The sequence below is a fragment of the Copadichromis virginalis genome, linkage group LG19 (assembly GCF_057382275.1).
Source record: "Copadichromis virginalis isolate Kocher_CV1m ecotype Utaka linkage group LG19, C_Virginalis_male_GT1.1, whole genome shotgun sequence".
Taxonomy (NCBI): Eukaryota; Metazoa; Chordata; class Actinopteri; order Cichliformes; family Cichlidae; genus Copadichromis; species Copadichromis virginalis.
This window is the reverse complement of record NC_140636.1, coordinates 9,242,344-9,459,182: the sequence shown is the minus strand read 5'-3', so window position 1 is coordinate 9,459,182 and position 216,839 is coordinate 9,242,344. Positions and strand designations below refer to the sequence as shown.

Here is a 216,839-nt window from a genome sequence, read left to right as displayed (position 1 = left end):
TTGGAATCAGGAAACTGATTTGTGCTTTGATACTGAAGCGTCCATTCAAAGAGCCATTTCAGCTAACATACATAGTATTGGAAGACTCCTTTAAATCTTTGAATTCAGGTGTTTTTATCACTGTCACAGGTGTCAACAAGAAGCACTCTGAGGGTGCAAACCTCCGCAGTTCGCTCTCCTGGCAGTGTTGTATTTTCTATATACTCATGTAGTTTTCCTTGTACTCTTTAAACTTACGTTAAAAACAAGTCTAAGTGCAGGCTTTTGTTATTTGCCCTATTGAAACCCATTTTAAAATACGTGATGTAATTTTGACTAGAGCTATTTTTTATTTATTTATGTGGGTATAGTACATGTGTAGCATTTGTTTCATTGTTTAGTAAAAGTCCTTTGAATGTAATAAATATCAAGGGAAAAAACATTTTTGATCAAAACTTTATTTTGTTTGTCCCCCCCCAAAAAAAACGTATTCAGGAACATTGTACATGTATCCACGGTGGTTAGGGCACCTGACAAGTATGCGAGGTGTTCCGGGCATGTCTCACCGGGAAGAGGTGGGACAGACCCAGCGTTGTGTACACGTTCTGACCTCATTCCTTTCCACTCCAGCGTCACTAAAAACAGCTCCATCATCACCCCATGTTGACCCACCTGCCTGGCTCTGCCCCTTGAGCTCATTGCACCAACCCTTCCCTGCAGCTGAGCCAGGGACCACACCATCGCCACAGATATGGAAATGAAAGTTACAGGAACTCAGACCTCGGAAACTTACGTAAAGTGGGTGTAGTGCATACACGCCTCAGTACAGTATGTGTACAGCAGGTGGCCCAGAACCTTTATCCACAAAGTGTATTTTAATCATTCCTTTTCTCATGCCACCCCTCTCTGCCTAATTTCATGAAATCTGTCTGAGTCTTGCTAAGGTAGTGGGGAAGTGGCTTTGACTTTAACATGGGTAAAAAGACATTCAAACAGTTTTAGGAAAACAATTAATCTTTTTTATGCTTTTAGCCACCACAGCTCAATAAGGTTCTTTGAACTCCTTTTAGGTGTCAAAAAGCAAAAGATAATTGATTCATTAATGCTTGTTTTGGAAGATGAGTGCAAAGGAAGCTCTCACTGAAAACAGAGAACCAGACAGGAAGCCCAGCGAGAGTATCCCAGACGGATGTTTATTATTCTGACACTACAGTTTAGGTGTGCAACTGCAAAACAATACATGAGTCAGTGTGGGAATCCAGTGCTGTGTCATACCACTGCTTCAACAATACAGTAGAAATTGAAAACATTCCAGCAGAAAAAAAATAGAAAAGCTTTTCTAGTGGGCCCCATTTATTAAAAGGATCCAAAGTTTGAGCTAAAGGTGAGATTGATGAAAAATTAATTCAGGTGAAAAAAGTCTGAAGGTTGTGTAGATAAGTGAAAAGATAAAAAACAATTCTATCACTCTCCGAGAAATGACTTCCATTTCTTTTTGAGTCATCTCGGACGCACTATGCAGAATCAAATACAAACCAAAGGATAATTTTAATAAATGAGGCCCCTCTGTCCTGCCCACCCATCCCAAGATTGGCGCGTTTGTGGTTTTTCAGTCAGATGGCACGACAAAGAAGACGGTGCTTCATCAACATGCTTATGGGAGCAGTTGCAGTTATGTGAGTGGGGATCATTGAGAAGGGAGAGAGAATGGAGGATCAGAAGGGTGAAGGTGGAGGAGACCCAAAATGACAAAACATAAATAAATAAATAATAAAACGAAAAAACCAAGGTGCTCATAGGAAAAGGAAGTGAGACAGAGCAGGACTTCTTACCAGGTTCAAGGCAAAAGATACAGCAAAGGGACGCTTCCAAAAAGTAGAGAAAAGCAAAATATTTTTTTCAGAAATAAAAAGAAAAGAAGAGAGAAGGGAAGAACTTCCATCCCTACTCCAGAAGAAATTCTCAGAGCACAGAGAAGGGACAGTATTTGGAGTGGGGGTGGGGTTGGAGGGGGGTTTGTACATTCAAGCGGCAAAGCCGAAAAATCCTGTGCTGAAAGGTGTGTGTGTAGGTGTGTGTGTCTGTGTGTATATAGGCCTCAGATCACAGAGTTGCCCTTCACTCGCTTGTCAAATTAATAAGGACGAGGACGCTGCTGTTTCTCCTCAGACAAGCCGTAAAGTTTCAGGTAAATTCGCTGACAGGAAAGCTCTCAAACTCGATCCAGTGCTGCAAGTTCTCCTGTGAGCCCCCTGTCCTGCACCTCATCATGTACTGCAACTACTCAGGGGATGATTTTTATGTCTGAGGACAGAATAGCAGTATTGCTAATGCAAAATTTAGGGTTACTTCTTCAAACTTATCTTACTTAGCACTTCCAAGGTGCTCACAGTCTTGTCTTAAGACTTGCTGCTGCGTGAAAAACAGACAACCAATTGGAAACCAATATTTTGAAGTTTGCATCCAGGCCAAGACTTCCTGTTCCGTCTGCTGATCATTGTTTGCATTGTTTACAAAATGCAAGTAAGTTTTTAAGAACTTGCAAAAAGCAAAACCATCATTAAATGGCAGCTGATGGTTTCTAAACTGCATTTAAGGTGCATTTAAGATGCAGCTCATCTTATGCTGTTGACTCCATGTTTACCTGCATAAAACCAGACTGTGCTCAGACCCTCAGTAGGTCTGTAGTACCTGGACTATAAGGAGACTATAAAAAGTCAATATGTGTCTGTTTATAGAGAACACATCGACCAATACATGATTTTTAATGAAAAATTACAAAAAGAAACCTTCATGGTGGATTGATCTGATTAGCACTTTTGCAGCGGTTTGGGTTGACACTCTGACCACTATGAATCACACATTCTCTTCCTGGTAAAGTTAAATTTTAATGACACTGTTTATTTTAATTTGAACTCCATTTGGAACGAGTACAAACATGACTGTGGAGGCCGTTTGAGTACAATGAACTCACTGTTGCGTTCACCAGAGCAGTTTGAGATCATCTTCCATTTTTTTTAGCTTTGTGACATAGCCTGTTATCCTTCAGCCGTCAGGAGATGGCTACACTGATCATAAAGGGATGGACACAGTCAGCAACAACACAGGTAGGGTGTTGACATTAACATGATGCTATATTCATACTAAAGGGCCCAAAATGTGCAAAGAAAATACCCCCTACACCCTTCCACCACCACTATTAGCCTGAAATATTCATACAAGGTAGGATGAATCCATGCTTACACCTACTCCAAGGTTCAATGTGTTGTCCATTCAGAGATGTTTATCAGCATACCTGGGTTGTAACAAGTGATTATTACTGTTGCCTTTCTATCAGCTCGATATAGCTTGGCCATTTTTCTCTCATCAGCAAACCCTAGTAATGGCTATGTGGGAAACTTTCAGTAGATCAGCAGTTTCTGAAAGCCTCAGACCTGCGCGTCTAGCACCAACAAACTCGTCACTATCAAACTCACTTAAAGTCAAGTCAAGTATTTATTTATTGTCATTGTCAAAGAACAATGAAATTGCGTTTGGGGCTTCCGTACAACCCGTAAATAAAAATAAAATAAAATAATTTTAAAAAAAAACAAAACACCTTTCTTTCTTATTCTGATGCTCACTTTGAGCTTCAGATGGTCGCCTTGACCATCCCTATGTGCCCACATGCATTGAGGATCCGCCATGTGTTTGGCTGATTAGATATTTTGTTAATAAGCAGTTGAACAAGTGTATCTAAAAAAGTGGCATTTAAGTGTTTATAAAATACATTCTTTAACCCCTCGCATTGAAAAGCAATGCTACTTAGTGACAGCAAGAGATCCTGAACAAGTCAGTTATAAATGAAACCAAGCTGTTTATTTGGGGTATGAATAATGTGTTTTTTTTTTAATAAAAATACACATTTTAGTTCCATATTTGATACATTGTACTCTTTGCTTAATGGATATTTATTCTAACACATATTTTATTGCACTGAATAATTTTAAGAAGACATTTTTGAATCAATTATAGGTGATGTTCTGGGTGAAAAGTTGACCCTAACGTGATACTTTTAGGTTAAGGAAGTACTCTAATTCTTTTTTTTTTTAGCACGTGCTGTATTTGTCTGTGAGGAAAATCTTTCCGTCAGGTAGAGAAAAACAGCATATGATATACTCCAAACACGAGTATCTGACATTGATCTCATGTCTTTTTGTGAAAACATATTAGACTCCTCCATAGCCACAAATGTAAAGAAATGATCCCTTTAATGTCTTAAAATGTTTCTAAGGAGTTTGTCTTGTATTGTGGCTTTATTTTTGTTATAAATTCTAATATGATAACATCTGACAAAACACGTCATTCAAATTCTCCCTAGACTTAAAGAAGAGAAAAAGTCTGGGATGTTTGGTACTTTCTGAGAGCTATTAAGTAATTAATTTTACTGCTGCACTCACTCCTCCTCCTGCTGTGTCAGTAAGTGATTTCCTAGTTTCCCAAAAAGCTTTTAACATTTCCATAGAAGAGTCTTTGTTGGTAGCTGAGCGTATGGTGGGGGTAAAGCCACAGTGAGTCATGCCCAGTTGGTCAAACTACAAAACCCTTTCACACACTACCATCTGCAGATCCACAAACATTAATGACCGCTGTGTATTTTTGTCTTGTACTATGTTACTGTGGCTAAATAAGCTTGTTTGGTAGGTCTCACCGTGCACAATGCAAAGTGTGAACAAAACCAGATCTTAAACTGAATTTCACAGCTTCAGTTGGAGAACTTTGAATATACGCAAGCCAATATGTGGAATGTAGCATTTAACTTGAGAGTTTTGATGTTTTCAAGATCTCTTGTCCAAAGCTGAAGCAAGAGATCAATGTGAAACCCCCCTGATGGATATACTTTGATTAATTACTATAATATCTCGCTTTGTGTGATATTGACTCCAACTGTTAAGTGACGTGAAGCACACTGGCATGTTTTGCACTACACACATACATTGGTAGCCATCATTGAAGATGATTTCTACAACAATCACTGGAGCCAAGTTGACTGAAAATGCTGCTGCGTTTCCCCTGAGCAAGGCACTTGCTGCTGATTCCAGCAGGGGATCTGCTTAGCAGCCTGAAGCACAGAGTATATGGCCCGCCGTGGCAAGTGACCAAGTGTGAGTGTAAAAAAAGATGTTGGTAGAGGGAATGGGCCTGTGCTGACAGGATGAATTTCCAATTTAAATTAAATGTTGTCATTTGCATAACTGCAGCCATTAAAACTGTATTCTTTCCAAATTGAACAACCTGATTAGCATGTCGTGACAGAAATCTAATGTCTAACTCGGACTACTGTGATTTTATGCCAATTAGCATCATAAAGTTATAATTTCTCATTATTTTTCTGCCTGTAGAGAACAGAGAGAAATGAATCTGAATGAGCCTTCACACCTATAATCACAAGAAATGGCAGGAACATTCAGAATAAATGCTTCGTTTTTGCTGCACCAAAAATGACAATTGTTTTGGTGAAGTTTCTCCAGAATAAAAATCAAGAGTTGTAACTGGGCTCATTAAAATTATAGCAAAACATCCCTTAATTTGTTATTTTTCAAGCATGGGTGTCAGTCAAGATCAGACAGCACAATATATGTCTTTTGAAATGGTCACTATATCAGTTTGTGCAGTCATGATGGTTTAAATTTCTGCTGTGAATCCTAACGGCACGCAAAGGGGGCAGAGATGAGGTGTGAGAACAGAAAGAAGACATGGTGCCAATAGCACCACTGAAAGGCATCTAGGTTCTGATTTGTTAGAATTCTATTGGTCACTTCACTTTACAAATCAAGCAGTGTACATTCATCCATAGAGTAACAATTGATTACATTTCATCACTTTCTAGACTACATGTTTTATGTCGACAATGGAGGGCGATCGCTTTGGAACTTGCATGTATCTCCTTGGTGTTGCCTAAGCTACTAATTTGTCTTGTCTGTAGATTTCCTGGATCAGCAGTGTGACATTCTGACAGCCAATCAAGTTCAATATGATGCATTAGTCTGGTTAATGTGAATCCAAAGAGGTAAGACTTGTTCCTAACAGCCTCCTGGAAGACATCTTTAGGGTTTGTACTCCTATTTGTTCACATGGGAGATGATAGAGATTATCTATGCTTATCAGAAGCTCAGCAAAGATGTAAAGCGAGGCTAAATATTGAGAGGATTGATTTTAATATGATATAGAAATAATTGTATGCAGGTTCCCTCTAAGGACTGATTTAGCCTTCAGCAGCAGGAAATCTACAAGAGAACTTGTATGACATAACCATAAATCCCTTTTAACCCTATTTCTAAGCTTGGGTCAACAAAGCCTGGATTGACTGAATGGCTTGGAAGGTTATGGCATAGGGTTAAAAAGTGTTTCTTTTTATGTCATTAGATTTCTTGCAGAAGCAGTTTCCACACCCATCCACTCTTTTGACAAAAACCTATAATGGAGTATCTCTTTTTTTTGTCCTGTCGCCCTCCCTTCACTCCCAACTGGTCCCAGCAGATGGCTGTCGCTCCCTGGGCAGAGGAAGCAACATCCAGAGGTTTCTTCCTGCTAAAAGGGAGTTTTTCCTTCCTACTGTCGCCAAGTGCTTGTTAGAAGATACTTTGCAGCAGCATCAAAACAGGTTCTTGTGTTTAAACCAAACCATTCACTGTGCAGAGGACAAACTGCAAAATCCTCAGTTTTGAATCTAATTCTTTACTTTTTGGCATATTTACTACTGTTAACTATTTAACTTACTATTCATTCAGCTATTCATTTGATATAACCACCAGAAAATAATTAAATGTTTATAAAACGTTCATGATGGCTACTGTACATTTGTGTTCTTATCATTGTCTTATTAAATATGATTCTGAGAGTGTGTGTGTGTTTTTTCAGGGAATGAGCGCTGGTAGGAGGAGGGACATTGTCCAATTCACAGAGGACCTGAAAAGACTGTGACTTCTGACAAACCAACTGATCTGCCTTGTGTGAAGAAAAGGTCTTTGCGAGCCTTCAGGGTTCACACCACGAGACGCCTTCACACTGCATGTGTATGCATGAAGCAAATGTGTCACTTCTCACACGTGTATTTGTAAGCACTGCGGAGCATAAAACTGCTCCTTCACATGCAGATTTTTTACAAAAAATTATATCATAGAAAGTACACTATTCCATTTTTATGACTTGCTAGCTTTGAGGCAAAGCTGTTGCTGCTTAGTTAATGGAATTCAGAGCAGGCTTCAGAGAGACGCTAGCTGGTTAAGACTGCCGTGTGTGTTGCTGGGGCCATGGGATTACATGTCACTGTGCTGAGTGGACTTTTGCGTGAACTGTGTTATTTCCCCAAAGCCTTCTTGTCACCCCAACTTTACCCAAAAGTGCATTCTGCCATCCCTGATTCATGCAGAGGAATGGAACAAAAACCCCCAAAGAAAACTAAACAAAAAACATTATTCATCAACGAGATTACAAAGGTACAATATTCTGGCAGCGTACCCGAGTGATGCATAGACACAAGGAGGGCTCAAACAAAACAAGCATTTTTCAGGGTTTACATATCAAACTGAGGCCAAGGGCATTTCTGTAATCAAAAATAGAAATCAATGATCATTATTATTATTATTATTATTATTATATATATATTAGAAAAACATATCAGAAATTTCCCTCCCTGTTTTAACAGATGCTGATCCTCACATCCGAGCATCTCTGTGGCGAGAGAACAGAATCACACATCTGCTTCATCTGACAGGCAAAAGAAATGAAACAAAACCTCTGTCCCCTTATAACTTCTCTATGTATAAATAATCCATGCACAATCCATCTGCCTGTAAACCCTTTGAGATATTCAATGTTTATAGTGCTACTAGTATGCAAACCCTGAATGTCCACATAGTAAATTCATCAATGAAAAATATTTATATGTACAGTGTAGCTCAATAAAATGTCTCTTTGAATCTTATTTGCATGCAGTCAACTGCATAATATACAGGCAATAAGTACGTTTAGTAGTTGTTTCTTTGGCAGGCCAGAATCCAGCTGGACATGCATAGAGAGGTATGTACAATCAAAAAGAAACCAGAGTCCGGGTGACTGGAGAGTAAAGACTCTCACATCACCTGGAGACAAAAAAAATCAGTGTGCAAACAAGAAGCCAGTTTTTTTTTTTTCAATTTGGAATTGAGACCAGCGGTGTACGAGAGTCCAAGAGGATGCCCAAAAATGAGAGTAACCTTGAATTGATAGAGCTAATGTTAATATAATCTCTGTTAGTCCAGTGCGCACTCTGCACCGCTGGTTCAGCTCTCTTCAGAGCCCGTCGTCTTTCTCTGAGTCTGGAGAAACGGGCCTGGAGACGGTGAAAATGTCTTGCCGTTGTATTTTGGTTTTGGGCATGGCAGAGGCAGGTGGCGCCCCCGTGGACGGCTGTCTCTTATCCGACAGCAGTTTGATAATTTCAGCTACCTGACTCTCCAGGGCGCCCAGACGGCCTCCCAGAGTCTGGATGTCCCCCCGGAGCTCCATCCGGGTCTCGTGCAATGCAGCCTGCAGGGCCTGTTCCGGTATGGGGCAGAAAGAGTGAGGGGACCCCACTCCTCCGGGAAGAGGGCTGTGGAGAAGTGGGGTAACTGCCGCTGGGGTCCGCGGCTCCCCTGCCCGGTCGATGCGCAGCTCGCTCTTAGTGATTCCACTGTCACAGGAGTCCGTCTTGCGAAGTGGGTTGTTGCTGGAGACCCCACCTTCCTCTCCATCCCTGCTCCCCCCTGTTTCCCGACCTTTACCGTCCTGAGAGAGCATCTCCACGGAAACAGCTTTGACATTGTTGTTAAGACCCTCCTTCCTCGTCTCCGCCGGAGCCATGTTGTTTTTGAGGCGCATCCAGCCACTCGCCTTGGCGGCTGGCTTTCCAAGCGCAGGGCTGGTGCTAACTTTGAGCCTGACAGTTTGCTCGCTGCCCCCTCCAGCAGAACTGGGCTGCAGCTCCATGATGTCACAGTTGTTCTGCTTTGCAGGTGCCTCGCTGGGATGGCCGTAAGCCAGAGAGCTCTGCATGGGTGTGACCTGAGACACAGTCAGAACGCTGCTGCTGGGTGGAGCCCCGTTCTGCATGGAGGTGAGGGGCCGCTGCAGGGTGAGCGGCAGGGAGTGCTGCAGACTGGAGTGGCCGAGCTGCAGGGTGTGAGGATGCAGGTGCTGGTGGTGCTCCACCTGCAGCTGGTTCTTCTCCAGGTCTAGTTGCGAGGCAGCTGCGGCTCCTTGGTTGCGGAGCTCCTTCTGCTGCTTGAACTTCTGGAAAAGCTTCCGGACAGGATGGTCCTGTGGGATGGTGAGCTGTACCTCGTTCTTCGCTCGCTGTCTCTCCTCCTCCTCCTTCTTCACCTCACTGATCTTGCGGAAAATTATCTGCGGGGGAGGAGGGATACACATAAATAAGCAAAATGCAGCTTATCAGCAAACATCATTTCATATGAATGCTATGAACAGTAATTCTGTCTCCGGTGCGCCCCGATGAGCATTGCACATAATTCATCAGAGATAAAAGCATTTTTCTACAACAAGAAGTAAACAAAGATTTATTATTATTATGGAAATCTGACGGTCTGTTTTAACATTTTTCACTTTAGAACACATGACACATTCTTTCTGCAGTGCACTCAGGTACTGCAAAATGTAGCTGACTTCTGGACAGTCATGTTAAATTATCCATCAGTGCTCCTACACCTCGCCTGTATTATTCAGCCTGGCGCCAGGCTCTCTTCTGGCTCCTCTTACACCCTAATTACATTGGAAATGACAGAAATCCCTGCCAGGCAGTCAGCCAGCCATCCAACTGGTAATTTAAGTGTTATTTTTGGTTAAAATAACGGTGCCCAATGGATGGGGAGCCGAGTCGATGTTTGACTTAAAGATGGAAGCGAGGGGAAATCGCTTACTTCGCTGCCCAGCCATAATCGACCCAACTGACCACATCTAGCACATCTCCTAAACTCCTTCCATTCATCCACCCATACTTCCTGCTCGTCCAACCTGCTGCCGAGAGCTGCTGAGCCAACCCAAGCTAGAAGCTGCTCTGAGCTAGAAGAGAATCTGTGGTGGGAGTGGGGAATGCCTTACGTGTCACTTCATATCTCCATGTCTACCTGGAGGCATAAGCTGAAAGATTAGCACTTTTAATTAAATGAATTTTTGGCAAGAAGAGTACGATTTGATAAAAAGTAAATGAGAAGCTATCACTGGTGGGCTTTGTTCTCTTACTCATTACCTTCTGACAAAAACAATGAGTCCACTGTTGCTGAATACAAATCAGGAGAATCTCTGTCACAGCTGAGCTGATGATACATGATGTGATCGGATCAAACATGATGAACCGTCATTGCTTCATATCAACTAAAGCAGTAAATGTTCCTTCCTATTATCATGATATGCATTGCAGATGTTATACAAAGTGCATCTAAACAGTGTGATTAAAGTGCTTCATCTGGTAAAGTGAAAGGGATACTGAGTGTCAGCTGAAATTAGATTAAATGTCAGCAGAAGTGAAAGTGCTGAAAGGAATTAGTGTCAGATAACTGTCAAGTAAAACAGAGGTTTCTTTCATCACAGTCCAAACTAACTCCCCCAGAAGAAATATCTGGAACAAATTAGAGCTGGGCGATAGAACGATAACGATATGTATCGCGATATAACTTTTACTCGATAGAGAAATTAAACTATCGCGATAGACTTCGCCGCTCTTGTCCTCTTAAAAAAAAAAAAAAAAACAGGTCAGCCAATCCAAATTAAGTAGCGCAGAGCCGAACCAATCACAGCCGCAGCGTCACGTCGCGTGACTTATTACGTACAGCACAAGTGCCAAGCCGCACGTGTGTTTGTTTGGGAAGCAGCCAGCGCATAATGGAGGAAATGAGTGTGCCGACTAGAAGAATCAACCGAGCGTGACCAAAGAGAAAACAGATGATGGTTCCAATGCCGGAGAGATTGTCGAACGGAAGAGCCATAGAAGTTCCGTAGTGTGAAGGTATTTCGGCTATTTCAAGTCTGACAAAAAACAGAGTAGCGTGCACTGTAAATTGTGCCGAAAGCAAGTCTGGAAATACAATAAACTGGTGCATGCGTCACACTGCGCCACGTTATTGTTTCGGTGAAATGAATTTCTACAATACTGTTAATTCTACTCTCTGCAGTGTTTAAATGCTTACATATACACACAGTTACTGTCCCTCCACACATACGACTCGGTTCTGCTTCTATGCCGCAGCTTTGTTTACTTTTTCCCACCGAGGCTTCTAGACTTCTGATTGGCCAACATTTCGGCACGGTTAGGAATCTAGCGCCACCTGCTGCTTTGGCATGTTCATAGTAGCGTTTTCCTTCATTTCTGCCTTTATGTGTGGACGGGATTATTTTTTAAAACGAAAACGGAAAATCTCCATTTTCAAAAATACCCGTGTACGTGTGGACGTAGCCTCAGTCTCTGACTGGAAGCGCTAATTCGTCATTCGGCTTTTGTCAGACTAAAGTAACTGTTAAAACTGTTTGAAAAGCTAAGCTATACAACAAGGAGAGATTGAGAATTTCCTTTTAGTTCTCAGTTTATTTGATATTGACAAAAGTTAGTCAATTTTGTCTGTTCTTCTGTAAAACAAACTAAGATTTATTTTTAGAATTAATATTTTGTTTCTAAGTGGAATTGACAATTTAGTCTGTTTCGTTTGTTCTATTTTGAAACTTAAACGCTTTAGCGGCTGCCTTTTGTGTAGTTTGCAATATTTGCCTTTATTTATCTGAAAAAGTCTCATGTTCCTTAAGTACATCTACCCTGTTGAACTTATTATGGGAAATAAATATTTAAATAAAAACAAGCTGCTGATTATTTCACATTTTACTTGTGAGCAACGGCACATTTAAATCTTACAAATATAGTTATTTGGCTTATATCGTGATAGATATCGTTATCGCCTGAAATGAAAAAAACATATCGTGATATGAAAAAATCTCATATCGCCCAGCTCTAGAACAAATATATTTTTGCCTTTTGTTTGTGTAGATGAAATGTTTCACTGACGCTTCTGCCTGTTCAGTCAATTTACCGATTGAAAATGCTGGCCACAGGGACAATCTCAGCCAATCCTCTTAGAAAACTTCACATAGAGCTTAGTATTTGAGTTGCTTTAGTGCACCCACAGTGGCTACTACCTGCAAGCCCCTTTACAACCCATCTTGGCCCCAACTCCTCCTTTTAATGAAGTTTTTAACTAAAGCAGTGTCTTGCTGCTGGTCCTAGAAGAATGCCACCAAATTAAAACGAATTAAATGAATGATAAATAGACTGGCTCTTATTATGCTTTTCAACTCGAGCAAGTCATGGTTTAATCTTGCCCAAGGACACTTTGGTATGTAGACTGAAGCAGCCAGGAAACAAACCACCAACCCTCCAATTAGTAAATGACCCACTCCACCCTTAGTGGTTATTTACAAGCTTAAATAACCACTGACTGCTGATTGCTCACTGATTGTCCTGACTGAAATCACATTTTTGATTGGTTAACTGTTAAATTACAGTCTTCTGGTTTAGAAGCTTTTTTTTTTTTGCGCATCCAAATAAGCTGTCAGTGCCCAGCATTAAGCTAAATCTGATTAGGTCTAGAGCAGTTTTTAAATTTTTTTAAATGCCATTTTACTGGTAATAGGGGCTGAAACTGGTAAGTGATTCAACAGGAAAATCCCTAACACCGCAGGTTATTTAAGCTGCAATCCAACGCCTTGTTAATCGTGTCTGCTCTGTTCAGTGTTGGGGTTTTGCTGCTGCTCTGGGTGGGGAAGTCACATAACAGACAGTGGTGATGAAAATAACAATCCTTTTGACTGCAGTGGCCCAAGCTGAACCACAGCTTCTTTAGTTACAACGACAGCATCTGTTCCATTATGTCAGGGACTTTTTCACAATAATAATAATCTTATAGTGTTTTTTTTCCCCTTCAAGTTCTCTGTGTTTCTGTTTCTGTTTCATTTGGGCATTAATATTTAATCTTTGCACACTCTTGTTGCTGACTATCGACCCTGAGGCAGGGATGCTCACTTCACCAAGAATTTCCTGTCTAATTATACAAGTCGTTCCTAAACTCACGGCGTCTTTTCAACCAATCAATCAGCCAACTCTTGATTTGAACTATATCGTTGTAGGGTCTTTACCTTACAATGTAAAACGCCTTGAGGCAGTTGTTGTGGATTTCTGCTTGACTAGTTATACCCGAGACTCAAAACTGACTCAAACTTATCAGCTGGTTATTGCCAACATATGGCTCACACAAACTAACTCTGCTGTCACTTTAGGGATGAACTACTGAACTTTGAGTACTGACAGGACTCAACATTACTGGTTTCTTGGAAGAAGACATGACAAAGATAATATTGATAATAGTTTGTGGTTAAATACAAAGTGTCGGGTAACCAGTGTTGGGTGTAACGCATTACATGTAATGCATTACTTTAATTGCATTACATTTTTCAGTAACAGTGAAGTAACGGATTACTATTAAATTCAGTCATTTAAATCTTCTTTTATTCATTTTTAATTATGTTGTTACTTGTGTTACAAAGGTTATCCAGTTATCTGGCCGAGGAATAAAAAATAAAAACAAAACATCAAACAAACAGCCTTTTCCCCCTGCGTAAATGGGCTACAGTCATTTGATTTCAGTTTGTGTGCAGGGCTACAGCTTTTGAGTAGAGATATGCACATTACTTGTATTTTTATAGCACAGAAGGACAAGAGCTTAATAGTAAAGTGGAAACTGCATCCAAGACAGAAACAAATGGATTTTACTGATAACAGAACATTTGCACAGACAGCATGCTAACGCAAAGCTAGCCAAGAACACAGAGGGATTTTAAAGCTAAGTGTATGCCGACCCCCAACCCAGCAGGCAGAATCCGAACTTAAAACAGGTATCAAAAGTAGTGATGAGTCATTTGTGTTTCTAGAGTATGAAACAGTGTGACGATCCTATCTCTTTGGGCTGATTTTCAACTGATTTTCAACTTTGCTTTAACTAAACTAAAACAAAGACTAGTTATGTTCTCATTAGAATTGGGATTCAGATTACAGTCCCACAGACTAACACAAGGTTTGCATTGTTAACTGATAATTACGAAACGGTGTGTTTCAGCTCATTTTAAGGACTAATGAGAAAGTAATATAATGAGTAGTGTAACAAATTACTTTCTCCAGTGAGTAGTTACGTAACATACTGCATTACGCTTAAGAAAAGTAATGATACATTGATTTTCTGGAGTAAAAATCCCAACACTGGTTTTAACATGTAGAAACATTAGATCCAAGTTCTTGTCTCTCCTTTTTGCATCTCACTTTTTTTTTTAAATCAGGAGGATTTAAATTTTTGTGTGAAGAGTTGGTTTTTAAATACCACATAAATGTCAAATACATTTTTTATATGGCTCAGAAGTAGAGACAAATCCTCTTACGGTAAACATGTTTCAACTAAATGAAAAAAATGAGATCTATTGTGAAACCGCCAGATTATCTATAACAACTGAACCTGAACCTCATGAGTACTATTATCTGTGTAGACTTTAGTTTTCAGATGTAAAACGCAGTTGTATTGCCAGATAAGAATACACAATGGAGAACAATGGGCTTTGTTTAGTGCCAACATTATTTTTGCAGTGAGTATGTTTAAACAATAGGTGCAATAACTAAGGCGTTGGCTAGCAGCCATGCTGCTACTTTTCTCAAATGAAAATAAAGTTGAAGATGCTAAACACATACCGTAATTTATGACGGTGTTACAGACCTGGTGTGAACTGTGGTTTTGCTTGTGGGGGTGTTTTGCTCACTATCCTGCTTTATGCTTAATTTATGGTACTGCAATTGTGCCAGTTTGCATATGCACTGGCCTACAGAGAGCCAGTGGAAAGAGGTTTTCAATCAATGCAAACATGTGTAGTATGCTGAATGCTGATGACCTTCAGCTCTTTGTATGTTCTAACTTTGCTCTTCATCACAGCACAAGCAAGCGTACCCCACAGACATATTGTATTGCATATTTTTGACACTGCCCCCATCTGACAGCAGACGCGCTCTGCAGACAGACAAGCAGTCTGCAGCTGCCCACGCTGCCAATGCTCGACCACTTCTGAAGCCCTGTAGGTACTAGAGATGGCACGATACCACTTTTTTATGTCCGATACCGATACCGATATCATAAATTTGGATATCTGCCGATACCGATATGAATCCGATATAGTGTTTTTTAATCAACAAAACTGTTTTTAAAATATCTTGCTGCATTTTGTATAAGTTCATACTCAAGTTTAAAACAACAACTACACTAAAGCTATTCTGTTATACCTGTATGCAAAAAAAAAAAATTTCATAGTTCAGCAATACTGATCAATCTAATAAACTTAGACCTACACCATCCTCCCTATTCTGGTATTTTAAAGAGTACTTAGCATAAATATTAAGCAACCTAACTAATAGGGTTCCAACTCCCAGCAACAACAAAAATAAATAAATAAAAAATAGGGAACCACCCCTCACGCTCCACCTCATGATGCTTAATCGACGTAATCAACCTTAATTTGATGCAGTGTGAAAAAAAATGCACAGAAATCAATTATTTTTCAAGAAATATTAAATAGATTCAACATCTTTCTTCAACAAAATTGCAGACTGCACAGATGGTACCTTCCCAAAGGAAAAAGTACTATAGCTTACTAGGGTATATATATTAGACTTAATAGTTACTATATACAGTAATTGACTTCTATTCATTTTACATCAAATTAAAACTTTGGGTGTCAGATAATTATTTATTAAAAGCTAGACATTTTAAATGAGAATAAGAAAGAAAAGTATGTCTTTGTGCCCCCTTTTCCCTGTTAACGCCCTATCGGCCCCCCTGGCTAAACTTTGCTAGATCCGCCCCTGCACAGTTACCAGCATCATCTACGTAGAAAAAGATCCTGGTGTAGAAAGTAATATTAAATACATTCTAACAACAGCTGATCAAGCTTAAACGTGCTGCTGTTGTTCAGCTGCTGGTTTCCTCTTTCTGGTGCAAAGTGGACCAAAAACAAACCAGAGAGACGGACTCGCGACAGAAAAGCCGATCAGCTGATCGTTAAGCAGTTTCATGATTGAAGTAGCAGCAGGAGAGGCAGTCGCTCCATATATCGTTTGTTAAGCTTAACGCAGGAATGCTTTACAAACATTCAGAGATGGACTTACACACTTTCTTTACTTCTCTCGGGGATAACTTTGTCGGAGATGAAATGCCGGGTTGCTAGCGAAGCTCCACATGCTATCCAGACCACCGACAGGTCCCGCATGCCACAGCCGCTCTATCACGTGATGCATACTGCTCCGACGTGCTAACGTTCTGAGGTGAGTTACGGCGTGTTGCAAGTTTTGTGAGGTGCTTTCGTGATATTTAATGGATCGGATTACATTTTTTATTTTTCTCCGATATCCGATCCAGTAATTTAGGTCAGTATCGGACCGATACCGATAGTAATATCTCTAGTAGGTACCGCCCTGAGATTTCACTCGGTGATTAGGAAAGTGAGTGACATTTTCTTGGCAGAGTTTGAGCTGTGTGTTTGTGGCATGGAGTAGGTGGAATGTGTTTTTGCTAACTTCTTGACTGATTTGTGTTTTGACCAATGTTCTTTTCCTAAAGTAATGATAACAGCTAGTCTGTCTCTTTTATTTTAAGTATTAATAACAAAAAGAAAAACCTGTTGAAAATGTCTGAGTTGAAAAAGAAACATTGGTATTTCCACAGTCACGGCAGAAGGTTTTCATCACAGCATAAAGATGTTTGCCAGTATCATGGATGCAGTCGATGACCTGATTACGTCTACTTTGAAAATCGGTCCAACATGAAAGAACTTGTAGTTTTGGCCATTAATCCATTTCAGAGTCTGTTGCATCTCCTCACTAACAATGTCTGTTAAATTCTCCGTGTTCTGGTGGTGTCTGTGAGGTTGATCTGACCTCTTTAAAGTGAAACTTTGTGATCCCTGGAAAAAAACAAAAAATGTATTCCATGTTTTGCTTTCCCAGAAATTTTAAACGTGAACCTGAGGGTTTTTCTTAAAAATGTATGACTCCATAACCTTAACAGATATTCAAGGTTTCAAGGTTTTTGTAGACTATTACCCCCACCCCAACATCTTTTCTGACCTAGAACAGCCCTAAAAATCCCTCTCAGTAATTTTTATTCAGATCCATCAGTATAAACACTTTGCCTGCTGGATTTTTAAAAGAAACAAAACTGGTTGGGTTTACACAGTTGTTGGGTGGCTCAGTGGACCTCAGGATGATCGCTCTGACTGCATACACTAGAGGGACCTGACTCATTTCTCACCTTTGACCCAAAGCTGACCCAATTATTCAGGCCTTCTGCCTGCTTGACAGCCAGCACTCACATACGAAGCCTCATTTGGAGTCTGAAGTGGCTGTCCTCCACGACTCATGTACAGAATATAACTAGGAGTTATGAGGAATGCTGCTGAACGGCTCCCTCTCAGCATCATTCCGAAGTAAGAAGTCATAAGGAAAGGGAAGACAGATAAATGGGTTTCTTGTGAACCACTGGGCTGAACAGCTGTCAAATTAATGCAGGGATTACTGTGAACCTGACGTTCCAGTATGATTACTACAAAGAATACAAAAAAGTGGAGTGTGAGCTCTGCTGTGCAGCACCACAAAATCTTGGCAGATTGGTTTTGGCTTTGGATTTACTGCATGAAAAGTTTGAGATGACATTAAGGCTAAAATGATGAATCCTATTATATCATTTATATGTAAGACCTTTGATTACATAAAACCTTTCAGCTCAGTGTTTGAATAGATTCTGAAATTAGTGCTTGTGTACTTCATTTGAATCAAAATGTTTGTTCATGTCTAGGAGTGAAAGGAATTGGATTTGATTTCCTCCCTTTGGCGAGTAGCGTTTTCACAAGCTTTTTAAAAGCTTTCCAAATTCACCAGCAGCGTATTTCAATTAATGATTCTTTCCTACTGGCTCTTCTTTTTTCATCTTTTCAATCTCTCGACCTGATGTGTCTCTTAGAGCTTCTCCTTTGTGCTTCATTTGTAAATATAAAATAAATGGGACACGTACTACGCGCAGCACTTGTGTTTGTTTAAAAACAAAAAAACAAAAAAATTATCTGGATATGGTCAAACAAAAAGCCAAAGTAGACAGTTTTTAAGCTGATAATCAGGCCGAGATGCCTTTTCCTTCTTCATAAAGACAAAAGTTGTGAAACTTTGAGTTGTTATTACCTTCATCACAAATCCTCCCTGCTATGGGAGGCTGCTAACAAAGCTTTGTTATGGCTAGTATAGTAATCTGTCATTAACCCATAAGTTGACTTTTTAGCAACCTGCACACAAGCTTCAAAACGCTGATTAATAATTTAATACACAACAACTCTGGTGCACCAGATTTATTTTATTCCTGATTTTCTCCTGTTTTGTTAGAACCTCGGCCAGGCTCTGCCTTCTGCAATGTATTTTTCAACAGATAATGCAATGAAGCTGCACAAAGCACAGACTTTGCAGGAACAAGGATTTGTATTTTGCATGACAATTTTTAATTCTTAATTTCTCCTGGATTTCAACATCTAATATTTGTGCAAGTAGTTAGGTACAGACACAGTGCAGCTGTAGGTGAACGGTAGAACGGCTGCTTCCTGTCTCTTTCATTCTCTGCTTTTGCTGAGAAACTATTGTGCTACTTTAAAAAGGTGTTTGTCCCAAAAACGTATTAGTGTGTGTGTCTGCGTGTGTGTTCACCTGATTGTCACAGAAGGTCACAAGTATGAGCTCTGCAAACATACTCTCAAGTCCATTTTCTCCTTATTGACTAATTGACTGATCAGCTAATGTTTCAGCACCAGTCAAAAGGTCAGTAGGACCTGAAATTGCACATTGAAATAGTCTGATGTTACCACCTTTCCACAGGATAATCACTTTGGCGGCAATTATCTGAGAGCTGATGTCCATTAAGTCCGTACGGTCCTTTCATAGTCCGCCCACAGTACACTGGAAGCACTGCTGGGTTCCCCTGAGAGCTTCATATGCAAATTTGAGGATTCATAGAATGAAAACATAGAAGGGCACTGAGACAGTCTGGCTGCTTCTCTGGCTCGCTGCCTTAAGTTGTTGCTGCTCATGTTTGTTATGAATCTGATTTCTTAAAGGCCGACTTCCCTCAGTTTGGCGTTCCTGTCTTTTTTCTCTTTGCTCATTTACTGATCTATTCATCTGAGATTGAAGGTAACCATCTAGTTATTGTCGCTTACTGTCAGGTAGTGGAAGTGGCTGCTTCCATAATTACATTGTGCCATTTCAGAAAGGCTAAAAAACTGTAAGACATATAGACACGTAGAAATATCACCCCAGTGATATATGAATGTTAAATGAACTTGTACAAAGTGCAGAGGCGAGGGGACCGTGACTGACTATTATGGCACAGGTCCAGTGTGTCCCTCTCTTTACATAGGAGCCAAATCAACACAATAACTCTGGTGAAACGTTTCTAGAGAGGTGGAAGCGACCTGCTTTTGGCTCATACTAATGGCTCATTAGTAAAGAAGTTCCTCTGCTCTTCTGCTTGTTTTGTGACTCCCATTAACACAGCCCTGGTCAACAAATAAATACAAAAATGGGCAAAAACGTAAAAAATAGAAATGCTTCAAAATGCATGTTTAGTTTAGAGGATGAAAGCATCATGAGTAGAACCAGATTTGCATTAATGGAAAAACTTAAAGGCCAACTTGGAGTCATCTCTTTTGTGGCTACATGGTTGGGTTTAGTGGTCTGCTCCACCATCGCAATACATGTACAGCCAAATATAAATACCAGCCTTCCCAGTTGAACAAATAATTCAGTTATGGGGGACAAATATGGGGAATAATAATGGGTGGAAAATAAATATATTAAACTGGATTACCTGTTGAACAACATGAACCAGTCATTAAGCTTCATTACCTCCAGTCTTTTTCAAATATTTTATATTAATCATCCATGAAATATAACCATGCTTATTGTTTTAACAGTGACACTCAAGGTCATTTTAATTGTTTTGAATCAAACAACTGATGTCAGGTAGCCGGCTTATTAATTGCTGGCTAGTTCAACATCTGCACAAAGCAAATGTTAGCATTCATCTCAATGCACAATTTTCTACTCAGTAGCAGCATTATCATTACCTTGGTTAAAACTAGTCCAACATTTAAAAATAAAAAATATTAAAAAATGGTCCCTCAGCAAACTGCACAACATCAGGGTGAAAGAAAGCTGCATTTTTGCATAGTTTAGGTACAATGAAGAGAGAGTGTTAGAAAGCAACATGGAATTTAGATGGTGAACAAGCTCGTGTATTAAAGTTTTCTTCCTCCATTTTATGCTAGCTATAGGGCAGAGTGAGGTTTCAATTCTGTATTGAACTACAGTAGAATTGTTGAAGAGCTGGACTTGAAGTTTGTGTTGGATCATACTGTCATAACGTCTGTGTGACAGGCAGGATTTGGACTCAGTTGCAGAACACGGCAGAAAGAATGTCAAAAACAGCTTTAACATTACACTCAAGCAAAATACAAAACAAAGGAATCCAAAAATTAGAGAAACACAGAGCAGGAACATAAACCCAACCAGGAGGGAGGACGCAACAATGAACAAAAACAAACTGACAGGAGACATCTGGGAGGACAGCTGAACCTAACTGAGAAAACGAGACAAGGGATGCAAAACTAATTAAAAAGCACAAGAGACCAGTGACTAACAAAATAAAACAGGAAGTGACTGAACACAGGAACAGAAATGCAGACTTGACACAGAACAGAGGAGGGCAGGAAAAACAAACTCTGAGGATAATAAAAGATTAAAAAAGGAGACTGAACCAAGACTAAAAGTAAAATGAAATAAGAATACAAATAAATACTCAAACTGGCAGAAGTATAAATAAATAAATAAGCAGAAAGATACAAACTGCACATTTATCAATAACTGAACTTGAAATGATCCATGATACAAACAAAAAGAAGCTGGTTGCCATCACTACTTTCCAAACCAACCAAACCATTAAAGGCAGTGAATTCTCCCCAAAATAACCATGAATGAAGACACAAAATACTGTACATATATTATAATATTAACACACACACAGCAGCCCTGCAGTAGTGTTGCTGCAGGATTACTGTACATGGACTGAGAGTGACCGAAGCTTTTGTTTCATGAATTTTGTCCATGTGGCTGAAAACAATGAGCAGACCACTTTTTGGTGGCAAATCTCTCACAGAGCACAGTTTAGTTTCCCCAAAGTTGATGAGCATCTGCATGCCATTCTGTACCCCACCTCCACCCCCAGCTCCTCCTTCCATGCTGCATCTGACTTAATCAAAGTCAACTCTGCTGTTGACGCTGGCACTCTTCTATGTCCAGCTCTCGCTGCTACTCTCCATGCCTCTACCTTTCCACACGTGCCCAATGCAGGGCAGAGAGCTCCGAGGAAAAAGCCATTTTCTTTTGACTGTCTGGCTCCTGAAACTCATGTATTTTATGTCTCTTTATCAGTTACATCAAAACTCTTCCTTCTACCTCATGCATCCAAAAAGATTTCAGTTTAAACCTCTAACCAGCTGTAAACTCTGTTAACCCACAGGGCTGAATGGAGAGAGTTTTATGATGCAGTTTAAATTAGGACAGAATGAGCAGTGTCATTTTAACAAGTCGTGTGCGGCGATCTGCTTGATAATGAGAAATGCATCCTCAGACAAGTGACTGAATCCAGTTAGCTAAAACAGAAATGGATAATCACATTTGAAACATGCGTATGCCTGTGTTCTCTGCAGAGGTGCTCGAAGCATCTTGGCACTAAAGATCTATTTGGGAATTCAAAGTTTTAAAAACAGTTTAAATAGAAAGTGTATTTCATGACTATTTCGAAAGAGAGCACAGAGCTGGAGCGGGACTCACAACAAATGTGACATTGTGTTTGCGAGCTGTCCAAATGTACGTCAGGCTTGTTTAAATATTCAAGAGCAGAGCTGAGCAGAAGGAGAGTGTCAGGGTTTATTTAGGGGTTCGCACAGAGATGCTGGTTGGGCTGAGTAATGTCTTCATTTTACTCAGGTCATGATATTCTGACTGGAGGGGAGGAACGAAACAAACACTGCACACTGAGGAGGAAATGTGAAGAGGACAGATTACATAATATTAAATGCAGTAAGTGTCTGATGTGTATAATATTTAATGCTGTATGTATGAACAGAATAAAGTGCTATGATCTTATGCTCATTTCTTTTTTGTCTTTTATAAGACCCTGGCCACACAATACAGCAGTGCTAAATATGAAAGGATAACAAGAGGAAAATGTGGACAGGACAAAAGAGACATGACAAAACAAAAAGACAGAGAAGACAAGAGAAAGAAAATAGTAGAGTGGAAAATGGAGAGAATGGGATCAAAGAATAAAGTAGTGAGGGCAGATAAATTAAAGCTGAGCAGCAACAGGAAACAACATACGTCATTAAGAAGATGGACCCAAAGAAAGCGAGGACCTGAAATACTAACAGAGCAACATGACACAACAAGAAAAACTGATGATCCAGAAAGAAAGGAAATAGATGGGCCAGAGAGTGAAAAATAACACTGTACAGTTAATTACGCTGAGAAAGGTTAGACAAAGCGGGAGGAAAAGAGCACACCACTTGCAAAAAAACAAAAACGTCATTACAGGAAGAATCTGTAATTGCACACATAATATGGCATACATAGAGTATATGAGAGCCTTCACTGCAGTGTGATTAAGCTTAGAGAAAGGTCATGTTTACTGCTAAATATATGATACATATGTTTATTGTCTTTAGAGGTAGGTGAAAAGATTAATGTCAGGCTTTTTAATACAAAGCTACAGCTTGCATAAAGACTAGTGATGGCAAAGGAAATGCTGACTAATGCTGTTGTACTTACAATAAGGATGAAACAAAAAGCTTTTATGCATCATTTTTAAAGGCAGTTATTGTACAGCTGATGTTTGGAAGACCCCCTAACACCTAGTGTGTCATATTTGATGCATAACTTTGTGACTTTGTGACACGGGGAATTTCAATGAAGAGGTCATTAGAAACATAATTGATATACGCCACATTGCGCATCATGTGTTAGAACATCCTTGTACTTGTATATAATAACAGAAATGTCAGTAAAAGCTTTTAGCAATTGCTTTAAGATCATTTTCTGCAGTAACCTGTTTGGAAAAAGGTTTGACAAAGTCTTCGTGACTTTCAATTAGAGATAACCAAATGGGCTATGGATGTTAATATGAGGTACTTTGCAACATGTTTCTCCTGAAAATGCTCACATTTTGGAAATATATACTATATAAAGTAAAGATTAGCCTAAAGAAAGAAACAATGAAAAAAAAAAAAACACGAGTAAATGAGGCGTGAGAGTGAAAGAGAAAATGACCAGGAGGAATAACAGACATTTCTGCCTCCTTATCTACCAAACTCAATATCAACTGTGGCCCGTAAAGAATTTGCTGCAAAGCATTGTGGGTCATGATTACCTCCATGAACTGATGTCACTCCTTTATCATTTTCACTTCACTCCTAAAGAAGAAATCTCTTTTTCTTTTTTTATCTAGTGATGGTTTCTCGTTTATGCAGAGCTGCCTACAGTCATGCGGCGCTCTCACTCACTCATTCGTCACTGTAATTGTTCAACGGGAAGCAGCTACGTGTGAACGAGGTGAGAGGATGTTGTGGCAGAAATGACAGAGGAGGTCATTAGAGAGCGTGACTTGTTTATGTAACGGGTCAGACACATATACAGTACTGTGCAAAAGTCTTAAGTAGTCCCTCATTTCTGTATTTTTTCTAAATAGATAAAACAATTTACTGAGCCTAAACTCTCTTAAGCAAACTTTCTTTAAATCGTGTTCAGAAAAAGCTAATAGGCTTTTTTGAAAGGCAAGCCAAAGCTCTCCTTAGGATGTCGTCTGAATTTTGTTTGTTCTGTCAGGATGAGCCCACACTGCTTCAGTAATGCCGCAGCCTGGTCAGATCATCTTCCGATTTGCTTTTACTGTATTCCATCAGTTTTGACAGGATCTCCAACATCAATAGCTGAAAAACAGCTCTAAAACATAACTCATTTGGACTCATCATTCCACTGATTCTAATTGCTGGTCTTGAGTAATTTGGCATATCTCAGCCTTTCTCCATATTTCCTTTCCTTAAGAAAAGCTTCAGTCTGCTTACATTTTGAGAACAACGTTTCTCTTTAATAAACCCAAGATTTCAAGCACACATGTTTCTTTTTAAGTTCTTAAAGGACAAACATTTGTTTTCCATGGCAGATGGCAGCCCAGCCTGAGTCCAATTATTTTGGACTCAGCCTTTGTAGAACCTGTTCCCTCCTCTGCCACTTAAGAACTAATTAAACAAAAAGATGGTCGCTCCTTCTACAGGACAAAAAAGGTTTCTTGGTTTTCCAATTACAATGTGTCAACTTTAATAAGCGGATAAAAACAAGCAAATTGAAAGTTTAATGATATGATCAGTGAAAAAATTGCACTACTTTGTTTTTCTTGAGGATGATCTCAACTGTGGAGATGTACTGCGCAGTATATCGCTATAGATATAGATATATCCACCCAATTTATCTGCCACCTCTTTCAGTTACAAGTTATTACACGCTTCTAAGCAGAATGTCAATAAGTCAGAAAGTTATATTCAGTTTATTTCTCTCTTCAGTTCCCAGAGTATCAAATGAAAAGTCGTTATTTTGTCCTCTCCAAGAACAATCCAATTTGCCATGCTTTGGGTGTTATGAACATGCTATCTTAAGAAATAAAGATGATAGTATTGTTTAATCATCACTTTTGCAACACTCTTTAATGAAACGTTTCAAACAGTACCCCAGCCTCTTTTGAACAACAACACCAAAAAATAAGAAGATAATTGAAGGTCAGCACTTCAGTAAAAAGTTTCGTTTTTTTTATTAAAAATGGTAGACGACAGCATTAGAGCAAGTCTGCTGCCCTGTCTAAAGCAGAAGGCATTTATGTTTGATTTTATTATTTAAATGTATCATACTTAAGATTTACACAAAACCATACCTGTTTCTGTCACTATAGTAGTCACCACAGTTTGCTGTGAGGATTATACCGACGGAAAAATGATCCAACATAATGAATGATAGGTTTGTAGCTTGAACCCATCCGCTGGAACGTTGAAGACAATATAATTACACTGCTAAGCAAGACACAAATAGGCAAAGTTCTTCATGGTACTCGTGCACGGGAGAGAACCAGACAAACGCCGTTCCTTCGCTTGACCCCAGTAGCTCTCGTCCGTTCTCCCGTATCACTGTCCTTTTATTGAGGTTACATGAATATGCATAAGTTCATTAACATATGACGTCTACATACACAAAGAGTACCTTGCCTGTGTATGTGTGTGTGTGTGTGTGTGTGTGTGTGTGTGTGTGTGTGTGTGTGTGTGTGGACTGCTGATCAAAGGGTCAAACATCCTTGGTCAGGAAGAGGGTAGCCTCCCCCTCACCCTAGATGGTTCATCCTAGATAACACGGTGAGGAAGTCCTGCAGTTCATCTAAACAAAGAGCACTTAGACTAGAACAGACGCAACTACGTTAATCCTACCATAAAACAATAAGACACGGTATGACCTCTCATGCTCCCAAAGTGCTGTCTAATACACACAAAGTTTGCAGACTATCAAGGATCAAAACCTCTACCAATCTACAACTAATTACAAAACTCTAAGCATATATAAGTAAATATTTCTAAGCATAAATGACAATCAACAATACAAATCTAACAATGAAGCTTTATTTTTAATACTGGATTTGTCACTAATCCCTACTAGAAATACTACAAATGTTCTAGTGTTGGACAGTAGCGAACCAAGAGTAATGTGAACCAGTCAGCTTTTATAGAATCAGAATTTGTTACTGAGATCTGGGAGGTGTGCACTTTAGGGATGTGATATTCCACTGTCATATTAATGATATAGTGACACCATGCCTTTACGTTCCCTAGTGCGCACAACAATGAGACGAGACCAGACACGTCTGACTGCGAGAGAAAGCGTGTCACCTTCCGATGATGATTTAGCAAAAAGGGAGCTACTTCAACAACCTCCAGCAACGCACAATGCTTTGCAAAAAGAGCAAGAAAAGTTTTCCTGCTAAAGGAAATTTGTTTCATCACTTGAGGCAAAACTACAGTATCGAGCACAGCTAGGCTGTGAGGGCACGTGAGTAGGAGACAGTAGCAGCTGATGATGTGTGGGCCAAAACTAAACAATAAAAAGACTCCACCAGGCATCACCGGAGCACATGCTGGTGCACTCCATATGATAGGAAGAGCGAATAGTGGATGAAAATTACTAAACCAGTTAAACAGTGGTAAAGGCGGATGCACTGGAAACATGTTACAACATTCCAGGTGAAAAATAATTTTCAGTTTCAGTTTTATTATGTGACAATATTGTAAATTACGTTACTTTAATTTGAGATGTAATTACAATATATCGATAAGACGATACATGTGAATGCATCTAGGATACATCTAGGCCAACCCCTAGTCACCATCAGCTCTGTACAGTTTTGCAAACACATTGACATGTCTTGAAAGAAACAGAAATTCTTCACTGAACATCTGATTAACACTGTGGAGCATTTGAAGCATCCATCCATCCATCCATTCACTTCCGCTTATCCTTTTCAGGGTCGCGGGGGGCGCTGGAGCCTATCCCAGCTGTCATAGGGCGAGGGGCGGGGTACACCCTGGACAGGTCGCCAGTCTGTCGCAAGGCTAACACACAGGGACAAACAACCGTTCGCACTCACATTCATTTGCACATTCACACCTAGTGACAATTTGGGTTATCCAATTAACCTATCCCCACAAGCTGCATGTCTTTGGATGGTGGGAGGAAGCCGGAGTACCCGGAGAGAACCCACGCAAACATGGGGAGAACATGCAAACTCCACACAGAAAGACCCCGGCCTGATGGTGGAACTGAACTCAGGACCTTCTTGCTGTGCGGCAACAGTGCTAACCACCATGCCACCGTGCTGCCCTTTGAAGCAAAGATGATAATATATATGGACATTTTTACCATCATAACTTGGTTGTACTAATAAGTGCTAATTTTGACATGAAATTTTAGGCATCTAAATTATTTTAGTTTGTTTTTACCAGGGGAAGATCAAACGTTTGTTCTCACCATACTGCACAATGAGATAACTTCTAATTGGATCCCTTCCAAACGTGTCCCATCTTTCTACACAACTGAATACGTTTGATTGGCTCTCGTCTTTCCGATATATTTTCATCTTGTCTTTATTCGTTGACAAAACTGTCAAAACATTTGATCATGTTTTGTCCTTGTGCATTCGTTTTTATTAATTATCTTGTTTTTGTCAGGGAAAAAAAGGTTGTTGATGTAAACAATGACAAAATTCACAGGTCAATAAAATTAGCACTGGATGGATGAATGGATAGAAGTTGGTAAAGACCAAAAACAAGGGAGTCCGATGGCTTTGCACGTAAATAATTGCTTATAGTGGATGGAGGTTTAAGTAATAACTGTTCACAAACATACTCACAATATTATCTTAAGATTTGATGCTGTTAACCCTCAATGTTGTGTGTTTTTGCTGCCTGAATTGATATCTGACCAAAGAAGCTGTCACTGGAGGTTACAAACTTACAGCATACATGCTCTCTGTCAGCTAACCTCATCATTTACTTGCAATAAATTAGACTCATTGAAATGATGATGACAATTAAAAGTATTTCTTTTTTTTTTTTCTTTTTTTTTTAAATGACATCAGAAACAGCAGTATGCGACATTACGTGATGGCAGAGCTTCAGTTCATCCTTTGTCATTTTTTTTTTTTTTTTTTTTTTTAAATAAATAGGACAGGGGGAATGAATGAGAGAAAGAGGGGGAGAGAAAGAAAGAAAACCAAAGGGGAGAAGAGACGGTGAGAAGGGGGGGGAAGAGAGAGAGAAAAAAAAAAAAAGAACTCCTGGGTCACCTGTATGGAGAAAAAAAAAAAAACAAACAAAAAAAACAAACAGAGGAGACAGCAAACAACAAAGAGCAACATAATAATAGAGAAAACAAAGCACCATCACAATAAACTAGCTAGTCATAGATATCAATATTTACTAAATAATAAACGATATTGTGCAGCACGCAAGATAGACAGCGCACAGTGTGCTTTGAGCGCATGCATGTCTTAAAGCCAAGAAAGCTTTAGTCCGCGTCTGTGAATACCCATGTGTGCATACCTGTGTGGATCAGCATGCTTGCATTCCAAAGGTTTCTCCATGTAATGATCTGCTAGGGAGTGTGGGGGGGCCACAGCCCCGTCCTCCAGGGTGTGAAGCGGGTATGGAGGAGATCAAAACTCCAGACATCCAGAGGCCCCCAGAACACAAGAGACCATGGAAGACCAACAGAGGGGCAGCCGCGCCACTGTTCCAGTAAGAGCTGAGGAGAGTCCCAGATGAGGGCTCGCCCAGCAGCCGCGGAGCAGAAGTCAGGGGGAGTTGCAGTGACGCGCCCGTGAGCTCCGCCGGCCCCCAGCTGTGCCTGAGTGACCGAGCCCCAGGCCGAGAGGCCGGGGGCACCCCACCTCCAAAGGGGCCCGAGCGAGCCCCAGGCCCCAGGCCCCGACAAGCGGCCGCCAAGGAGTGAGCCGGTGTGTACCCGGACGCCCACCCCCAGACACAAAGAACCACCAACACACCGACACCTGAGGGAGTCCGCCACCGGCAGGGGAAGTGGTGGTGGGTGGAGATAGGCCTCCAAACCTTGGAGGGCCTGAGGTGTCCCCAGAGAGGTGGCGTCTGATACCCAACCTGACATATAGACACAGACATACAGGCACACACAGACACAAACATCCATTCCCACCCTCATGCTCTCATATGCACTTACTCCACACTCAACCAACGTGGAGACAGACATAAAGAGACGCTGTACACACAATCACACTCCCCAAGCGTACTCTACAAACCGGGTCTAGGTACCCTTGCCCCTGGAGGGGGGAATTGCACCCAGACCCAGGTGGTGTTACCCTTTTCCCTGCGGTGGGGAGAGGCAGACCACCCCGACTCCGCAGCAGCAGGGAGGCCCCACACCCCAGACCGCAGTCGGACGGCCAACTCCTCCTACTAGCCCTCCCGCTCCAGCAGGCCGCAGAGAATGGGGGTGGGAGAAGACTCCATTAAAAGTATTTCTAAATTACCTTACTCTGCACTCTCATATAAAAACAATTTATGTAATTACCAGCAGGATATATATACATAAAGCCAAAGCCAGCTCAGCAAACTGAAACACATCCAAACCCTCCCATTACCATTGCCAGCTAGAAATCTGTCAGAGTCAATTATGCAAAGTAATAGAGCAATAAAACCTAGTTTAATTGCAATCGAGGCGTTTTTGCTTTCATCTCACATTAGCTGTATCTATACAATAATAACATTTATTAAAAAAAAGGTTTGAAGCAGCAGAAAGTGGCAGTTTAACAGCTCCTATAGCAGGCAACTGGAACCAGGATCCAAATGCAGATACAGTTGGTTAAGTAACAGGCAGTTTATGTAATTCAGGAATCAATACACAGGCTTATAGTTGGCAGGGTGTCAGGAACATAGAAGAGGCAGAGGCAGGTAAAGGGCACATTTGATCTTCAGAAAAATTCCACCTCTGGGTGTCCAGTATCGACACTTTATCACCTTTCTGCCCATGAGTGCCAAACCTGCTTCCCTAGATGGTAACAATAGGCTTGTTTTGCCTTTCATAGGTGAAACAATGCTCATCTGTGTAAAATGTGTTATTTCTGCATGTACTATATTGAATTGGAACCTGAGAGGGTTGCAGGTAAAACCACCTGAGCCTGGAACTGGCATGTGACTGAAGCATGTGATTTCTAAATGAAGACGATGGACAGTATGCCCCCCTTTTTAATCATCATCATCATTAGTAGTACTTGCAAGGGTAGTTGCAACCCTTTTACACACTGCAGTTTCAGTGCCACGGTGTAAACAACACAGTCACATAGAGTCAGCAGACTTATTTAGAATTCCCAGGTTAGCGCTGCAAGTTGAAGCAAAGCATACAAATTCTGCAGAAGTGATACTGATTAAAATGCCACTTTTTTACCATCTGTTAGTCAGTCAGTTCCATAACGATGCAAAAAACACATATTACAGCTGAATATTTTGTACTCTCAATTGAAATATGAATAGTGATTTTCAGTGTAAGGTTTTGTGGTGGAAGTTGAAGAAGGAAGGATAAAGTTTTGGAAGCTGAATAGTGAAGAAAGTTTTCTGGGTGGTAGGAAAGAGTCACCAGATGACTGGAAAAGTGAGGAAAAAGTAGACAGCAGAGAGAAGTGGAAAGTGGAAGGTCTGTTGGTCCAGACAACCAACTTGTCTTAAATAAACCATACCATAAAGTTAGGGGAAAGCTTTTGAAGCTAGGTTAAGATGAAAGGTGATCAGCGAGCAGAGAAAGTGCACGATACAGCAGGTGAAATAAGTATTGGACATGTCACCAATTTTCCAAGTAGATATATTTCTAAAGGTGCTGTTGACTTGACGTTTTCACCAGATGTTGGTAACCCATCCAATCCACACATGCAAAGAAATCAAAGCATAGAGGTCCATAAATTAGGATATGCGTAATAATGAGGAACACAGAGGGAAAAAGTATTTAAAAATGCTTATTGGAATGTGTTTAATGCTTTGTCCAAAAGCCTTTTGAAACTATTCACATGCATTGCTCAGGTGTGATTTCGACCAATTCTGCCACAATCTTGAGGTTTCTTGAGCCCCTCTATAAACTCTGAGCTTTAATTCTTTCCACAGATATTCAGTTGGATTCAGGTCAGGTGATTGGCTGGGCCATTCTAGCAGCTTTATTTTCTTTCTTTGAAATCATTTGAATTTCCTTGGCTGTGTGTTTAAGATCATATTCTTGCTGAAACATCCCCCTTCACTTTAACTTCATCATCCTGGAAATGGCAGCAAATTTTTATAAAGAATGTCTTGAAAGAATTTTTCCATTCATCCTTCTTTCCATTACATAAAGCATTCCAGTGTCATTTGCTGAAAAACAGCCATAATGTTCCCACCTCCACACTTTACTGCTCGTATGGTGTTTTTGAGGTGAAATACAGTGCCTTTGTTTTGGTCTCATCTTGCAAGACTATCCGATTGTTCAGTCTGACGTCACTAGCCGTGTCTGGACCTAAACTCCGCTGCAGGTCCATATATCAAACGATCACTATGGCATTACTGAGAGTTGAAAAACTGTCTAAAGTCTTTCATCTTTAATAAAATGATCAGCGTTCTGCTCTACCAGGTGTAACAATTGAGTTTAACATCCAGGCATCCATGAAAACGGAATTTATGACATTTAACGGAGTTAGAAGTTAGCAGGAAGTTAGCTCGCTAGCTTCCATCTAAATACAATATAGCATGTCCTGACTGCGGGGTTTTGGAAACAAATTAAAACGTACAGCTCTGCTATCACTTCCAACATAAATGAAGACAGAAAACTAAACAGCAGTGACGTTTGTAGGGTTACTGAAGTTTGGCTAGCTGGTATATAATGATGTGCTACGTGACCGCTAGCGACACAGCTATGTTAGCATAATATAAACAAGCAAATTTTTTTTTCCACTCGATAAAGGTTAATGTGAGTGTTCTCGGTGGTCAGGAACAAATGTAATCGCATGGCAGGATGCTGTAAAAGGACCAAACTTCAGCCAGGAGAACAACTGAGATAATCCATCCACAATACGAGGTTAGTCATTCATATACACTGCTGCATGGGATGGGCTGTAGCTACATCCTAAGGTTTTAAAAACTGAGCTTAAATAAATGATTAGCGGTAATAAAAGCCGAGGGAGGTCAACAGTGATCACTGACTGTTTTAGGAGCTTTTTGAGATCAAATAGAAGAAAATACATAACATTAAACATGTTAACAACACAAAAGCCATATTAAACGCAGACTACTTTAGGCCCGGAAGTAGGATTCGTCGCGTCATCACTGAACAACCGGATATGCTCCCAGTATCTCACAGACTTATTATTTTGTACCTGTTGTGGCCAGTTTATGGTGAAATTATGTTCTTACTACTTCCACATTATGGCCCCAACAGTGCTCAATAGAACCTTCAGTAGTTTAGAAATTCTTTTGTAACCAGTGCCATCAGTGTGTGTTGCACCAGTCTTAACAGAGCTCACTGGGTTTTGCCCATCATGAGAGGTTTCTTGTGTGACACCTTGGTAATGAAACAGCTTTTTATAGGCCATCAATTTGGTCTGAACAGCTGATAGTAATTTGCATGGGTTGTTATAGACATCTGTAGACAACGTATGTCAAAAGCACCTTTAAAATATTCTTACTCAGAAAACTGGTGACGGGTTTAATACTTTTTTACCTGTTGAAGATGCAGTTTGTTTTCAGAGTGCTGGCGGGCAAGAATAAAGTAAGTCAGAAGGTATCGCCACGTCTCTTTGTGGATTTAGAGAAAGTATGCGATAGGGTGCCAAGAGAAGAACTGTGCTACTGCACGAGGAAATCAGGAGTGGGAGAAAAGGGTGGTACGGGACATCCAACAGCGAGACAGTGGCGAGTTGTGCAGTAGGAGTGTGGTGGGAGTGACAGATGGGTTCAAGCAGTAGAAGCAACAGAGTGTGAATGAGAGTGAAACAGGTGTAACAGTGAAGCTGCAAGGTGTAGAAGTAGTGAAGGCAGACAAGTTTAAATAGCTGCAATCAACCATGCAAACCAACACACTGTGCACAAGAGAGGTGAAGACGAGAGCACAGGCAGGGTGGTGCAGGTGGAGCTGAGTTTTCAGAGGTGATTTGTGACAGAAGGATAGCAGCAAGAGCGAAAGACCTGCTGTGATGGATGGTTTGACAGAGTTAAAGATGTGAAGAGAATGGAGAGGATTAGAAATGAGTACATCAGGGAGACAGCTCAGGTTACGGAGTTAAGAGACAAAGTTTGAAAGGCTGAGATGGTTTGGAGAGTGACAGAGGAGGGACAGTGGATATACTGGACAAAGGATGCTGAATATGAAGCTAGCAGGTAGGAGGAAAAGAGGAAAACTACAAATAGGATTCATGGATGTGTGGATGTGTGACAGAACAGAATGCTAAGGATACGGTGAGATGGAGACAGATGATTCACTGTGGTGAACCCCAAAGTGAGTAGCTGAGAGAAAAAGCAGAAGAAGTCAAGTAACCCATTCATGACTCATTTTAGCTACACTCTAAGTGACCTAAAAAAAGATGTCTTTCACAAAGATCGAGGTGGCTGTGGCTCAGGAACTGGAGCAGGTCATCCACTAACTGGAAGGTTGGTGCTATAATCCCTGGCTGATCCAGTCAGCATCCCTAAGCATCCTTAGTCAAGCTACTGGTGACTCATTCTCTGATGGACACTCTCTGATGCATTCATCAAAGTGTGAATGTTAGATAGAAAGCACTTAGGCATAGAAGAAAAGTCCTTGTATGAATGCGTGTGAAGGATTTTGTTCAATGCACTTTGAGTGATCAAGTACAGTAAAAAAGCAATATAAAAACGAATCCATTTATCAAAGACGTACCTCTGGTATCAGCTCTGACAGACATAAAGTTGTGTTTACTTCTCATGTCATGATCTTAGGAATATTCTTTTCAGGTGAGAGACACTTTGGACACATATAAACTTGGCAATAATAGTTTTTTAGCAGAAGATAATCACAAGATATTTTCTTCTGGCACTAATTCTGTAGTCAGTGTGAGCCTCTCTGGTACCTGGTTTGAAGGTAACTCTACCATCTGTGCTAACATTAAGAAACGCATCAGAAGCATAACAGCTGTGCTGCTCTGTGCTTCTGTTATCATTACTCTTAAGAATCAGCATGTATTTACTAGGTGGTGCATTTTCCCAGTGTTATCGTAGCGAATCAAAAAACATACACAGGTCTTCACAACAACACTGCCGCCTCAGCTTGAGACCTCTTCTTGCCTTGAGGGTTGGCACAGTGTGGTTGTTTTAGATTGTTTGTTTCTCAGATGTTTTGGGGTTTTTTTTTCCTTTTTTCTTCTCTAAGGCTTTAGCATGCATGTCAGGGTCTTGTTTGTCGCGGATGTTGTCATGCACATAAATCACGATTTGTCTATGTATTGCACCATGATTCATCTTTGATGACCATTAATGGAAAGGGCACACAAATTCATAATAATTTGTGTGCCAAGGCTCAAGTTTTAACAGAAAGTAGTTTTGCGTTTCACGTTACAAAGGGCCATGATGGGGGCGGTGAATCTTGTACAGACTTTGTGCAAGGAATTTATTGCTAACTGGAAGTAGGATTAATTATTTTAGTCATCAAGTTAATTAATGTTTACTAACCTGGGTATAGCTTTAGTTTACTTAAGCCGCAAAGTCAAGTCCAGCAGATGATACAGGTAGATCATCTAATTTAAGCACCTTTAAAACATATTGCAATTTGAAACTGCTGCTGCAGTTTGATCCACCCAATTTCCTCCTTTTCATGCAGTGTCTGACTTAATCAGTGTTGTATCTATTAGTACAAATGCCTACTCTCTTCCTAAATAGGGGTCTTCCTGCTCCCCCCACGTTTTTCCATGGGGACAGGGGCGGCTCTAGAAGGGTCGCATGGGGTGGCAAGTGACACCCTAAAATAATCTCTTAACACTTTGAGCATAGTTACAGTTAGCAGTGAATACAAATTCTAAAACTGAAAATATTGCATAGTGTTACCCCACTCCAGCATTAAAAAATGGTTCAGTCCATAGCGCAGACCGGCTTTTTTCTTGTTTTCAGTAGCAACCGATGCCTAGAATTGTGCCAGAGCACATTTTGAACAACACCATGGGAATTTAGGTTTCACGTAGGTGGTTGGTTGTTACACTCTGGAAATAGAATGAAGGGGAGGGTTATTAACCCTCTGGGGTCCACAGACACGCTGCACCTCCAAATCACATGACTGATTTAAGCTGACATAGCAACAATCTGCAGCCACGCTGAGTCTTTTAGCCCGTGTTGAAAGTCCGGACTTCAACGTATACACCGGTTTTTAAATTTTAATTACAGGCCAGTAAATCCAGAGTTCTGATAAAATATATATTGTCACATTTTGTTTTGTTTTTTTTTAAAAAGCATTTTCTAAGGACAGCGCAAAAACAGTAAAGAAAGAAAAAAGCCATGTATAGTTACATGTATAGTTAGTCTGTTGTGTAGTCGTTGTTTTGTTTTGTGTGTCAGTGAGGGAACTAATGAATGTCACAAAAGCACATTGCAGTGTAAACACTGCCACCAAGTAGAAAACCAGCGGAGTGATACACCTCCTGTTGTCAGGCCTGCAGGTTTATCCCTGTGCTGTTCTCCTCTGTCTTGTGGTGGAAAAAAATTTTCTTTTACTGGCACAAATAATTTGTGGGGCATCCTTTTGCGACAGCTGATTGTTCTCTCATTTTAGTTATAGTAATATTTTTAAAGGGTTGTACAAAATTTAAAAAAATGGCAGGTGTATCGGCTGCACTTTTAGATAACTATACTATACTATAAGTTTTCAAAATGTACAATTTATATTTGCATTTCAAGTTATAAAAATAATTTACTCAACATGTCTGTGTTTTTTTACGGTGAAAAAAAAATACTACTAGGATTTTTATGTTCTTGGCGCGATTTCAGATCAGTTGTGTTAATACAGTATGTCAGTGAAAAAACAACTACATTCAGACACGTGAGGTTGAGCTGAAAAGGATGATACCAAGCCAAGGAAATAAAATAAAATGAAACAATTTGAAGGTGAAATACAAATTTAAATGAGGAAATTCGTGGATTTCACCTATCGGGGGTTATTTTTGGAACCTAACTCCCGCGATAAACGAGGGACCACTGTATATAGACAAAACTTTTTATAGTTACCATAAACTATCCATCCATCCTCATCTTTCAAACCATTCAGGGGTTTTGGAGTCAACACCACGAACTAATCTCGTATAAATTAAAATCTTTGTAGTCCCAGATTGACTTTGACTTTACAGCATTATCACATTAATAGACAACTGAGGCGTCTGCTTCCTTTCCACACCTTGCCCTGCCATTTCAAAGAGGCCCCTGGAGACCAAGCACCAGGAGCCACCATGACAGGTGGAAGTCGAGTAATAACTCAGAGATCAGGCTGGTGTGGGAAGTTTAATCGAGAGCGCTGAAGTAAAAGTTAGGTGTGTGTGTTTGTGTGTGAGAGAGAATGCCTCAGCGTGTGTGTGTGTGTGTGTGTGTGTGTGTGTGTGTGTGTGTGTGTGTGTGTGTGTGTGTGTGTGGATGCACTTGATTAAATTCTTTCTGTTGAGTTGTGTTTTTTTTGTTACACACACAAAATCAAACCAGCAGCAGTCACCATGATGGATAGATGCTCAATTGGCTCATACAACAATAGGCGGAGTGAATAAAGGAATCCAAACCGGACCGCACGTCTGCCTGGGCTGGATCCGACCGCGATCCCACGTCAATGGGAAAATGAAATAACAATAAGAGCAACCGACAGGAAGCGGCAGTGAGGGAGGGACATTACAGCTCTGTTCTGGCAGGCATCGAAGGAGCTCATATCATGAAGCCTCTAAAAATAGCAGCAGCGAGATCGAGAGACTGCTGGGCAGAAACAAGAACGTGAGGAGGTAGAATTTACTGACTTAAGGGACGAAAAGAAGCTCATCTCTTTTTTTCAAGCAAATGTAGTCTCTTAAATAGCAGGGAAACATCTACACACACTGTAAACATTAAATTAAAATCTCATGAAAGATTACCGCATGTATACATAACCTTAAATACAAAACATACAAACAAGAAAAAACAAAGAATCTCTTGCCAACCAAACATTTTTTTCATATCCAAAATATCTGTTACCACTGATGTGAGCATTGCCTTTAGCTGGGAGTTGAATTAGCCTTGTTAAAAGGTTCAGGAAAATTACATAATAGTTCGCATATACTTGTTCATAATGATAACCTGGTTAACTTCATCAACACAAAGCAAGCTGTAAATCATATTACATACAAGAGAGACCCTTATTAATAATGAATTAATAATTGTGTTTGTGAATGTGAGAGAGACTGAATCTCAGCCAATGCATATCCCTTACATAGGGGCTGACGGAGATGGTCAGACAGGCAGAGATTTAAAAGAGACATATTTATGTGACATACAAAGTCTGTTGAACATTTGATCATATGCCAAATTTCTACAGACAGAAAGTAAGTTGCATAACTTTAGAATTATGCATGTGGATATATGCGAGTGGCACTGTGTGGCAGTGAAGCATTCTAGTACTTAATCCACTACAACCGTGATCAGGCTAACAGAAAATAAACTATATTTCAGCTTCTCAACCATCCATGACTTTCATTAAGAAGTCTTTAACTGGAGATATGTCAAGAATCAATTTGATAATCCTAGGTGGCTTTCTTCTTGAATTATCAGATTCCCAGGATTTTCAGAAAACTTGACCTTGAGGTCGAGGTCACTGAAATTCTGGCTTGTTCAAGATTTTAAACAGATGCACTTATGGTATAAAATTGACATACTAGGTCATGTCTTTCTTGAGTTATTGTGTTCACAAAGCTGGGTGTCCACACCGTGTCATGGTCCCCGTGTCTGCCCGGCTGACTCAGGTTGGCTACATATGTTTCTTGTTTACATCTACCTCTCTCACGCTTGCCGTGTCTCGCCGGGGCGGAGCTCATTGCGGGCTCCCGCCCCTGGCCCTCGCACCTGGAGTTAATCACACACCTGTGGTTCATCGCCTAAACTCATCCACTACTTAAGGCAGTGGCTGGAAACATCTTGTCGCTGGACTAATGAGTAACCTCGGTAGTAAGCTCCGGAGTACTAGTCTCTTGTTGCCTTTTCGTATCGCTGACCCTTTGGATTAATTACTTGTTGTCTGTAAACAGGAATTCCGTTTCCCTGGAACCCTTGGTGTGTGGGCTGCTGGTGTGCTGTGTTTTTTGTGAAGTCCCTCGTGTGTGAAGAGCTCCTTTCCCGGATTTCCCTGTGCCCTGGATTCCCCCCGCCCTCTCACTTGTATATATTTGCACCTGGTGTTGTATAGTAATAAACGGAACTGTATTCTAGCTGCCTTGTCTGCGCTTGAGTCCATCCCACTTCGTGACACACCGCCTGTCCACACCGCCTGGGGTGACGACAATATGCCATCAGCCTTTTATCCTGAGGGGTAAAACTCCAGCAATCAATCTATGTAAATATTTCTCTGTATCCTGTACAATTGTGTCAGATGTATCATTTCGTATGTGTTATCAATTCTTATACCAGCACACTGTACAACACAATAAATGTAATCAGGAGGTGCCAGCATCACTACAAAAGGATACTGCTGAACCTGCCCAAACACAAATAGTGTTTGGGCAAGTGTATATAGTATCACATGTACAGTATTTACAGTACTATGGCCTTTATTTACTGTTCTATTTATAGCTTGTTTGTATGGCTCTCTGTCTCTCAGCCACATTCCAAACAGCCCTGAGGGACTGAGAGGAGAAGAAATCCTAATTGTGGCCGTCATCTCCCTGCCACGCAGCCACCACGGGGGAACCAACACAGAAACTACATCCAAACATGCACACAGGGACTCCAGAAAAACACAGTCACATGTTACCAGCTGCCTAGTGATGTGTTTACTTTATGTGAGGTGGTTCATGAGACACAGCAGGTTTTGCCTCACGTGGGATTGTTTGCTCTGCAACACTCCCACAATTAATTCTAAAGAAACACCAAAGCACACCTCGCCATCACCGATCTCCACAAGAGGAATTGAACGAGACAATACAGACTACCAGGAAAGATCACTGCCCCCATGAGGATTATTTAAACTCCAATAAAGCAAATATTACCCTTTTAGATGCCTAGATTAAGGACATGGAGCTGGCATTGAGCAGAATATCTTCCTTTTGGACTTTGAATGTCCTCTAACTTGAACCATGTTGAGCAACAGAGTGCTGGCACATGCTGCAACAGGTAGTTGTTTATTTTCAGCTGTTTCTTTTAACATTTTCCTCTGTGGCATATTCTTTCCACAGGTGGACTTCACCAAAAGTCAGAGGGTAGCGATCAAGACCAACACTTATACTCTAGTACATGTCCAATGATGACACTGATTAATCGACAATTTTTATAGAGGAGATTTAAAAGAAGAAAAACCCCAAAACAAAACAAAGTGATGAACAGAAACAAAATGAAATACATTTCAAAGTTATAAAACAGACACATGTCAAATTCTACTTGCTGTAACTACTGGACCTATCACTCTAATAATTGTTCATCTAATAACTGTTTTAGCAGTTACAAGAAACTACTCAAAGGGTAATAACAGCACACACACGCACACACACAGACACACACACACATATTGGCTTTTATTGCTACTGTATTAGAAAAAAAAATACTTTAAAGAACACCTATTACTAACTCTTCTGCTTTTAAAAGCATGTTAGTTTTTCTCATTTCTAGCAGCTAGACCGCAGAGAAAATCCTCCCTCGTCTTTCATTAATGTAGCTCTTACTTCTCTGGAGACAGACACACAGGAGAGGAAAAAATGGGCTTCTTTTTCCTCTTAAGTTGAACAATTCATTATTTACCAGACAGGGAAGAAGAAAGAAAATGAGACTGTGTGCATGGATGACTTGCTCTACTCTCCGCTGCACCTCGTCCCTAATGCTCCTGCAGACTTTCTGCCCATCGAACCTTAGACAATCACAAACACACACTAAACTAATGCACTGTGCTGTGCTACAATGAGCGCTCAGGCACACAATTGCACAAAGGGGCTCTCCTGTACAGCAATCAGGAGACATAACAGGAAAAAAAAGTCGCTATGACTTCTACTAACAATATGCACGCGTTTGAATACAGGACGTGTACATTTTCATATTTTAAACACCAAAGGAAGAATAAACTATATGTTCAATCAGTTGTGAACATCTCTGCTCTGCTTATAGCCATGATATGTGCCTACATTATTTACCATGAGAATTATCCTCCACCATCGGGGCAAAATGAAGGTATAATTATGGGAAATGCTGAACAAAATGAAATTTTCTATTTATTCACATTAGGAAGATGGACTAGCTTGTCCAAAAATACTCTTGCTAAAGCTGGGCAATAGAATTAAACTGTTTGAAACTCTACTGGTGAGTGTCTCTACCAATTTTAATGACGCAACTACTAAAAACCAACTGGAAATCCATAAAAACAAGCAAGAGCTGAGGTTGACCACAGTTAGGTGATGCTTTACATTCTATTCTGAATGGACCACAGGACGGGGGAGTGAAAAGTTGGCCGTCATACAATAGATCGTTTCTCCAAAAATATTCTCAGCTATCCCCAAAGTGCAATAAAGGGTTGGAAATCGGATTAAATGACATTTACATGTGATCATTTTCACCCCTGCATGACTGGTCAATCATAGCATGATGTAGATATAGTATACCTAAAGAACATTGGAGGACGGTAATTAAAATTTACTTAATGTGTTCTGTTCATTTTGGCAAGAGGCATCCAAGAACAGAGCTTGAAACTCTCTCACTTCCACTGGTAATGGTGGACAAATTGCTCTGAGCAGCACAAGCGACAATGGATCTGTTTCCAGAGGACGTCAAAAATTGATGAGCCATGCTGGACTTAAGATATTCACAGATTTCTGGGATCAATAACCTGGAAGCGAAAGGAATCCAAAGAGCAACAACCTAATTTTCCTTAAACTAAATTGTCCTGTGAGACTCAAAAATCAATCACTAGCTTCACTGTTGCACAGCCACCAAACTCCCTTTACACCTCAATGGTCTTCTGTTGGCTATCCTCCAATACTTGTTTTGGAAAATGCACTTCCTTTTAGTGTCTTAATGGCAGGATAAAGAGACATCTTTATAACATATCTGCACTTACACCCTTCTTTACCCACAACCTTACCCCTCATCTTTCAAAGACACACACAGCGATTCGTCTCATTCTGACAGTCCTGTCCACAAACATTTAAATTCCATTAAAAAGCCAGCCTCTTTAGGAGCACTTGAATTAAAAACAGTGCTGGCCTAAAGAAAGTAGAGACCATGACTTTACACAGTCACATTCAGTGAAACATTCAGTATCATACATATTTAAAAAAAAAAAAAAAAAAAAAAAAAAAAAATATATATATATATATATATATATATATATATATATATATATATATGTGTGTATGTACTAAGGGTGCAACGATACTCGTATCGATATTGAACCGTTCGATACACTGCTTACGGTTTGGTACGCATATGTAGTGAAACATTCAGTGAAATATATATATATATATATATATATATATATATATATATATATATATATATATATATATATATATATATATGTGTGTGTATATGTGTGTATATATATATATACGGATCTTGGAGAATGATAGCATACTAACTGACTTTGGAAACAGAGATCGTGTGAGAAATGAGTAATTGTTCTCAAAGCCTGAAGATATCCTGTCCTGGAAACTGAGATTTGGCCTGCAGCTTCTTTCCCTCTCACAATATGCCAGTTAGCCCATAGTTACATTCTACATTGCTATTTTTAGCTGTGAAAAATTGGAACCAACTATAGTACCAAACAAGGCTTTAGCCTAGTTTAGATTGTAACACTGTGAGGTGATAGTCAGGGTTAGACTAATATAAGATGTCCCAGAATACCATTAACCCAGGGGGAATTGTCTATAGAAACATTTGACTATATAATGAAAAAATGTAAGTTTTTAAAAACAAATGCTTTTGTATAACTGAAAAGGCTTAACAACAGATCATCTCTGTGCATCTGTTTATGGGATGTCATAAGATATATTTTGCAAAATGTGCAGTGAACACAAACAGCCGGGGTATTTTCTGGTGTGTTTTCTCAAGAGCACACATGTGCAGCAGGGATGACCTAAAGACCTGAGCTTCTCTTAGTTATTTTGATCTCAGATGTCTCTCACTCTCCCTGTTTTGTTCCATACAGCAGAATGCTTTGTCAACAGAAACAGCATAGCTTTCTCCCTGCTGTTGGCTGTGTATAATTACTGGCTTTCCAAAACATTATGAAAATGTTCAAATATTAATATGAAATATTAAAATTCTTCATCTTAAAAATGAAAGGTCTGACATTTCTAATGCACTGAAAAAAGTCAAGATATTAACAGAGGTGTACATATCAATTAAATTACATTATTAAAGCCAAATTTTTACATAACAATTCCCTTACAGCAGACAAGTCAGGCAGATTATAATCTGTACCTAACATAAACTGCCTGGAGTTTCAGGGAAGAGCTTTCAGATGAGCAGTGAGAGTAGAAATAAACCCCTCTTCATGATCAGTTTGTTATCATGTTAACTTGAAGAGATGGCTGCCAGGGAAACGGGAGTGCTGCCTGCAAAAGTTGCAGAAGAAGAAACGTGAGCCGAAGTGCTGGATCTCAGCCAAATAACGAGAACTGTGGCTTTCCTGCAACTTTTGACCAATCACCTTAGTATCCTGTTCATCACACATAATAAAAAGCATTTACTGTCTGGGTGTGGGGCTCTTTGTTCATTTGGGTCTCCAGTGCGAGCAGAGAGAGACACAGCAGCCTTTTGTCTCTGAGCCAGAGAGAGGAGGCACCATGGCACCTTGTAAAACTAATTTGAAATTCTAAACGTTTTGATAATAAATTGTGGAGCACATTTGTCTTGTCTCACATAAAAAAACAGTTCATAAGTAATATTTTAGGTTCTGAACCAAACCATTTTTTCTTTACCAGTAACTCCTGTTTTGTAAGTCACATATCCAGCTTTGGCATGAACAAAGCTAAGCTGAGTGTGTAAGCTGAATATGTTAAAGAACACCATCAATGACATCATCAGAAGCTTCTCCATAGATATCAATCTAATTTGCATAGTTGTGGTTGTTGCTCTCTCAGGTTTGACCAAGCTGCAAGGTGCTGACATGGAATAAAAGATAAATATAAGCAGGAGACTGATTTAAAATCTGAGTGGCTTGTTTAAAGTCAAAACAGAAAGAGATCCGAGTCACTTCAGGAGAAAAAAATACAGTAAAATAAAATACAAATTCATCATGTAATGCAATCACAGTTATATATATTTTTAGTGTGGTTAGTTTTAGTTTAGTTAAAGTTACTGCGATGAATTAATGAACCAATATGACACTGATGGGAATTGTTTCCATCGTGTAGTTTGATTCTAAAATATCAGTAAAATATCAAAATTTTGTATCTATTGTGGGTTTTTTGTACCTTACAATATAAAGCATCTTGAAGCAACTGTTGTTGTGATTTGGCACTATTTGAAGTTAAAAAAACTGAAATCAAAGTAAAGAAGTGGAAACATGAGGCTTAACACTGCACTGATAAATGCACTGGATCACAGCACTTGATTCATGTTTATTGTAATTGTTTGTGTGTGCACAGTCAGTGATGTTTTTTTGGTCTTGGAAAAAATCCCCTCAGCAGTTCCTTTATTCGCTAAGGTTAGACAAGTGTCGGTGACATGCACACATGCTGCTGCACAGTCAAACTGCTTCCTCACACAAAAGGAAGTGCAGGCACACACAGGCAGGCACACACTAACTCAACATGCAGGCCCATCCGCTTTTTATTCTCGGTCACATAAATAATCCAATTGAAGGCTGGTAAAAGCCTCCCAGTCTGCAGGCTTCAGCCCTTAAGTCTGTCCCTCCCAGCATACAAGCTGTCCCGAAAAACCCAGCACAGCATGCTAAGCCTCCCAGCAGACGCCTTTAACAGCCCCACTTCGCCAAAAAAACACACTTACGAGCCCTGTTTATTTGTTTATTTATGTTCCCAAAATTCTGCAGAACAAGGATGAATACCTCAAAGAAGATACACACCAAGTCAGCTGCAGCCAGCTCCTTCTGCTGTGTAATCAGATCTGTTTGTGTGCACTTACTTTGTGAAATCAAATCATTTAGCATGTACACAAGCATTTTTTTATGGTTTTTACAATTAAAGTCAAGCTAGCAATATATGTTTTTTTTATTAACCAGAATAAAAACCTTTCTCAAGACTATTAAAAGGTGGTTTTAATAAATGTGAAGGGGTTTATTATAAAAAATTGTATCTAAATATATTCTGATAAATTGCAGGAAGTACCAAAAACACACATAAGCATCAGCTTATTTGGTGTGTGCCTTAAGGTGGATCTTCCTTTGGTTTAGCCTCGTCTTTACATTTTACTCAAATCTTTCATTATTTATCATTTAATTTGGGTCGTATAAACATGATTAGCAACAAATCCGAGACCAGGTGGGGCACAAAGAAGTATCTTTAAAGCTTTAAACTTAATGGCACAGCCAGTCCAACGCTGGTATTTAGAGTGTTTGATGTTTCTGGTGTTAGAGGCTGAGCAGGCAGTGCACAGTAGGTTCTGCTGCTAAAAATAGCCAACAACTAAAAGAAGTCATGCTGGTAAATGTGCTGGCATTAAACCATACAGATCATCACAGGAACTGCACGTCCCATAAGAAACAACTCGGTGCTGCTATTAAAAAGTTAAAACGTCAAAAGACATCAAAACAGGCAGAAATATGTTCAGCCTTTTGTAACTGTTTTCTTTAAAGTTTGTGATCGCAACACTAAAATCACACACTGTACCATTAAGGTGCTTCTGACTGTGATGAGGAGTCATTAGCATTTCCCCAGTTAACAAAAAACAGAGGAATTTTCTGATGAAGACAAAGCTGCAAAGTTGGGATTTGAAATAATAAACCCCGCTGATGCCCTGAGAACAGCAACTGAGAAACAGCAAATTTGCACTTTTCTAAGGGTAATAAATCCTTTTTAGACTGGTGAAGAGGCGTAGTAGCCTAGGGAAGTAGTAAAAAGAAGAGCCTCACTTACAAAGTAGTTACGTAATAAGAGCTCTGGTGACTTGAGGTTTGGCATGCTATGACTCTGAAGCCCCATTTGCGCTGCATCCCTCTCTGGCTCACATTGTGCTGTTGCATCACTTCATTCTCTCTATTTACCTCAGTGTCTAATCTGCTCTGAAGGTAAGGACCTAGTGTCTATTCTCTGCTAAAGGCCCTGTGAAAAAGAGTTTTGAGTCTTTTCTGCTGACTTACAGATAGCAGGGCTTGAACAAATAAAATAACTCAATAAAATGATGAATACTGATGCTGGCACTTCTGTTTGCTCCATGTTAATGTGAGGAAGATGAGTTTTCTTTCTTCATTACTCCACACAGACACATTTATTCACTTGTTTCCTTTCATTGAACAGTTACATTCTCTGTTATCAGTACACACACTTTTCTGTCTCAGCCCTGTTTTCTGATGTATGATTTTTCCATGCAGTCTTTATACTTAATTTCAAAACACACAGAAAAACATGAGTGGATTTTAAAAAACAACTCAAGAACTGCACTATGATAACGCAGGATCCTAATTCATTTCAGTCTCGGTTGTAGGTTACATGGCAAAAACAATTGCCACAGAATAGCAAAGTGCAGCTGGGGAACAATTCAGAAATATCTACTACATTTACTGTATGTTCACATCACACACAGAAGACCCTACGTGTCTTGTCTAAGATAAAGGTTAAGTGTATGTTCCACAAAGTTTTATTCAATTCAATTCAGTTTTATTTATACAGCGCCAAATCACAACAACAGTCGCCTCAAAGTGCTTTATATTGTACAGTAGATATTACAATAATAGATACAGAGAAAACCCCAACAATCATATGACCCCCTATGAGCAAGCACTTTGGCGACAGTGGGAAGGAAAAACTCCCCTTTAACAGGAAGAAACCTGCAGCAGAACCAGGCTCAGGGAGGGGCGGCCATCTGCTGCGACTGGTTGGTCTACGCTCATGAAGACACAATTGCTCCGGAAGTTTTGTGCCGCTTTGCAAACCTGCACTGTGCTGCCTTGTTGTTTATTAGAGAGAAGAGGCTACAACAAGCCATATTGTTCCGTCTTTTCTCTTTGACCGTCATGAATACGCTGGGACATCCTCTCCTTGTGGCACTGTGCTACACACAAGTGAACTGCTAAAACTTCTGCTTTTATAGACATACAATCACACTTGATGACTGCAATTGCTTAAAGAGCATATGTTCCACTTTGACATCGGGGTACAAAACTTGTAATTTTTAAGATTCATCACACAAAATTAGATGTGTTTTTGTTTAGTTTTTTTTTAAATCCAAGAATCTATTCTTTGTAATTTAAACTATTGAGATCTGTTGGATCTGCCTATAATGGTTTTGATGTCATTTACAGTAGTCTTAACCCAATACTAGGCAAAGAAAAAACTATTTATATTATAATTTATTTTTTGATTCTAACCAGTCTGTGGAGCAAATGTAAAAAGCCCAACAAGATAACAACAATCACAATTTTTGGTTTGTGAATCATCAGGTCCAAGATATACAATATAATATAAATCCATCTATATAATATTAGTATTGCTTTAGTGTATCTTGTGTCGATGGTCTGCTCTATGAACATGCATTTATAGTCATGTCACATTACTGGGATGTCTTCAGTGTTGAAACATGACTGGTTCATAGCCTCTTGCGGCCACCAAAGGTCCAATATCTTGCATCAATCTATTAGAGCTCTAATCATTTGTCTATATTAGTTTATACCTAAAACGACCTAATTACTGTCAAATTGCAAAGGAACAGACATACTGTACACTTTAACACTTGGTTTATGGTGCTTTTCAAATATCTGGACAGCAGAGCCTTTTATCAAAAACTACAACTGTGCAAAAAAAAAGAGTCAAGCACCTAAAAATACCACCAAATATTTATTATCAGCAGAAAGAAACCCCCTCTCTGAATTTGCATCCCAGCAAGTTTTGCATCTTAATGAGAATGAAACTGCAGACTTAGCTGTAAATTACTCAGCAGTATTGAGCTGCTGGCTTAACGTGTAGACGTGACCAGTGTGACCGAAAATCCTTTCTCCCCGACACACTTCTCAATTACATCCACAAAATATCGAAGGAAAAATGCAGAGAGAAATACAGCTGTGTGTTCTGCAACTGCAGCATCAGCAATGAATTTGCCATTTGTGATGTTGCTATTAGAGGATGACCTGAAGTCACTGCAGAAACCGAGACACATTAGAACAGATGATGGTTTTCCATTCTGTGATTGTCCAATTTTGGTGAACCTGCAAGAGTTGTAGCCTCAGTTTCCAATTCTTAGCTGACAGCATTCTGCAGCTGCAGACCATCTGCCTTGAGGTTCAGCATGATGATGTGTTTCTTCATACCTTGGCTGTAACAAGTGGGCTCCCTATCAACTCAAAGCACTCTGGCCATTCACATTTGACCCCTGGGATCAACAAGGCAGAGAACTGCTGCTCACTGAAGATTTTTTAGGGGGGACCTTTCTTTTTGTGTGGAATAATGCAGGTAGATTATCAGTTTCAGAAATACTCTGGTGAGCCAGTCTGGCACCAACAATCTTCCCCCTTTCAGGGTCACTTAAACTGCCTTTCTAATTGTTAATATATCATTTTTAAGTTCAAAAGTTCAAAAACATCTAGATAAAAAAGACAATTTAAACCTCTCTTTAATGACTTGGAGGAAATGGACCCAAATTCAAGACACACAGCGAGTAAAAGTTCAAAAGCCAAATCTTAAGTCAAAGCAGACAAGTCATCTACAGAAGAGGCAGCAGCAGGTTGATCAACTAGGTGATCCACATTTGATGTCATGGGCTGGGTCTGTGACCCAGTGTTTGAGTTCTTATATATATTTTGGTATTCATTTGTGCCCTAGTTTAGTTCATCTAGTTAATTTCGAGGTTGCTGTTTAGTCCTTTGTTTCTTAGTTGTTTATGTCATCTCCTCCTGTAGTCAGTCTCCCTGGTCCGTGCGTCTACCTGTCATGTCTGTGTGGTTATGTTCAGTTCAGGTCACGTCTAATCCCCATGTTTCCTGTTTCACTTTGAAAGTCTGTGTCTAATGTCAGTGTATGTAGTTTCACTTTCCCTGTCCTGTCATTAGGTTCATGTGTATCAGCTGTTCCCCCTCATGTGTTTCCACTTCCCTTGATCATCCCTTATGTGTATTTAGTCTCTGTGTTTCATTCAGTCTGTGTCTGTGTTCCCACCCTCCGTGTTTCCATGCCCAGTCTTTTGTATCCCCAGCCATAGCAGTTTAGGTTTCTGTTTAGTTACTGCTCTTGTGCTGCCCTCATTCTTGTTTGTTTCTTTCATGATCATCAGCCACAATAAAAGGCTCGCTTTTGTTTAAGTTCACTCCCGTATCCTCACTTGTGTTCGCACCTGGGTCCACCACACACATCTCCGCACGGTCTGTCTCCACAAACCGTGACATTTGATGAGTGATGGTGATGAATTGACAGAATACAAGACATAATTGTGGAACACAACACCAATGAAACTAATCAGACTGGGCCAAGCAAGGATGGAAATTTACTAAATACTGACAGTAATACACAAGAGCCAATGATTACAATTTTTTTTAAAAAAACTTCATCAAAACACAACAATTGAAAAAAAGCATGACACTGATGGCTTTAGTCAAAGGTGCAGTGTTTTAAAAAGTACTACGACCAGTGGTTAATCAAGTGGATGGCAAATATTGGAGAAACTGATTTTTCCATTTCTTTTTGGATCACAAAGGAGGCCAAGGTGTCATCTAAATAATGGAAATCGATTATAACTGTTTGGAAATCCACAAAGCCTGTAATGGCAAACTGTCTATCCTCAACATGACCCACCAACTCACACATAGGTGGACTGGCCATCAGCCCACTGGCCATCATAAGAAAGAAAAATACTTTTCTTTCTTATTCTCATTTAAAATGTCTCGCTTTTAAATAATTATCTGAATCTTACAACCAAAGTGATCATCTGATGTAAAATGTATAGAAATTCATTATTGTATATAGTAAACATTAAGTCTAATATACCCTAGTAAGCTATAGTACTTTTTCCTTTGGGAAGGCACCATGTGTGCAGTCTGCACTTCTGTTGAAGAAAGATGTTGAATCTATTTAATTACTGTAGAAAAATAATGGTTTCTGTGCATTTGTTTTACCCTGGCAAAAAATGAAAGTTGATTACGTCAAATAAGCATCATGAGGCAGAGGGTGGGGGGTGGTTCCCTATTTTTTTGCTGGGAGTTGGCAACACTGCTAGTTGGGTATATGTAATTATTGATTAGGTTGTTTGATATTTCCGGTAAGTGCTGTTTAAAATACCAGAATAGGGAGGATCGTTTAAGGTTTTAGGTTTAAGTTATACCAACAAGATAGTGTACATCACTGTCACAACAGCATTTGTTTTCATAGGCTTTATGGTTTTCCCTATAATACCTGGTGGGCTGGTCTCTAGTCAAAATGCCCGGGCTGATTTTTTGTCCCAGTCCAGTCCTGAACTCACATAATGCAGAGTCTCAGCCATAGCAAAGCTAATCAAATGCTCTTTTTGGCTGCAAGGTAATCTAAAGTACTAAAAGTCTAGTGTTTTACTATCAGTTTTTAATTCCAATGTTTGATAGCAAATATTTCAACAACAGTAAGATCCACAGTCTTGACATGCTGCACAGCTAATAGGACTAACCTTATCATTAACTTTGAATTTAAGTGTCATCCAAAATCAAAAACAACCAAAGCAAGAAAAAAACTTTGTTTATATTCCTATGTTTTCAGGCCCCTTGTCTTGCTATAGTGCAACCTCATCTCATCTGAATGTTTTTGCTAGAATTCCTTGACTGTACAGCATCTAAATCAAAATCAAATGGTTACCAAATGAGTTATTTTAGAAATGGTAGTGCCAATTGTGTCATGTCATGAGTTCTACAGCAGTTTGTTCAAACATACACAGTTGAAGTCAACTTTGGTGGGGTATGTGTGGCAGGGGTACAACTAGATATGAAAATTTAAAAAAATATTTGGGGGACGTGAGACTTTGTGTCGTGTCTTTGTAGTTAAATGGATTATCCCACATTTGGAAGGTAAATGCCAAAATGGAAGGCATTTTAAAAAGAAATTAGCTCATGTTCAAACTGCGTAGGTGAGGTGTTAGATGAACCAATCCATTAAGAAATACACATCTATGTATAAAAGCCAAACGAGGTACTTGAGCCCTCCAGCAGGGTCGTAAATAAAAACGTTTGGCACTCTACTGAGTATTGTCTAACACAGAGTTCAAAAATTTAGCTTTTAGCATTCAAGTTTCAAAAACAAACAATATTGTACTGGAGAACAAGAAAAATGAGGAGTCAACAAAATGAGGAAATATAATTCAAGTCAAAGCATGACAGCGAAAAAGAGAGAATGATAAAGAGAAAGGGCTGAAGGGAGAAGGTAAAGTGCTTACAGGCGTAGATTGGTAGCCAGCCACGAGTGACAGAACGAGTTAGAGCTGACACATATTCTGGTCTCCTCACAGTCCCAGAAGCCCAGTCTTAGCTCCCTCCAGAAGTTGTTTGTCTTCATCATTGCGGCAATGTAGCAGCTGCCAACCATCCTGGGAACTAACGAGCTACAGCAGAGAGGAGAAAGCTCTGGCCGCAAAGCTTTCTCTATGTTTACATGAAGGTACCGCTGGGTGAAATTCCTACAGGGCACTGCGAATAAGTGTCCATCTTTACAATTACCTCAGTTTAGAAAAAGAGCCGTCCAAAGACAAGGGATTGCTTCCCACTTCTTCCCAGTGCAGCTAAGCTCTGCTAAGCTTTTGTTTTGGTCTTTTTTACTTTTTAAAGCTTCACTTAGCAATTTGTTAGTGCACTGCTGCTGCATAATCAGCCTAAATCACACACTGGGGATGCAATGAAAATGAGCATCATGTCCTTTTCTAACTGACATGCACTCATTACTAAAATAACAACTGAAACTGAGTTGTTCTCAGTTCATAAGGACCAGACAGGACAAGTATACATGGAAAAGTAGAAAAATTACGCTCCAGCCTCCATCAGAAAACCAGAAATGTATTTTTTTCCTCTCTTTTCACTTCTTAAAGTAATATTTTGCCCAGAGACTTAATAGTATTTGGTAGAAACAGATTATTAAACAAAATTAATATAATTAAAATGTAATTATAAGGAAGACATAGGAAATTCAATTGACCCTTGGTATGCGCATGAATTATTAAAACATGATGAGCCACGATGAATACTGGTGAGCTTTACACACAACATTAATCCCATTATTGTCACGTGATTGTAGGTTTCAAATGTATGGAGTAGTTCTTTTTCATTACTCTGATATTTCAGAATTTTAATTAGAGAAATTGGAAAGTTTATATGCAATGACTATGTCTCATTCATATTTTGACAAGTTAATGTCAAGTGATAAACTAAATTTAGTCAAAGGTCATAGATGGACTGCCAAATCATTAACTAATTAATTTCTTAAATTACAGTATTTTAAGACATGTAGATGGCTGGTGTGACAGAAGTGGATGCTAGGTATAGGATGATGGAGCAGCTAGATGAAGAGGATTAAAGCCTCTGATAGACCTTTAGCTTACAGGTCTTTTTGCATTTTGGAATTTTATATTTTCAGTAAGTATTTGGGTGGAGTTTCTGTTTAGAGGGGTGCAATGGTGAAAGGTTGACATCAAGACAGTCCTGAGTTTAAATCTGCCAACCTGCTGGGGCCTCTCTGCTTGGAGTTTGTACGCTGGCCATCAGTGTTACTGTGGGAGTGAATTGTTGTCAGTCTCTATGTCCTGCAATAGACTGACAATAATGGTTTGTTTAGTTTTTTACTGTTTCCTAAAGAGTTGTGTTTGTATACTTCACCCTCCAAACTTATCTTCAATAAGAAATGATTATTTTACAAGAAACATAACAATTTTGTTGCTATTATTTTCAGCATTATTTTCAATAATAACAATTATTGCTTAAAAGCAATTTGCATGTACATAAATTACAGGTAAAGAAAAAGAATTGAACAAATAAAAGAAGTAAAAGGCACATATGATAGGTTTACATTCCAACATAATTTGAAATTCAGAATAAATATAGCATCAGTCAAAGGAGCTTGCAAAGAAAAGCGTCTGGACTGAAGAAGCTTCTTGGATGAGAGGTGAAACGTCTTCAAGCAACTTAATGATATCTTGAATTTGGATGTAAACATGTTCACCCACATGTTTACATCATCTCTAAAATTAGAAGTATCCTGTCTCAAAGTGACCCTGAAAAACTAGTTAATGCATTTATTACTTCTAGGCTGGACTACTGAAATTCATTATTATCAGGATGTCTTAAAAACTCCCTGAAAATCCTTCAGTTAATCCAAAATGGGTCCCTGTTAAATCCAGAATTGAATTCAAAATCCTGCTGTTAAGGACTTAAATAATCAGGCCTCATCCTATCTTAACGACCTTGTAGTACCATATCACCCTATTAGAGCACTTTGCTCTCGCACTGCAGGCCTACTTGTTGTTCCTAGAGTATTTAAAAGTAGAATGGGAGGCAGAGCTTCCAGTTTGGATTCAGGAGACGGACACTATCTCTACTTTTAAGATTAGGCCAAAAACTTTCCTTTTTGCTAAAGCATATATTTAGGGCTGGACCAGGTGACCCTGAATCCTCCCTTAGATATGTTGCAATAGGTGTAGGCTGCTGGGGGACTCCCATGATGCATTGAGTATTTCTTCTTCAGTCACCTTTCTCACTCACTATGTGTTAATAAACCTCTGCATTGAATCATACTTGTTATTAATCTCTGTCTCTCTTCCACAGCATGTCTTTTATCCTGTCTTCCTTCTCTCACCCCAACCGGTCGCAGCAGATGGCCCCGCCCCTCCCTGAGCCTGGTTCTGCTGGAGGTTTCTTCCTGTTAAAAGGGAGTTTTTCCTTACTGCTGTCGCCAAAGTGCTTGCTCACAGGGGGTCATATGAATGTTGGGTTTTTTTCTCTGTATGTATGGCTCAGCTAGGGCCATACAATATAAAGCGCATTGAGGTGACTGTTGTTGTGATTTGGCGCATATAAATAAAATTGAATTGCATACATACATACATATTTAAACAACAACTGACAGTGTACTATGTATTATAGATTATTATGGTGGGAAGATGCCAAAAATACAAAGGTTAAAAGGTAAACATATTATCCAAAATACAAAATGTCTTGTGTTATTAGTTACAATATACATCAACATGTTCATGTACTCTAGATGCAGGTTTAAGGGACAAAATAAAAGGTGTTCATGTGGCCATCAATAAACGGTAAACTACATACTCAAAGACATGAATACAAACAAACTGCAGCGAAACCTGCTTCAGAGAAAGACAAGATTTCCTGTTTGAATGTCAGTAAAAATGGGCAAAAGGGTGCAGGACACAATGAGGCTATCTGTATTGTATGTATAATTTATCACATTTAAGCCACACTTAAATGGAAAAAAACCCTACTGAGCTGAGGGACTATGAAATATGAAACACGACAAGTAAACAACAACAACAGACTTGTTATGAAAGAAAATCAGACAATATGATGTGTGTGAAGAAAAAATAGAAAATGCGCCAGAATGGCAGAGAATAGTGTTTGATTAGGACTTGTGTTCGCAAGCCCGTACTTTCAAATTTCTCTCAAAAAAGAGAGAGAGAGCACAGAAATCCCTAAAAACCTAAACAACAAGCCTCATGTGTGGCTGTGAAACTTCTGCTTGAAGCTTCACAGTTTTACAAAAGATGAGCAATGGTATCAGAAATTATCATGCTTCTCTGGTAAAAAGGCAAAAAACACATGTCTGTGGCCATAAAACCACTGAGGCTACAAGTCTGCTCACACTGCACTAGAAAACTTATAAGATATTTAGCAAGTCAAATTTGCTCAACTGTATCGATCTGTTTTTAATGAATTCAGCCCCAGCTGAGCCATACTTTTCTCTTATTTGGAACGTCAAAACTTTCCAAATTTCCAAATAATATCCCACTTTTCCAGAGAAAATAGAGCTTTGGCTCAAATGTGTTCTAGATTTAGAGTTGATTGCATGAAATTGACAAGTAAAGCATGGCATCAGAAATTAAAATACTTGCTGTTGAACATTCACACTGCTTAGTCACTATTACAGTGAGTAAAAAAGCTTAGAAAGCTAACCAGCCTAAAGATTCATTCTCACTATCACCAGCATCCAACAAGCCATCAAACTCAACTTAAAGGCTTGATCACTATATTACCATAATAAAATACAAAATAACCATCTGTTCTCCTGGGAGAAAGTATAATTTAATCAAACCGTGCAATTTACTGGCCCTGTGTGCATAAATGGTATCTTTGTTGTGTTGTGTTTTTGATTGTATATACCTTGTATTCTAATATTTTTATTTGTCACCCTCAGATTTGACTGTCCTGAAGCAACATGTGGAAGAGCCCTCCTCTCCAAGTCTAACAGATACATTGTCTGTCTCAACCACCAGCAGTCAGAGCAGTGACACAAGTGATGCCGGACTTCAAATGGTTCAGCCTCTATTGGACAGCATACATGAAAGAAATGTAGATACAGTACTTAATTGACTTATACTTGACTCTTTAGTTGCCATTACTTGAAAAAGCTTAAACACGAAGATAAAACAGATTAGAGAAAAATAATTTAATATAGTATTTCATGTAGTTTGCTCTGCAACTGTAGTGTGTAATAAGACTTGCTCTCTCTCTCTCGCTCTCTCTCTCTGTTTTTGTTATGCATGTTAACCATGAAACGTGTTTCCATGATCAGTGTCCTGCTTTTCAGGTAAATGAAACCATTTTTAAGAAGATACTGGTCCTAGAAAGGGAGAAAGTAAGACATTTCAAATGTTTTGATGCCCAAATGTCATATGGGTGTGATTCACAATTTTATGTTCTGTGAGAGAGTTGCATTACTTAATTTGTTGGCTTGATGGAGACTTTACAGAGTCTTCCTCACGTTAACACTGCATTACAAGAAGTGCTTATTCTGTAGTCATTTTTTTCCTTTAATTCTGTTTTTTTTTTTCTTTTTGCCCAATGTTAGGCCTTTCTGACCTCAACTGTTTAGCTGCCAATAATGGTGGATATTATGCTATTACAGTACTGTTACACAGAATGTATGTTAATCCATGCAGCATTCATATTTGAATATGTTATTTTTGATAAATAAAATCCATACATTCATAATAATCACTATTGTGTTTTTGTAGTAATTTGCACCAAAAACCTAAAACTTTTTTCAATTGATGAGTAACACTACAAAAGAGTTAATATCAAACTTAACTCTAGTTATGAGTTAAATTTTACTCTATATGGTAGTAGAAATTTCACTCCGTGAGAGTTTAGTTTTAACTCCTATAAAGAGTTGAAAAATCAACTCCCGGAAAAGAGTTACTCTAACTCTGCACTAGAGTTCATTCGATGGTCACGCATGTACACTCAAATGTAGTTAATCTGAACTCCCTGAGAGTTTATTCCAAAGACCAGAATTTGCTGTGTAGAAAGTAGTGTATATGACACCTGAACTTGAATGTTTTATCGTTTTTCCAGTTGCAATGTTTTTGATATTTCAAAAGCAAGAAATCTCACGCAGACTTGTCACATAAAAACAAGATTTACCAGAACCTTCAAATGGGGACTCGTGACTACTAATGTCAAACTTTGTGTTTTGATATATTTGTCACTAGAGCATGGCTGTGCCAGCAAAGGAAGTTGTACTGAAGATATATCATGTTAGTCAAAGTGTATCAAAGCTGTAATATTTTAAAAAAAACCTTACTGTAAAAAGGTGAGCTGTTGTTTTGCAACAACACAGAATGCCCCCTGTAGTACATAAGCAGTGCTGTGTGCTTCTCTTTACTTGACTGTTTTAAAAATTCAGTGTCACCGTGACATGTTTGTGTTGGTATCTAGCATCAGCAGACACTGCTACAGCACAGACGTAATTCAACAACCAACCTGCATGATAATCTGATCTTGCTCTCTAATCTACATCATCTTGGCTTTCTGCAGGGAGTGGAAGTCCAGTCATTGCTTGATGCTATTGGCCAGAGGAGCAGACAGCTTGGGTTGGTAGACTAAATACGAAATTTAGGTGCCACTACTACTGACCCTGTCAACAGCAGCGAAGCCTGAAAAACTATGAGTCAATTGTGTTGTTGCACTGATGAGTACGGTTGTTGTCACAACAGCGTCAGTGCATCAACAATACTGTCTACTTATTAATGAAGTAAAGATGTAGATGTGTTACTTTGCTTAAATTTACAAAATCCCCAAACTTTTTATGTGTTTTTTATTTGTTTTATTTGATGGGTCTATGCACAGTTGTGGTCATGTACTCATGGTGATTTCGGGCTATTAATGATCTCTTAAACTGATCTTTTTACAGGGTGAAAGGATTTACAGCATACAACTTAATCCAAATCCAAAATAAACTCTACAAGTTTGAGTTTATTTTTGGATTTTCCCTAATCCACACACACAGGGTCAAATACATACATACATACACCCTTGGACATTTAACCTTTGGTTATCTGTTAGAAAGCTGCACCTCAACAAGATATTTTTGGTAGCCATCAACAGCTTTTGCATAATTCTGGCTGAATGTTTGACCATTCTTCTCTTCTTGGCAGAACTGGAGGAGTTTAGTATCTAGGCTCATTTTTACCTGTTTCCTTTTAACTATCTGAAAACCTAAAAAAATCATTCTAAAGTTGGCTTTAGAGAATAGGTTTTTTCTAAAACCAACTGTGAAGTCAAATAAAGAACAATCTGACTGTCAGTGATGTGAGAAGAAGTCATAAATACATCCACCTACACAGAAAGCAGCAAGAAAGGTTTGTCAGACTGCAAAGTGGAGTGATGTCTGTTATTATTACTATTTATGTACCATGTACAAAGAGCTGAATGCCTTACCCGCTTGCGCAAGTTACAGGTGAGGATGAGGTTGCGGGAGAAAGAGTTGGCGAAGGAACTGTAAAACTCCAAAACTTTGAGCAAAGCTTCCCTCTTGATGACGTGGAGGTCACAGTAGGTAAGCGCTCTAACATTTGCACACGCATGTGCAAGAGTCGTTTCTTTCCAAAAGACATCTCCGAACACGTCACCTTTTCCTGAGGACACAGTAAACAGGAAGAGCATTTTATTCATCAGTGACAACTATCGCAACATCAATTGTTTACAAAGATGACAGCTGAGGTAAAGCACAGAACAAGCCCTGCATGCCCCACACATTCAGTAAATTAATACTGTGAAGTTACACAAGTTATTCAGATTCCTGCTGCTGTGGCACAGCACAGCCTAATGTTGGAAATGCTTACCAACAATGAGTTACAAGCACGAACACACTAAGAAGAAGTGGGGGAAAAAAAAAAGAAATCCTGTCCTGTTATCTATGAAACTGGAAAATCATGTAAGATTTGTTTTGTTATATAAATCTGTTGTGTCTGCTTTTGTTTGGTAAAGAAAAATAAATCTATGTATGTATACAGCGGCTCTTTTTATTTTGCAATTTGCAAGTTGGGAAAAGGTCCAAGTTTAATAATTTATTTTATTATACAAACACAAATTTGCATTTAAGAAAACCTGACTTTTCTTTGTATAGGCTGTCAGTTATTGGACATACAAAGAAAATCATAATTGGCAAAATACAGTATCCGCAGGTCACACTTACAAAAAATGGTAAATGACAATCGGCCGATAAAACTGCAATTTGTGCATCTCTAGTTTAATTGAAAAAATATAGAAGCCTTTAAAAAGTATCTCATAGAAAGCAAGAAAAAAGTGTAGACCACAGTCATATAGGACTGGGGAGCTGTCTGCGATCTTCTGGCAACTATGACTCACTACACCTGTCACTAGGCCTGAATGAATGAGGCTGAATATACTATAAGAGCTGCTTGTAATGTATAACTTGAGATGTAGTGATTTACTAGCAATTTCTGAGTATGTCTACAAACAACCCTGTCGATGTCTGATATGGAGCCACATATACCATTGCTGCATATTTCTGTGTTTTACCACCACCCACCAAAGTGTGAGTTTACATGAGTTAAATGGTCACACAGCATGGAAATGTCATTTAAGAAATACATTAATATTTAATGAGAATGACATTAAATCTCTGTGTGAACCACACTCTTCTTCTTCTATCAGTCTACGCTTTGTTCCTTAGCAACAGTTTTACCTGGCCAAGTCCATAGCAAATAGACCTGCTGATTTAACCATTTTCATCATTAAAAGTTGATGGCAGCTGGCATGTAGTGGGTATGGATACTGTTATGTTGCCAGGTAGATAACTAATAAACCATAGAAGAAACCAGAAAAAATATTTTTTGAAACATTGACTATAGAGTTCTGCTTCACCCTTGGGTGTTGATCAATGTGTCTGAAGTATAGCAAATTTCTTTGAAGCACTTAGTCTTTGGAAATAGAAAGTTCACCATCCATGACGTGTATGCTCAGTAGATGGTTCTTATATAGCCCTATTCTACTCCACTTGAGCATTCCAAGTGCTTTATAAGCATGTTGGCACTGTTGGTAAACCTGGGTGAGCTACAGACAGCCCATCTAGCTGCCTCTATTGCCAGATGGAGCAAGTGTACAAATCATGTGGTGCAACTGCTCTGTAGGCTACTCCTGCTTGTGCAGTGGTTGGTCTGCCAACCAGTCGCAGAGAAGAGCAAACGTGTCTACTGTAGCCACTACCTGTGTTTTTTGTACTTTTTAAAAAACTATTAAATACCTACACACACAGAAAACAACTGCAGTAGCATGACAGAGTATGCACGAGGCTGCTACATAACCTTTGTTTTTTTTTCTAGGAGATTCATAAAGTCTTTAAAATCTTTTTAAAAAATACAGTAGGAACATATCTGAAGAACAGCAGAATTTAAAAAATATCTTAAAAAAGTTATGACCTAGTGAATAAACAAAAATTCAGCTAAAACCTTCTGGATGATGAAGCAGATGACATATAGCAGACGTATATATGTATAGCAGATGAATGAATATTTACACTTGTGAGCACCTCCTGAGCAGTGCCATGCTTGTTGTCATAATAACAACACAGGAAGAGAACAACAATTATAGGAACGAACGAATACATCATGTCATCAAAAAATATTTGTGATTGATGAATTCAATGGGTGCCTGATAGTCAAAAAATTAATGTGTATCAATTGACTCCAAAAAGGCTCCAACCCCACTGTGTTTCCTGATATGAAAAGAAATGAAGTTATAAAACACAAAAATAGTTTAAAAATGACCCATTATGAAATCAAGATATCTTAAATAGGCAGCATACAGAATATAATGGTGCTTCTGCATGACTTTTCCCAGAAGACATCTGTGCACTCTGAGCTCAAGAAAGTGAAGACGAGACTCAAATCTGTGTCAAACTTGCCACAACTATCGTCTCAGCATTTTTCTGACAGCTGACCTGGATAAGATGTGACAAAAAGCAGTCCACGCTGTCCACAAGCTGTCACAACACGCTGAGTAATACGCGTATACTGCTTCCAACATACAGTCGCAAAACGAAGCATGTATGCCACTGTGGGTGTGTGAGTGAGTGAATCTCATCTTGACAATCCCTCCCTCCATTTCCTTCTGAACATCCAACAGAGGCTCAGGCAGCAGGACTCATCTGGAATGAGCTCCCTGGAGACCCACAGTTCCTTGCCAATTAGGAGTCTGGATGTGGATGTGGTCACGCGGACCAGGGGGTGCTGAAGATGGTGGCAATGTGTGCACTGAATCTAACGCGTACAATGAGATTATAGATGGATGAAGATGGATACATTGGGGCCATAACCCCCATTTCCAGGCTCTGCAATACTCCTGATCACTCAAACACATCTAAAGCCTTCATATTATTCTGCCTGTCTGCAAGAAGGAAAGTGGTGTACAGTGTTAGACTATAGATAAGAAGCAAAAAAGAAATAATCAACTCTCATATGCAGTCTTAAAGCCTAAATGTTATCTTTTTGACTGCAGCCAAAGGTTATAATTTTTGGACTAACAGTGTAAGTCTTAAGTTATCAGCAAACACTGATAAGCTTTGTTAGAAAGTTGCATTCATACCTGCTAATAAGTAGCAAGTAACAGACTAATAAAGTACTAAAATTTTACTCACCAAAACTGAAGCATAAACTTTGTTGCAGAGTCTATGTCATAGCTCGGCATATATTTTAATCTGGGGCAGAAAATGTGTGCCCACAGTAGCCTGCAACGGGCTATTTTGGGTCGCTATATAGGTTTTCTATGGGCAAGACTATTATGGGTTGCCCACAGAAAACTGTAATGGGGGACCTTCAGGGTAAAACTACTATGGGGCCTGTATGGGCTAACCCACAAAGCAGCCACAGAGGGTTTTCTCTGAGCAAGCCCACCGTCGGGTACCCAGAGAATTTCCTCTTGGGGATCCAAAAGGGCAAAATTGCTACAGGCCCCACATTGGCTACCTTTGCCCATAGAAAACTCATGTGTTCTGCAGCTCTAATTAGAAAACTGTCTCAAGCCCCTTGTGTCTGCAACCTGTTAATTAATGAAACCACACCCTTAATCTTAAGAATTAGTGTCACTAGTGGTGACAGCAAAAGTTGCAGGCCTTGAAACAAATAGCTGATGGGTAGTAGCAGCCACCACATTAGAGGCTAAAAATCATGAACCACCCTAAAATGGCAATTAACAGTTAGCATTCTCTAAACAGATAGATTGCAAATTGCATTTTTCTTGCCCTCATCAATCATATGCTGGTCTGCCAGTCTGGCATCAAAAATCTGAGATGATGCAAAGGAAATCAGCTGACTACCATGTTCTAATATTTGTTCATGTTGTTTGGACAGGTTTTCTCTACTATAGAGAATCTTCAACAACAGTTCAGGATTTTCTGTTTTCTGCAATCCAGATGTTGATATTATTTAACCATCTATGACTAACAAAACCCTCACAAGAACAGCTCATTCAGATGGCTGGTAGTGAAAATGTTACAGCATGGCCTGGTAAACAAAGCCCACATTTTACTCCACCTTTGCTTTTGTGATCAACTTTTTGGCTTCTCAGGCCAGACCACAAATTGTACGACCATAGCACTGGGATGTTGCACTCCTTCCTCTTGTAGAATCTTTAATTTGACTGTTTTATATGCTGTGAAGGAGTGCTACCTTTTCCTGATTGGGGCATGCACTTGTTCCTCATCCTGCCTTCCTCCCCTTTCTGCTTCTTCTCCATTCTGGCTTCTGTCACCAACTGATTGGATCAGTGCCATAGTTCTATGCTGCACCCTCAGAATATATATATTTCTGTTTTTTTAAAGGGCTGCCAACTTGCCATTCAAGGCAGCTGTGATTTAGTATGAACACCTAAACAATCTCTGCTCTTTGTGAGTAACTATATGTGAGACAAACAGAGTTCAGGGTAGGGTTAGAATTCTTTTGCATTGTTTTTTATAGTTCTTTATCCTCTTGCTATTCCCTGGAGAATGAGCCAAGAGTTAGATCTTTCTCTCTGTTGACTTAGATGGGGTCAGGGGCCTCACTTCCATTTTATTATTTTTAAATAGAATAATTAGGTAGGTTGGGATATTTCTGCATGAATTAAACTTTTTGTTTGTTGATTAATTAGCACCCATTTGCCCTGGTTGAGCTGTGCTTGATTTGTATTTCCACTGTATAAACTTTACTCAATCAGAGTGTGTCCAAACTTTGCTTGGACCTCTGAACATTACTTTCCTGTTCCCTTTCCTGTTCCCTAGGAAGCTGCGGTTCTATTCTATTATTATTTCTTTCTTTATTTCAACATGAAAACTAAAATCATTGAAAACGCTGAAGAAAAGAGACAAATCAATCACAGGTCAGTAAATTAAATGAATGTGAAGCGCATTTCAGCATGACCTGATCTTAGAATGCCAATAAACAAGCTACCCTCTAACTCATATTAACCTAGTTTACTTGTTCAATCACATCTCATCCCGAATCTGTGTCAGTATAGTCTGAGTGCTTTAAATGTTCAATTTGGGGAAAACAGTCTTGTTTTTTTCTGATCTTTCACTAAGGAACCCCATGCTGAAACAGCCTTGGCAGAGAAAACAACAGATGTTAATTCCTCCCTGCTGAATTTACTTCCAAGGTTTGTTTCCCCCATATTATCCCGACCCTCTGTGACACACTGTACAATAATACATCTTTGATCCCACTGGAATCCAACAGGACTTGCTGGGTGCCAAATCTTAGCCAACATAAACAACCCAGAAAAAAAAAGAATCAAAACAGATCACAGCTTTTCTTAGGCATCAGTGTCACTGAGACAAATGCGGTGTTATCCGGTGTTATCCGGTGGTATTTATGCAGATGAATGCATTTGCTCTAAATGAATTACACTGGAGAATTTCTTCTCTTTACAAACACCAACTCACAGTTAACGTTCTGACATATGTGTATCCCCCATCAGCAGAAAAAGAAATTACCTGTGGGTGGATGTGCCCTTCTATTGCTTTATCTAGCAGTGCTGCTCAACCTGATGGCAGTCCAATAAGATACATGTCAAGGTGGTACTTAGAACCGGTGTGCTGATGCTGCTGTAACCACTGTCAGCCCATTATCCTGAACCGAGTAGGTGGAGATAGTTATACAGCTGCAGTGACACTGATATCCTCCAACAGCAGCATTAGTGGTCCTTACTGTATTAGAAGCCCCACTATTACCATTTGAAGCCCATGCTGGCCTTGCCGCAGATAAACTGTCCACTTGTAGAAATGCTGTAGATATGAATGATTAATAATTTCTAGTGAAGATATAATTAAGTTCATTCTATTCTCAACAACAGGAACTTGAACTGCCTCAAAGTCCCAACATGACCAACAAGGTATTAATCAGCACTACTTACTCTAATAAGATGATTAATTAAAATAATTAGCTAATTAAATAGAGAATGTTGCTGCATCTGGTTACAGCAATATGTCCACAGCACAAGCTTTATGAAGTGTAACCAAGGTGACCTGAAGGTCTGAGAGGGTTTAAGCACCTGGGAAGGGATCTCAAGACTGCATTGTAGGCGGTTGACAGGTGGTGTCGTTCTCTGTTTAATGATGGTTGTTTACAGTAGATACAGAAGGCTTCCTTTACTCGTCTCTCAAACCATCTGTCTTAATGGTCAGAAATGTGAATGTTCTTCTTCGGGTACAGATATACAGCTGAGTCTTGACTTGTTGAGGTAGCTGTTGAGGTGTTGTGCCATGCATCTGTAGAGTGGCTGTTTGGTTTGTACCATGTGGATGTCTCAGCACTCTTCACTACACTGCACAGCATAGACTATGTTGTGTAGCTTGTGTTTAGGAGTTTTGTCCTTGGGGCAAACCAGATTTTGTCTGACGGTGTTGCTGGATATCATACTTAGAATTAAATTGTCCCAAGTTTCTCAGACAAACCTGCTACATAAAGGATGAAACAGAATGCTGTTCTGTTTGCAGTGTTGGGGAGTGATGGAATACACGTACCGGCGTTACGTATTTAAAATACAAAACATGAGTGAATGTATTTGGTTACAGTTACCGTTTAAATGGGTGATAATCAGAATATATTTACTTTGTTGAAATAAATAGAATACATGGCAGTCATTTCTGGTTTCATATGTTTGGCTATCCCCTTTCTATGCCTTCTCCAATTTCTGTTATAAAATGCAGTCGGGTGTAGGTTTAGCTCAGTTGGATGAGCATGGTTAGAGCAGCCGGCGCAGGTTTGAGAACAACTCACGGCTCTTGTTTTAATTTTTTTTTTTTTTACTCAATTTCCATCTGGGATTAATACAGTACAAAACACGCAAAAAAAGGCTCTAATGTAAGCGTCCCGTTAACGCTGGTGACGTCAGTTACACAACGGACCCAGAGCCAGCATCCACGGGCAGGATCTCTTATTTGGAAATTCCGACACCACTTCATAATAAGAATAGGATGTGTGAATCTTCAGTATCTTCAATGTACTATTGCTATTTGATTTTTATTTATATTTATTTATTAATGAACTCATCACTGAGCTAACATTGTTAGCTGCCGTTAGCTGACTGAAGACTGTTAGGCCGTTTCTAAATACTCATGTACGCAGGTCTGTACTTGCGTTTTCGCTAGTCTGGACTTCCTAAATTCACACACGAGTCCAGACTTCCCGAGAACGCAGCGCGATTGTTCTACAATTGGAATGGCAGTGTACTTGATGACATCACAGCTGTCATTTTTACTGCCATCCCCTCTTAATGTAACTGTGATTAATATTTGCAATGGAAATTACACATGACATAAAAACATTATACATGATATACATGTTTAAAAAAAAGATAATTTGAACTGATTTTAACTAATCTGAATTGAATAAATATTTAAAATATAATCTGATTTTAGACTTGATGGATAGCATTAACAACCTGCTAGCTGCACGTAGTCATGTGCAGTTCCACATGATTATAAACAGACAAAAAGAAAACATATGACTGATACAGAAAAAGTTTTCTCCACCAGATCACTGCAAAAAGTGCAGCCTTGCCTAATGTCCACCCTATTGTTACTCATTTTATATTAAGATTTGAAAATCTAGTTGGTACTAGAAAAATTTGCATTTCCTGTGAAAATGCTGTGTGGATGCTTTAAAGCTGAAGCTGTCTGCAAAAACTAGCTGAAAAAGCTGAAAAGTTGCAGAAATTGTAAAAACTTTGCAGAAGCAAAGGAACTTTGCTAAAATGGAATAACTTAGCAGAACTGCAATATCTTAGAGGAAACATAATACTTGGCAGAAATACAATAGTATAGCAGAACTTTGTTGTAACTTACCAGAAACATGATAACCTCTCAAAAATACAAGAATTTAGGAGAAATAGTATAAGATAACAGAAAGAATATATTCAGCCAAAAATACTTAAGCATTACAGAAACACAATGATTTAGAAAAATAGTACAACACAGCAGAAATATTGTGATTTACCAGAGACACTGTGATGAACTATGAATATTGTAATTTTAAATCAATACTATGTTTTAGCACAAATACTATAATTTGACAGAAATACTATCATGTGGCAGAAATACTATGTTTCAGCACAAATACTCTGGTTTAGCACAAATATTATAACATAGCAGAAATACAATTATATAGCAGAAATGCTGTATTTAGAAAGAAAATATAATATAGTAGAAATAGTATGATTTAGCAGAAATACTACAATATAGCATAATAACAATGATTTAGAACAAATACTATGATTGAGCAGAATAGTAATAACTTAAGTGAAAATACTAGAAAAGTAAGATGACAAGCTGAAAAAAAAAAATGGAACATGGTTAAGTTCCCTCAAAACTAATTATTTTTCACCAGTGATAAAAAAATAAAGAAATAAAAATAAATGTAAAAAACAAGAAGGAACAGCCAACAGATACACACAAAATCAAATATGTATATACAAATGCACAGAGAGAGACACACACGGAGGGTCTATGCCAGTCAACCAGTCTGAATATAGCCTATTATATGTTTTTCTAACAATGAGATACTGCCCTAAAGAGGGTCTCTCTCTCTCTCTCTCTCTCTCTCTCTCTCTCTCATGCACACACACACACACACACACACACACACACACACACACACAGGGAGAGAGAAGTAAGCTGCTGAATTTGAATCCACCAATCAGAGAGGCTGTGTACTTTTTCCCGCCAAAACAGGTGCACGCAGCACAGAGAGACAGGATTTTTGCAGTCTATTTCTCATAATGACGACTCCCCTCAAACAAATGACCATAATTTCCTAACCGTAGGTGCTAGAACGGTCATTCTTACACCGTTTTGTTCAGAAGAGATGGGGGAATCTTAAAGTGTTGACAATTTATCATTAAAATATGAATTATTAAAGATATTTGACTTCTAATGCACCATAACTGAGTAGAGCAAAGCAAAAACTGTCTTGACTTGCACTCAAACAACGCTTTCTAACTCTAAATCTATTTGGAGTATTAATATCATTCTTTCACCGTAAGAGACAGCAGGCTTTGGTGAACAATCATGGAAATTTTCAGGTCTCTGTGGAAATCCATTAAAAAGATATGACGAGAGAAAAAAGTGGTTCATTTCCAGAGTTTGAAATCTGAAGAAATCTGAGCGAAGGACGAATTTCCTACCCTCAAACAAGTCCAACTCATTTCAGAACGGTAATAGGTGAGAAAGAAATTCTTGAATTGTGAGCGCCAGGAGTGTCTGAAGATATACTGGGACAAGCCTCATGTCTTAACTTTGCTACGTTAAGGAGATATGACAATTCGAAAATGCCTCTCATTACAGAAATCAGGCGGTGATTTTGAACAAACTCTCCATTGACTTTCTATGGAGAGTTTTCCGACTTTCTGTTGGTCTGAGGAGATTTGCCAAAATTCTATAAATTCCACAACAATGATAGTGACATTTTCAGAAAGCCAGCAAAAATACCTACGTTTTGATGTATAATATGTGGAAGTTGAGTGAAATTTGAGCAAGTAGCAAGAAGTTGTTCGGACATGAAGAGAAGACTGCGAAACCTTCAGTGGCACACTGGAAGCCAAGTGCATAGCAACCATAACAACGCATGGTTGTTCTACGTGAAAATATGAGGAAGTGGTTAAGTTTCAAAAACAAGCAAATTTTAGCAGAATTGCAGAAGTTTCCCATTCATTTCAAATTAAAGGAAAAAAGCTTAATATTTTAAAAAGTATAATAGTGAAAATACCAAAAGACATAGCCGTCATTAGCAGAAATAGCAGAATAGTTTAAAATTTGAACGGTGAAAATCGGCTGAAAATTGTGGAAGTAGATCCACAGCGAAAAGTGTACGGAAACACCAAGAAGGAACTCAATAGTGTGGATGCTTAAAGCATCCACACAAATAGTGTGGATGCTTAAAGCATCCACACAATTAGTATGGCGAGTAACTTTCAGTAATAGTAATAAATCACACAGCAATAGAACATTCATGTAGTTGTAAACAGCATGACAATATATCCAGTAATCCAAAGTATTCAGAATACGTTACTCTCAATGAGTAACTTAACGGAATACATTACAAAACACATCTGGAGCATGTATTATTTAATCTGTAGTGGAATAGATGTTAAAAGTAACCTTCCCAACACTTTCTGTTTGTCATTCTGATTCTTCCTAGTTGGTGTCTGGCCTTCTTTCCCATATATCTTCCCTGAGTTGGTGGAGACCCAGTTGGTCTTCATCAGGCTTTAAGAGGTCAGTGTATTTATTTATTTATCTATTTTTACGTTTCTGTTCCATTTCTTTTGTTGTGCCTTACAGGGAATGTTTTTTTGTTGAGAATTGTAGGGTCCTGATTACTACAGGGAGTGCAGAATTATTAGGCAAATGAGTATTTTGTCCACATCATCCTCTTCATGCATGTTGTCTTACTCCAAGCTGTATAGGCTCGAAAGCCTACTACCAATTAAGCATATTAGGTGATGTGCATCTCTTATTTATTTATTTATTTTTTGCCTGTCCCGTTTGGCTCTTTTGCCATCGGAATTGTTGTCTAAAGGTAAAGAAAGATGCCCAACGGATTTACTTTACCAAATTGACCATCCCAGCCTTGCCGTAATGGTCCATTTGATTCACCTTTTATTGTTTATTTTATTTTCACTTACTGAATACGGGACAGACTTGACTGGGGGAAAGAAGGGGAGAAAGAAAGAGGGAAAGAGAAACAGTTGAGAAGAGGGACGGGGGAGAAGGGCAAAAGACAAAAACCAACAGAACAGGCAGAAAAAAAAAAAGAAAAAAAATGCATATATCAATCACCTGGATCACCTGCTGAGAAAGAAAAAAGAAAACAAGCAGAAGAGAACAAGAGTAATAGAATAAACAACATCACAATGATATATGGGAATATGACAGTAAATACTAAATATTAAACATTATTGTGCAGCACATAAGATCAACAGAACACAGTGTGCTTTGAGGTAGGAGCCAAAAAGGGTGTAGTTTGTGGGTGTGATCACCCGTGTGTACACCTGTGAGCATGGACGCGCTTGTTTTTTTTTTTAAAGGTTCCTTCATGTAATGATCTGCTAGAGGGTGTGGGGGGGCCACAGCCCCGTCCTCTAGGGCATGAAGCAGGTATGGAGGAGATCAAAACTCCAGACATCCAGAGGCCCCCAGAACACAAGAGACCAAGGAAGACCAACAGAGGGGCAGCCGCGCCACTGTCCCGGAAAGAGCTGAGGAGAGTCCCAGATGAGGGCTCACTCAGCAGCCGCGGAGCAGAAGCCAGGGGGAGTTGCAGTGACACGCCCGTGAGCTCCGCCGGCAGCCAGCCGTGCCTGAGTGACCGAGCCCTAGGCCGAGAGGCCGGGGGCACCCCACCTCCGAAGTGGCCCGAGCGAGCCCCAGGCTCCAGGCCCCGATAAGCGGCCGCCAAGGAGTGAGCCGGTGTGTACCTGGACGCCCATCCCCGGACACAAAGAACCACCAACGCACCGATGTCTGAGGGAGTCCGCCACTGGCAGGGGAAGTGGTGGTAGGGGGAGATAGGCCTCCAAACCTTGGAGGGCCTGAGATGTCCCCAGAGAGGTGGCGTCTGACACCCAACCTGACATATAGACACAGAAATACAGGCATACACATATACAAACATCCATTCCCACCCTCATGCTCTCATATGCACTTACTCCACACTCAACCAACGTGGAGACAGACATAAAGAGACGCTGTACACACGATCACACTCCCCAAGCGTACTCTACGAACCGGGTCTAGGTACCCTTGCCCCTGGAGGGGGGAACTGCACCCAGACCCAGGTGGTGTTACCCTTTTCCCTGCGGTGGGGGGAGGCAGACCGCCCCGACTCCGCAGCAGCAGGGAGGCCCCACACTCCAGACCGCAGTCGGACGGCCAACTCCTCCTCCTAGCCCCCCCGCTCCAGCAGGTCGCAGAGAATGGGGGTGAGAGAAGACTCCAAACCTCCCTCCACCCGCTCATTGTAGTGTTGATGCATGTGTGTTCTAAGGTGCATTTAAAACCCAGGAGGGCATGGAGCTACCTGCCAGAGAGCAGCAGGTAAGTGCATGGTCCCTCCTGCTAGCCCTCAATGTCTACGTGTATTTAAAATTGAGAGGTGGGCAACGACGCCAGGGGTGAGGTGTACACCCTGATGGTAATTTGGACTCCGTGTATCGTGCCCACCCCCAAGATCCTATATGTATGTGTAATGAGAGTGTGAGTAATGTGAATGTCTAAGTTGTGGGATAAAATTGAGGCAGAGGCAGGCAGAAGGGGACGGGGGGGGGGGTAGCCTCCTCTGCACCCTGGTGACATACCTCTACTCCAAGGTCCTGCATGTGTGGGTGGTTGTGGTGGAGCGGGAAGGGGGAGGCAGCTGGAGATGGGGAGGGAAGGAAGGGAGGGGCAAGTGACCCCTCCCTGGGGCCAGCTCCCCCGCTGACCCCAGTAGGCACCCCCATACTCCGCGACCCGCCAGGGAAAGGGGGCCTAGGCCCATCCAGACCGGGGCCCAGTGATGTGCATCTCTGCAATGGAAGGGGTGTGGTCTAATGACATCAACACCCTATATCAGGTGTGCATAATTATTAGGCAACGTCCTTTCCTTTGGCAAAATGGGTCAAAAGAAGGACTTGACAGGCTCAGAAAAGTCAAAAATAGTGAGATATCTTGCAGAGGGATGCAGCAGTCTCAAAATTGCAAAGCTTCTGAAGCGTGATCATCGAACAATCAAGCGTTTCATTCAAAATAGTCAACAGGGTCGCAAGAAGCGTGTGGAAAAACCAAGGCGCAAAATAACTGCCCATGAACTGAGAAAAGTCAAGCGTGCAGCTGCCAAGATGCCACTTGCCACCAGTTTGGCCATATTTCAGAGCTGCAACATCACTGGAGTGCCCAAACGCACAAGGTGTGCAATACTCAGAGACATGGCCAAGGTAAGAAAGGCTAAAAGACGACCACCACTGAACAAGACACACAAGCTGAAACGTCAAGACTGGGCCAAGAAATATCTCAAGACTGATTTTTCTAAGGTTTTATGGACTGATGAAATGAGAGCGAGTCTTGATGGGCCAGATGGATGGGCCCGTGGCTGGATTGGTAAAGGGCAGAGAGCTCCAGTCCGACTCAGACACCAGCAAGGTGGAGGTGGAGTACTGGTTTGGGCTGGTATCATCAAAGATGAGCTTGTGGGGCCTTTTCGGGTTGAGGATGGAGTCAAGCTCAACTCCCAGTCCTACTGCCAGTTTCTGGAAGACACCTTCTTCAAGCAGTGGTACAGGAAGAAGTCTGCATCCTTCAAGAAAAACATGATTTTCATGCAGGATAATGCTCCATCACACGCGTCCAAGTACTCCACAGCGTGGCTGGCAAGAAAGGGTATAAAAGAAGAAAAACTAATGACATGGCCTCCTTGTTCACCTGATCTGGACCCCATTGAGAACCTGTGGTCCATCATCAAATGTGAGATTTACAAGGAGGAAAAACAGTACACCTCTCTGAACAGTGTCTGGGAGGCTGTGGTTGCTGCTGCACGCAATGTTGATGGTGAACAGATCAAAACACTGACAGAAGCCATGGATGGCAGGCTTTTGAGTGTCCTTGCAAAGAAAGGTGGCTATATTGGTCGCTGATTTGTTTTTGTTTTGTTTTTGAATGTCAGAAATGTATATTTGTGAATGTGGAGATGTTATATTGGTTTCACTGGTAAAAATAAATAATTGAAATGGGTATATATTTGTTTTTTGTTAAGTTGCCTAATAATTATGCACAGTAATAGTCACCTGCACACACAGATATCCCCCTAAAATAGCTAAAACTAAAAACAAACTAAAAACTACTTCCAAAAACATTCAGCTTTGATATTGAGTTTTTTGGGTTCATTGAGAACATGGTTGTTGTTCAATAATAAAATTATTCCTCAAAAATACAACTTGCCTAATAATTCAGCACTCCCTGTAATGAGCTGTCATGGTCACGTAGCTTTCCGTTGCCCTGGAGGTCTGCCCATTTGTAGTAGTTGGGCAACAGAAGATGCCTGGGACAGTTCAGCCATAACTGGTCTTTGTATTTGAGTTTCTGGTAAACCTTAGTGTTGAAGCTACATTTTGCATAAGATCCAGTCTTAGCTATTGTAGTGATCAGAGCAAGGTTGAGTGAATTCTAATACACACTTATACACACTTAGACATGCCATGATATCGGGTTATATAAGCATGTTAAAAGTCTGGTGTCTAAAGCAGATTTCCATTTCAGTAAAACTATATTAATTATTATTAAGTGTGTGGCCACTTTGACAGATTCAGCTGTAGCTGGTAGCAGTCTGCATACAGAAGAACTCATAACAACAGTCACTTAGATGTAGATGAATATACTAATATTAATACTGATAATAAGAAAAAAAATACTGGCACTGTGGGTGAATTGTTAAGCATCACTACTCTGACTCAGATGTTATCTCACTGCACTCTTGAGATAGTCATTCAAAGCAGCACTGCCTTAAAAAAGATATTACCCTCTCTGTGGAAGGTTCCCTTTTATCATTGTCTCTTTAACCTCTGCTTCTAATATATTCCTCTTTTAATGTATTACACATCAAAAAAGCTACATGATCATTCTTAGTACCATATTTTGTAATGCAGCCAGTGCACACTTGTATGTGATTAGAGGCTCATCTCCTGCTGCTCACTGTTTCTCACTGGGCCAGAACATATTGCTATATGAATAGAATGAATAGAATGGATCTGTAGAGAGTTCTTGGTGTAAGGGGACACACTCATCACCAGACATATGTTGGTTTTGGTTGAATTCATTGACAACCAAGCAAAGATAAATGCAGTGGAAAAACTCTTTCTCAGCATCACGCAAAAGCACTTCTGTTTTTTTTCTCCAAGGTGCCTTGCGGGGCTCCATAAAAGGCTGGTAATTGTTTTCCTAACATATTTAATAATGGAGTTAACACTACATGTAGTGTGTTGACTTTAGGTGTGTTAATTTGTATGTCTCTGTTCTCCACACTTCCACATTTCCACACAGATACTTTATTGTCTCTCAAGAGAAAATCTGTTTCCACAGCCTGTGTATGGAGACATTAAAGAGCCATTTTAAAAACACACACTGGCATTACCACAAGTATCTTTGTTGTTCCAGAATATGTGTGCGCATACTTGTGTGTCACCTGATGCCACTGTACACTAATGAGAGCAAAGTGTGTTACATGCTCAAGGAGCATCCTCACCACTCAGCCTGGGGGAAAATCACTGCTTCTGAAACCACATCCAGCACAGAGCAGCTTCATCCTCCTTTTCTTGTTCCTCCCTCTTTCTGCTTCACCTTAATTTCCATTTATTTCACTTCTGTCTTTAAGTTGTATGATCATACTTATTTTCTCCTTCCCTCGTTTTACCATCAATCCTTCCGTCTCCTTTTTATTATTTTATTTGTATGAGTCGACTGTGTTTTTCTCCCCGTTCCTTTGTTCCTTCATCCTTTCCTCATCTTCTTTCTATCCTGCAGTCTACCCTCTCTTCCTCTCACCACCAAGGATCATTGCATTCTGCTTTTTTTTATTCCTCTATTTTGAAATCACTTTCTTTAGAAGGCTTCACTTCTTTAGTAGGCTATGATCAGACAGCTACCTCTTCTTTTCCCTTCCACCACTCCTTTCTTCAATTCTGCTGCTGTCCCTTTACATCCTGCAGTGCATTCTGCTTATGTTATTATATCCAATCATTGCTCTTTCCTCCCCTTGTTTTTGTTTCTTTTTCACTAAAAGAAAAAAATACAAAGAATGGGACAGAAGTATGAAGAGGAAAACTTTGCAGAAGAAGGCAATTATTAAAGTGAAGCCTTCTTTTCATGCCAGGAACATACAGAAAATACTCTTATCTTGCTTCCTTTAACCTCTACTATTTATTGCAATTCTTCTCAACCTTTCCAAGATCTTGCCGTTCCCCTTACACCTACACTGGCCTCACTCCATCCTCCTCTCAGTGCGCAGGCTATGATCAGACAGCTACCTTGTTCTCCAGCACAAAAGACGTGTTGCAGCCCTAAGCACCGCTACTGAGGAGACGTTTACTTGGTTGCTATGCAACACAAACTTTAACAACAACTTGCAGGCAATCCAGTTAGGATCAGATGGGCTTGTTGCTACCCACAGTGAATTCTGTGGAGAGATTTTCAAATTCAATAAACAGTACTTAATTATTTCTTTCAGCACATGTGGAAAGGATATTCAAAGATCATTGAGTTTCAAGGTGTGCTATACACTATGTTACTTTATACATGCAGTCTGTTTATCTAGTTTTATAAAACACATAAATACATTTAAAAAAACTATGTTTTGTGCTATCATACATACACATATTACATAAATGAAAATATGTGTATTTGTGTGGTTTTTCTGATTGCAAGAGTCTATAACGAGTCTATAGTTATGATCACAACAGTAATGAAACTGTTTTAATGATTATAAAGGCTATTATAATAATTGGTTGAGCAGTGTGAGCAAAGTGCTTTCAAAATGTCAGCGCCACAGTTTAAAGATATAATGATAAGTGTAAAACAAACACAACCATGTTAAAAATATATTTCAGTGCAATCTTGATCCTGTCTGTCTCCACAGTATCAGCAGCAGCAGACGACTAGCTGACAATTTACTGATTAATGACCCCAGTTAGATGAAGCAATTTATCAAACATTTAATATGCTCTTTATGAACCTCAGGCTGCTTCCTCGCCTGCTGCAGTCTCCTAATGATGTCAAGGAAGCAAAGAGGCAACACAAACGGAGACTCTGCAGAGACCAGATAAGACAACAAGGCCCACTCTGACGTATTCTTGCCCATAACAGTCATCTGCAACTGATTTGGTGATCTACGTGAGACCCATAGCTGCATAATAGCAGTTAACAATATTAGATGCCAGAAACAACAAGGGATTACGGTATTCCCTAACATTTGAACGTCAAGCGTCAAGAGCACACGCCATCTTGGAGATGTCCGCTGATCACACTGCATTCCTTCACACATAACTGTTGTGATCTAGTCCCATTTCAGAAGGTGGCATCCTGTTCGAGATCATTTTCCAATAATGTAATTTGATTGTCTCAGCTCACAAAGCTACAGAAAAATTCACTGGTCACCTATAGAAAACGTGTCCTCCAGCTTCTGGAAACATGAGACTGCAGAGCCCATAGAAGCAGTAACAAAACGGCATCAAAAATGAGTCTAAGTTGGACGTTGAAAAGACGTCCACAGCCAGGGCTGGACTGGGACAAAAAATCAGCCCGGGCATTTTGACTAGTGACCGGCCCACCATGGTATTATAGGAAAAGCCATAAAGCCTTAATAAACTTAAACCTACACCATCCTCCCTATTCTGGTATTCTAAACAGTACTTAGCAAAAATATAAAACAACCTAATTTATAATTACATATAGCTAACTAATAAGGTTGCCAACTCCCAGCAAAAAAAGAAAAAAAAATAGGGAACCACTCCCCCACCCTCTACCTCAAGATGCTTAATTGGCTAAATTGATTTTACTTTAATGCACGTATAAAACAAATGCACAGAAATCTATTATTTTTCTCCAGTAATTAAATAGATTCAACATCTTTCTTCAACAGAATTGCAGACTGCACAGATGGTACCTTCCCAAAGGAAAGAATACTATAACTTATAGGGTATATACTAGACTTAATATTTACTGAATACAATAATGGATTTCTATACATTTTACATCAGATGAAAACTTTGGTTGTAAAATTCAGATAATTATTTAGTAAAAGCTAGACATTTTAAATAAGAATAAGAAAGAAAAGTATTCCTTTGTGCCCCCTTTCCCTGTTAATGCCCTACCTGGCCCCCCTGGTAAAACTTTGCTAGATCCGCCCCTGCACACGTAGCTGTCAGCTACTTAGAAAAGGATTCCTGGTGTTATTTGTCTCTCAGAAACAGTTCATAACTTCCCTTCAACTCATTCATGTCACCTAAAAGGTAAACCTGTTTCTCCATCACCTGTTCAGCTCTGATGATTCAGTAAGGACGTCTCCTGGTTTCATCTTCATGTTTCCCTCTCACCACATGTACAAACCGATATCATGACCAGCAGCTTTTACAGCTGTGGCTCCAGCAAACATCAGCTGATACTAGAAAGTAATATTAAATAAATTCTAACAACATCTGATCAAACTTAAACGTGCTGCTGTTGTTTAGAGTGACCTCCGGTGGTTTCCTCTTTCTGCCACAGAGAGAAAAGCCAATCAGCTGATCATGGATCAGTTTCATGATTGAATTAGCAACTTTCTATCTGAAGTAGTATAGGACAAATTGTCTAAGGAGCTTGCAAAGAAAAGTGTCTGGACTTGTTTAAGTTGCTTGAAGACGTTTCACTTCTCATCCGAGAAGCTTCTTCAGTTCTAAGGTCAAATGGTGGAGAGTCCCAGATTTAAACCTAGTGGGAGTATCCCCCAAAGAGGGACAAAGGACCCCCTGATGATCCAGCCGAGGTGTGAAAATGGGTGTAGGTCACAATCAGCCAGGGTTTCGGGTGAGCTCATTGTGAAACCTGGCCCCACCCTATCATGTGATTTCCTGAGGTCAGATGACCCAGGATGTGGGCCACCATTTGACCCTTAGAACTGAAGAAGCTTCTCGGATGAGAGGTGAAACATCTTCAAGCAACTTAAACAAGTCCAGACGCTTTTCTTTCCAAGCTCCTTAGACTACGATGACCTGGATGACTGAGAACCTTCACAGACATATAGGACAAATCGCGTTCCTTTTCACCTCAACTTTAAAGTTCGACCTCTTCGGCTGTAATTGGTCCAGCCCAGAGTCGATCATGACCAACTGGCCAATCCACCACCATTCATTTATACCGTTAAAAAAGAAAAGAAATAAAACCCCATGAGCCCATAAGGGCCAGTCCAGCTCTGTCCACAGCGACCACATCAGGACTATAAATAACTCGTACACGGGGGTCAATGGTCAATGGTGGTCAATGGTAACTTTATTGTCCCTAACGGGAAATTGATTTGCAGTATGTCCGTACAAACAAACAAACAAACAAACAGATAACCAACACATCACATACAATCACCAAAATAATATAAGCCTGATAAAACAACCTAGATTTTTCATCAAAAAAGTGCAATGTGCAATGGCAACAACACTTATGGTTTAGTGTTATTAACTATGATAATAGCACTAGGTACAAAAGACAATCTATGTCTCTTTGTCTTCACTGCAGGCACTTTATAATGACGACCTGATGGAAGCAGTTGAAAATCATTAAAGAGAGGCTGATCTGAACACAACAGGACAGAGGTTGCCTTCCTCAGCACCTGCCTGTTATAAAAGTCCACAAGCTGGACCTGAGACCTCCCTGAAATCTTGCCCGCCACTTTAACCAGGTTGTTAAGTCTGGTCTTATTATTCAGGGACATATTACCGTACCAAGCAATGATACAGAAAGTTAAAACAGATTCAATCAAACTTTTATAAAAAAGAGTCATCATTTCAGATGAAACATTAAAACCTCTCAACCTCCTTAAAAAGTACAGTCTTTGTTGAACCTTTTTCACTGTAGCAGCAAGATGTGACTCAAAGGACAGAGTCTTATCAAGAACAACCCCCAAATACTTATAACTGTCCACCAGTTCAATGGCTGCACCATTTACCACTGTAAACGCAGGATGAGGGGATGACTTCCTGAAGTCAATAACCATGTCCTTGGTTTTCAAGGTGTTAATCATTAAGAAGGACTGATCACACCATGAAACAAACTCATCCACAACAGGCCCATGGGAATCCTCTTCACCATGAAGGAGGCTTACAATGACTGTGTCATCTGCGTATTTAATGAAATGCCTGTTGGCCAGTCATTAGTGTACAAAATATACAGTAGAGGAGAGAGACAACAACCTTGTGGTGAGCCAGTAGAAGAGTTCAGCTGTTTGGAAAAACAACCGTTTACTCTCACACACTGAGATCTGTCAGTTAAAAAGTCTAAAATCCAACCAACGAGATTAAAATCAAGTTTAAACTGGTTAAGAAGGTTATCAACTAAAAGATGTGGCTGGATAGTATTAAAAGCTGAAGAAAAATCAATAAATAAGAGCCGAGCATGAGCTTTGGCGCCATCAAGATGGCGATAAAGGAAGTGATAAAGGGTGGATGTCAACATTAGAGCATCAGTAGACATAAAAAAAGAGGTCACTGATTTGGAGACAGAAAATTTTTAGATTTAAAAAAGATCACTGCAGTCTGAATTTTGGGAATGGTGTGTAGCTTTGCAGACAGACAGACAGACAGACAGACAGACAGACAGACAGACAGACCGATAGATCTATCTATCTAAAAACACCCATAAGTGAAATCATAACAACTATTTCTGCATGCGCCTGCCTCTATAACCACAATATGTAGTGTCATAGAGGCAGGCACATGCAGAAATACTTAATGGCTGGAGGGTGATGAAGATTATGATCTTCATTTCAAAGGTGAGAAAAGGAAGGTGAAGACGAGAACAGAAGACTAGAAGTGTGTAGAGAGAAGGAGGTGAGGTTGAAAGATGAAAGTGGTGGGGTGATGGAGGAAAGGTTAAGAGAACTACTTGTTTAAAGGAGAGAGAAGTGGAGAGAGGAGGAAAGAATAGAAAATTATGGCTCAGCCTGAGCTGAACCTTCATCTCCTCCACCTTTGTGTTGCTGGGAGATTTTTTTGCCTTTGGAAGCAGCTCCAGATGCAGCTCTAGTTCGAGGCTTTCTTCTCCTGCTCTTTCACCTTCTTCAACTCTTTTACTTTCCTTTGTAATGTTTCCTTTGCTTCTTTTTCCTGTCTTTTCAGCCATTTGAGGGCTGTAATGAACCGCTGATCTGTACCATAAGTCATCCTTGCGGGGGTTGTCGGAACTGTATGCGCAGTCGCACTAAGGACAGATGTGATCAGAGGCATGCCCCGTAACGCGTATAGAGCAGTCTGTCGCGGCAGGAATAAGTTGTACAAAGTCCATGTAAGTTACGATAATACTTTGATAAGTATGATAAGTGTGTTTCTAATGTAAGGTATGTTGCTGCGTTTGTATTGTGAGCTATCTGAAAACCCTTTTATTCTTTATTTACGTTACTTACATCCATGTGCTATTTTTTAGCTAGACATGTGTGTCATGCAAGCTAGCAGCACCCCATGAGAAACGGGCCGAAGTGTTTAAGTGTTTACCGGAGTTTTGCACCCTTGGCAAGCGGACTGAGTTTTCACGGTGCTCAACGTCCAGAGAATGAGCCGTGTGTGGTGAGGAAATAAATGGCTGCACCCGTTAGAGACTCTTCTGTCGTTCTTGATGCCAAGGGCTGCTACAGTGAAAACTCATCGCTGCCTTGCAGCCATCTACACTCATCTTATTCTTTCGTCGAACTGTGAGTAAAGGAGTGTATCGCATCATCTAGAGACTACTGGATCAGTAAAGGACTCAAAATAAGGACATTATAAATACAATGTCATGCACACCTTCATCATCACTAAGTGCTTAGAGCGACTGGTCCTAGCACACTTCAAATCCTGTCTCCCCCCCACCCTGGACCCCCACCAATTCGCATACCGCCGGAACAGGAGCACAGAGGATGCAGTCTCCATCGCAATGCACTCTGTCCTCTCACACCTGGACAACAACAACACCTACGCCAGAATGCTGTTTATAGACTTCAGTTCAGCATTCAATACAATCCACCCCTCACAACTCATCAGGAAACTGACAGACCTGGGTATCAGTTCCCTCATCTGCAAATGGTTACTGGACTTCCTGACCAACCGCCCCCAACATGTCCGGCTGGATAACCGCTGCTCATCTACCATCACAATGAACACCGGTGTACCACAAGGCTGTGTGATGAGCCCTTTCCTCTACTCCCTCTTCACCCACGACTGCAGACCTGCTGATGCTTCCAACACCATCATTAAGTTTGCAGATGACACCACGGTGATTGGCCTCATCAGTGACAACGATGAGGCCGCCTACAGGGAGGAGGTGGATCGTCTGGCTGAGTGGTGCGACAGAAACAACCTGCTGCTTAACACCGAGAAGACCAAGGAGCTCATCGTGGACTACAGGAGGAATGCTGACCCACATCCACCCATCCACATTAAGGGGACGGCTGTGGAGCGTGTGAGCAGCTTCAAGTTCCTGGGAGTCCACATCTCCGAGGATCTCACCTGGACGACCAACTGCTCCAAGCTGGTCAAGAAGGCTCACCAGCGCCTCTTCTTCTTGAGGACTCTGAGGAAGAACCACCTGTCCTCAGACATCCTGGTGAACTTCTATTGCTGCACCATCGAGAGCATCCTGACCAACTGTATAACAGTCTGGTACGGGAACTGCTCTGCCTCGGACCGGAAGGCGTTGCAGAGGGTCGTGAAAACTGCCCAGCGCATCGCCGGAGCACCACTTCCTGCCATAAAAGACATCTACAGGAAGCGGTGTCTGAAAAGGGCTGGGAAAATCATCAAAGACCCCAGTCACCCATCACATGGACTCTTCACCCTCCTGCCCTCTGGGAGGCGCCACAGGAGCCTCCGGACTAAGACCACCAGGTACCGGAACAGCTTCTTCCCCACAGCTGTCAGACTCCTGAACTCTGCCTCCTGACATCTGACCCACGTTAAACTCATGGACTGAACATACACACACCCACAATGGACAACTGTACCCTCAAACACAATAATAACATGGACTGAACCACCACTCACAACTACTAGCACTTTATATAGCCTCTGTAGAAACTATCTACACCCTCACTTATCTTAACTGCACTAATGTATAGCTCTGTGTAAATAATCATTCTGTACATTCGATAATCTTTAATCCTACAACTGTTTACAACTTGCATAGTTCCCATTTCTGTATAGCTGTATATCCCAGATTCTGTAAAGTTATTTATTTCATATTCTGTATAGTTTTTCATATTTATATCCTGTTCATATCCTGTACATAGCTTGTACTCACTACAGCCTGTACATACTTATAGTTATAGAATATTCACAACATACTTCATACCGTGTACATTATAACATACCATAATAGATCCATTTCTGTAATATACTCACATATCTATATTATTACTAATATATATTGTAATATATCTATATCACTAAAGCACTTCTGGATGGATGCAAACTGCATTTCGTTGCCCTGTACCTGTGCATGTGCAATGACAATAAAGTTGAATTCTATTCTATTCTATTCTATTCTATTCTATCTTGTAAGCTGTGTGAGCAAATGATCTTCAACATGGCAGTCTAAAGTAATGCAAGAAAGAAAGACCTCTTCTGTATTTAACACAGTAGCATGTAAAGTTGTGATGCTGAATATCCCACATTTCTTGCATCAGAATGTCTAAGACTGAATCTGGGCTTTATGCTATCAGTTGTACTTCTGTAAAAACTTAAGTGGCAAATTGTCTGATTTGAGGGCATCATCAGTATTATTTTGGTTTTGTTGCCAGTCTGTGAGGTTAAAGGTGTAAATATCTAAGTTGAGTGTTAATAAGTTTGAAACCACCACTCAACCCATTTGAGTTAAGATATATACACTTAAAAGGGCAGGTGCAACAAGCCAAAAATAAAATTAATAATAATGTTGTCCCCTGTTGAAGAAATAGACAAATCTACAGAGGCACAAGAGGCCAGGTCCAGCTCCAGAGAGCGAAGACTAACAGAAAAGGGGCAGGAGATGCATGAACAGGAGGCCAAGAAAAATGAAAGGTCATTTAGCAAGGCATATGAGTCCTGGAAGGAGTTAGCAAGAGGAGTTAGAACAAGGCTGAAAGGTTTCTGCTCAAACGAAGACCTTGTTAGAACACAAACGGACATTAAGGCTAAAGAAGCATTAATGCATGAACTGTATGAGCCTATCCGACGTAATCATACTTCTACTCCAGATGTTGTCAAGAAAATGGATGCGTGTGTTGCCCTAACAACAGAAATTTGTGATCTCATTAGTAAACGACTAGAAGATATAGATAAGACTTTTAATGACAGGCTCGAGAAGGAGCGTGTAAGGATGATATTAAGTAAGGAGGAGTATGGATCTGTTTTTGGGAAAACTGAAACAGAAACAGTTATTTCAGAGCATTCAAAGGGCTCAGATTCATACTCTGGAGCCACATCTACGACTTCTAGCAAACGTGTGGATGCCGAAGCTGACCTTGCAGCTAAACTAGAACAGGCGAAGGCAATGCAACGAATACATGAACAGCAAGCCAAGTTGAGTAGCTTAGAGCATGAGTGGAAAATCAAGGAAGCACAAATGATTGCAGAAATGACAGCAAAGCTAGAGGAAGAGAGAACTAAACTGCAACAGCTACAGGCAGAAAATGAGGTAAAAGTAGCAGCAGCCAGAGTGAGAGCTTACAACAACTACGATGGATTGGAAAGCCTTAAGTATGAAGCAGATGACAAATCACAACTTGATAGCCAAATCATTGAATCTCAGAATCCATTGAATCCACAGGCTGAATCATTTCGACCTCAGTGTGCACCACCTGAGATTTTGCAAAGGCAACAGGAGGTCAGCTTAACACAGGAGCTTGCAAGCTTGTTCGTCTCCAACCGTCTGCCTGCACCTGAACCCACAGTGTTCACTGGTAACCCTTTAAAGTTTATAGACTGGAAGATATCCTTTATGGCATTGATTGGCCACAAACCCCTCCCCGCAGGCGAAAAAATGTTGTACTTGAAAAGTTATCTTGCTGGTGAGGCACGGAAGGCGGTCGAAGGATTCTTCTATCGAAACTCAGAAGATGCATATCAGGGTGCCTGGGAGATTCTTCAGGAGAGGTATGGAAGTTCATTTGTCGTCCAAAAGGCTTTCAGGGATAAACTGATGAAATGGCCAAAAATAGCTCCCAATGACCCAGTAGCCCTCAGAGAGTTTTCAGATTTCCTTCAAAGTTGTGCCGAGGCCATCCCTCATGTTAAAGGGCTGGCAATTCTAAATGATTGTGAAGAAAATCATAAACTTCTCAAAAAACTGCCCGAATGGCTGGTACGCAGATGGGGTCGCGTTGTTGTGGATGAACTAGACAGATGTCAAGAGTATCCACCATTTGCTCATTTCACCAGATTTCTACAAAGGGAAGCTAGAATAGCCTGCAACCCCATTGCTTCTCCCTTCTTATTAACCACTAAAGTTACAGATGAAAGGCTTCCTAAGAGAACCAAGGCACTCAGCACCAATGCTCAAGCTAAGCACTCTGCAGGTAAACCAGGGACCTTAATTTCAAAGCCAAGACCACCATGCTTCGTCTGCAACGATGAAACACACGGTGTCGCCAAGTGCCCAACCTTTGCCACAAGGCTTCCTGATGAAAAGAGAGCTTTCATTCGTGAAAACCGTCTTTGCTTTGGCTGTTTAAGAAAGGGTCACACTAGTAAAGAATGCAAAAGAAGGCACACATGCACTATATGTGGTCGAAATCATCCAACTTGCTTGCACATAGAGAGAATTGAGGGAGCCAGTGAAATGTTAAACAGTGATTCACCATCTGCAGGAAATGAGACAAAGGAAGTCCGCAATGTCATGTCACACACATTGACAAGATACTCCTCAGCTACGTCTAGCATTGTTCCAGTTTTTGTGTCATTGGCAGAAGACCCCCACAGTGAGATTCTCACATATGCTCTGCTCGACACACAGAGCGATTCAACTTTCATCTTGGGAGATCTGGTCTCTGCACTAAATGTGAAGACTCAGCCAGTGCAATTAAGGCTCAGTACAATGACAGCAGTAGACACAGTCATAGCTAGCAAAGTGGCTTGTGGATTGCAAGTTCGTGGGCTCCATAGTGAGTCGCATGTTCAGCTACGCCAGGCATATACAAGGGATTTCATCCCAGTCGATAAGTCTCACATTCCTACAAAGGACACCGCACTTCAGTGGCCACATCTGAGGCAACTGGCAAACAAGCTGCAGCCACTTCAAGACTGTGAAGTGGGATTGCTGATTGGCTATGATTGCCCATCAGCACTGGCCCCTCTAGAAGTCATTGTAGGGTCAGAAAACCATCCATTTGCTCAAAGAACCGTGCTTGGCTGGAGCATCATAGGATCAGCAAATCCATATCTTGATAGAAAGGAACATCAAAGCTTTGTACACAGAGTGGCAGTAAAGGAAATGCCATTGCCTCCGGTCAATGATGTGTTGAAGGTCCTAGAAATGGATTTCAGCGAAAGAAACTATCAAGATAAATATTTTTCTCAAGATGATGTTCATTTTGTAAAACTCCTCAGCAGCACAATCACAAAAAGGAAGGATGGACACTATGAGATGCCACTTCCTTTCGAGGGCAGCTCTCCACCTATGCTGCCAAACAACAAGCGACTGGCTGAAGCTCGTTTGCAACACCTCAAGAGGAAGTTAAGGTCCAACAGGCAGTACCATGACCATTACACAGCATTCATGGAGGAAACCATCAGCAAAGGTGTTGCAGAACCAGCCCCCCCAGCACATGAGGGAGAGACAATTTGGTACATCCCACATCATGGGGTGTACCATCCTAGGAAACCAGATAAACTTAGGGTGGTCTTCGACTGTTCAGCCAAGTTTCTGGGCATCTCTCTGAATGACACCTTATTGACTGGCCCTGATCTGATAAACTCTCTAGTAGGAGTTCTCTGCCGCTTTAGGAGGGAAGCAGTAGCCATCACCTGCGACATTGAAAAAATGTTCCATCAGTTCTATGTTCCACCCAACATGCGGAACTACCTGAGGTTCCTATGGTGGAAGGGCAGTCAGCTGGAAACAGAACCCCAAGAGTATAGAATGGCGGTGCACCTTTTTGGTGCTGGTTCCTCTCCAGGGTGTGCCAATTTCGGCCTTAAATATCTTGCACAGCAATGCGAAGCCGATTATCCTTCGGCTGCTGCTTTCATTGAAAAGAACTTTTACGTTGATGATGGACTGACTAGCGTCCCATCAGTCACAGAAGCTACAGACCTGATTATCAATGCACAGCAGCTGTGTAAGACTGGAGGTTTACACTTGCACAAATTTAACTCGAACAAGGTGGAGGCGCTATGTGGTGTTGCGCCTTCAGAAAGGGCAGTAACCACCGGACCTCTCAACCTTAGCCTGGATTCAACAGCGGAGGGTCACGTACTTGGCATTCAGTGGTCAATAGAAAGTGACACCTTCAGCTTCAACATTGACAAAAGGGACCAACCCTCAACTCGTCGTGGTATCCTGTCCGCTGTCTCCTCCCTCTACGACCCTCTGGGTCTTGTAGCTCCCTTTATCCTGAGTGGTAAATGTATTCTCCAGGAGCTGTGTCGCATGGGCGTAGGTTGGGATGATCAGCTTCCCGATAGCCTACATGCACGGTGGGAGCAATGGAAAAGGGATCTACACAGGCTAAAGGAAATAGCGATACCCAGATGCTACCATCCTCCAGACTTTGGCAACATAGTGAGGGTGGAACTGCATCACTTTTCAGATGCCAGTAACATAGGTTATGGTGCATGTTCCTACCTCAGATACAAGAATGGAAAGGATGAAGTACACTGTAGCCTTGTGTTAGCCAAAGCAAGAGTCGCACCAACAAAGCTCATGAGCATCCCAAGGCTGGAGCTTTCGGCTGCAGTAATCTCCGCAAGGCTAAGCGTCATGTTAAAAACAGAGCTCGGCATGCAGATTGACGAGGAATTCTTTTGGACTGATTCCCAAGTTGTATTGGCCTACATCAGCAATGAGGCACGGCGATTCCATGTGTTTGTCGCAAATCGTGTTCAGCTAATCCGAGAAACCACAAACCCTGCTCAGTGGCACTATGTGGATACGGCAGAAAACCCAGCTGACCACGCTTCGAGAGGTCTATGTGCAGGGGACATTCCGTCAACGAACTGGTTATCGGGTCCTAAATTTCTATGGAAACCTGAGATACACCCAACACTACATTTTTCACCAGATTTGCTAGTCTGTGACCCTGAAGTTAAATCGGTGAAAACCTTTGCCACCCATGCCAATGAGCAAAATGACATTCTGAACCGTCTAAGCCGCTTTTCCAGCTGGACAACGCTCATCAGAGTAGTTGCAAGAATTAAGAGACTAGGCATGAAGTCAGATCGTGTCAGTAGCATTGTGACGGTAGAGGAAAGGAGAAAAGCTTGTGAACTAGTAATCAGTCTGGTTCAGCGACAAGCCTTTTTGCAAGACATAAAGACACTTCAGAAGGGCAACTCTCTTCCATGCTCTAACCCCCTAAGTTGTCTTGATCCCATCTTAGATGAAGGACTTCTTCGTGTAGGTGGAAGACTGACAAAGGCAACGCTCAGTCGAGAACTAAAACACCCGGTTATCCTTCCAAAGGAAAGTCACATTACAAGACTAATACTGTCTCATTACCATGCCACCATCTGTCATCAGGGTCGCAGTCAAACCCTAGCAGAACTCAGAGCAAATGGGTTTTGGGTGCTTGGGGGAAGCAAAGCAGTTGCCAAGTTTTTTTTTTTTTTTTTTTTTTTTGATCTTTAAGTTTATTGACTTTTATATTACAGAACAAGCAAAGAATAATAGTACAGTTAACATGAGATTTATATTAAAGAACAGTCCCCAAAATAAACAAATATAAATTAAAAGGAACAACAACAATAATAATAATAATAAAAATAAATAAATAATAAAATAAAACAAAACCGATGCACAGCATGGGTAAAACAAACAGGACGCGAACGAAAAATAAAAACAACAAAAACAAAGAAACGGTCAACAAAGAAAACAACAGCAAAAAAAAAAAAAGAAAACCACACACACACAAAGAAACCCAAAACTCAGCACCAAGTATCACCCTCTAAATTAATTCCCTTCATAATGTCTCAGAAACTCAGTTAAAGGTAACCATATTTCTTCAAAATCTGCTCCCTTTCCTCTGACAATATAAGTAAGTCGTTCTAATACAATACATGATGCCATCTCCTTCACCCACATATGACTTGAGGGTACATCCACTTTCTTCCAATACAAAGATATTAAGCGCCTAGCTTGCAGGAGGCCAAAGTCAATTAACTTTAGCTGTCTGGTGCTAAAGTCACAGTTCTTTGGATATATACCCAACACACACATTTTTGCTTCAACAGGTATATTTACTCCAACAATCTTAGATAAAGTTTGCGTGATTAATTTCCAGTACTGTTGTAATTTTGGACAGCTCCATACACAGTGGAGCAGAGTGCCCCTCTCGTCTAAACATTTACTGCAGCTATCTGGGATGACAGGCGACCAGCGATTCAGTTTGACTGGGGTTATGTAAGTCCTCATCAACCACTTATATTGGAGGAGTTTCATCCTTGTATTAATTGATTGCCTTTGGGCTTTCAAACATGCAGTTTCCCAGTCCACCTCGTGTATCTCCTCTTGGATGTCAGCCCTCCATGCGTCCAACTTGTCAGTGGCAGAATCCCCATCATGCGTTAACAGAGCTGTATAAACTGAAGAGATATGACCTCTGCCCACTGGCTTTTGAAGTATGACATTCTCCAAGTGTGATAATGGTGGCTCAGATACAATCCGTTTATATTTTGACATAATGAAATGTTTAACTTGTAGATATTTAAAAAAATGTTTTTTGGGGATGCAGTATATTCGGCATAGCTGATCAAATGTAAGAAGGTTGCCATCCTTATAAAGATCTGCCACCCTCTGTACACCTTTATCTGCCCAGATTTTGAAACCCCCATCCACTCTTCCTGCTTTAAAACATGTGTTGCCCCAAATAGGTGAAAAACGAGAGATAGAAGACTTATCTCCCATATACTGATGGGCCCTATACCAAACATCTATTGTGTTTTTTAAAAAAGGGTTATTTGTCATTTTTTTTAAATTGCTCGGGCTCGCAGAATATAAATACAGATTTAACTGAAGATTTGTTACTGATGTTTGTTCAATTTGTAACCAGGCCGGGGGTGTCTCAGCGGAAAAGTAGAACATGGCTGAGCGCAGTTGTGCAGACCAGTAATACAGTCTAAGATTAGGGAGTTGTAACCCCCCTCTTTCATATGGTAGGTACAACAAGCGAAGTCTTAGTCTAGGTTTTTTATTATTCCAAATAAATCTATTAAAGATACCGTTTAGTTTATCAAAGAATTCTTTTGGAAGAGGCAGAGGAAGTGACTGGAAGAGATATAAAAATTTGGGCAATATATTCATTTTAATCATGTTTATACGGCCAATCACTGATATGGGCATTGTCATCCATTTATTTAGAGATTCCTCCACTTCACTAATCAGAGGATCATAGTTTGTTGCTACAATGGTATCAATGTCCGGGGTGATTTTAACTCCAAGATACACAAATCCTTCTTTTGCATTAATAAATGGGGTTTGTATAATAGGATTTAGCCTTTCATCCTTGTTCAGAAATAGGATTGAGGATTTTGAGTCGTTTATGTTATAGCCAGAGAATTGTCCGAATAACTCCATTTGTTGCATTAATTTTGGTATACTAACAGACAGCCTAGTCAGAAACACTATCAGGTCATCAGCATACAGAGCCAATCTATGCTCCTGATCTCCTAACTGGACACCAAATATGTCAGTTCTCATTCTAATTGTCATTGCCAGGGGTTCTATAGCCAAGATAAATAGCATTGGAGATAATGGACACCCCTGTCGAGTGGAACGCTCCAATGTAATAGGGTTCGAAACTATGTTATTTGTTAAAACACTAGCTTTGGGGTTTGTATACAAAAGTTTAACCCATTTGAGAAAATTGTTTCCAAATCCATATCTTGGGAGAGCAGCAAATAAATATGACCACTCTATCCTGTCAAAAGCTTGACGAGCGTCAAGTGATAACAATGCTGTATCTTTAGCATCAAATTTCTCGTGAATTATATTTAGAACCGTTCTTATATTGTGAAACCCTTGACGTTTTGGCACAAAGCCATTTTGATCATTATGAACTAAATGTGATATATAGGGGTCTAATCTCCTTGCTAAAACTTTACAAAGTATTTTAGTGTCAACCCCCATCAAACTTATTGGTCTAAATGATGAACGCTCTGCAGGGGGTTTGCCAGGTTTCAGTATCAAAGTAATCATTGCCTGTCTCAGAGTGGGTGGGAGAGCTTCATTTTGATATGCTTCTTCATACATATTAAAAAGTGGAATTAATAATTTGTCTTGGAAAGTTTTATAAAATTCAATCGGAAAGCCATCTGGCCCTGGTGCTTTACCACTATTAATGCTTTTGATAGCCTGTGATATCTCTTCAGTAGTTAGACGTCTGTCTAATTCCTGCTTTGTGTTTTCTGTTAGTGTCTGAAACTGAAGTTGATCTAAGAATATGTCCTGTTCTTCTGAGGATTGAGCACATTCTGATTTATACAAATTTTCATAAAATTCTCTAAAGCTGTCATTAATTTCCAATGGATCTACTGTTACATTCCCTGAAGAGGTCTTTATACTATTAATTGCTCTATCACTCTGTATTTTCTTAATTCTCCATGCCAAAAGTCTACCTGCTTTCTCTCCTTGGTCATAATAAGAGTTCTTCAGCCACATTAGACTTTTTGCTGCAGCATCAGATGATAATTTATTATATTCAGTTCTCAGACGTAGCAACTCACTTTGTTTTGTTGAGTCGTCGCTAAAGTTTAAGTCTAATTCCAAAGATTTAATCTGTTTATCCAGGGTTTCCATTCGCTTTCTTTGCTGTTTATTCTTTGTACTCGTAAAGCTAAGAATTTCACCTCTAATATATGCTTTGAATCCTTCCCATCTCACTGAGGCACAAGTTTGATCTGTATTTAACTCAAAGTAATTTTCTATTTTCTCCTCTATAAATTTAACAAATTCAGGATTCTGCAGCCATTTTGTTTGAAACCGCCAGTGAGGGGGGTTATGGATAAACTTTCCTAGATGGATACTCAGTGAGATAGCTGCATGATCACTGATCACTATGCTATCATACTGACACTGTTTGATCCTTGATAAAAGTTCTCTTGAGACAAGAAAGTAATCTATACGTGAGCGGGATTTATGTATACTTGAATGACAGGAGAATTCTATTTTATCAGGATTTTGTTCTCTCCATACTTCTACCAAGTTGATATCTGATATAAATCGATTTATTAGTTGTCTAGTTTGTGCTTTATATGTATCTGAACCTGTTGAGCGATCCATACTCGGATTGAGAGTACAGTTAAAGTCTCCTCCAATTATATACAGTCCTTGCAAAGCAGATACAGTGAGAAACAGATCTTCAAAAAATTTGGGCTTATTTTCATTTGGGCCATAGAGACTCACCAAGTTTAAAGTAATAGAAAGGATGGTACCCTGAGTGATTACGTACCTACCAGCAGGGTCTTTTATTATTTTCGTCATTTGGAATGGTATGCTTCTATGAATCAAAATAATTACACCTCTCGCATAGTTATTGTATGATGCGTGGATCACCTGGCCAGGCCATCTGTTCCTCACAGACTTTAGTTCACAGTCTGTCAGATGTGTTTCTTGAAGAAAAACTATTTTTGATTTCAATTGCTTGATCCTGCTTATAACCTGTTTCAGTTTGAGTAGTTTCCTCAGACCCCGGACATTCCAACTAGTGACTTTTATGTCAGAGATATTGCGGGTGTTTAGTTGGTCCATACTTGGAGTTTTCATTCTGTAATATTAAGATAACAACACGTGATGCTGATGTTGAGTAAACAAAAGTGACAAGTAAACTTTGAATAAAATAAAACAGAGAAACAAATAGAGAAAAAAAACCCTGGCATTGACCCATAACACTTAAAGTCCCCCCCCCCCCCCCCCCCCCTTCCCTTACTCAGAGTAGTAAACTACGGGGCTGTGCTATTCCACTACAAAGGGGAATAGCTGGACTATAAGAACCCAGCCCAACTAAAGCAACAGTGGTGTCCGTCAACCATGCATACACCATATTCAAACATAACATAAACATAACAAACCCATATGTGTTAACATATCAGACTAGCCACTAGATTAGAATAATTCCATGGCAGTGTCCTTTTTTAACTTACAGAATCCCACTTGAAAAGGTAAAAGTTTAACCAAAGTAGGTAACATTGTTGTGTTCAAGAGGGAGAAAGAGAGAAAAAGGAAAAACAAACAAACAAAAAATTACGTTTGCAGTGGCGTTATTAAAACGTAATGGAAAAGTTTCAAGCTATAAAAAAGAAAATAAAACTTCCTGTGCCCAATAACATGGCATGTCAATGAGTAGCAAAAAGCCAAATATCATAACTGAGTGAAAATACAGATTTTTACAGCTTGTCTATTAGTTATGAGCAGCTGATTCTGCAGTTCAGGGAGTGAAACGCTCACCGCTACAGTTAGTCCTGTCCAGTGTGTCTATGGTGGAAATCCTTGGCCTCCTTTGGAGATGAAAACAGGCGCATCTTCCCATCGTGGAGGATTCTCATCTTGCATGGATTATATTGAAAACCGCGGAACACCCCTTCGTCAGCAAACACTTTTCTGATCGCGTTGAACTCTGTTCGCTGCCGGATGGTCTCAGCTGAGAAATCTTGGGAAAAAAAGAGTTTGTTTCCGTCGTGCTCGATGTTACTGTGTTTTGTGGAGCGGAAAACAAACTCCCGATCTTGGAAGTTCAGGAATCGGATAAGGACAGCTCTGTGTTGGTTTGGCTTTGGAGATGCTAGGGTGCGGTGAGCCCTCTCAATAACGAACGATCTGTCGGTCTCAAGCCAGCGCGGTAACATCTCCCTTATAAACTCCAGCATTGGCCGCTGACCCTCGGCGCCCTCTCGGAGGCCAAATAGCCGCAGGTTCTTCCTCCGGCCCCGGTTCTCCAGGTCGTCGGTTTTTGCCTCCAGGTAGGATATCCGCTTCATGGCATTGCTGAGATCGGCCACGCTCTTTCCCAGGAGCTCCTCTGCCGACATTATTCTATTTTCAGCTTCCTCCAGTCGTGTGGCATTTGCAGCAACATTTTGCTTTACCTCCATCATGTTTGTCTCCAAAGCAGCAACTGACTTCGTCATTTCGCCCATACGGTCATCTATGCTGTCCAGTTTAGTTCCGAATACACTAAACTCGGAGCGCAACGACCGAAGTTCAGCTAACACCGTGCTAAGGTCACCCATGCTACTAGCGCTAGCAGCTCCCTCGCTGTTTTCAGGCGTTGCCAAAATATCGGTTTTAACTGGTTTTTGGGAACCGCGTTTTCGGGTGAAAATATCACAGTCCTTGAGATTAGTCGTTTTTGACATTTTCCAATAGCAGTTAAGTTTCTAGTTTTGGGTTGTTCTGGGTTTTTAATGCAGGTTACACGGAGCAACCACTTTATGCTGCCATCTTGGTCCGCGGCTCCATAGCGCCCCAGCAGTTGCCAAGTTAATACATAAATGTGTGCAATGTCGAAAACTTCGGCGCCCCACCGAGGAGCAACGCATGGCAGAGCTCCCGAAAGAAAGGACTGAAGCCTCCGCTCCTTTCTTGTACTCTGGTATGGATTGCTTTGGTCCATTTTCCATCAAGCGGGGCCGTAAGGAGTACAAAAGGTATGGGCTTATCTTTACATGCCTGTCTTCACGTGCTGTTCATATCGAGATGCTAGAAGACCTATCAACAGATGCATTCATCAATGCCCTTAGATGCTTCATCAGCCTCAGAGGAGCTGTTTGCCAACTCCGCTGTGACCAAGGCACAAACTTTGTAGGAGCCAGAAATGAGTTCAGAGAGGCTCTCAAACAATGTGACATGCAGGCACTGGAGGCTTTCCTGGCAGACAAACAGTGTGAGTTTGTTTTCAATGCTCCTTCTGCAAGTCATGCTGGTGGCATCTGGGAACGCCAAATTAGGACCATTCGTAATGTGCTAAATGCCACTACTGCTCAGTGTGCAGGAAGACTAGACGATGCCTCTCTTAGAACTTTGTTTTATGAGGCCATGGCTATTTGTAAATAGCCGCCCCTTGACTGTGGGCAGTATCTGTGACCCAAAGGCACCTGAACCTCTTACTCCGAACCATCTTATACTGATGAAGTCCAAAGTTGCTCTACCACCACCTGGGAAATTTGTGAGAGAAGACTTGTATGCAGCGAAGAGGTGGCGTAGAGTACAATACTTAACTGAGCAGTTCTGGGGTAGGTGGAAAAGAGAATACCTCATGAATGTCTCCACAAGACAGAAGTGGCATAAAACCCGCCGTAATCTAAAAGTGAATGACATTGTTATCATCAAGGAAGATATGTTACCAAGGTGTCAGTGGCAACTGGGGCGTATCGTTGAAACTATCGAAGGCGATGATGGTTTAGTCCGTCGGGTCAAAGTTCAAGTAGGAGTCCAAAGTCAGACCAAGAAACAGGACCGTGCTTTCAAGCCCCCCATCATCGAGCGGCCTATTCAAAAACTGGTGGTTCTTGTTGAAAGAGAATAATAACAACCATGTTATTATCTGAGAGGAACTGACATACTGACATAAACAATGTAACAGTCCAGGTGGCACCTGCTCTATGATGTTTGTACACCTGTATATTGGTTGAAGTGGTCTCATTTTGTTGTTGTTCAAATCATGTATGATTAGCTAGTTTGTAAATCATAGCATGATTGGTGGGAGTGTAATGAACCGCTGATCTGTACCATAAGTCATCCTTGCGGGGGTTGTCGGAACTGTATGCGCAGTCGCACTAAGGACAGATGTGATCAGAGGCATGCCCCGTAACGCGTATAGAGCAGTCTGTCGCGGCAGGAATAAGTTGTACAAAGTCCATGTAAGTTACGATAATACTTTGATAAGTATGATAAGTGTGTTTCTAATGTAAGGTATGTTGCTGCGTTTGTATTGTGAGCTATCTGAAAACCCTTTTATTCTTTATTTACGTTACTTACATCCATGTGCTATTTTTTAGCTAGACATGTGTGTCATGCAAGCTAGCAGCACCCCATGAGAAACGGGCCGAAGTGTTTAAGTGTTTACCGGAGTTTTGCACCCTTGGCAAGCGGACTGAGTTTTCACGGTGCTCAACGTCCAGAGAATGAGCCGTGTGTGGTGAGGAAATAAATGGCTGCACCCGTTAGAGACTCTTCTGTCGTTCTTGATGCCAAGGGCTGCTACAAGGGCTTTTTTACACTCTCTCTGTAAGTTCAGTGTCTGCTATTTCTGTCTTAATTCCCATTACTTCCATCTTCTCCTCTACCAGTGTTGTCTGGACTTCCAACAATTCCTTCTTTCCATTTTCAGCTTTCTTCTTTGCACACAGTGTAAAGAGTTTGTCTTTGTAGAATGTTGTGAGTTTGTTTACTGAGTTTGTCTATTGTCACCTTCTTCTCCTTCAGGCTGCTTCACGTAGTTGCTCTTTCAGCTAGCAGATTTTCAATGGCCTGCATAAGTCTTTGTGAATCCTCTTTTAACTGGAAGTTCTCAGCCTGGGTTGCTTCTCAATCAATTCACAGATGATAGTTCGTGGAGCAGCGCTCACCAATCCTGTTGTTCACCTGGAAATGCAGCTACATTAGAGAAGTTCAGAGGAGTTGATGTTTTCTTCTTCTCACGTTGCCCGTTGCGGACTGTAGTTTCTATCTTGTTGCACAGCTACTTATGTAGACACACTTCTCTAGCAGTTGTAGAAGTGGTAATGTGTCTGCTTACTGACAAATCAGACAGTTAGGAGGAGCTAAAATTTTTAAATAGTGTCTCAAGTCTTTGTTTTCCTGAATGAAAATCAGTAATAAATACAGAGTCCTAAATGCAACTTTATTGCTTGATTTTTAAAACCTTGTGGCTGAAAATAAAAGTGTTGCCTCATTCATGTTGTTGCGTTAACAAAGTTGGGCGTCCTTGTATGGTGAGAGCAACACGTAAAAACGAAAACTATCTTATGGAAATTTGAAGATGAATTTAAATGTCTCCCATGTCTTAACAATAAAGCTTTTATTTTTTTAATTCACACAGTTTTCTTCCTGCCTTCAAACAGGCCACACTTTATTAATATATCAGCTCTTTTCCATTCTTACTGACCAAAACATTTACATCACTGTAAACACAAAGATACTGTACAGCGCTCTTGCACCTCTAATTTATCAGCAGAAGCCCAGTTACTTGCATTCTAATCTTATAGTTTACTCTTCCTTTGTAAAACAGCTGGGTTAACTTAGCAAGTTGATAATTAGTTGCTTGTGCCCACTTCTCCTGATCTCCTGAGTCAGGGTGTGTCAGTTCAGCTGGTAGAACGATACCCTGGGTGTGTTGAACCTGATTCATACCACAGGGCTCAGAGTTCTGCTGAACAGTCTATTTGTTCTAAAGTTTGAAACATGCTCTGCCTACACTGAACAGTACACCAAAAACATAAAAACCTCTCCTGCTGCCTAGCAAAAGCAGCTGTTAACCAATGGATGCTGTGAAAAGTTTTACTTTTTTAGGTTGTTTCAATGTTTATGAAAGAAGACATGTCCAAGTATCCCAGGCTGAGATGGAAAAGTAAAATAATGCCGGACAGTCACTGCAGGAATTAACATCAGCCATTAAATTTTCTTTAAACAGAGAAGCTGGGTCCACCTCAGGAAAGTTCAAGCAATCGGCACATTATTTCTTGCATTCTGGTGAACTTTTTCCCCAAATGTAATTTAACAGCTCAGAAGTGTTTCAGCTTATTTCTGCTCATGTTCAGAACTTTCTGTACTTTGCACACAGATCTGAGTTTTAGGACTCGCGTTCATCTAAACAAGTCTGTCTCAAAACAGGAAGCACAGAAAACATTATCCTAATAATAGGAAAATAACCATCACACCAATGTCACACTCTCGCCCTTTACATACTAGCGTCTCCATCACTGAGATCATAACAGCGATTTTTGTGGATGTGCATGTTTGTGCACGTGCTACTTCATCTAAGCCTCTGCACACGCACCAGATGATCTTTTGCTGTGCAGCTTTGCACTCATTCTTCATACTAATAATCATTTGTTCTTGTTATTCGCTGTTGGTAAACGCTCATTTGGGGCCCGCTGATGATTATGAGAAAGCGCCTTTCACTGGATGCCTTGAGCATCAGTGCTATCTGTGCACACCTCAATAAAAAGCATTTTCCCTTTCTTCTCTCTTTCTTCCCCACCTCATAAATATTATACAGTACAAGGCAGCAGAGAGCGATATGTACAGCAGCAGATAAGAGACGCACTGTTTGGGTTTAACACTTGAAAGTCCAAACTGACGTCAACTTGCTGATGTGACTGAACATATCTATTAAAGTGGCTCCTCTCTGAAGTGTGCCCACACATTCACTTTCTCTTGTTTGCAAGTTTAAAAGTCAAATATAAAAACAGCAGGTCCAATTGTTTATCTTGTGTACTTGGAAAGGTTTGCATAACCTGTTGTGTTGTGAAATCTGCTCAGATCTCAAGGGTCAAAAAGAAGAAAGAATCTTGAGATCAAACTATTTAACAAATCCACCTGTCACCTGGCTGACCTTCTCACTGGCTGCCTGAAATACACAAACTTTTACACTTAGCTAGATTAATGCGATGGTGTTGTGTTTAGTATGTTGCTTTGTTTCTTTTTTTTTTTTGTCTTTTTTTGCTTGTTTTCTATTCTTCTCTCAACAGGTGATCCAGGAGATTTTTATTTTTTTTCTCCCCCCCTTTCTCACTGTCCCTCTCCCCTTCTGTTTTTCCTTTCCTTCCTCTTTCTTTCTCCCTTTCCTATCCCTCACTCATGTCTGTCCCGTCTGTAACATCTGAAAATAAAATATAATAAATAATAAAAACAAAGATCGACCAAATGGACCAATACGGCAATGCCACGATGATCCATTTGGCAAAGTAAATCCATTGGGTATCCTTGTTGGTCTTCAGACAACAATTCTGATGGCTAAAGAACCAAATGGGACAGGCGAGAAAAAAAAAAAAAAAAGAAATACACAAAATGATGTTTTTGTATTTTCAGATGTTAAAGTAGTTTAAGTGTTTTATTAAATTTTCTTCCTGACTTCACCTGCTGGCTTCTCATGAACTCTTCTCATGAATGTGTCCCTTTTCCCAAGGCACATATTTCATGTTTGTTTTCATTTTAATAATTGCTTTATGGATAACTGACAAATTCAATATTTATTGTGCATGTGCAGCAATCTTTGAACATGCCAATCTCCTTACCTCAGTCGACATTTTGAGAAAGACTTTTTTGTTGTTGTTGCACAATGATATCTAATTTAAGAATTTCTACTTTCCAAACATGGCATTACATCCAAATGATGACTACGTGAATATGTTTGTTGCTTAAAGGTCAGAAAAGAAAAGGTGATGCTTTGCAATTGTTTTGACCAGCAGTCCAAATACTAGAGTTAAGTTCAATTTTCAAACCTGTCAGAATCAAACTAATTCAGTGATCACGTACCTAAGATGGCAATGACTTCGTCGTCCTGGATGACCTCCAGTGACCCCGACACCACGAAACAGAGGGTGTCAACGCTCTCCCCGGCGTGAAAGATCAGGTCTCCTGGAGCGCAGTGGGTGGTCTGAAACTCGACTGCCAGTGAGCGCAGGCAGCCATCACTAGCTAACCTGAATGCTGGATGTTCGTTGAACACCTGAATAAGAGAATCAGATTGAAGAGTTAGACTGGGAAAAAATGACCAGACAGGATGTGGTGCATTATACTGCTGAAAGAGGCCACAGCCATCAGGGAATAGGGTGTACATGGTCTGCAACAACGCTTAGGTAGGTGGTACGTGTCAATGTGACATCCACATGGATGGCAGGACCCAAGGTTTCCCAGTGGAACACTGCCCAAAGCATCACACTACTACTGCCGGCTTTCCTGTTTCTTTTCAGCACTGATGACAGTTTTTAGACCAAATTTTAAAGCAAGTTTTTCTTTCAACGCCTTTGGATTGCTGACGCTCGAGGAACACAGACACACTACAGCAGGCTTGGAGGGCTTTCTTTGCAAAAAAAAAAGTTCTCATCTCATAAGTGGACAAGAACACTTTAGATTTCGTTGCTTCCTCGTTTTACTATCTGCAGAAGTACACATTTTCTGATATCCTTGAGAAAATGAAACCGCTTCCACCCGGTGAGATAATCCATCAGAGTACCAGGGGAAGATTTTATTTGGTTTGTGCTGAGTGTTTTTATATCAGTGCTCCTTGTCAATCACCTGAAGCCCTCAAGCAGAAATGTAAGCCTCCATCTGAAATAATCACTCAGAAGCACATCTCTCAAACTTCAGTGTCGCGTCTTTGTGGTTTCGCTCTTGGAGTCTTGTTTTGCCAGGACAGCAGGCAGCACACCGTCAGCAAATTGCAGCATAATGTGAGTGCATGAAGTGGTTGGGGTTTAAGGGATACAACACCTGAAATGTATCTAGTGTGGCACTGTTAAAGTGTTCACATCAGCTGCTTCATATTAAAACTGAAAGGGAAGAAAAAAGGAGAGGTTCAGATTTTTCCTGTTTTCTTTTTGTTAATCCATCCGTCCATCCATCCATCTTCATCCGCTTTGTCCGGGGCCGGGTCGCGGGGGCAGCAGCCTAAGCAAAGAGGCCCAGACCTCCCTCTCCCCAGCCACCTCCTCCAGCTTATCCGGGGGAATACCAAGGCGTTCCCAGGCAAGCCGAGAGATATAATCTCTCCAGCGTGTCCTGGGTCTGCCCCGGGGCCTCCTCCCGGTGGGACATGCCTGGAACACCTCGCCCAGGGGGCATCCTTGTCAGATGCCCGAACCACCTCAGCTGGCTCCTTTCGATGTGGAGCAGCAGCTGCTCTACTCTGAGCCCCTCCCGGATGGCCGAACCTCTCACCCTATCTCTAAGGGAGAGGCCAGCCACCCTTCGGAGGAAGCTCATTTCTGCCGCTTGTATCCGCGATCTCGTTCTTTCGGTCACTACCCACAGCTCGTGGCCATAGGTGAGGGTAGGGACGTAGATCGACCGGTAAATTGAGAGCTTCGCTTTTACACTCAGCTCCCTCTTCACCACGACGAACCAGTGCAGCGTCCGCATTACTGCAGCTGCAGCCCCAATCCGTCTGTCCATCTCCGGCTCCCTTCTCCCATCACTCGCGAACAAGACCCCGAGATACTTGAACTCCTCCACTTGTGGCAGGAACTCATCCCCGACCCGGAGTGGGCACTCCACCCTTTTCCGGCTGAGAACCATGGCCTCAGATTTGGAGGTGCTGATCCTCATTCCCGCTGCTTCACACTCGGCTGCGAACCGTTCCAGTGCGAGCTGGAGGCCCTCACCCGATGAAGCCAACAGAACCACAACATCTGCAAAAATCAGAGATGAGATTCTGAGGCCACCAAAGCGAAAGCCCTCTGCCACTTGGCTGCGCCTAGAAATCCTGTCCATAAAAATTATGAACAGAACCGGAGACAAAGGGCAGCCCTGGCGAAGCCCATCACCCACCGGGAACGAGTCCGACTTATTGCCGGCAATGCGAACCAAGCTCTTGCAACGGTTGTATAGGGATCGAATGGCCCGTAGCAATGGGCCAGACACCCCATATTCCCGCAACACCTCCCACAGGACACCCCGAGGGACACGGTCGAATGCCTTCTCCAAGTCCACAAAACACATGTAGACTGGTTGGGCAAACTCCCATGCACCCTCAAGTATCCTATTTTGTTAATCACTTTGAAAAAAATGTGGGGCTTAATTAAAAATGTATTTGCATCTTAACCCAATCTTTGTGGGGGGAAAAGCAACTTAATGGACAGGACAGGACATGAAATACTGGTAAAAGTAAACAAAAATCTTGTTGTTTTTTTAAAAAAACAACTAATTCCACTTCTTTTGTGAAATAAAACCAAAGCACAATATCTTCTTCCTTTGAAACTCCTAAATGACATCCAGCTTTAATTTCCTCTTACAATTAAACAGAATGTCTTCTTGTCCTGTTTCACAATCTTTTATCATAGTCAAACATCCCTGAAAAATTAGATGTATTTGAAACGAATGTAGTGCGTGAGCTTTATTTCAGAAGAGACACTGAAAATCAGCCGCACTGCATGACAAGACTAATTTTAGTAACTTCTGACTAACTGTCATTGGAGACGGTTGTCACACAGCACAATTACCCAACTGAAGGTGTCCTCTGATCACGCCACTTTAGCATTTGACATCTCCTAGAGTTTTGAGAACAATATCATTGCATGTTAAGTGATATCTAAAAGACTCTGAGCACAATTAACCTTCACTCAGTTATAGAACAAAAGCTCCCGATGCTGATGCTGTATAGTCAAAAAAGCATAACATCTTTCGCTGCTTTGTATATGACCCACAGATATATTTGAATATACAAACCAGCAGCCATGCTTCTATTCAGGCACTAGTGAACTATCCTGGAGATATACAATGATAAGTGGAGACAAACTTTCTTTATCGGAACAAAAACAAAACAGAAATTTTATTTCTATTCCCTATGCCTTTCTCTCTTTCCTTTACCCCCAACCGGTCGAGGCAGCCAGTCATCAATTTCTCTTTTAGTACCATAGAGTCTTTACTTTATGGTACAAGGCACTTTGAGGCAAATGTTGTACTGATTTGGTGCTGTATAAATAAAACTGAATCAAAATTGAACTAAAGAACTGAAAGGTATGCCATGCTATGCCACAGAAACATCATGTCTTACTTCCCATCTGACATAAGACATGATAGTTGTCACTAGCAGCTGATTTTTCTGGAATGAGGGAAAACATTATAAGAACAAGTGTGTAATTGCTGCAGGTGTTTGACTTAAAGCTGTGCCAAAGCCTTGACTCCAAGTTTATGCTAAGCCCCAGCAAGAAAAAGACTCTGTCCTCTCTCAGCAGTGTGCACACGCCTCTCTAATCTCAACTTTGTTGCCAACCATATTGAAAGGTCTGCTAAAGTGCAGCTATTAAAGAGACTCACTCAGACACATACGGTTACATATCATAGCAGGAGCTTATTTTTCACTACCTTGAGACACACATTATCGCATCTTTCATAACTCAATTAAGCATTGTAACAGAACTGATGTATGGATATATGAAAATAACTGCATACCTTCCTGTTGAGATGGACACAGATGTCGGCCCGCATGTCCTTGGGACAGATGGATAAGACCTGTAACACAAGAAACATGAGAGGGTGACGTGGTAGTTTAGACTAACAGCACCTTCCTGTTGTCCAACGGCTTCCTTGGTGACCTTCTCTGGATGGATACCAGGCATCCAGCTAGTAGGAGAATCCCAAGTAGACCCTGAGATTATATGAACCTCATTCGACTTGGGTTCTCTGGATTTCCCAAGTCTTGAAAATGTTGTTGGGGAGATAGATTCAGGGCTACTTTGCTTTGGTTCATCTAGGCTAGGCAACAGACATTTTTAAAAAGAGGTCAGCGGTCAGGGACAGCTACACTGTAGCCGTCACCTTCCTCTGTCATACTACATCTGTCGGATTGTCAAGTAATTCAAAGTGTTAAGAAAAGAACGTTTGAAATTCAAACCTAAAGACAATAGGAAATCATTTAAGCTGCGTGATGTTTGCTTTCTGCCTTCTTATTGTTTTTGCAGTGAGACCTGTTGCATTCCTGTTTTTATTCTCAGACCACCTAACTAACTCTGCATGATTCACAATTTAAAAACACATATCTTTATTTCTGTTGTGTGTGTCTTTACTCAACCACCCCAGTTCATGTTCTGTCTTAAGCAATCTGTAATAGCTCCTGTCTTTTAAGGCCACTCTGCCCAAAAACCTACTATTTCTGTGCTTGGCCGACTTCTGTATGCCTTCTAGGGGCAGCAGCCAGTTCTTGTGAGCTGTGGGCAGTAGTGGCATCACCTGGATGTCATAGGTGTGTTGTGCCTGGAGCAGATGACCGTATCACTGAAGTATTCCCTCTGAGGTTTTGGCTCACGAAGAATACTACATTTGTTGGCCTCATTATTAGAAAGCCCATTTTATCTGATTGTTCAACAATATGAGGATATGAGAGAAGCGTAACAAGGTTCCTTTTAAAAAACTTCTCATTGATGCCATGTGGCTGAGGAAGGGATTTGGAAGATAAATATTTCAACGCTCAATGCAGTGTTTTAGATTATGACAAACATGAGGTGTCTGTGCAAGGTGAAAGAACAATATATGTGCATTGAGTTTATTGAACATTGTTGCTGCAAACAGAAGCTAAATGGTAAATGGGCTTTTTCTTATATAGAGCCTTTCTACTCAGTTTGAGCACTCAAAGCACTTTCTACTACAAGTTTCATTCACCCAATTACACACAAAATGCTTTATCTGACATTCACACAGATGCATCCTGGTTCAGTATATTGCCCAAGGATACTTGAGCACAGGGCTGTTGGTGCTAGGGATCAATCCAACAACACTCCAGTTGGCAGACACCCACTGACTACCACCTGACCCACAGCTGCTCCATCAGCCCTATCTTATTTTCATCCTGGGCAGTGTATTTGTAGTGTGATTGACTTGGGTCAGTAAGTCAGTTGCAGAAAAAGACCAGAGGCTTTCTTGCTCAAGAACACTTCAGCAGAAAGCAGATGCTGTCAGAGAAGATCAAAAACCTCAACTTCAAAGTGAAAGCTTATTTGTTTTGAAACCTGATTTTTCAGAAACTTCCCGTCTGTGTATGAGTGACAGATTTTATATTCCAGTTTGTTTAGTTGCATTCATTACCTCGCAGTGAAAACAACTGCAGCAAAGGCAGACTGTTAATGATAACCGTTTAGTGTAACTCATTACACACTTTTTAAAATCTGTCCCAATAAATGAAGTACTTAGCAAAATCAAAGAAAACAAAATATCATCCTCCATAAATGCTGCCATCTTACTTATGAACAAAATTGAGGAGGGGGGGAAACTTAAGAGAAAAAAGACATATAAAAGTCTTTTGTTTGCTCCATTTAATGTGGATCATACAGTATCAAGAAGCCTTTGGGAAACACTGGTGTTTTTGGGTGTGTACTCATATAAAGAGCTGACTATGAACCATATAACGGCTCCCAAAGTGACAAACTTATCTACTAATTGGTCTCAGCTCTGACAGTGAGGTATTTATCCAGAGAGCAGGAGCAAAACTAGCCTTATGTCTCTTCAAAAGTGTATAATTATCTGGGACTGATGAAGAAGAGGCTAAACTGAAAATAACGTTACTGGGAAAGTAAACTAAATGGGCAGAGAAAGAAGGCATGGACAAAACTTGAAAACAGGAAATAAATAATAAGAAGATTACATGAGGCTTATCTTGGATCATGAGTTTATAATGTGCCAGTCTCCAGTTCAGCCAAAAAAACAAAAAAAACAACAGGCTTTAATATTATTCCATATTTAATAAAGAACATAAAAATAAACAAAAGACAGCTAATCTGTCTAATATCCTCAAAGTTAAATCAAACTGGGGAAATTTCAAATCTCAAAGTCTCAAAAATGGAGGTTCAAACAATATTATTGCAAAATGCAATATATACATATATGTATGTATACATGTATGTATTTGGTTAATTAGCAACCAAGGCTTAATGTCTATTTGGTACAATTTTAGTACTTGGAAAAGAGAGCTTTTCATCTAGTATATATCTGGCATTTGGAACAGTTCTGTTCTAAATATTATTTATTATTTAATATGTATTTAATGGTAAATGATGTGGGGTGATTAGCTAACTCTGATATATGCACAAAGTATACAGGTATTGTGGTAGTGTGCTGAAATATCATCATGAAACATTATGCCTTTGGACCACTTTTCTATGGGTAATCGTCATAATGTGAAGATTTTATGTATGTGTGTTCCTTATTTCCTCCTAGATGAGAAGACCGATCTTGAGGAAACTTTGTATAAAGAAAATAAAATATCTAAATCACATATAAAAAATGTTTTATACAAGCTCTACAATCATATTTATACATTTGACAGGTCAGCTGAGTAGAGAATGGAATTTCAGATAAGAATCTTGTGCCATAATATAAGCATGCACATATTTGCATGTTCTCTAGCCCTGTGAAGACCATGCACTCGCTCAGGGTAGTCAACTTGATGATAATGACAGTGAGGAAGAGTGGAACCCACAGTTTTAAGGTGCAGTTAGGAGGTAATGTGTGTGGGTAAGCACCAACATCTGTATTGGTGTATGTGTGTTAGGAACATAGATAGGACTACAGAGGGGCTCATGAGGTACCAGGATTCAATGGTACTCCAAAAGTCAGAAATGTGATGTCCACCTCACATTTACAAGCAACTGCTTCCTGAAGTTCCACACATAACGGTTATTAATGCCACACACACAAACACACACAGGTGTAAAATGCAGGGTTCATACACCTTTTTCAGAGTCAAACTCAAGCATTTTTAAGCACTTTAAGGTCCATTTCAAGCTTTTCCAGCACATTACCAAAAAAAGTATGCATGTTTCACTTCACATCACCTCAGTAAGACCATGTGAAAGTTAAAACAAATCATATGAGGTTGACTGAAACACTTTTGTTCCCCTTTTGCTAAAACATAGAAAAACACACCACACAAAATACTGCAAAACAAAAAGGCTGCCTTATATGTAGATAGTGTCGAAACTCAAAACGCACATCTCACTTAAAATTTAAGACGTGTAAATGTGAACAAATCCACTTGTTAGAGATATTAATCTCCTGCTGAAAAAAAGCAACCCCACAAAACAAGACAACTGCACCAAAAACCACAAAATACTACACACCGCAGCCAAATTAATATCTCATCAGATATTGATGCTTCTTTCATATGTGACACAAAAAACAGGAGACAGATATTTGTTTGTTTTTTGTAGCTCATTCATTCAAAATTAACTGTAAGATGTTTAACTACATTGCTGCTGTGTTATTGTTGAAGTCCTAAATTATCACCTTTAAAGTGTTTGTGCTAATAACATCATGTACAGTAAGACAGGCATGGAGAACAGCACTGACTGGGAGAGGCTTTGAACAGATGACATACTCAGTTCAATTCAACATATAAGACTTTACGAATGCACAAGCATCTATCAAAAACCTATTTATTTAATCTATCATTTGTGAGGTTATTATGTACAATTATAATGTAATGTTCAGCTGCCTTAAATAAACAGGCAGCCTTAAAGTATGAAATATTCATTTGTCTACTGTCTCAGTGGCTGATAGTGCCCCACAGGCCTCAATGTGAGCTTGTAGCCATTATAATGTTGAAGTTGTTTAACGATTAACAGATTTTGAATGAAAGCAAGGGAACTTCGGTAGCACAAAAAAAGTGTCTATTCTTTGTGCACATATGGATCAGTCATATTACCATTGTTTCCCACTAAGGTGTTGCCAAAGGCACCTAGTTAATGCTTGAAAAAGCTGCAGCAATACACAAAAATATAATCAATATTCTATTTACTTGGTGACAACGCCGCTTTTAGCCTTCAATCAGAAAGCCTTAATTTGGCTAGTTAAGCATCGGGCTAAGGCTTAAAGCTTTCACTTAAGGAAAGTCACTCACATTACTGCTACTGCTACGTAATCTTAGTTAGGTTCACAGCATATTCCATAAATTACCATGCCATAACTAACTGTTATAACAGCGCTGCCATATTGCATCATACTGGGTGCATTTCAGTCATTTATACACATAGCTAGTTTCCTAGCTATGTGTAACGTACACACTCTCGAAATAAAATACACGAATAGAACTTAAATTTAATGTATATAATCTTCACCAAAGTGCAGATGTCTGAAACAAAATGAGACAATAGCCTTTAATATGTACATTCCCAAATTTCATACATTTTGGGGGGAAAAATTAAGAGTCTTTTTTTTGTTAAGTTTCCTGACACTATATGTTTGTGTAAATTAGGTTAAAACTCATTTATATTCACTTTCATTACGGCACATAATACTGAAAAGAACACTTGTGTGTATTTTAAGATGTTTTCTCTTTGCTCTGAAAAAAAAGTTATGTAGATTTTTATTTATTGATTGATTTACTTTAAGACTCTTTGAGAACACTGATACAGCAGCTAATTTTGAGACATATATGGGTAAATGCTCTTAAATGTACTGTTTTTGGATGTTATAAGCATCTATGACTATTAAATATAAAACCGTCACTCTCAAGCTTTTGCTTCCTGACACATCACTTGATACTTTGTAATCTGTATAAACGACACGGTGTCTGGCTTTTTCAATTCCAGCCCGGATGATTACTGTAGCACAAAATACCAAATCTCCATAAACAGATGGCACATCAGTAATACATTAGCTTTACCTGACATGTTGCGTCTCAGTCTCACCTTTTCCGTGTCGATGCCTTTGGTCATTGACCAGGTGGAGACGATGTAGTCCATCACCCTCTCACTTAGACCCTTGGGAACTTGGTAGAGTTTCAGGAAATCCCTGACATTGTTGAGCATCTCATGGTAGCGATTGGTGTTGGCATACATCTGCTGGAAAATCGTGGTCACATTTCCAAAGATGGTGGCATAGAGCAGAGCTAGAAAGCAAGTAGGAGAAGAAATATGAAATGTATAAAGCGCTCATTTCAAAAACATTTGATGAAAACAATTATTTTGACTTGAACTAAATATCTGCTTACTGCAACACACCGAGCCAAAAATCGAATGTTTTAAAAAGAAATGGAGCCTGCTTTGTTTTAATTTCTAACCATAAATGTACACCTTGCAAGAAGCCAATAGTGAAAAGCACTACATAAATACTAATTTGGTTTATGTGCCCAATGAGTTACACCAATCCACCACAACATTTAAAGCAACTGGTCCTTCTAGATAAAAGAGTCTTGGCAGACCTTCCAAACAAATCGTACTTGTACAGTCATGAACATTAGCACGTATTACACTAACTGAAGCATGGAGTTTGAGATGAAGATCCTGAGTCTTTTGCAATTTCTCTGAGCATGGCACAGTCTGACCTTCAGTGAATTTGCTGGAAAGATTGAGGCATTGGGTTTATACCATCCCATCCATCCATTCGCTTCCGCTTATCCTTTTCAGGGTCGCGGGGGGCGCTGGAGCCTATCCCAGCTGTCATAGGGCGAAAGGCGGGGTACAACCTGGACAGGTTGCCAGTCTGTCGCAGGGCTAACACACAGGGACAGACAACCATTCACACTCACATTCACACCTAGTGGCAATTTGGATTATCCAATTAACCTATCCCCACAAGCTGCATATCTTTGGACAGTGGGAGGAAGCCGGAGTACCCGGAGAGAACCCACGCAAACACGGGGAGAACATGCAAACTCCACACAGAAAGACCCCGGCCTGATGGTGGAATTGAACTCAGGACCTTCTTACTGTGCGGCAACAGTGCTAACCACCGTGCCACCGTGCTGCACCGTTTATACCAATACTCCTGAATACTCCAGACTAGCAAAGCACCAAATCTCTGCTTTTATAGAGGTGATCCCAATAGCTGATGATCATTTAATTGGGTGCATTTGATTAGCAGAACATGGCTTCTACTTACCCTCTGACTTTCTATGGAAGAAGAGAGGGTATATTTAGTTTGTTACACTGCATAGAGTCCCAGGAAAACTTTCTTTTTCACATGACTGTAGGTACAGCTTTTGGTAACAAGACCCTTCTGCCAAGGGTCCGATGCGATGGACAAATGGAAAAACTTCAACAGGAAAAGTCCTGTTGTCTAAGATGAAAAAGGCAAAGATGACTTAGAGTGGCTGAAAACCAAAGAGGTTTGTGTTTGGCTTTGGTTTGTGTTAGGTATTATACTGAATAACAGCTTAAGAATTTAGATGTCTAGACAGTGTTTAGTTAGAAATCGCGACAGTGTAGAAGCTTCAAGGTGAAGGGACACCAAGTCCTATGATAAGGTCGGTCATCCAGACCCTGTGAGATAAAAACAGTATCCAGTCTCAGCCAGAATTACTCTCACGGTCATTAGAAGAACAAGTTATCAGGGAAGAGATGTGAGGAAGGGGAACCTTCCGCCTTCTAGGTGCAGGTCGCCAGGGCAGAGAGACAGAGCGCTGAGAAGCTGGGACTAGCCAAAGCGCCAAAGAAGGGAGAGTTAAATTTAAACTCTAACTTCTCCCCACCTGTTTTAAGCAATCTGATACGTGCACATTTTCCATATAAAACTCTGTGTAATGCTAAGATAGGTACTCTCATGGCTGCAGTTACTGTTTAGATGAACGATGTAGATAAACGAACGCGTTCATAGTGTCAGCACGCCAAATATCTTTAGGTAAGATAATCACCCCACGCTGTTCTCTGATGCATTGATCGCAGGGTGAATGTTAGACAGAATGCACTTAAGCACAGGAAAAAGTTCTTGGGTGGGTAGATGAAAGGAGGCGTGTTGTATAAAGCACGTTGAATGCCATGGTAGAGCAGAAAACTGCTACATAAGAACCAGTCCAGTTACCAAATATCTTCAGATGAGTATACACTTGTAGGAGAGAGCTGCATGACTTGAAAGACTTCAAAAACAACATTAACTTGGCATTATTTGAAGCAGATGGGTAATCACCAAAAACTGACTTTTTATTAGCCAAATACAAACAGATGTTTGTGACAGTGGCTTAGAGGGGTGCAGGTTTGAGTAATCATCTAAAGCCACTTACAAAAGTCAGACAAACTTAGAGATCAGTGTTAGATGTATATTATATAATGTCTCCTGGTGTTCAAGAGTGTTTCTCACCTTTGAAATTTAAAGCCATCATGCGTCACTGCTCAGCCTCCTCACTATCCTGCTTGTACTTTACTGTTTCCATAGAGACCTCACTCAAAATAGTTTTTTGCCTCCTCCCAGACAATACAAGTGACAAAGGAAAGAAAAAAGAAACAATAATTTGGAAGACTTCTGAAAAATCTTGTGGTTTGCAGGAGGTGGAGGGAATCTGACGACATGATGTGTGAGAATGCAAGGCTGGGGCAGAATGAATGTACAGTACAAAGGGGTAGTTTGTAAAGAAGGATCAAAGAGGCAAATGTTGGATTTTCTTGCAGCAACTGTGCATTCAAGATAAACTCTCTATATGGATGCTGTATGAGGTAGTGTAAAAATAGTAAATTAAAAAAACAAAGAAAGTGAACCAGAAACATGACAAAAACAAAGTGTGTATGTGTGCTTTCTTTTCCTCGGACAGTTTATCTCACAGAAGCAAGTCTACAGAGACACAAAAAGAAAAGAGTGTGTCTGAAAGAGAGACAAAACAAAGAATAAAAGCAGGACATTCACACACATAAAGGTGTTGCATGTCAGTGGTGAGATAAGTCCTTCAAAGTCTGCTGCCTCCCAGCCTACAAAACCTTTCCAGGACCCCGTCAGCAATTCAGGAAGAATTCCAACAGCACATCTGGCCTGGAACTTAAGGTTCAGACTCACAGCTCTCTGCCCCCCAAACCCAAGATTTCTAATTGGCTGACTTGATAGCCCATAGGGAGGTAAGTGTCACCTCAGAACACAGAAAGGCAATGGTTTGAAGGTTAATTCAACCTTGGGATATCAATTTCTAGCCAATTTTATTTTATCTAAAGTAGTGACATGTGGATGTGTGGATGGGTATGAAGAGAAGCTGCAGAAGAAATCTGTGTCACCACAGTAAGTAACCACAGTACAAAAACTATTTGGGATGAAAAGCTAATTAGTAGCATTCATCAGGTGTAAATGAGGTCTGGCTATCAGCACTTTGGAATACTGGTTGTCAAGGAAGCTCGAGACAAATAACAGGGCTCAAATTAAAACAGACTGCCAAAGAATTGAGCCTCCAAAGGTACAAAAGCAAGATATTCAGGAGTCTTTAAGATAAGCACTTGAACTTATAGTGTTAACAAAACAGTTTAAATATGTTGAGTTTACAATTTCGGTACTTTCTCCTTTGCATTTCTATAACAGTCAAAGTCTGTGTTGACTTAAGCACATTTCCATAGCTTATACAACCTGCCATGGCTTGAGTTTGGCCTGTGGAAATCAACCTTTTGAAACTCACCACAATTGAGTCAGTCAAAGAAAGTCAAGAACTGGAATCATGCTGTTAAATAATATTTGCACCATATTTATAAACTAGTGTATAAAAATCTTGACACAAAGTTTTAAGAGTTCTGTCGATGAATCATTTCCCTGAAAACTTGGCTGACTCCATCTATTTTGCCAAAATTTCCTTGCAGCAACTCAAAATAGCACTCATTAGTTTGCATACATGAGAACTCCAAATGAGATGATAAATGGTAAACTGAAGGATCTCCACCAGATCTGAACCAGAGCATCACAGAGCTCGTGGACAGTCTGAGATACAACCTGGTGACGTTGAACGGAGCAAAACATATCCCAGAGGTGTTCCAGGACAGGATGAAATCCTTGGACCCAAGGTTTCATCCATATAACTAACGGCAGTCAGGGTCCTATTGCACAGCCTGTTGAAGTCTGTGTTTCCCTCCATGGCTACGTCCCACCAGACCATCAATGACCCACCACCAAACCGCAGCATAGCATTCTCCACGGCTTCTCCAGACCATTTCCCATCTGTCACATGTGCTCAGGGTGAACGTACTCTCATCCGTGAAGAGCACAGATGGTGGACAAGGAGTGGACCTGCCATTTCTGGTATTCCACAGCAAATGCCAATCGGGCTCCACAGTGCTGGACCGTGCATGGTTCCACTAGAGGATGTCAGGCCACCCTCATGAAGTCTGTTTCAGTTGTTCTGAGACATTCCTACAGTAGCCTGCTGAAGTTCATTTTTTAGGGCAGTGGCAATGCTCATTCTGTTCCACAAAGGAGCAGGTACCATCCCTGCAGGTGAGTTAAGGGCCTCCTGCAGCAGATGGCCGCCCTGCCTGAGCCTGGTTTTGTTGAAGGTTTCTTCCTGTTAAAAGGGAGTTTTTCCTTCCCACTGTCACCATACGATTGTTGGGTTTTTGTCTGTATGTGTCATCGTAGGGTCTACCTTACAATATAAAACACCCTGAGGCAACTGTTGTTGTGATTTGGCGCTATATAAATAATTGAACTGAATTAATTCCTGGAATCTCCACACTCCACACTCTTGGAACTGTGCTGGGAGACACAACAAGCCTTTTGGAAAGGGCACGCATTGATGTGCCAACCTGGAGAATTGGAGTATCTATGCAACCATTGTAGAGTCTAGGTATCTCCTAATGCTACCAGTAGTGACAATGACCCTAGCCAAATGGAACCTAGTGAAAAACCAGGAGCGTAAAAATGTCAGTGGCCTCCACCTGTAAAACCATTCCTGTTTTAGGGTTTGTCTCATTGTTGCTCCTCTAGTGCACTTATTGTTTATTTCATTAACAGAAAGTAGCTGATACTGATTAACAACCCCTTCCTCTACTTATCTGATTAAAGTGTACCTGCAGTTTTTTTGCACAGTATATGTATTTTGGAGAAAATATATTCATACAGAAGTATCTGATCTCAGTAGGAGAGTAAATAAATAAATACAGAAGTAACCAACAAAGCCCTGGAATCACAGAAACCTGTTACTGATGGATTGCTGATCATGCATCGTTCTGTATCAGCTTCCAGAAACACTTTTCTGGTCTCACGTGAATTTAGACAGTTAATCCATGTAGTCAGGCTACGGTTGAAGCTGTCATCTCAATACTGCATTTAAAATCTGACCTGTCCCCTATGGCTCTATTTATTTAAATCTGTCTGTGTTTTCCCATCTGGTGGATACAGAAACAGGGGTGGCGAGTTTTGGGGGTGATAGAAAGTAGTAGATTTGCTAATATTTAATAAATGCCGAAGCACCCCAGGGAAGAGAAGACAAGATGCTGTCAAAAGTGAGGCTCTGATCAGCTGGTAGGAATCTTTTCAGGAAGTTTGTTTCTAAAACCACTGTGACACAAAGAAGAAAACTGGACTTAATAAACAATCCCCTGCACTGATGTCATATCAGCAGCAGTATTTTATAATAGCATACTCTGAACCCCATCAGGCAAACAGTGTGGACAGATCTGTCAGTTCAGCTTGTCTTGCTAAATTTACTCAAATAGCTTTTGCCTTTAGTAAAAGTATATTACTTCCTGTTTTGTTTTCTACTGAATAGCCTCTAATCATTACCTGTTGCTTTTGTGAAACAAAGGATATCAACATCACCTCTCACTTGATAAGATTTTTCTTAAAAAAAACTTGTCTTTTGTCATGACTTTTTTATCATTAAAGTGAATCATTCAAATGAGACAACGTTGGATATGTAGATATTTCCATATGAGTATTAAAATTACAAATGTACAAAGAAACATAAAAAGCCCCCCATTTACATTACTTTTTTCAGCAATCCAACCTCTGTGTTCATATATTTTCTATTTCTATTTTTTAAGTAATCTGCCAGAGGAGTTTAGGATGATTTGTCAGACTGAATGAGTGTGAGGGACAAAAATCTGTCAGTCTGTGTTAACGCCTACAGCCCAGACACACAGAAAAAACCCTGTGATAAGGTGGCCTGCACACAAACAGAAGTACCCACACAAATGCAAGGATATACTGTAGAAGCATAAAAGACACACACACAATCAAAGTGTATGATTATTTATAAGTTTAACTTCATAAATAAACAGTGAATTCCAAGTTAACTGTTTGAGGGTAAGATATTACTTTCTATATTAAATTACTACTACATTATTCCTGTATATTTACTTTAAAAACCAAGTCAAGCCAGAGTCAAAACCTGATGTACTCCTAGTGTCGGTTCCTGAGTGGGATAAACGGGGAAGTACAATCTGGCCAAATCAAACATATGGATCATAAAAAATGAGATTTCCGTATTGGATCTATATGGGCCCAGGTTAAAAACAGCAACCTGATGAAGTTGGCCAACAGGGTGCTGATGGAAACTGTGCTACTGTTGGTCAAAAACAATGGAAGAAGATAGGGGGAAGATATATTAGCAGGTAGTGAGAGAGAAGGAAAGACAGGAGTTTCCAGGTGAGCGTAAGGACTTGGTGATTGGAGTAAACTTTAGTGGGTTTGTAGGTTAAGGGAACAATGATGATGAGGAGTTTATGGGTAGGTATGTTGCTAAGAAAGAAATGCAGGAGGTAAGAGAGAAGTGTACACAAGTGGACTATATCTTATGCCGAAGGTGCAATCTTAAAGAAATAGGAGACTGCAAGGTGGTGCAAGCTGCAAGCTGACGGGTTGGATCATGTCAAGTATCGGGTCAATATCTGGAGTGACCAGGATGGGAAAAATTAGAAATGAGTATGAGTAGAGAGACAACTCTCACATTGAGCAATTTGGATCCAAAGTTAGAAGGTTGAGACAGTTTGGACATGTGCAGAAGAGGGATTATACATATACTGGACAAAGGATGTCGAAGATAAGCTGCCAGGAAGTAGGAAAAGAGAAAGACCACAGAGAAGATTCATGGAAGTACTGAAGGAGGACGTGCAGAGAGTTATTGTAACACAAGAATGCTAGGGATAGGGTTAGACAGAGGCAAATCATTTGATAAGGCACCCCCTAAAGGGAGCAGCCAAAATAGACAGAAGGCCTTTAGAAAAAAAGGTTCATTGTTTTTTTTAAATTAAAAAAATTAAATTCAGATTTTTATTTGTTTAAAGTGTAAATATAAATTAACAAGCACATACAACTTTCAGTCAATATAATCAAATAATTTACTGTCTCAAAAATTTTTGCTGTCTTAAAGATGAAAGATGAGAAGACTGCTGCTTCTTTTGTACGTGCATTTTCAGTTAGGATGTAGTCCATGCAATGGTAGTCAAACAGTCAAATAAATTAACATGCAATCAGTGAGAAGAGTGCTTTAATATATGAGGAATAAATATATTATAGTTATAAAAGCTTTTACAGTGAAAAGCTGATACTACCCATAAATTCCAGTATTGAAAATATTGACACACACACAGACCTGACAACCTACAGTGGAGCAAAAAAGTATTTAGTCAGCCACCGATTGTGCAAGTTCCCCCACCTAAAATGATGACAGAGGTCAGTAATTTGCACCAGAGGTACACTTCAACTGTGAGAGACAGAATGTGAAAAAAAAATCCATGAATCCACATGGTAGGATTTGTAAAGAATTTATTCGTAAATCAGGGTGGAAAATAAGTATTTGGTCAATAACAAAAATACAACTCAATACTTTGTAACATAACCTTTGTTGGCAATAACAGAGGTCCAACGTTTACTATAGGTCTTTACCAGGTTTGCACACACAGTAGCTGGTATTTTGGCCCATTCCTCCATGCAGATCTTCTCGAGAGCAGTGATGTTTTGGGGCTGTCGCCGAGCAACACGGACTTTCAACTCCCGCCACAGATTTTCTATGGGGTTGAGGTCTGGAGACTGGCTAGGCCACTCCAGGACTTTCAAATGCTTCTTACGGAGCCACTCCTTTGTTGCCCGGGCGGTGTGTTTTGGATCATTGTCATGTTGGAAGACCCAGCCTCGTTTCATCTTCAAAGTTCTCACCGATGGAAGGAGGTTTTGGCTCAAAATCTCACGATACATGGCCCCATTCATTCTGTCCTTAACACGGATCAGTCGTCCTGTCCCCTTGGCAGAAAAACAGCCCCATAGCATGATGTTTCCACCCCCATGCTTCACAGTAGGTATGGTGTTCACTGTATGTGACCCAAATAGGCAAAGTGGAAATGAGCTCCCATCTGCCAGAGTCCTTTATTTTTAAATGATTTGTGGTCATTTTCACAAAGAAAATGAGATAAATTGCCTTTTTAGTTTCAGACATATCTGTAATCAATTTTGACAATGCTGCAGCATCGCTATTGCTTCACAGACCCATGGGGGAAAATGAATAGCAAGTTTTTACTACAAGCTAACAGCTTGTTATTTCTGATTTTATTGAATCGTGAGTTAGAGTCTTTGTTGATGTCGAACAGAGCTCTCACTGGAATTAATTATGATGAGTAATATTAGACAAACCTGCAGCTGGAATTCATGTGTCAAATAAATAATTACATGATGGCAGGGGAAAAAATCTAGAAGAACGCATACTGGCTAGCTGCCATGTTTATTTAAGTAACAGCAAAAATACACAGGAAAAAGTGTTTTCGTTTACTGACTGATCACAGAAAATCTCTACATTGATGTGTGTGTGTTGTCAGATGATGGATTTAACAGAAGCTCAGCTGTTGGATTCAAGTTGCAAATACATACCGAAAGAAAATTCAGTGGGGACGATGGTTCAAGAGTAACACCACCGCATAAATGTGTTTTAACGAGCACCAACTGTGCATCTAGATCTTTCTGGGTAAGTAAAATATTCTGGCTGATTGTCTCCAAATAAATCCTGACTAGAATGTATTGTTTACTTCTCATTAGGACAACCTAATAGACTATTTACTGCTGTGCAAACATTTTAATGGGTTTTGTAGTGAGTGAGTCGGGCGGCTGGTGGGAGGGTTGATGTGTGACAAATGTCTGTCTCCACCTTAGACCTAAACCCCCAAAGTGATTACACTCGAGAAATCCAGGAGAAAAACAGAAAAACAGAAAAACATGTCCTTGTTTCAGAGAAAATCTAACCTCCTGAACATAAGGGCAAATTCAAAGAAAATGAAGACTTACATCCTGTAGAAATAACATCTTCATTAGAAATAACTTGGAATTCTTTTTTTTTAGTTATGGAGCTAAAGTAAGCAGTACTGGAGCACTTAGCTAAGTTCTACTCAGGTAAGAAAAATGACCTCCTTACAGCTCAAATTAACCTGTTCGCAGGTAGTGTCTTGCTGTTTAAGCTTATTAAGGCCCATTGTGCTTACTCTTAACTCTACATCTTTAACTGTGATCACTACTAGAGTAGCTTTCCATTACTCATCCAACTAATACTTGTTTATCTTATATAGTATTGGGTCCTGGTGCAGCACCTCTTCCTGTAATGCTACAGTCACACAGGGACAGTAGTTGGAGACAACAACACGACCAAAATTACAGTGACCATGTGTGCAATGAACTTGTAATCTTGTTGCCTTTAAATGGTTTCTTTAAAAGACCCAGACCATGACTGCAAACACTCGCACTCAGCTGCAACCTTCAAAGTAACTTCAGTGTGTGAAGATCGCAATAAGAGGGAGCAAACTGATCAGTCTATCGGTTTGAAATTAAATGTGCTCAAGGTAGCAATTACATGCAATCTGTTTGTGATAATGTCGCAGTTATGGCAGTAAAAGAAAGTAACACAGATGCTGGATAAATGTTGCTGTGTAATAAATGGTTTTGGGTTGTTTTTTTACAGAAGATCACAGTTTAAGTTTCCAGAAACTGAAATTTTAAATTACATCTCACTCTGCAAAAGATATCCTGGTGAAAACCTGATAATGACACATATGAAGCTCAGAGATGAATCACCACATTTAGTTCTTTAATCACACCCATAAATCATGATTAAATGAATAACCTGGGGTCAGCCGAATGCTCAGCAGGGTTACTTTACTGAGCGATGGTACGGTACTCGTTACATATCAAAACATACAATCACTATCAGGAAAAAAAGAAATATTATTATATTTTATATTTGTATTTCCCCAACACTTTCATTAAACCTAGCTTGTTAAAAATTCCTCTCCTGAGGGTTTAAACTAAAATGTTTCCAGTGTCTTTTTTTTCCGGATTGCTTCATAGGTTTGTGTAGTAACCTATGAAACTATAATACTAAGTGATGTATAATGTAAAACATTTTTAGGAACAGCGGCAAAAATACAATTGCGTGTACTTCCTTTAAAAGAGCAGACACCGTGGAAATCCCTCTGAACAAGAACATATTCTAAATACAAACAATGTGCATCAGTGAACTCTTGCCTTGTTTTTACTGTTACTGCGCTAATGTTTTTCATCTGGTGTTGTGAAGCTGAGAAGAGTGTTGTGGTTTCGCTAATGGGACCAAATTAAAACACAGCACAAACAAGCCAACTCTGAGGTTTCACTGCTGAAGGTAACAAGGCCATCAGGGGCTGAGCGGTGCTCCCTGTGGACCGGGGCAGGAATAATGAAGTCATGGAGGAGTGCTCACATCGAACCACAAGCGCCTGGTAAACAATGAAATGGTTTTTATCAGGAGGAACAAGTGGGGCTGTGGAGAGCTTAAAATTAAAGTCGACTGTAGGATAACGTCAGGAAAGCAATGCTGTCATATGACGCGGCAGGTCAGAATGTCATCTTCTGATATGGGCAGATGATTGTCCATGTTGTGTTTAGGTTCTGTTTGAATATGATAAGGTAGGTTGAATGTAGGACTTCAAGTAAGGACTGACTGCATTTTTTGTTTTGCAAATTATGCCTAAAGTACAGGTTTTAAAAAACAAAACAGGTATGGGGAAGAAGGTTAACAAAACCATCAGGTCACCACTCTGTCACAGGGTTTATAAATACTCTACAGCTTTGAAACTACTATTATGAATTTAGGAGAGTTTTAGAGTCTTAATTTTATATAATGTCTTACATAACATATCTGCAAAGACGTGTTTATTGATCCATTCGAATGACTTATACATGCCTACTGGTTTGATATTTGCCTTTATTATGTTGTAAAGCCTTCTTAACACCTGGATAGACCTCTGACCCCCTTATCTTTTGCACAGGTGTGATTTCCTTTTTTTTCTTTGAATTTTTGATCGTTCATTCTTTTCATTTCTATTTCTCTTAAAATTTTGAATGTACTTTCAACATGAATTTCATGTTTACGCATTACACAAGGTTCACGAGGTACTAGGTTTTGGACCAGCAGCTTTGAATTAAGAAGGCATGTCGACTGAGAGTATATGAAAAGCGAATTTGTCACGGTGTCAGTGAGAGCTTTAAGTTTTCAGTGGTGACTTCCAATCTCTCACTGTTAGGGTATGACAAGAAATCTCAAAGTTCAGTGCACCGGTCTTGTATAAACTGTTCACTACTGTCAAGACTTGATACTTTTTGATTAGTCCTTGACGGTTCATTAGGAGACCCCAGACTGGCCTCTACGGAGTGCTGGCATCAGATGACACCTCCAGCAGACATTGATTGACCTCCCAGCTCCTGGTTTCGTCTCACTTTGGCAGTCAGTTTTTGCAGCTCAGGGAGGTTCCGAGGTCACACTCACTGCAGTTAGTGGACTTTGTCAGGGGACCTCACATCTGAGGGCAATACACACAGTCTCTGTTCCACAAAGAGGTTTTTTTTAGTGCTGTGACTCGTATCAGCAGGTGAGACAAGTACAGAGCAACTGTGATAGCTCACGTGCTCTGGGACTCGTGGTAATCACAGCTTGGCCCCCGTTTTCCCCACTGTCAGCAATTATATTTGAGAAGGACTCATCTATCATGGCTGGCACCTGCTTGATTCAATTATCTCCCCACTATCCATATGACTGCAGGCTTCACACTTATGTCTCTGGCATAAATTAGAAGAGCAGAAATTAAAAAATTATAATAAAAATAGGACTGATTGCTGCCTTTAGAGGCTTTTCACTGTGGAAATGATCTAGAGATTGAGTTCTTAAACGAATGAGTGGGAAAGAGCTGTGAGGACGATTACAACTGGTGATAATTATGGAAATGGGGAGTGAATCACCACGAAACCAAACCCCTGGATGATTTGCACAGCACACATAAAGAATATGAAACCTATATTAATTATTTATGGCCAAGCTCTGGTGCCTTACTACCAAAATCCTGGAACTCGGCACACTTTCAAACCTGTGCCGATGAATGTGCTTCAATATTTAAATTTTCCCTCAGGCTACCTCTCACACATACCTCCATGTAAGGGCACTCACACAAACAAGCAGTGTCACTCATATACAGAAATCTAACAAAAGACGTCACTGGTTATTCCCATTTATCCAAACCCTGCAATGTTACTGGAGACATTGTAACAATTCTTATCTGGTGTCATGTTCTAGCACAAGTATGACTCATATTATCATCATATGCCATTGAAAGCCCTCATATTTTCCTCATATTTTCCATGAAGCCAGTGGGTTGGCTAATCACACTCTAAATCACTCAAATCCCTGAAAAGATTACCTGAAACAACATCATTTTCTGCACTGCAGTTTTGGAATTACTTGTGTGAAAATGCCTTATTGTCAGTTCTGTCTGCTAGCAAAAAACTAACAAATATCTGAAATCTGATGTGTGGGATGCATTAATAATAGGCTAAGTTTTAATGAACATCCAAACCAGAAAACTGACACTTTCAGGAGACAAATGTGGAAGAGGGAAACCACTCCATTACCTAGAAAGATGGAAATGACGGGCTCTTGTGAACTCCTAGATGTGAAGCCAGCACTGTCACTGATACACAGGCAAAGAAAACATTAAACAAAGACACAGTTTGGGGATTTTAAAACATGTAATCAACATACAACAAATGTGCAGACTTTCAGCTTTAATTTAGGGCTTTCCAAAACACTAATGATTTAGGAATTACAGCCATTTAAACAAATCCCTACATTTTCAAAAGCACAAAATTAATTGGGCAAACTAATATAATTTCAAAATGCAACCCTAGCTCAAAAAAGTTTAGACTTTGTGTATAAAATGTAAATAAAAATACAATGTCATGGTTTGCTAATCTCATTAAGTCAATGTATTCACAATATAACGTTAAAACAAACATGTCTAAAATGTCAAAATGTATTTTAGGGTCATTTGAATTTGATGGCAGCAACACGTCTATAAAGACAAGGCTGCCACCAGTGTTCACTAATGTGTAGCATTCCACTTGTTTTCACCGCAGTCCGTAAACATCTGGGAACGGAGGTTCTCCTACCAGCTGTGGAGTTTTAGGAGAAGAATGTTGTCCTGTTCTTGTCTCATATAAATGTCATGGTCCTGTTCCAGTTTTTGAAGTTTGTTTTAGACTTATCTTATTTATCTTGTATCTCATTGTACATCTGTATAGTGACAATAAAGGCATTCTATTCTATTCACGTCTCTCTCTGTTCTTTGTTATGTTTTCTCTCATGGTGTGTGAGCTTCTGTCAGTATGTTTACGCCATCTTTTTGTCAGCTAATAAAGCTGTGATTTTTTTTTACCTCTGCCTGCCAAGTCCTGAGTACTGGGTCCACCCTCTGACTGCTGACTGTATTGCATTGTATGTTTGGTTGCATGACGCAAAAATTTGTTTCAATTGGTGGATTGGATTGCAGGGAGACCATTTCGGTACTCAGACTGATTTCTTATACAGGTAGAGTTAACACAGTTGTAGCTATTAATATTAGAAAGTTGTTACATCTTTAAGTTACTGCAACCTGCACAACTATATTGGCGTCATCAACTCATGTTACCATTTTTCCAGCTCCAGCAAAAGAAGATGACCTTACAGATTTTTCCCACCTACAAAGATCTGACTGGCTTGGCCTTTCAAACTGCAATAAAAGTTGACAATGTGGGCAGTGATTCAGAAAGCTGGAACCAAGCTAATTTAATCCACCCTGCTCTGGTGTTATTTTTTTCTTTACATATGATACTAATTTAAAAGAACCACAGACATTATACACACAGCATTCACAAGATTATCCACGTATTGTCACTTAAGTAAAGAGATGTGGTTACTGACACAATGGCCAGTGTTGGAGACTAAGACTAGGAGTTGCAGTATACCCTAACAGCATATGCTCTCTTTTCTCAGGTTGGTAAGCAAAGCAAGGCAGGTCAGGGTGGATCAGGAATGGGTTTGCCCTTCTGTCTACTGCTGAATTTCTAAATAACAAACTTTCCTGACAGTCGGTCTGAGGAGGCTGATCAGCCGTCTATCTTGTACATCCATCCACCCGATAGCTGATATATTTTATCTCATCTGACAGTAACAGCATTTGAAAGGTGAAAGAGTAACAGCAGCATGTAATCTGTGAGCACCAGGTGTAAGTTAATTTCCTGTCGTGGTCCGATCAGCATGTCAGGGCCTGAGAGAGTAGCTGGCTGGGATCATTAAGAGCCGTGTCAGTCAATCCTTGCAGGAAATTGGTTTTTGGGGAAACAAAGGAAGCTCACATGTTATGTCAAGCTAGCAGTAGGAAGACTTGCATAAACATAAGGTTTTAGCAAAGGATCTTCTTCAGGTGGAAGGCTCAATGTATTTAAGGAAGGCTTAACTTCACTGGTTTAAATTCATCTTTGATGAAACTGAGATCTACCATGAAAACTGATGAATGTTTTCTGTGGGTAAAATGTGAAATTAAAGCAACAAAACTGAACTGATCCAAGTTCTTTTCAGTCACTCCAGGTTTGTCACGTTTTGCAGTCTGTGGTTGTCCAGCAATCCTCCTGTCGATAACGTAAAAAATGTACAAATTCATGCTGACATCACCCACTGGTTTCTGGACTCTACATATTGCAGGCTCAGCATCTGAGTTTTAGCCAAGGCCATGTTGCCGTTTTTGGAGCCAGACACGATCACATTTGACATCTGCTGCGTTTGAAAAGTCTTTAGGTGAGTTTTTGATTTTCTTTTTTCTTTTATTTTCCTTACACACTTGGACTCAGAAGATTTTGTCAATGTGTTTCAAGTGCCCACATGAACAGAACTAGTGTTAGTTAAGGGACTTCTAGTAATAAGTAAAAACAATAGAAGTTCTGTGTGATCGTAATCCCATGCAAACTTGTCGTGTGTAATTATTTATGAAAAAAAATTGTATTTTGGAAAACACAAAGGTCCTTTCATTATGCTGGAATATGTGAATAGGCATCTTGGAAAATTCAGTCTTTTTCTCTGTTTGCAGTTTCATGTGATCTCTATATCTTTGCCGTATCTCTTTTGGAAACATGAGTGTCACGGAGGTTACATTGACAATTATGAATAAATATTTGGACAGCACTGTCACTACATGATATGAAAACCTAGTCACAAAATGAGCAAGATGAGATAGATAAGAGGCAGAGCAGCATTTAGCATAAATGTTTTGCTGTTTTTTTCAGTAGACTTAATGGTTAGCTAGTAGCCACAGATGTGAGAAAATCTGAATAAACTTTTCCCATGCACAAGCCTCCCCCAGGAACACCAAGCTTTTGTGAGTGCGGCTTAAAATGTTGAAGGAAATTCCCCCTTTTTTTCTCAGATTATAGCTTTATCATAGCCTGTATTGTACAATATTTACTTTTTTCTGTGCCAGGTGTTACTTGTCAGCAACTATGACAAATTTTGTTTCCGAAACAATGGACTCCTTTGCATTGTTATGCTTGTAACAATTTATTACCTAGACCAAGGCTGAAAACTTTTAAATTTATGGCCCACAGATATGTGTCCTTTAGAAAACTTTAAGACGGAACAAAACCTGGCTCCCTTAGTCCCTCAGAGAGACTAAAAGTCATGTTGTCTTTAACTGCTTTTTATAAACCTGGATGTTAAAAAACTGTCCAAATTCATAGTCACACCTCTGAGGCTAAAACAACAACTAAGACGTGTCTCAGTTTCAATAGAGATGAAGGTGTAACGCTAAAACTAATCATAAACAAATAATGAGCCAACTCAATGTCACCTTAGTCCCGTCCTCTGTTACACAAACCCTCTGTGTCTCCTCCTCCTCCTTCATCTCCTTGTGGCAGCTCCATATTCAATAGTATGTCCACTGTTCCTCCTCTCCACATGTCCAAACCACCTTCACCTTGCTTTTTCCCCAAACTGCTAAACAGGAGCTGTCTCTCTGATCTATTCAATATCATTCTTCCTGGTCAACTCTACCACTTCCACCTGCACCTCCTGTCTTTTTGTTGGTGCCACCATCTCCAAACAATACATCGTAGCAGGTCTTACAACCATCTTGTAAAACTTCCCTTCCACTCATCACTTGCTGCTATCCTTCTGTCACAAATCACCCCTGACACTTGTCTCCACCCACTCCCTGCCCTCTCTCCCTTCTTCACTTCACTCGTGCACTTGTCTCTACCTTCACTTTCTCTGATCCTTGTATGTTCATCTTTCCATCTGCCTTCCTGTCATTCACACATTTATTCTCTCTTGCCTCTACTTACTTCAATTCCTCTTCTCTTCAGTGCAGACCTCCACCTCTTCAGGTTCTTTTCCACCTTCTCTTTACTCTGACTGTAAAATCACAATTTCATGTGCAAACATCATAGTCCATGGAGACTCCTGCCTGCTCATCTGTCAGCCTGCCCAGCACCACTGCAAACAGGAAGGAGTTAAGAGCAGATCCCTGTAATCCCAGCCCCATTTGAACCCCGCTGTACAACAACAACAACAAACCTTATTTATATAGCACATTTAAAAACCAGTGGTGTACCAAAGTGCTTAACATACAAGAGAGTAAGATGAAGTAACAGGGAGGATGATGGCTATGGCAAAGTACCAACATGGTAGCATGTTAAATGGCATTAAAAACACAGAAGCAAAAGAAATGCATATAAAAACATAAAAGAACAATATGTGTAAAGGATAAAACAGTCAAAAATGTTAAAAATGATTAAAAGTAGTTAAGAATAGATCGAAAATAAAAATAAGCATTAAACTAACAAACAGACAATCATTAACTGGTAGAAAAGACGAGGCTAAATAACTGGGTTTTTAACTGCGATTTGAAGGATTGAATGGAATCAAACTCGCAGATAGCGATGGGGAGGTTACTCCATAGATCGGGTGCAGCCAAGGCAAACGCTCAGTCACCTCTAGTCTTCAGCCGGGATCTTGGCTGTACCAAAAGTGACTGGGAAGATGATCTTAGTACTCTAGTGGGGGTGTATAATCTAAGTAGCTCAATGAGATAGCTTGGAGCTATATTGTGGAAGGTGAGCAGCAGGATTTATAATGTCTGGCTTTGCTAATAAGACACAATTGATAGAAGCAAGATTTGACAACAGCAGACACTTGTTTGTCGAATTTAAAGAGCTATCCAAAAACACACCCAGGCCACTAACAGTGTCGGTGAGGAAACTATCAAAGGAACCGAAGGCATCACGTAGCTGGCCGCGGGGGATACTACTGTCAAACACGATGATTTCAGTTTTCCTGTCATTTAGGATAAGAGAGTTACCTGCAAGCCAATTTCTGACCTCGCGCATGCACTCACGAAAACCGTGCAAAGACATAGCAGGATCATCAGTTAATTCGAAATAGATCTGTATGTCATCAGCATAACAATGATGTGCAATGTTGTACTTCTCAAAGATTGCGCCTAAGGGGAGCATATACAGTGAGAAGAGCAGGGTGCCAAGGACAGATCCTTGAGGCACGCTGCAGGAGACAGGTGCAGCAGAGGAGAAATACTGATCGAGAAAGACCTTTTACAAAGATATGATTTAAACTGATCTAGGGCGGCACCTCTAATGCCAACTGTATGTTCAAGCCTCGCTAATAGGATGTTATGATCTACCATATCAAAGGAAGAGGATAGATCTAGTAGGACCAGGACTGAAGAGCGTCCAGAGTCAGCAATCAGAAGGAGGTCATTGAGGACTCTGAGCAAGGCCGTTTCAGTACTATAACAGGGTTTGTAAGCGGACTGAAATTTATCATTAACGGCATTCGCATCCAAATACGGCTGGAGTTGTGAAAGAACGATCCTCTCCAGTATTTTGGACAGGAATGGAAGCTTAGAAATCCGCCTATAGTTCACGAGATCGTTATGATCTGTAACTCGCCTCTGTCAGTGCGCCCCAGTGTGGCTGTGGCTACAATGTAGCTTGCCATCACCAGTGTGTGAATGTGTGTGTGAATGGGTGGATGACTGAATGTGTAAAGCGCTTTGGGGTCCTTAGGGACTAGTAAAGCGCTATACAAATACAGGCCATTTACAGGCCATTTAACTCCTACGACACCCCTCACCCCTGTCTCGGTGTCCTCATACATGTCCTGCACCACTTCTTCTCCACCTTTCTGCCAGTCCTACTTCTTCTTTCCTTCTGACCTCCTCTATACTTCTCTATTAGCACTCTCAAAGCAAAGATCGCATCTGTAGTGCTCTGGAGATGAAGCCATAATGCTGCTAGCACTAGCTCTCCTTTGTTTCCCTAAAAACAGAATGAACAATGGCCTCCTGCATTCACCATGATTACGACCTTTTAACATTTTTTTTTTTGTCTGGATAATATCGTGATGTTATATGCCATTATTTTTCCACAGTTGCATCAGAAGATATCTAAACAGATCTCTAGATGGAATATAGGAGTTTGTGTCTTTGGTTTGCTTGCAGCATCTCAGTGACAAGATCGCTGTTTTGGAGAGCCACTTCCCTCAAAGACCTTGGGGTGAAAACATTGCAAGGAAAGCAAGAAAATTATACTCTCACGGCCCATTTATTATTCAGTGTGCCAGGGTGCCCAGTGTTCTCCCTCTGCCATGTTTAGCATTCTGTTACGGGTAGTACCATGACTTTCCTAAGATGCTGAGGAGAGGATGCCATTGTGATGAAAGAGAATAAGACTACAAGTGTATGAGCAGTAATGCAACCTCCAGAAGGCAGAGAAAAGGATGCAGGAGAGCTGCAACCAATCACAGATGTACAGCATTGAGACAGAGAATACAATTTAAGTTAGAATGGTAACACAAAGGTACCACAACTAATGTTTGGAGCAGCTATGATATAACTCCCTCCTCACTCGCCAGGACTAACACTGACTTTTAGGCAATACAGCAGGCGCCTGTATTTGAACCCAGGAGAGCTGCTGAGTGTCCAACAACAGGAGACTGTAGGTTTAGTGGGCAGCTCCCAGGAGTAAATGTGAGGAAGTGTATGAATGTAAAGCAGCAAACTGCTGAGAACAGCAGATGAGAAAACGTGTTCTGAAAAGTTTCAGGTTTTAAAGGGAAGTTTGGTTTTACAAAGGGGGAGAAACTTAAACTTGACTCAAAGTGTCTGGCATTCCAAAACAAAACTCTGAGCTGTGAATACCAAACTTCTACAGGCAACACTTACTTGACATTAATCAATCCGCAACTAGACCCAATTCTGATAATGTGTTGTACACGACTGCTGTTCTTTAGGGGGGAAAGTACAGGGGTGTGTGAGAAACCAAGTAGTAACTAACTGCTGTCAGTGTCTGATGAAGGCAGTTATACTGGTAGTGGTATACTGGTAGTGGTATACTGGTAGTTAGAACAAGTAAAACCCTGTTGAAGTTGAAGACTGTGGTCGTGAGTTCTCAGAATCGCCTCTTTGAGCACAAGAATGACAACATCACAGAGTGCTTGATAACATCATGGAGAAGCTCACGGCTCTCCAACGGGAGATTGAGAGACCAGTGTTGGACTGTTAGAACAGCTTTGAAATTCATATGAGCCGTTCGCACTAAAGTAAAAAGCACCATCACTTCATGCGGATACCCTTTCGGCGCCAGCTGCGGTCGCAAGGCTGGAGCCGAACAACAACACCCTGATAACGACTGTGTTGAGTCTGTTCCTTCCCATTCCATGCAAGGCCACCTGGGTTGGCTGGAAGACTGTTTACTTAGCCTAGCAGGGCAAAGGACACGGTCTCAGCTGAACTATGGACACGCACACACATACATATACACTGATATGCACACACTCATCCCCCCTCCCTTTCCAAACGCGCTGGGCAGGATGGCTGCTGTGTTTGCTTCGGATTACTCCTCACCCCCCACCCGACCCTGTGGCTTGTCACGTGTTCCATAATGTTGTGCTGTGGACATTTATGTGTTTTTTGTGCAGAGGAGTTTTTTTGTTTCCCGTTCTCATGCTGTCCTCCCAGGAGCCCAGCATGAGTAGAGGTCTCTTTTTTTCCTCTTGTACTTTCCCATTGTAGTGTATATTTCAGTGTTTTTTCTGTAATGCTACCGATCTCCGACCTGTATCCCCATGTGATGTCTGTGTTGTGTGTGTAAGGTCGGGGGGGTCCTATTTCACTGCAGGGCAACCTGCACGTGGCGAATAAAGCCTTGATTGATTGATTGATTGATTGATTGATTGATTGATTGATTGATTGATTGATTGATTGAAGTACTGTATCAAGAGCCCCTGGCTGTAAAGCCAACTACTAATCAGAAGGTTGGTGGTTTCTGGCTGCTCCAGTCTGCATCCCAAATACACTAAAAGATACTAACCCCAAGTTGACTTTAGATGTATTGATCAGAGTGTGAATATGAGTGATAAAGAGCACTGAGGTGTAGAAAAAAGTGCTTGTGTGAATGGGTGAATGAGGCATAATTTGAGTGCTCTGAAAACCGCAACATAAGAACCTGTACAGGTATCACACAAACGGTTGTCTTGAATTAAACTGACCCAAACTGCTGTACAGTATCTGTACCAAGGGTATTATGGTTGCCTGATGAACCACTGATGACGTGTTTATTGAGTCTCTGTAAGTCTACAGGACAGCGAGTCAGCTGCTTTCAAAAAATTCTGTGTTTTTGTTATATTACCTGGCCTGATTTCCCTTAATTTTGCCTCTTAAACATACCATTCATACATTAAAAACTAAAAAGACTAATCAAACAATAAACACTAAACTGTAAAAAGAAAATCCACTGTGGAAACTAACAGAAACTAAACTGAATTGAAATCAAACAGTCGTACAGTACAGTATCATATGAAGGGGTGGCTAATAATAAAAATGGTAGAAAAATCATGGAGGCTAAACATTTTTTTTTCAGGGTGTCCAAATCATCGTCTTAGTTTTTTACAGAGAGTACATGGCGAGCAGCACCAAGCTTGACGCCACGGGATCTCAGTCACCAGGAGACACTCGTAAAAAAGGGCACGATCACAACTGATCGGACAACCTGAAATACAATACTGAGAGAGAGACAGAGCGAACGTCATTGTGTGGGAACGTTATTGACAGGACAGAATCTCTGTGGCTCCAAAATACTTTAGATGTGAAAACCACAGTTACGTCATTTTTAAACTTCATTTTTGATCGGCATTGTCATAAGAACAATAGTTGGACTAATATTCTATTTGATGATGATTTTCCTGGTTGGTCTTAAAATGAAAGACAAATTAGCAGAATATTAGCTGTTTACCTGAAACATGCAGCATGGTCTTCATCCCAAAATAATACTGACATCCTACTTGAGTTATCATTGTAGCAAAGTTATGTGTTTACATCATCCACTGCCTATCAGGAAACAGCCAACGGGGTGACGACAATACCAGTAAAAAGTACTGGATATATTATACAATCGGACCAAGTTAGAGTGCAGGCTGAACGTGACCCACGTTTTAATTTGTTGGCAGTCTGTCCAAATGTTGCTGATATATTTCAGTCAAAACAACAAACTGAAGTACATCCACACATTTAAAAAATCACCACAGGGCCAAGTAATCCAGTGTTTCAGTAACTCTGCTTTTAAGGAAACCTGATCGTGATAAACCAATGGATGTAGTCTTCAGGAGAAGGCTGTCTACAACTGGTCAACCTAATGTTCACAGATTAATCCCAGCTCTGATGAGTCAGAGGGAGAGAAACGAATCTCTGAGGGAATGGCATTATAAGGGTGGGAGGAAAAGTAGGGATCATTAGAGAAGATAAAGAAAGGGGAGAATGAAAGAAAAAAGTGGCCAAAACAAAGAACCCGATGGCTCCTTATGGATTAGAGGACTACTTGCCTCACGACTGCTGCTGTCAGAGAGGCCACACACAGTCCAGTCTCCCACAGGATGAGCTAGCACAACAATACAGAGCACTTTTCATCCAATTGTTTCTGAGTGTACGTGTTTCTATCTCTCCAGCTCTTGCTTTCCAAACTAATCAGAGCATCTCAGCTGAGAGGCCAGAGGGGAAAACGACACGCCGAGCTGCTTCCTCTTCTCTCGGTCTTGCCGTCCTTCCCTTCCTCCCCCATCGTCCTCCCCCACTCTTCCTGTCTCCTTTCTCATCCTCGCGAGCCCCATTTTTCTGCCATCCCTGCTTTCTGTTCTCACCACCTTCTCTTTCCCTGCAGCTCCACCACTTTATTCCCTTCCTCCCCCAAGCCTCTCTGCATCATTTTCATCAACCCGCCTTCTCTTCTCCATGCTTCCATCTCCTTCTCTCTTCCCCTTACCTCCCCGTCTCACCCCCGCGGGCCTCTGACTCTGTCAAGAGATGAATTAGTGGGCTGGGATAGATGGGAGGGGGTGGCAGGTCAGGAGCATTTCCAATCCACTCTGTGAAACCCAAACTTCTCATGAGATTGTGTGGAAGCAGCAACCGGTTCCAGAGGAGACACTACTGGAGCACTTTTCTTATAAGGCAGGGTTTTAATTCAGATAAATACTTAGCCGAGGGCGAGAAGTCAAACAGAAGAGATTCCCTCTGTGATTTTTTTCACCTCTTTTTTTAAATGTTGTCCTCCCCTTTCCTCCTTTGAGTCTCGTAAGTCTCCTCCCCTTAAAAACCCACAGAAATCAGGCTCCCCAAGCCAAACCTATTGCAATCTTCCACCCAGGTGAACGCATCACCAGCATCACCAAATCCCTTTGAATGCATGTAACTCCCAGTATTATCATCCAGCTGATGGCCGTCAAGTCAGCCTCGTTTGTGTGGTCATTTGTGATTTTTGTACTGCCTCACCTTGTTTTCCTTTGCTTTTGCATTGCACAAAAATACTAGTTTGTCTGGTTCCTGTTAGAAACCCATACTGTAGTTACCTTAAAAAAAGAGAGATTTTCAGTCAGCGTGAAGGTAACTCTGATAGTTATTGTCAGTCAGAAGCCTGAAGATAGATATTTTCTTTTTCACAGGAGTATTTGTGCCAAATCCCGATCTCCCAAGATTATCTTCTTCAAAAGTGGTGCAAGATGGTGTGTTTAACTCTAATACAGGTGCCCTTAGTCTGACTCTGATTTATTTAGGTTTTTTGGGGGGAAGATGGAATTAAAAAGGACTTTTGGGGAGAATCTGGAGTCCATTTCTTTTGCTCAAAAAGGTCATTTGTATTGGACGTAAGTGAATCTGCCTCACTACAGTGGTATATTCATTAGGAAATACCAGTAAGACTCTGTGCTTGCCTTAATGACTTGCTAATGTCAGTTTTCACTCACTGGCTGTGCGGAGCTTTAACGGCACATCCAAGTGCAGCCAGCGGCACTTTTTCATTGTTTTGTGGTATCGACCTGCCTCACCTCTTTGATCCAGATGTCCTGCTGGATTACTTTCATACCTTTCTGTTCTGTATCATTAAGAAAACACTGCAGGGGTGACACTCCATCAATATCTGTTGATTACTTTTTCAATCTTGACAGATAAAAACATGAGAAAAAAAATACAGTGCTGAAGCTGAACTTCTCTCTCACTAAAAAAGCTTGATTCCATTTTGGAAATATTTCCCAATTCATGTTTGATTCCGAGTCATGGTTTTCCATGCCCTTTTCAGTTTGCCAGTGTTAGCGTCAAGAACAAGAAAACTCGAAGTAGCAGCGTCAGTTGGAGGCGGGAAAATACAAGAATCCCATTGAGTTTTAGTTTGATAGAGAGGTCTCACACAAGACTTATGCAATGCTTTTCAGACTGTAATTACTGTCTGTGCTCTAAAATAACTGTTATTTCCCTCTAAGCCACTGCGGAAAAAACAAAAGCAAAAACACTTCTTCATCTACTCCACAATTAAACCTTTAAACAGAAGTGTGTGTGCGAGAGATGTCGAATTAAAACCTTGGCATTTGACAACTCAAGTCATTCAAGATAACAAGGAAAATGGCATCCACACATGAAAAGCGCTTACTGCACTGAAAAGACAACAAATACAGGACTGTCAAGATGAAACCACCTTCGCTGACATCTCTCAGTGTGGAACAGCAGCACTTCTACTCTGAGGTCTTTCTGAATGTCTCAGTTCATCACTCTGTGTCTAAAAATATTTGGCGCTACCCCACAAAGTACATTTTGGCTGCTTGTATCTGCTGCTTGCCTACTGGTCTTGGCCAGAGGGGCCGATGGCGCGATATGGCAGCCTCGCTTCTGTCAGTCTGTCCCAGGGCAGCTGTGGCTACAACCGTAGCTGCCTCCACCAGTGTATGAATGTGAGAGTGAATGAATAGTGGCATTGTAAAGCGCTTTGGGTGCCTTGAAAAGCGCTATATAAATCCAATCCATTATTATTATTATTATTATCTGTTTTTTTCTTTGCCATGTTAATATTTCAGTCAGGACAACTATAGTTAAAAGAAGATTGTCACTGCAGTAATTTGTATTTGGTCATATAAGTCATCATGCACTTTTACATGCATACATGGAAAGTTAGAGGCAGGGAAAGCAGCAGCTTAAAACAGAGCAAGGTGGACGTCACTGACAACACGTGACAAAGATCACGTCTGGTACAACATGAAAGGAGGATATAAGGGGCAGTGGGTTGTAAAGCAGCTTGTAGTAACTGCACAGCGACTGTGTTTAGGCTAAAGCAGCCTTTTAAGTATGATGCCATATTTGAGACTTAGTAGCATTTGAAGCTTTTTTAAGCGTGACGTGAAGCACTTTAGATGCTGTTAAATTAAATTAAATACTGTAAGGAATATTGCCGGCTATACCCTCATACTATCAGTTCAAAATTCAAAATAACACCTCTGCATAGTTTCTTCATAATTAATGTAAGTGGCAGACAAAGGTAATAATAAAAGCTCAGAATACCACACACCCATGTGAAAAAATGCATGTACTCATTGCTTGGCTGGAATATTGTGACGAAAACCAATCCTCTCAGAATAATTAGCAGGTTAAGGAGCGTTATTTTGTTTCAATACTGCTGCATGAGCAGAACCATAAAGGCTGAACAAGTGTTTCCGTGCGCCTTTGGCATCTGTGATGCTGACTTTACAGCATCAACAAAATATTAAAGAGAACAGTGTCCCTTTACATCAGCTCATTTCTGCCACCCTATGAATGTTTTAGGGACTCTTTAAATATTGCACTCTGACAATTCGAGGTAAATAATTCTGCCCTGTAGCTTTAGTGATTTTAACAAATCTTGTGATTTAAATTCTCTGCTGATTGAAAAAAATAAAATCTCATAGGTGTGATTAAACAGTACTGTGACTGCACTTTTAACAAAAGCATACAAGTCTGAATTTGGTTGCCGTCCCATTCAAAGTCACCTCATTCACTAAAACAACACCCCCAATGGTTCTGCCATGCTTGGTATTCACTCTGAACCTGATGGATGAGTGAATGGTAAAGAAAACACTCTGGGTCACAAAGCTGAACTGAACTGAACCTGAAGTGGTCTTGGGCACCGAGTCCTCTTCCAGCTGTTTGATCTCAGGTAAGCTGTTGGGATGTAACCACAGATCAAATATGCATATGCATGATTGCACTGCAAAACTGTGCTCAGTAACGGAGCAAAACTAACTAAAAATGTTTGACAGAACAAATTCAAATTTGCAACCTGAAACAAAATTTAATTTCCTTTTTAAATTTCTTTTCTCTTCATAGAAAATATCAGATGAAGAGACTCTCACTATCTAAGTATGATTGGTGTTTCTTATAATCAGTTAAGTGGTATCTGTACAGATGGAAGCGTTTTCTTTTTATGTAAAAGGTGGTGAAGTGAAAATATTGGGATCATTTCTAAAAAGGTATTTTAGAATTTGCTGCTCACCCATACCTTAAGTGGGATGAGCCAAGGTGGCCCAGCAGCTATGAAAGTATTCCACGATGTGATAATTCTACTATGTAATTACATACAGTATAATGGAATTAAATGAAAATCATTAAGGGCTATTATACTAATGGCTCTTTAATGGTGCTGATCAAAGTTTCATGGTGTTTGGGTTCAGAAGTCTGTGCTGTCGCTTTGCTTGTGAGTCAAGCCTTCAAACAGGGAGGTATACATGAGTTCAGAGAGGTTTCTTGGCTCTCTGCTGATGGTCGCAGATACTGTTAAGTAGGCCCATTAATCCTGAACCGTCTCATGACAAACTGGGTGTAAGACGTGTGGGAGGACAGCTGGGAGAGAGACGGGCAGAGGGAAGCACAAAGGAGGAGCTGTACAGAACCATCTCTGTTCCACTGAGAGTCATTCACATGGTTCATTCTGGTTTGATTATTTGAAATGACGACAAACAGACACTCAGTCACAGATTGACTTTCAGTCTGCCAGACAGAAGCACTGACAAAAGGACCAAAGGAGTGATGGTCAGATGGAAAGCAGACAGCCCGGGTTCGGCTGCCTATTTTGTCATTCAGAGGCAACAGAGAGTCAATAACTGCCTAAATGATGATGGGAGTATTACTTATTATCAGTCTGTCAGAAAACAAAGAGTTATGTCCTTGAACTGACTAGTGCTTTTCTTTCTGGATAGATAAAAGCTCTCACTGCACAGTCTAGAAATAGTGTTTTGTTACTTGAGCCTCTCTGCAAGATTTAGTGTGTGCTGAGGCTTTGTACTGTTGAGCTACAGTGCTACAGAGAATTTCACCGTTTTCAGTATTTAGATAGTATTTAGATCAGGTAGGATTCAAAAACTACATGAAAAATATGGAAAATCACAAGTTAACCTTTAATGTACACTGTGGAACGCACTTTAATATACATGAAAGAATATTTCTGTCACAGTCTGGCGAGGGCAGACTGTAGGTGTTGGCAAAAGGACCCAAACGCAACTCCATAAACTGAACGTGGCGTAGATTTAACAGAAAATAAGCCGTTTATTGAGGCCAGCAAAAGGGGAGTACAAACAGCAGGACACAGGTGAACACTAAACCATAGCCTAAACTGGGTGAACTAAAGCTAAACATGAAAAACCTTAAACGTGGTGAACTGACATAGAATGCTGAAGTGAGGGTATGGATGAGCAGACGACCTGACAAATGACATGCAAAAACAGAGGACTTAAATACACACATGAGGTGATCAGGGGAAGTGGAGACACATGAGGAAACAGCTGACTAACATGAACCTAATGACAGGAGCAGTGAAGCTAAATACAAAGAACCAAGAACACACGACTCCTTCCAAAATAAAACAGGAAACATAATGAAACGCAGACATGACAACCAGAACTTGACAACGTAAGACACAGACATGAAACACATGAAGAGCAGGGGAGACTTAACATGGGTTGGAAACACGAGGGGGAATTAATAAGAACTAAAATCACCTAGGCATGGTAACAAATGAACTTAGAAAACCTGAAGGGCTTAACATAAACTATAAACATCAAAATGAACTAAAACTCAAAACACTGGGTCATAAGACCCAGGACCGTGACAATTTCACAAACCAATGCAAAGTATTTGACGTTGAAAATGTTTTTCTAATATGACTTGATGATGGAGTTGCTTGTTAACCATTAGCCATTTTCAGGTGCAAATGTTCTGTCAGTTCTCAAAACCAAACAAGCACCAAGGAACCAGTGAAGGTTACATGTGTTCCCAGTTCACTGTGTTATAAACAGCACTGCTACAACTCTGGGGCAGGGGGTCTGTAGTAAAGTTGAGCCAAAGTAGTTAACGTATATTGATCTGCTAACCCATGGTTAGCTACAAACAGTAACACTGGTAATGCATGGCAGGTTTAAACTGTTCTCGAAGTAGTGGTATGACTACACACCTTTGGAGTGGGAGTCACAAGTTCAATTCCCACATCAGGGAGTTTCTCTGAGGTGAGATGGCGTGACCACATCCACAGCCTGTCTGTTGGGACTAGGGATGGGTATCGTTTAGGTTTTATCCAATACCGGTGCCAAATTGGTACTTTTGAAACGGTGCCGGTGCTCAAACCGGTGCTTAAAGAATGGAGAACACAAAATTGGTCCAAAAACCTCTCATGTTCAGCTGTTTTTTGTAAAAAGATAACAATGTTAGCCTTTTCTGCAGCTATGGGGCATATATGGTATTACTCTTGGCTGGAAGCAGGGCTTAAACAATGGAAAAAACACAAACTTTGACCTAAACCTCTCATGTTTAACTGTTTTCCACTTTTTCTTTGGTCATTTTAGCCTTTTTGGCCAGGGTGAAGGGAGTATCTGTCACAGGCTGGGTCTCTGACCCAGCGCTCTGAGTTCATGTTTGTATTTGTCTCATTTTGTTATGTGATTAGTTTTGTGTCATTTCCTCTCTGTCTTTAGTTTGGGCAGCTTTTGTTTATTGTTCCTCTGGTTTTCTATGTTTTGGGTTCTTGTATTTATTCATTATGTATTAGGTCTGTTAGTTTGTGCTGTCATGTCTAGTTTTAGTGTTTCCTGTTTTATTCTGACAGTGTCATGTGTTCCTTGTTTATTGTATTTAGCTTTCCTCTCCTGGTCCTGTCATTAGGTTTATGTTAGTCAGCTGTTCCCCTCATGTGTCTCTACTTCCCCTGATCACCTCTTGTATGTATTTAAGCCCTTTGTTTTCTGCATGCCATTGTCGGTTCGTCTGTTATTTCCACGTTAGTCATAGTCTTAGCCTGTTTACCTCACCTCAGTCATAGTTATAGTTTAGGTTTTGGTCTCAGTACCGTTTAGTATTTTGTTTCTTAGTGTCTTGTCAGTTTACTTTGGTTTCCTGGTTTACTCCTGCAATCATCCAAATAAAGGATCGCTTTCTGTTTAAACCGGCAACACCTCGTCCACATCTGCTTTTGGGTCCTGTTTCAAAAACACACCGGCGCACCCCGCCGTGACAGTACGAACCGACCAGTATGGACCCAGCGGACATCTGTGAGGATTTTTGGGAGTTCAACACTCAGGTGACCATTCTCCGCGGACAGTGGATTTGCTACTCCGCGTGCAGACAGGAGAATGAGAAGGAGTCAACCAGAGTTCAGCTAAAACAGATTTTGTCTGCATATCCTGCTTACGCGGCGGGATTGTCGGAGGATGTGCAGGATTTTGTTCGCACAGTTTTTCCACCGCAGCAGCATCAAAACCGCGAACAGGAATCACTGCCGCTGCCTTGCGAGCCTGAGCCGGTTTGTGTCGGTTCGCTGAGACTCGCCACAGCGTCACCACCTCTCAGCTCATCAGTTTCCACACCCTCGTCACAGTCTTGCCACACTCTTGCCACGGTTCAGTGCGAGGAAGCGCTGGACGCCATAGATTTGGACTACGACGAACGTCAGTCAATATTCAGCGCTCTATTGGTGCGCTGAATATGAGCTTCCACCGCTCATGGCTCATTCCAGAGCACGAGCACTCTTTCCGTGGAACTCGACTGGCTCTCGGGGGACCTCGGAGTTACCAGGGACTTCCACCTAGTGCACCGCCGTCTTCCACTTCCAAGAAAAAGCGGCGTGCGCGCCACCGACGCTCCACACCAAGAACACAAGTGAGTGACTATATCTTGGCTCCTCATGTTTTTTCTCCGGAGATTATTGGAACGGACACTGCCTTTCCGGGTCATGAGCCCGGCTATGATGAGACTGTTTTCACTGGAAATGCTAGCCATCAGGCTCAGCTACGCTGCTGTGGGACTGCTATCCAGGCCGGTTTGGAGCCGGAGACGGAGATGCAGCTTGTGCAGCCTATTTCAGTGTCAGCTGGAGGGCCCGGGGAGCCCGTCCGGCCTCGCGTCTCGTCTGCTGGAGGTTCAGGAGAACCCAGCCAGCTTCATGTCTCGTCTGCTGGAGGTTCAGGAGAACCCAGCCAGCTTCATGTGTCATCTGCTGGAGGTTCGGAAGAACCCAGCCAGCTTCATGTGTCATCTGCTGGAGGTTCGGAAGAACCCAGCCAGCTTCATGTTTCGTCTGCTGGAGGTTCGGGAGAACCCAGCCAGCTTCATGTCTCGTCTGCTGGAGGGCCCGGGGAGCCTGTTCAGCCTCATGCCTCGTCAGCTGGAGGGCCCGAGGAGCCCGTCCAGTTTCACACCTCGTCAGCTGGAGGGCCCGAGGAGCCCGTCCAGTTTCACACCTCGTCAGCTGGAGGGCCCGAGGAGCCCATCCGGCCACCATCCTCGTCAGCTGGGGGTTCAGGAGAACCACACCAGCCTCATGCCTCGTCAGCTGGGGGGCCCGAGGAGCCCATCCAGCCTCGTGCCACGTCAGCTGGGGGTTCAGGAGAACCACACCAGCCTCACGCCGCGTCAGCTGGAGGGCCCGAGGAGCCCGTTCAGCCTCACGCCACGTCAGCTGGAGGGCCTGAGGAGCCCGTTCAGCCACCTTCTGCTTCACCACCTGTGGCTGCAGCGCCACCTCCTGCGGCTCCCGTGCCGCCACCTGCAGGACCACCACCTGCTGCACTACTGCTTGCTGCTTCTACGCCTCAGCCTGAGGACGACGCCTCGCCTGGTTCTGCCACACCTCAGTCTGAGAACACATATAAACTCATTTCACCCAATATAGACTGTGTGTTGCTGCAACTTCCGCAGCCTCCTGCCATGTCGGCTGGGGGGCCTGAGGAGCCCGTCCAGCCACCACCTGTGGCTGCCTCACTGTCACCTGGTTCTGCTTCTGCTTCGCCTGGACCAGCTCCAGTTTGTGCTTCGCCTGGACCAGCTCCAGTTTGTGCTTCGCCTGGACCGGCTTCAGCCTCAGCTTCTGCCTCTGCTTCGGCTTCGCCTGGTCCAGCCTCAGCATCGGCTTCTGTTCCTGCTTTGCCTCCGCCTGGTCCAGCTTCGGCCTCTGTTCCTGCTTCGCCTGGTCCGGCTTCGGCTTCTGCTTCGCCTGGTCCAGCCTCAGCGTCTTCAGCCTCGCCTGGTCCGGCCTCAGCCTGTGCTTCGCCTTGTCCGGCCTCAGCCTGTGCTTCGCCTCGTCCGGCTTCAGCCTGTGCTTCGCCTCGTCCGGCTTCAGCCTCAGCCTGTGCTTCGCCTCGTCCGGCCTCAGCCTGTGCTTCACCTGGTCCGGCTTCAGCCTCAGCTCCTGCTTCGCCTCGTCCGGCCTCAGCCTGTGCTTCACCTGGTCCGGCTTCAGCCTCTGCTTCTGTGTCGGCCTCGCCTGGTCCTGCGGCTGTGTTGCCGCCGCCCAAGCCAAGTTTTGCCCCTCGGAAGCGCCGGCCGCTTTCTGGGCCGTCAGCTGGCCGTCGTTGCCGTCGGGGTCGGCCGCCTGAACTGTTGCACTCTGACCTGCTATGCTGTCGACCTCCGGGTCGGCCCCCTGAGCTCGTGAACTATGGACTACTGGATCGTTGGCCTCCTGGTCGACCACCTGAGCCTTGTGAACTCTTGTGCTGCTGTCGTCCAGGTCGGCCACCTGAACTGTTTGACCATGACCTCCTGTGCCGTCGGTCTCCGGGCCGGCCCCCTGATCACATGAACTATGAATTTCTGGACCGTCACCCTCCGGGTCGGCCCCTAAGGAGTTATGAACTGTTCCCTGCGCTCCTGTGCTTTTGGTGGACATTTTGTTTTTGTGGTTTTGTTTCGGGCCCTCCGTCCTGGACCCCCGCCGCCCGCCCTTGGTGGGGTTGTTTTTGTGTTTGTTTTCTGGTTGTTTTCGGGCGTCTGGAATCCGCCCTTGAGGGGGGGGCTCTGTCACAGGCTGGGTCTCTGACCCAGCGCTCTGAGTTCATGTTTGTATTTGTCTCATTTTGTTATGTGATTAGTTTTGTGTCATTTCCTCTCTGTCTTTAGTTTGGGCAGCTTTTGTTTATTGTTCCTCTGGTTTTCTATGTTTTGGGTTCTTGTATTTATTCATTATGTATTAGGTCTGTTAGTTTGTGCTGTCATGTCTAGTTTTAGTGTTTCCTGTTTTATTCTGACAGTGTCATGTGTTCCTTGTTTATTGTATTTAGCTTTCCTCTCCTGGTCCTGTCATTAGGTTTATGTTAGTCAGCTGTTCCCCTCATGTGTCTCTACTTCCCCTGATCACCTCTTGTATGTATTTAAGCCCTTTGTTTTCTGCATGCCATTGTCGGTTCGTCTGTTATTTCCACGTTAGTCATAGTCTTAGCCTGTTTACCTCACCTCAGTCATAGGTCTAGTTTTCGTCTGTTATTTCCACCTCAGTCATAGTTATAGTTTAGGTTTTGGTCTCAGTACCGTTTAGTATTTTGTTTCTTAGTGTCTTGTCAGTTTACTTTGGTTTCCTGGTTTACTCCTGCAATCATCCAAATAAAGGATCGCTTTCTGTTTAAACCTGCAACACCTCGTCCACATCTGCCTTTGGGTCCTGTTTCAAAAACACACCGGCGCACCCCGCCGTGACAGTATCTGCCATCAAACAAGAGGACAGCCGCATGTAGCTATGATGATGTTTGCTAGTTCACCTTACATGCATTAATGTAATAACGTGGTTAGCCTACTCAACGCAAATTACACTCGAACAACATGAAGCTACTCACGCAGAGAAGAGCGGCTGCTGCTGCCATCATCATCCTCATCATTTCTGCTACACTGGCAGGGCTAGGGGCCAGGACTCTCCTCTTCGTGTTTTTGGGGGTAGTAGATGCGCTCGGTGTGAGGTCTCGCAGCAAGCTATCAAATACGGCGCATTTCTGGGCTTTAAAAAAAAACGCTATGCGTCGCCAGGTGTTTCATCGGATTCGAGGTGTTACCTCCTTTGACAGTATCACAGTATCAGCTTAAAGCACTTGTTGCAGGCTGCTGAGTTTGCATATTTTGCTGTGAAGTACAGCCAGACTTTTGACCGCTTCGCCTTGGACATTTTTAATCTGTAGCTCTGCATAAAAGAACGTACGTACCTGGGCCCGCCTACTATCCTCGGAAACGTAAAATGATTGGCTAGAATCTAAAGTGTATCACAGCTCAGGGGAAAAAAAGCACCGAAATAAAGCACCGAAATGTGCACTGCTTTTCGGTCTGGTTACTACCGCTTATGTCAGAACCGGTGCCATCCGGTACCCATCCCTAGTTGGGACACATGCATTTCACTGCATGTTGTACTTTGTATGTTTGTGTATGTGATGAATAACATTTGATAACATACCAAGGTTATCAGTTCAGATGGATTTGATTCCTATGTCTTCAGAGAAGACAAGTGGATAGTGTGGCATAAATGCTTCTACAGTAACATTGATCCATAGTCAGTATATGGTGCCAACAGATATGTCATCCAGATGTTCCTGTCACTGAGTAGAAACAGACAACAGAATCAAATAGAATAAAGGATACAAAAGATCAACCTTGCTCCTTGAAGATGTGTTCAACCATATAGAAACAATCTGCATCCTTTAAGTAGTTATAATTGTCCTTCTATGTTGATGCTACCTAACTCACTGCTTCCAAACTTGGCATGTCAGTGCCTCAAAACACTCAAACACAGGACCAAGCAGGGCTCACTAGGACTGAGCTAAGTGCCATTTTCCCTCAAGGCAAGACATCTGTGTTGTACTTGGCCTCCTGTCCCTAACTGAGAGCATTTGTCATGAGAGATTAACTTTGAATAAATGAAAGAGGGCAAGCAAGCATTTAAACAGGCAGGAAACCTGACATGCTGCACTTGACCCAGACATCGTCGTCTCTTCATCTAATCTAATCTGTCTTTTTAAAATAATTTGTTGAAAATGTTCATCAGATCAACAAAGTCTCTAAACAATATATTTCCATCAGGGTCAGCCATAGCTCTTCAACATATAAAATGACAAAATGCATCTTTGTTCTCTTTTATTTGATTAACAAAGGTAACGTGAAATATTATATGTAGGCCTAATCAATAAGTTCCGATTCATTTTCATGGTCGGTGTGAATAGCTGCATTAAGAATAGGTCCTTTTGTCCTTTTGTAGCTGTTTAAGAGTTTGTTACTTTTATGCTCTATAAATAACAATAATACTTTGTTGTTAATACTTGATAGCCCAGCTACAGGATTAATAAAAAAGGACTAGGATTGTGTGTATGTGTTGGCAAATGATTAAAAGTCTCTTTCACAGGTGTTTGCCCTGTTTCAATGACATTACTTTGTCTTTGACATTAGCTCTTTAATTCACAGAGAAGACTGCAATGCTAATTACAATAAGGCAAATCAATAAGGAAATCAATTAGATTTCACAAGTGTTCTGCTGACTTTTACTGATGTTGATTGGAGTCATGACTCTTTGAAAAGTGACTATATTCCCATAAAATGCTGGAATTATTGAGGGGTAGGTTAGAAAAAGATAAAAACATCAAAATAAATCTGTCACATCTATCTTTTTATTCTATACAGTCTACCAAAATCTGTAGACTGCATTACCCACAATTCAAGTGGACATCTGACACGTTTATGTGAGGTCAAATGTTACGCTGATGTCAAAAAGTTGACTCTGTTCATCTGGACGTAGCGTTTTCAGCGGGGGAAACATTTTGTCAGTCATCCAAGTGATTCTTCAGTCTCAGCTCACTGCAGGTTTCCTCAACCTTATAAACATACATTTGCATAAAGACTGCAACTAGCACCACTGAGGAACAATGGGCTGTGAGGTCAGTTTCTTGATTACTGATATGCAAATTGTAATGACCATTGTACAACAACCACTGATCAATGACAATTAAACAGTGGTCATGAGTACCATACACAGAGAGTTGGGGAATGGCTGCCAATGGCTGTTATGCTAATGTAGCCTGTAGCTGCCTGAAGATATCTGGTTCAGTTTAATACCTTTTAGTAAGATTTTATTACACTTACAGCAACATAACATGTTGTCATCAACTCCATTAACATTTTAATACTCTTTCACTTCATATTCTCTCTCATTTACTTCACTCTACACACATCACCATCATTATTTGTTACATCTTCATTGCACATTGGAGTGTTAATGTCAAATCTGATTTTGCCTTACACATTTAAAGAATAATTTGTATTCCAATCAGATTCCCATGCCTCAGTGTGACGAATACAGCATAAAAATTTAACACAGATACCGGATGAGTAGTCAGTGTCAGCAGATATTTGAAGTTTAATTGATGCATCTGTAACACCAACTGAAAGTTTTTGATCACCATCTCACATGTTAGTGCTCTGTGACATCAAAGGTGAGTGCGGCTACAGAGACAAAAGAGAGCATTTACGACCACACAGTTACATTACATAATCCAAATGTTGCATTTGGTCATAATATGGTAAGATTCAACATTACCAGCTGGTGACATTGTTACAGCACTGCTCAGTATTTGCAAAATATTCAGAACACATAAAAACTTAGTCAGTAACACTACTTCAGCCTTATAAAATAGCATGATAATATGATGTATTTTCCTAACATAACTGTGCCATATTAAATTTGGGGTATGGTTATTCAGTTCAATTTAAGAATATTTTTAGAACAAACATTCTTCTTCTTACATTTTTACATTAGCCTTGCATAAATTGAAACATTAACTAAAGATTAATTGAATGAATTCAAATTAATCCAAGCTTTCCCTAAGCAATATTTTCCTTTTTTAAAGGAATTTCAGGAACATGGAACTTTTTAAAGAGCTGGTACTGAGTTGCTCTTTGATGGCATCATGGGTATTAAGCCAGAGAAATATATTTTCACAACTCGGCATCCCAAAATCCTCATTAATGAGAACAGCAGTGACTGATCTGTGGACTACAACACAGGCAGAACACTTCAAGCTTATAAACCATGCTTAAATGGCACCTTGTTGGAAATATTTTTTCTCCTGCAGCTTGACGGTGGTGTAAATCTGACTATTTATATTGTAATGCACTGTAAGTCTCGGGAAAAATCCAGAAAGCAAAATGAATCTGTCCCACTATCAGCACTTGCTTGCTGAGATCAGTAAAACTGCCCACAGCCTGTGTGAGAGGCTGCCATGCCAAGAGGACTATCAGTCACAGCCAGACAGAACAGACACTGAAAAACATATCATGTCTCTCTATTGTTTACTACGGAGCCGAGGCTGTTTAAGGTCCAGGTGCCAGAAATAAACAATATGTAGAGCGGCCCAAGGAGGTTCTGGCTTGGCCCAGATACTAAACCTCAGGGTAGGAACAGATCAGTTAAAGAGAAAATTATAAAAACACTGCTTTTCCAAAATGTTGGCTTTCACAAAGTGGCTGAGTAAAAAAAAAATCTTCATAGTGTTTTTAAAATGGCCAAACTTAACACTTTCTACAGGCTGGAATCTTTTGGATATTTGGCAAACAGAGAAAGTTGGCTTTTTACATTTTTATAGGATGTGTAAGAGAAACACTGCTTAATGCCACCAAACACTTTAAGGAAGGCTAAGAACAAACTTGAACACCTAAAAATAGCCATTGGCTGCAAGCTGTTTCTGGATGTGTGTTGCTTTGTTTCCCTGTCCTTAAAATGGACAAAGTCAGATGATACGACAGGTTGCCAAAAACTATTTGTTTGTTCCAAAAACAAATCTTTCAACCCCTAAATCCAAACAGCAGTGCTTTCTGCAATAACGCTTACATTTTTGATTCAAGTGAACTCCACATCCATAATCTATACTGAATAAAGCTGAAGGACACGGTTCATCCCAACCACAGGCTTTGAGTCGGGATTGATTCTCAGCTGAAAATCAAAACAGCATGAAAACGAACATTTTTAGGGACAATATTGTTGATTTTTTAAAATAAAAAATATTATTCAAAATGCTCACAATATCCAGATCTTTTTGAAGGTTTAATTTTTACCTGTAACCTTATACAGGTAAAACTCCGGAATACTTCATCAGAAAGACTGTACAGTAGACCAGTTATTCCTGTATATAAAAGGTGAACAGAGCCAGCATGATGTCATGCAAAGTCCTGGCTTGAGAAGCCTGTTCCAGTGTCCAAATATCTAATCAGCCTGCTCACACTGCACAGCAAATACACTGGACAATTACATCCACGCTCTTTGGTTCTGTCCACCAGTTCAGAAATTTTGGCGTGAGATATGTGAAGACTTATCAAAGTGTCTGAAATGTAACATTCCAGCCTCCCCTTTAGTATGCTTGCTGGGCAACTTGGATGAGGTCATTGCAGAAATAAACACAGCCCACGTTGTTTTTACGGCCCTATGCATTGCCAAGAAAATGGTCCTCATTAACTGGAAAAATAAAAATAATCTTAATTCTAACCAATATAGAAACCATCTAATAGATCACATTAGTCTTGATACAACATCTGCCATCACATTTGATCAATCCCTTTGGGCTCCTTTGATCGGCTTCATCACCTAGTGGGGGTGGGGGGTCATGGTTTGGTCCTGCCTTCGCTATTGTGGTTGATATGGGGGTGGGGACGGCCTTAGGGCGTCTGGGGAGTCCCTAGGGACGTTTCCCTAGAGGGACTAACCTGGGGGATGTGGCCATGACCTGGTTAGGAGCTCTGGGGCTCTTGGATGGTGTTTTCCTTGTGGCTGCGTACAGCGGAGATGGGGGAGGGTCTGTGCTGGCGGACGTTGGTTACTGGCCTGGTAGCCTGGCTGCCCCTGGGAGGGTCCGGGACGGGCGTGGAGGCTTGGGGGTCTGGGGGTGCTCCGCCCCCCGGTCTGGGGTGCTGGCCGGGCCTTGGGGGCTTGGGTCCTGGCTGTTGTGTTGCCGGAGCAGTGGGCGGGTGGGTGCAGGGGGGCTCAGCCCCAGTGCAGGGGACCTCTGGTGCATTGGCCCTACTAGGGGGCTCTCTAACTGGTGGGGAGGTTGTTATATCTTTGCAGGTGGTCTCCTCACTACAGGAGCTCACTCTGCAGGTGGGGGGAGAGATATAGGAGAGGTGGAGAATGAACTCAACCTGGGTGTCTATTGTCTTGTGTAGTTTGGGAGCTGATTGGATGATGGGGTGGGTGCAGTTTTCTCTGGGGTGGAGTCGGGTGGGCTGCCCCGGACTCTGTGGGGCTGGGCGGTGCTGCTGCTGCGGGCCCCGGTCCGGATGGGCCTGGGCCCCCTTGCCCTGGTGGGTTCCAGAGTGTGGGGGTGCCTACTGGGGTCAGCGGGGGAGCTGGTCCCAGGGAGGGGCCGCTTGCCCCTCCCTTTCTTCCCTCCCCATCCTCAGCTGCCTCCCTATTCCCGCTCTACCACACCCACCCACACACGCAGGGCTTGGGGTGCAGGTATGTCACCAGGGTGCAGGGGAGGCACTCCCCCTCTGTCCCCTTCTGGCCGCCTGTGCCTCAATTTTATTCTGCAACCTAGACATCCACATTACTCACACTCTCACATAACACATACATATAGGGCCTTGGGGGTGGGCACGTTTTACAGCATCCAGAGGATGGTAGGTGTACTCCAACCCACCTCTGGCGCTGGTGCCCTACCCTCAATTTTAAATGCATTTAGACACTAAGGGTCTTTGGGAAGAGCCGTGCTGCTCTCTGAGAGGAAGCTAGTACCATGCTCTCCTGTGTTTTAAATGCACTTTAGAACAGCACACAGCAACACTACATATGAGCGGGCGTAGGGAGGTTTGAGGTCTTCACTCACCCCGGTTCTGTTAGCCGTCAGAGCTGGGGGGCTGGGAGGAGGTGTTGGCCATCAGACTGGGGTCTGGAATGCGGGGCCTCCCCGCTACTGCAGATAAGGAGGTGGTCCGCTTGCCTCCACCCCAGAGAGAAGGGTTACATGTCCTGGGTCTAGGTGCGGCTTGCCCCTCTGAGGGCGGGGGTACCTGGACCTGGGATATAGAGTATGTTTGGGGAGTGCGACTGTCTGTGCAGTGTCTATTTGTGTCTGTCTACACGTTGGGTGAGTGCCGAGTATTTGGTGGTGCATATGGGGTGGAAATGCACGTCTGTGTCTGCGTGTGCCTGTTCGTCTGTGTCCATATGTCAGGTTGGGTCTTAGACTCAACCTCTCTGGGGACATCTCAGGCCCTCTAAAGTACGGAGCCCTATCTCCCCTCACCACACTCCCTGCCGGTGGCTGATGCCCTCAGACGTTGGTGTGTTGGTGGTCCTTGTCGTCTGGGGCTGGGCGCTCATGTATGTACCGGCTCACTCCTGGTGGCCGATTGGCGGGGCCGGGCGCCTGTGGCCCGGCTGGGCTCCTTCCGGGGGGTGGGATGCCCTCAGGCCTCTGGGCCTGAAGCTCGGTCCTCTCTGGCACAGCTGGCTGCCGGCAGAGCCCGCGGGTACGCCACTGCAACCCCCTCTGGCCTCTGCTCCATAGCTGCGGGGTGACCTCTCCTTTGGGGCTCTACTCAGCTCTTCCCAGGAGGGTGGCACAGTTCCCCCCCCCCCCCCTTTGGTGGTCCTCCTCGGGTCCTTGTACTCTGGGGCCTCTGGATATCTGGGGCCTGGATCTCCTCCATACCTGTTTCATGCCCTGGGGGACGGGGCTATGCTATGGCTCCCCACACTCCCTAGCAGATCGTTACATGGAGAAACGTTTGGAATACAAGCATGCTGATCCACACAGGTGTGCACACAGGTGTACACTCGGGTGTTCACAGACTACAGCTTTCTTGGCTGCTGCCTCAAAGCACATTGTGCGCTGTCTATCTTGCGTGCGGCACAATATCGTTTATTATTTAGTATCTACTGTTATCTACTGCTAGCTAGTTTATTGTGATGGTGCCGTTTTTTTATTATGTTGCTCTTTGTTGTTTGTTTTCTCTTCTGTTTTTTTTCTCCATACAGGTGATCCGGGTGTTTTGTTTGTTTTTCTTTTTTTTTTCTTTCTTCCCCCCCTTCTCACCGTCTCTTCTCCCCTTTGGTTTTCTTTCTCCCCCTCTCTTTCTTTCATTCTTTCTCCCTGTCCTATCCCCCAGTCATGTCTGTCCCGTTTGTTGCAACTGAAAATAAAATAAATTCATAATTATAATAAAGGTCAATCAAATGGACCAATATGGCAAGGCCATGATGATCCACTTGGTAAAATAAATCCGCTTGGCATCTTTCTTGGCCTTAAGACAACAATTCTGATGGCTAAAGATCCAAACGGGACACAAAAAAAAAAATAAAAAAATCTAATCAGCCTGTGAGCACCAACTCAAAATATTTAGTCATGTAGACATGATGAAGACAGCCAGCTGAAGTTCAAACCGAGCATCAGAATAAGGAAGAAAGATACCGGCTGATGATGTCAGGCGGGCTGGTGTGAGTATTTCAGACATGTTGATGTACTGCGATTTCCAAGCACAGCCATCTCCAGGCTTTACAGGGAATGGTCTGGAAGAAGAGAATGGCCAGACTACTGTGAGCTGATAGGAAGGAAACAGTAAAAAATTAACCACTCGTTACAAAAAAGTTATGCAGAAGAGCATTACTGAAAGCACAACACATCTGACCTTGAAGCAGATGGGCTACAGCGACAGAAGACCACACCTAGCAGCTAACTGCAAGAAACTAAGGCTACATTTTGCACAAACTGGCCAAAATTAGACAACAGAAGACTGAAAAACAAGGCACTCCAATGGCCTCCACAGCCACCAGATCTCAGCCCAGTAGAGCATTCTTGGGTTGTGCTTGAAAGGGACAATTTGGATGAGCAGCAGTGACACAAAACTGAATGTGTGTATTTCAAACCTTGAAATACAAACCTTGGACAGTGTGTTACTGTATTTGCTCTTTCATACATATTTAAATATGTATGAAAGTTTGAAGTAATTTGACTGAAAACTCTAATACAGTGCTGGAAAATATTCCAGAAAGTGCGCAAAATAGAGCTGTGACTGACAAAAAACTACTTTACAAACACCATTTTTGTCACAGTACTGGGTCGTGTGACCCAGTGTTTGAGTTTTATGTATTTTTTTGTATTCATTTTCAATCTAGTTAAATTCTAGGTTGCTGTTCAGACCTTAGTTATTTCTGTCATCTCCGCCTGTACTCAGTGTCCCTGGTTCCTGCGTCTACGTTTCATGTGTATGCGGTTAAGTTCATGTCATGTTTCATGTCTATGTGGTTATGTTAAGTTCATGTCTGCATCAGCCCAAATAAAGGCTCGCTTTCAGTTTAAGTTCACTCCCATCTCCTCGCCTGTGTTCGCGCCTGGGTCCACCACACACACTCTCCACACGGTCTGCCCCCGCTGGCCGTGACAATGTTGCCCTCAACAAGACTTAAAACTAATGATTACAATGATAAACTCGACAAAAATGCTTAACTACAGCCACAGTGTTCTAAAGACACACATAACTTATTTGCACAGGATAAAAAAAAGAACGACCATAATTAAATTGTTCTAGCATAAAAGATGTGATAAATAATGTACAGCAGCTTTTCCCTAAGGCAGTTGTGTCTACAGAAAAAAACTATTTCTTGCCAAGTGAAACAACTGCAAAATACAAGACAGGTACAGGATTCCTGATTCGAGTTGTGTAAAATATTGTGGTTGTGATAACACTTATGAGTTCTGAAGATTTGTGACTTGTACAACGAGAGAGATTTCACTTAAACGTGTAATTTTGAGAAACATAATCATAGAAAACACTACTCACACTGCTGTTGACAATGTGAATGCCTATTTTAGAGGTCATAGCTAAAGTAACTATTTGACCTTTCTACCTAAACTGTTCTGTTTGTCATTCCCCTGACAAAGCCTCCAGGGGACTGCTTGATAGAAAAAGAACACGGTGTAAGAATCTGTATTTGCAGTTTTGCAGACTGTGCGTACACTTAAATAATTGATGACCTGAAAGTAACTTTTCCTCCAGGATATAGACATTGTTACACAAGCCCCATCAGGCCAGCAGAAGCATCAAGAATGCCAGACAGAAATGCTTTTGCAATACAATTTAGGAGGGGAGAACTCATCTTCCTCAAAAACACTGAAAGGTTTTTAAAGAGAAACCACTGAACAAACAGGATCAAACAGATTGTTTATACCACTCAAATGGATAATAAATTGTGCCAAGCAGGCAGAGTCTTCATGGAGTTTTGGCAAACTGAAAACTGGCTTTAAAAGTTGTACGTGACACGTATGAGGAAAACTGCCAAATGCTTTAATGAAAGATATGAAAACAAGCGAACACTTAAAAATAACCATTGGCCACATGATGTCTGCTTTTGGACTAATTGCTTAGTTTCACAGATTTTATCCTATACTTTGACTCCAAGTGCTAGTCCACAGTGCATTATTGCCCATTTGTTCTACTTATCTCAGTAATAAATAGAAACGCAAACTAGATTATGTCAGCCTGATAGCATAGAAAATCAAACTTGTCAACATGTGGATAGCATTGCGAAAGGGTTATTTTAATCCAAGCAATTAGCTTTTCTAATATTGTGGTGCTTTATAAAACAGCATGTGAAAATTTGAGTCTCATTGAAGCTTAACAGACTCAACTCCTGTCTAACCACTGCCACCGCCTCATGTTAACATTTATTCATGCATTTATTCCACCTCTTTTAGGCAGAAACATCCCCCACCTTTTTTGTGCACATTAACTATAAAATTTGGTGATAATGAACCTGCTACTTTGTGGGTGCTGTTTTCATCCACAATTTGTGAATCAACAGTGGATTTTAAATCAAACAACTGATATGTGATTGAAGTGTTAGACTTTCAACTTTAATTCAATGGGTTTCACAGAGATTTTGTGGTAACTGTTTAGGAATAGCTACTATTTCCCCCATTTTCAAAAGCTCAAAGTAATTTTTGTAAAATCCCTTGAATTAAGGCTGAAAGGCTACACTTCAATCACATGCTGATTTAAAGTCCACTGCAGTGGTGCATAAAAATTGTCATTGCCCAACAGGTTGTGGATGTAACTGTACGGGAGTGACATTGACTCATAATGGCCCTTTACTGGACTGATAACATTTGAAACTAGAGTCCTGGTCCATTCGAACTAGCAGAGCCATGATCCTGTCTGCAGGTTCATATCAACAAATGCTCCATCATATCCTCCCTCCATATCAGACAAACCAAAAAACAAAAACATCTGCCAGTCAAGGCAGATGGCTGCTCCTCCGTAAGCCTGGTTCTGCCAGAGGTTTCTTCCTGTTAAAGGGAGTTTTTCCTTTCCACTGTCACCAAGTGCTTGTTCTTACAAGGTTGTGTGATTGTTGGGGTTTCCTTTTTTTTATTATCAGGTCTTAAGGTGACTGTTTTTGTTATTTGTTGTTTCAATAAAACTGAACTGACTTCTACTTTCTAAAGTCTTGTATTCACACATAAAATGCACAGTGTAAGAAGATCCTGACTTATCTTCAGATAAATCCCAGGACCAATTCTTAAGGTTACCACACAACTCAGTTACTTTAAGAAATATAACATGTGGGAACATTGTGCTTCATTCCTTTATGTAGTGTCCACCATGAGCCTGTGAAACCGTAACTAATGAGCTATAGTCAGGCTTTGGCAACTTGGGAAAGGTCAAGGGGACAAATAAGATTCAGAGCAGTGATTCTGTTCAACAAGCTGAAGATGAAGCCGGATGAGATTTCCATGTGAGCATTTTTTTTCTCTGAAATGCAGAATAATGAAATTACATTTTTTTTTTTTTTTTTTTTAAGGAAAAAAAGGACCGTGCCAGGATTCGCCGTTCACTGTGAAATATTACATCGCTAAGTCATTTGTTCAGATGATTCTTCAGGTTAACCACAGGGAGCACAATTTTCCATTTTTCATCTCTGCCTCACGCTGCCTTCTATTGTTCTTTTTGGTTATCTCCTGCTTTCATCAGCAGTATGGTGCTTCCAAGCAAAAGCCTTTAATATGTTCAGCAGCAATTTTCCTGTTAATATTTTCCATTATTTAAATCAACTGTGATATTCTGTTCAATAATAACCTTAAAGCTTGCTGCATATAAACATCATGTGGGATTTGTGAAGAAGTCAATATTAGATACCAAGAATATCATGGTAATGATTAGCAGGGTATGTTAAACCCTGATATAGCCTGTTAAAAATGTAAAAATAGGATATAGAGTGGGTATTGTACTATATTTGTTTTACATTCTAATATAACTAAAGTATGTCAGTCAAAAATGAACTAAACTGGTCCACACAGCTGAGGAAAATATGCTGCCTTACACACAATATACATGACAATAATTAAACCTTATACGGTGCACATGTCAGGTACACACACACACACACACACACAGGTGAGCAAATTCAAATTCCTTCCAACTACAGTCTCTTGAGAGAACAGCAGTCAAACATACAATGAACCTATTTGCACACAGCTGACCAGAATCTATCAAAATATGGACACTTTACGCGGCCCAAAAGCCTAACATCGACAGACAGTCAGGAATCCTTTTGCAACAAAGGCAGGACTGTAAAATTACTGCTTAATTATAATGTTAAATTGCTCTGCGGCAGCTCATACTAAGCCGAAGCACTCATCTGAGTGCACAGTTATGATACTCCAAATGTGGCTTGGCGTGTCCAGAGTTTAGGTAAAAAGTGTCCTCACAAGGGGCACTGATGTTAAAAGTCTGTGAGCGTATACATCAGGGCGAGGTGTGTGTGTGTGTCTGCTTTGTGTCATGGTTATGAATAACCATGTTTTTTAATCCAAGAATGATCTGCAAATGAGGCCAACACTGGGACATTTCCATGACAACTCCAACATGCTTTTCTCTTGGGCTCTTTTTTTTAACATTGTTTTTAACAACGCCTTTAGTCACACGTTTGAATGTTTAAAGCGTCTCAACGCATTTTTTTCTAGCATTTGGCCAGGTGTGATGTGATGTTATCCTTTTGTGATGGGGTGTACCCTAAGCACAAATTTTGACCTTATAAATATCATAAGTCGAAAGTTGGTGTAGTTAAAATGTTAAGTATTCATTGTGGTCCATTCATTGTGAATTCTGAGTGTGATTGCACAAATGACTGTGCAACAAGAATTTTCAACCTGATTTAGCTGTCAGTAAATTCATTAGTAATTACCTCTTGGATGTCTTAAGTGTTCAACTATATCTTTAATCATTAAAATTACTAGCGTAGAAATAAAGCATTGGACTGACTAACTAACAACACCTGAACCTTTCAAACACCACGTTATGTCAGCACATATCAAAACTCCATCACGAGCGTTCCTTCAGACAACTTTAATGTCTGCAAAGAATATTACAGCAGCAGAGGACAACTACTGGGTGGAAATGGCCTCCAGTACCATTTCACTGGCCAAAACATCAGCCAATACCCGTTTGCCCCATGAAAATCACCAAAAAGCCCAAACAACACATAGCTTGTACTTACATCCCACCATCATCATGGCCACAGAAAAGATCTTCTCTCCGTCTGTGGTGGGGGCAATGTTTCCAAATCCAATGGTCGTCAAACTGGTCATGGTGAAATACAGGGACGTGATGTACAGAGAATCCTTGCCAGGGCCGCCCTCCCATTCTCCAGAACCGCTGGCATTGTATTGGTAAGGCGATCCAATGCTGATAGCCAGCTGATAAAGCCAACTGTCCATCTTGATGGTGTTGGTGGCTTCATCGATAACTTCGTAGTCTCCGATGCTGTACCTGTTTGGGACAAAATCAGAATTTGAATACATTTAAGTACCTAGTTTAAGTAGTTTAAGTACATTCAGCTAGTCTGACAACTGAACAATTAGATTGAGATTTGAATGAAATATCTTCTTCCCCATTTACTTTCAGCAGCCTTGACTAAATGAGAGATTATATTCTAAGAAAGCTGATTTCAACAAATCTGTAAATGTGCTTAAATATCACCGTCTTCTTTCAAATACATTTATATGTATCAATTTAGTTATCCTGTTGGCCATTTGCTTACTTTATGTAAAACAATGTGGTGCTCTGGTTAAAAAAATGCTGCCCAACCCAAATTTAAAGCATGCGGCAGTTCAACATTACAGGTTTAATGTGCAAATATAGTAGGCTTTAAAGAAAATGACAGACAACATAATGCAGGAAAGAACTGTTTCATTACAGAAGCAATCACAACTATGATTTAGATGAAGGGAAAACTCTTTAAAAAATATGTAAACCGTTTTTATTCCTTTCATTAATTGGGCGCATAAAATCTGACACTTTTCTTATTTGCTTACAGTAGTGAATAAACAACTTCAGTAAATATTCATTACGGTTATTGAAATCGTTAATCCTTTATCATATGACAGACTTTAGGTGTGTTTATGGACTGTTCACTTTAATCTTAATAAAAATAAACTAATGCACCTTTGGAAGTATACATTAGAAGTATTTAACTAAGTAACTTGAGTGACTTACAAGAATACAAGAAATGTACAAAAATGACCATGGACTACATTTCAGTGAGCAATACGTTAGAAAAATATTGTTGTGTTAAATGTTCATGATTATGTGAAATTAAGGAACGATTTGAAGTGGGTTTCTGTGCTTTCATGTGGGAACTGTTCCCCTAATCTTGCTATGGGGCAAATTAAATTAGCATATTACTCAATATCATGTGGAAGAAACTAAACAAAGTAGAACAGCAGTGTATGATTTTTAAAACACAGATAGGGACAAGGAAGCAATGAGCATGCATGAGTAATTAGGTGCAGTGAGGTTAGGTAAATCCCTAGAAGAGCCAGCAGCAGCCTTTAGATGTTACTACAAGGGAAGGTTTCTTCAATGACTTTTGAAATCATTTCAAACACAGTGTACCAGATGCAGGCAAGCCAGTGGGCCACCAGTCCAAACACGCAGACCAGGAGGACCAGAACAGCAGCACCATACTCCAGGTAGTGGTCCAGTTTTCTGGCCACCCGGCCCAGACGCAGCAGGCGGACCACCTTCAGAGAGCTGAACAGGCTACTGATGCCCTGAGCAGCAGTGAAAGGAGGAAGGAAAACGGAAAAAAAGAAATATTAGAAATGTAGGAAGGTATGGGGAAGGAGCGGGACGAGTACGAAAAGAGAGAAATTGGTTATTATAAGTTGCATCTATGTCAAATCTGTCTTAACAGTGTCATCACAATGGGGAAAATGAAACCCTGAAACACGTGTAGAAATGTTGAGACTGATATTTTGTTGCAACAATACTTTTACATGTAATCAAAACAGGCAGAAAATCGGAGCCGCCCACAGCAGCAATTAAAACTTTTGAAAAAGTTTGTTAGAGACCTTTTATGTGCTTACATAAGAGCTGCACAAGGGAAAATGAATTATGGAGTAAAGAAAACTCTAATTACAGTGTGCTTTTGTTGTTTTTAGTTTACCTGCAAGTTAATTGTTTCCTTCAAAAAGTGCTTTATGTTCACGACTACAAAAATAACCCTACTATTAAGACTTGAACTACCCAAATTAGGATATGTGCAACAAATAAGACGCATCTTTACAACCACATCAAGTAGTAAAGATACTGAGGTGTTCCTATTCATAACAGCAAGCCCAATTTTCATTACTTTACAATATATATCATTAAGCAGCTACCATGTTTGTATTCATTTTCTTGAAAGAGAAACTGGCAGATATGGTCAAGCGATTTGCAGCAAAACAAGAGAGACTATTATGTTCTAAGCCGCACTTCAGCATCCATCAAAATTACAGCTAAATGACATTTTGTCATTTAGAAATAAATTGTTATGCAGCTCAAAGCTCAACGGGGGGAAAACCAGCAAAACTGAGAAAAACACAGAGAAAACATAGTTATTAGCCTCTATAATCCATCATTATCTTTCACAACACAATTAGGAACCTAAACCAGCCAAGAATTTAAATAGAGAATCACATTTAAGATTAATGATTGTAAATGTTTTTCAAAATTTGTCAGTAAAGCAGAATAATAGATGCTGGTAAACGCTTGATAAAACGATACACTGAACTGGTTCTCCGGTGTTTGACCATTTGGATTACTACATGTTACTTTTCATACACAGAAACACTAGGATCTCTATCTTTTTGTGCATCCCAAAGACAAACTATAATATTGAACTAAGGCTGGTTGAAACATATGTTTGGGATGCTTATTTCTCCATAGATTTGTTTTTTATTCTTTTTCTAAAAAGTATTTTTATTACTATTAGTTTAGTAATAAGTTACACTTAGTTACACTGACCCAAGCTTCAATGTAAAAATTATCCCAATGTTTTGTATCCTGTTTACAAGCCCTGAAAATATATTATAGCTCTGAGTATGTCTGTGGATGTTTCTCTGCTCAAAGCTTTTGTAGACTGGTTCGCTTTGACTGATCTACATACGATTTCAGTATTTAGTCATTTTTTTCATTTACTCCCTTTAATTTATTTGTTGACATGAAATGCTGCTTTAGATATCACAGGTACCTGAAATAAAATTACTTATGTTAGCACATAAAGCAATAAAGAACAACAAGCCTATGCACTAACTACACAACAACAACAACAACTTGTTGCCATCTTATTTTCTGATTGATTGACATGGGTGTTTTTTGGTGAGGGGTTGTTTTACTCGCAAGCACTTTCAGGTTGTAAGCTCTTGTCTTAGAAAATCTGTTTTTTCACCGTTTCTTCCTGCACTAAATGTGACGACAGTATTCTGAAAAAGGATGGTGCAAAATATTTATCATAGCTCTGGTTTTACTTGGCTGTCAACTGTCCAAATGGAGAGTCGGCGAGGCTACCTTAAATAGGTCATGTGATTTTGACACATTGTCGCAGGCATTGACTCCAGCGGGTTAAATCACATTTTTTGGTGTTTATAAAAAATGCTCGATGATGATGACGATGACAGTATTTATTTTTTTATTTATTTTTTTCTCTCCCCCTCATCAGTATGTGGATGAAAATACAGCAAAAATAACCGTGTTCCTAATATGAAGTATATGCAACAATCATTTTAATCTCTTAAACAGATGAAGATATGCAGTGTTGCTCAATATCTGATCCATGAAGACTTCAAGGACCAGAGATGGACTATAGACAGAGTTGAAGATGGACTCCTGGATCTGTTACAGCACTTACAAAGAGAGACTAAACCACTGCAGCCATAACACCAATGTCAAGCTTCAGTTTATGGATATGCATTGTTAGAAAAAACATCTTAAAAAAACAGTAATATTCCGGCAGCTGGGGCGCCAAAATAATACCGTAAAATAACAGAAAATAACTTACTCATAAAAATACGGTTATTTCCAGTAATGACAATACAGTTTGTTGCCCTAATTTTACATGGGATTTTGCCTTTTTCAAGTGCTTTTAAACATTAAATTAGGAACAATTTAATGTGATTAAACAATGAACTTACCTATAAACAAGGTCAATGAATGCGGCAATATGAATAATAATAATACTTAAATGTACAGAAATATACAGTTAACAGTTGGTTTAAATAATAACGGATTGCATTCATATTGCGCTCTTTGAGACCCCTGAAAGCGCTTTACAATTCCCCGTTATAATTCCCCTCTGGCCATCACCAGTAGGTGGTAGGTGAAGTGTCTTGCCCAAGGACACAACGACCGAGAGTGTCCAAGCCGGGGCTCGAACCGGCAACCTTCTGATTACAAGGCGAACTGCCAACTCTTGAGCCACGATCGCCCTCAAAAGCAATAATAATTATTATTATTTGATGTAAAAAAAAGTTCGTTTTATATATTTTTCCATAGCATTACATTTGAATTTAACAGTTCAATCTTTCAAATAACGGACAAATATTTGTGAAATTATGATGCATTTGTGAATGTATTTTAACAATCTAAATTTGCATATATACAGACAAATACATTTTAAAAAACCAGAAAATTATGTTTTATTACATTGCAGTGATTTTACGGTAATTTACATTTGAAATGTGAAATCACAGTCTATTTATGTGAATTTAATGATATTCTAGAAGAACAGTACAAAACTGTAAAATACACAGTAAAATACTTTTATATTAGGATTTTTATTTTTACAGTGTGCTTTTAGGAAACTACTTCTCTTCTCTTCAGAGGACAGAGTGCTGTGGGTGTGCCTTCCCTACATACTGACTTCCCTAGACTCATCCAGTTCATCCAGCTAAAGGATATTTTGGCCCAGAATCTTACAGGTTCCTCAGCTTTGGTTTGATGCAGAGCAGAAACTGCTCATTTCACAGCACTGAGGAGACTACTGTGAGAATGATGAACACTCCAAACACAGATGCCCATGACAAACCAGAGGACATCAGGTCTACTAGCTGATAGACCAACAGATATTTGTAATTTTTGATTATCAAGACAAACACATACATTAAAATGAAAGAATTATATCGGTTTAACATAAGGTAACTAAATACACTCAACATTTTAAAAAAAAGTTTAAATGTGAACAAACATTTTTGTGCTATATTAACATGAGATAACTTGACAAACTTGATAACTTGTTAATTTAACATGTAAAAGTTGTGCAGTTATAAAAAACATAAAGTTGACTAAACATAACTTTACTTCCTGCAACCGATGTACTGTACAGATTTTTTCATGTCAATCCAATCCAATTATTTTTTCAGTGTACTACTACATTATTAGGTCCTGATTATTCAAGACCTTTTATTTGAGGAGAAGGAAATTAAATTAAATTCTCCATTTAACAGGGAGCCAATATAGGAGAAATATTCTCTCTCTTTCTTCTCCCCATCAGCAGTCTCACTGCAGCATTTTGGATCAACTGAAGGCCTTTCAGGGCGTTTTTAGGACAGCCTGATAATAGTGAATTACAGCAGTCCAGTTTAAACATAATAAATTCACAAACTAGTTTTCAGCATCACTCTGAGACAGGATGTTTTTAATTTTAGAGACGCATGAAAGCAGTCATACATATTTCTTTAACATGTGGTAATCACACAGCCGAAAACCACTGTAACAGGCTTTTTAATGTCATTGCTGACATGGCCATAAGAGGTACTGCAGTTTTTTCCAGCTGGCTTCAGCCCCAGAGGTTAAGACTAAAGCACTGATATCACTAGTCTGGGTTCAGTATAAGTGTTAATAATAATGATACTCATAACTGATTCACAGTCTTATTATAGTAAGACGGCATTAGAAAAAAAACTGAGCAGAAAGGCCCGAAGCATCAACAGCACACCATACTTTTAACATCAGCGAATGAGACAAAGTAAATAAATAACACTACGACACTTTTCAGCCGTGTTATTGTCGGCTTTGCAACACATCACTGCCGAGGCGCCTGAAAGAGAAAGGTCTGTCTAAAAGCAGGAACATGGTTTCAGGGGGTGTACACGCACTAAAATTCACGTGTATACAAAGAAAACAAAACCTGGAGCTCAGTTATTTTTGGTGTCATCCCCACTTAAACTCTAACGAGTCTTTACAGAATTATCACAGTGTGCAGGTGCTTATGCAGCTGAAAACAAAACTGTCTTTGGACGTATCAAATGAAAAATGTGCCGAGAGATCAGCAGTTTTATAGGTTCAATACATACGGTTCCTCAAAAGCTGTAAAATATAAATGAGAGATTAGGCTAGAAATGAAAACAGCTTAAGGCAAATCCTGTCTTAAATTGCATCTCTGTTCGACATTACAAAGCATCAAAAAAAGAAGCACTTGAAGGCGCAACCTTTGCCAGGTAAACACTGCCCACTCTCTGGGCTGTGTTTACCGTTAAGGGTAATAGTATTGTATTGTCTATATATTAATTTTGTTTTATTTATTGTTTTTTAAACGTACTTTAAGAACTTTGTAGCGCAGTAAAAATCAGATAAAGATCAGATGTGAAAAGGCAGTAGAATTTAAGAATAATTTTGAAGGCAAGACATTTCAAGAAAGTTTGACTTTATTGACCTTGAAGAGGTCGGAGGTCCAAAGTATCGTGATATTTAGAATCTTCATATATCATTCTCTGTATGCCTAAATGTCAATACAAACAGTGGCAGTACGAAACATGGTTTTAAATAGCTCTACAGAGCATTATTATCTTGTTGACCTTCAGATCCATATTGTAGGAGAGGTCAGAGGTCAAATGTGACCTGACATTTAAAAACTTTATACAGTAGACACCACACTTGGAAGAATCATAGTTTCTAAGTTAGAAGGTATTTTGTCAATTTTCCACCAATAAATCATTAAGTTGACCTTGACGATCTTGGTGGATGTGATTATTTACATGACTCCACTCTATACGTCTACAAGGTTTTATCAGAATTCATTCAAAACCTTTTGAGCTGTTGTGTTTGCAGCCAGAATTACAGAAACGCACACGGTAGCAAAAACATTAACACCTTGGTGGAAGTAATAAGTCAGTTTATGTAGTATGAACTACTTTCAAACTTGAACGTATAATAATATGAGTCAGTGGAGTGTAAGCTGATATTGCTCCATTACTAAACAGCATATTGCTGATAAGTAACTAGAAGCTGCAAATGCAACAGAAGAGATGGCAACTAGTCCATACGTTGGTCAACATTATGACATCATCCAATGATTTTCATTCAGCTAGTAAGTAAGCTCCCTCTGCTACCAGTGTTTGTCTTCTAAATAGATTCCTTCATATTTTCTTTATGTCAAAAATCTACACATACCCAGTGAGCAGAGAACAAGGCTCATAAAAATAAACATAAGTCATTCATTCTTCTTAAAAACAGGAGTAGCAGCCAGGACCCCGGAGGCTTCTGCACGCTCTGCACAAAGTGTTTTAACACAGTTAACAAAGCTGAGTATTCAGAGCAGCAGGGGCCAACACTGTACAGCCCCTAGCTAAATATTTACAACATTAGAAAATAAAAATTCTCAACTTTGAAGCAAAAAGATGGAACAGAAGACGGGGCCAGAGCCAGGAGGGTTATCTAAGGATGTTATGTAATAAAGAGGGAGATTGCTGAGCAGACGAGCTGCAGTTTTCTGTGAGCCTTCACCTCCATCCTGACATCAGCATTCAACCTCAGTTTCCCCGTCTGCAGCTGGAAGCCAGCTCACTTGACTCCCTCGTTTTACTCTGACCTGAGTAGAAGACCAGAGCTTTGCTCTTTAGCTTTACAGTAAAACATTATTTCACTCTGACTGAAAGCCTGACAGCATCACTAGACTGATATTCATATTCATGTATGTTTTCTAGGAGATTTTTTTTTCCCTCCAATTCAGTACAACAGTTATCGGAAACCATCTGAAAAAGTCTTTAAAAACAAACTGACAAATGCACCTTGGGTACAAATGAGATAGACTTGCTTACTAATTCTTTCCAGTAACGTTATTAGATTAACAGCTTTCAATTAGCCTGACAGGAAGTAATCTGGCATTTAATCATTGAGGGGAAAGGAAGTGACCAGGGAGCTAAAAGTGCAGTGAAACTGACTCAACTAAATAGGTCCAAAAAATGCTGTTTGTTGCTTGTATGATCCAGGTAGTAGATGCATATGGTAGCTACAGTGGAAGAAACTAACTGAGAATATGTGAGTAAGAGAGAAAGTAGAACTACTTTTATATGTTAGGTGCTTTATAAATAAGGATACCTGAGAGAACGAGGCATGTGAGCTGAATTTAATGTGTTGCAAATCTCCCTTTATATGTATACAAGGAAAAACTGTTTAAGTAAATTGTATCGTTTGGGTTAAAACAGTGTGCTATGCAAATAGTGACATATGGGATGTATCGGGGGAAAAATAGTATTTATCAGCATTTGATTCTATCCATTGTTTTTCTTAACTACTTGTCTAGTCAAAGGTTAGGGAGGTGCAGGAGTCCATCTCATTACTATGGCAACAGGACCTAATTCATACAACAAAACGAAATCAAAATTTCAGATTTTACTAAAGATTACACATCCTATCACGTATCGTACAGCATATGGGGATCTTCCTACAAGTTCACTACAGCGTGTTCAGCTCTGAGACTGAGCTGCATCTTTAGTTGGAACCTCCTCTCCCATCAAAGCCGAAGTGTGAGCTGCTTCACACCCTAGCACCAGTTTTAGATCCAGCTCTTGTTGCAACAGTCCTGGTGCCAGAAATTACAATACCTCAGGCTCTCACACACGCTTCCAAAATACTAAAAGCACTGGCTGCACAACATATAAGGATGAATCTGTGTCTGTGCTCATCTTCAAGGCATTGATAGAGAAACATTTTATGTCACTACTATTGCTGTTGAAGACTCATTTTAATATTGAGTTCTTTGTTAACTTGGCCTGGTCTTCACTGGACCAAGAAGGTCAAAGCTGCAACTTCAACTTAACTCCTGCTGCAGGTTTTGAGTCACTCTCTCACGCCACAATCCCAGGCAGCCCTCTGCAGCCCTCCCCACCTCTCCTCTCTGCAGGCGCAGCTTCAAAGGCCTCCCCAAGGACTCGGACAGCTCCCAGCTCATATGTAAATGCCTCTAAATTAAGCAGCCACAGGACAGAGCAGCGCAGATGAAAAGAGCATGAATCAAGAGCAAGCAACGCATGTAAAATCATGGCTCATAAGCACCTGTTTATCAAAAGAAAGCATGGCGAAGAGAGACGGAGTACAGGCAGAAATTATGTGTCCATCGGGAAGCTCTTTTTCACAGTGCAGGCTTTTTCTTTTATTATTTCCACAGCTCAGGACACATTGTTGAGTATTCCTCACAGCGCTGGGAGCTTAGTGTGTTGTCAGGGTTTAATGCGACAAGCATTAAAACTCAAAATTGTTGTAAAATCTCATGATTCGACTGTGTTTTCAATTGTCCCTTCATGCAAAACAGGAACCAAAACGCAAAATCCTCTCCAAGCAGCCAAAAAAGAATGAAAAAATTATTTTTATATGGGTTTTGATCCCATATAATGTTTGATTTAACATTAAAACATGAGAGAAAATGTGAAAGTAAATATCTTTCCCATATCCTAGTACCCCAAAATAGCTCCAATAACAACATATACAATTCATCCATCCATCCATTCACTTCCGCTTATCCTTTTCAGGGTCGCGGGGGGCGCTGGAGCCTATCCCAGCTGTCATAGGGCGAGAGGCGGGTACACCCTGGACAGGTCGCCAGTCTAACACACAGGGACAAACAACCATTCGCACTCACATTCATTTGCACATTCACACCTAGTGACAATTTGGGTTATCCAATTAACCTATCCCCTCAAGCTGCATGTCTTTGGACGGTGGGAGGAAGCCGGAGTACCCGGAGGGAACCCACGCAAACACGGGGAGAACATGCAAACTCCACACAGAAAGACCCCGGCCTGATGTTGGAATTGAACTCAGGACCTTCTTGCTGTGCGGCAACAGTGCTAACCACCGTGCCTATACAATTCATATCTTCAGATATAGAAAGTGAGGAGACACAACACCAAAACAAATTAGCAAAAAATTAGAACAAATAATTAGAGGGCATCTTCATCACCAGTTTTGTTTTGCATCTGTTTCAAAATGGCTCAGTGTTGTACATCATTTTGGTCAGAAACTATGTCAGAGGTTAACCCTGCTAACCAGGCATGCTATAGCTAGTAAAATGTGATTTCTGTTCATTTTATATAATGCATTAACTTGCACTACAAATTTTCCCACAGCTAGTACCTGTTACATTTCTGCTCATACAGTAGGGGTCAATCTAAAACACAGTCACCAACAGATAATGCAGAGAGTGCAACACATCAACAGTTTTCTTTCGTCAAACCAGTGGTGACAACAGGAAAAGACTGAGGTGAGCTATTTAACAGTTAACTGAGGGCCACCATAACTCACATACACATACTTTCTTTTGGCTATTCCACTGAGGTTGAGAGAAGATGGCCGGTCGGTGTTGAACAGAATGAGTCAGCGAGCCGCTGATGGAATTTTATGCTTTCCAAAATAAATGAGAAGCAAATCATTTTTCACATATTTTTTTCACTGCTGTGCCAAAATGTATTAAACCTATAAATGGAGAAATGCAGTTTTTGAACCATCTGTACTTTTCCTGCCATCGCATATCTAAAGGTCTGCTCTCTCCGTTCCGTGCTGAATTCACACAATGCAAAACAGAAAGAACGGGACGGGCTCTGATCATGCACTATTAATGCGATCCAAATCTTTAATGAGTTCTTCATGTGCTCATGACCTAACTTTACACAAACTGTCAAAAAAAACTGTTGTTGTAGTTTTTATTGCAGTCTTGCTGACAGACAACTGATCAAATAAACACTTTCAACCTTAAATAAGAAACAGGTTATGAAATCTCTGGAGAATCCCTCCATTTTTCCAATTCCTAACACAATTACAGGCCTGATAAGGAGTTTTTATGTAATGTTATCAGTGTTAAAGTCATGTTTTCTTCAAAGCTTCGCAGCCATTTTGACACAGACTTGTTTACACTTGTGTAGTTTATATTGCCAAGTCAAGTCAAGTCAAGTCAAGTTTATTTATAGAGCACATTTAAAAACAACCAAGGCTGACCAAAGTGCTGTACAGTAAATACAGATAAAAATACAATAGAACACAATTTCGTAATAACACCTCGCTGATAAAAATAAAATAAAAATATATAAAACAAATAAATTAAACCTTTCTAAAAGCCAATGAAAAGAGGTGAGTTTTAAGAGCGGTTTTAAAAGTTTCTAGGCTTTTGGAGAGTCTGACGTGAGGAGGTAAACTGTTCCACAGTCTGGGTGCAGCCACAGCAAACGCCCTCTCTCCCTTTGTCTTTAATTTATACCTGGGAACATCTAAAAGCATCAGGTCGGCTGACCTCAAAGATCTCCTGGGGCGATAAGTACTAAGGAGTTCTGACAGGTAAGAAGGTGCAGTGCCATTTAAAACCTTAAAAGCCAGCAATAAGATTTTAAAATCAATCCTAAAGGCAACTGGGAGCCAGTGGAGAGAGCAGAGAACCGGAGTGATGTGGTCTCTTTTTTTTGAACCGGTCAACAGGCGAGCGGCAGCGTTCTGCACCAGTTGAAGGCGATGTAGACAGGAACGATCTAGGCCAGCATAGAGGGAATTGCAGTAGTCTAGCCGTGAAGTAATAAAAGCATGGACCACTCTTTCTAGATCGTTCCTGCAAAGGTAAGACTTGACTTTGGCTAAAATCCGCAAATGATAAAAAGATCCCTTAACTACAGAGCTGATTTGTTTATCAAGTTTAAAAGCATTGTCAAAAATAACACCAAGACTCTTAATGGAAGAAGTGCAATCGGAGGTTAGGGGTCCCAAAAAGTCAAGAGAGAAGTTGGGATCTTTAGGAAGCCCAAACACAATGACTTCAGTTTTGCTTTCATTAAGGTGTAAGAAGTTAAGAGTCATCCAAGTCTTAATGTCAGACAAGCAGGAGAGTAGCGGCTGCAAAGAAACATTGGGTGATAGCTTACAGCTATCATTAATTTTCACATCTCTCACACTTGTGATGACAACTGAGAGGATGACTGAATGGCTTTTCCACAACTCAGAGTATGATATACTGTAATACACTGTATTAAATATTAACATAAGATAGTTTAGACAGAACAATGTTATAACCTCACCATTCAATCGTTATCTAGAGCAAAGCTTGGGCTGTACACTGTGCAGCAAGTGTGCTCAGGATCGAATCAAAATAGATATGTTTTTTTTCTTATACTACTGTCTGGTTTTCAAGAATGGCAAATGAAAACAATGCTATGATATCCAAGTGAAGTTGAACTTTGACCTGTTGATTATCTATGTTAACTTGTGATTATAATCTGCGAACTAAAATGTGTAAAACTAAATTTACAATTAACGTATGAACTACTGAATTATGGATAAAAAATGACATTTGAACTTTAAACAGCAAAATTTGAATTAATTTAATAGAATCCAGTTCAACTGTATCTATAAAGCACAAATATCATCAGCTCTAGAGGTGACAACAGTGGCATAAAGTGATATAAAGTGCCTTGACAGCTCCCTAAAGGCATCTCATATTGAAACCCAACCATCAGACAACCCGCTATAAGCAAGCACTTGGCAACAGCAGGAAGGAAAACCTCCTAATTAACAGGAAGAAACTCTGGCAGGACCAGGCTCAGGGAGAAGCGACCATCTGCCACGACTGGTTGGGGATGAGGGAAGGGAGACAGGACAACGGAGATTAATAATAAGCCAGAAATTAAATGCAAAGTGGTGCATTTAATCTTTGTGGCATCTGCATTTGATGCAGAACACCTGATTGTTCTGTAAATAGTTTGAAATCGTTATAATTTTTAGGTAAATAGCTGCAAATAACTTTGTTGTTTGCAAAACTTGTGCACAAGTTTTTAAAATTTACAATTTATATTTGCATTTCAAGTTATGAAAATGATCCATTAAACATTGTTGTGGTTGTTACAGTAAAAAAAAGAACTTTTTTCTACACTGATTTTATGTTTTTGTCTGATTTTAGATCAATTGTGTTAACACGGTATGTCAAAATGAAAAAGTAACAGTAAATTCAGACATGTGAGGCCAAACGAGCCAAGGTGAAATGTAGAGGTAAAATCAAAAGTAAAACAGGCAGTTATATCCTGGACCCCAGAGGGTTAAACATTCTTTTAAAGTAACGCTTTCCTAGTAATTAGTTACTTTTATAATATTGTAACTCAGTTACTAACTCGATTACTTTTTTTGAAGAAGTAGCTGGTAACTATAACTAATTACTTTTTCAAAGTAACTTGCCCAACACTGCTCATACATAGAATCTCCCACATCTAAACACTGATCTTTGATCACTTCTCTACTACTCCATACAGTTCTTTCAATAATAACTCATTTGCTGCAAGCGCATTCATTTCCCACTTTCTGTTATCTTCCTTCAGCCTTACAGTCTCTGTGTTCACACGCAGTGTTAATATCCCCACCCCTAGCTGCATGGCACACAGCTTCCTCCCGGCCCTGTCAGCTTGGCCAGCCATGGCTGTGGCAACATGCACGGCACGCAGAAAGGTCAGGGTGGATTAGACCTTTTTGAGCAGCCGCAGCACCTGCAGATGCACACTGTGAACTCCCGATGGCCTTCCGGGCTCCTCTGTGACAGCAGGTGGCTTCGGGCCCGTGGGGGGTTCCTCCGTGCCTGACTCCCACACTTGCGTATCAAAGACCCACTTCAGCACACACGCACAAATCCTCATCCAACACCAACCCTGCTGCAACCTGAGGGAGAGTCAGCACCACTCCTTATGCGAGCGTTACATCATTTTTTCTGCTGCTGTGATTTTACAGTAATAGCCCGACTACTTCACTTGCTCTGTTCATGTTATTGCTGACCTCCATGCATCTTGTGTATGTGTGGGTGTTGCTATTTTTGAGCTATCTATAACCTCTATCTCCAAAATGCCAACTAGAACGAACAGAAGAGGAGAGTGGAAAGTTTTGTACAACTTCAGGGTTTTGCTCTTGTCCTTTCTAACACACTCACTATCCTGTGAAAAAAACATTTCACTCAAAGACTTAACTGCAGAGATCTTTGGAAGTGGCACCACTAACCACTGGATTCGAAAAGGATAAACACCACCAGCTGTCAGATCACGAACTGAAAAACAAACTATGAAAAAGCCATTTAACCACTTGTCTTGGGGTATCCTGTGGAGGATTCTTCAGAATCACAGGCCACTCAGTCACTGTACAACCAAAGCAAGAGCTTGGCGCATATTGCCATCAGTACTCTGGGGGGTTGTCATGGATTCTGTTCATTTTAGTTGTATTACTGTATATATAACTAAAATGTTACCTCCACGTCCACCGACTCACTCACCTACTCAGCCAGAGACGGAGGTCGAGGAGCCAGAGGGACCTGCTGTGCAGACAGAGGGCATGGACAGAGGGCCGGAGAGTCCTGCTCAAATGGAGCTAGAGGTCAGTGTGAGTGAGGGACCTGCACAGCCAAAGCCATGTCGGCTGGTCCAACAGCGTCCACGCCAGAGGCCAGCGCGCCGTGAGGTCCGCCGGTTGCTACGCAGGTGGCCCCCGGACCTAACTCGTCACCACCGCCACTGGATACGCGGGCAGCCCCCTGAACTAAGACATCCCTGCATGCCTCAGCCGGGCGATGAGGTTATGTGGTCTGTGGTGCAGCTGCGAGGGAGACGGACGCACCTGAGCTGCATCCACAATCACACCACGCCGGCATAAATCAACTGAACTAGGTCCCGTCACTGTTATTGTTGGTGTGTGCTCGGCTGTGAGCTGAAAAACTGAAGCCGTCTCTGTGAAACAGCAGCCGTAAATAAAAGTTTATGTTGAAAAGCATGAAAATGCCTGTGGGTCTGTCGTGGATCTTTCACAATTACATATTAGATCATTTGGACAGGATGATAGAGAGTCTGTACTTTGTTGACTTCCAGATTTCATCTTTGCTTTTTGCAGATGATGTTGTTCTCTTGGCTTGGTTGTGAACTCCAGCTCGCACTGATGTGTAAAACAGCAGGAATGACAATCAGTACTTCCCAGTTCAAGATCATGGTTCTCAATGAGGGAGTGCTCCGGGATTAGACCTCTGGGACTAGTTACTATACCAGGTGGACAAAATTAAGTATCTTCTTGTTCAAGAGTAAAGGGAGAGTGATAGTTACCAATCTGTTGTGGTAAAGAAAGAGCTGAGCATAAAAGCGATGTTGTCGATTTACAAGTGAATCTACGTTCCTAACCTCAACTTTGGTCATGAACTCTGGGTAATGACCAAAACAATGAGGTCACGGACACTAGCAGTGAAAATGAGTTTCCTCTAAAGGGTGGCTGGAGTGAGAAGCTCAGTTATTCAAGACATACTGGTGTTACCTGTGGGCTCTGTCATGGTTTGGAGTTGAATTTAATGTGATGATGGGATTTTGTCAAAATTGATGAAATTATGACAATACAAAAATACCTGATGATCTATACCTAGAAGAAAGCTTGCCTAAGACAGCTCAGACTGTGATGAAGAATAAAGGTGGTCAAACCAAATACTGACTTTAAGGCTTGTTCAAATTCTACAAACTCAAACTTGTTGTTGCCTTAACTACTGTTTTTCCATGTATGTTTGTCAAATATAAAGAAGTGAGGTAGAGCTCAGGACTTTTGCACAGAACTCTATCTTCTATCAACCTCTTCCTATGTGACGTTGTCAAAACAAACTGTCACATTAAGCTCTGGGTGAATGTGATGGGCATATACAAACAGGCAAAGATTAAAAACCATTAATCACATTCCTACAAAATGCTAGTTTTTAACTGATGACAAATAACAACCTTTAATTGCTACTCCTAGTTTATGACCAGAACACCTCACCAGTGTGCAAGATGAATGTAGCTGTGTGCACTTTTTTAAAGCAGACTCAGGAAACAGCAGTGCAAAACTGGACTGATTTGTAATGCTTTACTTTATATGCTTTAGGGTTAATTTATTTTTATTTTTCTGAATTGTTCAGAAAATACTTTCTCGTTGTTTCATGTGCTGAAACAATTATGTTAATTAGGTAGATAGAATTTAATTCTTTTCTTGTTTTCACTGCTGTAATGACTTTGTCTTTTTCACTTTCCCTCAAATACCCTAAAAATGGAAAACATTTTCACAAGTTTTCTCTGTTTTGCATCGTTGTAAAGTGATTATCTCTGAGTATGGGATAGCTGGCCAGGCAAAGCAGCTCTCTGAGGACATTAGGTTTATTTTCTGACACTTAAAATGCTTCAAAGTCAAAGTCAATCATTGAAAGATGAGCAATAGAGGAACTGCATCTCTAGTTTTGATTAGCCACAATGTTAAGCAGTGTTGTGGCTCAAAGTACTGTCACTGATTGTCAAAAACAATATAATTGGGACTAACGAGCCTTGTTATTATGAAAAATACTGAACATTGCCATATGGCTATACTATGTTGTTATTCAGACAGAAAAGAAAAGTTCTCCAAACTCTGGTATCTTCTGCATATACATATATATATATATACATATACATATATATACATATATACATATATATATATATGGCTGGTTATGTCTTTTAAGGCTCTTATGAGAGCTCTTATGACAGCCCTAAAAGTCATGCGTTTGTGTGTAAGCAAGTATGTGTAAGGATGTGTTGGCAGCACCTACATCTCACCATGCTTTGGCATGGCTTGACAACATTTGAAACCTGCGTTAAAATACAACTAAAAATACTCCCCGCCTGCTTCAGCCATAGAATGCATCAACACGAGGATGAAATGAGGCTAAAATAATTTCTGCCTTTCTCCTTTCACATTACACCTTAAGCCGCCCAAACACCGTCCTCAGTCAGCATGCATCCATTCTTCTAGCCTGCTAATACAGAAAAGCAGCAGCAAAAATGTCAATTAGGCAAAGAGGGGCAGAGAGGCTTTGACTGTGTCCTCTGGAAATTTACGTGCCATTGATTTCCTCTCTGCCTGTCTCCCCCACACTCCACCTCCTCTCCCAGTTCACTGTTGTCTACTATTTGAAAGGCAGCAACACAAAACTCCACCTAGCAGGGATCTCATCGAATCCATCAGCGACCGGCGGTGAGAGGCCGGAGGACAAGAGACACCTGAACTAACACGCAGCACAGCTCCAGACACTTACTGAATGATCCACAATATAATACATCATTCACTCTGACAGTGGACACAGTCAGCCAGCCAATGCAAACAACCACAAAAACATGCTGAGGGGGAGGTTTAAGGCTGGCTGTGACACTGGGCCATGAATTAATTACCAGTAATTCAACCCTCACGCCATGTTTCAGCTGAAATAGAAAAAGGAAATAGTTTGAAAACCCTGTAACCGTTTTCACTCAGTGTTTACTGCATATTTATGCACATGTCATTAATATGCTGTTCACTGTTAACAGGTCATAATGTAATACTGCAAGTAATGAGTTGAACTGAAACAGAAACTATAAAACATGAATCGATTCATTTAACTTTTTTTCTTACCTTTACCAAAAACCTAATATTACAATATCTGACTGGTCCAACTGATCTATGGGTGCTACCAATATATCAGCTAGTATTAGGTATTTGCAATTATATATTGGTATCATCATTTGTGACGGCAGCTAAATAAACATTTTAAACTTTCTACTCAACACTTATGATTGTTGCTATTGCTCATTTGTTCACCAGAGGGCACTCTGCAACTCCTCTGTTGGCAACGTATCTTTGCAATGCCACAAACACAACAACCAGCTGAGCCAAGCAGTTGGGCAAGAATGTAAACAAGTAATCCTCGACTTGTTGTGACAGTGAAATTAGTTTATTTTTAAACTGCGTAAGTAAGGATAAATTACTAAATATAACAAATGTAAGGGGAAATCTGTAACATATGTTGAATCTGACACGTGAAAGAAACGCAAACAGAGAAGGTAACATCGCATTTGCGGAGAAATGAATGTAACATGTCAAAAAGCCAAAGAATTGCCATTTAGAATAATTTTTTTAAACGTATAAATCTAGATAACTGCAGTATGTGTGACATTGTTCATGCAAAGTTTCATTCAGATTTCCAGAAGATAGAGTACATACAGTACAGATCTATGTATATGACAAACTGTTTAGTAAATATCTATTTGTTTCTTTCAGAACAAATGATCTCTCTAAAACACTGGGATTTTTAAAGAATTATAAAATATAAAAATACAAAAAAAGTTAATTAACAACATCTGTACATCCTGAAAATGAAAATACCTGTCAGTGTGATATTTTTTTATCTCTTCTGTGTATGATTTTGGAGATATTTTTATGCATTAGAGCTATTTGTGACAGTGACTGTATTATTTAATACTGTTGGTACTTCTGTCCTTACTGTCTTTGAGCAGCTGTAACCACATAATTTCCTCTGGGATTAATAAAGTATTCTGGTTCTGATTCGTAGGTGCACATTTAAGTTAGAAAACACAGAAAGATAACTTTGTTGTGCCTTTAAGAGCTGTTAAGAATAGTTACCAAAAAAAGCCACTAGAATGTGTGAGCATTTCAGCATGTTGTGTCAGTCCAAATGTTAACAAGAACAAAATGCCAAGAGAGGTGTGAAATGAAAAATTAATAGATGATTAAAATTCAGCTGCTGGTAGTTTAAATGCTGGTATTATTATTGTTATTCCTGGCATCTGAGCACTCATGTGATTAAAGCCCAGCTTGGCAGACACACATGTATGCATGTATACACTGAATGCAAAAAACACAAGCCGCACTTTGTTTTTTCACAAGCTCAGAAGCACGTGTCACAACAAGAGCAAAAATCAAACATAAATAATTAAATGTTGAAACACATAAAAAACGAAGAATTACACGAGTAAAACTTCAGTAGATATTAGTTGTTCTTTTCATTCTACGTTCAATTGATTACTCCGTACACTCGGGCTGAAATATAATTAACTGCTGGGAAATCGAGTGGAAAATCACCTTTAATGGACTTGAGGCCATATTGATATAACTGCACGATATCTGATGGAGGTAAGTGGGCGTGAAAAATACTCCGAATGAGCTCGATCTCATTATGAAACCTTAACCAGAAATCAAACTCTCTAATGTGCAGGAGAACATCAGTACAACAGTATTTTCTCTAACCTCCTTGTGAGGAAAAGCTGGGACATAGGAGTTCTCCACCACTCTGAAAATCTGATGGCAGTACCTTTTAGCATGTTTAAAAATCCATGCAACTCATGTTCAGTCATTATGCCCTAGAGCAGACACTCACTTTCTTCTGGGAAGAGGAAGAGCAAATCCTGTCTCCAATATTCAAAATCTTTCCTCCTCTGTGCATCCCTTTAACCTAAAAAGATTTTAAATCTGCCAAAATACAACCTAATAGCATCACAGAAGCAAGATGAGCTTAGATTTTGCTTCATATTCGTCCCCTTCATATTAGTACATGACCCCATGTACATCTGATTTCAACATATAACCTGCAGCTGCATTTGGTATTAATCATAATTCTTGGCTTTCCAACATATGTTTGATTTCATCAAATGTTTTGATGTTTTTATTTCTTTAAATAGTGACCACACTGGACAGAATTCAATTACATTACAAGATCCAATTACAGCTCAAGCTGTGACCATCTCCAGACCTGGTTTGGCCAATGTCATCACATTTTACATTTGCATTTACACCTGAATTAAATGCCTTCTTACCTTGTCCTGATAAGACGTGCAGACACAGACTGCCTGTTAATAGCAGGTGTAAATGGGGTCACAAACATTCACTGTGACTCATCTGTGCCCCCGAGCTTTAAACTCAACCAATCAGCAAACTGTGGGAAACGACTGACATAATGGCTTGATGAGTCATCATCTCGAGAGAACTTACAGTAATCTTGGAAGTATAACACGAAGCCTGATTTTTGCTGTGTAATGACATCCCTTTCATTTAGATGTAAATGAATTACGGAGCCACTAAAGCCCATGTGGTGAATCAAAAAACAATCATCAGTCATCTTCTGAATCATCTGAAAATAATCTGTTACACATCTGGCTCAAACTGACAGACTGACTACAGACAGAACAGTACCGGGAAACATATTAGTCCCTTTTAAATGTTTACTCATTTCAGCCACAAAAAGAAGAAGCCCACTCTCATACGAACCCGTCATCTCAAGATCACGCATTGAGACGAGGACTGCATGAATAGACAAAAGATAGCGAGACAATCCTAGAAGAACTATAAAGTTTGAGCACTTAGGCATTGTTTATTTTAAAAAAGCTCAAAAGCTTCTGTTCATTCACTGCATCTTGTACTTCAGTAACGATTTTTAACCCTGAAGTCTAAAGAAGGCAAAAAATTTGACGAATAGTCAAAAAGGTTATTTGAGAGGTGCACAATTCAGCCACAACATTAAAAGCACTGACAGGTAAAGTGAATAATTATATAAATCATCTTGTTACCATGGCACCTGTAAAGGGGTGAAATATATTAGGAAGAAACAGATCTATTACATTTTGAAATGGATGTGTTGAGTAGGAGGAGGGAAGAAAATGAGCAAAAGGGCCTGAGCACCTTTGACAAGAGGGAAATGTTTGGTCCTGGCATTAATGCGAATGTTACACTGACATGTACCAAAACCAAAGCAACACTGCAGGACAAGTGCACCTCGTAAAGTCAACTGTATCTTCAGCCCCATTCAGCAGAACAATGCGTACTGCCACACTTTAAAAAAAGGTTTGAGGTTCAAGATGTTGCTTTGGCTTCCAAATGCCACCTCAACATGACTCTGCATGGCTTAAAGGATATGCTGCTAGCATCTTGGTAATTAGTACAACAACGTCACCGTAACAGGTCTAATGGAGAACATACCTTGATGGATCAGAGCAGCTTTGGAAGCACAAGAGGCAGCTACACAATATTTAGACCGGTGGTTTTAATGTTGTCGGCCACTTTCAGGGCTGAATTGAGATTTAGGTTTGTGAGAATTCTAGGTAATTGCACCTCTAACAACAGTAGAAATGCCCAAACTTACCTCATCCACATTCTCAAAGGCATTGATGATGTCATAGGGCAGGCACGACAGCAGGTCGATGACGAACCAAGTCTTCAGATAGTTCATCCGAATGAGTTTGGGGTCAGAGATCACCTCTCCACCGGGCCCCACGAAGGTGGTGTGGAAGTTGAGAACGATATCCACCAGGAAGATGACGTCGACTACGCTGTCTAGCACCAGCCAAACAATGTTGTTCTGCTTGGTCTTAAAAGAGACATTGTAGGGCACCATGATGGCCGTGTAGAAGGTGAGGATGAGGATGACCCAGTCCCAAGTGGTCTTGAAGGTGCAGTAGTGAAGTATTATGTGAGGTGGTGTCTTGGGGGCTTCCTGCTTGTACTGCGGGAGGATGTCAGAGTTTAGCTGCAAAACCTGGAGGTGGTTTTGCAGATGGAAACAGCAATATGATTAGACTTCAGTTCTTCATCAAAAGCACCCTTAGTCTAAACAAAATACAACAGTAAATGTACAGTATGGGTAAAAAACAGGTTAATGCTTTAGACATCTGTGGCTTTTGTATATTTAAGTGTACATTTTACTAATAACATGAATTAATAAGTGATTGCAGCTCTTCGGCATCTTTGTGTGTTAAAAACTTGTAAATATTGAACTGCCAGTTTTGTTTATGCATTTTATGCATTTCCAGCTCTTTTTTTAAACTCTGAGAATGCATAAGGGTAAGCTTTTGTTTTGTTTTTATTTCTATCTCTGGGCTCTTAGTTGATTGTCTATCAGAAACAAGTCATTTTTATCTGTTGTCTGTTTAAGAAATCCCTCCCTAAAAGCCCATTTTCACTTCATTAGCCAATTCCTGGAATCCTGCTAAGAGCAGCCGGGTGAGCCATACTAACTGTACTGCTGGACCTGCTTTTGCATGAAGTGAAAGACACTGGAAACATTGGGAAACCAGTTTCATATCAACATTGTGGCATTGAAATGAACTAAAGGAAAGCATGATGCTGCAGGTTTCCTTTAATACTGATTTGAATTAGCAGAAAATTTTATATATGCAAGAATTCCAAAGAAAGCTAAAATTCCCCTGGTTCTTTCTCCAGCGTGAGTCCGATTTATTAGTTCATTAGAGAAAAGTTTGTCCTGTCAAGCGAATTTCTAACTGTCAGCGATGTTTGTAACAGCAGTCCAAGAAAGACGGTTGCACGTTTCTGTTTTTTACTAACTACATGCACGGTTTCCAGAAAGGAAACGAGAGAAAGGGGGAAATTAAATTAGTGAAATAGATGAAAGAAAGCTCAACAAAAACAGTCCTTGTTTTGTTTTTGTTTATTAAGTCTAACGATCATCAGCCCATGGTGCTCAGCACTGTGAAGGAAAAGTTTTTCCTCTCAGTTTTAATCTGTGTTCATCACGTCTGTTCTTCTGTAAGGCTGTTGGTGACAGAAATGTATTATGAATACATTTTGGCTTGACGTGGGGAAGACACAGAAGGGGGACTGAAATTGGCAAGAAGAAAAGGAGAGAGGGGGGAAAGAATAGATGACCAAAAAATTAAATTAAAAACATTTTTTTTAAAGAATACGTAGTCTATTTCCTAGCGTGGTGATGATCACCCTTGCCAAGCTCAGCCACCTCTACAGAACAGACTCCAGCAGCTCCACATGCAGATCACACATTAACCATTCGACTCATTATTTATACAAAATAATAGTCTATTTGTGTCAGCTACAGAGCTGTAATATATTCTGCCGCCGCAAACATAACACATTAACAGGTTTCTGTATTCGGTGAAAGAAGCCTGTTAAATATACATATTTAGTAGTAATACAGCTCTAATAGTAAAATTGCTGTTTTTATAGTTACTACCAATACAGCTCTTCTGGTTCTGGTATTATTGTATTTGCGATGACTACAAGTAATAACCCTAAACTACTGATACTGCATGTCATCATCATTTTCTCCTGACAAAACAGTTGGGACAGCGTGGCCTCAGTTAGCCCAAACTGTCCTCACACTGGGATTCAGTTTGATGCTAAATAAAACGATGGATTGACAGAGCTGAGGTTTAACAGCAAGCTTCATAACATCAGAGCTCAGTCACTTCTAATTCTCTTCATCAAAGCTGTCAGTCAAACTGGTCAAGAGCTGCACCACAGCTCAGAAACGAGGCTGCCAATTAACCCACAGAAGCATTGTGAGGAGAAGAAAAAAAAACACTCGCACACATCCCTGCTTACACGTGAGACACTCAACAGCATCCTTGACAGACGCCAGCTGTGCCTTTCAGACTGCAGAGCAGATGGCTCACCTGCAGTGTCTGCTGAGCACCCTCAACACATTACCCTGTAACCCATCCAGCACCAGGCCAGGAAAACGGCTAAGAGAGTGCATTAGCTTGTTATACCAGGTCTAACTTATTTCTTTTTCCAGTCCTTCCTTCCTACTTCTCTCCTAAACATTACTGCTCTTACATTCTCCTACATCTCCTTCTCTCATGCCATTCTTTCCCTCTTAAGTTGCTACTTCCACTCCTTTCTCTTCCCTCTCTTTGTAGTTCTTTTTCTCCACCTTTCTCAGTTCACCTCTGTTTCACCTTTAGGACACCTGAGTCGGTAACACCTTCCCAGAAACCCTCACAACTTCTTGCATCATGCACTAAACACAAACAAACTCTGATTAAAGGCATCACACCTTCCTCAAACATTCATGAATAAAACAGGTTGATGAAAACTGGGAAAATGAACCATCTTCTTTCCACCCTGCAATCCATTTTCTAACTTTATAGCACAATCATTTGGAGTGCTCGCACCACCCTATTCTGTCTCTCCACCTGTCCTGAATGGTGCCCACAGTTCAGAGGAGCAGCAGGGAATGTGTTACTTCCAACAACAGCAGTTAAGGGGAGGGTGGTGTGCGTGTTTAGGAAAAGGTGAAGCCTGTGACTGCATATGCATGTTTTTGACTGTAAAAGTTGATGTTCTCTTTTAGTGAGCTTTGGGAATATGGTCAGAAGGAGGCTATAAATCTTTTATACGGGGATTTTTTTGATGCAGAAATATTTCAAGGGTAGCAAATTTACAGTGTGTGTGTTTATACAGAAGACTCCTTCTGGTGTGACAGGGTAGCTACACAGCAAATTCAAAAGTGTTAAATGTTTTGGTGTTAATAGTCTTCTTGCAAAAGTAGAGTTAATTTTACTCTAAGTAGAGTCACATTCTTTTAATGTAACTCTGAGGTGTAAAATGATAGTAGTTAAAATCGAGTGTTAAAAATGAGTGTTTCTCTGTCAAATCTGGAGGTGTTACAATGGAAACATTAACTCTTGACCTCTTAACTCTGAACTCCTAGAGGGGCTATGACACCAACAGAGTAAATTCACAGACTCCGCCCCCAGCACGGCTCCAATCGAAGCTGAAGTGAAGCCGTTTCAGAACATTTTGCTCTACATATTTGAGTTGTTTGCCATGCTTGGTAAGTCATTTTTTCAAAGATTGTTTCAATTATTATTATGAGCTTTTACTTCTGTGGCTCTTTGGAGTTGAGACAAAGCTGTGTGAAAGGCATTAGCCATGTTGCTCGGTGATAGCATAATATTCTGTTTTAGCTAGCTGAAAGGTGTTGTTTGCGGGCAAATACCACAGCCTTGGGGAAAAAGCTTGCATGTGAATTTTCAGTCAAACGTTTGGTCAAATACACCTAAAACAATGTCTAGAATGTGAAATGTTGGTATAATGGTGCTACTTGAAGCCTGAAAACGATCGCCCATAAAAAAAAACGAGCAAACAGCAGTAGCAGACGTCCTGACTGGTTTCTACGTTAGCATAGATCCCTCCAGAGTTTTGTGCACACGGTTTAGGTAAAAATTAAAAAGGTTGAGGTTTTACATTTAGTTCAGTATTACCTGGTGCCTGCGTCTTTGTCTTTTGGGAAAATACTTTACACAAGTAATGGCTCAAAGAGGATTCCTTTTTTTTTTCTGTGCTGCAATTGTTTACTGGATTATTTGTGCCATTAATTAGTGTCAACTAATTTTTATTCAATCTCCACACAGGATATGCTTGTGAAGAGGGAATATGGGGGAGAGCAGAAGTGCGTTGAAGTTCCACAAAGTGATGAATGAAGGACATGCATATTGTATTGAAGAAATAAGTGATGAGAATGCTGTTATTTGCATTTACCATGTCAGACCTTTTGATAAACAAAATTCTAATGAAAGTGAGAACATGTATACTGTTACATCTTTCAGAAAATGTTTTGAAATTGTGGTGCACAGTTCAGAATAAATGTTTTTCAAAAACCATTGCGTCTTTTTAGTAAATGTTTATTTCCAAAAGAAATTTCTAGAAGTTCAGAACAGTAAAATTCCCGCTTTTTAGAATGAATTAGAAGATAACTCTTACGTAGTTAAACTAAAATACTCTTTGAGAGTTAATATATAAACTCTTAACACCAAGTGTTAAATTATCAACTCCAGACAGATTTGGTGTTTAACACTAAATCAGAGTTAACGTACCAACTCTCCAAAAAGAATTAAATTAACACTCTCTGGTGTGGACCCATATAGACACTTTAATAGTGTTGAAATCAAATCTGACAGTGTTAATTTGGACATGCTGGATTTGCTGTGTACAGTTAGCGACTATGTTGTTTGCAGAATGAAGAAATGGGAATGATTTTCAGTTTAAGTTGAAGAACTAAGCTGCTGCTTAAATGGAACAATTAATAGAAGGTTTTGCACTGCTTAAAGGTTAGCAGGCAAACAGAAAACGCACTTAAATTTACAATAATACAATTTCTTTTTTTTTATCAAGCTAGGATTAGCCAGCTAGCTGCTATTACTAGGTAACCAGCAAATTATCTATCTGTGTGAGCAGTTCAGCTTGTGTTACCAACTTCAGCCAGATAAAAAACTATTTGTATCTAGTGAAACCTTGTGCACACATGGCATAAGTACAATTTAGGTGAGGAAAAAAGCTTTTTAAACCTCAAAGTTGAGCAAGCTAATACTCAAATCATAACAACAGTTTCCTCAAGGTGCTTAATATTGTAAAGATACTACAATAATACAGAGCACCCTCAAAAATCAGGCAACCCCCTATGACAGGGGTGGGCAATCTCAGTCTAATTTAGCCATTTAAATCAGCTGTGTTGGTTCGAGGACACATCTAAAACCTGCAGGGACACCGGCCCTCGTGGACTAAGATTGCCCACCCCTGTATGAGCAAGCACTTTGGCAACAGTGGGAAGGAAAACCTCCCTTTTAACAGGAAGAAACCTCCGACAGAAGCAGGCTCGGGGGGCAACGATCTGCCGCGAGCGATTGGGGTGAGGGAAGGAAGACAGGATAAAAGGCATGCTGTGGAAGAGAGCCAGAAATTAATAATAGCTCATAATTAATAGCCACCAACAGCCTTGCAGCATAACTAAGGGTAGGTTCAGTGTCACCTGATCCAGCCCTAGCTACAAGCTTTGCCAAACAGGAAAGTCTTAAGCCCAACATTATAAAGACATAGACATATGTCTGTCTCCTACATCAGGACATCCTGAAAATAACAAAGTAATAAATAGATGAGCACATGTCCCCTTCTTGGCCAGTTACAATGTCTCAAACACAACTTTAGATCACTCCATGAAGTCCTGTTGCACTTGTACATCTTTGGGTCATAATCTGTGGTCTGGTTCTTATCACCAGTGATGAGCCATTATGCAAAACCCAAATCTACGAGATGATTACCTTGAAGGGGCGATGTGCCAAAATTGGTTTGGGTCTCTTTTTTTTTTTTATAGGTGGCACTGAGTAACTTTTTCATCGGACCTAGGATAAGTACCTGCAAAAAAAAACTACAAAAATGTTCTTCATATAACGTATGTGCTCACCTCAGCCAGTCTGGACTGTTTATGGCTGACTTCAGGTTTGCCAATAGGCGCCAGTTGCTGTAGGGTGTTGCGGTTGTTGGTGAGTGCACGTGTTAGCCGTGCAAATTTGGTCCATCCTGAAAAAATGAGAAGTCAATTATTGCCAAAATCACAGTCATTACACTTTAACCGGTCTTGTCATCTATGTCAGCTGATACTTTATGAGCTACACAAACACAATCAGACCCCAGGCAGCTGTATGTTACCACTGCCCATGCAGTTTCCCTGCTCAAGGCTCACAGCACTTCATCAGATTTTCATAAAATGTTGTCTACTGAATCACTGTGCTTCCATTGCAAAGCAGCACAGTTTGCTTTAGGAGGTCAGAGCCATGGATTAAGTAACAGGACTTTCACCTACTACAGTCATAATTCCAATATTTTTCAAACCACTGACACTTTCTTCATGCCAATTGTACTCTTAATTAAAAGTGAAGCTACTTAGGATTATGAAAAGATCATGGTAGCATTTAAGCACCTGTTTGACAACAACTGTGGGGAGCCTCACTTACACTTCTAGCACAGCAGCAAAACCCTTCCTAGTAAAATACATTATTTGTCTTCATGTAAACAAAAAGATGACATTTTGTCTCCATTTCACTAATTCATGTAAACACAGCGCAAAACCCAGAGCCATCCGGTGTGCCCTGACCACACAGGAATCACTGAAAATTTTGCACATTTTTGTCTTGTGAAAAAGCGAAGGCTTAGGGAACCTGCTGTCTGTATGTACTAGTCAACCAGACATTATTCCTAGGGAAATTCCCAGTAATCTGATATTTATTCACACCATCATCTGCGGTCGACCGCATGCAACACTCAGAGATCCGTACACCCTGATAGTCGTGAAAATCAGTGTTTAAATGGCAGAAGTGAACAGTCATTGTAAATTGTTCCAGTTCAAAAGAAGAAAAAGGGTAGAGAAGAGCCGTCCATAACCAATCAAACACAGAAATGCTGAAGATGCATCTCACACATCTGGATCAAACCATGTTAATAGTCCGTCCCATGTTTCCCAATCAGTATTGTTAGATAGATCTTTGTTGGGTTTTTCTCTGTATCTATGAAGCGCCTTGAGGCGACTTATGTTGTGATTTGGCGCTATATAAATAAAATTGAATTGAATTGAATTGAATTTCCTCTTTTGGTCTTTTAAACTGAAGCCTTCCGTCCTATCTCTGACTTCCATTTGATTCTTTCATCTCATGGAAAAAACTAGAAAAACAAGGATTAAGATGAACGAACACTTCTTGAGCCCTCTGAGCCCTCGTGTTTGTGCGTCTTTGTCATTTTTTTAAAACATGGTCATAAGAAATATTCCAATAAATAAAGATAGTAAAAGCTGCAGTTTCTTTGGAAAATGTAATTATTAACTAAAAACAGATTCATATAAAAGTTTGTAAGTCTACCTAAAAATACAGCCATGTCAGCAGAGGTCATTTCAGTAATGACGGCCACACCTTTCTCAGTGAGAGCAAACACAGTTTTGGAGGTCAGGTGCTTCCTGCTCTATTGCTCTAAAAATAAAATCAAATATTTCAAAGAGAAAAGGGTCACACAACAGGGGCACATCACTTACAGTAGTCACACGTCGTGATCGACCCGGCCCTTTGAAGAAACCATTACGAATAAAAAGCAGACTTTGAAATGGCTTTTAACCCTCAGGCCTCCAGCTATGTGAAAATCCTCCTTTCATTCTCTGTTAGAACGGAGAGAAACTCAGGCGCTCACTTCTTTGTGCAGCGGTGTAGAAAAGCCTGAGACAATGCTGTGCTGATGTCAATACGGGAGGAATATCAACACGACATCCAATTTATTCTGAAACCCAATCATCAGCTTCCCTCGAGCAAAACTGCTGCTGCAGCTGTTGTAAAACTTACTGTACGGCTTCAGTTTCTAAGGCTTCTTTTCTTTTTCTACACATTTTTAAAGTTGGTGTTGCACAACCACAGAAAATGAGCCTTAATTTTTAGCTAAAATGAGTATTTTAAAGTATATATTCTTCAGGGAAATTGCTGCAGCATATGTACACTAGCATTGATTGTGTAACTCACTGTATAATATACTGTATTTTGTTGGCTGTTGATCAATTTCACTTGTTCGTCATAATCCCTGCAGTGTGTTCCTATCTTTTCTACCTCACATTCTACATCAGTGCGCTTTAATATTACCTGTATACTTCCTACGCTTATGCTGTAATGTTACCTATTACCTTTTAACAACTACAGCTAATACATTTGAAGATTCTAATTTCATATTTACACAAAAATACATGTAAACCCACGAAACATCCTGCGGCTCAGGCGGAAGACTGGGTCGGCTACCGATCGGAAGGTCGGTGAATCAATCCCTGGCTTCTCCAGTTTGTATGCTGAAGTATCCGTGGGCAAGATACAGAAAAAGGTACAGAGTTCCTCCCTGCATCCATCAGAGTATAAGTTCATGTCTGAACGATGCTATATGAACAACTTGTCACATCCTCAACAGAAAAAAGTGCTTTACCTGTCCATTTACCAAATTCACATCCCATCTCGAAAGGCTTAATTTGTTATCTTTGGGTTGTTTTTTTAAAAAAGGGTGTAGTTTTTTCTTTCCTCAAACTTTGGACTGTTACAATTAAACTGTTAAATTACAAATAATTATTACTCATCATTATTATTATTAATAATATTATTCCTATGTTTCATTCACAAGAACACAGCTGTGCTCACTTGTGTACATGTAAATAGATATTGCTGAGTAAACAACATTCTGTGCGTAGATGTGTTGAAATGGTTGCAGCAGAGTACAACAAATACAACACATGGGGCAATTGGGAAGTGATGAATAAATACAGCCCCAGAGCCTACAGGTGGATGCTGGCTGGGGGAGGGGGTTAAAGTAACATGCAGTGATGCTGAGCAGTAGCAGCTGTCAGAGGTAAAGCTGGGAACTTATGAACATAAATGTACTGTCAAAATGAAAGTAAGGCAACCAGTTTGGGAAAACAATGAGACAAATTACTGTGTAGGACACGATGCAGCTCGAGTTGATTTGGCGCATAACTGCCAATTTTTAGTCAAGGTGGCTACTGATTAAAAAATGTCAATGTTGCTCAGTGGATGCTAAATGTACCTATTAATAATATGAGATAATAATAAAAACACAATATTCTGAGACTCCTAGTTGGTCTCTCTACTGACATCATTGCACAAGTGAGACAGGATATCAGCCAAAAAAACACACTAACCCAAATAACTTCAACAAGCAAGGGAGAGAGCAGAGGCCCTCAATGCTGACCCACATTAATGTAGCACTACTAATGCATTATAACACTAAAAACTTTCTTCCTCAGAATTTTTAGGGACACACTACACACAATGCTGAGTTTCTAACTCAGGGGTGCCCAATCCCGGTCCTCGAGAGCTACCGTCCTGCAGCTTTTAGATGCATCCTTGTTCCCACACACCCGAATCAAATGAATGGCTTGTTATCAGGCCTTTGCCAAACATGATGGCATGCTGAAGAGGTAATCAAACCATTTGATTCAGCTGTGTTGGAGTAGGGATGCATCTAAAAGCTGCAGGATAGTAGCTCTTGAGGACTGGGATTGGGCAGCCCTGTTCTAACTTATAAGAAATCAACTTGGGGACAAAGCCTTTCAAGATGTGTTATCTTTGGCATTTTTGTAGATTCAGCTGAAGAGACTGGAACATATAAAATGTTTTTGATAGAGGCTGCAAGTAATTAATTCAGCAAATTTAATGTTTAGACAACACTGGATCATCCTTGAGTTGGGTGCCTTTTTATACTTGAATGGCTCATAGATCACAATAATAATAATAATGATGATGATGATATTAAACATTCTTCTGAAAAAGGTACAAGGACTAGACTGAAAATGCATGAAAAGCAATGTTTACGTTGGCTAACAAGCTGCTAACAATATAAACTAGATCATTACTAATAAAAATCTTGCTGCCTATGCTTTTCAAGTAGTTTCAATTTACTATGAAGCTGACCACTAGGAGCTGTGATCGAGGCTTACATTAACTAAGCATCCTTTTCACTCATGACAGCAAATTAATAGTCCACAACTAACTCTCTTAAACAGGGAAATCCATCATGACACGTGATTTGTTGTGAAACCTGAACTATTTCTAACACCTAAATCTTGCATATGAATTTATGTTAGAAACCGTGACAAAGAATGATTTGACTGTAGCGCCTTTCCTTTGTGATGTAATTCTTATCATTTTCATGTCATTCTTAAGACTTTTTTTCTGTGCTGCCTATAATGGCTGAATAGTTCACGGTAAAATGTGCATGCATTACAGAGCAGCACAATGCATTAACAGAAAAACAGCGAGCCGCTGGCAGAGAAAATGAGCCAATGGGCTCTTTTTCATACAAACATTTTCATCATGAAGCAAAATGGGAGAATTTGTCTTGCTGGCATTCACGTAAATACATACTGACAGCCCACAGGCTTCCACTGTACATTGTGGCAAAAAAAGGACAAAAAGCCCTCACAGAGAGCATGAAAGGAAACTGCAGGACAAGAAAATAAGCGGTCTTTTTCACGGTTAATAGTGCTGCGTCTGCCTATGTTTCACAAGAATGCAGCAACCGTGTGATTTATCAGACTTGAAATGGAAATTGAAAAAAAAAAGGAAAAAGGCATTCGGCTAAAAATAACACAGGAGCAGAACTAGTGCACGCACCAAAGTAAGTAGAGTCTGAGATTAGATTTTGGTTGAAAATACTACACACAGCAAACTGCATTGCATGACATGCGCCTTTATAAACAGTACATGTGGGACACATGACTTATATACATGCAGTGCAAAAGCACATCATTCTTTTTCATTTTGTAATACCTGGAAGTGCAGGTGAAAAAAGATGTCCTGTAAGAGGGGAGATATAGAGGTCACAACAGAGTTTGGCAAGAGGTCACAGACGGTTTTAAAGATTAACTCTACATCCACGTATGGCGCAGGTTGAAGCAAATTGCAGCAAATCATGTTTGTTGCTAAGAATTGAGTGGAATTAAACAGACCCAATCATTTTTATGACTTAGAGGATAAATTCAACAAATGTTAACAATATTGCTGCATAATGATAACCTTGGAAAAAGAACCCTAAATCCAAGCAATAATTTGGACATTTAGCCAAAATGGAAGTCCGATTGTTAAATGAGTTTTATGTGGCCATTGAAATGCCGTGAAGTTCACAGCACACAGTTTTTGTGCTGATGGAGATACCATAATCAGTCAGCAGAGTGTTGGCAAACGTTTCCCAGCCTCAGCACTCGCCAACCCTGCTCTGTAAATTTACGTGGTCTGCCACTTCATGACTGAGCTGCTCTGGGTCTTCACCTTGCAGTAATGCCACTTCCAGCTGATCGTGGAATACAAGCAGACTTGTTACAAAGATGGCATTCAGTTACAGCACTGTGGTTGAATCAAGTGGACACAAATGTTTGTAAAAGCAGACTGCATGGTTAGGTGCTGTGATTTTATACACGCGTGTGTTCGGGACTGAAAACACCCAAATTCAAAGATTCAACAGTGTGGTCCTATGTTTTTTTTACATATAGTGTAGCTATTGAACAATTTGTTGTAATATATCAGTGCTTAGTAAGGTTCCTTGAGCTTTCCAAGTTGTAAAAAACTTGTGTGTGACAAGTTGTTCTCACCCAAAGATGGATTACAATTAACTAACTTGGATAGTGAGACAGAGTGACGAACCCGACCACACAGTTCGCACGTTTTGACCCCTTTTATTTAGCTGTTCGTGCCTTTAATACACGGTCGCAGCTTTTCAGCTGCCAGCCACACGCACAACCCCAACTCAGGTCCCGGTACATTTCTTTATAGGGGAGACGTAATTGGCTGACGGAGCTCCGGTGTGTCTCAGCCTCCCTTGCAGCTGAGCCCCAAGCCACACCCTGCCACAGATAGATTTCCAACAAATGAAATGAAATCTATGCATTTTTTAAACACAATGGAGAACAATTCAATTAAATGTCTTCCACATTCTCAAATATTGTATTCCTTAAAAAAAGGTCACCATTTAAAAAGACTTCCGTTCTTCTCAACAGAGCGGACTGTAATTTCCACAGCACAAAACCACTTTGAGTAAAGGTAACTGTTACTGGTCAAGCTAAATCAAACTATTGGTTTAAAAAAACTGAAGGATTACACTTAGTGCCTGAGGCACTTGTGTTCCTGCCACAGTACTCGTCACTCATTGTGATCAGCCGTCAGCCTGAAATGTTGTCTCGCCTGAGGCTGAGGTAACAGCACTTTGTGAAGCACTCACAGGTGCTGACAAAGCAAAGCAGTCAACACAGCCACTCTACCATAAAACAACAACAACACAGTGACCATTATTTTTTAATAGTTCTGCTTTCCTGTGTTTTCTTTTTCCTCTTTTTTTTCTTACTGCTTCAGTCAGTGGATGATACTGAGACGAATAAGCACCGGCCAGCTGGTTCACCTTGATAACCACAATCAGCCACGTGCAAAGAAAATTGCCTCGATCCAGATGTTTTAGGTTCGTGGGAGAAGCACCATTTAAAGCTCAGTTTAAGTGGAAACATGAAGGAAAGAATGCAAATCTCTTCTCACATGCAGAAACATCCAGGTTTTAGACCAATAAATGTGTATAAATGGTTTATTTTTAGGTGAAACGGGGACACGGTGTCAAGAAAGCACACAATGAATTTGAAATCCCCTGTTAGATTTTTACTGCAATATCTCCCACTCTGATGACGCTGACATGCTGTGGCATGCCGCGCTGTGGGAGCAGCCAGAGACGGAGCCCAGAGTGAATTTTAGTCTGCAGCACGAGCCAACTCCACCAACGCCTGCAGCAGCGAATCTCCCTTCCCTACAAACGGCCTCTCCCACCCCCCTTATCACCAGGCGGGCTAAACTGCTGAACCCAGTACGCCCCTGTGTGCTCTGTGGCACAGCAGGCAAAGGCTGCATCCTCTCTGTGGCTTCTAATGAGCTGTACTGTACTGAAATACACCACAGGGCACTAGCTGGTCTGAAGTTGGAGTATGCCAGTCAAACCACCACCTGCGAGGTGGAGCTTTGTTACCAAGGAGATTGTCTTTTAAAAGGTCAAACTATACGCACTTACATGCATGTCCAGAACAAGAAGCCATATCTTTAATAGTCCATTCCTTTTTAACAATATGTTTATTTTCATGTTGAAATGTCAGAAATTAAAAGATTAAAAGTATTAAATGCTAAACTGTTTTCTGCTCAAACCAACCCTGTTTACATTAGCTTGAACTTATATTAACTGTAAATAAATTTTAAGTAAATTAGTGTTGTGTTTTATACACACAAAGCATTGCTTTGACTTTTAATGAACTATGACTTTAAAAAACTTTTAATATACCATCCAAAACTGACAGACATGAAAATGCATTTTCTTTATTGGCAGTAAATATTCATCCACTTTATTATCAGGTACACTTGTTCAACTTGTTAACATAACTATATAGTCAGACAATCACCTGGCAGCAGGTCACGAGTGTCAGTTTGGGGAAGAAATATGACTTAAGTAACTCTGAATGTGGCATGGTTGTTTGTACCAGGCAGGCTGGTTTGAGAAACTGCTGATCGACTGAGATTTTCCTGCACAACCATCTGTGGGGTTAACATAGGATGGCGTACAGGAAAAGTGAAACTATCCAGTGCAGATCCAAAATGGATAAAGATCATAGATTCAGACCAGATCAGGCCCAGATCCATTTCAGATGAGGTAATTTCCCAGCTCTTCCCATTCAGGTGAATCAAGGCGGGCTTATTTTGTCTGTATTCCTGATTTTAACCCGTAAGAGCCCAGACCAATTTTTACTGTCAGGAAAGCTATGGGAGAGTCAGTGTTGAAACTTTAACAAGAACACCTGTGTGACCTTGGTTTCTCATGGGTTGAAATAGGTCATCTCGCCAAAGCTATAATGAAATATGTCAAATCTAGCTGATGTACAGTAGACAGCGCTATAAAAGCTTACACGTGTCTTACAAAACTTGGAAAGCTGCATTTTTTTTTAGTTAAATGTGAAACAGTTACTACTGACTGTATGACAGCTATCAGCTATCAGTAAAGGCTGATCTTAGATCAGATTAAAAAAAGGTTAAACTGGGAAACAAAGCATAGTTTTTCTGTAAATCTCATTAAGCATTTTTATCCAGTAATGGAAGAAATAATTAAATCCTCTAACATTAAAAATCAGACTGTTACAGCACATCAGTACATTAAATGCTGATTGAATTTCATTTAAAAAAAAATGAAGTGGCCATAAACTGTTACATGTCTGATGTGTCAGTCAATGTTTTTATCTTCAGCTTCTGTCACCTACATTTTTCCTCTGTTAACTTGCTGAATAATTAGATGGAATCACAAACTGTGATGTCAAATTAAGATTGCAGCTTTAGCTAATGAAAACTCACGTTAGCTAAGATAAATGGTGACCATGGAGAGCACGAAAAATGTAAATATTTGTATGCAACTTTTTTTTTCTGTGTCTGATGATGACAGAGTGAACTAAACTTTCCCCTTTTTTATTTTTATTTTCTTAAATCAATATTCTGGGCCTTACTGGCACATGTTCATATTCAGCACTGGTACAATTTACCCATAATTATAACTTGTGTTATTACAGCTCCACAGACGAGGAGCTTTTTTCTCTACGCATGCATGTAGTTAACTCAAGATGATCATACTCAGAGTCTATTGGACTCACTCTGATCTTATGGCTAGACTCAGAGTTTGATGAACCTGCTTCCTGGAAAAAGGCCCTGATTGAATACTGTTACAGCATAACTGAGGGAACAACTCAGTAATTTGGTGCCACTGCTTTTTCAGATTCTACATAGCTTTGGGGTTATTAATATGTAACAACTGTAATGTTTGTGAGAATACTTTAATACAACATTTTTAGAGCTTCTCTACAGCACCATTACTGTACAAAAATACTTTAACTTGGATAAGCTAAGTACACTCATACTGCATAAAACTTGATGCCTCACTTTGTCAAAATGTTAAGCAAAGTTTGTCACACTGTCAGAGGCAGCAGCCACAGCGAAATCACAAAGATGTCAACACGCTAATGTGACGAATAGATCCACTAAGGCTTCGATCGTTCGATTGCTTTGATTCAGGCCATGTTTTTCATGTCGCTGAGAACACTTTAAATTAATTAATTAAAAGAAACACACATGAGAACAGTGAGGAGATCTTTGCAGCGAGGAGGCAGGAGTACATCAGTGCATGTGTGCGCACATGTTTACAGGTGCCTGTATATCAATGAAGGGGGAAGGGTGCATGATCCTTGTAAAAAGGGAAAACACACCAGAATGGCAGCACCAGAACTGACTCCCAAGGCGGGGAGCTGACACTGTAGGGCACGGAGGATAACACCGGTACCCACTCCTCCAGTGACTCCTGACAGCATCAGAACCTTGTCAAACACAACCTGACAGCTTTGCAGGGAAACTGCAGAGAGACTTGACATGTTCCTTTTTTCACATTCAGCTTGGGATGAAAAACAAAAGAAAGGAAAAAGGTTTGTAGCAAGTACTAATCTTCTGAGACTTCTCAGCGTGAGAGAAAGGACAGAGGAGAGTTTGGTACGCAGAGTCAAAGGGAGCAGAAGGATGAGGTGGATGACAATTGAGACTAATTTGCTAATTGGAACTTGACACAAAGTGCATGCCAGACTAACAGAAATCACATTAACTTGGAGATAATAAGACAGATAAATTTTGGCTGACGATGGCACATACCGATAAGTCAACAGATCACCAACGATATCAGGCATTTCCTGAGGGTAATGTAAATTTGAGTATCCATTTTCACAGCCATCCACTGAGAAAAAAGAACAAGTGTCAACATCATAAGGGCCCCAGGGGGAAAAACCTCTAAAGCTGCAGTTTGAAGCAAAAGTGGTGGACCAGTCAGCCAACTGGTATTGGAATGCACTGTGCCAGCAAGGATAAAAAGAATAATGGGCATAATTACACAGAGAATGTAACGGAGGTAGCAATCAGTAACCAGAGAATATCAGAGAAAATTCAATGCAAGGCGAACACGATGACTGAGCAAAAGGGAAGAAGAGAGAGAAGGATGATAAACAAAACAGGTGTTCAAAGAAAAAGCTGCAAGAACGAGGAGGAAAAGCTAAGAAACTAGGATAAGGAAGAGAAAGTCAGTACCGTAAATGAAGGGCAAGAAAAGGTAGAGAATGATAAAGAAAAGTTAAAGATAAGGTGAAGGAAGTTTAGAGAAACATCAAGTAATAAAAGGAAAAGAATAAAGTGTAGGAGTGTACATATGCAGAAGGAGATGGAGAGAAAGGAAGAAAAAAGCTGTTGAAGGACAAGGATGAAGAAAGCTAATTACACGTCCGATCACAAGCCAAGTGGCGTTAGATTGCATTGGAGCATCCAGCCATGTATTAATTTCTTTTGCTCTCAGACATTTTGTCACATGTCATGCCCTGCACTGCTCTGCTGTTATTCTTCATAGTGTGTTGCTGTCTAATAAACCAGAAACAAAACACAATCTTTTCAAGTGGTTCAGAGCACCAAGCTGATCATCATCTGCACTAGGGAGCGTCGGGTTTTCAAATCTGTCAAGACTTTGGGCCCTCCGTCGTCCTCCACACAAAACTTATCTTCAACAAAAGGAGAGAAACATTTGTGCAGTGTGAAAACACCCACCTTTAGTGGTTTCATCTTCGATGGGCTGCTTGAAGAGGGTAATGTCCTTAAAAGTGCAGAGGAACAGCACCACCTTGTCATTCTCATTCCTGATGGGAGCCACTTGCATGTAGAACCAAACAGGACTTCCTGCAACAAAACATCATCAAATCTTAGAGTACATATGTCCAAAGGGAGTCACTATAAAACAAAATAACAAATAGACCCAAGACAGTGTCACCATTGAGGATTTAACATCCATGATGCTCGAAATAACCTTACCAAATGTAATCTGAACAATCTCTTGTGGAATCCTTACTAGGTTTGAAACATTATACTTTTATGTTGCTTTACTAAAAGAATTTTTCAAACTACTTATCAATGCTTCCATTAGGGGTTTGTGTTAGGGTGTCCACAAACCTTTGACCACTTCTTTCAAAATGTGAAAAATATATGTTGGAACAATTTGTGGAACAATTTGTGGAAAAAAAATGTTTTATTACTGCACTAGCTTTTATGACATCTCTGCTGTCTTTGCAGAAAACAGATTAAAGTGATTTCACATCTAAATTGCTGCTCTGGGCTTGCTCAAACAATCAACAGAGGGCAGATATAAATATAATCTAGCCATTAATTATGCTCCATTATCAGGACCAAGCAACCACATTAAGACTCTCAGAAGACAATCTTTGTGCCACTGAGTCAAATGTGGTTGGTTTCATAAGTCTGTATCAGATATTAAAATAAATGTAAAAAAAAAAATATATATATATATATATACGTTTAAATCTATATGCCAATAATGGATTTTAGAGATATTTATCTTAATAAAGAAAACAACTGAATTACACACCAGTGTGTGATAACCATTATTTTTATATCTGGTTAAAGGGTATTTTTTTCAAAAAGTGCTTGCTCATAGGGGGTCGTCTGATTGTATATAAGCACCTTGAGATGAATGTTGTTGTAATTTGGTGCTATATAAATAAAATTTAATTTAATTTATTTTAAAAACACAAGTCAAATAAAAAGAAATATCATATTCTGCTTTCTTACTTTGAAATTTAAGCAATTTTGTGGCAATGAACATGCTAACTCATTAGTACAAAAGGCTGAGTTGAGTCCTGAACCAGCACTCACGTGGCACTTGGGTACTTTGTGAGAGTGGTAAACATGGCAATTGAACTAAGTGGATGTGTCAGAGGTCAAAGTGATATTCTTTCCGCTTTTAAGGGGGCAGTGGATGGCACCCTAAGGAAGCCAGTAGATAAAGAAGCAAAACAATTAATCTACGTGTACTAAGGAAAAGAAGAGAAAATACTTCACACATAAAGAATTCGCCTCATTCACGTATTACACAAACGCCTCTATGAGGGCCCTGCTCTCATAATTTGTCATCAAATTTGTGCCATGGTAAAAGTTTTTATTTCCTTCTCCATTCTGCACTCAAAGATGGACCGTTTTGTAGTTCCAGCTTGTCAGTTGTCCTAACACGCTGATCTAGTACCGCTCAGGTTAACATTATAAGCACTGACAGGTAAAGTGAATGGCTCATGGCTCCTGTTAGTGGGTGGGATATCCGGTCTTTAAGTGTTGACATATGAACCCTGCTTCTGGGTCCAAACTACTCTGCGTTTATTAAGGTTGTTGTGTTTTTAACATATTTTAATGCTTTGTATCTTGTTCTACTTAATCTGAAGAAGCCTCTAAAAAAAAGGCTGTAATCACTGTCCGCCTCTCTCAGTTTTTATTACCACTGTTCATTCTAAAGCTCAGTTTTTAAAACCTTGTTATGTGATTACAGCCCAGCACAGGCAGCAGTATATTAATGACTAACCTGGTATTGTGGTTTGGATTATCTCAGTTGTTCAGTTGTTTGGTCCATTTTCAGGATTCTGTCATACAATTGTGTTTGTCCCTAACCATCGGGAACCCTCACGTTAACTTTTATCAAGTGGAAAAAAGTTTTCACTATGGTAATGTGTTTATAGTATGCTAACCCTAGCTGTGTAGCTAGCCACCATGTAGCACACCGTTACATACCAGCTAGCCCAACTTCAGTAGCCCTACAAACGTCACTACTGTTTAGTTTTCTGTCTTCATTTATGTCAGAAGTGATAACAGAGCTGTACGTTTTAATTTTTTCAGAAATCCCTCAGTCAGAACATGGTATGTTTAGATGGAAACTAGCGAGCTAACTCCCTGCTATCTTCTTACTCTGTTTAACTTCATAAAACCTGTTTTCATGGATGCCTGAATGTTAAACTTAATTGTTACACCCGGTAGAGCAGCCATACTGATCATTTTATTACAGATGACAGAATTTATACAGTTTTTAAACTCTCAGTGATGCTGCAGTGTTCGTTTGACTTTGGACCCGGACACAGCTCAGACTTAAAGACCTTATACAGATAAAGAGTCCATTTAGTCCTTAAAGTTAATGTGTTAGAAGAAGGAAAAAGAGGCAAGTGTAAGGATTTAAGCAACTTTCACAAGGACCTGTGACGGGCTCTGGGTTTTTCCTGCAGTGGATAGTATCTATCAAAAGAGGCCCACAGAAGAAACAGTGGTGAACCAGCAACAGGGTCATGGGCAGCCAAGTCTCATTCATATGTGTCGAGCGAAATCTGTTCCATGTGATCCAACAGATGAGCTATTTTAGCTCAAATTGCCAGTAAAGTTAAAGCTGGTTCTGATAGAAACATGTCAGAATCCACAGTACATCACAATTTGTTCTGTATGGGGCTGCATAGCCGCAGACCAGTCAGGGTGACCACGCTGACTAATATCCATGCCGAGAGCACCAACAGTGGCCATGTGAGCATCAGCATTGGAGAACGGAGGAATGGAAAAAGGTGATGATGAATCTTTTACATCGTGTGGAAAACCGGATACATCTGCGTCACTTACATGGGAAATACCTGGCACCAGGATGCACTATGGAAAGAAGTCAAGCTGGATGAGGCAAGGCAGGTGGTCATAATGTTATGCCCAGTTGGTATACTTTACTATTGTTCAAATACACAGTCAACAACACTGTGTTTACATTTTTTAATTCATTTTATCAAATTGTATCTGCCCTCCATTTATTGCCTTTATCTAACATGAGCAGTGATTTAAATCTCACATCCTTAAAGACATATAAATAAAAAAAAAGTCTGTCAAGGACATGTAAAATAAAATAAAAATGAAAAGAACATGTTCATTAGAAATAATCGATTGATAGAATGTTAAAATCAGAATACAAAAACATAACTGAACTTAACATAACTCAACTGAATACACACTGATAGAAATGATGACAACAATGCAGACAGAAGGCTATCAGTAATGTATATGTGTTAAAAAATTACATAAAAGACATGATGAGACACATCAAGAAATAACTGAAGTGAACACTCACTGTTCTTTCTGTACAGCAGGATTTCAAAGCAGTTAGATTCATAATTGTCGAACGTCTGTCTGACTTTATCGATGGTCTTCTTGTCTGTCAGCTCTCCGTACATAAAACTGTGAAGGGAAATAAGCAATATGAGAAACTGCAACAATCAATCATCAGTCTTTCATGCCTCTGTATGATATTTCATATATGTTATTAATGGTACTGTCAATGTGTTATCTCACCATCAAAACTCCATTAATTCTTATGTTTGGTTCAATAGAATAAAGTGATGCAACGGCTAAAGGATAAATTGGGCTCACAGGGATGTGAGTGCAGATTTGTTCTGGGCTGTAATCATTCCATAAAGGGAACATTTATACATTTCTCCTACTTTGTTTTCCAAGATCAAATTCCAGTTCCAGTTTGCACATCCACACACATTTGTACTTTTTAGAGTGGGCACAGATTCAGTCACTATTTTATCCATTATGCTGCCACAGTGCAGGTGACCATCGACCATTTGAAAATGAAATACCAGTTTAGACTTTCACTTGATCTTTCCTTGATACACAAACAAACTCAGTGACCAGATCCTGATCAGTTCATCCTTGAGTTCAGTAAATGCTTTTATGTTTTCTTCCAGCTTTGCCAAAGAACTTAAAATGAGGATTTTATTAAATTTCAACATCTTTTGGTTAGAAATGCAGAGTATAGCCATCCATTTTTTTAAATCCAAATCAGGGATGCAGGAGCCAACAGCAGCTATCATACAACAAGAGACAGGGTACACCCCGGACAGGTCTACCAAAGAAAGGCTAAAGCCCCACATGGAAAGACTACAGACTGGATTCAAACCTAGGACCATTACTGTAAGGCACCAGTGCTACCCACCACAGCACCATGATGTGAACACAGAAATTGGACGTTTTCAGAAAACTGGGATTTGACATCTAACCCCACCCTCTAACCTCTAATGGAATGGGCCAAAGTTGAATGTCGCCTTCTAGCAATGTCACCAGTGATGTCAGACATATTAGTAAGCAGAGTGGAAAATTCAACCTGGCCTTACTGCGAGCTGAAGACAGGCATAAGGAAAATTGTTCAGTGAAATGATGTGAAAAATCAAGCACAGCATTAGTTTAGGATTAGCTGTTGTCAGTGCCAGCCCACATCCTCCGCTGGCCTTTCTATCCATCCAATAAGTGAATCTGTGAATCAGTGTGGGCAGACTAAAGCTGCTTAATCTGCCCACAGTTCTTAAGTTAATTAATGTCATATCTTTCTTGTTCTGTATGGGGGTCTCCTGCTTTCACGGGCTTTGGCTTTCCACATTTGCATGTTGAATTACTGGGAAATCCAGCAATACACGTGTAGTGGTGTGGTGATCGGCCTATGGGACCAGTCTAAGACACGAGTCCTTTGTAGGTTGGCTGATAAAAATCCAAAAGCAAAACACTGCAATTTGTATAGCATAATGTTTCATCTTCAATTTGCAGCTGAAGAGGTCTACCTTCACTTTTTATGAAATTGTTTTGTTTTTTCCTTGACTTACTGCTATTAGGATTTTGTGTGAAATGTCAGCACATCTGCACCACTGTTACCGATTCATACCTTTTGTACCACAGTTAAAAGACTAAAAAGAAAAAGAAATGTCTCTGGACCCCATTAACAGGCTGCTGTCTTCCATCAGTTTGGCAGCAGCCTGTAAGTTTAAGCTCTCAGTGGCCTCTTCAATCCTCTGAGTGTCACGACTGAGCGCATTGTCAGTCTCAGTGTCCTCTTCAGCCCAGAGCAGCAGGAAGCACAGGGATAAATCCGTGTCTCTGTTCTCACTCAGCTCAGTGTCCGAATGGAGTCTTTTTAGCTGCAGGCTAGTCAAGGCCGACCCCACCCCCACCCACGCCACACACACACACACACCACCCTCCAGTCACATCTGAGAGCAGCCTGAGGAAAGGGAGTCAAATTTTAAAACATCTTGACTGACAGGCGAGCAGGGCACCGTCCTCGAGGTGGACCGGGAAGAGCTCCCCTGACAGCTCCAGACTGGATTCATTTCAGACACTCACTGAGTGGTGTGCCATCCTCTCTCTACTTCCTCTCTTTCAAAACAAGAGTTTTTCTTCTGGCTAGAGGAGGACAGAATTAGGGAGGTGCAAAACAACTGACACTTTGAAACCTTTTCTTTGTTTGTGTGTATCTTTGCAGGCTAAATAGAGAACTTTGAAAGTGACAGGGTTTGAGCTGTGAATCATGGCTAGTCTGGTGTGGTTATAAATACAATAGTGTTGAAAAAAATATATAAATATATATTGGTTTTTTATGAGTCCCACTCTTCACTGAAGAATAAACCATTAAAAATGCATAAACCCGGGAGCTAAATAAGACATATGAGTCTACTAGAAATTCAGCAAAGGACTGTATGCAAATGTGAAGATGAAATTTAATGCATATATACCTAAACTGGGATTGGATTATTGCTCCATTACCACGCTATAACTAATAATGCTGTTACACAACAATACGTGCATATTTGCAGTCTTTAAAATGAACCTATTCTTATTTCCACCTTTTTTCTTCTTGGACTCAAAGACAGTAGCTCTGCATAATTCAGAGTTCAAAATAGTTGATCTCATGCTGGACCTTGATGCACCCCTCAATCAACCCACTGTCTTAAGCTGTGTTTTAGCCAACTTTCTTCTGATTGGCTGTTCCTTCCAGATGTTAGGCTCAAACAACAAGCAGGCAGGTCGACTTTGGTCGCAGCCAATCACATACAAGTAAACTGCTCTGACTGCAGTTTACTAAGTTTTTCAGTTTATTACCTGAACTTTCAGATATTTTTAATTTGAACATCCTTCAGTGCAACAGTAAATATATGCCAGAAAACAAATAAAAACATATCAGGTCCACTTCAAATGTCTGGTAATGATACAAAATCTAATTTGACTTGTACCTGCATGTGCTGCTCTTCTGCATGACCTCGGCTCTGTGGAAGCCAGACAGCTTGCAGAATCCGTCATTACTGTAAACTATGGGCCACTCCACGATCTGGGCGTTTCCCAGGAGAAAGCTGGTCTCTGACAGACAGACAGGAAAGACAGAACATCAGCTCCAGACAGCATCAAATATAAATAACAGATAAAAGGCTACAAAGCTTCTTAGCCTCTGAGGAGGACTGGATAAAGATGTGTTAGACTGGCCGTGTCAGTTTTAGTTTTGCTTTTCATGAAGCCAACATGTTGTTCTGTTTGTAGTCTTAGTGGGAAGAGATTAAAGGAGAGTCTCTGGTTTGAGGACCTCAGAATTTCAGAGGATGCATACTTTAATTGATCTTTGAAAACTGATTGTAAAGGTTCATTAAGCTTTGCTTTAAATATACTATATTATTATACTAGTAATGAACCTTTTGTTTAGCCAAACCACAAAAAAGTGATTCGACTTTAAACCGATTTGTTAGAGCTCTTGTTGCAAAGCTATTAAACCAGAGGAAATGGTTTGACCATCAATAAAGCTAAAAGCAGGTTTAGAGGGTGTTTTACACTAAAAAGACTAACTCTGAAACAACTTCTCACAGCGGAGGGGACATGCTGCACTGGTAACATGAGGAGGAACGATTACAGCAAGCAAGAACTCTGTGAGCCAGCATGCAGTAAGACAGACTTCAAAAACTCTGAACTTAAAAGCTGCAGCCGTATGTGTGCCCTATGGAATAAGGAACTGAGTAAGGCTTACTTCAAGACAGTCAGCCTGAATCAAATCAACACTGGTTAGGCTACTCAATGACCTTAATGTGCTTCTGGTGCCTGAGCAAAATGTTTTGGGTCATTGCCATGCTGGAAGCTCCATGATCCATCTTCAGTGTCTCGTCCATGATTTTAAGGGGTAAATCGACTGATTCTTATATAGTGCTTTTCTACTCCCCCTGAGCACTCAAAGCTATAACATGCACATTCACCCAATCACACCCATTCACACAAGCACATCCTTCAATGTTTACTATCTAATATTCACGCTCATTCATACTCCGATGGATGTATCGAAGAGAACTTGGGGTTAGTATCTTGCCCGAGGATGCTTGGCATGCCCGGGATCGGCAGGGATCGAAGCACTAACCTTCCGATCAGTAGATGATCTGCTCTACCTCCCGAGCTACAGCCACTCCTTAATACTGTGAAGTCATCCTGTACCCTTAACAGAAAAACAACCCTAAAGCATAATGTTTCCACCTCCATGCTTGACTGTGAGGATGATGTTCTTTGGGTCATCCTCAGCATTTCTCTTCCTCCAAACATGGCGAGTCGAGCTTAATTTTGGTTCTTCTTTGACCACGACACTTTCTCCTAAGCCTTCTCCAACTCATTTAGATGTTTACTGTCAAACCTAAGATGGGGCTGCAAAATTTGAGTCCATTATAATGTAGTGTGTTACCAGTGCAGTTCTTGGTTACTGTGGTTGTCTTCAGATCGTTAACAAGCTCCTCTTGTGTAGCTTTGGGCTGATCCACCACCTGTTTTATGAGCCTCCTCAACCCTTGAGACTTGATGGAGCTGGATGGAGATGCACAGAGCTCCAGACTGAAGGCGACTGAAGTTCATTTCCTCTGTTTCCAAATAACTGAACCAAAAGTTGTCACCTTCTCACCAAGCTTCCTGTTTGCCTTTTGATGGTTTTGTAGGGATCAAATACTTATTTCTCTTAAACACTGTAACATTGTATTATAAATAATTCCCTGCCTGTACAATGGCTAACACTGAGCAGTGCTGATTTTCTAACACTGGAATATTTCTAACATTTTGAGTTATTTTCCAGTGTTAGAAAATCAGCACTGCTCAGTGTTAGTCTTTGTTAATCTTCAAAACTGACTAGGTTACTTTTAAACATATAACACTGTCAAAAGTGTTAATTTAACACTCAACAGTGTTGTATTTAACACTCAGAGGTGTGGATCCATATAGACACTCTCTAGTGTTAATTTAACACTGGAGATTTTGCTGTGTACAGTGTACCATGTAGGGCTTGCGCCATATCATACCGTTCACGGTAATACCGGTATAATGTTAGGATATAATATATATAAATATAAAGATATAATGTTACTGACCTCGAACTGATTTTATGTGGTACACGGCGCTCAAAAATCTGTCAAAAAATGTTTTACTACGAAGCTACGAACCTGCACCGCTTGATGGATTGTCGGAGCATTACGGCTATTGTAGGCAGGAGCCTCGCGGAGTGATACGTACTGTGCTTCAACATAATATTACCCTATTGTGTGTGTATAATCTAGGTTTTGTGGAAATTATACATGGCTGAAGATATGTCGGCCAATTTCCACTGGACATGCCTTTTAGTTAAACTTTCAGCAAGGAATTTGCATTTGCACTGTTAAATTTTTATATAACTTTAATGCACATAAAAAACAGCTGCTTGTTTAAGTGAAAATATATTGATGGGTTGTGGATGTGGAGTTGTAAAGTATTTTGTCTCGCGTCATTTATATCGTCAGTTATATCGTTATCGTAAATTTTAAAATATTATATCGTGATAAATATTTTTGGCCATATTGCCCTGCCCTAATACCATGTATAGTATGCTATATATTTTGTTAGTGTTTATTACTGTTTTCATTTTATTCATTGTTTAGCTTATCAGATAGAAAAACACATCTGCATCATGAATATTTGGTCGAACTTTATGGATACAAAAATCACCTGAACCTGATTCTTCAAGTCAGTTTTACTTATAAGGACAAAATAAATAATGGACATGACCTTATGAACAAGAATGAACACAAATTCCCCCAGACATGCAATCTATAAGAATGAGTGAGAAAATCATAAACCTCCCCAACCCTCTTGTTCAACCTGAATGAGTTACCCAGCAGCTACAGTCTGGCAAAAATGAGACTGCAGAAACATCAGGGCAGAGGAAAAATACCACCAGCAGCTTCTTGCCCTTTCTCCTTTCCCTTTTTAACCACACAGACATTAATAATTCATTTGATATATTCTGCATGGTGATAGCTTGGTCACTGAGGAGAACAATGCAGAAGGTTTTGACTGTTTAACAATTAGCTGTACAAATCTCATGCACATCATAATGCTGCTAAAGTTTAACAGATGTGAGCAGTCCCAATGACATATTCAATTTTTTGTACATAAATTATCTGGAGTATATTAAAACACACACACATTGGGTTTCAGGATTAGCGAGGTTCAGTTTTTTACTCTTAATGTATTTGAGGTGTAGCGCCTGTGCTCCAATGACCAGTAAAAAAGGCTACACTTGTGAAAAGACTAAGTCCTGCATTTCAATACAATCAAAGCTAAAAATGATAAATGACTCTTTATCAGGAGCAACTATGACTAAAGAAATATGGAGGACGGGTATTGTTTGTGTACAACAATGAAATAAAACAAAACACATTATTCCTTTACTTGAAATTAAAACAGCCCATGAGAAAGATTTACTTACTTGATGGCTCTGGCCCCACTGTGCCTTTGATTCCCTCCTTGTGCCTAACCCAACAAATTATCACTGCTCATGAGTTATGCATCAACCTATCACACTAAACACAGCCCAATCAGCAGCACTGCAGGGTAGGCCAAAACTTTGTTTAATTCCTTAGAGTCTTTTCAAAGTAAAAGCCATCTAGTGCATCAACTTTTACCATCTTGTTTTTGGAAAAGCTGGAAACAGCCATGACTGCTCTTCATGCTATGAAATACCCAGATATTGCTGAACCATTTAATAATATATATAACTGATAGCCAAACTCAGAGAAATAACACCCTAATCATAATGGGCCAAGATGATCTTTTAAGGGTTTTTTTTTTTTTTTTTGGCATGTTTACATGGGCAGCACGGTGGCACGGTGGTTAGCACTGTTGCCTCACAGCAAGAAGGTCCTGAGTTCAATTCCACCATCAGGCCGGGGTCTTTCTGTGTGGAGTTTGCATGTTCTCCCCGTGTTTGCGTGGGTTCACTCCGGCTTCCTCCCACCGTCCAAAGACATGCAGCTTGTGGGGATAGGTTAATTGGATAATCCAAATTGCCACTAGGTGTGAATGGTTGTCTGTCCCTATGTGTTAGCCCTGCGACAGACTGGCGACCTGTCCAGGGTGTACCCCGCCTTTCGCCCTATGACAGCTGGGATAGGCTCCAGCGCCCCCCGTGACCCTGAAAAAGGATAAGCGGAAGCGAATGGATGGATGTTTGCATTTATTAAATAGTAAAGCAGTGAAAATGGACAGAAAAGGGAGAGAGAAGAGGGAAGACATGCTACAAAGGTCCATGGGTTACTTGAAGCCAGGCTGCTGCACTCTGGCCACGAGGTTGTCTGCTCACCCGCTGAGCTAAAGAGGCAGCTGAGCTTTTAAAGTAAATAACCTTTTCATTGTTAAGCCGTGCACAACACATCTCCCAAACTCTCCTGTCGCTGTCTGTTTTATACACCTAAACATCCTCAAGCTGACAGTCAGCTGCTGCATAAGGAAATCCCAAAAGACTTCAGCTAAATCTATCCGATCTCTCCGATGTTTGCATCTCCTCGAAATCACAACAAAACACACGAGCAAGAAAATAGTAACAACTGTTTCATTTTCAAGGCTCTTTCCATTAAAAAGTAGGTGATTACAGCAAATAACAATATCATAATGTTAACAAAGTAAATAAAGGTTCACTGTAATAGTAACTAATTATATAAAGTATATTTAAGGGCTGCATGGTGGTGCAGTGATTAACACTGTTGCCTCACAGCATACACCTCCTTTTCCACCATCAGGCCGGTCTTTCTGTGTGGAGCATGTTCAACCCGTGTTTGCGTTCTCTCCAGGTACTCCAGCTTCCTCCCACAGCTCAGAGACATGCAGTTAGTGGGGTTAGATTAAATGATGTTTCTAGGTGCCCGAATGGTTGTCTCTATGTGAGGCTAACGGTCTCTTGCCTCTCACCCTAAGACAGCGCTCCCATACCCCCGGGCCACAGACCTGTACTGGTCCGTGAGTTGTTTGGTACCTGGCCGCGAGAGATAAGGCTCGGGTGTGAAATTTATGGTTTTCAGGGTTTTTATCATTAACTCTGTCTTTTCCCGTGTTGTAGTTGTGTGTCTTATTTTGAAAGAAATATTTACGCATTACCATAGCGACCAGAGAGCATTAAAGGAGGACGTTGCTCTCAATGTTGTTGGCGCATTTCAGGAGGACGCTGCTAATAAATTTACACAATTACACAGTGAATTCACATTTATTATTATATTTACAAAAGACCACAGTTTTTGTCTTGGTTGTATCATTTTATTTTGTTGTATTTGTCCGCGACACCTGAAAGGCCAGTCCGTGCAAATATTGTCTGACATTAAACTGGTCTGTGGCGCAAAAAAGGTTGGGGACCGCTGATTTAAGACAGCTGGGATAGGCTCCAACCCCAATGTGGGCCTGAATTGAATAAGCGGAAGAGAATGGATATTTATGAAGCTAACTCATTGGTTAACATGTCTGAGAAGTCAAAAAACAGACAGCAGTATTTGGAATGAACATGCAAAAGCAGTGATGTCCCTTATCACCTGCCAGGAATATTGTCCTGGTAACTCAGAGAGACTTCTCTCTTCCAAAATAAAAACAGTTGGCTGGTAAAAGGCTGGATTTTAGGATGAAAAGATACTGTAGCAGCCAATCAAATAAGACTGCATGTATGCACAAAAAGCAGCATTTCCACCTGTTCTACATTTACAGCATTGAGGAAAACTCTGTGAAACAGCATTTAAGCTCTGGAAAGACAATAAAATTTCTGCAGTGAGACACGAGCGGATGAGTTGTTGAAGGTGTGTCAGCAGCTCTTTCAGCCATTTACAGACTGATGAGTAAAACCCTCAAGCAGCACACTCTATTGATTTCACCAGTCAGCCATCTAATGATAAAAAAAAGCGATCATAAAAACGTTCTTGCTGTAGTCAGGGGAAAACCTCTATCACTGCATTGGCCTTCCAGCACTGACTGGGTGATATTTGATTTTTAACAATTGTATATTTTTTAAAAACTCATCAGCTGAACGCCTTGCAATGATCATGTGACCACAGATATACTGGAAAAGCATATAGATGGCATTTGAAAGTGTGCGAGTATATTCAAAGGGGAACGGTGACCTTTTATAATATTAACTGTCTTCATGAAGCCGTAACAGCAGGCTGACAGTCAAAGTATCACCTGGGGCTGGTTTTCAGTGACTTTGTTTTAAAATGATATTCTCACTGATTTTATGTCTCCACTGACACGTTTTTCTTTCCTGCTACAAGAAGAGAAGTTTTTTTCTTTTAACAGCCCCTCCTGTTATGAGAAAGCGCTTCTACAACATGAAAAATGAGGAGTGGAAGGCCATATCCAAACAGGACATGGCTTGTAAAAACACCTTGAATTTTGTTTTTGTGGTTGTGGAAGCATCACGGATAATATTTTTAAACTTCACTGTAACTATTTTTTTTCCTGGATTCAATGGAAAAGAAAATCCAAGTACTGTATAGAGTGGGTTCTTTAGAGCTCAGCAGGGATATTATTTGTGTGAAATAAAACCTTTGAATCAATGTCCCACAACACCAGATTAGCTGGAAATTTCCATCAATCCACTTCCACGTAGTGGAGCCTGTCCCTGCTCCATAGGGCAAGAGGTGGGATTATACAGAGAGACAGACCATTCACACCTACGTCCAACTTAGAACCACCAATTAACCCCACAAACTGCGTGTCATTGGACTGTGGGAGAAAACCAGAGTACCCAGAGAGAACATTCAAACACCCTACAGAAAATGGAAATGTGGTATGTGGTTTCAGGAAAACTGAAGATTTTTAAATGCACAAAGCAAAAACAAACAATTTGCTTCTAGGAGGACTTTTGGTGTAAGTTCACTTATAATCAGCTCAGCAAAGCATAACCTCAAATCTTATTCAGAGTTCAGCGAACTGATGAAAACTAAGCCAAGTCTTACACGAGTCTCAGATGTCTGCACTAACAATCTAGTAAATGAACAACTGAAAAAACTTATGGGTTGCCAATACATCTGAGACTTTCACCTGGTCTTGTCCACCTTCCACCATCTCCACTGAGCCTAATATGATGTGTTCTCTGGCACCACCCACAGGAGAACATCTCCAGATTTTTCATTCACCCAAAAGTTTAGTTTGAAACAGGCATTTGATTAAAATAACTTTTTTATTTAATTTAGTGCAAAATGCTTCAGGCTCACGTGCTGATGGAGCTGAAAAATGATCCCCCAAAAAATCCGCAGAGCATCATGGGTAAGGGGTGAGATGGACAGAAGAGTCCGGAACAAGATCAGCCTCATCTGTTCTCTGCATCACTTTCCAAACAATTACTTAACAGATTTTTCAGCACTAAAGGGAACGGGAGTTACTTAATTTATCACCTTCTCGTTTTAAGCCTGAAACCTGATGACTGCAGCCTCCTGTGGGCTCTTTAAAATTAAAGTGCTGACTAAGACTTAATGCCACACACACAAAAAACACATTGAATCATCTTGACCTTTTCCCACTCTCCTCTTTCATCCCAGCCAAGTTGTTAGCTGGACTGTGGTATCTGCCCAGTATGGCTGCCTGAAGGCAGATACCACGGGAGCACCTGAAGAAAAACTAAAGCCATCGTGGGACTTTATTAAAACCCACTTTTAATAGATTATTCCAAAGTTAACAGCTCTGATTTAATTTTCAGAGAACTGTGTGACAGGCTATGAAACCTGTTACTGTTTAATTTTTATTAAAGCCGAATGAAAGAAATAATACATTTAAAGTCTTTTGTTTTTTTTAATCTGTTGTGCTGTAAGAGCTCATCCTACCAACACATTCCAATGTCCTTAAAAATGACAGGAGCTGCTTAGCAGTACTCAACTTCCAGCTGGAAATACAACCCCAACTCCAAAAAACTAGGATGCTTTTTAAAATATAAAACAAAACAGAATGCTGTGATTTGCATATCTTGTACTGACTGGGTAGGCAGAGAGCTCAGGCCGGAAAGGATGAGCAGCAGGTTAGAGCGATTGAAGATAGAGAGGGAAATGTACTAATGAGTGAAGCGTGTGTCCTGAGAAAATGTTAGGAGTGTTTTGAGGAGCTGATGAATGAAGTAAATGAGATAGAGACAAAGGTGGATGGAGGAAAGTTAACGAATAAGGAAGTGAAGAGGAACAATAAGGAGGAATCGATGGCAGCTATGAAGAGTAGAGGTTGGGCAATAAAGTTAGAGAGGCAAAACTGAGATGGTTTGGACATGTGCAGAGGAGGGATAGTGGATATGCATGAGCAAACAAAGAAGACTTCAGTGACGATTCATAGATTTAGTGAAACAGAACATGCAGAGGGCTGGAAAAGTAAAACAAACTGCTAAAGGAACTTTTGTTAACTGGTCAGTACCATGATTGGATATAAAATTAGCATCTTAGGGAGGGAGAGTTTCTCAGAAGTGATGATGGGCAGAGGTTCACCTCAATCTGCAAAAAAACAATGTCTATAAACTGTAGAACGGAATTGAAAGAGATGCTGTCGGAAATCACAGCATCATTTTCTAGAAATCGTTGTCTGTGAGCAGAGTTCACCATGCCAGCCACAAATCCAGGTTGCAAAGAAGAAGCCATGATCCATTTTTTGGAATTGGGGTTGTATACCCATCATTACTCACTGAAGTTCTACATAAACACACTTCGGCTGCTGTCATCATTTAAATGTAAGTTTACATTTGTAAATGTAAAACGTAAATTTGAATTTTGCTATTTTTTTGGCTCTCCTTGTGCCCTTGATGGAAGAGTGATTGGCGTGTTTTCAGGCTTTTATCCTGGGACAGAACATTTTGGCACTGGTGAAGTTGTCAGTGTTACCGATGACCACGCTCACTTCTATAGGGCACATAAACACCAAATCTGAAAGTGATGTGAGCCAGGTGCTGTGAATTTTGCAGTCACTAACCTCCGTTCAGTTGAATAGTTATGGGAGAGTTCGGATTTATGTGACAGCACTCTCCTCCACTATAATTAAAATATCAAATATCAAATGAATATGGTTTTGGAAAAAAATATTCCAGCACTCCAGCAGAGCATCAGAGACTTGGACAATCAATGCCAAGGTGCACTGAAACAGTCGGTGATGGATTTTGTTCAATCCTGAGGTATGGAGGAGCTGACAGGCCAGAGAACAATGTACAACATCAACATCTTTTGCTACTCACATCATCCCAGACAGTTTCATTTGTGATTTCTTAAACAGAAAAAAAAAAAAACGAAATAACACGAGAGAAACTACAACAAATTTTTTTTTTTGACTAAGGGCAAGCGACAGAAACACCTTTCCGGAACCATCTTTTTGACCTCAATACCACCACACAGCCTGAACCTCCTCAGTTCACAAGTCATTCCGGCCGATTACCCGGCAGACGTTTTTGGGAAGATAAAGGAAAGCAATCAATCTAATAGAGACGAGAGCGCGTTTTCAGGCCGGTGCCAAGACAAGGCGCAGTTTACGAGAAAGATAGCTTTTTTCCCTCTCGTGCAGAAACAACACAAAAAAGCAGTCAACAGTGATGCAGAGTAATACCTAGCAATTCAAGGAAAGGGGGGCACGTTTTTATTATTTAACCAGGCAGATCGTTCATTCCGTCTAACTAAACCTAACGCAGATACAGCATTACATGACGGAGCATGCTATAAAAAATTCAAACCACTGTGTAGTCCTTTCACTCTGTTCCCGTGTAATAATAATAATAATAATAATAATAATAATAATAATAATAATAATAATAACTTCAGTTTATGACAAAAAAACTTTATTTAAAAAAAACTGGCGACATAATGGCCTCGCATAAACTCAATAATTTAACATGAAAAGTTAAAGGCGATGCGTAAACTGTAACTGTTGAGGGACCTTAACGCAAACAAAATCCAATGTGATTGGAAAATATTCTCATTTCTGAAATCAGCTTCTTTTTTATCTCTTGCTTGGGTTTGACGGGCATCAGCTGATGAATAATATTGGGTTCACGTTGCCTCACACGGGGAGCAAACAAATAAATGCAGGTATAAAGTGACTTTATGTGATTATATCCTCCAAACCTCCCTCGTTGCACTGATATAAAACACACACACACACACACACACACACACACACACACACACACACACACACACACACACACACACTGTTTTCCATCAAAGTCCTGGTCCAAGCGATCTGGTAAAACCAAACCCAAAGCAAGCTTCGCTCCTACGCGTGGACTCACCACTTGAACGCCGGACTATGTTCTCCAGAAAAGTGTTTTGCGGTGCCACAAGCCCTCTCTTTCCCCCGGGCATCCTGCTGCGGGCGGACGGAGCTGGTGTCTGTGGCGGTGTGTCTGCTGCTGGAATGTCGGTACTGACGCTGGCTCTCAGTCGGACCGATGGGGAAGCTCATTGTAACCGTGCGCTCTGGATGCTCGGTGCGCACTGAGCCACAGCAGCGGCGCTACATCCCGCTGCCTGCACGGAGCTCCAGGACGCATGCGTGTCGGCTGCCGAGTGCTCGCTCTTCAAAATAACGATGTACTGTAATGTTTGTGTAATAAATGCTGTTTACTGGCTAATATTTAGCAATAAGTGGAACCTTTATATATTTATCACACATTCGGTTTGCATCGTTAGTAACGCAGATGGCAATATCAGACTAGTTATGTTTTTCATTTGCATTTTGATGAGATTTTCTAAACAATTTACATAACTGCTCAATAGCGCATTAGAATTAAAATTATTTGGCACTAGAACTGCAGCTTATTTATTTCTTATTGTTCTGATTAGGGTTAATCTGCCAAGTGTTTTCCTCTGTTGACTAATTTATTGTTTGCTCTCCAACATCACAGAAAATGGTGGTAATCAGTCATAGTTTCATGCATTTTAAGATTGAAGAAGAATTTATGAAAACAGAAAATCAGCCCAGACTGAAAGAAAGCAGCAAATACTTCCAATGGAGAAGCTGGAACCAGAGGACCAAAAGGTAGCTGTAGATTATTAATAAATCAGCTATACTTGGTCAGTTTACAGACATCAAGTTTTAATGGCAATTTCTTTCAAAAGATCTATTCATAAAAGCGTGTTAAAACCATAATACAGTTCTTTTTAAGTTGATTTCATAGACACGTCCATCTACGGTTATAGGATACACAGCATCGACAATCTACAGATCAAGAATATAAGGTTAACAATTTAACTGTTTAGGCACCAGAAAGGAAAACTTAAATGTTGGTCTACTGGAGCAGAGGGCCCAACTAGAGGAAGGAGGAAGGTATAATGAGTTAAACCTGGCAGGTTTTCATCGACAAACTTGTAACACAGCAGGAATTAATGCCAGGAGAAATAAAGAGCCAAGTGAAACAAACAACCCCAAAATTCCCCTTTTTAACTTTATTTCAATTCATGCTGAGCAAAAGTGATATAGTGTGTTAATCAGTGAGATTTAGAGCTGTCAACAGATGCATTTTTTAATCTCAGGACAGAGTCAGGCTGGCTGTTTCCTGCATCCACCCTTAATAAACTATCTGTGCTTCCTAATTCAAACATGGTACATGAGAGAAATCTAGCAGAATAATTCAAAATAGTGAGCAGATAAGTAACTGTGAGTTGCTTTAGTATGAAGCAGTAAAACTAGTGTCTCCCTCTGCGAGCTTCCCCCAGGAACGCTCATTAGCTTGCATAAAGGATTAATGGGGCACCTGGGAGCAGAAGGCCTCCACTGGAGCAAGAGACCACACTTCATGCTGACGTCACCACCAGTGATGGGAATAACGGCGTTACAATAACGCCGTCACTAACGGCATTACTTTTTTGAGTAACGAGTAATCTAACTAATTACTATTCCTATCGTTACAACGCCGTTACAGTTACTAACAAGAAAACGCGGTCCACTACTATTTTTCAACAAACAGACAGTTGGAGCTGTGTTCAGCTTACCGCATTTCATATCAGTTGCACGGAAGTAGCTGTAAGTAAACTGGACGCTACAGCTTTAAGCAGCGGCGCGCTCCCGCAGACGGCAATCACGATCACTGTCTAGCACAACACCTGGAGCTAAGGGAGCAAAACAATCACATGAGTGCTGCTGTTTGACTGAGGAAGAATAAAGTAGTCGAGGTAAGCCAATCACATGACCACTTAAAGAAAAAAACAAAAAAAACAGGGGAAGTTTTAGGAGTGACGAGAGAGAGAGAGAGAGAGAGAGAGAGAGAGAGAGAGAGAGAGAGAGAGAGACCGCAGAAAAAGAGAGAGAGAGCGAGTTTTAAGATGTGAGAGATTTGTGACGTTTATCGTGTTTGGAGTGTGTAGTTCATGTGTTGTCTTGTGTAGTTAGTGTGTAGTGTTGTGGATAGTTTTGTGTTGTGTGTCATAACAATGAGGCGGCTGCTGTCTCCGGGTAGAAACAGGAGTGATACACCTGCTGCTGTCACTCCTGTAGGTATCAGGCTGTGATGTTCTCCTTTATAGTGGACAGAAATTATTTTTTTGGAGTGGCACAAATAATTTGTGTGGCATCTTATTGAATAAAGAACAGCTGATTGTTCTGTAAATAGTTTGAAATGGTTATTAAAAAAATCAAGGTAAAAGGTAAATTGATGCAAATAACTTTGTTGTTTGCAAAACTTGTGCACAGGATTTTAAAATTGACCATTTATATTTGCATTTAAAGTTATGAAATATGATTCATTAAACATGTTTAGTGGTTGTTACAGTGAAAAATATAACTTTTTCTACTCTGATTTTATGTTTTTTGTCGGATTTTAGATCAATTGTGTTAATACAGTATGTCAAAATGAAAACATAACTGTAAATTCAGACATGTGAGGTTGTGCTGAAAAGGATGATACCAAACAAGGCAAAGTAAATAGTTTTTAAAGGTGAAATGTAGAGGAAACATCAAAAGTAGTTAAAATGGCCAATTACACGCTGGACCCCAGAGGGTTAAACTTTTTTTTAAAGTAACGCAATAGTTACTTTTCAAGTAATTAATTACTTTTAGAATATTGTAACTTAGTTACTAACTCAGTTTTTTAAGAAGTAACTAATTAATTACTTTTTCAAAGTAACTTGCCCAACACTGGTCACCACATTGTATCTACTGCACTGTACATAGCAGGTCTAAAAACTACACTAAAGCTGATCAGATTGTCTCAATCTTTGACTGTTTGCACTTTAAATACCTGGTGACCCTCTCTTCTACTGTAACCCCTAAGAAAATCAACCCTGAGTTTGAAAACTAAGTTACTAACCTTATTAAGAATTTGAATGTGTCTGTGGAGATGATCCAAAAACACAATTATAAATGTTCAAAAAGGACAAAAAACACCTACAGTAACCATCCCATTGAGCTTTAAGTGGCCATTAAAACCAACATTATGGAAACCATACATTGACTAAGTCTTTGAGTTAACACTCAAATGTTGGACTCTATCCCAAAGTCTTACGTGCAAATCTCCCTTTTTGCACCTACTAACACTCTTTTCATCTGATGCTGTCAAGAAATCTGTCAGCATCACCTCGGATATTCCAGCATGTGTGTAAACACGCGAGGTGGCAAATGCTCTCATGGGATAACCTTAATTGGCCCAGTTGCATCATGGGGTATCAACCATATGTGACAGCACAGGTCGGACAGCTGCCGTCTGCTCTAACAGAGCTGTGCAGACGAGCCTCTCTCTCTCTTACACAAGGTGAATGTCTCTCACTCTACAGAGGTTCATTAACGACAAATCTGTTGCTGGAAAGGAACCAGTCAGTTGGTGTAGCTGACTTTATATTGAAGTGGACGGAAGAGAGTGTTTTCAGCGTGTCAACTAACTGAAGAATACTAGTGAGCTCAATATGCACCTTGTTTATGCTTGTTTGTCTGAAAGTTGTTCTGGCACACGAAAAATTAGCAGTCAGACGAGGTCATGGCATGTTAGAATGCAAAGGTGTCTGTGTCAGGGTCCTGGGTCGGAGTGACCCAGGATCCCTGAGCAGTTATGAATTATATTATCATTGTATGTATATTTGGTGTTGCTGTCCTTCTCCCTGTTTGCGTGTGTGAATATGTGTTTCTGCGGGCGCCTTCAGGCCTGCTGGTGGACTGGCCACACCCGAAGCCACACACCTGCTGCCAGTGTTGGGAAGGTTACTTTTAAAATGTATTCCATTACAGAATACAGAATACATGCCCCAAAATGTATTCTGTAACGTATTCCGTTACGTTACTCAATGACAGTAACGTATTCTGAATACTTTGGATTACTTAATATATTATCATGCTTTTTACAACAACGTGAATGTACTATTGCTGTGTGATTTATTACTATTACTGAAGGTCCGCAACTCCGAGCTGTAGTAAAGGGACCTCTGACTAATACGGCGGGGTCCCTGTCGGCTTGTAGTCGAAAACTAGCTCTACTTTGTTGTGTGGGTCAACTTTTCTTGCAAGAGACAGAGAGAGGCGTTGAAAGGCTGCTCCAACAGAACTTATTGTTTTCGGAGGAAAACACAAACACGGTGTACAGTCGAGTCCTAATAGCTTACTTACAACTGGGCTCGTCAGGCGCTCTTCTTGGCTGAAGTGGTTATTATTATATTATTATATTATTATTATATTATATTTATTATATTTACATGCTTCCAGCTCCCGTTTTTCCTCGATGACAACTCATACCTTTCCACTCCCCTTTTTCTCCCTCCTCGCGCTCACAGACACATAACGTGTATGGCAGTCCATTCTCCCTGCAACACGGACTACACTGCCCATGATGCTACATTCTTTAGAGCTATGCTTGTAGCATTCTGCCTGTTAGCTTAGCACAACAACAACAACAACGAAAAGGCGCTCTCTCACCCAGGAAACACACAGTCGCAGAGAGAGAGAGAGCGTCGCCCTGTAACCATGGCAACCGTAACGCTGCCGCCCGGAACAAAAGAACGTAGCTGTCAAACAAAACCCAAACAGTCCTGACCCGCGACAATATGAAACAGGAAAGTACCGCAGTGTAATCCATTTATTTCAACAAAGTAACTGTATTCTGAATACCACCTTTTTAAACGGTAACTGTAACGGAATACAGTTACTCATATTTTGTATTTTAAATACGTAACGGCGGTACATGTATTCCGTTACTCCCCAACACTGCCTGCTGCTGATCAGGCCTCGTCGGGGGAGCTACTTAGGAGAGTCTTGGAGCTCCCACCGACGCGGGATCATTGCGTGAGACTCCACGTTAGTCATCCTGTTGAGCTCAGTTAGTGTGTGTATGCCCGCGGTTATATGTGTCCTGACGGCTGCTTCTATTGTGTCCCCAGGAGAGGTGTGGAGTGCCAGACAGCAGCCAGCACGGGGATTGCTGAGACACGGGAGCGGAGAGCACAAACACTGGGAGAAGACACGACACGGGAGTCTGGGGAAAGCACGGCAATTTATTGTTGTTTAGTTCCATACACTGTAAATAAACGCACTGTTTACACACAGAGCACGGCGCCTGGGTCCTCCTTCCCTACACCCCCACGGTCTGCCATGCTAAACCGTGACAGTCTGGGTCCTCAATGCAAAAGCCCATAATATCCATGTGAACTTCTCAAACCACTACTGAAGTATAATCGACTTTAGAGGTTTAGGTCCATTTCCATCACACCATACCATTAGGGAGGCATCAGGTTGCAGGATTGCAATAAGTCCGAACATCAGGCAGAGTCATAACTTTAGCTAAATGTTACAGGCATGGCCCTTTAAGGGTGAAGCCTGATGGGAAATGTATTCGGGATGTGTGTTGCGGGACTACCCTGGTGTGTGTGTGGAGAGAGAGGAGAAGAGGAAAAAGTAAAGGTTAGCAACAGAAGAGGCGGAAAGAAAATTAGTAAAAGGAATATAATAACTCCCTCGGCAGCCAGAGTTGTGTTGGCGATGCTCGCTGTGAGTAAACTGTTTCAGCCCACTGTACGCGGTGTTCGTGCCTTGGAGAAGAAATAAAGTTCGGTGAAGCAGTTTTTCTACGCCTCCTTCGATCTTTTTACTAGCGGAGTTGACCTGTACAGTAAGCTAGTTGCCGGCTACGAGCCAGTCACGGAACCTTCAAGTAACTGTCAGAGGTTTCCTTACTACAGTTCGGGGCCGTGGATCTGGCACGGCAGGGGCGGAGCGGGGGTATGGCTTACTGGGCTTAAGCCCGGGTTGTTTTGTCAGAAGCCCGGGGTCTTTTGGAGTGTAATTTTTTCATAGTTAGATGCCTGGCTGACAACTGTATAAAACAAAAACTACACACAATATTCGAAGCACATAGTGCACACTGTGGGAATTTACGACTGTGCGTGAATCCCCCCTGATATTGGTATGATCCGAGCTCAGACACTAAGCGGGGGGCGGGGCAGCTGCTGCCTGCGAGTGCGCTGTTGGAGAAACGCAGCCAGGCAGACAGAGGAGAACTGAAGTTCGACCAGGTACCAAAGCAAATCATTTGTACTGTACAAATAATGTAAATATGACAGTGCATCATGAAAGATTGATATCAAACTGATCACTTGACCAATATTACGTTACTCGCTCTTCAAGTGAATCAACAAATGGCGAAATGAAAAGCTGAACAACAACAATGCTGTTTCTTTAGAGAGTCTCAGCTTACATGTGTTTATTTCATATTTTCAGTTGTTTCCCTCCATGGCTAAATAAATCGGTTTCAGTAATGCACTGATATACAAGAATGGACATAAGGGGCTTCTTTCAAAGAAAAACTCAGGTAGATGTTATTTTATATATTATGCTTTGTATGTTGTTCAGTATAAAATAAATAAATATTGAAATATCTTTTGAATTAGTTAAATGTCAGAATAAAGAGAGACAGAGCTTCTATTTTTTTATCACTTTCATCAACTTTAGGAGTACATGTACACTAAGTTTATTGTTAATTAATAAGAAACTCCAGACGATTCCATCCTGAGCTGAAGAAGCTTCTGATTGGTTAGTAGAGTCCATGTGAGTAAACTGGTGGCACAGCTGTGGATGCATACAAGGCAAAACACAGAGCCTGTTTCTGTGACATGGGAACATCAAGAGATATCAACCAAAACACCAGGAAGAGAACTGTGGAGCTCCATAAGTGTGGCTCAGTTTGAATACAATTTGGTGCCATTTGCAATTAAGAAATACAGACAGTTTCTCTCTTTACTCTTAAAGTTAACAAATATGTTTTTATATTTATCAACCTAAAAAAAAATAAACATTTAGTCTAATTTGATGTTACAATTAAAAAAGTGTTTGTGTGTAAATATCTGATTTCAACTGTATATTTGATGATTGTCAGCACAAAGAAGGAGAGAGGAACACACAGAGAGAGGTGAAACAAGAGCAGGTGAGACTCACATGTTAGTCACATGGTTGTTTACCAGAAGTATCACCGTATCACAGGTCCTCATGTATCTCGTACCTAGTGTTTCTTTTTAGGTTTGTTATTTTTCAAATTCTATATTTATTAAGTTTTGCAGGCTTGTTTGCACAACAAGGATAAATAATTATATAAACTTTTCTCAATCTAAATATTGGACTTTGGTAGAATTAAAAAATAAGTGTAGTGCAGGTCTATGATGATTTTTAGTGCTACTATCATCTAGTTCTGATTCTGGTTCTGTCTTGGTTAAGTCCCAAGTAGTCCTGATTTTGAACTGTTGTAGTCCTGTTTTAATTCCGGATCAGTTCTGGGTCTGGTTGAATTGGGGTTTAGTCCCTGTGTCTTGATACAGCCCTGATTTTGTTCTGCCTTGCTGCTTAATTAAAAACCTAGCTTAAGGTGTCCTGTATATGTGATATATTTTTTTCCTATATGAAGTCATTCTTTTTTGAACAAAACTCAAAACAGAGCCAATTAATCTTTCAGTCATTTCTACCTATTCTACCTATTTCAAAAAAAAAAAAAAATCCCACATGCATACTACCCTTTAGGGCTAAGCCCCAGGTGTTTCAAATGTCTGGCTCCGCCTCTGTGGCACGGTAACACTGGGGGCTCTTTTCCGGGATTAAACTCCGCAAAGTGCAGAGAGAGACAGAGAGAATGGCGGCGCCGGGAGATGCTGAAGGGGATGACATGGTAATGTACTTCAGTAAGAGTAGCAACCCATTTTTGTCAGAATCCCCGGAGAGTGGCACAGTTACTGTGGAAAGTGCTACTAATGTAAATAATAGAATCTATAGCGGCAACCCCTTCATCACAGACATAGAGTTAATGCCAGCGGCAAGCATAGCAGCAGCCAATATGACAGAGTTTGAGGCTGCATGGCATCTCACCCTGCCACCTTCAGCTTACACCAAACCTTTCTTAACACCAACAGCAAAGCAGAATGCAGTGTGCAGCGAGTTTAAGCAGTTTCAGTACTCAGACTGTGAAGGCCCTGGTAATATTACATCTACACCGCTTACAGTGGGACGGCATGGCTCACATGATCACCTATCTCGGATTGTTACATCTCTGCCATGCAGCCAGCCATTCACCGCCATGAACTGTACCTGCAATGTCCCTACAAAACCACAGTTTACTGAGCCAGCGAAGCTACACGTTATGCCAGGTACACCCCAACCTGCGCAATACAGTTATGAAATGCCAGCTCAGGGCTATTTTTCCCCATGGTAATACAAGCACCAGCTGGGGGGTGTGGGCTTTGTAAGCATGGCCAAGGTCACAGTTCAAAACAAGCCATGCCAGGGCCACGCGGTTGTTTAGGGTGCAAGACAGTGGCTTTGCGGATTGTAGTGCTGATGAACAGACGAGGGGCAAGGAAAATTCCCACATTACAACCAGACCATTTCGATGGGTCAGGGTCATGGAAAGTTGATTTCATAGACACCTATGGGCCGTGTTCAGAGCATGCAGCAGCCATTGGCATTGAGCTACGGCAGAGAATCAGGAAACCAGGTGAGGCTCTGCACACCCTCAGAGATGATATATATGAGAAGGTTTCCTACCCGCTCCGAGCTGGAGCAGGACTGTATTGCTGTGGAAATCTTCACTAATGCTTTGGCAGATGCTGAAATGGTCCAGAAATTATTGGAAGAACAACCATGCACCCTGGCAAGAGCAAATGAAATCGGCAACAGGTTCGAGACAACGAAAAGGGCCGCCAGGGCAGTCACGCAGCTTATGCAGCCAGGCGCACGAGTCTCTGCAGCACAGAGGGCCCGAGCAGCTGCATTACGGGAGAATGTTCATATGCTAAGCTATGAACCACCAGAGAGAGCTCAAAGACCTTACCAGCGTGGGCGCCAAAGCTGGAGTACATTTAACAAGCCAAGCAGGAAGGAGGCTGTTTGCCATAACTGCTCCGGCATAGGACATCTACAGAGGAACTGCCCCTCTCCTCGCTCACCTGCACAAAAGCCTGTAAAAGCCACTAGAGGCCCAGCCCCTGACCCAGGCACAGTGTTCCATAACGGAGGCCAAGATGTGATGTGTGTCCAGATAGTAATACAGGGATGGGAAATGCACAGCGGAATGTGCTGCCCCTCCACTATTTTAACACCATCCCCGCAGAGTCAAGACCCCAGGTGCAGGCATCCATTGCTCAGACTCTACAAGGCATTGGTCCAGAGGGATTGGCCATCCTGGGTGAGGTCATCCTGCCTGTACATGTGGGGAGCAGTGTTAACAATGTAGACTTTCTTTTGGCCGACATGGCTGAGGGCACTGAAGTTATCCTGGGGCACCCTTTCCTGCAACAATTGTGCGCTTGCTTAGACTATGGCCGCCAAGAGATAACCCTGTTTGATGAAAAGATACCATGCTTTGGCTTGTGCCCTCAACCCCAGGTGCTTGTTGTCAGGGTGGCACGCACTACGGTTTTGGAACCAGGCTGCGAGTATGTGGTCCCCGGGTTTTCCAGCTTCCATTGTGCCGCTCATAGAGACATGATGCTAAGCCCCACAAAGGGCTTTGTGGAGAAGCACCAAGTGCTGGTGGCTCACGCAGTTGTGCAATCTCATAAACCCTCTAGCATCCCGATCAGAGTCTTTAACCCTGGGGCTGCAGCTGTTACCTTAAAGCGGGGTGCCGTGGCAGGGGTTCTTCAGCCGGTGCAGATCCTGGAGGGGTCGGAGAGTCACCCACCAAGGGTCTTGGCAGCCCTCGAGCTTAACAGTACTGCCCCTGCTTCTGTGCCAAGCCATTTGCAGGCCCTTTATGCTGAGAGCAGCCCCAGTTTGACTCACGTTGCCCGTTGCGAACTGGCAGGCCTGCTGCGGTCCTATGGTGATCAGAATCAGAATCAGAATACTTTATTGATCCCTAGGGGAAATTATATTTTGTTACAGTGCTCCATTATAAACAAACATTAACAGAGACAGACAATACACTAACTAAGAATAGCACAATATATACAGGCTTATATATATATATAAAAGTCACTTATTAATAAATAGCTGAAAAAGAACATGTGCAAGAAGGGTGTAGCTGTTGCAGTAAACAGTGTGTTAAGTGGATGACCACAAGCAGGAATGATTTCCTGTGTCGTTCAGCGGTGCTTTTTGGTAATCACAGTCTTTCACTGAACTTGCTCCTGTGACTGACCAGCATGTCATGGAGTGGGTGGGAGTTGTTATCCAACATTGTCTTTATCTTGGACAGCATCCGCCTCTCCGACACCATCTTGAGGGAGTCCAGCTCCATCCCCACAACATTACTGGCCTTACGAATCAGTTTATCGAGTCTGTTGGCATCTGCGACCCTCAGCCTGCTCCCCCAGCATGCAACAGCATAGAGGATCGCACTGGCCACAACAGACTCATAGAAAATCCTGAGCATTTTCTGGCAGATGTTGAAGGACCTCAGTCGCCTCAAAAAATAGAGACGACTCTGGCCCTTTCTGTAAAGTGCTGTGGTGTTTTTAGCCCAGTCCAGTTAATTGTCAATGTGAACTCCAAGGTATTTATAGTCCTCCACAATGTCAACACTGACCCCCTGGTTTGAAACAGGGGTCAAGTGTTTCCTGGTCTTACTGAAGTCCACGATCAGTTCCTTGGTCTTTGCCACGTTGAGCTGCAGATGATTCTGCTCACACCACGTGACAAAGGAGTCGACCACAGCCCGGTACTCTGTCTCATCATCCCTGCTGATACATCCAACCACCGTGGAGTCATCAGAAAACTTCTGAAGATGGCAGGTCTCTGTGCAGTGGCTGAAGTCTGTGGTGTAGAGGGTGAAGAGGAAGGGGGACAGTCCCTTGTGGTGCCCCTGTGTTGCTGATTACCGGGACTCACTCCGTCTGGTCCAGCAGACTTGCCTGAATGAAGTCTCCTCATTTGCATCTCAACCTGGTATTGAGTGAAGGTGATGGGTGGGGGAGGGGTGTCAGGAATCTCACAGGAGGCAACAGCGCCATGTGAAGAGAGAGGCTGGCACAGTGGTGTGGCTCTGGATTCCGGGCTGACTACAGGTGAGGTTGTGGGGGTGGGAGCAGACACTGTGGTGTCAAATCTATTGAAAAACAGATTCAACTCGTTAGCTCTATTCTCACCTCCCTCAGCTCCACTGCTGTTGGTTGGCCTGAATCCAGTGATGGTCTTCAAGATAATAAACGGATGAAAATACAAGTCAGAAAAAAAAGAATACGTAAGAAAACAGAGCTAAACTAAGAGAAAAAGCAGGAGCGACTGTAACAGGCTTCACGCTGGTTGGCGCATACGCACTGAAAAATGTCTGATGTCTTCTCCACTGGCCTGAATGACCTTGGTTGCACCAGTGTTGTCCAGCATGGCATCCTGACCACACCAGGGCCACCAGTTAAGCACCCACCGCACAGGATGGCAAGGGACAAACAAATAGCGGCCGACCAGCAAGTACAGCAGATCCTGGAGGCTGGGCTAGCTCAACCTAGCAATAGCGGCTGGGCTGCTCCAATTGTGATGGTGAAGAAGAAAGAGTCCCAGACTGTGTGTGGACTATAGACCACTAAATGAGCGAACTCTTAAAGACGCTTATCCCCTGCCACGCATCCAGGACACCCTTGACACGCTTTCCACTGCCAAGTACTTCAGTACACTAGACCTGACATCAGGTTACTGGCAGGTAGAGATGACCC

The 216,839-nt window shown here is 40.7% G+C and overlaps 1 protein-coding gene and 1 long non-coding RNA gene across 2 annotated transcripts; one reads left to right on the top strand and one right to left on the bottom strand.

Annotated features, from left to right (window-relative positions):
• Positions 1 to 1,145: 1,145 nt before the first annotated feature.
• kcnh5b (potassium voltage-gated channel, subfamily H (eag-related), member 5b) lies at positions 1,146 to 205,213 on the bottom strand. Its single transcript, XM_085442102.1, has 13 exons — positions 205,022 to 205,213; positions 194,703 to 194,826; positions 191,768 to 191,874; positions 188,386 to 188,514; positions 177,624 to 177,739; positions 171,771 to 172,163; positions 152,177 to 152,334; positions 150,780 to 151,051; positions 105,335 to 105,534; positions 100,107 to 100,166; positions 96,471 to 96,663; positions 57,011 to 57,207; positions 1,146 to 9,387 (listed from the first exon to the last, which is right to left on the bottom strand). Exons 1-13 carry the CDS (start codon positions 205,092 to 205,094, stop codon positions 8,293 to 8,295), a joined length of 3,117 nt encoding a protein of 1,038 aa, XP_085298228.1. The 5' UTR covers positions 205,095 to 205,213; the 3' UTR covers positions 1,146 to 8,292.
• On the top strand, positions 174,887 to 176,046 carry LOC146685521 (uncharacterized). The gene is made up of 2 exons (XR_014916833.1): positions 174,887 to 175,217; positions 175,798 to 176,046. It is a non-coding gene; the product is annotated as an uncharacterized LOC146685521 (long non-coding RNA).
• Positions 205,214 to 216,839: the final 11,626 nt, after the last annotated feature.

What these genes read in the sequence shown, in the direction of transcription:
- kcnh5b (XM_085442102.1), bottom strand. Translation starts at nt 205,094, where the DNA reads ATGCCCGGGGGAAAGAGAGGGCTTGTGGCACCGCAAAACACTTTTCTG. An exon ending in AACAGTCCAGACTGGCTGAG is followed by an intron (nt 172,164 to 177,623) that starts GTGAGCACATAC and finishes AACCACCTCCAG; the next exon opens with GTTTTGCAGCTAAACTCTGA. An exon ending in GGCCATGATGATGGTGGGAT is followed by an intron (nt 105,535 to 150,779) that starts GTAAGTACAAGC and finishes CTTGCTTTCTAG; the next exon opens with CTCTGCTCTATGCCACCATC.